Source organism: Salmo trutta, chromosome 3 (genome assembly GCF_901001165.1).
Source record: "Salmo trutta chromosome 3, fSalTru1.1, whole genome shotgun sequence".
NCBI lineage: Eukaryota > Metazoa > Chordata > Actinopteri > Salmoniformes > Salmonidae > Salmo > Salmo trutta.
In genome coordinates this window covers 58875081-59130970 of record NC_042959.1, presented here as the reverse complement: position 1 = coordinate 59130970, position 255890 = coordinate 58875081, and the positions used below count along the sequence as shown (strand labels likewise).

General features: G+C 43.7%; 13 protein-coding genes across 48 annotated transcripts in view; 6 read left to right on the top strand and 7 right to left on the bottom strand.

The window, feature by feature from the left end:
• The first annotated feature begins 12469 nt into the window (after positions 1–12469).
• Positions 12470–33219, top strand: LOC115181496 (R-spondin-3). Of its 2 annotated transcripts, XM_029743414.1 has the most exons (7): positions 12470–13266; positions 16714–16785; positions 22142–22333; positions 22726–22869; positions 23151–23297; positions 23606–23791; positions 32131–33219. In XM_029743414.1, the coding sequence occupies exons 1-7, from the start codon at positions 13173–13175 to the stop codon at positions 32367–32369; spliced, it is 1074 nt and encodes a 357-aa protein (XP_029599274.1). In that variant the 5' UTR covers positions 12470–13172; the 3' UTR covers positions 32370–33219. The 2 variants fall into 2 exon arrangements, with proteins under 2 accessions (XP_029599274.1, XP_029599281.1); XM_029743421.1 differs by lacking the exon at positions 16714–16785 and having other exon boundaries at positions 12471–13266.
• Positions 33220–33947: 728 nt separating this feature from the next.
• Positions 33948–39763, top strand: LOC115181489 (E3 ubiquitin-protein ligase rnf146-like). Of its 3 annotated transcripts, none has more exons than XM_029743394.1 (3): positions 33948–34039; positions 37504–37566; positions 37733–39763. In XM_029743394.1, exon 3 carries the CDS (start codon positions 37745–37747, stop codon positions 38804–38806), a length of 1062 nt encoding a protein of 353 aa, XP_029599254.1. In that variant the 5' UTR covers positions 33948–34039; positions 37504–37566; positions 37733–37744; the 3' UTR covers positions 38807–39763. The 3 variants fall into 3 exon arrangements, with proteins under 3 accessions (XP_029599254.1, XP_029599243.1, XP_029599264.1); XM_029743383.1 differs by lacking the exon at positions 33948–34039 and adding an exon at positions 36231–36302; XM_029743404.1 differs by lacking the exon at positions 33948–34039 and adding an exon at positions 36359–36561.
• Positions 39764–41820: 2057 nt separating this feature from the next.
• LOC115181469 (matrilin-2) lies at positions 41821–53659 on the bottom strand. 3 transcript variants are annotated; one of them, XM_029743354.1, is made up of 13 exons: positions 53457–53659; positions 51937–52121; positions 49269–49477; positions 48097–48460; positions 47848–47970; positions 47035–47163; positions 45944–46066; positions 45426–45548; positions 45136–45258; positions 43728–44138; positions 43443–43595; positions 42570–42662; positions 41821–42325 (listed from the first exon to the last, which is right to left on the bottom strand). In XM_029743354.1, exons 2-13 carry the CDS (start codon positions 52073–52075, stop codon positions 42270–42272), a joined length of 2046 nt encoding a protein of 681 aa, XP_029599214.1. In that variant the 5' UTR covers positions 52076–52121; positions 53457–53659; the 3' UTR covers positions 41821–42269. The 3 variants fall into 3 exon arrangements, with proteins under 3 accessions (XP_029599214.1, XP_029599222.1, XP_029599228.1); XM_029743362.1 differs by having other exon boundaries at positions 51937–52076; XM_029743368.1 differs by lacking the exon at positions 45426–45548.
• A 973-nt stretch (positions 53660–54632) lies between these two features.
• LOC115181443 (lysosomal-associated transmembrane protein 4B) lies at positions 54633–65242 on the bottom strand. Of its 2 annotated transcripts, none has more exons than XM_029743350.1 (7): positions 64985–65240; positions 64100–64211; positions 62920–62993; positions 62422–62544; positions 62139–62237; positions 59260–59355; positions 54633–55986 (listed from the first exon to the last, which is right to left on the bottom strand). In XM_029743350.1, the coding sequence occupies exons 1-7, from the start codon at positions 65075–65077 to the stop codon at positions 55903–55905; spliced, it is 681 nt and encodes a 226-aa protein (XP_029599210.1). In that variant the 5' UTR covers positions 65078–65240; the 3' UTR covers positions 54633–55902. The 2 variants fall into 2 exon arrangements, with proteins under 2 accessions (XP_029599210.1, XP_029599211.1); XM_029743351.1 differs by lacking the exon at positions 54633–55986 and adding an exon at positions 56508–57196 and having other exon boundaries at positions 64985–65242.
• A 167-nt stretch (positions 65243–65409) lies between these two features.
• LOC115181417 (protein LYRIC) lies at positions 65410–78445 on the bottom strand. 2 transcript variants are annotated; one of them, XM_029743349.1, is made up of 12 exons: positions 77895–78445; positions 77607–77729; positions 76968–77049; positions 74618–74815; positions 73510–73578; positions 73124–73282; positions 70692–70754; positions 70271–70413; positions 69687–69800; positions 69375–69479; positions 69031–69148; positions 65410–66847 (listed from the first exon to the last, which is right to left on the bottom strand). In XM_029743349.1, exons 1-12 carry the CDS (start codon positions 78225–78227, stop codon positions 66777–66779), a joined length of 1578 nt encoding a protein of 525 aa, XP_029599209.1. In that variant the 5' UTR covers positions 78228–78445; the 3' UTR covers positions 65410–66776. The 2 variants fall into 2 exon arrangements, with proteins under 2 accessions (XP_029599209.1, XP_029599208.1); XM_029743348.1 differs by having other exon boundaries at positions 69687–69803; positions 77895–78444.
• Positions 78446–78858: 413 nt separating this feature from the next.
• On the bottom strand, positions 78859–123031 carry LOC115181234 (E3 ubiquitin-protein ligase UBR5). Of its 23 annotated transcripts, none has more exons than XM_029743254.1 (58): positions 122786–123031; positions 119689–119733; positions 119450–119531; positions 119120–119196; positions 116834–116956; positions 115884–116181; positions 115456–115615; positions 114994–115143; positions 114019–114230; positions 113644–113760; positions 111469–111734; positions 111048–111165; positions 110681–110886; positions 110342–110451; positions 109851–109963; positions 109382–109543; positions 109050–109161; positions 108753–108907; positions 108422–108619; positions 107897–108107; positions 107476–107602; positions 106920–107167; positions 106611–106734; positions 106229–106326; positions 105837–105994; positions 105605–105696; positions 105311–105457; positions 105033–105151; positions 104768–104894; positions 104322–104460; positions 103824–103984; positions 103360–103599; positions 103027–103150; positions 102704–102815; positions 102445–102600; positions 100569–100601; positions 99456–99713; positions 98946–99217; positions 98270–98487; positions 97893–98126; positions 97587–97660; positions 88505–88677; positions 86901–87035; positions 86307–86521; positions 85865–85985; positions 85014–85398; positions 84764–84851; positions 84057–84167; positions 82726–82870; positions 82466–82596; positions 82140–82200; positions 81547–81728; positions 81281–81365; positions 81012–81167; positions 80555–80668; positions 80037–80220; positions 79686–79771; positions 78859–79572 (listed from the first exon to the last, which is right to left on the bottom strand). In XM_029743254.1, the coding sequence occupies exons 1-58, from the start codon at positions 122845–122847 to the stop codon at positions 79360–79362; spliced, it is 8823 nt and encodes a 2940-aa protein (XP_029599114.1). In that variant the 5' UTR covers positions 122848–123031; the 3' UTR covers positions 78859–79359. The 23 variants fall into 23 exon arrangements, with proteins under 23 accessions (XP_029599114.1, XP_029599117.1, XP_029599123.1 ...); XM_029743257.1 differs by having other exon boundaries at positions 81547–81725; XM_029743263.1 differs by having other exon boundaries at positions 85026–85398.
• An 8248-nt stretch (positions 123032–131279) lies between these two features.
• LOC115165656 (uncharacterized) lies at positions 131280–135333 on the bottom strand. Its single transcript, XM_029718922.1, has 3 exons — positions 133891–135333; positions 131686–132322; positions 131280–131284 (listed from the first exon to the last, which is right to left on the bottom strand). Exons 2-3 carry the CDS (start codon positions 132293–132295, stop codon positions 131280–131282), a joined length of 615 nt encoding a protein of 204 aa, XP_029574782.1. The 5' UTR covers positions 132296–132322; positions 133891–135333.
• Positions 135334–136599: 1266 nt separating this feature from the next.
• Positions 136600–144110, top strand: LOC115181224 (Krueppel-like factor 10). The gene is made up of 4 exons (XM_029743247.1): positions 136600–136916; positions 142147–142395; positions 142559–143417; positions 143736–144110. Exons 1-4 carry the CDS (start codon positions 136875–136877, stop codon positions 144005–144007), a joined length of 1422 nt encoding a protein of 473 aa, XP_029599107.1. The 5' UTR covers positions 136600–136874; the 3' UTR covers positions 144008–144110.
• A 7450-nt stretch (positions 144111–151560) lies between these two features.
• On the bottom strand, positions 151561–160821 carry LOC115181192 (antizyme inhibitor 1). 2 transcript variants are annotated; one of them, XM_029743236.1, is made up of 12 exons: positions 160622–160821; positions 158338–158460; positions 156608–156975; positions 155978–156151; positions 155436–155608; positions 155173–155307; positions 154239–154320; positions 154042–154116; positions 153628–153790; positions 153333–153448; positions 152872–153086; positions 151561–152626 (listed from the first exon to the last, which is right to left on the bottom strand). In XM_029743236.1, the coding sequence occupies exons 3-12, from the start codon at positions 156707–156709 to the stop codon at positions 152512–152514; spliced, it is 1350 nt and encodes a 449-aa protein (XP_029599096.1). In that variant the 5' UTR covers positions 156710–156975; positions 158338–158460; positions 160622–160821; the 3' UTR covers positions 151561–152511. The 2 variants fall into 2 exon arrangements, with proteins under 2 accessions (XP_029599096.1, XP_029599090.1); XM_029743230.1 differs by lacking the exon at positions 160622–160821 and adding an exon at positions 159243–159454.
• A 3878-nt stretch (positions 160822–164699) lies between these two features.
• Positions 164700–175628, top strand: LOC115181208 (V-type proton ATPase subunit C 1-A). Its single transcript, XM_029743242.1, has 13 exons — positions 164700–164848; positions 165255–165443; positions 167148–167215; positions 170491–170576; positions 171099–171193; positions 171446–171537; positions 171732–171830; positions 171924–171992; positions 172171–172263; positions 172362–172455; positions 172671–172768; positions 172935–173061; positions 174416–175628. The coding sequence occupies exons 2-13, from the start codon at positions 165312–165314 to the stop codon at positions 174509–174511; spliced, it is 1149 nt and encodes a 382-aa protein (XP_029599102.1). The 5' UTR covers positions 164700–164848; positions 165255–165311; the 3' UTR covers positions 174512–175628.
• A 524-nt stretch (positions 175629–176152) lies between these two features.
• On the top strand, positions 176153–229930 carry LOC115181150 (protein spire homolog 1). 4 transcript variants are annotated; one of them, XM_029743182.1, is made up of 17 exons: positions 176153–176691; positions 183624–183652; positions 200728–200964; positions 207396–207521; positions 213071–213145; positions 213367–213531; positions 213733–213819; positions 217911–218040; positions 219029–219070; positions 220929–220976; positions 222288–222451; positions 222586–222685; positions 223906–224048; positions 225891–226028; positions 226241–226339; positions 226464–226735; positions 226922–229930. In XM_029743182.1, exons 1-17 carry the CDS (start codon positions 176340–176342, stop codon positions 227181–227183), a joined length of 2469 nt encoding a protein of 822 aa, XP_029599042.1. In that variant the 5' UTR covers positions 176153–176339; the 3' UTR covers positions 227184–229930. The 4 variants fall into 4 exon arrangements, with proteins under 4 accessions (XP_029599042.1, XP_029599055.1, XP_029599049.1 ...); XM_029743195.1 differs by lacking the exon at positions 220929–220976 and having other exon boundaries at positions 176154–176691; XM_029743189.1 differs by lacking the exon at positions 219029–219070 and having other exon boundaries at positions 176155–176691.
• A 70-nt stretch (positions 229931–230000) lies between these two features.
• On the bottom strand, positions 230001–234544 carry LOC115181177 (uncharacterized). Of its 2 annotated transcripts, none has more exons than XM_029743209.1 (4): positions 234439–234544; positions 233694–233963; positions 232946–233095; positions 230001–231343 (listed from the first exon to the last, which is right to left on the bottom strand). In XM_029743209.1, the coding sequence occupies exons 1-4, from the start codon at positions 234473–234475 to the stop codon at positions 231144–231146; spliced, it is 657 nt and encodes a 218-aa protein (XP_029599069.1). In that variant the 5' UTR covers positions 234476–234544; the 3' UTR covers positions 230001–231143. The 2 variants fall into 2 exon arrangements, with proteins under 2 accessions (XP_029599069.1, XP_029599077.1); XM_029743217.1 differs by having other exon boundaries at positions 233003–233095.
• Positions 234545–242742: 8198 nt separating this feature from the next.
• Positions 242743–255890, top strand: part of LOC115181128 (E3 ubiquitin-protein ligase RNF144B) — a 15080-nt gene continuing 1932 nt past the window's right edge. Inside the window, exons 1-5 of one of the 2 annotated variants that reach the window (XM_029743174.1) lie at positions 242743–242962; positions 245946–246259; positions 247234–247338; positions 249532–249592; positions 253912–254125. In XM_029743174.1, the coding sequence (XP_029599034.1) occupies positions 246038–246259; positions 247234–247338; positions 249532–249592; positions 253912–254125 (602 nt within the window). In that variant the 5' untranslated portion in view covers positions 242743–242962; positions 245946–246037. Of the gene's footprint in view, positions 243114–245945; positions 246260–247233; positions 247339–249531; positions 249593–253911; positions 254126–255890 lie in introns of both variants that reach the window. The other variant, XM_029743172.1, reaches the window with a different exon arrangement.

The window sequence follows — 255890 nt, the reverse complement described above, 5'->3', positions numbered from 1 at the left end:
AGGGAGCTGTTGTTGGCTATGGAGAAACTACTACTACAAGGTTGCAAAACTGCACTGTGAAGCATCTCATGTGTGAAGTGTAAACTGGTTTAATGTGCTCAATTGTCGAGATAGATCTACTTTTGGGGTTTGTTTGTTTCCCTCACTGATTTGATGTCGGTAGTTACCCGCTGGGTTATGTTAGGCCTATGTTATGTTATGCTATGTTATCTTATGATATGTTATCACTAACAGTGTTATGCCTGTCTGTTATGTTATAGTGGCGTGTGAGCGTTAGCCGTGTGGTTTCAAGCCGCCACAGCGTGTGTGGGGAGAGTGATCTGTGTTTTGGGGGTCGCAGTGTTTCCGATCATAGCAGGGTTCAGAGGGCTCGCCCAAGCCACAGAGGAAATGCCCTGTAGACAGAATCCCTAATCACACACACCACAAACATACACACACACACACACACACACACACACACACACACACACCCCACTCACACAAACACACGCACAAAAACACACACGTGCAATCATTGAGAATGTTTACCATGAAGGTAGAGTGTTACCACATTTGTGTTTTCTGCCATTTTGCTGCCGAGTCCTTTGGTTCCTCTTTCTCTGTCTGTTTGCCACTTGTTGGTGATTAGAAAATTCCAGTAAAGTTTCAGGAATAAGAGAAATATTACTCATCTATTATGGAAGTGGTTGATTTCTGGCTTGTTAGTAAAAGGTATCTTTCTCCCTCTCTCTCTTTCTCCCCCTCTCTCTCTCTCCCCCTCTCTCTCTCTCCCTCACGTTTTAACCATCTGAACTGCTTCCTCCCTGGTGGCCTTTCTGTTCAGTCCAACACCCCAATTTTTTCCACTGTCAAATACAGTGAGGGAAAAAAGTATTTGATCCCCTGCTGATTTTGTACGTTTGCCCACTGACAAAGAAATTATCAGTCTATAATTTTAATGGTAGGTTTATTTGAACAGTGAGAGACAGAATAACAACAACAAAATCCAGAAAAACGCATGTCAAAAATGTTATAACATTATTTGCATTTTAATGAGGGAAATAAGTATTTGACCCCTCTGCAAAACATGACTTAGTACTTGGTGGCAAAACCCATGTTGGCAATCACAGAGGTCAGACGTTTCTTGTAGTGAGCCACCAGGTTTGCACACATCTCAGGAGGGATTTTGTCCCACTCCTCTTTGCAGATCTTCTCCAAGTCATTAAGGTTTCGAGGCTGACGTTTGGCAACTCGAACCTTCAGCTCCCTCCACATATTTTCTATGGGATTAAGGTCTGGAGACTGGCTAGGCCACTCCAGGACCTTAATGTGCTTCTTCTTGAGCCACTCCTTTGTTGCCTTGGCCGTGTGTTTTGGGTCATTGTCATGCTGGAATACCCATCCACAAACTATGCAACCATCGAGCAAGAAGCTCTAGCTTTGTTGTTAGCTCTGCAATACTTTGAAGTGTATATTGGTTCTAGTGCCCTTCCAGTGATCGTGTATACTGACCATAACCCATTAGTGTTTCTCCACCATATGTACAACCAGAACCAGCGCCTTATGCGTTGGGTGCTTATTGTGCAGAATTATAATTTGGAGATCCGCCACAAAAAGGGTTCTGAAAATGTATTGGCAGATGCTTTGTCTCGTGTTTAAAAATGATTTTTGGTATGTTTTGTAAGGTTGACTTTGTTTTTGTTAATTATGAGTATTCATTGTAAATACTTTGTTCGCAATCCCCCCTAGGGTTGCTCTTTTAAGGGTGGGAGTGTTACGGATACAGGTATCCTGTGTGTGTGTTTCTTTTCTCTCCTTCTCCCCTCACAGGTGACAATCATCATTCTCCAATCAGTCACCAATCAGTCACCAACCAAGACACCTGCTCCTTTTCCCTCAACCAATCACACCCCTTTCCCTTGGTTTAAAACCCTGCTCAATCTCTCCCTAACTCATGGTCTCTGAATCTCACTCTCTGTAGCTCAAGCGCGCTGTGTCTATATCTCTCTCGCGCTCTCTTTGAATACAGTTCTCTCTTTTGTTTTGCAACTACATGTCACTTTGTCTGTCAGCCTGTGAGTATTGTTTTTGGTTAAAGTGTTGACTGATTGTTTGTTGGTGGGAAAAGGGGGTACCAAGACAAGTCGCCCATGGGCCTACATTACCCGTAGGAATACTTTGTCTAAGTACCCTAGTTAGAACTGGGCGGACCACTCACTGTATTTTTGGTTAGTTAGCTAGCTGTTCATGAAGTAGGCTAGTCTAGCTTAGGGGTGTTTTGGATTATTGTTTCTTTCCTTGGGTCCAGCTCAGCCCCTTTTCCCACACCCCATTACCGTGTGTTTAAACCATTAGTGTTTGACGGTAAATTTAAGTTGTCTGTGGTTATTAGTTCTCACTGTTTCTTTTCACTTATGATTTGCATGAGTTATGTTACGGGTCTCGTTTCCATCTCCCAGAGACTGCAAGGCCAAAGGGATTCGTAACACACCCCCAAAGCATGTTTCCACCTCCAAGTTTGACGGTGGGGATGGTGTTCTTGGGTTCAAAGGCAGCATTTCTCCTCCTCCAAACATGGTGAGTTGAGTTGATGCCAAAGAGCTCAATTTTGGTCTCATCTGACCACAACACTTTCACCCAGTTGTCCTCTGAATCATTCAGATGTTCATTGGCAAACTTCAGACGGGCATGTATATGTGCTTTCTTGAGCAGGGGGACCTTGCGGGCGCTGCAGGATTTCAGTCCTTCACGGCGTAGTGTGTTACCAATTGTTTTCTTGGTGACTATGGTCCCAGCTGCCTTGATCATTGACAAGATCTTCCCGTGTAGTTCTGGGCTGATTTCTCATGATCATTGCAACTCCGAGGTGAGCTCTTGCATGGAGCCCCAGGCCGAGGGAGATTGACAGTTCTTTTGTGTTTCTTCCATTTGTGAATAATCGCACCAACTGTTGTCACCTTCTCACCAAGCTGCTTGGCGATGGTCTTGTAGCCAATTCCAGCCTTGTGTAGGTCTACAATCTTGTCCCTGACATCCTTGGAGAGCTCTTTGGTCTTGGCCATGGTGGAGAGTTTGGAATTTGATTGATTGCTTCTGTGGACAGGTGTCTTTTATACAGGTAACAAGTTGAGATTAGGAGCACTCACTTTAAGAGTGTGCTCCTAATCTCAGCTCGTTACCTGTATAAAAGACAGCTGGGAGCCAGATATCTTTCTGATTGAGAGGGGGTCAAATACTTTCCCTCATTAAAATGCAAATCAATTTCTAACGTTTTTGACATGCGTTTTTCTGTTCTGTCTCTCACTGTTCAAATAAACCTACCATTAAAACTATAGACTGATCATTTCTTTGTCAGTGGGCAAACGTACAAAATCAGCAGGGGATCAAATACTTTTTCCCTCACTGTAACATTGTATTGTATTCCGTTTAGAGGGGGTCAGGGTGTATGTGTGCCTACTACATTTTGTGTTTGGAAGTCCTGGACGTGTACAAGAGATTTGTGGTTAAGTGTAATATTGCAGCTGTGCTAAGAGTATCAGTAGGATTGTACAGTATTGAACACAAGTTTTGAGAATGACACAAATATTAATTTCCACAAAGTGTGCTGCTTCAGTGTCTTTAGATATTTTTGTCAGCTGTTACTATGGAATACTGAAGTATAATTACAAGCATTTCATAAGTGTCAAATGCCTTTATTGACAACTACATGAAGTTGATGCAAAGAGTCAATATTTGCAGTGTTTACCTTTTTTCAAGACCTCTGCAGTCCGCCCTGGCATGCTGTCAATTAACTTCTGGGCCACATCCTGACTGATGGCAGCCCATTCTTGCATAATCAATGCTTGGAGCTTTTCAGAATTTGTGGGTTTTTGTTTGTCCACCTGCCTCTTGAGGATTGACCACAAGTTCTCAATGGGATTAAGGTCTGGGGAGTTTCCTGGCCATGTACCCAAAATATCGATGTTTTGTTCCCCAAGCCACTTAGTTATCACTTTTACCTTATGGCAAGGTGCTCCATCATGCTGGAAAAGGCATTGTTTGTCACCAAAGTTGCTCTCGGAGGATGTGTTGGTACCATTCTTTATTCATGGCTGTGTTCTTAGGCAAAATTGTGAGTGAGCCCACTCCCTTGGCTGAGAAGCAACCCCACACATGAATGGTCTCAGGATGCTTTACTGTTGGCATAGCACAGGACTGATGGTAGAGCTCACCTTGTCTTCTCCGGACAAGCTTTTTTCCGGATGCCCCAAACAATCGGAAAGGGGATTCATCAGAGAAAATGACTTTACCCCAGTCCTCAGCAGTCCAATCCCTGTACCTTTTGCAGAATATCAGTCTGTCCCTGATGATTTTCCTGGAGAGAAGTGGCTTCTTTGCTGCCCTTCTTGACACCAGGCCATCCTCCAAAAGTATTTGCCTCACTGTGCGTGCAGATGCACTCACACCTACCTGCTGCCATTCCTGAGCAAGCTCTGTACTGGTGGTGCCCCGATCCCGCAGCTGAATCAACTTTAGGAGACGGTCCTGGCACTTGCTGGACTTCCTTGGGCACCCTGAAGCCTTCTTCACAACAATTTAACCGCTCTCCTTGAAGTTCTTGATGATCTGATAAATGGTTGACTTAGGTGCAATCTTACTGGCAGCAATATCCTTGCCTGTGAAGCCCTTTTTGTGCAAAGCGATGATGGCACATGTTTCCTTGCAGGTAACCATGGTTGACAGAGGAAGAACAATGATTCCAAGCACCACCCTCCCTTTGAAGCTTCCAGTCTGTTATTCGAACTCAATCAGCATGGCAGAGTGATCTCCAGGCTTGTCCTCGTCAACACTCACACCTGTGTTAACGAGAGAATCACTGAGATGTCAACTGGTCCTTTTGTTTCAGGGCTGAAATGCAGTGGAAATGTTTTTGGGGGATTCAGTTCATTTGCATGGCAAAGAGGGACTTTGCAATTAATTGCAATTCATCTGATCACTCTTCATAACATTCTGGAGTATATGCAAATTGCCATCATACAAACTGAGGCAGCAGAATTTGTGAAAATTTATATTTGTGTCATTCTCAAAACTTTTGGCCATGACTGTATACCAGATGAGTAACAAGGCCAAGGGAGTAGTCCTTTTTTATGTGAAATGGTTGTCTATAACTACAGCAATCCAACTGCAGCTATTCTAGGCAAGGCAAGGATGTGAAGAATGTATATGCCAGAAACATACAATCTAAACATAACAAACCTGCTTCCAAAATATCAGAGTGGGATCCCTCAGCACTTTGGATATATACTACGTTAGCCTTCCCTTCACAACCCACTCCAACTACAACCCTGGATGTATATCGCCGGTGTCTCACTGGGTTCATGGCTGTTTTCGACCAGGGCCAGCTAAGGGTTTAGCCTAGCAGCCTGGTGCCAGATCTACTTGTGCTGCCTTGCCAACTCCTATGGTCATTATGACCATACAGATGTAGGATCTTAATTTGAGCCAGTTTGCTACAGCAGGAAAATAATCCTGCAGCCGCAGGAAATTAGAATTATTATGTGGATTATAATTAATGAAATGAGAGGCCGTCTGTGCTCTTTAAAGGTCCTTTTTAACAAATTGTGTCAGCTCCAGGTGTGTAGGTATCAAAAATTTGAATACTTAGAAAGAAGGGAACCCGCACACTTGCGAAAAATAGGAAAGATCCAAAACTGAGGCACCTTTTTGCATTATGTACTCTTTTGGCATCATCACTCTGAGGATGGGAAACACTGTTGTAAGTTATTATAATTCATGGATATTTGTGTAGGGGTTGATACATTTTTCATAAGGGACAATCAAGTCTGAAATTTCAAAGTGGAAATTACAAACTTCAGAAGCCCTTTTTAAACCTCAAATACACTACAAGTTTTAAATTTCATGCATTGCAGGAAAGTTATCCTGCAACAGGGTGATCAAATTAAGATCCTACATCTGTAAGAGCATAGGAGTTGGCAAGACAGCACAAACAGATCGGGGACCAGGCTAGGGTTTAGAGTTTAGGGCCAGAGAGAGAGCCTGTATGGCTGGGATGGATGAAGGTAGGATCCACAGGATAGCGTGCTTCTGCTCCGTCTTGTCCTACCTCTAATTAGAACAATGAACACAATGGAAACCCAATAAGCTCTAATGACGGAGCGTGTCTAACATGTGGACAGGACAGACATGCTCAGGGCCAACTGGCTAGGATGCAAAAGGAAGGGGGATTATTTTTTTTTTTATCAGTTCCCCTCAATGTTAGTATGAATCCGGTGAGGACTAGAGGCTTTTTTTTCTTCTTGCCATTGACCTGACGTCGGTCACACTCTTGGATGGCACAGTACTAGCCATCGCTATCTAATTTTTCTGAGATTTCTGGGGGCTACTCAGCTACAGCCTTCCAGTCCAGTAGAACTGCAGGCTGCTAAAACATTGTCTCAAAACCATAGGCACAATTAGCCCAAGGTTGGTTTTATAGAGGGGCTATTATCACTCGCTATAAACAGCCAAGAGTCGCCCCACGCTCTCAGTCAGCTCCGATGCAGAATCATGTATATTTTACAGGCTTCATGTGCTAAACACACGCTAAACACATGTGCTATTTCTTTTGTGACGATCAGCTCTGCTCTGGCCCAGACTGGCTTGCTGTTATAGATGGGTCCACACCAACCAACGAGACCACTCCAGTGGTCATTAGCAGGGAAAAGCTTTGGCTTTAAACTAAACGCGCACCTGAATCATACTGTTTTATAGGTCCTGAGTATTTTTTATGTGACTGGGTTTTTTAAACGACGTTAAATGGATGTTTGTAGTCTAATCAACACCAGTTAGTTTTAGTGGTGCCTGTCAGTGGCGATGGCAGAATTCCATTTCTTTGTTAGATATGACAACTTGGCTAAAATAAAAACCATTGAAGTTTTATCTCACTGCTGTGAGTAAGCAGGTATTAGATGTGTTTTTTTAATAAGTAGCTATAGTGGACTAACTTTAAATCAGAGGAATCTAATTGAACATGCCAAGCATTCACCAAAGCTCAGTGATTGGAGGACATAGGCTAATGCTTCCATTGGAATTGGTTGATAATCACTGGTTGGCTTCCTAAAGAGATATTCCACACTCAGGATTTAAATGTAGTCTTCTTCCATTTAAAAAAAAATTGTGTTGAGGATAATCAGGTTTGATCAGAGTGGTTATGTCTGTCTGAATCTGTTAGAGTTCCGCAGTCTTCATTCAGAGGGGTGCGTTACCCACCACTAACTTCAGAAGAACAGATGTGCCTTACACCAGCCATGATTGGAGGGGGCAAGGGGCTAGTTTTATAGAATGGAAAAAGTCTGAATTAATTTGCGTTATAAAGGTTATTTTTTACTTCATCGCAGTGCACCCGAAGTTGTTCTGCCTCAACAGAAATTAAAAAAGGTAAATTGTGCTTTCACAAGTGTTTTAATTCAAGAACTTTCCATTAGAAGCCCCTAGATTGAAAGGAAATTGTTCACTACAGAAATAAAGCTCCCTACATCTGCCTTGTGTTGAATTTACTTCAAGCCCTCCCATCTTGGTTTGATAGTGAGCAGAATAACCATCTCAGACTATCCTATAATACTGTGTAAAGAGTATAGGCTTTGTATTTAGCTGTATGCATCATTTAAATTAGTGTGCAAACTAAGAAAGAGTTGTTTGGGAATAAGTAGTGTATGAGAAAAGATGAGCACGAGGGTCTTAGATACTTGTACACTGTTTAAATCTGCATGACATCTTATCCCGAGGGATGATATTGTGACTTCATCAGAACAATGCTTCGTGGTCATCCAGCATGATCTAATCCCACCAGCCAGGTGCTGTCTGTTCTCGCACGTCCATCCCCTTGATCGTTTCTCACCAAATTTTCAGTTGTAAAATAATGCTATCTTTACTGCACCAACTGGACCCACAGCTTGACCTACAGTTTGATTTTCAAGCACAGAATATCGCCTAACTTAGCGAGGATATAAACCATCTATGCTGGTCAGAAACGGTGCCCAAATGTTCTCCTGAAACATTCTACCAGTCCATCAGTCTGGATTAAACTATTTAGCTTGTCATTGAAGTTGAACTGCCAGAATGTATGTGTCTCCATGTGTCCCTTGTCGCCCTCACGCCAACCTTTTAACAGTGGGAATAAAATGACGTGTGGCTTCATAAAAGACCTGCTGTAATTAGTGAGCAGGTGCAAATAAACAATCACAAGACACAATGTTTACTTTTTAACAACGGTAGTAGAGAAACTGCCATCCAAAACACAAGAATACACATACAGTACATGCACGCAGACACGCAGACTCTCTCTCTCTCTCTCTCTCGCTCTCTCCCTCTCACACGTGCACACAAACTGAAGAGCTATTCCCTCCCTGCTCCCTGACTCCTGTCTCTGTGGAGCAGAGTGGTTACTGTGACACAAAGGTTGGGGCAGACAGCACAGGCCACCTGCTAAGAAAGGAAGAAAACAAACTTCATCAAAGTGAAGGAATCTCCATGACCCCCATGCAGATGAATACAAACCCATGGTTCTTTACAGACTCAGATCCCTCCGCTCCCTCCAGAACGCCTGCATGGGGCTGCTGCACACGTTGCCTGGCAACAACTGATGAGAATAAGGTGTTGGAACTTTTATGATTAAATCTCCTGGGGTCAGGGGGTTTGACCCCTCGGTGCAGGAGTGTTGTTGTTGTTATCCCTCCAGAAAAACCATGGTGAGAATGAAGAACGTATTAGGTGGGAACTCATCTCAGTTGTAGCTGTCTTTGTTCACCGACTTTTCCCAGATTTCTCTGATAATTCTCAGAGTACTTTTTGGGGGGGTTTGGATAGATTTCATGATGTGTCTAAACTGACAGACAGTCATACAGGCAGCAGTCATGCACTGAGAGGAAATGGAGGGAATACATAAATTGAGGTCCTGTCAGCCACAGATCCCGTTTTCTTTTCATCTTAGGTTAAATTTATTTCAACATTACGGTCCAACCGACAAGAGGCGCGCCTTAGAAGGAATGCGTACTTAATGCCACAATCACACTCAAATTAGTTAGGCCTGCCGAGGGATTCCTCCGGGGTTGATTTCATCATGAAAACGACCGGAGCTCCGTGCCTGTAAAAACGTCTGACCAACGCCTGGGGAAAGCTTGTGAAACCATCCCAATGCTGCAACAGAGGTTTTTCGGAGGAGCAGCAGGTGCAGGGAGGCTCAACCCAGGGCCGAACGCCTCTCTGTGTGTGTGTGTGTGTGTGTGTGCGTGCGTGCGTGCGTGCATGCGTGCGTGCGCATGCGTTCCTGTGTGTCTCTATCAATGACACATGACGTGGCTCTCTCTGTCCTCTCCTCACCTAGCTGTGTTTTCACTCTGCATGGCAGGCAGCTGAACTGATCCTTGATTATCTGTCCTTAGCCAACTCCTGAATCCCCTTTACTCAGACATGATCCCCCCCTCCAACCTCGATACAAGCATCTGTCTCATGCATGCCGCAGTAGTTTGATCTAAGCCTTCTGCCTCCAGATAGGACAATCTCATGAAGTAACGTCCATTTATTTGGAGGCTCTGACTGTGAGGGTGACATCATAGAAATAGAACTACAAGAACAGACAAAGCCCTTCAGACCACGGTAATCTGACTGTACCAAGATAAGAATGTGGGCACAGCGCTTCACAGTGCCCTCATGGGCACATTCAATATGGCTGACACCATACCCACTCCTCTCCCTCTCCTCATCCCATCCATGCACACTCTGGTTACTTCATGTTCGGAGAATGTCCTGGATCAGTGTGAACCTGGGATTATCATCAGGACACAGGCTGCTAAAATGGAAAGCTGCTGCTGCCTTAGAAAACATGCTTATAAGGACAGAGAGGGTGCTGTGTGTTTTCACAGGCTCTCCATGGCTCACCATCACGGCCCACTTTGAATCTCCATCTCCATTGCCATCCAGGGTGACTGAATCATAATGGTTAGACAATGAAGATGAACTACTGCACATGGGCATCATCATTGGGGAGAATGTCAGTGGCTGCCTCCTAAAAGGCATCCTATTCCCTACATAGTGCACTACTTTTGACCAGGGCCCATAGGGTGCCATTTGGGGCAACCTCAGTTACCGTCCAAAAAAAACATTCATGCAGAGATCACAATGGATGGGATGACAACAGACATGTGCAGACTAGGGCAGACAAATAGAAGTATGCAATAAAACATGATAATTCCTCCCAGTTCCCTGGCTCGGAGTTTGATTTGCCCTACTGCCCCATTGTCAGCTGGAGCCCACTGTTCTGTGGTTGATTCATGCACCTGGCAGACTTCATTTAAGGGTGTTGATGGATCCTCGCAGGCGGTCACAGGGAGTGACCAAGCAACCTTCCCCCTCCCACCCCCTCTTCTGCCCTCCCAGGCAGCACCCCTCTCTATAGGACAACACTATGAGGGGGGCTGGGGGGGTACAAAGAGGTGCTTGTTTCTAACCTAACCCTCCCTTACGTTCAACATCTTGGGGACCTAGCTATCATCTTCATTCCATGGATTTCGAATACAATGTCCGCACACTATCAGTGACAAATACAATTGGAGATGTGAACATATCATGGTTGAGGTCGGTCCTTTGCATCTTAGCTGCGGTTAAAGTATTTGATATTCAGACTAGAGGAGAAATGAATCAACATTATACAAATCCATCTGTAATACTACTGCTTGGCCTGGTTCTGTGTAGGTGCAGTTGACAATGGAGACTTTAGTTCACGCTCCTACAGTAAAAAGAACCAACACAATGCTTACATTATATTGCACATGAGTGTGATTGACGTAGCAGCCACAATGGAGGGAAGTATTGGTCTGCATTAAATTATTCTAAACATCAACAGTTAGAGCTGGTTAGAGGCTTCCACTAATAGTGCCAGACATGTAAATAACCCTTCCTCTTGGAATGAGACAAGCAGCAGAGGAGCCACTCTATTCAATCAATTCAAAGGGCTTTATTGGCATGGGAAACATGTTTACAATGCCAAAGCAAGTAAAATACTGTAGATAATAAACAAAAGTGAAATAAATGATCAGACATTAACAGTAAACATTACACTCACAAAAGTTTCAAAGGAATAGAGACATTTCAAATTGCATATTATGGCTATGTACAGTGTTGTAATGGTGTGAAAATCGTTCAATTACAAAAGGGAAAATACATGTATATAACACTCTCTCTCCCCATGGCATCCCTCCTATCACTGGTGTTGTTGTTGGGATAGAACATACAAGTACATATATTTGTCTTAGTGTCACCATCCCCACACAGAATGGAAGTGGACCTCTCAAGGTTTTCCTAAACAATGCTGCCCTCAAAACCTGTTCCATTGATATGAATCACTGCAGACAGACGCTTTTATGGCACTGACCCCCTCTAGAGGCGATGGGACAAACTGCTTCTCTCCTTTCCTCTCCTCTCCTCACGGTATGGCAATGAGCAAGCCTACTGCCTACCTACAGATGTTCAGTTAAGCTCCCCTTGTTGGAGGCCTTCTCTAACAAGAACACCATACAATAACAAATAGGTTCAAGAAAAAAAGATGCCATTGTCCAAAGAGCTTCGTTACATAAACATGCGTACTCTGTTCTGCATAGCCAACTGGTTACGGCGCGTAATGACAGCATATATATGCAATACAGAGACTATTTTAGAGAGGGTCCCCATGCTGACTCCCTCGAGTTGCTTACTGATCGTCTTCTCGTATTTTATCTCTAAAGTGCACAAATTCATAAACAAACTCAAGAGCCATAATTGCCGTGGAGAATTATGTCAGACTAAAATGGAATATATTCAGTATCTTCAAAAGACGCGAATTAAGGCGGAGCCTGGCTTTGGGTTAATTGCATACCACACTTTACTCGACAGGCCCCCTCAAACCAGATTAGGCTATACTAGGAAATGTCGCTCTCTCCCTCCCTCTCACTCTCTCTCTCTCTGTGAGAGTTACTCGACCACAGGCCCATCAGAGGTTCCGCTCGCTGCGCACTAGACCAAGCTCGCGTGTTATATATGAGCAGAGAATGGGAGACTTGTCTCTTGAAGTTTAAAGTTATTGTACATCAAAAACAACACAAACTAAACAGCACGGCATGCAATAATGCTTTCTGGCACAAGTGCACTCCTTTTTTGTGTTCTTGATGATTGCAATTAGTGCCATCTACAAACAATTAAAACGTTTAAAGTGTGTTTCTCTGTAGCGAGAAATAACAGTAATCAAACATAATAAAAGTGTATCATAAAATCGAAATTAAAAGGACTATTTGGCCATAAACAGTGAATACCTGAAATTTCATAGAAATACTACGTGCGTAAAACAGCGCAATTTCCCAATGATACATTATCAACACCATGCAAAGTAAAAGGCTTCTCAACCGAGGGGTCAAAAGCAAAGGAAATCTGACGTGGGGGGCTTGCCCTCTAAATAAACTTTCGATTGAGTCAGCAGAGGGCTGAAGTCATAAGAGAGCGAGTTGGAGTGGGGGAATGAGTATTGCACGCAAAACTGAAAAGAGCTGAAACTGCGCAGATTATTTTTGCTTTAACTGTCGACCAACGAGAGGTGCGCGACAATCAAGAGAACCAACACATTCTCACCTCATCGAAACGTGTTACTTTATTACAGTTAGGTGCTGCTGCCAGTGACGCGCGCGGCTCCCAGTTTTGGTCTACTCGGTTAGATGATGGGGATGACGCGATGACCTCCTACACGCAGGGCACAATAAAGTAGCCCTCACACCTGGACGTGCAGCGAACTTCGAGAGAGTATCAGTGGAAGATACAGGAAGAGGACAACTGAAACTGTATCAATATGCCAGCCTCCATTATATGATCTACACTTTCTTTCTTTGAGTATCTTCTTTTTCCCGCAGTGGATGATAATCTAACGGTTTGATTGTGGGAATATGCTCACTACGGATACCTGATTTGGTCTCGCTTTGTGGCACACATGAGGATTCTATTAAGGATGTTACTGTCTAAACGGCCCAGGTATCATTGGGCCATCGTAAATCAGACATCACTCTCGCAGAGCAGGGGATTCTGCTCTTTCCAGGAATAAGACAACACATTCCCTCTCAAAAAAGTGGAATCAAAGCTGCACTTTTCTGGAGGACATTGACATTGGCTATACAAGTCACCATCTCCGGGTTACTATGCAATTACAACTGATCTCCTTTGTTTTGATCTTGACCTGCATGGAATACACTGATTGTCAGCAGCAACCCTCTAGGCATCGGCAAAATAAACGTGAGTAAAGAGCGCCCGCGCATGCAGTGAGTTGCTCGCGCGCACACACATGCTCCTGGTGTCGGTTCCATTCAACCCTACTGTAGTGTTGTAGTGCCTATCATACCATATGACATACATCTTTTCGTGTAGATATATAAATAACAAAACAATATGGGTACTGTATCAAGGTTAACCGATATGATTTGAACAACTCATACTTGACAATGAAATTTACAATGAAAGATCATAGCATGGCTTTAGGAAATATGCCTAATTGGGGTGGAATGCTTTTTGGTTGAGGTGGAGATGTAATAACATAGTCCTGTGGTGCAATCTCTATTACAACATATGAAACTTCCCATAGATGAATGTGTCAAAACAACGTTGATAGGGTGGGTAGCCTATAATTTATAATATGATACAGTTTCTTAAGTACAGCCCGCATTTAGTTATAATCAAAAGAAACTCGACCAATCTAAAAATGTGTTGTTATCAGATCAATATGGAATTTAAATGAATAAACGTGTATTTTAATCACTAGGCGAGATTGAGTGCGTCTGCGGAACTCACTATATTGTGTCTACAAAAGCAATAGGCGCACTTTACTCTCTGCAGCGGCCAATTTTACGCACATGTCGTCCTCAACCACACCGCAGTCAATCATTGGACTGCCTGGCGTTCAACATTACATGACCCTCGGGGTTGTCATTTTTTACTGATAAAATTCAACCAGTCACTGTTCCCTGATAGTTTTCTTAGAAGTGTATTCCACAGAGCTCCATCAGCAGTGTGCGCTGTATCCCCTAGTTCCCATCGCTCTCTAGCGGCCAGTGGCAGAGAACTTTTTACGCGGCATGTCTGCCGACAAAGTATGTTATAACTTTCTGATCTAAATTATTCATTACATACAAAGTTCACCTGAAGTGTGTTATATTTTCATTTCACTGATGTTATGGAATGTCTGCAGTGCTTGTGCTTCCTTGACAAACTCCGTGCAACAGTGAGTAGAAGCTTTGAGCACGTGGCAGCGCGTGCCATCTAACCGCTGTTCGAGGATGCTGATACAGTTATCTTCTTGATTGTAATACATGTAGAATATAAGATTGTGCATCTAATATGAAAATACATGAAAGCCTGGCCATTTTCATCTTCAAATGGCGTTCTTTTTTTGCTGACCGTAACTGTGACTTTCTGTGGTGATAATATTTTGTGGTGTTGAAAAAATGGAAGCGGGAACTGTTCATATTTAGTAGGCAATTCAGAATACAAACATTTTTCAGTTAGAAATTCAGAGTATTTCAAAGCTCTGAAGCAAAACTATCATCATATCCAAAACACAACAAAGAAGCTCTGGTAAATCAGTAGACACTTTACTTTTTTTTTTGCTCCCTAGATGTTCAGAGTATCAGCAGCATTGACCATGGCAGGGTTCTCCAACCCCGGTCCTGTGTATTAGTGCTGGGCTGGAACAAGCACTTCCAGTAGTTCTCCAGGACCAGAGTTGGAGAACTCTGCATGAAGGTATCCGTTCAGCAGCTTTCTTTAAGCCTAATAGATGTCATGTTCTGTGTCAAGTAACTCCACAGGTCTCACCCTGCATCCTGTCAGTAGTATCAGCTTGCTTTATTATTCTCTCTCTGCGCTATATTTAAGTTACAGATGTGCTTCCAGATGTGCTCTTCTGCCTTAGTAGAATGGTTGAGTATTGCATGCATCACCTGTTGCCAGGTGGATTGTTATCTGGAAAGGTAGGCTAGTAACAAACAATAGTGGTGTTTTGGGGTGCGTGTTTAACGTCTTAAGAACCACTTCTTCAACATGATATATCGTCTTCTTATCTAAACCCTACATGCCTGCGTAGAAATTGTGGGTCCACATTGGTTTGTGGGTGCATTCCAGATAGACAAACTGTGGGCCTCCCCTCGTGCATCGCAGCTTACTTAGCTGGTGCTAATTGAAGGAGACCGACCTGACATATGACTATCTGTGATAGTCAGACAGAGAGAGCAGGGTGAATGAGCTCTCAGTCAGGGACCTGACCATGCAATCAACTGGCTAAAAACAGTCCACTTCCTTCTGACCTTGATGTTTCCACAAATGAGAGATATGAATGCCTGAGGGCAAACACAAGATAGCAGAATGATTTCTAGAATAGAGGCCAGAATGATTTCTATGTGGTCTAGAATATAGATGCCAGAATGATTTCTGTGTGTTCTAGAATAGAGGCCAGAATGATTTCTAGGTGTTCTAGAATAGAGGCCAGAATGATTTCTAGGTGTTCTAGAATATATGCCAGAAGGATTTATGTGTGTTCTAGAATAGAGTCCAGAATGATTTCTAGGTGTTCTAGAATAGAGCCCAGAATGATTTCGAGGTGTTCTAGAATAGAGGCCAGAATGATTTCTAGGTGTTCTAGAATAGAGGCCAGAATGATTTCTAGCGGGTCTAGACATGTTTAAAATAGACTCTAGGTGTGATTGGAACAGATTGGATTCCTAATAAAGGGAAAGAAGGACAGATAATGAAATAAAAGGAGGGGGATATATGCAGAGGTTCAACACCACAGCGTTTGATGAAGAAAACATCTTGGAAAAGCAAACTTCTTTTTTTTAGGTCTGTGCCCTATGACTTGCGTGTTTGTCTTCATCATTCTGCTGTTAGCCGTTTTGTTTATATCTACAAATGATGCTCAAAATAATCATGGTTGTTTTCATCTTGTGGTCAATGATTTTAACTTTACAAGTGGTTCAAGCAGTTTAGGCAATTGAAACCTCACAGTACAGGCTTCACAGTACAGCCCTCACAGTACAGACCTCACAGTACAGACATCACAGTACAGACCTCACAGTACAGACCTCACAGTACAGACCTCACAGTACAGACCTCATGCAGGAACATTTGTGTTATGGGTATGCAAGCCGCTCAATTGATGTTGGGCAATTCCATGGTAACAGAATAACGCTGAGACTCACACCACTGATTTCAAAGTTTAACAAATCATATCCACAAGGACTACTTTTAACAAGTTTCACTGACGATGTTACAAAAACCCATTTCCTGGAAGAACTGTGCAGATGTAAATTTGAGATTTTAATTCTGTTACCAAAACTTGCATCTGCACAGTTTTTCCAGAAAATGTTTATTTTGAACAATTCCTATGTAAATTGTTGAAAAAAATCATTATGCATAGAGTTCTATCTTTGTTAAACTTTGAAATCAATGGTTTTTGTTTGGCATTCATTTTAAAGATAGAAATCGGAGTATTAGCATAATTCTGTTACCATGGGATTGCCCTGTTGTGTCAGTGCGAGCTATTGTAGGCAAGGACAGGCAAAATTCCTCTGTGTTAAGGGTTCTGTGAATTAGGGGGCCTTGGCAGGAACACATGAGGGCAAATGGACAGCAGTTGTAAAGATTGCTAAGATATGTCAAACACAATCTCTGTGATCTATTGCAATCTGGCAGCTAACCCTGAAGTGAAGGAGGGAAAAAAGGCCAACAACTCACCCACGGCACGATATGCAAGACAACTAGGAGGTAAAAACACCTACTGCACACACTGATATGCTCCTTGCGTAGCTCTGCAGTGGTGAATACTGAGACTAGCTCTTACCATGTGTCACAATTCCAGAAGTTGCCCCTAAGATGTTCCCCCTAAGAACTGATATAGGATCTGCATACCTTCCCCAAATCCGTACCTTAACCATCAAGGGAAATCATTACAAACTGACCATAGACTAGTGTCTAGCTCTAGCAGTAGCAATCCAATCTGTACTAAATGAGCTCAAAATATCTGACTCAGTCAGGTGCTCCCTGTCATTGCATCAGGTACCATGTATGCCATTCTCTGGCCTTTAACCCAGCTCTTGAGTGGGCAGATGTATTACATTTTTTACCATTGTAGCACTGAAAAAAAACTGCAACATTTCCTCTCTGCCCCATGGAAACATTTGTAGAATTGCTGAAAATCTGCTTTAAAACTGTAGCATTTTCTCTCTCTTCCCCCCCCATGGCAAAATGCCATTAACTTTAAAGCTGCAAATATTTTATCTCCGCCGCCAAGAGGGGGGGCCACTAAAATGTTTTGTCTGCGAGGTGGAGGGCTTAGGGCCCCCAAAAACCTGCACACATTAAAGTCATTAGCCTTATGAACATAGAAACTTAGTTGCAGTTTCTATGCTACAATGGTAAAACATTTAATACATCTGCCCACTGGGCACAGAAGTCATTTCAACGTCTAGTTTTGATTTACATTTCATTGAGTTGCCAGCTAACGTGAATTCAACGTGAAATCAACCACAACAACAAAAATCACCACATAGTTGAATTTCGGTAAAAATGTGTGTAAAATAAAGTCAAAATTCACTTGCGTTGATGACTTTTTGCAATCAGTTTTCCACGTTAATTCAACGTCATCACATTTAATTTTTTGTTGTTGAAATGACATGGTAACAATGTTGATTCAACCAGTTTTTGCCCAGTGGGTGGTAAGCAGAATTTGGGTGAAGTTATATGGCTATGATTTGATTAATGTTTGAAGTGACATTTTATAATTACCTTCAAAAAAGATATTGTTTCACGACTCTAAAAAGGTATTGTTTACCTTAAATGTTTTTAAATAAATAATGTCAATTTGTTTGGCCCACCTCTCAGATTATATTTTGTCCCACCAACCCCAAAAATTTGAGCACCCCTGGTTTAAAGTAATCCAGAGCCACCCACTAGTATCCTTTTCACATCGTGCCAAACCAAACCATAATGTGCTGGCTCAGATATGATCTTTTCACATGTCCTTTCCTGCATGGTTCCAGCAACTATGGTACAGTAGATGCATAACCAGGCACAATACAGCTCAATTCAGCTTGGCTCAGTAGTGTGAATGGCTATATATTTCCTCAGTCAGGTACTCACTTGCAGCTCCTGCTGGTAGTCCTGGTATATACCCAACCTCTTCTCCTCTCAACCAGTCTGTCTTCATCTTCTCCGTCCTCTGAGGTCAAGCTCTGTAATTCAACAAGAGTTGAGAGTTAAGCCGTTTGACATGCTGCCCTACAAGCCAGTCACACATGGCTTAAATCAGCAGCAGCAGCCGTCAGGACACATGAGGTTTCACTTGTGCCCAGTCCAAGATGACAGTTTATGGTAATGGAGCGCTGCTCAGTTCCCCATTTGTCTGTAGTCTTCTCACATACTGTGATGACACTATCCCTCCTTCAAATACACTGTCCTACCCTGGGAATTTTATAGCCTCCTTATAGTAGAGACTGGACACATGTATGCAGGACTTTAACCTGGAGACCAACATTTTGGAGAAGTCTGAATAATAACACTTTCCTGTAAACATTTTGCATACATAAAATGTTAATAATTTCAACTTGAGCAGGGGCCAACCTCCACACCAACCAACAGAGAAATTGGATGTTATTATAACAGAAATTTGCATCCTGCAGCACTAATTCCAAAAAGTTCTGGAACACTGTAAAGTCCATGGAGAATAAGAGTACCTCCTCCCAGCTGCCCACTGCTCTGAGACTAAGAAACACTGTCACCACAGATTTTTACAACGATAATATAGAATTTCAATAAGCATTTCTCTATGTCTGGCCATTCGTTCCACCTGGCTACCCCAACCCCGGCCAACAGCCCTGCACCCCCCGCAGCACCTGGCCCTGCACCCACCCCCTGCTTCTCCTTCACCCAAATCCAGACAGCTGATGTTCTGAAAGAGCTGCAAAATCTGGATCCCTACAAATCAGCTGGGCTAGGCAATCTGGACCCTCTCTTCCTAAAATTATCCGCCGCCATTGTTGCAACCCCTATTACTAATCTGTTCAACCTCTCTTTCGTATCATTTGAGATTCCTAAAGATTGGAAAGTGGCCAAGGTCATTCCCCTCTCCAAAGGGGGAGACACTCTAGACCCAAACTGTGACAGACCTATATCCATCCTGCCCTGCCTTTCTAAAGTCTTCGAAAGCCAGGTGAATAAACAGATTTCGAATACCATTGTATCTTCTCCGCTATGCAATCTGGTTTCCGAGCTGGTCACGGTTGCACCTCAGCCACGCTCAAGGTCCTAAACGATGTTATAACCGCCATCGACAAAAGACAGTACTATGCAGCCGTCTTCATAGACCTGGCCAAGGCTTTCGACTCTGTCAATCACTGTGTTCTTATCGGCAGACTCAACAGCCTTGGTTTCTCTAATGACTGCCTCGCCTGGTTCACTAACTACTTCTCAGATAGAGTTCAGTGTGTCAAATCGGAGGGCCTGTTGTCTGGACCTCTGGCACATGGGGGTGCCACAGGGTTAAATTCTCGGGCCGACTCTTTTCTCTGTATATATCAATGATGTCGCTCTTGCTGCGTGTGATTCTTTGATCCACCACTACGCAGACGTCACCATCTTTGGACACTGTGTTAACAAACCTCCAAACGAGCTTTAATGCCATACAACACTCCTTCCATGGCCTCCATCTGCTCTTAAATGCAAGTAAAACTAAATGCATGCTCTTCAACCGATCGCTGCCCGCATCCGCCCGCCCGACTAGCATCACTACTCTGGACAGTTCTGACTTAGAATATGTGGACAACTATAAATACCTAGGTGTCTGGCTAGACTATTAACTCTCCTTCCAGACTCACATTAAGCATCTCCAATCCAAAGTTAAATCTAGACTCGGCTTCCTATTTCGCAACAAAGCCTCCTTCACTCATGCTGTCAAACATACCCTCGTAAAACTGACTATCCTACCGATGCTTGAGTTCGGCAATGTCATTCCAACACTCTACTCAGCAAATTGGATGCAGTCTATCACAGTGCCATCAGTTTTGTCACCAAAGCCCCATATACTACCCACCACTGCGACCTGTATGTTCTCGTTGGCTGGTCCTCGCTACATATTCGTCGCCAAACCCACTGGCTCCAGGTCATCTATAAGTCTTTGCTAGGTAAAGCTCCGCCTTATCTCAGCTCACTGGTCACCATAACAACACCCACCCGTAGCACGCGCTCCAGCAGGTATATTTCACTGGTCATCCCCAAAGCCAACACCTCCTTTGGCCACCTTTCCTTCCAGTTCTCTGCTGCCAATGACTGGAACGAATTGCAAAAATCACTGAAGTTGGAGACTTATATTTCCCTCACTAACTTTAAGCATCAGCTGTCAGAGCAGCTTACCGATCGCTGCAGCTGTACACAGCCCATCTGTAAATATCCCATCCAACCAACTACCTACCTCATCCCCATATTTGTTTTAGTTTTTCTGCTCTTTTGCACACCAGTATTTCTACTTGCACATCCTCATCTACACACATATCACTCCAGTGTACATTGCTAAATTGTAATTACTTCGCAACTATTGGCCTATTTATTGCCTTACCTCCTTACTTCGTTTGCACACACTGTATACAGATTTTTATATTGTGTTATTGACTGTACGTTTGTTTATCCCATGTGTAACGGTGTTGTTTTTGTCGCACTGCTTTGCTTTATCTTGGCCAGGTCGCAGTTGTAAATGAGAACTTGTCCTCAACTGGCCTACCTGGTTAAATAAAGGTGAAATAAAAACATGTAACTAGTAAAAATAATGAAAGCTCAGCCTTTCCCTGTTTCTAACACAGTCGACCCTGTGAACCATGTGGGTCGACAGATAGGCTTATCTTCGACACGGAGCATAAGGAAGATGAATTTGAGACATGTTGCAAAGTTGTCAGTGCCAGTGCCGATTACTCATCTTACTCATTTGGCCGTGTTCGCATTGTCATGGCCAGACAGTCAGCTGGACGTCTGTCTGAATATTGATCATTTTGCCAAATTGTTTCGTCCTTTTAGTCATAGTACAATGAATAAACTGTACTCTTTCTGCGGAAAGAGCGAGAATAAGAAGTGAGCGGTTTCTGGCGTCGCGTGCAAACCTTTGCATGCTTGACGTCTCATTTGATGATTTTTCCAGCCGAGAGAGTCCACAGGCCTGCTTGTTGCCAGTCATGTCTATTATTGACTTCTTCTATGGTCACTGTTCCCAGAAAAATATGTAAATCTGTAGCATTTTGTCACCATCCAAACACTTTGTTGGCTATCTGGTATCCTCGTTGCGGTAGTTGGATAGAAGTCATTACTTTAATACAATTCTACACTTCATGCACACAATTTAGAAGACTACAAACAGTTCATATAGTCTGAAGAGCTATATTTGTTTAAATGTAAGCAGTAGTCCCTCTTTATTTAATTGGCATAGAGAGAGAGAGAGAGAGAGAGAGAGAGAGAGAGAGAGAGAGAGAGAGAGAGAGAGAGAGAGAGAGAGAGAGAGAGAGAGAGAGAGAGAGAGAGAAAGAGAGTGAGGGGTAGATGATTTGTGATATGTTGACTTGTAATGTGTTGAGTTGCAGTGTTGGTTAACACCATCTGTCTCAGTAATATAGGAGTGACGCCACAAGACAATGCCTTTTGCAACGATCATGTTGTTGTCTCAGTTAATTTAGTTCAATACACTTATGTTATTATAAGGCACTCTGGATAAGAGTCTTTGCTAAATCAATGCTTCTCATCTTTGGGTAGCAGTACCCCATGAGGGTACCTGCCAACCTGGCCTGTACACAGGGTACTTGGAAAGGACCCATATGCCTAACGATCATCTGTACAGGAGGAGTGGGGCACTTCAGGCAGATCAAAATGTGATTGGGTGGTACAGTATCCAAAACAGGTTGAAAGCCCCTGTGCTAACTGATTGTATGGTTGCGTCCCAAATGGCAACCTATTCCCTATATAGTGCACTACTTCTGCAGTGCACTATAAAGTCAATGTTGTGCCATTTGAGACACATACGAAGTAAAATGTCTAAACTGACTTTTGTCCTTCTGTGCCACATCCTCTCCCTCCGTCTTACCTGCAGAGATCCCAGGGGTGAGCTCAGGGTGCCAGGGAGGCTGTCTGACCTGCTCTGATTACAATGGCTGTCTGTCCTGTAAGCCCCGCCTCTTTATCTTCCTGGAGAGAAATGGGATGAGGCAGATCGGGGTGTGTTTGCCCTCCTGCCCCAGCGGTTTCTATGGCACCCGCTCGCCAGACAGAAACACATGCACAAGTAAGTTGCATGGCTATTACCAAAGATGTTTATAGTCTACCTCTACTTTACACTAAGGGACGGTTTACATAGACAGATTAAGCCTAGTCCTTAACTTGAAAGCTATTTCAACTGAGAATCTCCATTGAACATGCTTTTTAGTCCAGGACTAGGCTTAATCTGTGTTTTAGTGTATGTATTAAGTCTATTTGGTAGCACTGCATGCCAGTCACTCCAAATACATTATTTTCTATTATTTTGTACACTAAAATCTCATAAAGAGATGTGCATCTATGTGCAGCCAATTGTCCTGTTTTAGCGTGCTGCTCATTCTAACATACTGCATGTTCAACAAATCACTTCAAGAGCAACATAAACGTGCAGGCTGTTGACTGACTGACTGGGTGTTTCAGAGTGCAGGCCGGAGTGTGATTCTTGCTTCAATAAGAACCTTTGCATGCGGTGCCGAGCGGGGTACTATCTCCACCTGGGCAAGTGTCAGGAGAGCTGCCCAGAGAGCCTGGTCTGCAGCGACACACAAAGGGAATGTGTTCCCAGTGAGTAGAATATTAGACTCTTACGTTATTATCAAGTCCTGATGGTGTTGGTGTTAGACACGTTACATAGAGGGGACAGTGTAGTGTATTAGTGTTACATATTTGTTTCTGTCTCAATCACATGATGTAAAATGTGGAGTTAAAATAACGTATCGTATTGCATTTGGTTTTCTTCGAATGGAAGAATGCAGTTAAATGTAATTGTAAAGGTCTTTGTTGTGTGTGTTGATGTGATTTGACTCCAAGGCAGGTGTAATATTATGTATGTGTTGGTGTTTCAGAGTGTCCTGCGGACTGTGATGCCTGTCTGATCAATGACACATGTACGAGGTGCAGACCAGGCCTGTACCTGCTGCTGGGGAAGTGTCACCACGTCTGTCCAGACCAGTTTGAACCAAACGACAAACTCATGGAGTGTTCCCTTCAAGGTGAGCTCCAGAACAAGGAGGAGAGAGTGTTTACCAGTGGAGGCTGGTGGGGAAATCTGAGGATGGGCTCATTGGGCTGGAATGGAAAGGTATGGAACACATCAAACACATGGTGTGTTTAGTATCCAGCCAAAACGATAAGCCCAACCTCCGATTTAAAGTGGCACTAGCCTCCACTGGTGTTTACTTCAAATGCTTTACAGTGTCTTTGCCCTTCTATACGTGAGTTTTGGTTGTGAATATCTTTGGACTCTGCCTCTTGTAACATACAGTGTGTGTCTCCCCCTCTTTCTTAATCATTTGTGCAGTGCACTGCGCGGTGGGTGAGTGGGGCGAGTGGAGCCCCTGCTCCCGGTCAGGGAAAACCTGTGGATTTAAATGGGGTGAAGAGACGAGGACCCGGGAAGTTGTCCAGTTCCCTTCCGCCTACGGAAAACCCTGTCCCCCCATCTGGGAAAAGAAAGAGTGTGTCCTCAAGAGGAGGCGATGTCCAGGTAAATACTAATAACTATACAGTTATCATCACTAGTGTGACAGGTCACTATCTCCATTGTGAGTACAGTTGTAGGCTAGCGTTCCAGAACCAACTTTGTCTCTAGACTATAATCTGAAATGACTGGTCTGTCATCTGCCACATCTCTCCTCTCCTTAAGGGACCTGAATTGTTGACTTTAAGGATATGCATTGTGGTTAGTGGATAATGGTGAAATGCCTGTGTGTTGTTGCTCCAACGCTTCGAATCCAGACTTTACGGATTATAAAATATGTCAAAACATATGATTTTCCACGTAAACATTGATCTGATGATTTCTAATGAAATCAGCCCCCGAGCCCCCCAGGCCCTCGGCTCCCCAGCCCACCAGGCCCCAGCGCCCCAGGCCCCCAGGCCCTCGGCTCCCCAGCCCACCAGGTCCCAGCGCCCCAGGCCCCAGCCCCCCAGGCCCTCGGCTCCCCAGCCCACCAGGCCCCAGCGCCCCCAGGCCCTCGGCTCCCCAGCCCTCCAGGGCCTCCAGGCAGCCTTACTTACAGCACAAACACAACCCCTCAGTAGTGATTCAGCAGAAAAGTTTACTGTGAAGCAGAAACACACAGACTCCTCAAACATCCTCCCTTGGGGAGCCATGAGGCGACGAGGGGAATCAGCATTAGTTTAGACTAATAACAGCAGCTGCCAACACACACACAGATCTGAATACACACGCACATCAACTTGTCCCTTTAAAACCCATAGGTGGTAATTTGTAAAGAGTCCTGGTTGGGTTGAATCTGTCATTTAGGCTGTGAAATGTGGCCTCTGCTCCTCCCCCTGTCTGTCGTCTTTCTCTCTTTCTCCCCTTTTTCTCCACCTTGCTGATACTCTCTCTTGCACACCCAAAGAAAACACACCACCCCTCCTTCCTCCTGAATGGGGCTCCTGTTCCCCTGTCCCGTGGTGGAGTGGGGGGCTTAGTGTGGAGTCGGTGCTGTGTTGATCCGCCTGGCGGGCCTGAGCGGGTGGAGGCAGGCCAGAGCTGTGGGTGTGGTGGGTGGGTGGGTGGATGCGTGTTACACACTGCAGACGGAGGCCTGGTTATCACACACACACACACACACACACACACACACACACACACACACACACACACACACACGGTTATCGACCTTGCCCTGCGTGTGATTACCCAGCTGCTTCCCCCGGGTCGGCCGGCCGGCTCCTGGAACATCCAGTGAGCAGAGCTAATTATCTGCTCTGGCACGTCCCCTCCGCTCCGTGTTTACGTTCCGCATACGCCACGGGGTCACTGGTCCGACCTCCGCCAGCTCGCACTAATCCCCACCAGCCCCTCAGACACTGATACATCCTCCTCCCTCTATCCCTTCACCCCTCCATCTTCCCTCCATCGCTCCCCAAGGGCCTCTGTCCATCCCCATCCCCAGACCAGGTTTATTTGTTATTTCTCCAGCCAAGTTTCGTCTTTCTCTAGAAAGAGCTCTCACTCTTTTTCTATATCTCTTCTTTTCTCCCCCTGCCTCTTTTCTCACCTGTCTCTTTTCTCACCTGCCTCTTTTCTCCCCCTTCCTCACCTGCCTCTTTTCTCCCCCTGCCTCTTTTCTCCCCCTGCCTCTTTTCTCCCCCTGCCTCTCTCTCTTCCCCGCTCCCTCCAGCTCTCCTTAATGGCTGTTGTTTTCTAACTTCTTCTCTTTTGGCTCTCTCCATCTGTCTTTTCTGTTTTTAAACAGAACGTTGTAACCTCCATGTCACCCCCAGTCCTCCCCCTCCTTATGAATCAGAGAGCAGGAACTCTCAATATGAATCTAGGAGGTTTTACGCTCCTTATCCACAAAAATGACAACAGGAGCTGGACTTTAAACAGGTCCAGTACATAGAGAAATATGGAATGTCACTGAATGAATCACGGGGCAAGAACCCTCACTTTCACTCTTCCTCTTTAACACAACTCTGATTTGGTCGTTTCATCTCTGGTAAGCTCTGTTGAGCTACAGTAGCCAGAGGTGTCATGTCATTTCCGTGTACAGTGTCCTCCTCCCCCTCCTTCAACATGCTTGGTGGTCGTAAATGTTTACATACATGTCCTCGCCCACCTGCCTGCTGTCTCCTTTGTGTTAACAATGTTGGCTAATTTGTCCTCCAAACCACCGTTCCCCTATCTATCTAACCCAGCTAGAAGGTAGCCCCCTCCTGTCCCCCAGTAAGGGGGAGCGGGACAGGCGTCCCGTAGCCTTCAAAGCTCCGGGCATTTCTCCTGTGGGACAGCTCAGAGCCTTTAATCCCAGCCTGGCTCCCGCCAAAAGCCCACTGGACGACAGTGTGCCTGCCATGGAGGATGTTGCCCCCTCTGCATCATTAGACTAATTATGCTCCTGCACATCCCCTCTCTGACAGCGGGCCAAACTGTTTCCCCGCATGCACACACAGGCACCCTAACCCTCCAGTGAAGAGTGCTGAGCACTGAGCAGCGTGATGTCCAGTACTTTACGCAACCAATGCACTGTAGGGTTATCAGTGTAAATGCACTGCATAGGAGTGTGTGTTGGAGGGTGATCCGAGGGACAATTCCAGCTGTTTTCTTACACTCACCTCTCTCTCTTTCTTTCTCTGTCTATCTCTCCCCTTTTCACCCCAACTCTATGTTAAAATTGTAAATAATCAATGCCAGATGACAGTTCAATGAAAGTATCAGTTCAGCTGAGATATCTAGCTAGGGCTAAGCAACGTGAAAGCCAAGCACTTGCATAAACTCTTGTGAAGTTGCAACACTTTTGAAAGCTGTCCTTAGTTACAGTAATCTTATAATCCAGCTCTGTTGATATTACTTTTACAGTCATTTTTCACAGTTCTATTTTACAGTTTATATAAACCACATGCCTGAACCTGATCATACTTTACGTGGACACACGTCTCATCAAAATATTAGTTTTACAATAGCCGCACCCCCATACACACACACACAAACCATCCCAAAAAACACTGCCTGTCATCCACTGCAGTGTAGCGGTGATGACCATGCTGGTAAGAATGTGCTAAATCTCTGTTGAGAGTGTTTTAATTCAAGTGTCTCCTTCGAGTCCACTGCATTGCTGGACAGTTTATAGAATTCATAGACACAGTTCAGACAGACAAAAGCCTTCTCTGATAAACATACCCAGTAATCACCTCAACACGAGCCCAGATAAAGTTGTGCCTTGGGTTTTAGGAAACCCAGAGATTATGACTAAGCCGCTTATCTTTAAATGGTTATGACAAACAAAACAATGTGTGTAGATGGGACTTCCTGTGTTGAAAGAGCCAGAGGTGGGGTGGGATGGGGTGCAGAGTCAGATTCAGAATGCTGCTCATCTCTTTCTCTTTCTGTCATTCTCTCTCTCTATCATTCTCTCTCTATCATTATCTGTCTGTGTGTGTCTCTATCTCCCTGTCTCTCTCTGTCTCTCTATCTTCCTGTCTCTCCCTGTCTCTCTCTGTCTCTCTGTCTCTCTCTATCTTCCTGTCTCTCCCTGTCTCTATCATTCTCTCTCTATCATTATCTGTCTGTGTGTGTCTCTATCTCCCTGTCTCTCTCTGTCTCTCTATCTTCCTGTCTCTCCCTGTCTCTCTCTGTCTCTCTGTCTCTCTCTGTCTCTCTGTCTCTCTCTATCTTCCTGTCTCTCCCTGTCTCTCTCTGTCTCTCTATCTTGCTATCTTCCTGTCTCTGTGTGTCTCCCTCGCTATCTTCCTGTCTCTCTCCGTGTCTCCCTCGCTATCTTCCTGTCTCTCTCCGTGTGCCTCTCTCGCTATCTACCTGTCTCTCTCTCTCTCTCTCTCTATATATATATATATATATATATATATATATATATATATATATATATATATATATATATATATATATATATTGCTCAAAAAAATAAAGGGAACACTTAAACAACACATCCTAGATCTGAATGAAAGAAATAATCTTATTAAATACTTTTTTCTTTACATAGTTGAATGTGCTGACAACAAAATCACACAAAAATAATCAATGGAAATCCAATTTATCAACCCATGGAGGTCTGGATTTGGAGTCACACTCAAAATTAAAGTGGAAAACCACACTACAGGCTGATCCAACTTTGATGTAATGTCCTTAAAACAAGTCAAAATGAGGCTCAGTAGTGTGTGTGGCCTCCACGTGCCTGTATGACCTCCCTACAACGCCTGGGCATGCTCCTGATGAGGTGGCGGATGGTCTCCTGAGGGATCTCCTCCCAGACCTGGACTAAAGCATCCGCCAACTCCTGGACAGTCTGTGGTGCAACGTGGCGTTGGTGGATGGAGCGAGACATGATGTCCCAGATGTGCTCAATTGGATTCAGGTCTGGGGAACGGGCAGGCCAGTCCATAGCATCAATGCCTTCCTCTTGCAGGAACTGCTGACACACTCCAGCCACATGAGGTCTAGCATTGTCTTGCATTAGGAGGAACCCAGGGCCAACTGCACCAGCATATGGTCTCACAAGGGGTCTGAGGATCTCATCTCGGTACCTAATGGCAGTCAGGCTACCTCTGGCGAGCACATGGAGGGCTGTGCGGCCCCCCAAAGAAATGCCACCCCACACCATGACTGACCCACCGCCAAACCGGTCATGCTGGAGGATGTTGCAGGCAGCAGAACGTTCTCCACGGCGTCTCCAGACTCTGTCACGTCTGTCACGTGCTCAGTGTGAACCTGCTTTCATCTGTGAAGAGCACAGGGTGCCAGTGGCGAATTTGCCAATCTTGGTGTTCTCTGGCAAATGCCAAACGTCCTGCACGGTGTTGGGCTGTAAGCACACCCCCACCTGTGGACATCGGGCCCTCATACCACCCTCATGGAGTCTGTTTCTGATCGTTTGAGCAGACACATTAACATTTGTGGCCTGCTGGAGGTCATTTTGCAGGGCTCTGGCAGTGCTTCTCCTGCTCCTCCTTGCACAAAGGCGGAGGTAGCGGTCCTGCTGCTGGGTTGTTGCCCTCCTACGGCCTCCTCCACGTCTCCTGATGTACTGGCCTGTCTCCTGGTAGCGCCTCCATGCTCTGGACACTACGCAGCAAACCTTCTTGCCACAGCTCGCATTGATGTGCCATCCTGGATGAGCTGCACTACCTGAGCCACTTGTGTGGGTTGTAGACTCCGTCTCATGCTACCACTAGAGTGAAAGCACCGCCAGCATTCAAAAGTGACCAAAACATCAGCCAGGAAGCATAGGAACTGAGAAGTGGTCTGTGGTCCCCACCTGCAGAACCACTCCTTTATTGGGGGTGTCTTGCTAATTGCCTATAATTTCCACCTGTTGTCTATTCCATTTGCACAACAGCATGTGAATGTATTGTCAATCAGTGTTGCTTCCTAAGTGGACAGTTTGATTTCACAGAAGTGTGATTGACTTGGAGTTACATTGTGTTGTTTAAGTGTTCCCTTTATTTTTTTGAGCAGTGTATACACAGTTGAGGTCGGAAGTTTACATACACTTATGTTAGAGTCATTAAAACTCGTTTTCAACCACTCCACAAATGTATTGTTAACAAACTATAGTTTTGGCAAGTCGGTTAGGACATGGTTAGGACATCTACTTTGTGCATGACACAAGTAATTTTTCCAACAATTGTTGACAGACAGATTATTTCACTTATAAATCACTCTATCACAATTCCAGTGGGTCAGAAGTTAACATACACTAAGTTGACTGTGCCTTTAAACAGCTTGGAAAATTCCAGAAAATTATGTCATGGCTTTAGAGGCTTCTGATAGGCTAATTGACATCATTTCAGTCAATTGGAGGTGTGCCTGTGGATGTATTTCAAGGCCTACCTTCAAACTCAGTGCCTCTTTGCTTGACATCATGGGAAAATCTAAAGAAATCAGACAAGACCTCAGAAAAAAATTTGTAGACTTACACAAGTCTGGTTCATCCTTGGGAGCAATTTACAAACACCTGAAGGTACCACGTTCATCTGTTCAAACAATAGTACTGAAGTATAAACACCATGGGACCACGCAGCCGTCATGCCGCTCAGGAAGGAGACGTGTTCTGTCTCCTAGAGATGAATGTACTTTGGTGCGAAAAGTGCTAATCAACCCCAGAACAACAGCAAAGGACCTTGTGAAGATGCTGGAGGAAACGGGTACAAAAGTATCTATATCCACAGTAAAACGAGTCCAATGTCAACATAACCTGAAAGGCCGCTCAGCAAGGAAGAAGCCACTGCTCCAAAACCTCCATAAAAAAGCCAGACTACGGTTTGCAACTGCACATGGGGACAAAGATCATACTTTTTGGACAAATGTCCTCTGGTCTAATGAAACAAAAATAAAACTGTTTGGCCATAATGACCATAGTTATGTATGGAGGAAAAAGGGGGAGGCTTGCAAGCCGAAGAACACCATCCCAACCATGAAGCATATGGGTGGCAGCATCATGTGGTGGGGGTGCTTTGCTGCAGGAGGGACTGGTGCACTTCACAAAATAGATGGCATCATGAGAAGGAAAATGATGTGGATATATTGAAGCAACATCTCAAGACATCAGTCAGGAAGTTAAAGTTTGGTCCCAAATGGGTCTTGGAGGTATTGGAGTGGCCATCACTAAGCCCTGACCTCAATCCTATAGAAAATTTGTGGGCAGAACTGAAAAGCGTGTGCGAGCAAGGAGGCCTACAAACCTGACACAGTTACACCAGCTCTGTCAGGAGGAATGGGCCAAAATTCACCCAACTTATTGTGGGAAGCTTGTGGTAGGCTACCTGAAACATTTGACCTCATCTGTCTCCCTCTCTCTCTGTGTGTGTGTCTGTCTCTATGTCACTGTCTCTCTGAGTATCTCTGTCTCCCTGTCTCTCTCTCTCTCTCTCTCTCTCTCTCTCTCTCTCTCTCTCTCTCTCTGGGTGGGTGTGTCTCTCTATCTCCCTGTCTCTCTGAGTGTCTCTGTCTCCCTGTCTCTCTCTCTGTTTCCCTCTCTCTGTGTGTGTGTGTCTGTCTCTGTCTGTCTGTCTGTCTGTCTGTCTGTCATTATTTCTCTCTATCGTTCACTCGCTCTGTCACGCTCTTGCTCTCTGTGTCTCTGATCCAGTCTCTCTCTCGCTCTCTCACTATCTAGTCTCTATCTAGTTATCTCTCGCTCTATCTTGCTCTCACTTTCTCTCTATCCCTTTCTACACCCACGCACATTGTTTGGACCCTACACTTCTTCTGCAAGAGCAACCCACCAAACCCCTTTCAATAATGCCTCTTTCACACTGCACTATACACACACACACCATACAAACACACACACATGCCATAAACACACACTGGACGCTACAATCTGCCTGGCCTTGTGGGATGTATGGGGGCCTCTCCTCCTCTCCTGCCCTGAGCTCAGATAGTTCAGATACAGATTACGGCTGGGGAGAGCTAGCCCTAAGCCAGTGCCAGTTTTGTCACACCTTTGAGGCTGGTGGGCTTTCATAATTCCTGCAGACCAGAGCCAGGGAAGACTAAACAGAGTTGGATGGTAGGGCCCTATATCGCACTGGCTGGACCCCAGGAATGTGTAGGTCAGCGTTGGGCTGGCATGCTCTGCGAGCCCTTCTCTGCCTGGTTACGACGGAGCAGAGCTCAGAGCATGGCTGGGCTGATTAATGGTCACAGGCTGAAGGGGGGCCAGGGGGAGAGAGAGGCTCCGTGCCTACCTCAGCAGTTTCGCAATCCTGCTGCTTACACATGGACAGCACAACACGAATAGGGCCAGTTTCAATCTGTCGATCTGTCTTCTCTCTCTCTCTCTCTCTCTCTCTCTCTGGGGGGTGTTTTATATTAATGATGTGGTGCTTTTCAGCTTTCAGTGGTAAACTCTACAACATTCCATGAAATTGATTTGTTTATGAGATGGCGAAAGAGCAGATAAACTGAAGTTTATTTAAAGGCTTTCTATTTTTGACAAAGCCTATCAGCGGAGAATTGCAACAGCTGAACTAGACCTTGCTCACAGGGTGTGGCCACTGTCTGTGATGCAAGACTGACCTCTAGTGGTGAATAGGGGGAACATGTTTGTACTGTGCCATATTACAGAGTTACTCCCTGGACAGTCAGCAGGTACATAACCAAGACTTGAGCACACTGATAAATTGGTATGCAAAAGAGATATTTGGCATCATCGTCATACCCATTCTCTCTTCATATTCATCTTATTCTGTATATCCTCATCTGAAAGTACACCTCCTGCCATGACCCTCAACCAGCTCTCTGTGTAAAATCATGTAGATCACTTGAAAATACAACAGAAATCATTATAAAGAGAGATTGAGCTGTTGACTAACAAGTGTTTTCTGTTCTGTGTTTTTTTCCATCTCTAGGGCAAGGCAAGGGGAGGAAGGGTGAGCGGCGGGCCGAAAGGAGAAATCGGGACAACCGCCGGGACAAGGACAGCCAGGGGGAAGGCCGGCGGGAGAGGAAGAAGGACAGAGAGAGGGAGAGGGGGGAGACAGGTGACCGGGAGGACTCTGAGAACAGGAACAAGACAGAGCAAAGACGCCGGAGAGGCCAAAACAGAGACCTTGTTGTCTCACCTGAGGGAGGAGGTCCTGAACAGTAATGGAGCCTGGAGGAGCCCTCTCACTCCACCCCTTCTTTGTCCCCCTCGCCCCCTCAACTCCTTGCTGAAGGGGTGCTGCTGCTACCTGTATTATTTAAATATATACTGTATATGCACAAGAGAGATGGGGTCACTCGATCGGGCCACTACAGACTCTAAGGACTTCTTCCCTACATACCTACCTACCTACCTGCCCCCCTCCACCACACACCATTGAGAGGCCGCCTCCCCCATCCTGTCCTGTCCTCTAGTTTCACCAGACCAGAGAGACCCAAGACTGCTGTTGATTGGATGGGAATGTACAAAACTGCTCTTGTGATTGGATGGGACTGTACAGAGAGGAGTGAGACATTAAAATGTGACAGTATGGGGATGATGTGTTTGTCATTGGGAGTCGGGACAATGTAAATGCTTGTTGAATCAGTTATTTAAAAGGGTCCCGCCCAGTTAGAAACAAACGTTGCGTCTTGGTTTGAATGTAGGTTTAATTTGTGACATTATGTAGAATTGTTGTTGTTGTTTAAATGTCTTTATGTTTTTGTTTGTTGTTTTTTTGCTGAGTAAATTATCATGGGATATCACTAACAGAAAGACAGACAGTCAGATGTGGTAACTGCATCCAGATGTATAGTAAACATATGAGACAAACCGACTGAATTGATTTTGTGACAGAATGAGGACGGACCCCAGTGTTTTCCTCCCAACTTCTTATTGATCATGTTTGTTCAGAAGTGTCCTGGACAAAGTGCTAGTTTGCCTATCTGTGTAAGCAGGATCTGTGCTTTCACTAAAGCCACCTGAGCAGAAATCAAAAGCATCTGTATGTCAAATAAACTATAATGGGTTTGTACTTGTCTGTTTTTCATTTGTTATCTTTGGGCAATATTTTTGGTATCTCCGATTGTTCTGGCAATTCTCACATTTTACAATTTGTATCACAAACCATTTGGGGGAAAATCATTATAAAAGTGGACAATTCCTAAAAATATATATATTTCAGAATCAAGACATACTCCATATTTTAGAGCACACTATCAGGAGTATAATGACACCAGATGTCTTACAGGGGACATCTATAGGTCTAAAAGGGACGAATTGGCCACTTTCATCCCCCCAAAATTGTTTGTGATACAAATCTAAAAAACATATCAAACATCTTTACTCCCATATGAAGCTAGAACAATCGGGACACGGTGGCATGAAATCGCGCCTTTATTATTTGTCAACTAATCAATAAACACTCTCCGGGGACCTGCCTTTCTAATTTCAGATTCACTGCTGCTTAGTTTTTGCAAGTCTTTTGAAGATATATCCATCCTAAACACAGTTGTTTGTAAGTTTATATAGGCCTTCACATAAATTGCATTAAATAGATGGTCATAGACAGTCAAAGAACTGTCAGTGACATGCTGAATCAAACCCACCACAACCTTACTTACCCTTATTCATGACTCCAAATCCATTCCATTACACTGAGCCATCAGTACGTCCGGTTTAGCCTTGTGTGGGGAATGCTCCCGACGCTCCGACCCTGGCCAAATGCTCTGTCTGAACGCGATCGGAAATGTGGAATGGAATGGACCAATGGAAATGAGAGCGCAAGGTGAGAGGACGTGTGGTAGCGGAGGTGGTGTGAAAACAGCCAGGTGCAACTTTGCAAACTGCTCACAGTAAGTGTATCTTTTGTATTTAATAATAATACAATTGAAAGAATCTTTCTCGCTTACATGAAAATTAAGTTCCAACGGTTTATAAAACCGTATTGCTAGAAGGATTAATAACGTTTCTAAACATTAAAACAGAGTGTTGGGATTGTAGTCATTGATCCAGCTGTTGTCCATATATTCAATTGAGAACTCAAGGGCTGGGTACACTGTAACTAAATATTGTTAACTGGTTCCACATCCTTTTTTTTCTTGGTTTACTCAACTTTTAATTTTTAGTTTTCCAACATGAGAAAACGTAGGCAAAAATTCAGTCAACTTAAAATGTGTTTGCTCAATTTTGTCTCATATGTAAACTAGAAAAGTATTATTTTACCAACAGAAAGAGGCTGTGGAAATAGCTACAGGCACAGTGCATTTCATTTCTATATCTGACAGCTGATTACATTGTGCATGTTAATTTAAACAGTAATTGGTATTCAAACTCACAACCTCTTGATTCACAGCATACCAATCTTCCTGCTATGCCACCACGTCTGTGTCAATAACATATTTGACTTACATGATTGCATTATGCATGTTAATTTCTACAGTAATTAGTATCCACCTGGGATTTGAACTTACAACCTCTTGGTTCACAGCATTCCAAACTTCCTGCCACGCCACCATGTCTTTGTCTTTAACGTATTCAGCTGTGTTTTATGGAATGACGGCCTTTGTTCATTCCAAGATCCTAAAATAGATTAAAACTATCTGGCTCATCATTTTTCTTTTATCTACCATTTAGGTCTGCCGTTAGGGCTCATGGTGTTCCTTGGCAGTCAGCTTTGACGCTACATCCTATGCATAATATTTAGAATTTAAGACCGAAACAAAGGGTTTCCAAAATGTCTAATTTATTTACTGTCAACTTCTTATAAACCTCTTCACTCTATACTCAGTGGAATAGAGACCTTCCAGGTTTGGATCAATGTTTTAGTTGGGACCCCGTGTAGTCTAATATTAAACAATCGTCTCGGTATCCTGATCACCAACGGATCCATTATAATTTTGTACACAGCATTTATCAAACTCCTCGTAAACTGTATGATATGAACATTTTTAATGATGCTTCCTGTACATTGTGCCATCTTAATGAACCTGGTGCCTTTATACACATGGCTTGGGAATGCCGTCTGGTATCTATATTCTTGGATTAAATAGCTTTGAATATTCCTGCATCTCCTTTTGTTTTACTTTTGAATGATTTATCTGTTTTTCATTTATCTCTATGTCAGAAGCGCATTCTTCTCGCTGGCCTAACGCCTGCAAAAAAAAAAATGATTGCAGTACGATGGAAGCCTCCACACTCACTCTCTATCCGTCACTCGATCCTACATTTTTTTGTATGTAATTTATATGGAGCATTCAACTTCTCGCATTCATGGAACTAAAGAAGACACTTTGAACCAATGGCTTCTTGCCACTAAAAACACTTCGTGATGTGTTGCTCTTTATTTTATTTTGCTGCGCCACTCGGGAGCCGTAAGCACCACCAACATTAGACACAGAAAAATCTAAAATTGCTTAAATAAGTAAATCAAATCAATCAGATTAATTGATGATGATTGACACAGACATGGTGGCATAGCCGGAAAATTTGAACATTATGAACCAAGAGGTTGTGAGTTCAAATCCCAGGTGAGGACATGTTGGATAATAATTTATACATAAATTAACATGCACAGTGTGATCATATACGTCAACGTGTATCAAATATGCAAGTTGAAAACATTGTATGGTAAAAGTGCTGTGTGTGTTACTACACTGAACAAAAATATAAATGCAACAATTTCAAAGATTCTTTCCAGTTCATATAAGGAAATCAATCAGTTGAAATAAATTAATTAGGCTCTATTAATTTCACATGACTGGAAATACAGACCTACATCTGTTGTTCACAGAAATCTTTAAAAAAAAATTGGGGAGTGGATCAGAAAACCAGTCAGCATGTGGAATACGTGAAATAGTGAAATAAAGGTTAAAAAAAATCTGTGGACTGACCAATGGTTTACACCAATGGGCGTTTTTCTGATATCCAGGAACGCCCACATTAAGAAACGCCCCGAATTGCCGTCTGCAATTACTTCATTTTGCAGTAATGTCTCCGCTGAGTCGAGAAAATTGTAATGTGCGTGTGCTGTGCGTGATTACGTCAATAAACGTAGTCCTCATACGTTAACAGGCTGAACTTAGTACGTTGCTTTTTGTGAAGGAGGAAAACAGACGGGTGAGTTTAACATAACATTTCTCGCCATGCAGCTGATTTAGATACATGTGTATGATTTATAATCAGTGTAATATTTAAAAATACAAGAGGCACACAATGACCGATAAATCTAACATGCGAAATGACAGTATCGGCTAAGAGAGAGAAGTGACTAGCTCTGTCTTTCTCGACTGAGACGGCAGGCTAACGTTAGCTAGCTATGTTGTCAGTCCTAGAAACTTGGATACAACAAGTCTCATTGTTTTGAGTCCTCCTGAGGGTGGGTAACGTTAGTTCAAATCAAAGTTAGCAGACAAGCTAACGTCAGTTTGTCGCCGTTTCAATGCGAATAACAACACCGAATATATCAAAAATATTGTGGCCGTAGCTAGCTACGTTAATGTTATGTAAAAGGAGAATGCTGTCGAGTTTGCTAGCTCGGAGATTAGCCAACGTTAGCTAGCTACCTTGCTGACGATGGCTTACCCTCGAAGAACAAAACACCTACTGTTCGCTAGCTATCTTCGTTTTTGGTAGGACTGTATCACGATATTTTTTTCTATGTGAAAAATTAACTTGAAGTAGACTCAACTTGTTGGTCCTTTACTAACCAGCTGTATGTAAAATAGTTAGCTATAGCTTAGAAAATAAATATTACACTGGATAATAAATAAATGTGTCACTGGATGACAATGTTTTCAACATTAGGGCTGTTTTCCAAAATAAGTGCAATTTGTTTTGTTTCCATGCCACGATACTAACGAGTATCGCGATACAGGTATTGTCAGTTAGCTAGCTCACATACTGACCACACTGCACGCGTTGCAAAATAAATGTAGACATGCATGTTATTAAATCATTGCATCCACACTGCTCGCGCAGGTCTGCGTGGCCAGATGCTAAAATATAATAATTGGTTCTATTTATGATGCTAAAGTCCAGCCTCTCCCATCTCCTCATTGGTTTTTAGGAGCATATGCCCACATGTTTCATTTTAGCTAGCTAAGCTTGCCCCATGTCATTGTTAACTCGCTAGGGTATCGGGACCCTGTTCTGGTCGTCTTTTCATGATTTAGTTGAAAATAGTGTTTCAATTATCCAAAAACAATCGACTATTGATATCATCATTCCCGTACTGTTTACTGTGTTTCCCGGAATCGGAAGTTCATATATCAATGGAAAAAAAAAAATCTGTGCTTTAACCTTTGTTTCCTTTTGGCAGTGAGACATTTGAACAACCACCAATAAGCCTAATGCTACAGCGGCAACATTAGCAGATATTACAGTAAGTAGCTACAACAGAATCTCTGCCTGTCCTGTGTGTAGCTAAATAAACTGCTTTAACTTGTTCGGTGTATTGGTTGATTTAATTTGACAACTATGATGCTAGTAGTTCGCATTAACATCCTTTTGTGTCCATAATGGTCTCTTTTCTTCCCCCCCACCCAAAGTACTTCCTAAGGATGGCTAGCTGCGGTGAGGTTGACCACTCTGTGAGCTCGCTCCCATCCAGTAAGAAGGGGAGTGGTGACTCTGCCTGCTCAGGTTCCAGTGGCTCATCACCTGCCCTGCCTGTCCCAGAGTGTGCCATCTGCCTGCAGAGCTGTGTCCACCCTGTCCAGCTACCCTGCCGCCACGTCTTCTGCTTCCTGTGTGTGAAAGGGGCGTCCTGGCAGAGCAAGCGCTGTGCTCTCTGTAGACAGGAGGTTCCCGAGGACTTCCTGGAGCACCCCACTCTGCTGTCCCCCGAAGAGCTTAAGACCGGAGGGCGGGGTGCCACAGGGGACAACGCCTGGTACTATGAGGGGAGAAACGGCTGGTGGCAGTATGACGAGAGGACCAGCCGTGAGCTGGAGGACGCTTTCTCCAAGGGCAAGAAGACAGCCGAGATGCTGATAGCCGGGTTCCTGTACGTGGCCGACCTGGAGAACATGGTGCAGTACCGGCGCAATGAGCACGGCCGCCGCCGCAAGATAAAACGGGACGTTGTGGACATACCCAAGAAAGGGGTGGCGGGCCTCCGTCTGGACACCGAGGGCGGCACGCAGGGGTCCGCTGCGGCCGGGAGAGGGAACTCTGCAGACGGGGCTGATACTTCAGCAGCCTCAGTGCAGCAGGTTGCAGCAGCTCCAGCTGCTTCCACAGTCCTGTCTGCTCCTGCCAGGCCTCCCACCTCTCTGGGGGGCCAACCTGGCAGCCCCTCCCTGGAGGACACCCTGGCCCTGCTCCACATCAGCCCCACAGATGCGCCAGAGAGGGCTGAGGTCGGGGAGGGAGAGGAGGGGGGAGAGGAGGCCACCGCCACACCCTCCATGTCATCTGGTCCTAACACCTCTATGGATGGGTCTGGGGACTGGAGCGATGATGAGGAGGAGGAGGGGGATGGGGAGGCAGTGGAGCCCCGGGAGCAGAGACTGCGTTTGGGGGAGAGCCCGGAGGACCGGTCCCCCCCCGGGGCTGAGGCCTCCAGCAACAGCAGCAGTGTGAGGTCGCGAAGGCCTGACGGCCAGTGTACTGAAGTGTGAGCTCAACTCATCATGAACCTCTCTGCACTGTAGCTAACATTCTCAGCTAACATAGGACTCTGAAACAGATTCAAACCAACCCCCGCATACAACTATCTCAAGGCAAGGAGACACTCCCATTATATTAGACTTTAAAGATGAACATTTGTTATAGTCTAAATTTACTGGTGGGCATTAGTAACAGTCTTTACCCATACAACTTGTTAATTGAGCGTTGAATTGTTGTTTCGTGTAAGTTGTTGGGATGTTTGAATGTCCCCATGCCTCCAGACAGTGTGTGATGCAGCCGTGTTGAAAGATGGAGACTTATTATTTTCAAAGACATGCATTTAACTGAATCAGGTAGCGGCCTCTTATCAGCTAATCAACAGTTGTTTTGATCAGATCAGTGGTTCAGTGTTTTCCTGTCTCTGCAGCAGCTTGGTGTGTTGAGTTCTAGGCTGCTCCAAAGTGATTAACACCATGCTCCATGACCTCTGATCAAAAAGGTCAGTAGACAACATTTTCATTTGTGTTTCAAAAGTGAAGCATGTTCATAGTGTTCAGTTGCCGATTTATTCATCTGAAATGCTAGTCTGTTTCATAACGTGTGCATGTGTTCTAAGAGAGGGGTTGGATTCTTAAACACTACTGGTGAAGAAGAGGACTGGTGTTTTTGACTTTAGTTTAACAGTTTGTTTTTACTTTGTTTTCCTATGGTTGTAAATTCTATTGTGTGATTACTAAGACGAGAAGAGCAACGGTTGCTAGGTGGCTTGCTGGCTGTCTCCTGCAAAACATTTGAAGTTTTAAATGTTATTGTTTTTATATTTCTTACCAGCTGAATGTCATTGTCATCTGTTCAGCTCAATTTTACTATCATTATAATAACCTTTACTTTCTGTAATGATTTTTGGTTTGTAATCTTTTACATGGTATGTCATTTTAAATAAAATGTGTGTGTTCATCAACCCAAAACGTTGATTGGAAGTATTGTTTTTGTTGGATGAAGGCAAAAGGTGAGCTGATCACATGCCAACACAACTAGCGACGTCATGCAAGATACTGCAAGAAATAATCTGTCTTGTATCAGATCTGGTCATAATGTATTTTTTCCCCCTGATATTTCTCATGTGACAACTCTACATTATATAAACAACTATGTGGACACCCCTTAAAATGTGTGGATTTCGGCCACAACCGTTGCTGACGGGTGTATAAAATTGGGCACACAGCCATGCGTTCTCCTTAGACAAACATTGTCAGTAGAATCACCTTACTGAACAGATCAGTGACTTAACATGCCACCGTCATAGGATGCCACCTTTCCAACAAGTCAAATGTCTACCCTGCTAGAGCTGCCCAGGTCAACTGTAAGTGCTGTTATTGTGAAGTGGAAACGTATAGGAGCAACAACGGCTCAGCCGCAAAGGGATTGGCCACACGAGCTCACGGAACGGGACCACTGAAGTGTTTAAAAATCCTCTGTCCTAGGTTGCAACACTCACTACCGAGTTCGAAACTGCCTCTGGAAGCAATGTCAGCACAATAATTGTTAGTTGGGAGCTTCATTAAATGGGTTTCCATGGCTGAGCAGCGGCACACAAGCCTTCGATCAGTTTGGGGAAGACCATTTCCTGTTTCAGCATGACAATGCCCCCCGTGCACAAGTCCATACAGAAATGGTTTATCGAGATCAGTGTGGAAGAACTTGACCCGCCTGCACAGAGCCCTGACCTCAACTCCATCAAACACCTTTGGGAGGAATTGGAACGCTGACTGCGATCCAGGGCTATTCGCCCAACCTCACTAATGCTCTTGTGGCTGAATGGAAGCAAGTCCCGCAGCAATGTTCCAACATCTAGTGAAACCCTTCCCGGAAGAGTGGAGGCTGTTATAGCAGCAAAGGGGGGACCAACTCCATATTAATGTCCATGATTTTTGATTGAGATGTTTGACGAGCAGGTGTCCACATACTTTTGGTCATGTAGTGTACCTCACCACTTGCTAATACCATGCACCCGCTGTTCCTGCCCTGCACAGTTCCACTTGGTGCAGTGTAGTGTACCTACTTCAACGGACAGGTTCCAACCCTCTGAATTCATCTCACACCCTGGTTTGATATTCTGATCACAGTGTATCTGTAAGCAACACCAAAGCCTGGTGTTTGGCCAGGAAACACATGACCTTTGTAAAGCGACGGGAGAGGAGACAAAAGGCCTGGCGGGTTGGAGACAAAAGGCCTGGCGGGTTGGAGACAAAAGGCCTGGCGGGTTGGAGACAAAAGGCCTGGCGGGTTGGAGACAAAAGGCCTGGCGGGTTGCATCCAAAATGGCTCCCTATTTAGTGCACTACCTTTGACCAGGGCCCACTATGTAGGGAATAGGGTGCCATTTGGGACGTACCCCTGGCGGTGTGTTATCCAGGGACCAGAGACCTGCCGGCTAGGTTCACACCATAGTGAAGTTTGATCTATCAGGGAGGGAAAAGGAGCGGCTGACTCTAGCCTAGATCTATGCAGCAGGATAGTTTCATTGTTAGATTATTCAGAATTCACATGAATTGGAATGTCATGGATCTCCTACCCTGGTTGAAAAAGAACACACCATCGGCATTGTACATTTATTGGAACAGCAGAACAGATGGAGAATTCTTCCTCAGGCCTGCAAATAGTTATCAGAGACAGATAAAGTAGTGGGGCATCTACTGTAGTTGGTAGAGAGTTGCGTGGTATTGAGGTCTCTTGATGAATTTATAGATAGGTCTATATGACCTAGTCTATTAACTGGAGAAGGAGAACTCCCCACTGTAGTGGGCTGGATAGAGAATCCTCTTGTTATTCTCACTATCTCTGTGTGTGTGTGTGCTCAGTCTTGGGGGTGGGGTTGGAAATTGCAGCAGTAAGACCACTGTTTGTTTCTAATGTTTTATACAAAAACCTTGTCGGGTTCAATCCTAATCTAACAGATGATTTGATCTTCCGATCTTTGAAAATGTTGTGACACATTTTGGTGTTCTGAAAAGTACAATACAAGCAAGATCAACAGGGATTTTATTCACAACAGCCATAGAAAGTATTTAGCTTGAAATACAAAGTGATTTTACTTTGATTTGTCATTACAAAATGTTGTACTGTATCTTATGCGAGTTATATTTGGATCTATAAATTGCAGTTGTCTGCCAAATAACATTTTACTTTTAAAAATAAACACATGATACCTGAATGTAGCAAAGATATACAGTATTTCTGTCTTCACTTACTCCAGTCCACAGCCACATGCATAAATGCATAGTTTTGTTCAGAATATAAGTAGCAGTTACTGTAGAAAATATTCCATATTATATTTCAGTGTAGCTTGTTGAAATAGCTTGTTGAAATAGCTTAAAGTTATCCCTTGAAGTTTAGTAATGCTCTTGCACCGCAGGCCAGTTGAGAAGAATCCGTTGAGGACAAACAGATGAAAATAATGTCTTTGTCCTTCCTTCATTTGTGTCCAAGCTGATTCTCAAGGGTTTCCATCCTTTTTGACACAACATCAAGTATTTACACATTAAGGAAGTTATTGATTTTAAACTAAACACATTTTTAAAGATACTGTGTGCATCCTAAATGGCAGCCTATTTCCTTTATAGTGCACTACTTTTGACCAGGGCTGATAGGACTCTAGTCAAAAGTAGCACACTCTACAGGTAATAGGGTACCATTTGGAAAGCATTCAATGTCATGGCAATATTAAAGATCTTATCTAAAGTATGTACACCACCACAGGGCTGTAAAGGATATTATTCTGGGTCAGTCTCCTAAGCTGTTCGTTGACCTGCCTCTGGAAGAGCATCACGTTCTCACACTTACACATATCTTGAGGGGAGGGTTTCTCTGTTCACGGACAGACACGGTATGGATTGTCTTTTAGGAACAGACTGACACAGATCAAGTGCAATACAATTATTCATTCCCAGAGCCTCACAACATACTGTACAATGATAGGCCTCCAATGGTATGGTTTCTGTTGTACTTCATAAAATCACCTGCAGGTGGCAGAGATGCACAGCATTTTCCCCCTGAAAATAAAGTACTTACCGGCTCCTCAATAAATATTTCCTGAAATGCAGTGCATGAGAGAAAATCGATCTAACACACATTATAAACTGGGTGGTTCGAGCCCTGAATGCTGATTGGCTGACAGCTGTGGTATACCACGGGTACGACAAAACATTTATTTTTAATCCTCTAATTACGCTAGTAACCAGTTGATAATAGCAATAAGGCACCTCGGGGGTTTATGGTATATTGCCAATATACCACGGCTAAGGGCTGTATACAGGCACTCTGCGTTGCGTCGTGCGTAAGCACAGCCCTTAGCCGTGGTATATTGGCCATATACCACACCCCCTCAGACCTTATTGCTTAAGTATAAAACATGATATGGAAGACTATAAGCACCACCTTTATAAACAATCTGATTCGTTTTAAGACTTTAGATGGGTTTTGGGGCATTTTTGTTTTAGTATTTGTATTTATAGAATTCATAATTTATTCAAGATGAGAGGATGTGTGTACTGTGAAGGAAAAGTGTGAGAAATAATTAATATTATGTAGCTGTGATGGATCTTTAATAAGAAAGTTATTTTAGAGTGTGTTTTATTCATTGGGTACCTTTACATATCCGTGACTTCAATTTGTCTGTAATTTCTCCCATGTTGCTAAAATCTTCAGCATAGTACAAATGCTTATCATCTGGCTCGGAAGCAATTTCCCTGAGCTCCTCTTCGATGGCTTTACCAACACCAAGTGCATATATCGTGATACCTGGGGACGGTGAAGCAGGTCAGAAGGAAGTGAATGAATGACTCCTTTAAGAGAAGATGGTACTCTATTAAAGGCTCTTTAAATCTCTGCAATCAGATCAAGTTCAGCAAACACAATGTAAAGAAACCGTACCAGCATCCTTTGCCTTAGTGGCCCATTTCGACACATCATCCTGGGATCGTCCATCGGTGAACACGATGCTGACCCGTGGTATGTCGGGCCTGGCCCCCTCCTTGGCAGAGAAGCTGTGCTCAAACATGTGGTGCAGGGCAGCACCCGTCATGGATCCTCTGCCCATGTACTGCATCTGCGACACGGCCCTGTTGATGTCATGGCCTGAGCTATACTGACCCAGGATGAACTCTGTGCGGACCTTACTGGAGTACTGCAGCAGCCCCACGTGGGTGCCCGTGCCGGACACGTCCAGAGAGTCCACGATGCCGTTCACAAACTTCTTGACCAGCTCAAAGTTGGCCGGTCCCAGGCTCTTAGAGCCGTCAATTACAAATACCAGATCCATCACTCCATCTCCACACACTGCCTCTGCCATAGTAGAGACAAATAGTGTTGAGTCAATTCATGACGCCCCAAATAAACTATACCATGGCAAGACAGCAGCAGAAAGTACTAGCCTACATTACTTAAACGATGTCGCTGATAGGCTAATAACTGGCTCATTTTACAATAATGGCCCAACATTATGAAGACCTGTGTGCCGTTCAGAGGCACAACTTTGGTTTTAGAAGTGACGGGGACATATTATTGTTATTATTCTTTTACATTTTGTTATCCAGTCAGACACTCCCAACAGCCTACCTGACCGTTCGGAGGCGTCCTCATGGTCCTAAAGCACACTGTTGTTTTGTTTTGTATTACATTCCAATGATAAAACTGGGGGGAAATGCAATTTCAGAATGTGAAGGGGACATGTCCCCCCATTCCCCAGTGAAAGTTGCGCCCCTGGTGCAGGTCATATTGAATAGTAATAAGGATAATTCTCATTAATAATGGAAATGTGTGTTCTCTACTCTACTCCAGGCTTCATGGTTCCAAAGACAGTCATTTTAATGCAACATTGGGTAATAATGTGCATGAATATCCATCTATCTACCTATCGAGAACTACTCTTTATTCTTCATGACATGTGCCTGTTACTGTCAAACAGTATGGAATATTCCTCTTAATCCAGGAAAAGAACACCCTGGACTAGAGGGAGCATCAGGATTAACCATGACCTCATAATCACACTCATCCAAATTATGTAACATATAAATAACAGGATGGAAAAACACTCAGTCACAGTCAGACCTATTATGAAAGAGGCAGTTAGGTGTATATGTGAAGGCAGTCCAACTTCCATCAGTCACATAACCATTAATACGTAACACATTCATTCTAACAAATCAATTTAAAGGGATGTGAATCCATTGGGCCAAAACAGCATGATGCATAGAGAAGATCCTCTCATTACTGTGCAATGTCCAAAAGATCTGTTACCGCACAGCTGGTAGTAAGACATGGAAGCATGCCATGGACTTACTCTTGCAGGTTCTGTTATCAGGTCTGAGTTTGTAGCCTTCTCGACATCTACACACAAATGAATCTTCAGTGTTCACACAGTCATGCTCACACCCATGGTTACCAAGGGAACATGGATCAAGCTCTGCAGTGAGTAAAAGTAATCAGACCCAGTTGTTGAGGTCAATAAGCAAGACTTGCTAGTATGTTTAAATCTAAGTAAAATGTTGAATAAAATGTGGAATGATATTTCTGTGTATTAGGTGAGACTGAGAGCACACACTATTCTAGTGTGAAGCAGGTGAGACTTACTTTTGCAGGTTTTATTATCAGGTCTGATTATGTAGCCTTCACGGCACTTACAGAAAAATACATCTTCAGTGTTCACACACTCGTGTTCACACCCATGGTCGCCAAGAGCACAGCGGTCAATCTCTGAGAGGTGTTATTCACATCGGATACAGAGATAGAAACAAGGCAGGAGAGAGAAAGGGACAACGCATACTAATATTCTTTCAGGGAATTAACACTTCGACACTGTTATATAGAAATATAACAGTGACTCACATATTCACTACATTCAACAAATAAATACATTACAAATGTTTTCCTCAACACTACCCACACAGTGAGCACAGCAGTCTGTTGTTGAGTCCTCCAAGGACTGATATGTTGAATGAACAGTTTATGATTGGTTGATTTGTTAGATTAAATCTATTTAAACCATTTTTAGAGGTGTACTGGCACTGCCATCTCAGGAGGGGGAGGTTGAGTACAGTGTTGTTAATAGCACAGTAACACAGTTCATATAACCAGAGTGATGAACTTACTGCTGCAGGTCTTGCCATCGAGGTTGAGAACATAGCCCCTCGTGCATCTACAGATGTAGGACTCAGGAGAGCTGACACAGTCATGCTGACAGCCATGGTTCCCCAGGTCACAGTAATCTATTCCTGAGGGGAAAAGGTAGAGACACACATAGATTGGCTTGAATTCATACATTATTCTCAGGATGTTAACAAGAGATAAAGGAGTGAATAGGTGCCTTTAATTTAGATTATTTTTTTCTCCCTGTAATACCAGTTGTTTCTGCCTTTTTGTTTTAAGCGCTTACAGTTTTGATTAACCCACAGGACTCTGAAATCAATATCCAAAATGTGTTAGGATTGTAATACACTCAAGAGGTGTGCTTTCTGAAGTTAATTAAAATGTTTATTGTGCAATTTACATCGGAACATACACTCTTAGAAAAAAAAGGTGCTATCTAGAACCAAAAAGGGTTGTTCGGCTGTCCCCACAGGAGAACCCTTTGAAGAACCCCTTTTGGGTTCCATGTAGAACCCTTTCCACAGATCAAACCAGATGGAAGCCTGGCTATGTTATGATCCCTTGGTATTCTGACACCCTGGGCACACTCCCCCATATGTCAGCAGCCAGTGAGATGATTCAAAAAGCACACTTCCTCTTGGAGATCTCCCCTATGCTACTCTGAAGTCTGAAGTTCCACTAGAGAACTAGGGGCATGTCCAAATGTGGGTGGACTTGGACCTCCGTCTGGCAACAAGATAGACCAAATACTGTATTAGAGTTGGACTGATCTGGGACATTCATCCCTTCAACTGCTTAAAGAACTGATTGTGAACACTACAATAGTCAAGCATAGTTACATCACTGAGCCAGTCCATGGACTGAAATGCAACCCAAAACAAATTATTTATTGTTTTCTGTATAATAGACCATCAGATTTGAGCAATGAAAGGACATGTGGAAATCTGGAATTCAGGTTAACCTTCACAAGCAGATAAATTACTTGTTTTCAGAGTAAATTCATTGTTTTTTTCTATGTTAACTTGAGTCATAACCACAAAAAATAAATGAATAAAGAGCGAACGAACGAAAGAGGAAAAACGAAGAATCTCACTTCGGCACGTTCTCGCGTCCTCGCTGAGTTCATACCCAAGCCGGCAGCGACACTCGTAGCCGGGTACCCCTGGCACATTGGCACAGATATGGGCACAGCCATGGTCCACCACATCACACGGGTCTTCCGCTACAGAACCAGGAGGACCACAACATAGGCAAAGACAGGATTTAATGCTACTGCTGTAGCTAACCCTTACCCTAACCCTTACCCTAACCCTTATCCTAACCCTTATCCTAACCCTAACCCTTACCCTTACCCTAACCCTTACCCTAACCCTTACCCTTACCCTTACCCTAACCCTTACCCTTACCCTTATCCTAACCCTAACCCTTACCCTTACCCTAACCCTTACCCTAACCCTAACCCTTACCCTTACCCTAACCCTTATCCTAACCCTTACCCTTACCCTAACCCTTACCCTAACCCTTACCCTTACCTTAACCCTTACCCTAACCCTAACCCTTACCCTTACCCTAACCCTTATCCTAACCCTTACCCTTACCCTAACCCTTACCCTAACCCTTACCCTTACCTTAACCCTTACCCTAACCCTTACTCTTACCCTTACCCTATGCCTCTGCTGCTGCTCCTGCTATTCCACCAGCCCAAGCACTGCACCGTCTCACAGGCAAACCCTAACCCAGCCAGCTAGACCCCACTGATTCTGATTTACACCACTGACTTTTTTCCTTGTTCCCCACTAGTGAATTTGTCTGTCCAAAAGCAACATATTTCCATGTTCTTAGTCAAATGATGTGGTCAAGCCTGTTATAATAGAGTTGAGCACAGTCGACTAAGTTGCTCACTCACCGCGGCAGGTCTTGCCATCAGAGTTAAGGGTGTAACCCTTTCTACACCGGCACATGTAGGAGGCTGGGGTGCTCACACAGATGTGATCACACTGATGGTCCATCACAGAGCACAGGTCTGTACCTAATACATACACACACATACACGTACGCACACACACACATCCATACAAATAATACATCCTTAGAATCTCCATCAATATAATAATTAAAGCACGAGTGTATCGAGAGATGAACAGAGAGAAAACACCTCCACACAGATTGGACTGGAAGACAGAGGTGAGGGTCTCTATCTGGCTGAAGTTGGCCACCAGGTACACATGCTCCGAGTGGGGCTCACTCCCGATGGCCCGCAGCGTGTTCATATCCACCCTGCCCACTCCGATGGCGAAGATCTGGATGCCCGCCTGCCGGGCCTGTGCCGCCACCTCCTCCACCGTGTCCTGGGGGCGCCCGTCCGTTACGATCATGGCGATGCGGGGGATGTGCATGTCGGCGGGCCGGGCACCCTCTGGCTCAGTGAAGGCTATCTCCATGGTGTACTGGATAGCCAGGCCGGTCATGGTGCCGGAGGCCAGGTGGTCCATGGCCTTCACCGCCCGCTCCACATCTGCCTTGAATACAACAGTTCTGTGTTTGTTAATGTGGGTGGGTTAGTTTTTTGGGGATTCTTGTTACAAACTGTTTCTGAGCAACTGTACTTAGAAAACCAAATAAACATATTGCAAAAAGAATAGAACAGTCCTGAATAGTCCATCTGTTTCTTCTGCTCCCAGTCTCACCACATGGCACACATTTGGGAGGAAGGAAGTTCAGCCACATTGCAACATCCCTGTGGGTAGAAGGACTTTGCTCAAGGGCACAATGGCTATTCAGCTAAGTGCATTGAGAGAGAGAACCTGTTCTCTAGGCTACCTTGTTGCTGTTGGTGTCGAGACAGAACTTGTTCCCCAAACTATATTCTTAGGGGAAAAAATGGTTTCAGAAGGGTTCTTCAGCTGTCCCCATAGGAGAACACTTTTTGGTTCCAAGTAAAAAACTATTTTTGTCTCCACGTAGAACCATTTTGGGTTCCATGTAGAACCCTCTGTGGAAAGGGTTTTTATATGGAACCCAAAATGGTTCTACTTGGAACCAAAAGGGTTCTACCTGGAGCCAAAAAGGGTTTCACCTCAAACCAAAAAGGGACAGCCGAAGAACCCTTTAGGAACCCTTTTTTTCTAAGAGTGTAGTTTAGGGAGAAGGTGTTCTTCAAAAGGTTCTCCTATGGGAACAGCTGAAGAACCCTTTTAGGTTCCAGATAGCACATAGTTTTCTAAGAGTGTACCTTGCTGTTGTAGGTGTTGAGACATAACTCGTTCCCCAGGCCACCTTGCTGCGGTAGGTGTTATGGGATAACTTGTTCCCTAGGGCCTAGACTACCTTTCTGCTGTAGGTGTTGAGGGAGAACTCGTTCTGCACCACGCTGCCGTACTGCAGCAGCCCGACGCGCGTCGCCTCCGGCCCCACATCCAGGAAGGCCAGGATGTTGGTGATGAAGATCTTGACCTTCTCGTAGTCGCTGGGACGCACGCTGCGGGAGCTATCGATGATGAACACAAAATCCAGGGGCTTCCCTTTACACAGGCTCTCTGGGGAAAGACACAGGCATTACTGGAGGTACAGTAGACCAGGCCTACTATATGTGATAATTACACAGGCTCTCTGGGGGAGAACACAAAGAAACCCTTAATGGAAGTATTGTACTGTATATAGGCTTAATGTAACTCTAATATAGTATTTACAGGGGCTCTCTGAGGAACATACAGATAATCTGACTGGAAGTAGTCTTACTATACTGTATATAACTGATATTTACATGGGCTTTCTGTATGAAGAAACCAAAAGTTGGGTCTTACTTAAAGTACTGTAGTACATAATTCTGACACTATCTGGTTGATTCTTTCTTTTTGAGTTTGGACAGTGATTATTACTTTGTGTGCTCAGTCAGTCAGTCTGAGAGCAGAGGAAAGATTCTGAGTTCTCTAGTCTCCTGTAACAATCTGTAAATCAATTAACACTAAACTAAGCCTGGGAAAAGACAAGAAGAAACACTTCTACATTCTCCATATATTCCTCTAGAGAGGACCAGTTTCCCTGGTCAGACATTCATTTTACATGATCTTTACTGTGAGGGGAAATACAGACCAATTATGAATATACATACTGTACATGTGCACACACATCTGGTCTGTATATTCCATTATATTGTACTGTATGTCCCATTATATTGTACTGTATGTCCCATTATATTGTACTGTATATTCCATTATATTGTACTGTATATTCCATTATATTGTACTGTATGTCCCATTATATTGTACTGTATGTCCCATTATATTTATTGTACTGTATGTCCCATTATATTTATTGTACTGTATATTCCATTAAATTGTACTGTATATTCCATTATGTTGTACTGTATATTCCATTATATTGCACCGTATGTCCCATTATATTGTACTGTATGTCCCATTATATTGTACCGTATGTCCCATTATATTTTACTGTATGTCCCATTATATTGTACTCTATATTCCATTATATTGTACTCTATATTCCATTATATTGCACTGTATGTCCCATTATATTGTACTGTATGTCCCATTATATTTATTGTACCGTATATTCCATTATATTGTACTGTATATTCCATTATATTGTACTGTATATTCCATTATATTGTACTGTATATTCCTTTATATTGTACTGTAAATCCCATTATATTGTACTGTATGTCCCATTATATTGTACTGTATGTCCCATTATATTTATTGTACTGTATATTCCTTTATATTGTACTGTATATCCCATTATATTGTACTGTATATTCCATTATAGTGTGCTGTATGTCCCATTATATTGTACTATATGTCCCATTATATTGTACTGTATGTCCCATTATATTGTACTATATGTCCCATTATATTGTACTGTATATCCCATTATATTGTACTATATGTCCCATTATATTGTACTGTATGTCCCATTATATTGTGCTATATGTCCCATTATATTGTACTGTATGTCCCATTATATTGTACGTATGTTCCATTATATTGTACTGTATGTCCCATTATATTGTACTATATGTCCCATTATATTGTACTGTAAGTCCCATTATATTGTGCTATATGTCCCATTATATTGTACTGTATGTCCCATTATATTGTACCGTATGTTCCATTATATTGTACCGTATGTTCCATTATATTGTACTGTATGTCCCATTGTATTCCATGCATTCCACTATATTCCATTGTATTTGTATTTGTATTTATTACTCTTCCTCAGGTCCAGCAACGTGAAGGCACTTATATACAATTTAAATATTACATGACATTCCATTTCATAACACTTTACCCAATATATTTAGTGTGTTCCCTCAGGCCACTAGTCCACTATCACATATTTACAAGACAACATCCATGTGTACATGTGTGTAGAGTGCATGTCTTATCATGTGTATGTGTGTCTATGCCTCTGTGTGTCTGTTCACAGTGTATTTGTATCTGTTTTTTAAATCTGATTCTACTGCTTGCATCAGTTACCTGATGTGGATAGAGTCCCATGTAGTCATGGCTCTATGTACTGTAGTACTGTGCGCCTCCAATAGTCTGTTCTGGACTTGGGGATTGTGAAGAGACCTCTGGTGGCATGTCTTGTGGGGTATGCATGGGTGTCTGAGCTGTGTGCTAGTAGTTTAAACAGACACCTCGTGAATTCAGCATGTCAACACTTCTTACAAAAACAAGTAGTGATGAAGTCAATCTCTCCTTCACTTTTAGCCATGAGAGATGTACATGCATATTATTAATGTTAGCTCTTCGTGTACATTTAAGGGCCAGCCGTGCTGCCCTGTTCTCAGACAATTGTAATTTTCCGAGGTCCATCTTTGTGGCACCTAACCACATGACTGAACAGTAGTCCAGGTGTGACAAAACTAGGACCTGTAGGACCTGCCTTGTTGACAGTGTTGATTGTGACACAAACCACAGTATTTAGCTAGCACCACATTTCCTTTAGTACCAGTAATCTCTGCTGGTCTTACCCACTGAGTTGGACTGGATGGCCGAGTCATTGCGTCCTCTGGACAGGACGGATGGTCTGGGACGGCGTCTGTCACTGGGGTCCACTCGGACTGCATCGCAGCAGAGCAGGCAAAAGAGCCCGAGGGTCAGAGACCTCATCCTTGACCAGGGGGACCCACGGACAAATGGGTGGACAGACAGACAGCTGGTAAAACAATTGCAGAGACAACCAACTCAACCTCCAGTCACCTCATTAACCCAGAATGGTTGCCATGTCACAGCCGTACAGTACGATTAGGGCTTTGTCCCAAATGGCCCCCTATTGTCTATAATGGTCAAAAGTAGTGCACTTTATAGGGAAAATGGTGCCACTTAAGACGCAGCCTACAGCTACAACGTATACAACACATTCCAGACCCAAGCTACCAGTGAGGGAGGTCCACAATCTAATACAAAAATATGCACCAGTTCCCTTCACTTTATGAACTGAAATGTAACATTGGCTGCTCCTGGGTGTCTTCCCATTGAGTTATTAATACATGGAACAAAACTCTGAGTTGAGATGTTTAGGTGATACAGGTGGTTTGCAGTGATTTAAAGTGGTCCGTAATACACAGCAAACTGTTCCTCTGTCAGCTCTCTGCAGAGCCATCTGTTATTGTTCCCATTTAGACCGCTTCATACACCCTGCTGCTACACACAACACACAGGCAGCTGTTGACTGTACAGGCCATTCTTGAAGACGTACAGTAGTTGTGTTCCATAGCTTAAAGAGACATAGCCATGCCCATTCTAGAACACATATACCTGTGTTCCATTTAACTAGGCAAGTCAGTTAGGAACAAATTCTTATTTACAATGACGGCCTACACCGGCCAAACCCAGATGACGCTGGGCCAATTGTGCGCCGCCCTATGGGACTCTCAATCACAACCGGTTGTGATACAACCTGGATTCAGAGTATCTGTAGTGACGCCTTGCAGTGCCCGAGTGACAAGCTGATTACACTGAGTTGTTCCTTAGTCTGTTCACAGGTCTGAGCTGCAAAGGTGTATTAGACATGTTTATGATGACTGTCAGTGACCTGAAGCAAGCAGGGTCACACACTCATGGAACATCCTGTTCAACTACCACAGCTGCACAAGCATTAGGTACGTGAAAACAAGTGAAAACAAGAGCCAGCACATGCCAGAGATCGATACAACAGTTGTTACTATTACTCATTCAGTCTGTACTTGAAAAGGAAGATGGACCATATTCAAGTGGAGTCCTAAAAAAACATAATTACAAACTACAGTATTTTTTTACGTTTTGTCATGGCCGTATTGTATCTTGTCATCTTATGTTGAATCTCAATCAAACACAGTCTAATGTGGAATCTGAATCATGTTTACTATATGTTTACTTCTATTAAAAAATTAAAGTAATCTTCGAGCTCAGATTCTGTGTGGTAAACACTACATCTGTCATGGGGTTTCATGCTGCAGTGTGACAACACTACCTATTGAAAATAACATCAAAATATCAAAAGTCTCCTTACCTTAATATCACAATAAAGTTTTGTGAAAAGATCTGTCAGTATATCTAAATTAAATGTTTTAAAAATAAGTAAAGCAGGAAAAGGAAATCCACCTGGGCGAGTGAGTCAAGCTGGTGACTGTTGTGGTTGTGCAGTCAGTCAGAGAATATGCAGATGTCCTTTAGCTTTCTCTCTCTCTGCACATGCATTAGACGTGCCCCCTCTCCTCTGGGACTGACTGCTTCTGTATTTACTCTTAGCTGCCTTACCTCAGTCTGGCTCTAACCTGGGAAGGGAAGCCTCCTATTAGAGACATTATTTGGAGAGAAAAAAATTGTATGGATCAAATCTTCATGTTTTCATACAGTAGGGTATCAGTTTAAACTATCATTTAAGTATGTGAATCACAAACAAGACATCTTCAACTGAGCCGACTAAGCATTTTGGTAACCATAAATATGATCTTCTTTGATCAGAAATAGTGACCCTTAATCAAACAGATATCCCATCTATTGTCCTTACATCTGACAAATAGCATTGTGAAAAGGCGATAAGTGTCTCTACAACTCAACTGTACATTTTTCAAAGTAAATGACAAGCGTATTGGTTTTGCCAATGGTCAGATAGTTCAACTACTGTACTGTGGTCCTGGTCCAATGGTGGTCCAAGCTACAGTGAAAGGTTATTGTACCTGGAAGACGTCTGGATGAACTCTCCACATTGAACAGAAGGAAACAGTAAGGAAGCAGTTTATGGAAAAGGGGTCTAAAGCAGTGCGTTCAGCGCTCTTAACGTCAGTCATCCTGAAAATAGACTACCTGTCTTACACTGACAACGTTATGGCCCTAACAGCTCTTAAAGTCAATGGCCAAATAGTTTCCAAGTTTCCTACAGAATTTCCGTTATTCAGGTTTATGAGGTAAGGAAAGGATGACAGAATTAGTGCCAGTTGAATAAAAAAACTAGGTCTTTTAGTCCTTGACTTTTCCCTTTGGTTGTCATCTCATAGGCCTACCAAGCAGTGATGTAATGTAACACAATAATACTATACTGGATTTGTCTCAAACCACTTTTAAAAAACAAAACCGTAGCCCCTGCCTTAGAACTGACAGTGTACAACATATTACAATGAGATGCACAGTAAATACACACAGCATGACACTTATGAATCCAAAATAAAAACACAAGATCTGTCCGTCAAGGAAATGTGTTTTTAATGGACAAATAAATATAACTTCAGTGTCTTTTTATGCTGCAGCAGCAGACGGTTAAATGTGACTGAGTCCTCAGAGGACATCCCCTGTTTGGGGAACAGCTTGCCAATAACTGCATCCGGCAGAGCAGACCGATCTACTTACAGTGGCTTAATTGAAAAAACAGGACCACCACTTTTTCCTTTATTGGAATCAACACAGACATAAGATCAAATGTACAAGTCCTAAAACTCAACCTTTAAAATAAAGGTCAACTCAACACTGTCCTGTTGTAATAATTCAGGATAATGACCGTTTTTTATACACACTAAACAATAACGTACAAGTAACTTGGTGATATGACTTCTGCTCTTCGATCATCTCAGTTAGATTACAGGCAGGTGCTTTAAATCTTTGGAATCCTTCCGTGCATAGCAACACTTCATACATTCTGTCAGTGCACCCTATCAGAAAGGAAGTTGTTTGTAAAGGCAATCCAACAACGAACAGTGATCATGGGCAGAACACAGAAATATTCTGAGTCGAGGATACAATCCTCATTTGCCTGTTTCCAGATCTGTGTGTGCTTTAGCCAACTCCTCTGACTGTAATCGTCATGCCATACATGACAACGCACATACAGATCTGGGACCAGCCTAAATCATGGGCAATAATTTTTTTTTTTTTTGGGGGGGGGGGGGGTTGCAGTGCCTGATTTGATTTGTGTAGGTCTCTCACAAGTACTTGCTTCATAGACCATGGAAACACGTTTCTGGTGGGTGGCCTTTGGACTGGGACTGACAGTAGAGAACATGTAGAAGCACAGCTTAGTACAAACAAGAAAAATATATCTGCTATTACACTCACTACTAGCGCTCTCATATTTTAACTCTGTTGCATATCACTTTCCTGCTCGATGTTTCAACTGTAGATCAGTGAAAATAAATAACTCCAAATGAACAGTATAATGTTAAACAGTATCACGTTAAACAGTATCACAGTAACAGGTAAGTAAGTAAATGTGTGTTGGTTAAATGTTTTGGAAACAATCAGTAGTATTGGGGCCTGGGTCAAAGTATATATATTTTTAAACTCCATTAAAATACTGCTAACACCACACACCCAATGTGACAGTTATCAAATGCCAACTATAAAAAGCATAGTGTATTGAAAAGAAAACAAATAATATTTGTTGACCCAGGTCTGGTTGGAATGTCAGGTTTCTGTAGTAACAAGGGGCTCCAGTCGGTCAGCAGAACAGCGGCCCAGGTTCTTCATGCTATGTAGGGTGCCCCGTAGGGGGGAGGAGCGTTCTTGGATGGAATAGCCATGGTGTCATCGTATGGGGGTAACAGTACCTGGGAATACAGAATGAAGGGTGATCCAGACCAGAGTCTTCTAACGTGTGACTGACAACAGAACACAAAGTGCTATTTAACTGTTTGACATGGTTAGAATATATTGGTTTTCATCACTGGCAAAGACTACAAGCAGTAATATAGTAGGCTGCATATTGGTTTAACAGCAGTTGGTCAAATATACTCGAGGATAAAGTGAAAATAGTGAGAGCTCCCAGAAGTGACACGATGGTCATATACAGAGAGGACGACAGAGGATTTCAAAACAGATCTGTAATGATTATATAATAGTCTGGATAGGAGAACAGAGAGGAATGAGAGAAGACGAAGAGGGAGAAAGGGAGACCATGAATGAATATGGTACAAGTTTATTGAGAGGCCAAATCTATAGAGGGTCATGAATGAATGTGGTCCAAATCTATTGGAGCAGATCCAGACTGAAATCAGTGAAGTGAAACAGTTTGGATTCCAGGCTGTGACTGCGGTTCTCAGGCAGCAAGTCCACTGCAGACCACATTCAATCTGACTGACATGAGTCAAGTTCAGTCAGCCAGTTCCTCTATGTCTTTGATGAGGTAAAGTAGAACTGAGTCTCAGATGTTCTCTCTTCAGACTACTACACTCTCTCTCTGGGGAACCAACCAAATACTATCATGTGAAATGGCTGGCCGTGTGTGTGTGTGTGTGTGTGTGTGTGTGTCTCTCAGATGTATGTAACCCATCCTGGTTTTCCTACTGACACAGAGACATACTGTAGGCAACATCTATGATTCAATGCATTTTCGATGGACAACACCGGCAGAGGATACTGTAAAATATGGTTAGAGTATGCCATTGTCATCCTCACACACAACAGTAAGGCACTAGTTAGGGGCATAATGGCATTACAGCCCAGACTGGAGTCCATGTCATGGTGGACCTTTCTGATCTCAGACCAGTGATTTAACACTACACATTGTGCTTGATGTCCTGAAGCTATACTTTATGGGGTGGTTTCCCGGACACAGATTAGGTCTAGTCCTGGACTAAAAAGCAATGCGTGTGTGGAAAACCGCCCCCTCTGTGGCTCCGCTCAGTCCAGACATACCAACTTTCCTAATGTGGAAGACATCACATCTACAGTAGGCTATCCCCATTATTGTCTTACGTCAGATAGCGCGACTCCATCTGCTCTGATCGAGGGCTTAGTGTCGTGTAGGAGTGACGCCACCTGTCGGAAGGCAATGCAGTATCCCTGATTATAATAACCTGTCAATAATACACAGATGGCTGCAGTCTACCTTTATACATGAAGTGTGCACTCGGTCAATCCCCACTATAGATTTAAAAGGAATGGACTGGTGTAGGAAACTCCCTCTAAATCCCTCAATCCACAGCATTTAAGTTCAGGAGGGGAGTGAGGGAGTGCACACTTCAGGAAAGTAGTAGAGAATCAGAACACTCCCATAGACTGGTGGACTACCAGAATATTTTCTGACCACTTGCCCACTGGAAGCCTTAATTGAAAAGCCTAGACCTACGGAAAGCATGGCAGGCAGTATGTTGTTTTTCTAGCACAATTATTTTTTATTTAAATAGGCAAGTCAATTAAGAACAAATTCTTATTTACAATGACGGCCTACCAAGAGGCCTCCTGCGGGGACGGGGGTTGGGATAAAAACATAATAATTTAGAACAAAACACACATCATGACAAGAGACACCACTACATAAAGAGACCTAAGACAACAACACGGCATCACAGCACGGTAGCAACACAACATGGTACAAAAACTAGATTCCGATTTTTGGTCGGAGGGGATGGTCTGGGGGCCGGTACATAAAAATTATTTGTACACTGCAAATTGACCACAACTAAGCCCAAAAAGAGATCGTATCACATATGTCCATTTTAAGCTGAAACAGTAAAAACTTGAGGGCCACCTATAGCCGACCCGTGCTCTCCATGTTCAAAACAAACCATGAGGATCATCAACCATTCGTAGTGGCTTGGAATTTAAGGTTTATATTCTGGGGACAAATAAAAATCTAATTTACATAAGCCTACTTCATCCCTTTTAGATATCAAACTTGTAAATTACAACATTATATAGTGACACATTCTACTGGTAGAACAAAAAGTCCTGACTCTCATCGTAGAAGTACAAACACTGTTCTGACAACTCCTTACTCTCCTCTCCTACACCTGCATTGTGACATCACACAGTAGTCCTCTTCCCCCAGGCTAGCTGGATGAGCAGTGCTGCAATGGTCTGATTGCTAAACCAGATCCTTGCCATGTTTTCAGGCTGTATTTTTCCCCTCCCCTGGTTCAACAGTGGATAACGCGTTGTAATATCTGCAGCGGAAGCAGAGGATAAGCGACCAGGTGGCTAAGCTTGGGCTATGATTGATAGAGAGATAGATAGATAGAGATAGATAGAGATAGACACAGATCTTTTCATTGAGTAGGTGGCCAATGTACTGTAGCCATATTAATGAGTTTGCCAGTGTGGACTGGAGCCTCATCCACGCAAAGCCCCTTACTACAGCCCAACTTACCACAACTTTATACTTCCTTCCTACTCTGACATGATGGCTTTACTGTTGGAATGCGCTCTCCTTCACCGTCTTGAGGGGAACCTAACCTACGCATAATATGAACCTGATCTGTGACCTGGAATAAGTGAATCTTTTTTTCCATTGGATGTGAGGTTTCTATGTTTTCTTTGTAAACACACAATAGCGTCACACCGAGATAAATCTATCATAAAAAAACATTTATCTTAAGATTTCTCCAGAATGAAAAGCACATAGCAGAGGGAGTTTATGAGGAAGGGAAGGATGGGTAATTATAGAATAGATGAGATATATCATATGAATATAAAGAGATATATTATGATAGTACAGCACTGGTAAACATCGAGATTGTTTTCAACTTCGCAAGCAAAGGGTTAGAGTGAATAACGGAAACAGTATATTTTTTCAGTTGCTGTTTGAGTTGGAAATTACAACATTATTGTAGGAGTAAATGCAATGTCGATATTTGTGGAAAAATATAACTGTCAAAAAGGTGGTTAGCATTCACAGAGGTGGTTTGTCTGGAGTATATATATCCATTTCTTTCAAACCCAACTAACTGAACAGAGGAAATATACTACATTGTATTACCCTGTAGTAACTACAGCAGACTTGTAGAAGAAAAAAAATAATGAACCCACCATGTCATAATGTAGGAATTGTCATTTATGTACTATACAGCAATTGAAATAGATGATTGTATCCTGTGACTTACCGTGGTGTCATTAGTAGTGACGTATATCAGGACTTCTGTGGTGCTTCTTGCACGCACATACCGGTAGCAGTTCCACACACATGCTATCAGGTATGCCTGCAAAGGGAAAACCATTATCAAAGACATGTCAGCTGTTGATGAAGGTACAGTATATGTCAAAGGCTAAATATTAATCTTAATCCAAAGGGGTACTGTATAATTAATTCAGAAAGCGTTAAGATTCAATCTCCAGCCCAATGCAGAGGGGTTTCATTAATTCACAAAATTAAAAGACTCAATGTCCAGTCCATTGCAGAAAGGTATTGTATAGTACAGCTCATTCAGGAGAGTGGCACAAAAACAAGCTCAGGTAGCTTTCTGGGGTTCTGCTCTGTCCAGCCAAACAACACCATCTGGTAAAGCAGTCGGCTCCTATAAAACAGACTAGGACTGAGCTCAGCTTTATATATACACAGTGCATTCGGAAAGTATTCAGACCCATTGACTTGTTCGACATTTTGTTACGTTATAGCCTTATTCTAAAATTGATTAAATCCCCCCCCCCTCAATCTACACACAATACCCCATAATGACAGAGCAAAAACGTGGTTTTTAGAATTTGCACATTTATATATAACATTTACATATGTTTTCAGACCCATTACTCAGTACTTTGTTGAAGCACCTTTGGCAGCGATTAAAGCCTCGAGTCTTCCTGGGTATGACGCTACAAGCTTGGCACACCTACAATTGGGGAGTTTCTCCCATTCTTCTCTGCAGATCCTCTCAAGCTCTGTCAAGTTGGATGGGGAGCATCGCTGCACAGCTATTTTCAGGTCGGGTTCAAGTCCGGGCTCTGGCTGGGCCACTCAAGGACATTCAGACTTGTCCCAAAGCCATTCCCGCGTTGTCTTGGCTGTGTGCTTAGTGTCATTGTCCTGTTGGGAGGTGAACCTTCACCCCAGTCTGAGGTCCTGAGCGCTCTGGAGCAGGTTTTCATCAAGGATCTCTGTACTTTGCTCCATTCATCTTTTCCTCGATCCTGACTAGTCTCCCAGTCCCTGCCGCCAAAAAACATCCCCACAGCATGATGCTGCCACCACCATGCTTCACCGTAGGGATGGTGCCAGGTTTCCTCCAGACGTGACGCTTGGCATTCAGGCCAAAGAGTTCAATCCTGGTTTCATCAGACCTGATAATCTTGAGAGTTCATTATGTGCCTTTTGTCAAACTCCAAGTGTGCTGTCATGTGCCTTTTACTGAGGAGTGGTTTCCGTCTAGCCACTCTACCATAAATGCCTGATTGGTGGAGTGCTGCAGAGATGGTTCTCCTTCTGGAAGGTTCTCCCATCTCCACAGAGGAACTCTGGAGCTCTGTCAAAGTGACCATCGGGTTCTTGGGCAACTCCCTGACCAAGGCCCTTCTCCCCCGATTGCTCAGTTTGGCCAGGCGGCCGGCTCTAGGAAATGTCTTCGTGTTCCAAACTTCTTCCACTTGAGAATGGTGGAGGCCACTGGGTTCCTGGGAACCTTCAATACTACAGAAATGTTTGGAACCCTTCCCCAGATCGGTGCCTTGACACAATCCTGTCTCGGAGCTCTACGTGCAATTACTTCAACCTCACGGCTTGGTTTGTGCTCTGACATGCTCTGTCAACTGTGGGATCTTTTATAGACAGGTGTGTGCCTTTCCAAATCATGTCCAATCAATTGAATTTACAACAGGGGGACTCCAATCAAATAGTAAAAACACCTCAAGGATGATCAACGGAAACAGGATACACCTGAGCTCAATTTCGAGTCTCATGGCAAAGGGTCTGAATACTTATGTAAATAAGGTATCTGTTTTTTATGTGCAAACATTTATAAAAAACTGTTTTCGCTTTGCCATTATGGGGTATTGTGTGTAGATTGCTTAAGAAAATGTTTTATTAAATCAAGTTTAGAATAAAATGTGGAAAAAGTGAAGGGGTCTGAATACTTTCCGAACGCACTGTATATCCCACTGCACACGCAACTTCAATGAATTGACACCTCTGTCAATTTCACGGGCTCTTCAACAATATGCAGTAAAAACTGTAGACCTCCATATGGTATATACTGTCTATAAACATTCTGTAAGAGATTCCAAAAGACAATACTTAACGTGCTAAACTCACATACAATCGTCAATCCTCTGTGGATGATATGCTGGTAGAGGTAGCAACATCTATACAGAACAATTATCACTCACTGACAGCTGAGCTCGGTATCAACCCTTACTTTTGGATTGGACCAGAAGTAGCAGAAACGTGTGGTCATCCTCATTATTATAGCATGTTTGCATTAAGATGCTCTCAGTCAGGTATCTCCACAGTTTTACATGGTGACACAGAGCCTTACTGAAGTCTATCAAAATAAACCACATCCTCTTTCAATCTGTTTCCCTCCATCTGGATGGTCTTTGTACGACACAGGATCTCTGTAGCAGCAGCCTAATAGAACTAGCAGGCCATTTAGAGGGGCTTTTACAATGCCATAAAACAGAGTTGTATAGTGTGGTGGGATGTTGGCAGTTGGCATCATCTGACAGTCTGTCAGAGCTAATGTGAAAGCTCTCTAACCTGGATGGGCCAAGAGCAACACTGACGAGGGCACTGCCTCAATGGCTCCCATTATAGTGTTATGAAAACAACAGCCTTGTGAAACGGCTCCTGCCAGGCGTTTGAACCGCTGCAGAATCCTCTGTCCGTCCGCAAGGGTTTCTGCCATAAAAATAACCTGAATAACTGAGCACCATTTTCCTCTCTCACACAGCATAAGCACTGTTTAGTCACTCATACAGTAAGTAACACAAATGATACAATGTGTTAGGAATCTGTGGTAGGGAAATGTGTGTGTGTCAGTTCAGTAGCAGTTACCTTGAAGGTGAGAATGCATCCGATAAAGAGGAGCACGATGAAGACCAAGCACACGTTGCTCATGGCCATGATGTCCTCTTTGTAGGGGAAGTTCTCAGGCTGTGAGGGTGACGACAGACAGACTAAATCAGCTGCAGTGAGATTGGGGGTAAAGAATGTGGTGGCTACATCCAAAATGGCACCCAATTCCTTATATGGTGCACTATCTAGTGCATTATACAGGCAATAGAGTAATTTCAGGCACTTTATTAGAATAAGAGTTTGACTTTGGAGTCCTTCTTACCAGCTGTTGGAGGTAATCTTGTATGGTGTTGGGGTAGACCACAATACTAACAGCCACCAGGGTGTTCAGTGCACAGTCAAAGACTTGGTAGCAGAAGAATGGGATGATCCAAGCAGCATGTTGCTGAAACAGGAAAACCAGTTTCATGTTAGCCCCGAGAGAATAGCATCTGAAGAGCTGCAGCTGCAGGAAAGGCTAATATATCTATCTGAAAAAACAAAGATTCAAACAAAACGTTCTGACCGATGCATTAAACGTAAATCAATGTGTTTCTAGTGGGAGGTTTGGTGAACTTACTCCAGTGGGACGCAGCCATTCAAGACCATGTCTGTAAATCTTGATTTGAAAGTTATATTTTAAACTACATTTGGACAATAACGTTTAAACTATATTTGGACGATCCTCTTAGTGTCTTCATCTGTATTCATTCTTATGAGAGCAGACATAGTATACCAGTACAAGCAACAGCAGAACGCTATTGATGTGACGTTTGCTTACCTTATACGCACCGTAGGTCGCCATCCCAGAAATTAGGATCATCAGCAACGAGATCGCTGAAGCAATACACATGTCTGGAATAGAAGGGAAATCATACTGTATACAAGGTCTGCATTCAAATCAATTAATAACTGTAGCAAATGATGAGAAAATCACTTGGTGTTTTGTCCTTGGGTGGTGATTGAATTAATCTCACAGTAATTTATAAGCTTATAATAAACTCAGCTCATTCCTAGTTTGACACTGATGTGAAAATGACCCAACTTGCTCTGTGTAGATGTAACCTGATCTTGATACTATGACATTGAGTGGATTTCACAGAAAACAAAAATACTGTCACCGACTGTCAGCGTCACAGTAATCCTGTCCATCTGTGCACAGCCCAGAGAACACAGTAGTCTGCTCCGACAGAACACAGTAGTCTGCTCCGACAGAACACAGTAGTCTGCTCCAACAGAACACAGTAGTCTGCTCCAACAGAACACAGTAGTCTGCTCCAACAGAACACAGTAGTCTGCTCCGACAGAACAGAACAAAAGCCAGTCTGCTTTAGTTCTGTAACTAGCCTGAACTGAATCACTACCTGCCTCGTAGAAATTTGCAGGTCCACCTATCATGGCACATTGATTTCAACAGGGATGGCCGTTCTAGTAATTATATTTCTATGGCCTGCCTAATGCAGGGCCAGTTGGACCAATGGCAAAAGAGATCACAGGACCGCTTAATCTGACCGGAACTGGGTCAACTCAGTCAGTTTCAATCAGACACTACTGTACAGACAGCCGGTGGCAGACATGTCAATTTGGCCAGCATATGCCGCTACAGTTCACTTCCAACCTGGGCAAGACCTAGCTGATTTAGCAAGTTTGTGAAAATACCCAACAGAACTGAACATTAGACATGCGTGCCCACGGACTGAGAGATTTGATCTGCTTTATTGTGAAGTGAGAGAAATACTGACTATTGGCTGCTTTCAGTGATATAGTGATTTATAAAACCAGTCGTTTTGGCATTGATATGTAACGCAATAATAGTTTCCATCGTTGTCATCACATACACAACAGACTGGGGAGTTGGCTAGAGCACAAACACACTGGCCCGTCAGGCTACTGAGGAGGCGTGGGCTGGCCCATGCAACGTCACACGCATCTATCCCAGCATAAAGCTGTAGGCTACTTACTGGCGTCATCCATGTCATCTAAGTCGTTAGCCAGCTCAGCGCTGGTCAGATGGTACTGGTCAGGATCACCCAGGGCCGTGACGAGGATGAGCAACACCACCGCATTGATCAGCTAAAGGACATTAGGACCATATGGACATTTAGACTGACAAACAAGATAGGAACACGATACACATGAACAGATCAACGTTAGGGAAAGGTTCAACAACATGAAGGAAAGGCTCAAGCATTTGATGGCATTAATCAGCTAAACACAAAGACATCAGGACCAGTCAGACTGACAGGAGGATACAGATGCATAATAGCTCAGCCTTTATTATAAAGGGATAACTTGCTCACCCAAATGACTATAGGATTCCTTACTTAGGAACTATTTGGCTGTGTTCCAGGTAAGGAAACAGTCATTTTATAATTTGAGTGAACCACCTCTAACTCAGCAATGTAGGCTGACATTCAATGTAATGTCAACATGATGGAAAGACTCCACAAGGACAGTAATGGTGCGTTAACTTTTGAATTAATTCTACATAGGCCTAGGCCCTATGTGCACAATGGAAAATTAATTGCCATAGCCTAAAGGCTTCTACCTGACACAAGACCTGTCCTGAAGGGCTGAGTGTACTGAACAATTCATGAACGTTTTTTCCCCCCAATGGTGTTAGGTTACGTTAACCCCTTCTTGGACTTCTTAGCGGAATAACTTGTTCGTCCATAATTAACAAAACAATCCATTAAATAAATATCACTTGCAGCCAATCACAATGAGACTACTTTCTGCTGGATAAAATTAACATGGGAAAATGTCCTACAAATAACATACCGTTTTTGTTGGTTGTTGAGCCAATCTAAATAGTGTTATGTGAAAAATAGCGACTGAATGCTCACCATATACCAAACCCCCAGGATAACCGTGCCCGTACGGACATGACAGCACAGGCAGCATCTGGTGGAATGCCATCGGTCCCACGGGGAAATCATATTTTACAATCCAAGGATGAGGCACTTCACAGATATCTATATTTAACTGTTAATGATAAACAATACAAATAGATCGACGTGAATTTCTTCTCCGGCAACTAGCGATAACAGCCTCACGCCGGCTCTAGTGATCAACTCAGGCAAGTAGCAAACATTGGAGCATGTGACCTGAGCTGGATAGGATCAAGAGCCGGTGATGTAACTAGTTGTTTCGAGAATAATGTTCCCATCATCCCTCACCAAAGCCGGGAAATTTAAATAGTTACACTGTAGCTGCCTGCTATGTTTATTGGGATATGTTGAATAAGAACATTCACACTTCACAATAATGCCTTTGTTTATGATCTTTATGGTAGAAATGAACATAAAAGGGCATATTTGAGTCTATTGCATTTGGAACATTCTGACAATAAAGACAGAGGTAAAGGACAAGTATCAAACACAATTTAAATAATTCAACAGACATTACTGTCCCCAATCAGGAGAAATGGAAGCAATTCACATTTCCAGAGGAAGAAAGACAAGTGGAGAAAGATTCAGGGTGCAGAATAAACATGGTCCAACATAGAACACAATACATTAAAACTGTTGGTAGAGCACATGCCTACATTACCCAACCAATTAAGGCATCAAATTGTATTCCTGATTACTGCATCATTACAAGTATATCATTGATTAAAGCAGTTTGAAACCATCCTGTCTACAGCAGGACTAAACACTACACACCAGTCAGTTGCTAAAAAACCCCCCTGAAAAATAGAGTTAACTGATTAAATGGGAAAACAATAGAAATACAAAATAGACAAATCAAATATAGAAAAGGGCCTTTATTTTGTATTATTTTTACATATGGCTTGAAGCGTTTTTATTACAAAGAGGTTACAAAAGGTAAAGGACTTTTGAATCATCAACCACGGGTGGACAGGACAACACAGCCATCAATGGTAGAAGCAACTACACATCTGAGCACAACACTGATGGTCAAAATAACAGCAAGTAACTGAAAGTATGTCTCTTTTCCATGTACAGCAGAGATACCACTAACACCACCTGCATCCAAATGCTAAACATGATTCCCTTGGATCGTGTTCATTAGGCACCAAACACTACGACATGGACTGAAATGGGGAGGACTACCTGAACTTGTCAGATAGCAATCGCTTATTTAGTTTATCCCTTTCAAAGCGGTTTGCTACCATGTGTCCTATTGAACACGACCCTAGTGTTGGACTTGACCGTTTGAGCATGAGTCACTGCACCAATATGGTTAACGATATAAACAGCAAACAAAGACTGCAGAATAAAGGCCTGTAATGTTAACGTGACTCAGCTGACTCTTCCTCTATAATATTAATCTCAAAGCCACAACATCCCAATCACAATTAAATCAGGATTTATTAGTCTTTTTCTAGATGTCTATTCAAACATGATCGTTCAAAAGATTCATTGGAATTGGAAAACAGTTTTCATGTGTGCCCACACTACGATATTGATCAGAATCGCAGAATTTAGCTTTACAGTTAATCTAGATCTAGTCTGCTTGACCAGGCTGCATTTTGGACATGAAGCTGGCCGGTCAGAACTTAGAAGTTTTTGTTTTTTTTAAAAGGGCAAGTATTTAAATGTTGCACAAACAAGATGAACAGCTGTTGTTTTATCCAATGTATTTTGCATTACACTTCATGTTCATGACTCCAATTCATGTTTCTCTTCTTGCCCGCTTCTTCTTCATCATCACTGGTTTGGAAGGCTGGCTCTCTTCAGGTTTTTCTATGGGGGAAAACGCACAGGGAGATAAGTCTAACAATACGGGACTCCTAAGACAAGATACAGGTTGTAAAAAATAAAACAGAAACAAATAAGACTTTAGAACAAGGAAGTGTGTAGAATTCATTCCAAAAGGATCACCAGGGAGTGAACATTTTTGTTCTAGCCCAGTACTACCACCTAAATCATCCAATCAAGGGCTTGGATTAGAGGTCGACCGATAATGATTTAACGCAGATACCGATTATTGGAGGACCAAAAAAAGCCGATACCGATTAATCGGTCGATTTTATTTGTTTATTTATTTAATTTAAAAAAATATTTATATATCTATACTGCCCTACAAAGACAAAACGCAGTAACTTCAATATTCGCAGGTAAGAAGTTTTAGGTTGTAGTTATTATAGGAATTATAGGTCTATTTCTCTCTATACAATTTGTATTTCATATACCTTTGACTATTGGATGTTCTTATAGGCACTATAGTATTGCCAGCCTAATCTTGGGAGTTGATAGGCTTGAAGTCATAAACAGTGCAATGCTTGAAGCACAGCGAAGAGCTGCTGGCAAATGCAGGAAAGTGCTGTTTGAATGAATGCTTACGAGCCTGCTGCTGCCTACCACCGCTCAGTCAGACTGCTCTATCAAATCATAGACTTAATTAGAATATAATAATACACAGAAATCTGGAAAACAAAATGTTTATTCTTTCAGTGAAATACGGAACCGTTCCGTATTTTATCAAACGGGTGGCATCCCTAAGTCTAAGTATTGCTGTTACATTGCACAACCTTCAATGTTATGTCATAATTATGAACAATTCTGGCAAATTAATTACGGTCTTTGTTAGGAAGAAAGTGTTTCCACACAGTTCGCAACGAGCCAGGCAGCCCAAACTGCTGCATATACCCCGACGCTGCTTGCACAGAACGAAAGAGAAGTGACAATTTCCCAAGTTAAAAGAAATTCATGTTATCAGGCAATATTAACTAAATATGCAGGTTTAAAAATATATACTTGTGTATTGATTTTAAAGAAAGGCATTGATGTTTATGGTTAGGTACTTTCACAAATGCGATTGTTAAATCACCACCCGTTTGGCGAAGTAGGTTGTTCAATGATAAATTAACAGGCACCGCATCGATTATATGCAACGCACGACAAGCTAGATAAACTAGTAATATCAACCATGTGTAGTTAACTAGTGATTATGTTAAGATTGATAGTTTTTTATAAGATAAGTTTAATGCTAGCTAGCAACTTACCTTGGCTCTTTGCTGCACTCGCGTAACAAGTAGTCAGCCTGCCACGCAGTCTCCTCGTGGAGCGCAATGTAATCGGCCATAATCGGTGTCCAAAAATGCAGATTACCGATTGTTATGAAAACTTGAAAATCGGCCCCAATTAATTGGCCATTCCGATTAATTGGTCAACCTCTAGCTTGGATATTAACTGGAGTGGAACAGAAAGGTGCAACCCCGTGGAGGTGTAGTCCTGCAGGAGTGGATTGAGAAACAGTGCAGCTGTAGAGAAGTTTGAGTGGAGGCTGAGAGAACAGCCCTGCCTGTATACAGCCTTGTGTTTTTAGGGTTGCAACATTTCTGTAACTTCCCCTCGTTGGACGATTCTCGAACTTCCTTCTTAATCCAAAATTAATTCCAGGAATCTTCTAAATAGGATTTCAGGAAATCCTGAGAATTTTGGGAAACTTACCGAAATTTTACAACCGTATGATTGATACATTAAAGAGAAGGGCTGATGCGCTAGTTCAGAGCTGGGATAGCCAATCAAACTTAATGGAGAGAGGGACATCTGGTAGTAATAACCTGGCCTAGCTGCTTCCTACGCCTCCAGAAATTAATAGCTACATGTTGCCACAACTAGGGACGACATCTGGTAAGGAGGAGGAAGGTGAGCAGGTAAGGTAAGGAGGAGGAAGGTGAGATGTCTCGATCTGATTGAGGGCAAGGGAAAGCTATTCCTCCTTTAATATCAATGTGTTTCTATTGTGATCATAGTATAGCAAGGAATAAGTGGGGATACAGAATAGAGGAAAGTATAAAGTGAAGTAAGGTGTACGCAGGGATCGGACCCCAGCTGCTGGCGGAGATACGTAGTCCAGGGTCTGCAGCACTACCACTAGACCAGACTCCAGTGTGATCCACATTTAGTTCTGATACACTTACTATGTGTTGGAGCAGGTAAACTGTTCTGCTTGGCAGTAGGCTTTGTCTCTGCGGGTTGGGGTGGCACTTGTGTGATGGGGGCTGTGTTCTGAACCACCACTGGTTGCTCCACTCTTGCCTGCAGGAAGAAGAAACCTTGGGATTAAAGAGGCTATAAAGAACTTCTGCCTCTGGGGGTGCTCTTGGGCCAACAGGCATCCCCAAAACAGACAGAAATAGTGCCCTAAATGGCACCCTATTTCCTTTATTGTCCTTACGAGCCCTAGTCAAAAGTAGTACACTATTAGGGAATAGGGTGCCATTTGAGACCCGGACATTGAGGTCAAAAGAACAGTGTCACCAACCTTCGCAGCGTTGACAGCCTGGACAGTAGGAGCAGCAGGCTCCTGGATTGGCTGCTTCTTCACCTTGGCCTCAGTAACAACCTTTTTACTTGGCTCCTCCGACTCCTGTCAATAACAGACAGACCAAATATGAACCAATCAGGAAGGTCACAGGTAGCAACGACCCAATGAGGGACTCAGCAATATAGTTCTAATGAGTGATGGTAACAGTTTAAATTAAGTTGCTCTATTCCTGTGTAATAAGACTAATTACTATAGTAATATTGTAATAATGTTGAGGAATTCCAGTAAGTGCTTAGTCTACGGTGTTACCTGGCCAGTAACTACAGCATCTTCAGCTTGCTTCTTCTTCTTCTTTTTCTTCTTCTTCGATTTACCAGTTCCATCAGCGGCAGGCTCTGCAGTTTCTCTCTCTTCATCAGATACCTGCTGTGAAACAACATTCAAAGTACAAAACTAAATCAAATATTTGACAGATCTAGACTGCTCAACCTAAATCAACTTAACCTGACAACCTTTCCCCAACTTGAGCTTAAAAAGTCAAAATAATAAGGGGAGCTCGTACAGTAAGCAGCAGATATTTTTTATACATGAGAAGGCTCCTGAAATTTAAATGTGCAGTTATGTTCGTCAGAGGCTTTTAAAATGAAAATCCACAAATCACTAATATTACTCCGTGCAGAACCTTGTAGAGGTTAGAGCATGGTCTCTTTACAAGCAACTGTTGCACTGCAGTCAAATTAGTTCCATTTCAAGAATGTAGTGCACCCTACCAGTCAGTCTATCCTCACATATGCATAAGGTTATATTTAGAGGTTTTTAAATGCAACATTTAAATAAAATCCCTGACATCTCTCTCCATGATGAAATGTCCTGTTTAACCAGGAAAGACTAACCTTGACAGTCTCTGGCAGGGGCTCCTCGAGGGCAGGGGGGACAGCCTCTACTGGAGCAGGGAGTTCCCCATAGTTCCCCCACCCCTCCCCTGGGTTATTCCAGGCAGAGCCCCCGTCCGCTGCATCAGCAGACCCATCACCATCTGAAAACACATCCAGAGGAAAGCTCTAGTTAAAACACATCACAAATACACAACCTTTACAACACATGGTACAGACAGAGATGATGATTTTCACTCCTACAGCAGTCTCCTGACTACAATGCAGTTGGACTGTGCAGAATCACTGATCTACAGACCACCTTGCAACCCGTATAGCTACTCATTTTGTGATTAAGATAGAACAGGGCGTGGCACGTAATTGGTTATCTAATCCCTGCTCTATGACTTTTATTGCCAGTGTAAAGGTTTGTTTTACTTACTCAGACCAGACGACTCGTCTTCCACTTGGGGCTTAGGCTGGCTGGGACACAGCAGCTGGGGTTCTAAAAACAAATCACGTCTAAAAGCTTTAACAAGAGCAAGGTATTGTGTTTCATTTGAAAACAGCATAACATTTTGTGAAAGTAGAATATTTCAGGTCATCCCACCCCCCTAACCTTTGAACCCCTAACAGCTAATTCCATGAGTGAAAGCACATGATAATTGTTTTTAGACAGAGCACACAACGACTTGGCTTAATGGCAGACTATCACCAATACACTCAAACTAATATTGCCATATGATTTTTTTCAAATCCTTTAATAGTTAATTTTTTTCCATATTATACAATCTGATTAAATATCTATACTGCCCTACAAAGACAAAACGCAGTAACTAATTATTTTTATTTTTTACTGCAAAATCTGACTTCAGTCTTTCTGTCTAGACAGCAATTTCTGATACTCCATGATATATTCTGTTTAACTGGATTGTTCTTGTGTCAGAAAGCTAAATACCACATTAAATCAGATAATATACCTGGCCATTACAACAGATCAAATATTTTGACCAAATTCATAGTTTGTGCATTTTGCCTTTGGGGCAGTATACTTGTCTGTACTGTAAACCATGCCATCTAGAGGCCAAAAGGTGATCCTACACCAGGAGTATACAAAGAACAGTCAGTCCATTACCTGATGTTATCCCCGCAAAATTGACAGTTCATCCTCCTAACACAACATTACAATATAAAACCTCAGTGAAAAACTCCTGCCAGTAAAAATTTAATTGTACTGTGTATACTTTTCTGTATCACCTGCATATGACAAGTAAAGTTTGATTTGATTATATGTACAGTCGTGGCCAAAAGTTGAGAATGACACAAATATGAATTTTCACAAAGTCTGCTGCCTCAGTTTGTATGATGGCAATTTGCATATAGTCCAGAATGTTATGAAGAGTGATCAGATGAATTGCAAAGTCCCTCTTTGCCATGCAAATATAACTGAATCCCCCAAAAACATTTCCACTGCATTTCAGCCCTGCCACAAAAGGACCAGCTGACATCTCAGTGATTCTCTCGTTAACACAGGTGTGAGTGTTGACGAGGACAAGGCTGGAGATCACTCTGTCATGCAGATTGAGTTTGAATAACAGACTGGAAGCTTCAAAAGGAGGGTGGTGCTTGGAATTATTGTTCTTCCTCTGTCAACCATGTTTACCTGCAAGGAAACACATGCCATCTTCATTGCTTTGCACAAAAAGGGCTTCACAGGCAAGGATATTGCTGCCAGTAAGAGTGTACCTAAATCAACCATTTATCAGATCAAGAACTTCAAGGAGAGCGGTTCAATTGTTGTGAAGGCTTCAGGGCGCCCAAGAATGTCCAGCAAGCGCCAGGACGTCTCCTAAAATTGATTCAGCTGCGGGAGCAGGGCACCACCAGTAGAGCTTGCTCAGGAATAGCAGCAGGCAGGTGAGTGCATCTGCACGCACAGTGAGGCAAAGACTTTTGGAGGATGGCCTGGTGTCAAGGGCAGCAAATAAGCCCCTTCTCTCCAGGAAAAACATCAGGGACAGACTGATATCCTGCAAAAGGTACAGGGATTGGACTGCCAAGGACTGGGGTAAAATCATTTTCTCTGATGAATCCCCTTTGATTGTTTGGGGCATCTGGAAAAAAGATTGTCCGGAGAAGACAAGGTGAGCGCTACCATCAGTCCTGTGTCATGCCAACAGTAAAGCATCCTGAGACCATTCATGTGTGGGGTTGCTTCTCAGCCAAGGGAGTGGGCTCACTCACAATTTTGCCTAAGAACACAGCCATGAATAAAGAATGGTACCAACACATCCTCCGAGAGCAACTTCTCCCAACTATCCAGGAACAGTTTGGTGACGAACAATGCCTTTTCCAGCATGATGGAGAACCTTGCTATAAGGTAAAAGTGATAACTAAGTGGCTCGGGGAACAAAACATCGATATTTTGGGTCCATGGCCAGGAAACTTCCCAGACATTAATCCCATTGAGAACTTGTGGTCAAACCTCAAGAGGCGGGTAGACAAACAAAAACCCACAAATTCTGAAAAGCTCCAAGCATTGATTATGCAAGAATGGGCTGCCACCAGTCAGGATGTGGCCCAGACGTTAATTGACAGCATGCCAGGGCGGATTGCAGAGGTCTTAAAAAAGAAAGGGTCAACACTGCAAATATTGACTCTTTGCATCAACTTCATGTAATTGTCAATAAAAGCCTGACACTTATGAAATGCTTGTAATTATACTTCAGTATTCCATAGTAACATCTGACAAAAATTTCTAAAGACATTGAAGCAGCAAACCTTGTGGAAATTAATATTTGTGTCATTCTCAAAACTTTTGGCCACTGTATATATGCAGTGTATATTCCAGGGAAATATTACTACTATCATTACCTTCAGTCTCCTGCCCCCAGACAGCGGTGTCTTGGTTGCTCTCAGAAGTGGTCCAGTGCCCCTCCTCAGGAACAATGGTAAGGGCTGGGGCCTCTTGGGCTGTCACAGCCAGGTCAGGCCGTTCTCCAGTCACTACCGGAGCCTCCTCACTGCTGATAGCTGACACCAACACACACACACATTTAACAACCTTCAAGAACATCCACACATTGGCACCACTTTAAATAGTGTGCCAAAGAAAAGGACTCCAACCAAGTACTGTACAAGTAAGAGCATGTAGCTAATTTGTTTTCTTAAAATGGGATATGATTTGATTTCACCCTTTCATGAACCTCTCTCCTAACCCTTAATCAGATGCCAATTTTAATGGATATGTATATTTTTACCTTGAGGTCTGACTTCAGCAACAGCAGCGACAGCATCTGCTTTCTCAGCTTTGGATTTGGAGGATTCTCCTGTGGAAATGACAGATGTTAAAAAGGCAAGGCTGTAGCTATATTTCCATATACATTTATATTTCCTATTTGCAAAGGGATAGCAGGTCAACACAAAAAGAGCAGTAGCCTGGAATCCAAACCGATATGCTCAGTTTCTATTGTTTCAGTGGTAAAACGCATGTCAGTTTGGATTCTAGGCTAAACAGAGCAGTTGACAAGCAGCACCTCTCTCTCTCTGGGCTCAGAGTCCTCCAGGGTCTGTACTTATAGCAGGTCTGACCAACAGGGAACCAGCAGAACTCAATAACAGGAGAAGACAGAGAGTAGCAGTCTCCCTGGATGACAAATTAGTCTGTTTACTAGTGGTGGAAAAAGTACCTTAGCTGTCCACCTGGTCAACTGTCATACTTGAGTAAAAGTAAAGAACCTTAAAAAAAATAACAAGTAAAAGTCACCCAGTAAAATTCTACTTGAGTAAACGTCTAAAAGTATTTGGTTTAAAATATACTTAAGTATCAAAAATAAAAAGTATAAATTCCTTATATTAAGCAAACCAGATGGCACCATTTTCTTTTTTTTTTTTTAATTTACAGAAAACCAGGAACACTCCAACACTCAGATATAATTTACAAACAAAGCATGTGTGTTTAGTGTGTCCGCCAGATCAGAGGCAGTAGGGATGACCAGGGATGTTCGGTTGATAAGTGAGTGAATTTGACAATTTTCCCATCCTGCTAAGCATTCAAAATATAACGAGCACTTTTGGGTGTCAAGGAAAATGTAAGGAGTAAAAAGTACAATATTTTCTTAAGGAATGTAGTGAAGTAAAAGTAGTCAAAAATATAAATAGTAGAGTAAAGTACAGATACCCCAAAAAACTACTTAAGTATAGTACTTTAAAGTATTTTTACTTAAGTACTTTACACCACTGCTGTTTACAGAAAGTTTGTGTAAGTGTGTGAGTCTTTAACCAAGCTCAGTCCTGCTCAGCTGCAGCCTTTTGCCAGCAGAGGTATACCATAAGGTGATAGACCTAGCTAGACCGAGCTAGCTTTACCTTTCTTCTTTTCCTTCTTCTCAGAGCAAGACCCAGGGGCTGCAGCTTTAGGGCTGGCCTTGGTTGACTCTGTGGGAGGAGTACTATGCAGAGGATCCACTCCTCCAGGGCTCCCTGACCCGTCACCAGTGGTCTTGTCTTTACGGCGCTGCTCACGCTTCTCCTTGTTACTGATCTTGGTCTCCCAGGTGCCTGATACTGATAGAGACATGGGGCAAGTTAGTAGGAGGAAGTTAAATAGGCCTACATCTCATGTTCAAATCCACTGTTAGAATGTCAAGGCTCTGGGTCCGGTTTCCCAAAAGCATCTCAAAACTATGTTCATCGTTAGAACCTTCTTAGGAACACCGTTACATCTCCAAGCTGTTTCCCAAAACCATCATATCTAAAGTTGCTCTTGAAAATGCTCGTTATTTAACGACTGCCTCAGACCACTCACTTATAATTCAGTGTATCACAATTCCAGTGGGTCAGAAGTTTCCATACACTAAATTGACAGTGTTTAAACAGCTTGGAAAATTCCAGAAAATGACATGGCTATAGAAGCTTTTGATAGGCTAATTGACATAATTTGAGTCAATTGGAGGTGTGCATGTGGATGTATTTCAAGGCCTACCTTCAAACTCAGTGCCTCTTTGCTTGACATCATGGGAAAATCAAAATAAATCAGCAAAGACTTCAGAAAAAAAATTGTAGACCTCCACAAGTCTGGTTCATCCTTGGGAGCAATTTCCAAACACCTGAAGGTACCACGTTCATCTGTACCAACAATAGTACGCAAGTATAAACACCATGGGACCACGCAGCCGTCATACCGCTCAGGAAGGAGACGTGTTCTGTCTCCTAGAGATGAATGTACTTTGACGCGAAAAGTGCAAATCAATCCCAGAACAGCAGCAAAGGACCCTGTGAAGATGCTGGAGGAAACAGGTACAAAGTATCTATATTCACAGTAAAACTAGTCCTATATCGCCATAACTTGAAAGGCCGCTCAGCAAGGAAGAAGCCACTGCTCCAAAACCGTCATAAAAAAGCAAGACTACAGTTTACAACTGCACATAGGGACAAAGATCGTACTTTTTGGAGCAAAGTCCTCTTGTCTGATGAAAGAAAAATATAACTGTTTGGTCATAATGACCTTCATTATGTTTGGAGGAAAAAGGGGGAGGCTTGCAAGCCAAAGAACACCATCCCAAACATGATGCACGGGGGTGGCAGCATCATGATGTGGGGGTGCTTTGCTGCAGGAGGGACTGGTGCACTTCACAAAATAGATGGCATCATGAGGAAAGAAAATTGTGGATATATTGAAGCAATATCTCAAGACATCAGTCAGGAAGTTAAAGCTTGGTCACAAATGGGTCTTCCAAATGGACAATGATCCCAAGCATGCTTCCAAAGTTGTGGCAAAATGGCTTAAGGACAAGAAAGTCAAGGTATTGGAGTGCCATCAAAAAGCCCTGACCTCAATCCTATAGAACATTTGTGGGCAGACCTGAAAAAGTGTGAGCGAGCAAGGTCTACAAACCTGACTCAGTTACACCAGCTCTCTCAGAAGGAATGGGCCAAAATTCACCCAACTTATTGTGGGAAGCTTGTGGAAGGCCACCCAAAATGTTTGACCCAAGTTAAACAATTTAAAGGCAATGCTACCAAATACTAATTGAGTGTATGTAAACTTCTGACCCCCTGGGAATGTGATTAAAGAAATAAAAGCTGAAATAAATCACTACTATTATTCTGACATTTCACATTCTTAAAATAAAGTGGTGATCCTAACTGACCTAAAACAGGGAATTTTTACTTGGATTAAATGTCAGGAGTTTAAACGGAGTTTAAATAAATTTGGCATAGGTGTATGTAAACTTCCGACTTCAACTGTATATATTTTAATGATATGGAAATCAAGTTCATGTTAATGCAATTTAGTTTTATTTAGCTATTTGTAAGCTACCGATACATTTTTATATACATTTCATGGTGTAACATGTGCACAATCTGAATTTAGTGCATTATAGGGTAAGCATTAGAATAAGCCGCCTCGATATTTGTAACCATAGGTGATCTCTCTAGGAGCTGATCCATCCGTCTTGTGGAATAATGCTAATGTTAAGGTAAGTTTGGAAAGGGAGAACGCAGATCCTAGAGCAGTGCTCCCCACCCCCCAAAAAAAATCCTGGTCAGATAGACTCAATCAATCATGCATTCATAGACTAACAAAAATATGAATAATTTAAATTTCTCTGCAAGGATGTAATAATTATCTGTAAATGTAAGTCCCAACTGCGTTTTGCTAGGCACAAATGATTGAAACAGTTGGTGATATTAGTGGTGGTGCTTTATGACGTACCTTCCTCTGATTCCTTGCCATGAGAAGAAGTCTTCTTAGCCTCCTTTACTGCCTGTTTCTGCTTCTTCTTAGTCTTCTTTAGCTAAACATATAGAATTCAACATGTATGGTGGATTAATGCTACAAGGCAAAGAAAGCGAAAGTGGTAACATACAGATGCATCCCCCCTGCACCATTAGAACTGAAACCCCATGTTATTAAAGTCACTCAATCAAGTCAACACGGTCAAGCTAGGTCAAAATAAACAAATGAAATCACATACACGTCCACACTTGACACTAGCTAAGGAAGGAAGCCATCGGTCCCATCCTTTAGGATTTGCTACATCTGCAAATTAAAATCTGGCAACCAGACCCTGCACGTCACAGGACAGTAAGCGTCCTAAGGGAGGCAGGCCTCTAGTCTAAAAGCCACATCATCACTAGTAAAACTCCACTACACACGCCATAAGGCCGGTTCTCATCTTCAAGGCATGTTTAGTGCAGAAATGTGGATATTATGTAGCTAGCTATAACCAAGCAGATCTGAAATTATTTTACATACAAAACAAAGTCCGTTGTATACAACAGATTCAACTCTTTCACTAGTCTCCCAGGATAGCATACAAGCATCTGCCTCTACAAGCAACATTAGGCCTACCTCAGAAGCCTTTTCTGTCTTGATTTGAGGAGAATGATGTGGCACTACTGGCAGGTTGTCTTCTTCAGTCGCTCTGACTTCCTCTTGTAGCTCAGCAACTACACTACCATTTGGCTGTGATTTCTGTGGGGCAAAGGAGAAGACAAGGCTGAATTTAAAAACAAATATTAGTTTGGCTCATGTGACAGTTTAATCTAGCTAGCCTAATCATGCGAATGTCGGCTACTACTAGCTAGCCACTGACAGAGCTGTCAAAATTAGCTAGTAAGCCAACATTGAAAACGTTACCTTTTCTGTAGGTTTTCTTTTCTTTTTTTTCGGTTCCTCTGCTTTTGCCACCTTGATAGGAGCTAGTTTAGTGCTTTCAACGGTCTCAACTTCAATTATGGTCGGTCGCTTCTTTAAGAGCCCGCGACATGCGGAGGCCCACATAGCCACCATTAGCACGAGCCCAATGCACGCTGCTAAGAAGATCAACCATGGCGGAATCTCGGGCTTCACTCCAAAATCCAACCCGAGTTCTGAGTGCAAGAGGTCTAGGCCAGTGGAAAGAAGCTCATTCAGGCGACCTGCTATCAACTTGACCTGTTGACAGGTCGCGTCCTGCCAGTTCTCTGCCATTTGGGTTGATCTCAATGATTGACAGAATATACAAAAGTTAACGTTAGCTGGCTAAAAATAACGGTTGACAGGGCAAACAATAAAACCACGATCATCGCTAACGCGTTAGCTAGCTGTCACTCATGTAACATTTGAGTCCGTCGTATAACTAGCTGTGTCCAGCTCGTATGACTGATGAACCGGTTTCTTGCCCACTGATAAAGCAAGAAGGTTGATTTCAAGGAGCAACAGAAAAAAAGGCAGCGCTTAGCAGCATCCCGCTCTACGATTGGTGTAACGTCATGGAAGGAGGAGTCCCTCTGAAATCATGACGAATTTCCTCATACAGACAAAGAATGATGGTCCTGGACCAGAACAGATTAATTGGGGTTAGTTATCAGTATATTTGATTTAAAGCTATGCTCAATGGTAAATCACATATCTTGAACCAAACTGAACCTTAGCTGTCCACCTGGTCAAGTGGAGTGTGTGGCCTGTTTTATTGTATGCTTGGATGTATTTGCGCTTTCTAAATCATTGCAGTCTTAAATTCTCAAAACCAGGTTATCAGCATGCCTAGCACTTATTGTGAGGTCATCGATTTAAACCATATTCAGAAATACATTCTACAACAATCAAGAGACTAAAGAGATAATTTGCATCCAAGTTTATTTTGAAACTCCCTACTCCCCCTATACAAGAAAAATAATTACTTTCCACCAAGGCAGCAGCGAACTGTCAGTGATAGTAAGTATTCTGTTTAGGGCAAGGAACAAAATCATAATCACAGTGTTTTTTTTAATACTTTTACTTTTTAAATACTTCTACTGCGATCCTCTTTGGCTGAGCTTCGGCACACAGTTTGCTGTTGAGCCAAATTCCTGGGAAGTAAAGTTTTAAGCCAATAGAGCGGAGTGCTTCAACTTTACAAAGCCAATGCAGGAATGTATATTACCTTCAGAACTAATTTTTTTCTTAAAAATAAAATAAGAACAAGCTGTCTGTGTTCACAACACAAACAAAATAACCGCCAGGGGAGCGACAGCATTTTTGTATTTTCTTCAAATTCCATAAAATTGTATAGACAAAAAACAAATCTACAAAAATGGAACTAGGTAAATATTACATAACAGGTAAACATGTTTGTCAACCTCTACACAAAACCAAAGTTCTTGGTCTTAATGGCTAGTAAGAGTTTCTGTTTTAGAATCTGTTTGGAGGAGTAGAGTGGCACGTAGAGGCGCGAGATGCAGGTGTTGGCCGTGGGCAGGTGCTGATCGTCCGGAGGCCTGATGGTGATGGAGGGCATGGGCTGGAAGCCTTCCTCACTGGCTGGCAAAGACGGACTGGAGGTCCAGAAGTACACCTGCAGAGAGGGAGAGGAATCAGATTGTATTGGAATTTATATTAGAGATTGTGCAGATAAAAATGACATGTAATAAACTGGGACTGCATCAGGTAGTGAAAATAATTTCTTACCAGATCTTGCCTCTCAGTCATGCTCATCTTCTCCACGATGGACCAAAACCAGCGTTTAAACTGCAACAACTTATCAGCATTTTCCCCTGTTGAGATTCAGAGTGGGATAACAAAAATAAGTGACTCAATCATCAACCATAAACTCAAAACACATTTAAGTCATGTAAAAGTACAAACTTTGTTACAAGACTTCTAACTGCATAGCTAAAAAAGTGTAAGGGTGAGGATCAATAACCAAAAGAAAACTAAATACATCCAGGTTTTACAGTTCTAGGATCAGGTCTCCCTGTCCATATTATCTTATTCATTGTGATCAAAAAGGCAAAACTGATCCTACATCAGCACTCATACTCTGAGATTCTTTGTGAATACGGGCCAAGGTCTTTGTACCAGATTCATCATTGAAGGAAGTGAAGCTGATGAGCATCTGCACGTTGACCTCTCCACAGCCGTTGACCAGCAGCCTGAAGTCCTCAGCTGTCAAGTCCTCCAGGGCATTCTTTGGAAGGACATCCAACAGACCCTTCCTCATCGCCTGAGAGAGACAAAACCGTATTAACATTAAACGTCAACATCATTACAGTACACACCCTTCCCTTTCTTATCAGCTGAGATCTCATATACATGTACACGCTACAATATGGTCCCTGTACACATCTAGGTTTATCCCTTCTCCAGCTTTAGACTGGACTGGTTTCCAATATTCTGTTTTGGAAACTCCTATGGTCATTGTCATGCCAAAAATAAAAACAGATCTGGGACCAGGCTAACTTAAGACCTAACTCAATACAGAATGCCCCACTTGGTTCCCCTTATTATAGAAAATGGTAATTCACTTGTATACAGTGCCACATTACTGTACAACTCACATGAAGAGGTTGCTCGGCAACCACCAGCATCCTGTGTTCGGCGTACTTTCTCACGTATTCGTAAACGTTGAGAGGAGTCACAGGCATGTTGACCCCACCTGACAGCAGCTCCACCTGATATAGCCATGGACAGCAGGCGGCATGTTAATAATATAATGCCATGTTTCATAACATTCTGTCACAATAGAAGGCTTTTCAAAACAGTCAACTTCTGATAAATGCAAAACATTGCAGTTTCGAATGTTTAATGTCACATGCACAAGTACAGTGAAATGACAGTTGCGACAGAGTGCATTAAAACCAGAGCATGCAGTCAGAGGCAATTGCAAAAATATAACGAAAATAATGAAATATAAAAATAAAAAAAAACAAAAAAAAAACAAACAAAAAAAAAATCGGGACTGAAAATCTTCCTGAGTTGACTATGTGAAATATTCTCCCCATGAGTTATCTTTACCTGTCCAGCCCCTTCCTCCTTACACAGGTCTATGGCAAAGGCCAGGTCCATGGCTGCAAAGACAGCTTCCGCCTCTCCAGCCTGAGAGTGACGGATCAACTGCCGCAGGCTCTCGTACATTACCGGGTCAAAGAAGGCAAAGTCATGCCAGTTCACCTGCTCACAGACACACACATACTGATGAGAACTATATCCGTGTACAAGTCCAGATACAGCGGTTTCCATATAGCAGTGTACAACGGTGCCCATATAACAGTGGTACTCATTACCTTTCTGCCGAGCAGCACCTTGATGACATGTCTGTTCAAGGTAATTGGACAGAGCTCATTCTGCAGCAGACACAGCCCTAGTATTCTGGAGAAGAAAAAAATAGATGTAAAAAAAATTAAATACTTGGAAATTCTTTGAGGTAGGCTACATAATATTTAGTTGTTTTATCCCTGAATACAAGTAAATATTGGCTGCACTCCAGATGGCCCCCTATTCCCTATGGGTCCTGGTTGCACTATAAAGGAAACAGGATGCTAAGACTTACCTGCCGATGTTCCTGAAGCAGTTGAGCCTGGCCTCCGTGTTCTTGCCGGGCCGGGGAGAGTAGAAGCCTCTCTTCCCGGGCTGGTAGAACAGGGGAGCGTTGTCATCTCCGTCTTCAGGGTCGTCCAGCTCCATGTCCACCACACTGCGGGTGGAGCCATGACGCTTACGGTTCTCCTGCTGCTACAACCAGGAAAATGAGGAACTTTATTCACAATTGACAATAATTGACAAATGATATTGTTATTACAGCGTAAAATAATGAAAATCAGTGCCACCCAGTAAAATATAAGTGACTGGTATTGAGAAAGGTTGCTAAGGCTGAAATGTTGACATTAAAACAGTCCCCTATATACCCTCTGTTACTATTAGAGCATAATATCAGTGGGTGATCATGAGGTGAATATTTATATTATGCTGTAGTAAACCTCTAAAAACAGCCACATTCAGAGAAATCTAACTAGTAAATGAATGTCCTAAGCCACATTCCTTTTATTCTTCATACAACTTTCTTACAGGCATGTCTAATGACTTGTGTTCCTGGACCACAGAGCTGAGGCATGCTGGGACCGGAGACAGAGAGCTGAAGCTTACCTGTGCTTTCTCAGGAGCCTCCAGGAGACCCAGGTCCAGTATGCTGTCAGCACCATTTTCCCTGTGGAAGGAGAGAGGGGTTTTAGTCAGTGTATCCTTTATTTTTAATCAAACCAGGTTGTCCTATTGGAGGTTAAAAAAAAACACTTTCACAAGGGAGACCTGGCCAAGAGGGCATCCTTGAAATTGTGTAGGGTGACGATGCGTCCCAAACGGCACCCTATTCCCTATATAGCATTTGGGGCACTGGTCAAAAGTAGTGCACTGTGAGTAGGGTGCCATTTTGAGAACAAAATTAGAGTGGTGAATAAGACACTGTACTATACCTTCCATGTGCAATGAGCAGCTCCATGGCCTCCTCCACCCTGGCCCTGAGAGAGTCCTCACTGGCCAGGAGCAACAGCAGCTGGGCTGGGGAGAGTTCCAGCAGCATCCCTGTGATCTTACTGGCAAATGCCTGGAGAGGAAGGAACAACACCAGTCAGTCACATTATGTAGACAGTCCTGAGGTTTTCACTCATTCACCACCCATCACATACAGTATTATATATATATATATATATATATATATAAAGCTGGTAGGTACCGGCTGCATAGCGTGGACACGGGGGTACAGCCTCTCTCCCAGGGCCTGTCTGTGGGCAGGCAGGGGGTCAGGTTCATCACTGGGGTTCCCCTCCGAGGCTGGCCTGAAGGGCCGGGTGTCAATGGACAGCTGTCTCCTCGAGTCCCTGGAACACACACACAGAAGGGAAGGTTAGCTTGCACCCTCAAACGTTCTACACCATCGTGCCGACCCGAACCAAACTGGCCAGTGCAGGCCATTGTCTTACGCCAGATCGCGTCACTCCTACGCAACGCTGGTCCCTCAACCGATCGGTCTTGTAGGACGTGGAACTCATCTATAAAATTTTGATTTTGCTCATCCGCTTAACAGTAGTACCTAATTCTGAAAATTGCTCCGCTCTCGGTAGCTCACTGGCTACTACGGCAAACCATGATCCAGCTAACAGCCCAGTACAAGCTTGTTTGAATGGTCACACAGTATCTAGTTTAACAGCTTGTTGATGAAGTACAGAACCAAAGTTATTGAACTGTTCTAAGAAATCTGCATGCATCTGATTGACAGCTGCCATTGTGCCTCGCTACTTTGTAACATTTGGCCAACACGATAACGTTGCAGAGAGCAGTCAGCTGTGCTGTAGAACTCAGCGCGCTTATCACAGCAGAACAGATAGCATGAAAACTCATGTGCATTGCTAGAGCTAGAGGGAGTTTTCAGCATTGAGTGTGTGAACTGGTGTCAGCATCCTTGTCTTTTCATATGGATGGATTAGGAATGTTCGTACATATAGAATTTCATAAATACGGATTCTACCACCACAATACACCTTCGCTAGAAATAGAATTAGGTTGTGAAGACTTGCTCATTACATTTTTGTTAAACATTAGCTACAGGTTTATAGTTTTTGGTAAGATTAACTGACTCGAGGATGAAAGAGGGTTCAGTGGACGATGTCACACCGTGGTAACATTTTTTAATGTTAGGACAGCATATTGTAGCCGGACTTCTTTTCAGCTATCCCATGAGTTTTTGCGAGATCAGACAGATCAGTGCAGACGGCCGCCATGTTATCCGACGTGAGACAATGCAGTGCAGGCCAGAAACTATGGTGGATGCGTAACCAGGTCAGCTAGGCTCGGCTCAGCTCAGTAGTGTACATTTTATTTTTTCAGTGGTGAGATGTATAAGGCTATAGTTATAACTTTCAAACTATGTTGCATTTGGATTGCTTTGTGTAACACCCCCAGCAACTGATAAGCAATTAATCTACAACGTGGTTGCATCAAGTTCCAAAAAATTCAACTTTGTGCACTAGTTGCAAGCAACAGCCAATCAAAATGAATGCTTCGCACATGATCCATTTGAAGGTTCGGAACTCCGACCCAGTTGTCATGTCAACACAGCTGTCAGTGCTGCGGGAACCGCGATCAAGGTTGGTAGAAGAGACATTAGCCAAACGGGAGCTGTAAATAAATATTGGCATTATGGGAAGTCATGGTTAAGGTACATGGTTTGGTAGTCAATAAATGTAATTTTTGAAGTGAACCCAGACCTCTCAGACCAGTTTCAACTAAAAATGTTCAACATGAACTGCACTAGCTAGCTTCGTTCATTGCTAGCTTGGTTAGCTCGTTGCTAGCTAGCTAAATAACATTTTCATTTTGACTATCTAGCTAAATTGTACAGCCAGCATTTTGTCCAAATCCATTCTTATACAATAACCATGCGGTTGAATAAACAATTGAGTAAAATCATGATGTACTGCAGCAGATGACATTAGGTGAGTTACGACTTCTCAAACCATATGACAATGCAGCTTCAATTTGATTGGCTGTTGCACACAATTTCAATCACGTTTGAGTTACTTAGTGTATCAGCAAAGTTGCTTGAGACGTCACTTGCGACCTCTAAATGCAACAAAATTTGCTTAAAGGTGGCTTTGTGTAACTCCAGCCTAACACATTAACAGATGGTCAAATGTTTTCTGAAAGGCAACATGTCCTAATAGCCCACAACACACTACAACCACAGGGTTGGTGGGCAGGGAGGTATGTCTCACCTGTCTCGGTCTCTCCTAGAGCCGGCTCGGAGCCCTCCACTCCTCCGCTCCCTCTCCCGGTCTCTGTTCCTCAGCCGCTGCATCAGATCTACACACAGAGGGAGACTTTAGGAAAGATGTATATCTCTGTTCTATTCTGAAATTCCTCTTGCTTCCCCCAGAGTGGTGGTAGTAGTAAGTTATCACCACCACCATGTTAAACTGCCATTTGAGTTAAGTAATTCATAAATTGACGCTAGTAGTTTCATACTCAATGTCATACTTGAGTTGTAATCGTGATGACACGTACTGCTGGCCTGCATGCCCTTGCTGACGCTCTGCACACAGTCCAGGTTGGGCAGCTTGTCATTGGACAGGAAGGCCAGAGCGATGGCCGTGTAGAAGCTACGGGCCACACCACTACCCTCGCCCGGCTCGTCTTTGAAGGTGACCTTGACGCGGTGCACAGCCATGGGTGTGGTGGTGCAGCGCCGGCCAAAGTGGGTGTTGAGCTGCCTCATGGTCTGCTGGATCAGCTGGTCACGGTCACGGTCCACCTCCAGGGCCAGGTCACGGGACTGGAGGTTACGGAGTTTCTCCATCTCCCGGCGGAACTTAGACTCCTTCACCTCAAAGCCCCCCAACTCGGTCAGGATCTGGAGACGGGATCAGACAGGCAGGATTAAATGTCTGGTTAGATCTTCAACTGTTTCTAATGTTTAACAGATGTTTTTTTTTAGTCCTGATCTCATCTTGGTAATTGTACTTTTCTTTATTACATGTTTGTCTGTCAAGATCTGGGGACAGAAATCTGTAGTGCCTTAGTGACTCGTCTACTGTAATAAAAACTTACATTTGGATCCGGGATTCTGATTGGTTGATAGCCATTAGTTATTCACGATAATCCACAGGTAAAGCCTTAACAGTTCCATTTGAAGGATCAATGCGCTGTTCAACAGCTCAGCCAGGCAATTCAAACTTTCTGGCCAATCTTGATAATGGTATTTTTCTTTATTTTGTGTCTAGCTGTATATTTTTGTGGATTTCATTGTATTAATGGTTTGAGGTTAGAGAAATACTGTAAATATAAGTGTTTCAACACCAATCCCTGAGTGTGCATACCGATCCAGGCTCTGCTCCAACATCCTCCATGAAGACGCGTCCGAACAGCTCCAGAGACAAACGCCAGCGGCCCAGCAGCATGTCATGGGAGATCACCATCCCCATAAAACTACAGTGGGGTCTGGAGAGGACAGAGATGATATACTTCCTGGTTAATATTACAGTGGGGTCTAGAGAACACAGAAGGCACAACGATGTTACGTCCTTGTTAATACCAAAGACGGGAGAGTAAGGAGCATTTACATATGCAGTTGTAATAGGCAAAGAGAGGGAGAGAATTGAGTGGGGAACATTTTTATTTATATAAGCTATATTCTTTGTTTCCTTACTATATAACTATATTCATTGTTTCCTTACTAAAGCAAATCGAGAGCGAACTGAGAAAGCAAACCTAGATGGGATTTTCATTTATTTACTAGCCACTAAGACACATGCACCATACCTAAAGGAAGGGAGCGGGGGTCCATCGCTCTCAGTGAGGCCTATTTCAGCCAGGAGGCTGCTCTTCAGCTGGGCAGCTAGGTCGTGGGGTGAGGGGCCTGGCTTTGGAGCCACTAGCTCCTGGTCCATGGGCTGGTCCTCTCGGCCGCGCTGACTAGTCTCCATACTCATCACGTTCTTCAGGTTGGCTGAGTAGGACATCTTGGTGGGTAGGATCTGTGGGATCCATGGGGACAACACAGCTGTGGTTCTAATGAATGGTGCTATAATGAATGTTTTTGTTTTAGGATGGAAATGTACTGTGAAGACTGTGGCCCTGCTCCAATAATTTCATGCATCTCTCCTTCCTCTTTTTCCTTCCATGAAGCACTAATCACTGATCTAACATGGATTGGCGTTAGCAAGCTTTCCAGATTGCATTGCTTTCACCAATCCAGTCATGTTAGGCCAGTGATTCTTCCAAGAAAGCAGGGAAGGGGGGGATGAGGAAAGGATGCATGTTGATTGAAGGGATGAGGGATAAAGGAAGGATGCATGATAAGAGTATTAGAGCAGGGCTGGTGTGTTGTCAGGGCGGGCAGTGCGTTATGTATACCTGAGAGGAGCCCATGTTAACCTCCAGGCAGCTGCGGTCCAGGGTGGCCTCGGCCAGGCCTTTGCTTGCTGTGTACGAGGACGAGTACAGGCCCTGACTAGGACGGCCAAACAGATCCTCCTTCCTTGCATTGGGCTGGGAGGTAGAAAAATGTAAAATAAGTTGCAGTGTCATATTATTGTAACAAAGTAAAAAACAGATTATCAACGTATTGGTAGTGGTGGATTTATTGACTTCTAGACTAGATTGCACAGCTTGCTCCATAAAGGTATAAGTAGGCAAAGAAGCTCTATAGCTGTGTATTAACATAATTACTGTCGTAACACAGGCTGTTTTGGGAGTCCGTTAGGACTTCACCTGCACATGTCACTTGAATTCCACTTTGTTATTTGAATTTCTCTTATAGGTAGTTACCAATCAAATGTTACACTAAGGTGCCGAACGTTCGATTTGCCTGCTGGGGGGCAAGGAGACCCCCCAGCTCCACTAAATCCATTGACAACTAAAGTCCGTTTAAGGGGTTGTTAAATAAATGTTATAACTATTTGGTTTTAATACCATCACCTCTTGAAGAGTATAGTCAGAACTACACAGTTCAGATTATTCCACATTTAGCTCTGTCAGAGTTATACAGCAAGTAACTGCATGCTTGTCATGATCGGTAAACATCAATTGAACATGTAATTTCAGATACGTGAAGGTAGACTCACAATATCTCAATATTGGCCACCATTAATTGGATAATTGAATTATAAGTGAACTATACCTGATAAGTATGAGAGGTTTTAGGTTCACTTCACCATCCTTTGTGGGCTCTGCTTGTCAAACAGCAGAAGGGCGCATTTGCCGATGTAAGCCTATCGTTAGCTGATAATGACTTACTTTGCAAGCCACAGGTACAAACTTTGTACACTTGGCTAAACATAGTGGTAAGTAGACCTTATGTACTTTTTTCTCCAACCAACGTAGACCTACCTAGTGAAGTTAGCTAACATTAACCCTTTAACATTTTTTTTGGTGTTTAATCACAATTGCTGCTGACAGACATGATTTATGGACCATGTCAAATTGGCTAGCCAATAACAGATGACATCAAAATGGCTAGTTAACAAGCTAACTTTCAGGGGATAAACTAAAAGTCTATCGTTTCATTTGCTTGGCATCTATAGAGGTGAAGACAGTAGTCCGAATGACAATTTGACAAGGACTTGCCGATGTCAAGCTCTTCCAAAAGCCTAACCTCTGATGAAGCAAGCCAAGTGAAACTTAGCTAGCTACATGCCAAATGATAGGCTACCCTGACGAATCTGAAAATACATGATCAATTGACGTTGACTGATCATGACAAGCATGCAGTTACTTGCTGTATAACTCTGATGATAGAGCTAAATGTGGAATAATCTAAACTGTGTAGTTCTGACTATACTCTTCAGTAGGTGATGATATAAAAACCAAATAGTTAACATTTATTTTACAATCCCTTAAAAAACAGCATGTAGTTGTCAATGGTTTTAGTCGAGCTGGACCGTAACGCTCTGCACTGTATTGTGACGTTTTATTGATAACGACCTATACCGGTCAGTGCAAATGAAAAATGTGCTAACCTGCAAGAGGTGAGGCTGGTCTGCCAGGGGGATGGCCTCAGCCAGGGGGACCTCGAAGGGGTTGGGGGGGATACAGCCCAGGAAGGTCATGGAGTCAGAGCGCCGGAAGAACGGGTGGTTCTGTCCCATCTCAGCAGGGACTGGGTCATCCTCCTTATCCTGGAGCGTGGAACCTGAGAGGGAGAGAGGTCAGCACTGCTTCCCTGCATTTCTCCACACTGCAAAAGACCACTGGGAAAGACTAGCCAACAAGGAAAGACTGACCAAAAAACTACCCATCACCTACATCAGGGCTCTTCAACAGTTCCTGGAAAGCTACCGTCCTGTAGGTTCACGGCAACTGTAATCACACGCACCTGATTCTAATAATTAGCTAGTTGATAATCTGAATCAGGTTACTTAACTGGGGTCGGAGAGAAAACCGACGAGGGTAGCTCTCCGTGAACAGGTTTGGAGAGCCATGACCAACAGTGACGTGAAAAAGTATTTGCTCCCTTTCTGATTTTCTCTATTTTTGCTACTGAATGTTATCAGATCTTCAACTAAAACCTAATATTAGATAAAGGGAACCTGAGCTTACAAATAATTAAAATAAGTACACATTTTGGTTAACAAAGTGATGCAACACCCAATTCCCCTGTGTGAAAAAGTAATTGCCCCCTTACACTCAATAACTGGTTGTGCCACCTTTAACTGCAATGACTGCAATCAAATGCTTCCTGTAGTTGTTAAGTCACTCACGTCACTGTGGAGGAATTTTGGCCCATTCTTGCATGCAGACCTTTTTAACTCAGCAACATTTGTGGCTTCATGAACTGCTCGTTTCAAGTCCTGCCACAATGTCGTCTCAATTGGGATTAGGTCTGGACTTTGACTAGGCCATTCAAAATGTGTTGCTTTTTAACCATTTTCATGTAGAATTGATTGTGTATTTTGGATCATTTTCTTGCCTCATGACCCAGATGCGCTTCAGCTTCAACTCAGACGGATGGCCTGACATTCTCCTGTAGAATTCTCTGATACAGAGCAGAATTCATGATTCCTTCTATTAAGACAAGTCATCCGGGTCCTGAGGCAGCAAAGCATCCCCAAACCATCACCATGCTTGACCGTTGGTAGGAGTTTCTTACTGTGGAATGCAGTGTTTGGTTTTCGCCAGACATAATGGGGGAAAAAAAGTTGGCTCAATTTTGCCAAAAAGCACCTGAAGAATGAGTGTTCTATGGACAGATGAGTCAAAAGTATAACTTTTTGGATGACATGGGTCCCATTATGCCTGGCGAAAACCAAACATTGCATTCCACAGTAAGAACTTTAACCAATGGTCAAGCATGTTTATTTGTTATTTAACCCTTATTTTACCAGGTAAGTTGACTGAACACATTCTCATTTACAGCAACGACCTGGGGAATAGTTACAGGGGAGGGGGGGTGAATGAGCCAATTGTAAGCTGGGGATGATTAGGTGACCGTGATGGTATTTGGTATTTTATTAGGATCCCCCATTAGCTGTTGCAAAAACAGCAGCTACTCTTCCTGTGGTCCACACAAAACATGAAACATAATACAGAAGAACATCATTAGACAAGAACAGCTCAGGGACAGAACTACATACATTTTTAAAAAGGCACACGTAGCCAACATATCAAACTAACTATCTAGGTCAAACAGGGGAGAGGTGTTTTGCCGCGAGGTGTTGCTTTATCTGCGTTTTAAAACCAGGTTTGCTGTTTATTTGAGCAATATGAGATGGAAAGAAGTTCCATGCAATAAGGGCTCTATATAATACTGTACATTTCTTGAATTTGTTCTGGATTTGGGCACTATGAAAAGACCCCTGGTGGCATGTCTGGTGGGGTAAGTGTGTGCGCATCAGAGCTGTGTGTAAATTGACTACGCAAACAATTTGGGATTTTCAACATGGTTCTTATGAAAAGAAGTGATGCAGTCAGCCTCTCCTCAACTCTTAGCCAAGAGAGACCGGCATGCATAGTATTTATATATCAGCCCTCTGACTCCATTTAAGAGCAAAATGTGCCACTCTGTTCTGGAACAGCTGCAGCTTAACTAGGTCTTTCCTTGCATCACAGGACCACACGACTGGACAATAATCAAGATTAGACAAAACTAGAGCCTGCAGAACTTGCTTTTTGGAGTGTGGTGTCAAAAATGCAGAGCATCTCTTTATTACGGCTAGACCTCTCCCCATCTTTACAACCATTGAATCTATATGTTTTGACCATGACAGTTTACAATCTCATGTAACGCCAAGTAATTTAGTCTCCTCAATTTGTTCAACAACCACACCATTCATTATCAGATGATTCAACTGAGGTATAGCACTTAAGGAATGATTTGTACCAAATACAATGCTCTTAGTTTTAGAGATGTTCAGGACCAGTTTATTACTGGCCACCCATTCCAAAACAGACTGCAACTCTTTGTTAAGGGTTTCAGTGACTTCATTAGCTGTGGTTGCTGATGTGTATATGGTTGAATCATCAGCATACATGGACACATATCTTTGTTTAATGCCAGTGGCAGGTCATTGATAAAAATAGAAAAGAGTAGAGGGCCTAGAGAGCTGCCCTGTGGTACACCACGTTTGACAGAGACGCTTCCATTAAAGAACACCCTTTGAGTTCTATTAGATAGATTGCTCTGAATCCACAATATGACAGAGGTTGAAAAGCCATAGCACTTAAGTTTTTCAACAGGTTATGGTCAATAATATCAAAGGCTGCACTGAAATCTAATAGTACAGCTCCCACAATCTTATCAGTTTCTTTCAACCAAGCATCAGTGCAGTACACGTTGAGTGCCCTTCTCTATAAGCATGCTGAAAGTCTGTTGTTAATTTGTTTACAGCGAAATAGCATTTTATTTGGTCAAACACAATTTTTTCCAAGTTTGCTAAGAGCTGGCAGCAAGCTTATAGGTCTGCTGTTAGAACCAGTAAAGGCCGCTTCACTCTTGGGTAGCGTAAGTACTTTGGCTTCCCTCTAGGCCTGAGGACAAAGATTATCCTCTAGGCTCAGATTAAAAATATGACTGATAGCTGACTATAGCCACTCCTACCATCCTCAGTAGCTTTCCATCTAAGTTGTCAATGCCAGGAGGTTTGTCATTAAGGATCATTAACAATAATTTTTCCACCTCTCCCAAACTAACTTTACAAAATTCAAAATTGCACTGCTTTTCTTTGATAATGTTTTTTTATGCATGAATATAATTGCTCACTGTTTGACGTGGGCACTTCCTGCCTAAGTTTGCCCACTTTGCCAAAAATGATTGGCAACATGAAATGGTTTTGTGATGAATAAACCATCTGATTCGATGAAAGATGGAGTCGAATGTCTTTCTGACCATAATTAAATTGAAAAGTACTCCAGTTTTTTTCCCATCATTCTTTATATCATTGATCTTGGCTTCATAATAAAGTTTATTTGTGTTGAGTTCGGTCACAATTTCTCAATTTGCAGTAAGTAAGCCAGTCAGATGTACAGTTAGACTTATTAGCCACTCCTTTTGCCCCATCTCTTTCAAACAGTTTTTCAATACCTCAATTCTTAGAGCCTTAACAGTTCTAACAGTCAGTTTCTTAACAGGTGCATGTTTATCAATAATTGGAAGCAGCAATAATAATAAATTCATCAAGTGCAGCATCTGGATGCTCCTCATTAATCACATCAGACCAACAAATATTTTTAACATCCTCCACATAAGAATCACAGGAAAATCTTTTGTATGATCTCTTATACACTATTTTAGGCCCAGCTGTTGGAACTTTGGCTTTCCTGGATATAGCCACAATATTGTGATCACTGCATCCAATGGGTACAGATATAGCTTTAGAACAAAGTTCTACAGCATTAGTAAAAATGTGAACGATACATGTGGATGATCGTGTTCCTGTAGTGTTTGTAAACACCCTGGTAGGTTGATTAATAACCTGAACCAGATTACAGGCACTGGTTACAATAAGAAGCTTCCTCTTGAGCGGGCAGCTTGATGAAAACCAGTCAATATTCAGGCCCCCAAGAAAGTAGACCTCTGTTTACATCACATACACTATCAAGCATTTCACACATAATATTTAGATTAGAGGTATACCAATTTAAAAAAATAAAAAATAAATAAATAAAAAATCAAAAAAAAAAAAAAAAAAAAAAAAAAAAAATCGGCATGGCCAATTAATTAGGGCCGATTTCAAGTTTTCATAACAAATCGGTAAATCGCCATTTATGGACGCCGATTACATTGTAGTCCACGAGGAGACTGTGGCAGGCTGACCACCTGTTACGTGAGTGCAGCATGAAGCCAAGGTAAGTTGCTAGCTAGCATTAAACTTGTCTTATAAAAAAAAAAAAAAACAATCACTAGTTAACTACACATGATTGACGATATTACTAGTTTAACTAGCTTGTCCTGCGTTGCAAATAATCGATCCGGTGCCAGTTAATTTATCATCAAATCACAGCCCACTTCGCCAAACAGGTGATGATTTAACAAGCGCATTCGCAAAAAAAATAACTTGTTGCACCAATGTACCTAACCATAAACATGAATGCCTTTCTTAAAATCAAAACAAGTATATATTTTTAAACCTGCATATTTAATTAAAAGAAATTCATGTTAGCAGGCAATATTAACTAGGGAAATTGTGTCACTTCTCTTGTGTTCTGTACAAGCAGAGTCAGGGTATATGCAGCCGTTTGGGCCGACTGGCTCATTGCCAACTGTGTGAAGACCATTTCTTCCTAACAAAGACCGTAATTCATTTGCCAGAATTTTACATAATTATGACATAACATTGAAGGTTGTGCAATGTAACAGCAATATTTAGACTTAGGGATGCCACCCGTTCGATAAAATACGGAAATGTTTTGTTTTCGGAATGATAGTTTACGGATTTGACCATATTAATGACCTGAGGCTCGTATTTCTGTGTGTTGTTATAATTAAGTCTATGGTTTGATAGAGCAGTCTGACTGAGCGGTGGTAGGCAGCAGCAGGCTCATAAGCATTCATTCAAACAGCACTTTCCTGTGTTTGCCAGCAGCTCTTCGCAATGCTTGAAGCACAGTACAGTTCATGACTTCAAGCCTATCAACTCCCGAGATTAGGCTGGCAATACTATAGTGCCTATAAGAACATCCAATAGTCAAAGGTATATGAAATACAAATGGTATAGAGAAAAATAGTCCTATAATAACAAGAACCTAAAACTTCTTAACTGGAAATAATGAAGACTCATGTTAAAAAGGAACCACCAGCTTTCATATGTTCTCATGTTCTGAGCAAGGAACTTAAACATTAGCTTTTTTACATGGCACATATTGCACTTTTACTTTCTCCAACACTGTTTTTGCATTATTTAAACCAAATTGAACATGTTTCATTTATTTGACATGAAATTGATTTTTATTTATGTATTATATCATATCATGTCTACATGAAAATGGCAAAAAAGCAACACATTTTAAGTTTTGGAATGGTCTAGTCCAGTGGTTCCCAAACTTTTTATAGTCCCGTACCCCTTCAAACATTCAACCTCCAGCTGCGTACCCCCTCTAGCACCAGGGTCAGGGCACTCAAATGTTGTTTCTTTGCCATCATTGTAAGCCTGCCACACACACACATACTATACAATACATTGATTAAACATAAGAACGAGTCAGTTTGTCACTTCCCACTAGCCGGGTTGTGACAGAGCTCTTATAGGACCAGGGCACAAATCATTTCTCTTTATTTAACCATCTTACATATAAAACCTTATTCATCAAAAATTGTGACTAACTCACCACAGGTTAATGAGAAGTGTGTGCTTGAAAGGATGCACATAACTCTGACTCTCTCCAATACAATCCAACATTGCAGTCTTAAATCATCTTCCACACCGTGCCTGTATGTAGTTTAAGCTAGTGAGGGCCGAGAATCCACTCTCACAGAGGTACATGGTTGCAAAGGGCATCAGTATCTTAACAGCGCGATTTGCCAAGGCAAGAAACTGAGCGCAGCCCTAGTCAGTGACTTCTGATTAAATTACATTTTCACAGAATCGCTTGTTGCAATTTCAATGAGGTTCTCTTGTTCAGGTATCGGTAAGTGGACTGGAGGCAGGGCATGAAAAAGGGATAACGAATCCAGTTTTTTGAGTCGTCCGTTTCGGGAAAGTACTTGTGTAATTGGGCACCCAGCTCACTCAGGTGATTCACTATATCACATTTGACATTTTCCGTAAGCTTGAGTTCATTTGCACACAAAAAAACCTCATACAATGATTGAAAGACCTGTGTGTGGTCCTTGTTAATGCAGACAGAAGAGAGCTCCAACTTCTAAATCATAGCCTCAATTTTATCCCGCACATTGAATATACGTAGTTGTGTCATTCAGGCAAGAAAAACCATTACCCAGATATGACGAGTTTCTAACACAACTGGCCTCATGCAAGCGGTCAGACAAGTGAAAATTATGGTCAGTAAATAAAACTTTAAGCTCATCTCTAAATTCCAAAAAACGTGTCAACACTTTCCCCCTTGATAACCAGCGCACTTCTGTATGTTGTAAAAGCGTTACATGGTCACTGCCCATATCATTGCATAATGCAGAAAATACACAAGAGTTCAGGGGCCTTGCTTTAACAAAGTTAACCATTTTCACTGTAGTGTCCAAAACATATTTCAAGCATTCAGGCATTCCCTTGGTAGCAAGAGCCTCTTGGTGGATGCTGCAGTGTACCCAAGTGGCGTCTGGAGCAACTGCTTCGCCCGCGCATTACCACTCCACTATGTCTCCCTGTCATGGCTTTTGCGTCATCTGTACAGATACCAACACATCTTGACCACCAAAGTCCATTTGATGTCAAAAAGTTGTCCAGTACCTTAAAAATATCCTCTCATGTTGTCCTGGTTTCCAGTAGTTTGCAGAAGAGGATGTCTTCCTTAACTAACCCCCCATAAACGTAACGGACATATACCAGGAGCTGAGCCAGGCCCACCACGTCTGTTGACTCATCCAGCCGTAACACATAATTCACTGGCTTATATACGAAGGAGTAATTGTTTCAAAACATCTCCTGCCATGTCACTGATGTGTCGTGAAAAAGTGATGAAGATGGCCTAAAAAAACTATACAGACTTTTTCCCCCAGCATTGTCCCAGCCAGCAGCAGGAAGAATTAAGTCCTCCACAATAGTATGTGGCTTGCCTGTCCTAGCCACTCGGTAGCTCACCATATAAGACGCTTCTAGCCCCTTCTTATTAATGGTGTATGTTGATTTTATACATGTCTTACTACACGAAAGTCGTCTTTATTCTCGCTCAAAAAAAACTTGGCTTAGTTTTCAAATTGCCATGTTTCATTTCTAAATGTCTGCGCAAGAGAAGGTTTCCTGCGAGAGAGTAATGGTTAATGTGATTGGATGTTAATTATTTGACTAGCGGAACACAAGATCGCCTAGCGGAACACAAGTACGCCATACGGGTAGGCAATGAAGACTACCCCATGGCAAGGCACTACTAGTCCTTACACCATGGCAACCCTGCCTCCCTACAAGCTATGGGTATTGATCATATCCCGGCCTCTATTAGAAAAGGGGACCGTCTTAAACAGTTAAACCAAAGGGAAAGTTTTTGGATTTACAAACTACAGGCCACTAAATACCCGGGTTTAAATGAAGATATGGATTTCTCACCCTTCCTGTAGGGTTGTGATGGGTACATTTGCTGTCATCTAGTGGACATTTTGCTCAATTTCCCTCAGCTATGTTTAGACTCTTGTTGTTCATGTTTTGCTATGTTCTAGTGTACTATGGAATATATTGCTTTCTTATTCTTGACACTTCTCCCAGCCATATTTAAGGTTAGAACTACCTTTCTAAGTGTTCTGATACTTCTAGCTTGGAGTTAAATTTTTATGATAACATAGCTACAGTATTTCACTTTAAAGTGTATATAGTATTGCTTACTAGGTATGTCCAATCAATTTTAACCACTCCCTCTTCAAATTAGGGTTAATTGGAAAAGCTGTTAAAAAGAGAACATTGTATTATTTCTTTGTATTCCCTGACGAAGGCCATGCAGCCGAAACGCGTCGGATTTTTAATAACATTGTTTCTATTGAACATGCCATACTAATAAAGGCATTTTAATCAATTATATGAAGAGTGCCTTGGTCCTCCTTTCTTTTTAATATAAAATGTACTGTTTGAAAATGTGAAGAATTTATATATTTTTTGGTGTGAAATCACTTTTATTTGGCGTACCCCTGACGGCATTGCACATACTCCAGTTTGGGAATACCTGGTATAGTCAAAGTCCAGACCTAATCCCAATTGAGTTGTTGCGGCAGGACTTGAAACGAGCAGTTCATGCTTGAAAACCCACAAATGTTGCTGAGTTAATAAAGCAGTTCTGCATGGAAGAGTGTGACAAAATTCCTCCACAGCGACGTGAGAGACTGATCAACAACTACAGGAAGCGTTTGGTTGGAGTCATTTCAGTGAATGGTGGCACAACCAGTTATTGAGTGTAAGGGGGCACTTACTTTTTCACACAAGGGCATTGGGTTTTCCATCACTTTTCGTTAATAAAATAAGTATGTAATTGTGTTATTTGTTTACTCAGGTACCCTTTATCTAATATTAGATTTTGGTTGAAGATCTGACAACATTCAGTATCAAAAATATGCAAAAGCAGAGAAAATTAGAAAAGGGGCAAATACTTTTTCACAACACTAACAGTGACTAAAGGTGGCTGATTGAGCTAACAGTTTAAGTGTCATGTCAGATTTAAGTGCTTCAAAACGGGCAAAACTGTTTGTCTAATCTTAACTATACCGTTGAGAGCTGCCCTCTACTTTTTGCCTCGTTTCTACCCAACTGTCTTTCTTCTGGCTTGTCTCCCTTCCAATACCAGAAAACAACCTAACAGTGCTCCATATAGCAATGGACTAGTAACTCACTCTTAAAACGGCTTTCAATCAAACAGATGAAAAATAATAGGTTAAGACATCTGTATGATAACACTTCAAATAGAACATACAAATATCAAAGCATATCATTCATAATTTGATTAACTTACTTTGATTGGTGTCCTCGTCATTCTCATGTTCAGAATCTTCATTGTCCAGTCCCAGTTCCAGAATCTCTCGGCTCCTGTGGGGTAAACGAATAGAGTTAAATCACATGCAGGTCATTGACATGCGGGTCATTTTCTAATGTGAGTCAGTGGCTCCTTCTCAATTAGGCTTTCCTTGATTCCTCATGTCCTTCTCAAAAAGCATTGCAGAAGAAGCCAAGGTCAGAGGTGAGGAACCATGGAGGAATGGAGAAAAGACAGAGAAAGAGTCAGTGTAAACATGTCCATCTATTCCAGTGGAGTCAGTACCTCTTGCGGTCCATCTGTGTTGTGTCTAGAGTTGTCTGCTGGTTCATGGCTTTGATCCAGTATATGAGGGCCTGGAAGACGTAGGCCACGTGTTTGAGAGAACACACATCCAGCACAGGCAGAACGTCAGAGTGCTCGTCATTATGGGAACGCATCAGAGACAGGGCGTAGTTCAGGAAGTCTCCCCGCGCTGACATCATCCCCTGACGCACTGTCAGCAGAGTGGCCGCACGTCTGGGAGGAAGAAACACACGTCAGCACAGATAGTGACTTGAAATATAATCCATAAACAATTGCAAACTAGTGGGGGCCTATGAAACACTTCTGATTGCCAATAAAGCATTCGATTCTCCTATTTTGGGTTATACTTATTTTACCCAGACCTGCGTCCTTCCAAGGTGCGGAGGCTGGCTTCCTCGCGGGCAGTCATGCGCTCCCTGCGGGCAGAGTGCTGCGAGGCATGGAGGGGGTGGGATGGGTGTCCGGGGTCGCCTGCTGAGGACAGGGCCGAGCCGTAACGCAGCTGAGCCTCTGTAGAGTCCATGATGGACACCATCCAGTTCCACGTAGGGATCAGTTTCTCCTCAACAAAGTTCTGGTGGTTTAACCCACAGAGAAGGTTGTTTCAGTCACGTCAATAACACTTGTGTAGTGTTAAAGTCAAAATGTGCATTTCATCAAAACAGTTTGATTCACTTTATTCAGGAAGGTGTCTGTATTGCTTCTTATCCCATAGGTACAACAGAATAATTACCCTATAAAATACTTCCAGAAACACTTTGTTGACACTAACATGTGACCATTGGAAGGTAACATAAGTAAAGGTTTTTTTTAAATTGCATTAACTAGGCAAGTCAGTTAATTACAAATTCTTATTTTCAATGACGGCCTAGAGAACAGTGGGTTAACTGCCTTGTTCAGGAGCAGAACAACAGATTTTTACCTTGTCAGCTCGGGGATTCGATCTTGCAACCTTTCGGTTACTAGTCCAACGCTCTAACCACTAGGCTACCTGCCGCCCCGCAATGTGATCTGTGTGTGGGTCTGTGTCACCTGCAGGTTGACAGCGTCCTGGTAGGTGAGTTTGACTGCAGCAGGGTACTGGGAGTAGACCAGGTGGTTGTACTTGGGGATGAGGCTCATCAGGTCAGAGATCTGTCTGATGACGATGCTGTAGGCCCGGGCTAAGCTGGAGGCTGACGTCAGGTAGCTGGATGAGTTGGAGGCCTCCAGAGCTGCAGCCGCAGCGGCCGCGCTGGTGCTGATGGCGCTGCTGCGCCGCAGGTTGGACGGGTCGATGTAGATCAGACCTGTGGAGCTCGCTGCTGGGCAGAGACATGAGCGTCAGCACAGAGAGACCTCACCAACATAGTACCCAGCAGAACATGACACCAAAAAACATCCCACTGACTCAGTCCAATATGCTCTTGCGATAGAATGACAGACAAAGGATATTTTAAATCGTTGCAAGACTGTCCTAAATGCAATCCATCTTGGATGTGTCAATATGAGAGTGCTGGTGCGTACGGCCTAGATTGTGCATGTAGTAGTATTAGTACTGACCAGCGGGTGTGGAGGAGCTGGAGGGGGCGCTGCCCGTGGCTCTCTGGCTGGGGGTGTTGCGTACGGCCCACTGCATGGAGCGTGGCGCCTGGGCAGCGCTGTTTACGTGCGAGGCGGTGGTGGTCCTCTCCAAGGGCTCGTCCAATAGGAAGGTCTCCTGGTCCACGTCGTCGCTCTGGCTGCTGCTGCTGTCCGAGTCGCTCGAGTCGTTGGACTGGGAGTCGTCCTCTGAAAAGAAGGCAGGGACACTGCTGGCACCTTGGAGGAGAGGGATGGGAAGAGGAAGGGGGACAGGAGGAGAGGAGGGATGGGGAAATAGAGGATGGGGAGATAGAGGATGGGGAAACAGAGGAGAGATGAGTTTGAGCGGCTGCTCACCTTGCCAGGTAGCAGGAGTGCAGGTTAGTGTTCCACACCACCACAAGACCAGATATCACCACTGCTAGCTAGCTACCATGCTACATTAAGAGGCTCAACTCAGCTCAAACAACGCTGCTTCTTGTTCAAATTAGGCTAAAGTAACAGTTACACCAGGGTGCAGTTTTTCAAAAGTTCTGATTTCGCCTATAGGATAGGAATAACAGCATAGAAATAGAATGAAGAGAACAGACTAATCATTGATTTTAATGGGGACTCTTGTTTTATTCATTCTGTTTCCAGCTATGCATTTAATCCAATCTGATGAGCTAAATCCAGATCGATCACAGGCATAGGTTCCATCATAGGTTTTTATTTCTATTGTTTGTCTTATTTTTGAGTGATCTTAGTGTCTGAGGGGAAAAGACACCATAATTATAAATATGTCCTGCCATTTCAAAAGCAATTGCAACCACAAACAAAGAATGAAAGGCAAAATGGAAATGGACACCAGGGAGGAACCCCACACCAGTTAGCAAGACTAAAGATATAGTGATTAGTTTGTTATTCAAGGGGAAACACCAACAAGACAGTTAGACTTGGGAGTAAGACATTATTAGTTGACAAGAACCATGGTGATGTGTAAGGATGGAGGAGGGCAATGCTGTGAGAACTCCTTAGGATAAGCTGTGTGCACCTCAAAAATGTCACTCTATCCCTGACATATTATACATTGTAGTAAAAAACAGCCCATACCAACACTTTGAAAAGCCAGGGACATTCTACTTCCTGCAAATGAAATACATTGAGTATTGAGTAATGATACTCATGGAGTAATAAGCCCTAGTAGTAGACTAGTTTGTCTGCAGTCTTAAGCCATGTTGTCAACAGTGGTAAGAACAATGTATCAAAAGGGCCTCTTCCCTTTTACTGGCTGGTGTGACGACCAGTCAAGACTGGTGATAATGTGACAGAAAAATAATTAGTTAGCCTGAACAGCAACTGAATATTAAAGAGGGTGGTGAGGCAGAAAGCGATTTCCATTTAGCAGTCTCTAGAACTCAGGTAGGATCGTTAACCTGTCTGGGCTAGGGGGCAGTATTTTCACGGCCGGATAAAAAAAACGTACCCGATTTAAACTGCTTACTACTCTTGCCCAGAAACGAGAATATGCATATAATTAGTAGATTTGGATAGAAAAACACCCTAAAGTTTCTAAAACTGTTTGAATGGTGTCTGTGAGTATAACAGAACTCATATGGCAGGCCAAAACCTGAGAAGATTCCATACAGGAAGTGCCCTGTCTGACAATTTGTTGTCCTTCTGTTGCATCTCTATCAAAAATACAGCATCTGTGCTGTAACGTGACACTTTCTAAGGCTTCCATTGGCTCTCTAAAGCCGCCAGAAAGTGGAATGGGGTGTCTGCTGTCTCTGGGCAAAGTATAGGAGCAGAGTTTGTAAGTGGTCAGCCTGGGGAGAGTGAGACTGAGATGCGGTCACGAGACTTATCATTTTTTTTTCTTTCAGTCTTTGAATGAATACAACGTTGCCCGGTTGGAATATTATCGCTATTTTAAGAGAAAAATAGCATAAAAATGTATTTTAAACAGCGTTTGACATGCTTCTAAGTACGGTAATGGAATATTTAGAAATTTGTCACGAAATGCGCTCGCGCGTTACCCTTCGGCTAGTGACCTGAACGCACGAACAAAACGGAGGTATTCGGATATAACTATGGATTATGTGGAACCAAAACAACATTTGTTGTTGAAGTCCTGGGAGTGCATTCTGACGAAGAACAGCAAAGGTAATCCAATTTTTCTAAGTTTGGTGAGCCCCAAACTTTGTGGGTGTCAAATTAGCTAGCCATGATGGCCGGGCTATGTACTCAGAATATTGCAAAATGTGCTTTCGCCGAAAAGCTATTTTAAAATCTGACACCGCGATTGCATGAAGGAGGTCTGTATCTATAATTCTTAAAGTAATTGTTATGTTTTTTGTGAACGTTTATCATGAGTAATTTAGTAAATTCACCGGAAGTTTTCGGTGGATATGCTAGTTCTGAACATCACATGCTAATGTAAAAAGCTGGTTTTTGATATAAATATGAACTTGATTGAACAAAACATGCATGTATTGTATAACATAATGTCCTAGGAGTGTCATCTGATGAAGATCAAAGGTTAGTGCTGCATTTAGCTGTGGTTTTGGTTTTTGTGACATATATGCTTGCTTTGAAAATGGCTGTGTGATTATTTTTGGCAGGGTACTCTCCTGACATAATATAATGTTTTGCTTTCGCTGTAAAGCCTTTTTGAAATCAGACAATGTGGTTAGATTAACGAGAGTCTTGTCTTTAAAATGGTGTAAAATAGTCATATGTTTGAGAAATTGAAGTTATAGCATTTTTTAGGTATTTGTATTTCGCGCCACGCGATTCCACTGGCTGTTGACTAGGGTGGGACGCAAACATCCCACCTAGCCCAGAGAGGTTAAATGAGGTCCTTTAGACGGGTGGCTGGCCAGTGGCCACATGACAGAAGAAAATTACCCAGGAATTTCAATTCAACTAAAATGACGAGGACTTAATCTAAAATGTGAAAACAAAATAATGGTGTGAATTATAATACCTGCTTCGGAGCCGGCAGTTGCTGCGGTGACAACACTCCTCCGACCGCTGGCATTGTCCTGGTTGCTATGGTTACTCTCGCTGTCACTCTCCGTCTCCGCGGCAGCCAGCAGATCCAACTCCATGTCGCTTCCTAGAGAGGAAAGGACACCACCCTCTTCAACCGCCATCATCATCATCGTTAATCATTTGTAGAAAGATTGTAAAATTCTACCACATTAGTGGTAGAAAAAAAGATGGAGTCCAGTCTAAGTTCTCACCATCCTCATCATGTTCATCATGCTGTCCCTCTGCCTCAGCGTTCTCCTCTCCCTGTTCCTCCTGGTCTTCATGGTGATCCTCCTCCCCGGCAACGCCCTCGACAACCTCTACCTGCCACAGACAGAGGTAGACAGATGGGAATCAGTACAGAGAAAGCACATGACAATCAAGTGTTGGGCTCAATTCCATTTCAATTCAGTCAATTTCAGAAATAAACTGAAATTCCAATTAAACTGACAGCAACCCTGATTACACCCAACACTTAGATCTTTGCTGCCCCCCCCCCCAAGTGATATGTTCCTTTTCTAGTGAGACTCTTCACCTCTTCAACATCAGCAGACACAATGTCATCCTGCTCCTCGTCTCTCCCTCTGACCGGCTGGGACTGGCTGCTGCGGCGAGGCTGGGGGTTCCTGATGATGTAGGACGATGCAGTCTGACTAGAACTGACACATACAGGCAAACAAAACCATTTGAGTTAACAATGCCAATGTTTAAATCCAAGCCACTTTAAACCAATTTATACATGGCAGAAGTGTTTCCCAAGATATATTTTCCCCAGAGGAAGGTCACAAAGACCTCCAAATCAACAGAGCTGGGGTGGGGAACACGGTCTGCATGTCGGTCTGTGCGAACACTGAGTAAAACCACTCACTTGCTGGACTGGTCTGGGGAGGGTCTCGGTGGCAAGGGTTCCACAGAGAAGAGTTCCTCGCTGCCCTGCACGGCGTCGATGCTGGTGCTGGCCAGGGTGAAGGGGGCGGTGGGCCGGGCGATGCCCATCCTCACAGGCACGATGAGAGACTCCGCCACGTTGCACAGCTCCTCCACCGCATAGGGCAGCAGGGCCTGGAACACACGCCTGCACTTCCCAATGGGCTGGGGGATGAAGTTACTGGAAGAAACAACGAGAAAGGAGATTAGATGTAAACAACTGGAAGAATCAAATCAGTCCTTGCTGCTATGTTTATATTCACCTAGGAGTGGGGAGCAGTACAAGACAAATACAATCTGTTTAAATCTACAAAAGAACTAGTCCAGTCCTTTAAAACCACCTAGGCTAAAGGACTAGCCTGTACAACACGAAAATGGAGATCAATCTGGATTTGGCAGTCATACTTTTTCTTTTTGGACGAGGCCATCTCGACGCTGAGGATGACAAACACCCTGGCCACGGAGCGCAGGAACCTCCTGGTGACGACGATGGCCTCCTCTCTCCGGCCAGGAGTGTACTTGTTCTGCAGCTCCTTCACCAAGGTCCCCAGAAGGGTGTCAATAAACTACAGGAGACAACAGAGAAGATCCAGAGACAGTTAACTAACGCACACGGACCACCGGACCACCTTCAAGGCTCACTCCACAAAGTTAGAACACCTAGAGGGGTAATGTTGCACTTGCCACATAGATAGGAGGTGGTGTACACTCTGGGCAAGTTTCTCTGACCCAAATTAAATTCTCCAAAAAAATAGGTGGAGTCCAGGACTAGGCTTAATCTGTGTGAGAATCCGACCCAGAGAGAGGACTTGCAACAGAAGATGGGTGGTGCGTCCTGGAGGTGTTACAACTGTGGTTGACTGACTCCAGAAGCTCTGAGTAATTTAAGGGGGGTAGACTGACCCGACTTACTGTAATGTCAGGGGCACACTTGACAATGAGGCAGTGTGTGAAGCAGTCCAGGCGGATGGTGCCACTCTGCTGGTTCAGGTACACCTGCTCCTCTGGAAGGAGATGGGCGATACGGCTGCTGGCACTCAGCCTAGAACGCACAACACAACCAGGAAGCCAGAGTTATAAATGTGACACTGCTAAGAGGACTCGTACCTGGTAAAACACCTACTCATCCGATATGGTACATTTCCTGAAGAATATGTGCGTGCTTGCTTCAGCTGTCTAAAATAGTTAAGGTAATGGAAGTATAGATTGGACAGAAAGAGGTTGGAGGGATGGACAAAGAGAGGTTGGAGGGATGGCGGGATAAAAAGGAAGAGGTTGGAGGGATGGACAGAGAGAGGTTTGAGAGGTGACACTGAGCTGGTGAAGGCAGGCAGGGCTAGAGAACTCACGGGTCTTTATTCTCCTGGGATCCGAACATTATCATGGACTTGAGAGCATTCCAGTCCTGCAGCACCCTCTCCAGGGCCAGCTGGGCGAAGCGTGGAGGTTCCAGGTCATGGTCCGGCATGTCAGAGTCTGACACACAGGGAGGACAACAAACTATTAGAATAGAGAATTGATGCGAATGAAAATAAACATTGAGCCATCATGCTAGACTTTCAGTGTTGCTTGAAGTGAAACCAGGCCTGGCAACATTAGTAAACCTCCACCCACCTTCTGCATTGGCAGCCTTGCGGTTCCTGTCCTCTCTGATGCGAGGGGGCCGGTACTGGCAGTGCTCCACACTCTGCCTAGCAACAGTCTGCACCAGGAACAGAAGGATATGCTCCCCCCTGTTGGCCAGCCAGAGAGGAAAGGAAAAACCCGTTACTAAAGCCCCCGAAAAAACACCTTACAGATTGAATGAAGAGATCCAACATTGGATTTAAAAACAATATGTGTTAACAACGAACACAAAACACGGCCTACAGTCAGTCGGTGTGTGTGTTTACCGGCTGTTTGGACTGGTGACCAGGTTAGTGGTGGTGAGCAGTCTGTACAGCAGGTCCAGGCGAGCAGCTTTCTGTCCAGCAATCAGCGTCTTACACTTACACTTCTCCCAGCAGTCACAGTACGCAGTGGGAGAGGTCCTCTTGAGTCTGGGGAGAAAGACATTAACATTTACATTAAAGGCCTGGTGCAAATCACCTGTATCAGATTCAGTGATGCATTACATTACAACAGTATAAAACCAGGATGTAAGTAATAAAATCCACTAACACCAGGATGGAGAGTGAAGTACATACTTGCAGTCGTGTCCTTTGTGACACACCCTGGCGCACTCAGTGCAGCAGCAGAGAGACTCCAACAAGCCGCAGGTCCGGCACTCAAAGATATCCTAGATGGGAGATAGAGAGTAAATGGTCAGCAAAGATTCCCATCTGTGAAAAGGCAAACCAGTGTGAACGGCTGACTCATTTGTTGTGCGTGTTGCATTGTCCTCCCAAGTGACCCACTTGGTGTGTGTGTGTCCCTCACCTGGTTGATGTGTTCAGCTCCTGTCCAGGTGAAGCTGCAGGTGTCGTTGCAGCAGAGGACGTAGAGAGGAGAGTCGTCAGGGTTGGTCCCCGAGGGACAAATCATCTCCATGAACATAGAGTCTGCATCCACCTTCTCAGTCATGCCGGGTTCTCCCACTACACAACAGGTTTTGCAACGGAATATTAAAATCTGGATTTTGGTAGTATCTCCCCATTTTTTGTATTTATTCTGCTCTCCTTAAACACAGCACATATATAAATCCCTTCGTGTATAAATGTAAAGACATCTGAAGTCATTCATCAACTTGTCAGCGTTTATATCCATTAGTAGCACTGACAAAGTCTCCTCTTTCTCAACCAAAAACATGAACAGTGTAGTGAGTGACGTACCCTTGGCCATTTTCTGCGCAGCCTCCAGAACAGTAATGGCAGCTGGGTAAGCTCTCCCGCTGACTGCCAGCATGAATGGGGTCATTCCACGGGCATCCCTGTCAAACACACAGAGTTTAGAACAGCAACAGAAAGGGGGGAGGGGGTCAAACAAGAGAAAGCATCTTTTGAGCTTGAGAGCAATAGTTTAGTTCAGTATTTTAATGAAACAAGGCATTACTGTGTTATAAAATTAAAAAGGCTTGCCCAGACCCACTGGCCTTATCTCTCAATCTCATCCAAATCTCCCCTTCAAATCACACCTGCCTCTATCACAGACAAAAGAACGGAACTCTCCTTCCATTTTTTAAAGAAAGAAGAAAAAAAAACAATGAGTCTTTACTTGGAGGAGAGCAGCTCGCGGAGGTGTGGCCTGAGAACCATGCTGTCACACATCAGTTTGAGGATGAGGTGGGCGTTGGCCTTGCGGTCTTTAGACTCCACCACCGAAGGCTCGGAGGAGGGGCCTGGGGCAGGAGGAGAAACAGGGATGGAGCAGGTCATTAGAGACATTGGGGAGAGTGCGGGAGGTGTTCTAAACAGAGAATTGGGTGACATTTAGTACCACACAGACTAGGTACTTGACCTGGTATAGTAGCTAGCTAGGTGTGGTTGTATGTTGAGGAATGCGTTATCTAGATAGGTATCTGACCTGGTATAGTGGAGGTGCTGGGGCCCTGGCTGGTCCCTGTAGAAGCTGTGGTGAGAGATCCCACTGCAGGGGCCAGGATGAAGTCTATGTCACCGTCTGGGTCCATGGGAGGGGGGTCAGGCACCCAGCTGGGAGGAGCGATGGGTGGGGACACGGGGTCCTGGTGATCACTGGAGGAGGGGCCAGACTCGTGACGGCCAAGCCCCGCAGCTCTCAGAGAGCGCCTCATCATCTCCCTCAGACGCAGCCTGCACCAGACAGAACACACTTAACAGGTTACATGAGTGGTGGAAAGACACAATGGGACTGACATGTAGACATAAATGGGCACCAAGATAGTGTTCTTGGTCTCAAGTGTCTTAAATGGCATCCTGACAGGAATTCTGATTTTCTAATTGGAAAAAAGCCAATAGGCTCAGTAAAATTATTTCACTTATTGTGCATTACGGAACAATCAGTTAATCCAGTTCTTTAGTGTTTTTCATCATGAATATGTACCCTGAAAGAAAATAGTTAACTTAAAAACAGTACACTTAGATTTGTATAAGTTAGTTACCCTCTGCTGCTAGAAGAGCCGGTCCTGTTCCCAGAGCTGTTGCTAGACACCACAGAGATAGCATTGGCGATGGCCTCCACTGCTGACAGTCTCTCTGCAAACGTATTCCTCTCAGACCGTTCAGCTTCTGGAAAGCACCAGCCCAACAGTTACCACACATATACAGACACAGGGAGACAGAGAATGGTGATATAATGGAAGTCAAACGGGAGACGGGAAAGATAAGAGGATGGCTCAAAACTGACACTGCGTCTTTGGAGACTTCAGGAGTCTCGACGCTGGTGTAACCTCACAGAACGTTCAGATTGGAATATATTGTGTAGAACAGATATGATTGTGTTTCAGGTAGAACTCCATTTGTTTGACTTAGCAAGGTTTCATCTCGCTGTATACACCACCCAGCACTCTAGCCGTGGTTTACCTTCCTCCTCCTTGGTCTCCTTGTTGCTGACGGGGAAGCAGACGGAGACGCAGGCGTGGAGGATGTTGCGGTTGCCGTCGCAGCGGTGGCCCAGGAAGGAGTGGAGGACGTGGGGACTCTGCTCCAGGAGTACAGCCTGCTCCAGGTTCACCAGGTACTGACGACAGGCCTCAAAGTCACAACGCAGCACGTGCTGCATTAACGTCTGCTTCTGGAAACACAAGTTGAAGAATGTTATTTAATGCGCATCATCACAGCGTATCAATACACTTTACAGCGAGAATAAAAACATGCAAAATACAAAAGCATTTAGTCATCAAAAGAATACAATAAGCAACGGTTCCTTGGTTTAAAAACAGTATTTTACTTGGTTAAAAAGCACTTTCAATGTAAATCCTATATTGAGCATGTTTTTGTCTAGAAGTAAGGTCAATCTAGGAAAACCTGCAAAAGTTATGAGCCTCCCAGTAACAAATTCACCATCAACTAAATAATTCCCATTGAACTATAAATCATTTTGCTAACCTCTACAGCCAATATGATAATAGCAGCTTTCTTCTTGATGGTTGAGTTGGTGGGGAGGTTGGCCAGGGAGTGCACCCCCATGCCCAGGCTCGCGATGGGCGGCAGGTCCAACCACTCAGGGTCTCGGATCCCGCCCATACAGTCTTTGGCCATTGGGTAAATTGTGCCGTTTCCATCCCGAAGGATGACTGGAGAGTCCTGGAAATAAAATCAAAATCAAAATGTGCTTAGAAAATGGGGAAATTGTTGGATATGCAATTGCCCACACAACCTTCTCGCAATACATGACTATATTAGAAAAGGTTGTATTGAGTAGTGGAGTAGTGCTGACCTGTCCTGCGGTAAAGATTGCTACATTGCGTTCATTCTGCCCCAGGAAGGCCAGGTTACTGGTGGGGAAGTTATTCTCCTGCTCTGCTTTGCCTGTGGCCAGGTCAAAGATACAGTACCTCACCCAGTTACCAGTCTTCAGCACTGCGTGGACTCCTGAAGGGGCAGACAACACAGCAAGTCAGAAATACACATAGAATTCATTAATATCCACACTTAAAACACTCAGTAGTACATTATCGGCATTCGGCACCAACATTAATTACTACATTGTATTGTTATGCAGATGTCTTCTTACCTTTGGAGTCAACATTCACAGCCAGAATCTCAGCCTTCTCTGGGATGCAGAGTTTTTTAGGTGTACGCTGGAAGCAATCTGGAACTTTAGGAGTTCCACCAGTTTTCACCACCTGTTGATTAAACGAGAGGGGCACCAGTTTTTAGACAAACATTTATACAACAGATGTAATACTACAATGACAGATACTTTTATTGTAAAATTGTGCTTAGATTCATTAAATAATTGCACTAACATTAAACCATCACTGAAATAACACATTTGTATGGGAGTAATAACTACACTATAATGTTATAAGTATGTGAGTGTAAGTGAGCGTCCAGTAGCCGTACCTGTAACTCATCTATTCTGAGCAGCCTACAGTCCTGCAGCAGTGAGGAGGGGTCAGAGTCAGTGATGGGAGCTGGAGCACTAGGTAGACTCGGCTGTGTGCTCACGCTGCTTGATGTCCCTGGAAACTTCACAGCTACATACGCACCGTCCACTTTCAGCACCTGAAGTTAAAAGATGGAGCTGTTGCAAATAGGGCCGTCGTGAAGACACCAAAATAACAACGAACAGACAATCCACAGGATACAAAACATGATACTACCGCTTTGAGTTCTGCTCTTAGGCATTTCATTAAATGTAAATGAAAACAGAAATATTAAATTACTCAAAAATATAGACTAGAAGGTTCAAGAAATAACTATCAAATATGTGATAAAACAAAATATTTTTGTGTTAATAAAAACAAAGGTGTCTATCCCCCAGGCTGCCAGAGAGTGTTAGGGTCTGATCCCTTCCTGTAGCCACACCCACCTTTCCCACAGGGACGTTTTTAACATCCTCCACAAACACCACTTCCCGAAGAGGCCACTGCTCCTCGTTCACCTTCTCCTCCTCTTTGGGAGCCGGGGTTGAGCGTCTTCGTTCTGTAAGGGCAGACGACACGTTAGGATATTTATACAACAGCAGACCAGACCTGGGTTAACAAACATGTAAAATACTTGGTGTGCTTGATTTAGCTTGTCCGCTGTGCAAGATGGGCAGGGTTTGCACTTTTAGCACTCATCTATTGGGGTTCCATTGTACCAAGCAAGCTAAAAAAGTATTTAACCCAGGTCTCGTAAGCCGATATGGCAGATTTCATTATCAGATACAACAACTTGAGACAAACAAGAGACACTTATATATTTAATTAAAATAAAAAGACACCTGCAATTGCCACACCATCCATTTCAAAGGCAAATGAGTCATGACAATATTAGAGCAAGACAGAGGTTAGTATAGTAGCTAGTAATGTGACGTACTGTAGGGCAGCGAGGCACTGCTAGCGATGGAGGAGGTGTCACTGCAGGTGGAGGCCGGGGAAGGAGGGGGCCCCATCTCAGTCTTTACCAACTCCGGCTTGCTCTCCGTTCTAAGGAGAGAATGGGTAGGACTGAGTTCATGAGTGTTGGAGACGAGGGCCATTGATTTACATTTGTAGTGGCTTAAAAAAGGGAACAGCTGGACCCAATTCACTCCATACCCCTTCCCGTTGGGCCTAACCCTTTGATATTTGCAAATCTGCAAACATAGAAGGGTTAGGGCAAAAGGAAAGGGAGCGAATTGAGACCAGCTGCTCTCTGAAATGGAAGCTAACTCACTTGATCTCCTGGGTCTTGGTGGTCTTGTCCATGTTCTTGAGGCTCTCTGGTGATCGCAGCTGGAACCTGCAGCTGTCGTTCATGTTCCAGACAGACTCGAGGAGCAGTCCCACCTTGGGGATCCCAGCGTTGACAGAAAAGGCAACGGCACCGGCATGGTAGAGGGGGTTATTCCTCAGGCACACCTGGAGAGAGGACACAAACACCTGTTCACATTCGTTCAAAAGCAGTGTACGAGTGTACGCAACAGACATCCAACCGGATTCACAGGTGCAGAGAACAAAAACATTTCAGGATGAAGAAAAGAACATTTATACACAGGGTTCTAATGCTCCCATAGTCTTGGATTTATGTTATGTTTTGTCACCTGCGTTCCCACGGTGATGTTGGGTATTGAGGAGATGCCGGCACTGGACTTTGGCTTCTTGTTCTTGGCTCTAGCCTTTTCAAGCATCTTTTTCCGTTGACTAAAAGGCACAACACCCCTGAGGAAACAACATATCAAAACATAAACCACTAACATCCAGCTTAACCTTCTTGTACGCATAGATCTCCCAAGGACCGAGTTCTACATTTGCACTGGACATTTGAGTAGAGCGAGGGCCTCTGGCCAGCCACTGCCCGAGTTCAACTAGTAATTGTTTTCTTTCAAATACTTGGCACAATCCCAGTGCAAATCCAACCAATCTGGTACTTCAGGAAAGCTCAATCAAAATGCACAAACTATTTCAAGAAAAACAAACAGTGTGCCACTGTCCGAGAGGAGAGGATTAACTGCTGTAACTCACCACCAGTACAGGCTGCTCTCCAGCTGGGCGCAGGTGTAGAGGGCACAGCAGTGCAGAGACACGATGCGCTCCCCCTGCAGCTCAGGGTAGACCTGGGCACTGTGTTCCAGCTTGGACGCCACACTGCTCAGGGTGTCATCCATCCAGGTCGCCACCTTATTGGTCTCCGTGGCCACAGTGGCTCTGATGCTGTTAGCAGACAGCAGGGTGATCTTCTCATTGGTCAGACCCAGGAAGGACACCCGGGGGTGGCGGATAGAAGGGTTCTGATTGGAAGAGGAATTGATTTAAAATATATAAATAAAAAAAACACACATACAGTTGAAGTCAGAAGTTTACATACACCTTAGCCAAATACATTTAAACTCAGTTTCACAATTCCTGACATTTAATCTGAGTAAAAACTCCCCGTCTTAGGTCAGTTAGGATCACCACTTTATTTTAAGAAAGTGAAATGTCAGAATAATAGTAGAGAGAATGATTTATTTCAGCTTTTATTTATTTCATCACATTCCCAGTGGGTCAGAAGTCTACATACACTCAATTAGTATTCGGTAGCATTGCCTTTAAATTGTTTAACTTGGGTCAAATGTTCCAGGTAGCCTTCCACAAGCTTCCCACAATAAGTTGGGTGAATTTTGGCCCATTCCTCCTGACAGAGCTGGGGTAACGGAGTCAGGTTTGTAGGCTTCCTTACTCCCACACGCTTTCTCAGGTCTGCCCACACATTTTCTATAGGATTGAGGTCAGGGCTTTGTGATGGCCACTTCAATACCTTGACTTTGTTATCCTTAAGCCCTTTTGCCACAACTTTGGAAGTATGCTTGGGGTCATTGTCCATTTGAAAGACCCATCTGCGACCAAGCTTTAACTTCCTGACTGATGTCTTGAGCTGTTGCTTCAATATATCCACATCATTTTCACTCCTCATGAAGCCATCTATTTTGTGAAGTGCACCAGTCCCTCCTGCAGCAAAGCACCCCCACAACATAATGCTGCCACCCCCGTGCTTCACAGTTGGGATGGTGTTCTTCAGCTTGCAAGCTTCCCCCTTTTTCCTCCAAACATAACGATGGTCATTATGGCCAAACAGTTATATTTTTGTTTCATTAGACCATTTCTCCCAAAAGTACAATATTTTTCCCCATGTGCAGTTGCAAACCGTAGTCTTGCATTTTTATGGTGGTTTTTGAGCAGTGGCTTCTTCCATGCTGAGCGGCCGTTCAGGTCATGTCGATATAGGACTCATTTTACTGTGGATATAGATACTTTTGTACCTCTTTCCTCCAGCATCTTCACAAGGTCCTTTGCTGTTGTTCTGGGATTGATTTGCACTTTTTGCACCAAAGTACTTTCATCTCTAGGAGACAGAACGTGTCTCCTTCCTGAGCGGTATGACGGCTGCATGGTCCCATGGTGCTTATACTTGCGTATTATTGTTTGTACAGATGAACGTGGTACCTTCAGGCGTTTGGAAATTGCTCTCAAGGATGAACCAGACTTGTGGAGGTCTACAATTTTTCTACAAGAGGTCTTGGCTGATTTCTTTTGATTTCCCCATGATGTCAAGCAAAGAGGCACTGAGTTTGAAGGTAGGCCTTGAAATACATCCACATGTACACCTCCAATTGACTTGAATGATGACAATTAACCTATCAGTAGCTTCTAAATCAATGACATCATTTTCTGGAATTTTCCAAGCTGTTTAAAGGCAGAGTCAACTTAGTGTATGTAAACTTCTGACCCACTGGAATTGTGATAGTGTCTGTCTGTAAACAATTGTTGGAAAACTTACTTGTGTCATACACAAAGTAGATGTCCTAACCGACTTGCCAAAACTATAGTTTGTTAACAATAAATTTGTGGAGTGGTTGAAAAACAAGTTAATGACTCCAACCTAAGCGTACGTAAACTTCTGACTTCAACTGTAATGTAATATATATATATATATATATATATATATATATATATGAGGTGGGTTTGCAAATAAAACATGTTTTTGAATAAAAACACTTATTTGCAAAGTAGTCCTCAGGAGGAGAGCTAGTGTTCTTAGTGTAAAGCACTGGTCTCTGATAAATCATTTACATTTTATTTGATGACGGCTGCTGCTGAATCCTTCACATTTTTCATGCAATCAGTCCTGTTGGCTTGTTGTACAGTACTGCTGTTTACCTGTGTGTTTCTGTATGGTTCTGGTTCACTCCACTTCCACTGGTAGAGTTCCCCCTTAGAGCTCACTGCCACCAGCTCAGAGAACAAGGACCCGATGCTCACAAACTTCACACCATCCTGGACCAAAACACAGAAACATTTGCTAACCTGATCTGTGCATATAACCCAAAAAAATATTGAGCATGTAGACCTAGCGAAAACTATTAAAACATATTGATATAAATAAACCAAGTGGGAAATCCATTAACGTGATAAATGAATGCCGTCATGTTCCCTGAACAAGCTTTATTGACATCACATCTGAATGAATGAACACCATAAAGAGTGGACCTTCCCATTAATCAAATTATTCCATAGATTTCCCCATCCTCCCACCTTGTCAGGCCACCATTGTAGCTCCTCGCCCAGAGAGACAGGGCTCTGGACGGGGATGTTCTTCTTGTCCAGGCTGGGCTCCCCCTCGCGGCTGGTGGAGCCCCTCTCTGTGTCAAACGAGGCCCCATCCAGCCACCTCCGCTCCCGCAACCTCAACACAGACTCGCGCTCACGCAACAGCTCTGAGTCACGCTCTAAGGGAAGAAGGAGAACTGGTATGGCAATGGGGTCACACCAGTGGGATAAAAGTAAGCCACTCTCTGGGGAAGACCCGTCAACAAATTAAAGAGATTTGTTTTTAGAATTATGCAAATAAGAGGGTTTTGGCAGTAAAAAGGTGAAAGTTAGTTAATAGTGGTGTCTGTCTGCACGCTCACATGTTGAAATGTGAGGTAGGAGGACAGGTCAGGATAGATTAAAGAAAGACATGCATTACGAGGGAGAGGGTTTATCCTACAGCATTAGGCTGCAGTGGAGTGGTGCCTGTAATGACAGGGTCTAGCGGGCCTTTCTCAGAGGGCTCACTGAAGAACAGGTATTATGGCCATGCAGCACACTGACCACACACATTCACAACACCACACACATTCACAACCACCACACACATTCACAACCACCACACACATTCACAACCACCACACACATTCACAACCACCACACACATTCACAACACCACACACATTCACAACACCACACACATTCACACCACCACACACATTCACACCACCACATGGGCTTTGCCGACAGGTTGAAAAGGAAAGACTAGCATATATACCTCAACTATCAGAGAACTAAAAGCATATACTATGTATGGTGAAAAGTAATCTTAGATCCATTTAGGTAACAGATAAGGTAACTTGTTACTACAACTACTATTATTTAGGAAGAGAAATATGATTTCAATCTCAACCTCCTGACTACAGAAGAGGATGATGGTCCCTAGGCAGCAGCTCTGAGTGCCGTGTGGTCAGTTACCTCGCGAGGAGCCCAGGCGGGACAGGGAGGAGCGTCTGAAGGAGGGGTAGCCAAAGTAACTGATGTCCTCAGAGAACATGGCGTCAGCATCGATGATGACACTGGGGTGGGCTGAGTGGATGTCAGCGTCCAGCAGGGACATCAGGTCCTCTGTAAGGTCCAACACAAAAGAGAGGGATGTTTATGACATGACTATTACTGTCCCATCAGGCAAGGGTCAAACCCATAGGTTAATAGAGACTTTTGCATTTAGAATTTGGGACAACTCCATTGGTTCCACAAATGTGGCAAATACCAACTATCTACATAAAGCTTTCACATAACCCCCTTAAGCCAGACCAAACTGTTTAAGAGCCCTCTGCTCCTTCATACAAAGCTGCCATTTTGAGTCTATCTTGCAATAGAGATTATCTTAATGAGACAAAGCTGAAGAATACACATCAAGTTGAAATAAAGTGGTACCTCCAGGGAGGTAGGACTCGCTGGCTGTGTCATCGCCATCGTCACCGTCCTCATCGTCTCTGCTCAGTAGGTTGTTGACGGCCAGGTTGACATCCAGGTTGGTCCTCTGGAGCTCCCGGATGATCACACTCCTAGACTTCCCCTGGAGGACCACCTGAGCCTGGGGAAGAGGGGAGGCAACATGAAGATCACCACCCAGAAATCAACCATGTTGTGACGGTGGTGACTGAGCACCAGAGAAGTGAAGGCCATGTGTTGAGGACCTTGTTATAATTAACGAGGGGCTCTGGTCAAGCAATACACCGAAACAAATCTGATTTGTTAAGTGTTTCTTTAAAATGGTATATTCAGTGATAAGAAACCCTCATATGGTGGGGTCACTTCCAGAATTTATATCAGTGTAGTTGAGGACAGGCAGGGGGTCTAACCTGGGAGATGAGTTCCTCTGGGATGACTGAGGCAGGGATGACAGGCTGGGGCTGGCTGCCCAGGAGACCAGAGCCCCGGTCCCTCCCTGTGCGGATCACCCTGGTCTGACGTCTCGAGTCCCGGGCAGCTGTAGACGACCTCCCAGAGGAGCCTCCACCACCACCTCCTCCACTGACAGCTCCTCCTACACCTCCTCCCCCTGCACCTCCTACACTGCTGCTGCTGCCACCGCCGCCACCACCTCCTCCTCCTCCCCCTCCACCTGATCCACCGTTCACCCCGGAGCTCCAGCGACTCCTGTTATAACACAAGGTGAAGGTCAGGCACAGCAGTCAGCCACACAGCAGAAAGTCTCAACTCAACACACGGCTGCCTGCCTGCACACTGGATAAGCAATTATCCGTGGGACAGCTGGCTTTCACAGAGAGAGCCGAGGTCCTAGGGTATTTATGCATACCGCAATTTGGAAGCAATAGTTTGGTAGCAAATGTCGTTTGTCATTTTTGAGAGATGAATTTGACCACATTAAATCTCATAATTAAGGGGACAGTAAAGTAAGAAGAAAAAAGAAGGTGGAAAAAACAATGGAGGATGGTAGATTGCTTTCACCTAGTATCATTCAAAAATCAGCCCACAGCACATTTCTATCATAACTCAATAGGCATTTTATGTGTATGCCTTTAACCTCAGAGCTGCTGCTGCTGCCTTGGTTTGAAGGTCCCAATTTCCAAGACAACTCTGTGGTACAAGGTCGATTTTGACTGGGCCATCTCATTTTACATGGACAATACCTGAATCCTGGATAATAATAATAATGCCTTCAGCAGTCCTCCTGCAGCCGTCTTTGTCTAGGCCTAAGTGGCGCTAATGCACTTGAAGCCGTATAACGACTTTACCTGAGTGTGTCTAGGGGAGGTTTTTCCTGAGGGCCCTTACTGCCAGAACTTACCCAAGGGTGTTGCCTGCCAGTCTGCCCAGTGTGTCAGAGCCAGACAGGAACCAGGGAGGATCACTAGTCCTGCCTGGCCTGGAGCTCCTTCCTGTCCCTGAACCACTGCCACTCAACTTTGAACTGGAAACAAAAGACGGGAAATCAGATCAGTTACTACAAACCTAGTAGACCCACATGGGACCAAAGATTAAGAAGACAACCTGGGAGTGGAAATCCCAGGTTGTGGCCCATGTCTAGGGCTTTTACATTTTTATGTTTAAGGTTAAAAACAACAGGGAAATGGAGGCTAGCATGGCAACACCCTCGGGAATCAGAATTGGCTGCAACTCGTTCCGCCTTCAAGACTTATTCCTTTTTAAAGGTTCTTGTTGTTTTTTTTAGGGCTGCGATTGCTAACTCCTACAATAAGATAATGATATGATCGGAGTGTATTGTGTTAAATGTGATGTCTATTGTACATAGATGTATGAATTTGCTGCAGTCTACGTTTAATTAAGTCAATTGCATTACATACTTGCCACCAAATCATGAGCAATGCCTGAGACTGACCATAATAGCATTTTCCGGTCTGAGATTCAAACCCATGACTCTTTTGTACACAGTGTGTCAATATATTGGGAATTGCTTCCCAATGAAAGAATGCAGATAGATTTTACTATTAGGCATTTCAGCAACACACAAAATATAGAAGTGTTTTATTTAGCAACTGAGTATACTAGGCCTAACAATGAAAGGAACTGTGCAGACTTCTGCAGAAATAAAATATAAATAACCTGTAAAAATGTACATTTGTTTACCATTTATTACACAAGTATGACACTGTAATAACTTGAAATACATTGTGCGGAGTGTGACTGGATAGTATTCTGAGTGGAAGCTTTGTTCAGTCAGCTGTCAAAGTTACTGATTGAAAATGTGCCGTGCTCGTTTCCACAGTAAGGCTTTCCAGTAACCCACAATGCGGCTGACTGCAAAGCTATTACCATCTGAAACCATCTCATTTTCTTTTGAAAAGTTCAGCTTATTTCACCGTGCCAGGCAACAAAACATGTGCTCTGCAGAAAAGCTTAAAGTAAACCAGTCACATTATACACCAGTCTTTCTCAGGCTGATTCACTTGCATGCTTTGCAACTACAGGGCCGAGTTCACAGTTTGATGCTGGTCTGCTGGTAAGACATATATGGTATCAATGAATCTCACAAATGCATGCTGGCCACCAACACAAACCCTAGCAACAGCTAAAAAGGCATTCTTGCTCATACAAAATAAAACAAAGAAAAGCAAAGAGCAGATTCATAAATGCAATTGGCTTTCAGAACGCGGCCTAGATTTCCTAAATGCTAAGATACCATTGCGAGCTTTGTTTTACCTAGTTTTTTGAGGGACAATAAATTGCAGAAATGGAATAAAAGACCAATTACTTATCTATAAAACATTGTCCTTGAAGGTCTTTCATTTGTCATAGTGTGTTAAGTGACCAAGTAATAACATCATGAACCCGTTCTACTAGTAGGCCTGCAGTATTACTTAGTAAGAACTCAGTGGAACGCAACTCGCAGGACTCACCATTGCTAGGCTTCAGCATGCAGGAGTCACGGCAGACAAAATATCTTGCTGCGTTTTGTAAATGCAGATCTAAAACGCTTCTTATTGTCAACTCTACTCGGCTTCAGTCAGGGTTCACTCTAAATCAAGAATGTAAAAGGACTCATTTTGTGCTTAAGTTGCACTTCTCCACTCGGATGAAATATCTTTGCTCTCTCTCAGTGGATCGCCAGAAGCGCTCTGACTGATGTGAACGGTACTTTCCTCCGGTGTAGTATTTACAGTAACAAGTTACAAAGCAAGATTAACGTCAAACAAAACATTAGGAAATGTAGCTGGCTACATTCTATCTATGACAAACATTACAAATATGATGGCCACCCATCGTTTCGCAAAAAATACCTTGCTTTTTCATTGCAAACTAATTTACTAGCCAAATAGCTTTGCACTTCTGTGGTCATATGATGAAAAAATTATACCGAATGTGTTGCAATAATGTATTTTGTGTGAAGAAAAACTATGTAGTTGCACACCCCTTATCACGCTACTGAAGAAAAAAAAAAAAAAAACTTGATTTTCAATATAAAAAACGCAGGTGAAATGGTTTAAAACGCTGATTTTTTTATGGTATATGTTTTGAAAATGCCGATTTCTGAAAGCTAATGCAACCCCTGGTATAGAAAGTTATCTTATACTCCATTAGGATGAAACTATTTTCCTAGTGTAAACAGTCTCACCCATCATTGCCATCTGGTTTGGTCAGCTCCAGACGATCTGGCTGGACAGCAAAGCTGATCCGACACACACGTCCATCCTGGAAAGAAAGACATTTCTCCATATTATCAAAACAGAAAAGGTGATGGCATGTCACAAAAAAATACACTAAAATATAATTATTTATTGTGCTTTTATAAAAAAAAATTTAAAGCGGACATTTGACTTTGTTCCTAAAGTAGTGCATTGTATAGGAAATAGGGTGCCGTTTGAAATCACAATCTCCATCAAATGTAGAGGCAGTACAGCTCAAATGTTATTGATTGTAATATACATAAATCCTTCGATGTTACCTCAAGCAGAAAGCCAGCATGGTTTGGTCCAACTACACACTGTTTTAAGGTGGCCTGCTCCAGCAGGTTGAGGTGTGGATGACTGCATTGGAGACAGACAATGTAGTGAATGTTAACATGTAGAAAAGCTATAAGATCGCTATATATCTGTGGAGTGTGGTCCCTGCTGAAAGACATGGCTGAATAATACATTTGCTGATAATTCCACAGTTAAAATAAAAAAAATATGAATGACTTACCTGTTAAAGTTGTATTTGTTGAGTTTCTCCGACACTTCACGAAGTCTGTTAAGTATAAAAATTCAATAAAAAACATTGACAGTGAGATCGTTCATTTCCGTTCACGGTGTGAATTTGAGCAATTAATGGTCTGGAAATCCATGGCCAATAAGGACATTTCTACTAGTCTGTACTCTGTGTAGACTAAGGAGCATGGCATCTGCTTACACGACGTTAACAAGATGTCCAATGAGAATCTCAAATACATGAATGCTGATGACAACAGTATCAAAATTACTCACCAGCTGCAAAATAACATCTAAATAACAGTAAAGCTAAACAGTTAGAGCATGGTGTGTATAAACATCTGCACTGCATTGGGACTGTTGCCTTCACTCATGCAGAGGATACTAGTGGGCAGGTCATTCCCCCAGTCAAAGAAACAGGGCATGTGCGGAGCTACATCCAACAGAGGAGACACCAGTACTATTGTGACCATTCTTTTTAGTACAAGTTGAGCAGAGTTATTATTTAGTACAAGTCCATAACTGTCACCATTCTAGACGAGCAAAATATTTGATTGTAGCAAAGTTTAAAAAACATGTCACGTAAAACATGAGACTGACAGCTTTACTTCTTGTTTCAGCTCTAGCATCTGTTCTCTCAATGAGTGAACCAGGCACATGCCTTACTCGTTTTGCCTACTATGAAATGACAGGTCAAATAGGATCAACAATTGTTTAAACAGAGCTTCAACTGCTATAGGCTACACTACTGAAAGCATTGATTCTCATTCTAATGGCTTAAGTACAACAATGGTTAATGGTGACAGGAAACAAGTGAAATGAACAAGCATTTAATTAATCCATATACTCAAGGGAGCAAGTCAATACACAAAGGCTGTTATCATACAAAAAGTCAGCCACAGAAAGTGGACAAATCTTGTCAAAGATGCAATATTACCTGTTACAAAGGGGGAAAGGCTATCAGACAGTTGAATGCAAGATGTAAGGGGTGAAAATGTAAGTAATAGGCCTACGCCAAATGACATTTCCTGTCAAGCAAGCCCAGTGGACAAGCAATGACTTAAGGCATGGCCCAGCCGGTTGTCCAGTGACAGTAACCAGTCCCTCTGCAGAAGATAAACAATGAGCCAGCAACACTGTCTTGATATATGAGGCACACCACCCAGAGCCATTAATAACCAACATCAACAGGACAGAAGGGCTCCTTTAGTCTGCAAGAAATGTGTTCGCATATACTAAACCTAATTCCCCCTCCTAACCTGTACAAAAATAATAAATACTGTTCTATCCATGTGGGTCAGAGAAGAATGTGTCCTCAGCCGGGTCATGAAGACATCCTGAACAGTCGAGGCACGAGCAGTCCATAAGACTGGCGTATTTTGAGTCACAACCTATTCTTGTAAGCAAATATCTTATTTGGGATAAAAGTATGCCTCTTGACAACTAAGGTAAGAAACACCTCTTTGGTAAGACAAATAACTGCAGTTGAGCAGTAGGGGGATATATTAGCACATGATGACCATATAGCAAATGTGAATGCATGCCATTGCCTGTGCTAGCAGCTTGTAAAAGATATAGCTTACTTGGGGAATGATTATCATTCCACATCAGCCAATTCTATCGCAAGATGAGTGAACATGATTGTATTAGGAACCAGTCAAGTCAACTGAACCATCTTGGTCAATTAGGCCAAAGCAGGTGGCCAATGTTACAGACCAGACTCCACACAAGTACAAAATCCTAGCTTCAAATGTCATATCCTGGATTTTAATTCAAGGTCATTCAAGATGTGCTTTTCCAACGTCCCAATCTCTGTCTTAAAGTAGAACGGCCCATTAAATCAGTTCAATCTCAATAGATGATATAAATAAGTTTACTATAAATCACCTGCGGAGCAAAATACAGGTCACAATACAGTCAACTGTTCATAGCTAGTCCTTGCCTCTCAAACTAACGTCTGTAAAAAATTTTGTAACTTAAAGGTCAACTCCACCACTTTCAACCTCATTTTTATTATGTCCAGCATATATGTGAAAAAGGCGCATTTCTAAGTTTTGTACTTATAAAATAATACAAAGTTAAAAAGTTTTAGCTACCCGATGACATCTTCAACAGTGATTTTCAAACAGTGAGAGATTCGCCGTGATATGGGGACCAAGAAAATACACCTTTGGCCTAGAAACTCGTTGCAGGTTTTGAAAATCATAATTTTTTTACTTTTAATCTTACCTGCAATGTCACAGATAATCATTTTGTAGGACCTTTATATTTTTAAACCACAGATCATAGAAAAGCGCTGTTTTCTCATACTGTATGTAGACACTGGTTTGGATGCTGGAGATTAAGAATATGAGGTGAAAACGAGCTGATGTTTATTCACGATGAACAATATTAGTTGGTCGACTAACGTCGTTGGTTGGCTAGATAACTAAGTCGAAGCAAATAAGCAATCCAATGTTAATTTACAATTGGTTGGCTGCATAACCGTACCTAACTAGCAAGCAAACATATTAGCACAAGTGTGGCTAGCTTAGCTAACGTTACCTAGCAATGACTAGCTAACATATTAGCTATCTTATTAGCCACTTAACTAGCTAGCTACATCTTCAATGGTTCCGTTGAGCTAGCCAACTGGATAGTCGACAATAAGATATCCAAAAGGTAGTTGACATGACATACACATTGTCAAATGCAAAAAAACAAACAATGACGGATCATTACAATGCCATAATCACAGACGTTCCCTCTTTCCCCCCCCATCCCCCAACCCGCATTGTCCGTCTCAACTTTGACCATCGGCCAATCATTCCAGGCAGTCAGAGAACGAACGAAACAGCTCCGTTAACTGCTGCTAGCTCTGGCTAACTAGCTTGTTAACCTAGCAGGCTAGCTAACGTCGTTAGCTACGTTGAAGAGGCTTGTTCAAGATGCCGGGCCTTGCTTCAAGTACGGTAATGTGGTCGAAAATTGTTCGATTGAAATACACATGACAATATGAATATTTCTTCGAAACAAATAGATAATCGTCGGGTACCACACCCTACACATATATATTGATTTAAACCCTTATTTTCCACGCCCGCAACAAATACCTGTCATTGAGCTGGTCCTCAGTCCCGGGCAACGGGTGAACCACGAAGTGTATGGATGTCATGGATCCGATCCAAATTAACACACAAATGTGTCAAGTGTGTGGGAATTGTTATTTTCTCGATATCTGTATATGTAAGGATTCATATAAATATTTTTTGACAAAAAATCCCGAGCTTAGAACTACAGCCTCCTCACCCACATGCCGCCATCTTAACTCTACCAAGCTTTTTCGTTCTGTATGTTGATTAACGCTAGCACACACGAAAACTGGACGCTGGTTGGACCTTGAACAGAAACATGGAATATGTTAAACGGAACGGGATTGGTTTAAAGAAGAAAGGCAATGAAGAGAAAGGAAATGAACATTTGTAGACGTCTAGCTCGTGCTATTTTAACATTTTTATTGGATAGTGATACGTTTATTGGATAGAAAGCAATAGTTTTATGATCTATGTTTTGTTTCAGACATTGTCTCTATAACATCTTTACATACATTGGTTGCCAATTTTGCCAAAAGTCTAACAAGTAAGACAAAAACAGTTCCTCCAGGGACACTGTCTGGAGCCTCTCCCTATTATAGGTCTCTAAATCTACCCTAAATAAAAATGAACAATAAAATAACACCAAGGGTTCACTCAGAGTTTGAGTGTGTGTTATTTGGGTATTTTATTAGGATCCCCATTAGCTGTTGCGAAAGCAGGAACTACTCTTCCTGAGGGTCCAAACAAAACATGAAACGTAACACAGAATGACATAATACAAAACATCAATAGACAAGAATGTGTTCATATATGATGTCTAGGATTAGTAGACTACAGTTTAAAGGAAATTGCTACTGTTTTTTTATATTGGTCCTGATGCAAGAGGTAGGATAATTACAGCAGTCTCCGCTCCTAGAATCAAATCAAAGTTTATTTGTCATGTGCGCAGAATACAACAGGTGTAGACCTTACAGTGAAATGCTTACTTACAGACTCTAACCAACAGTGCAAAAAAGGTATTAGGTGAACAATAGGTAAGTAAAGAAATAAAACAACAGTAAAAAGACAGGCTATATACAGTAGCGAGTCTATAAAAGTAGCGAGGCTACATACAGACACCAGTTAGTAAGGCTGACTGAGGTAGAATGTACATGTAGATATGGTTAAAGTGACTAAGCATATATGATGAACAGAGAGTAGCAGTAGCGTAAAAGAGGGGTTGGCGGGTCGTATGGCGGGACACAGAGGTGGGTGGCGGGACACAATGCAGATAGCCCAGTTAGCCACTGTGGGGGAGCACTGGTTGGTCGGCCCAATTGCGGTAGTATGTACATGAATGTATAGTTAAAGTGACTTTGCATATATGATAAACAGAGAGTAGCAGCAGCGTAAAAAATAGGGGTTGGGGGTGCACACAATGCAAATAGTCCGGGTAGCCATTTGATTACCTGTTCAGGAGTCTTATGGCATGGGGGTAAAAACTGTTGAGAAGCCTTTTTTGTCCTAGACTTGGCACTCCGGTACCGCTTGCCATGCGGTAGAAGAGAGAACAGTCTATGACTGAGGTGGCTGGGGTCTTTGACAATTTGTAGGGCCTTCCTCTGACACTGCCTGGTGTAGAGGTCCTGGATGGCAGGCAGCTTAGCCCCAGTGATGTACTGGGCCGTACGCACTACCCTCTGTAGTGCCTTGCGGTCAGAGGCTGAGCAATTGCCGTACCAGGCAGTGATGCAACCAGTCAGGATGCTCTCGATGTTGCAGCTGTAGAACCTTTTGAGGATCTCAGGACCCATGCCAAATCTTTTTAGTTTCCTGAGAGGGAATAGGCTTTGTCGTGCCCTCTTCACGACTGTCTTGGTGTGTTTGGACCATTCTAGTTTGTTGTTGATGTGGACACCAAGGAACTTGAAGCTCTCAACCTGCTCCACTACAGCCCCGTCGTTGAGAATGGGGGCTTGCTCGGTCCTCCTTTTCCTGTAGTCCACGATCATATCCTTAGTCTTGGTTACGTTGAGGGATAGGTTGTTATTCTGGCACCACCCGGCCAGGTTTCTGACCTCCTCCCTAAGAAGGAAGATTATACACAATGCCTCTAGGTACAAGATAAGGATGCACAAAGGAACGCTGCCAACAAATCCAAGGATGTTTGAGATAATCCATAATACATTTGGAGCTCTGTGAGGATTTAGCAAACAATGATAATAGGTGCTTCCTCTGACAATGACAAAACTGGGTCAATAGAGCAAACAAAATCACATCTTACATTCAGACATTTCCTTTCCACTCTGTCATTACTTTTCTGAAAAATAAACATTCTCCATTATGCAAACTTGTATGTGGATACTATAACATGGAGATTGAGGATCACTGTCCAATATGTATTTTGTGGAGGTGTATATTAACCAATGACTGTATCCCATGCCATGTATAATCCCCATGCTCCCTCTGCTGGTTGACATCCCCACAGCTCAAGAGAGGAATTACGTACTGGGCACAGACTTCAATTAAACGCCTAGTTTTGAATTAACTAACATGAATTCAACGTGAAATCAACCAACATTTCACCCTGTCATAGGATTTAAGCTAAAAGTTGTGTGAATAAAATACGAAATTCTCTTAAATTGATGACTTTTTGCAAATCCAATCAGTTTTACACATTGTATGTGTTGACTGAATCATTTTTTTGGTTGAAATGATGTGGAAACTGTTGATTCAACCAGTTTTTGCCCAGTGGGTATAGTGGCGTAATGAAAAAGGTCCACAGATATAACACCTGTCTATAGACCTTCAGTAACCACTGTCAAAATCATACGTGTCCTATGTTCTTTCAAAAGTGTTTTGTATTTTAATGCATTTATTTATTTATTACTTCCTCCATTTAAACACATTGAAAACATTTGCTGTTTTATAATGCTATTCTAGACATTTTGTCAGGAGGTTATGAGAAAACGCTGCAGTTTTAAAGCTAATTTCCTGCATGTCTACACATTTTTCTATGGGTCAGAGAGAAAAATGTGCTGTTTTATAGCTCATCTAATGTAATTGCTCACATTTTACCATGAGGATGAGAGAGAATTTTGAAGTTCTAAATTCTACACATTTTGCTATCATAAGTTTTCTGGGTGGCCCCCGACCTACAGGGGGGGACAACCCAATTTGTTAATTCTTTGGGGGGGGGGGGGGGGGGGGGCTGGGGGTCAGAGCCCTGCATGCCTGTTCAGTAATCCGGCCCTATTGATATTTAAATATCTATACATGAAAATGTAATATATAAAGAGCCAGAATAACCAAAGGGACACTGGATATGGTGGGTTAAAAATACAATACAGATTAAAAATGCAGTTCCTCTTCCTGAAATAATTGGAAATTAAGGAAATTGACAGTAGAGCAGCAGAGTAACCTTAGGCCAGCCTAGCTACAGTAAAAGGCACTCCTGTGCTGCTTGATTCATGTTGCCCTGGATATGAGTGCTGTGTTGGCCTAATTATGGCAGAATCCCCAAAAGAAGCATAGCAGCAGGAACCAATGGTATAATTATTTTAGCCTGTTTTTACATTTCCACACAGCAATAAAAACATGACCGGCTTTCGCTACGCCTCCAGTGTTGTGGGACTATATGTTACAGTATATCCTTTTGAAGAAAAATAATTAAAACATTTTGATAGACCTGGTGTAGTTTTTTAGATAACTCTATTATGTAGCAGAAGCATTGATTGCATGTACCTACTCATCTAGAAACAGCTTTGACAGCTTCAGCAGTATAGACCTATGGTCTTGAAGTAATTTTTTTATACCAGCAGATGGCAGGCTTTGTCTTTCACCTTTTAATTATTTGGATCATTATTTTTTTTTTCACCTTTTGAGAAGTGTGTTGTTGGCTGCTGATTGAGTATCCCAGAGACAGGGCCCTAATCCTACCCGTATGATTAGTACCCGATAACGCTTTGTCAAATCACACGTATTTGCCTGTTTCTTAAAAAATAGTACTTTTTCAAGAAATATTGTCTTTTATGATCACAGTATCAGAAGAATTCATTTATGAAGAAATGTAATACATAAAATAAAGATTTCTATATTTCTCCAAAAAGAAAAGATACAGTATATGCTCTATGTTAAAAATCAACACAAATGGAAAAAGATACATCTGTGTTCTCGGGGTATAAAATTATCTAAACTGTATACAACTGCTCGTTTGAATGACAGAGGCACATAGGTAATGCTACAGGTTTGTCTGTTCGTCATCACTTTCTTCATCAGCCTATACAGTAGAGGAAATTACTAATACTCTGAAATTAATGACTGTACAGCCCCTTAGAGTATAGGAGTGGAAAAGAAGGGAATAGAGAGCGCTCCACTTCTCTCTGCCTGCCCCTGAGGTGAATGAGTGAAGAGAGTCCTTCATGTGACAGACTCTCTCATTCCCTCAGAATCAACATAAACTGCAAAATTCCCAGAGAGTCAGCTGCTGTGATCTGCTTCACACTCACTTGCTTTCTTCAGTAAAGTTAGATTTGGTACATCTGGTTGACATTTCTCTCAGCGGTATTGCGAAATGTTTCTACAAAAAAGAAAAACATGAGGACAAATCTGGTTCATCTGGCCATTGGTCTGGTACTAGGCGTACACAAAGTAAATGTGAGGTGAACATGTTTTAGTTTTTTATGTTGTTTTATAACCTCTATGGTCTATGGTTATAACAGGTTTATAACAAATATACAGTTTGTTTTTTACTTTCACTTCAGGTAATCTGCATTTTTGTATTCTGAATTGTCAGTGGCAAGCCACGTTATATATGAGGGCTTAGTTTATGTGATTAAATACATTGTTAAGATGTTGTTAAAATAGTTGGATGACAGAAAAAAAGCAAATACTGATTATTCAGATGATGTACACTACCTTTCAGAAGTTTGCGGTCACTTAGAAATGTCCTTGTTTTTGAAAGAAAAGCACATTTTTGTCCATTAAAATAACATCAAATGGATCAGAAATATAGTGTAGACATTGTTAATGTTGTAAATGACTATTGTAGCTGGAAATCGGCAATTTTTTATGGAATATCTACATAGGCTGTAACGACCTGGGTTTGGAGACGTAGCGGAGTCAGGCGCAGGACACAGGTTTGAGTGAAACAGTCCGGTTTACTCAAAAGAACACAAGCAACAGGAAACAACAGTGTGAGGAGAAACACCTCCAACAACCACTGACAACGAACAATCACGGACAAAACAGAAAGGTAAGCCAGAGGGTTAAATAAGGAACATAATAAGGGAATTGAAACCAGGTGTGTGTAATCAAGACCAAACAAAACGAAAAGGGAAACATGGATCGGTGGTGACTAGAAAGCCGGTGACGTCGACCGCCGAACGCCGCCCGAACAAGGAGAGGGGCCGACTTCGGCGGAAGTCGCGACAGTACTCCCCCTTGACACGTGGCTCCAGCAGCGCGCCGACACCGGCCTCGGGGACGACCCGGGGGACGGGGCGCAGGGCGATCCGGGCGGAAGCGGTGAAACTCCTGCAGTAACGACGGGTCTAGGATGTCCTCCGCCAGTACCCAGCATCGCTCCTCCGGGCCGTACCCCTCCCACTCCACGAGGTACTGAAGGCCCCTCGCCCGATGTCTAGAGTCCATAATGGCTCGTCGGTGTACGCCGGGGCCCCCTCGATGTCCAGAGGGGGCGGAGGAACCTCCCGCACCTCAGACTGCTGGAGCGGACCAGCCACCACCGGCCTGAGGAGAGACACATGGAACGAGGGGTTAATATGATAATCAGGGGGGAGGTGTAACCTATAACAAACCTCGTTCAGTCTCCTCAGGACTTTAAATGGCCCCACAAACCGCGGACCCAGCTTCCGGCAGGGCAGTTGAAGTGGCAGGTTTCGGGTCGAGAGCCAGACTCGATCCCCCGGTGCATACACCGGGGCCTCACTGCGGTGGCTGTCGGCACTCGCCTTTTGCCGCCTGATGGCCCGTTGTAGTCGCACATGGGCAGCGTTCCATGTCTCCTCCGAGTGCCGAAACCATTCATCCACTGCAGTAGCCTCGATCTGGCTCTGATGCCATGGTGCCAGGACCGGCTGATAACCCAGCACACACTGAAAAGGGGTTAGATTAGTAGAAGAGTGGCGGAGGGAGTTTTGGGCCATCTCCGCCCAGGGGATAAACGCCGCCCACTCCCCCGGCCGGTCCTGGCAATAGGACCGCAGAAACCTACCCACCTCCTGGTTGACTCTCTCCACCTGCCCGTTGCTCTCGGGGTGGAAACCTGAGGTAAGGCTGACCGAGACCCCCAGGCGTTCCATAAACGCCCTCCAGACTCTAGACGTAAATTGGGGACCCCGATCAGACACTATGTCCTCAGGCACCCCGTAGTGCCGGAATACATGGGTGAACAGGGCCTCCACAGTTTGTAGAGCCGTAGGGAGACCGGGCAAAGGAAGGAGACGGCAGGACTTAAAAAAACGATCCACAATGACCAGGATCGTGGTGTTACCCCGCGACGGGGGAAGATCCGTCACGAAATCAGGCCATCTAGCCTGGCGAGGGTTCAGTCTCCTCGCTGCCCGAATGTACTCCAGATTTCGGTGGTCAGTCCAAATGTGGAAAGGGTGTCTAGCCCCCTCAAGCCAATGTCTCCACGCCTTCAGGGCCCCGACAACAGCCAACAACTCCCTATCCCCCATGTCATAGTTTCGCTCCGCCGGACTGAGCTTCTTCGAAAAGAAAGCACAGGGACAGAGTTTTGGTGGCGTACCCGAGCGCTGAGATAGTGTAACCGATGTGAAATGGCTAGTTAGTTAGCGGTGGTGCGCGCTAATAGCGTTTCAATCAGTGACGTCACTCGCTCTGAGACTTGAAGTAGGGTTTCCCCTTGCGTTGCAAGGGCCGTGGCTTTTGTGGCGCGATGGGTAACGATGCTTTGTGGGGTGTCAGTTGTTGATGTGTGCAAGGGTCCCTGGTTCGAGCCCAGGTTGGGGCGAAGAGAGGGACGGAACCTACACTGTTACAATAGCACAGCCCCTATTCCAGCCTCGGACGCGTCCACCTCAACTATGAACGCTAAGGAGGGATCAGGATGCGCTAGCACGGGAGCTGTGGTAAACAGAGCCTTCAGGTGACCAAAAGCCCTGTCCGCCCCAGCCGACCACTGCAGTTGCACCGGTCCCCCCTTTCTGCAAGGAGGGGGGACCAAAAGCCCTGTCCGCCCCAGCCGACCACTGCAGTTGCACCGGTCCCCCCTTCAGCAAGAAGGGGGGACCGCCACCTGCCCAAAACCCCAGATAAACCTCCGGTAGTAGTTGACAAACCCTAAAAACCGCTGCACCTCCTTTACCGTGGTTGGAGTCGGCCAATTACCCACGGCTGAAATGCGGTCATTCTCCATCTCCACCCCTGACGCGGAAAAACGGTACCCTAGGAAGGAGACGGACTGTTGGAAGAACAGACATTTCTCCGCCTTGACATAAAGGTCATGCTCCAACAGTCGACCAAGCACCCTGCGTACAAGGGACACGTGCTCGGCGCGGGTAGTGGAGTATATTAGAATGTCATCTATATACACCACTACACCCCGCCCGTGCAGGTCCCTGAAGATCTCATCCACAAAGGATTGGAAGACGGATGGAGCATTCATTAACCCATACGGCATGACGAGGCACTCATAGTGCCCAGAAGTGGTGCTAAATGCCGTCTTCCACTCATCCCTTCCCCGGATACGCACCAGGTTGTAAGCGCTCCTGAGGTCCAATTTTGTGAAGAAGCGCGCCCCATGCAATGACTCTGTCATACTGGCGATGAGAAGCAGCGGGTAACTGTATTTTACAGTAATCTGGTTCAAACCTCGATAGTCAATACACGGGCGTAAACCTCCATCCTTCTTCTTCACAAAAAAGAAACTCGAGGAGACAGGTGAAGTGGAAGGCCGAATGTATCCCTGTCCCAGAGATTCGGTGACATATGTCTCCATAGCCGCCGTCTCCTCCTGTGACAGAGGATACATGTGACTCCTGGGAAGTGCAGTGCCTACCAGGAGATTTATTGCACAATCCCCCGGTCGATGGGGTGGTAATTGAGTCGCCTTCTTTTTACAGAAGGCGAGTGCCAAATCGGCATATTCGGGGGGAATGTGCATGGTGGAAACCTGGTTTGGACTTTCCACCGTAGTGGCACCTAAGGAAACACCTACACACCTCCCTGAACACTGACAGGACCATCCCTTGAGAGCCCTCTGTTGCCACGAAATAGTAGGATCATGAGAGGCCAACCAGGGAAGACCCAACACAACGGGAAACACAGGAGAGTCGATCAGAAAGAGACTAATTCTCTCCTCATGACCCCCTGCGTTATCATAGTCATGGGAGCTGTGACCTCCCTAATTAGCCCCGACCCCAAAGGACGACTATCTAGGGCATGTACAGGGAAGGGAACATCAACGGGAACAATAGGAATCCCTAATCTATGTGCCAAGGAACGGTCAATAAAGTTCCCAGCTGCGCCTGAATCTATTAGCGCCTTATGCTGGGAATGCGGGGAAAACCCCGGAAATTCTATAGGTAACCACATGTGAGCAACAGGGGGCTGTGGGTGGGTCGTGTGCCTACTCATCTGGGATGAACCACCAGTGTTCCGCCTGCTACCTCGACTTCCTGGAGAACCTCCCCAGCACCGAACAGCAGTGTGCCCTCTGCGGCCACAGCTAGTGCAGGGAATGGTCCCCCCTCCGGCCCCCCTCATCGCAGCCCCTCCCAACTCCATGGGTGTTGGGTCTAAGGAGCTGGGGGATGGAACTAACGGACCCCGGTCCGGACGTCCGCGGGAGGCCAACAGGTTATCCAGCCGGATAGATAAGTCCACCAGCTGGTCCAGGTTGATGGTAATGTCCCTGCAGGCTAGCTCCCTACCAACGTCCTCTCGCAAACTACACCTGTAGTGGTCGATCAGGGCCCGCTCATTCCATCCCGCGCCTGCCGCCAGAGTTCTAAAATCCAGCGCAAACTCCTGAGCGCTCCTCTTCCCCTGTCTCAAATGGTACAAGCGCTCCCCCGCCGCTCTCCCTTCAGGTGGATGATCAAAGACTGCCCGGAAGCGGCGGGAGAAGTCCTCATAGTCATCCAGAGTTGGGCCTTCCCTTCCCCAGATGGCGTTGGCCCACTCCAGGGCTTTTCCAGTCAGGCAGGAGATGAGGGCACTCACTCTCGCGCGTCCCGAAGGGGCCGGCTGAACAGCTGCCAGGTAGAGCTCCAGCTGGAGTAGGAACCCCTGGCACCCGGCAGCTGTTCCGTCATACGCTCCCGGGAGCGAGAGCCGAATCCCACTGGATCCTGACGACGGATGGATAGGCATGGGTGTAGGTAGAGGTGCGGGTGGAGGTGGTGTGGCTGGGTCGATGGGAAATCCTCTTCTCTCCCATCTGTCCATGGTCTGCAGCACGCGATCCATGGCTGTCCCGAGACTCTGCAACATGGTTGCGTGCTGCTGGACGCGCTCCTCTACTGGGAGAGGAGGGCTGTCTGCGCCTGCTGACTCCATTTGAATGGTCCGTGATTCTGTAACGACCTGGGTTTGGAGACGTAGCGGAGTCAGGCGCAGGACACAGGTTTGAGTGAAACAGTCTAGTTTACTCAAAAGAACACAAGCAAAATCTCCAACAGGAAACAACAGTGTGAGGAGAAACACCTCCAACAACCACTGACAACGAACAATCACGGACAAAACAGAAAGGTAAGCTAGAGGGTTAAATAAGGAACATAATAAGGGAATTGAAACCAGGTGTGTGTAATCAAGACAAAGCAAAACGAAAAGGGAAACATGGATCGGTGGTGACTAGAAAGCTGGTGATGTCGACCGCCGAACGCCACTCGAACAAGGAGAGGGGCCGACTTCGGCGGAAGTCGTGACATAGGCGTACAGAGGCCCATTAGCAGCAACCATCACTCCTGTGTTTCAATGGCACGTTGTGTTAGCTAATCCAAGTTGATCATTTTAAAAGGCTAATTGATCATTAGAAAACCCTTTTGCAATTATGTTAGCACAGCTGAAGGGTTTTCTAGTGATCAATTAGCCATTTAAAATGATCAACTTGGATTAGCTAACACAACGTGACATTGGAACACAGGAGTGATGGTTGCTGATAATGGGCCTCTGTACGCCTATGTAGATATTCCATTAAAAATCTGCCATTTCCAGCTACAATAGTCATTTACAAAATTAACAATGTCTATACTGTATTTTGGATCAATTTTATGTTATTTTAATGGACAAAAAACATGCTTTTCTTTAAAAAACAAGGATATTTCTAAGTGACCCCAAACTTTTGAACGTTAGTGTATATATTTTGCAGATTATGCTTGCTAACTGCAAGGACAAGACATTTTCCTAAAGATATCACCTGCAGGATAATTTACAGGAGTTTAACTGAGATTGTATAGCTGGTGGAACTGTCGCCAAAACATGCTGCTTTTCCAGAAATCCACTGTGTGCCTCTGTGTATTCCTATCCTGAGGTGGTTGAACTCCATGCCAGTACCTCTCTGTTGCCACTAATCCTAAATGTAACCCTTTATCAGAGCCAACTCAAACAAGAACATAGAAATATCACTGTTATTTTTAGATTACGGGTCAATGTGTTATCAAATGGCCTAAAATGAGGATCAATATGGACATACTGATAATAAAACAAACAGCAGGGAACTTGCTGTGTCACTGCAAAGTAATGTAGTGCACATCCTTCAACTTTCACCTCACATATTCACATTGGTTATACAATTTAGATCAGATTACAACCTCTGCCATTTTCTAGCCACTTAAAAGCTTAATTTGATGGGGCAGTAAAGAAGCGGAGGAATACTGTAGTTAGAGCCATATTGTGTTGGGGAGTGTTTGGAGTAAAACCCTGATGTCCTTTACTTAAAGTAATCCACACCACACCTGGTTTCAAATAATATTTGTTTACAATGATAGACAACAAAAACTTTAGCTGCACTTGATTGAGCTTGCCTTGCACAGTGGAACCAATAGAATAGCCCCAAAAGTACAAACGTCACCCATCTGGCATTCCAGGTGGACTAATTGAAATGCTCAAAAGTATTTGAAAGAAAACTAATACTATTTGAAACGAGGTCTCACCCATTCACACAGGGGGAAGGCATCAGTAAACAGTGCCAATGTCTCCAGGATTTAAGATTTACATTTTACAGTCCTCCAATGCACACTCTGAAGACCAAACGCTGAGCCTCTCTCCACTGCTATTTCACCACCACTAAACAAGCCCACATCAGCTGTGACGACACCAGCTCTTGTCACTCAGGCCAGCACAATAAATATGAGTTATTTCCAGCTCAGTAACAAGATATCTCACTAAGGAGTGAGGCTTTAAAATAACTCATCTGTACTGCTAGCTGGGACTTTTTTTTAAAGATTTAGTTTAGGACCGGTCAGTGTGGGATAAACTGGAATAAGTCTGCGTGTAGTGTTAATGTTAATCTATTATGGGTCCGTCTAGTTCTAGAGGCATGCAACCACCTCTCACTACTCCACCCCCATGCACTACGATCTCACAAGGAACCCAGCTTCAGAGTTCAGGGTAAAGTGACTGCTGGCATATACGTGAGAAAGGGGGAGGGATGGACGCTGCTGGGCTTTTCCTGGTCACTTCTTCTGAGAAAAAGGGATGAATTCAGGGACTGTGCCCAGGCCCTCTTGCCACGCCTCCATTCCAGCAATAATCTCAGATGAACAGCAGCAGCTCAGATAGCCTATTAGGTTCTGATCACAAGATACTGTACTGGCACAGTTGCCTCAAGCCTCAAAGTTAGCCCAACACTCCAGATACGACCCCATCTATTTGCATTACAACTTGAATCTAGGACACACTATTTGGCCGAGATGTACAGTACATAAGCTTGGCACCCAGAGCTAGAGACCGCTGGCCGTCTAGAGACCGTGCATTGACACTACATGATACTGTGATACAGTGAACTAGTAATGGAGTTAACTCTTTTAAGGAACACTGTACTTGATGGAAAGAGTCCAGTGAGTCACAACTGACTGGACTGAATAAAATATTTTCTTATTTGATTTATAGTCAGTTATTTTAATGGAGGTAAGATGTTAAATATTATCATTCAGTGTCAGATAGACAGTACCACCACCCAGAGGCCTGGAGATGCCGTGCCGGCTGGCTGTGGTTGTGTACCAAATAGCTCCCTATTTTCTATATAGTGCACTACCCTATGGGCCCTGGTCAAAAGTTGTGCATTGTTAAGGGAACAGGAGGCCTTTGGGGAGGCAGTCTGTGTGTATGTTTCACTATTGTCTCTGTCTGCAGCCTCCCATTGTTCCCAGTCTCTGACCCATGGAGGAACGTCTAGACAGCTGACACTTACCTTATCCATACAGGGAACAGATAGACCCCCACATCTCTGTTGGCAGGATAGAACACTCTACCAGACCTACTGAGGGCAGCAGTCCAAAAACCGCAGACACTTAATAGGGTGATGTCTCTCTCTGTACACAGCCACATTGGGGTGGCAGGTAGCCTAGTGGTTAGAGTGTTGGGCAAGTAACCGAAAAGTTGCTGAATCAAATCCCTGAGCTGACAAGGTAAAAATCTATCGTTCTGCCCCTGAACAAGGCAGTTAACCTTCCCCGGTAGGCCGTCATTATAAATAAGAATTTGTTCTTAACTGACTTGCCTAGATAAATACAATTTAGCCTTTATCTATCCAGGTTCAAATCCCTTGAGGTTAAAGGGAATATTGTAAAAGAGCTTTTGTCTGTAGCAGGTAGAGTTAAGTGCCTTGCTCAAGGGGACAATGACAGGAACACTTGAACTCCCACCAGATTGTTCCTGTCAGCTGGGATTCAAACCAGCAACTCTCCTGTTGTTGGAAACCAAATATCAAAACCAGATAGTATATATGCAATGTGGTCTCAGAGCATTTCGTATTATTCTGTATCTGTTTGTAAATCCGAGACAATCCATTTAGTATGATATCTTACGTTTCGTATGGTATGTGTTCATTTGTGGATGTCCATCATCCATTTTAAACGATATGTTATGAATTACAATTTATATGATATGTTATGAATTGCAATTCATACAACATGTTCCGAATTTGCAAAACGTACAATGTTAGGAATTTGCTAAACATATGATATGTTACGAATTCCAATTTGTTGTGGCTAACGTTAGCTAGGTGGGTACTAACGCCAACGTTAGCTAGCTGGCTAACGTTAGCTTTAGGGGTTAGGGGTAGGGGTTAGCTAAAAGGGTTAAGGTTTGGGAAAGGGTTAGCTAAAAGGGTTGTGGTTAGGGGAAGGGTTAGCTAAAATGCTAAGTAGTTGCAAAGTAGCAAAAATGTAGTAAGTAGTTGCAAAGTTGGTAATTAGCTAAAATGCTGCAGAGATCCATGATGAGTTTTGAACACACAACTTTTGAGTTGCTAGATGTTCATGTTATACCTCTACCCAACCACCCTCCTTCTGTTTTATGTAACCATACCAAATGTAATATATCATACAAATTTGGTATCCTGGATTTACGTTTACTATATTATGTCTGGTCTATGAGACCAGTCTGCTATATAATATTGGATTTAGTCTTTATAAATCAAGTCTTCTTGACTTTAAAAAAATGAATGTTTAAAAAAAATTATAATAACAATATCAGGTGTGTAAACGAATGTAATATAATATAACAACTAATGTATCATCAGATGTTGTTCAGTAGAATGAATAAACTGAGATCTTTCAAAATTCGACAATTCGTCATGTTAGGGGTTTTATGTGACTCACTCAACTCGGAAAAGAGGATTCGCAGCGGTATTTTCACACGCTGATGCTGTTGTGTACCACGCTGTTTCCACGGACCACATCAGCCCCTGATCACGCGTTGATTCTTCTCCTATTGGTTCCTGTCTAGTACACATTTGTGTCTGATTGGCTGAACGTAGAGACCGGCCCCTCTGTATCCACTGTATTTGAAATTATGGCTGAATGGAACTGGAAAAGGGAATAGAGAAACATATATTGTAACATTTACCACAAGTCCGACTGTCACATCACTTCATTAACACAGTGAAGTTACATTCGATACATTGTCTTCGAATATGAGAAAATGTATGTCGTCCTTTGTCGAGCACCACAACAATGTAAGTAGCTACAATCCTAATTCTCACTGAAGTATTTAGGAAACCACTAACGTTAGGGTGATGTTGGATGATGACATTTTCTTTAAAAAAAGTGCATCTATCTCTTTGAAATACGTTTAGAATGTAAACAGAACTTTTTGATATCTGTTTAGTAATGTATTTTATTTATTTATTTCACCTTTATTTAACCAGGTAGGCTAGTTGAGAACAAGTTCTCATTTGCAACTGCGGCCTGGCCAAGATAAAGCATAGCAATTCGACACATACAACAACACAGAGTTACACATGGAATATACAAAACATACAGTCAATAATACAGTAGAACAAAAGAAAACAAAACGTCTATATACAGTGAGTGCAAATGAGGTAAGTTAAGGCAATAAATAGGCTATGGTGGCGAAGTAATTACAATACAGCAATTAAACACTGGAATGGTAGATGTGCAGAAGATTAATGTGCACGTAGGGATACTGGGGTGCAAAGGAGCAAGATAAATAAATACAGTATGGGGATGAGGTAGGTAGATAGATGGGCTGTTTACAGATGGGCTATGTACAGGTGCCGTGATCTGTGATCTGCTCTGACAGCTGGTGCTTAAAGCTAGTGAGGGAGATATGAGTGTCCAGCTTCAGCGATTTTTGCAGTTCGTTCCAGTCATTGGCAGCAGAGAACTGGAAGGAAAGACGACCAAAGGAGGAATTGGCTTTGGGGGCTACGAGTGGGTGCTGCTGCTATGGTGACCAGTGAGCTGAGATATGGCGGGGCTTTACCTAGCAGAGACTTGTAGATAACCTGTAGCCAGTGGGTTTGGCGACGAGTATGAAGCGAGGGCCAACCAACGAGAGCGTACAGGTCGCAGTGGTGGGTAGTATATGGGGCTTTGGTGACAAAACGGATGGCACTGTGATAGACTGCATCCAATTTGTTGAGGAGAGTGTTGGAGGCTATTTTATAGATGACATCACCGAAGTCGAGGATCAGTAGGATGGTCAGTTTTACGAGGGTATGTTTGGCAGCATGAGTGAAGGATGCTTTATTGCGATATAGGAAGCCAATTCTAGATTTCATTTTGGATTGGAGATGCTTTATGAGTCTGGAAGGAGAGTTTACAGTCTAACCAGACACCCAGGTATTTGTAGTTGTCCACGTATTCTAAGTCAGAGCCGTCCAGAGTAGTGATGCTGGACGGGCGGGCAGGTGCGGGCAGTGATCGGTTGAAGAGCATGCATTTAGTTTTACTTGCGTTTAAGAGCAGTTGGAGGCCACGGAAGGAGAGTTGTAAGGCATTGAAGCTCGTCTGGAGGTTAGTTAACACAGTGTCCAAAGAGGGGCCATAAGTATACAGAATGGTGTCGTCTGCGTAGAGGTGGATCAGAGAATCACCAGCAGCAAGAGCAACATCATTGATGTATACAGAGAAGAGAGTCGGCTGGAGAATTGAACCCTGTGGCACACCCATAGAGACTGCCAGAGGTCTGGACATAATAAGTGGATGTTGAGATTTAGTTGAATTTGAAGGACAGTAGATTTGAGTCCCATCTCTCTGTGTAGCCTGTGTGAGGGGGCATGGGACTGTTTGTATAAGCAGCATGCCCTGTGCATCTGCTGGGTAACTGTGTAAAAGGCCAAAGTGCTGGGAAACACTTGCCGATCACTCACAGTTCACAAAATTCTGAACTTTGATGGGGGGGGACACAAATTCTGAACTCCTCATGAGGGGTTGCAGTGGCTGGCGGTCTGCGTACCCACATCCATACCCACACATGCAGTCAACTGATTTGAGCAATCAATCCATTTATGCAGTTAAATGACTGAACTCTCTTAACTATAGTAAATGTATTATACCATTAGCCAGGGCTGGCCCTAGCTTTTTCGGGGCCCTAAGCGAGCAAAACATTTTACTTGTTTACTTGACAGCAGAGATAAAAAAAATTTGTTTTAAAGTTAATTTACTGCAATTCTATACATTTTGCCATTGCACATTACATTTACATTTAAGTCATTTAGCAGACGCTCTTATCCAGAGCGACTTACAAATTGGTGCATTCACCTTATGATATCCAGTGGAACAACCACTTTACAATAGTGCATCTAAATCTTTTGGGGGGGGGGGGGTTAGAAGGATTACTTTATCCTATCCCAGGTATTCCTTAAAGAGGTGGGGTTTCAGGTGTCTCCGGAAGGTGGTGATTGACTCCGCTGTCCTGGCGTCGTGAGGGAGCTTGTTCCACCATTGGGGTGCCAGAGCAGCGAACAGTTTTGACTGGGCTGAGCGGGAACTGTGCTTCCTCAGAGGTAGGGAGGCGAGCAGGCCAGAGGTGGATGAACGCAGTGCCCTTGTTTGGGTGTAGGGCCTGATCAGAGCCTGAAGGTACAGAGGTGCCGTTCCCCTCACAGCTCCGTAGGCAAGCACCATGGACTTGTAGCGGATGCGAGCTTCAACTGGAAGCGAGTGGAGAGAGCGGAGGAGCGGGGTGACGTGAGAGAACTTGGGAAGGTTGAACACCAGACGGGCTGCGGCGTTCTGGATGAGTTGTAGGGGTTTAATGGCACAGGCAGGGAGCCCAGCCAATAGCGAGTTGCAGTAATCCAGACGGGAGATGACAAGTGCCTGGACTAGGACCTGCGCCGCTTCCTGTGTGAGGCAGGGTCGTACTCTGCGAATGTTGTAGAGCATGAACCTACAGGATCGGGTCACCGCCTTGATAGGGGCACATAGGGGCTCCTGAGTGGCACAGCGGTCTATCTCAGTGCTAGAGGCGTCACTCCAGACCCTGGTTCGATCCTGGGCTGTATCATAACTAGCCGTGATCGGGAGGCCCATAGGGTGGCGCACAATTGGCCCAGCGGTCATTGTAAAATAACAATTTGTTTTTAACTGACTTGCCTAGTTAAATAAAAACATAGAGTAAATGTTGCAGTTTTAAAGCAAGTTTCCTGCAATTCTACACAGTTCTCATAGGGCAGAGAGAAAATGTTGACATTTTCTAACAAATTTCATGCAGTTCTACTCATTTTGCCATGGAGTGGAGAGACATTTTAGCAGTTTTAAAGTGAATTTCCTGCAATTCTACACAGTTTGCAATGACTAATGCTATGTTTATATGATATCTGAGTGAGAGTGACTAACAAAATCAATGGGGGCCCCCTGGAGGTTAGGGCCCCTGGGTACGTGCCCTCTGTACCCGGTTGGTATTCGGCCATGATTACTATGTTTAGATAGTTGGCTAGACTAACTTACCACTCAAAAAACTGTTAGCTGACATTGCTAATTGAGTGACTGTCAGTGACTGACATATCAAGAGAAAAACTGCTGATGCACAACCAAATGTAGACATTTTACCATGATCCATAAGCCTACAAATAGGCCAGTTGACAATCCCTGATTTACATGTTCTGTTAGTATTGGTGGACAAGTAAATCAATTATGTTAGGTATCTAAAGATTTACTGAAGTGTATAGAGAAAAGATACTGGTACAGTATGAGCATTGTGTTTATTAACCAGCTGAAGAATAATGACAGTTGTTCCAATCATCATTTTCTTTGCTTCTTTATGGACGGAAAAGTAATTGACAAAAATCATTTCATATTTCACTTTAAACTTTTGATATTTGTAATATCACCTTTCAACTAATGTCTAATGAGCTTGTATGTCTTCGGAGAAAGGATAATTAAGGATCACAGGGACTAGGTACAGTAGGGGAAAAAAGTATTTGATCCCCTGCTGATTTTGTACGTTTGCCCACCTAAAAAGAAATGATCAGTCTATAATTTTAATGGTAGGTTTATTTGAACAGTGAGAAACAGAATAACAACAAAAAAAATCCAGAAAAACGCATGTCAAAAATGCTATAAAATGATTTGCATTTTAATGAGGGAAATAAGTATTTGACCCCTCTGCAAAACATGACTTAGTACTTGGTGGCAAAACCCTTTTTGGCAATCCCAGAGGTCAGACGTTTCTTGTAGTGGGCCACCAGGTTTGCACACATCTCAGGAGGGATTTTGTCCCACTACTCTTTGCAGATATTCTCCAAGTCATTAAGGTTTCGAGGCTGACGTTTGGCAACTCGAACCTCCAGCTCCCTCCACAGATTTTCTATGGGATTAAGGTCTGGAGACTGGCTAGGCCACTCCAGGACCTTAATGTGCTTCTTCTTGAGCCACTCCTTTGTTGCCTTGGCCGTGTGTTTTGGGTCATTGTCATGCTGGAATACCCATCCACGACCTATTTTCAATGCCCTGGCTGAGGGAAGGAGGTTCTCACCCAAGATTTTCCCCCTTTTTTCCCCTTCCGGTGATTGCCAACAAGGGTTTTGCCACCAAGTACTAAGTCATGTTTTGCAGAGGGGTCAAATACTTATTTCCTCATTAAAATGCAAATAATTTTATAACATTTTTGACATGTGTTTTTCTGGATTTTTTTGTTGTTATTCTGTCTCTCACTGTTCAAATTAACCTACCATTAAAATTATAGACTGATCATTTATTTGTCAGTGGGCAAACGTACAAAATCAGCAGGGGATAAAATCGGACATATCGAGTGCATAGAGGAGTTCTGTATCTATAATTCTTAAAATAATTGTTATGCTTTTTGTGAACGTTTATCGTGAGTAATTTAGTAAATTGTTAGTAAATTCCCACGGGAGTTTGCGGGGGTATGCTAGTTCTGAACGTCACATGCTAATGTAAAAAGCTGTTTTTTGATATAAATATGAACTTGATTGAACAAAACATGCATGTATTGTATAACATAATGTCCTAGGTGTGTCATCTGATGAAGATCATCAAAGGTTAGTGCTGCATTTAGTTGTCTTCTGGGTTTTTGTGACATTATATGCTAGCTTGAAAAATGGGTGTCTGATCATTTCTGTCTGGGTACTCTGCTGACATAATCTAATGTTTTGCTTTCGTTGTAAAGCCTTTTTGAAATCGGACAGTGTGGTTAGATTAACGAGAGTCTTGTCTTTAAATAGCTGTAAAATAGTCATATGTTTGAAAAATTGAAGTAATAGCATTTCAAATGTTTTGAAAATCGCGCCACAGGATTCAACTGGCTGTTAAGTAGGTGGGACGATTTGGTGCCACCTAGCCCAGAGAGGTTAACAAGTGACATTAATAAGAGATCATAGCTTTCACTTGGATTCACCTGGTCAGTTAATATCATGGAAAGAGCAGGTGTTCTTAATGTTTTGTATACTCAGTGTATATTCCTTTATCTGTTAACAGAGTGACACCATGGAAGTTGATGAGCTGTACTTTCCTGGCAGTCAGAACCATGAAGAGTCCCAGTGTCCCCCTATGGCCGTGGGAGACATGGAGGCGGTGGAGGCTCTTATGTTCATGAACACCCACTGGAAAGCCAGGACTTCCAGGAGCTTCAAGCATAGACAGTTCCGACCTCTGACCCCTTCCTCTGACTTCTCAGAGGATGACTCTCGTCTCTCACTTGACCCGGCTGAGGTCCGTGAGTCTCTGGTAAATTTCCTGCTATACTTGTGTGTGTTCTCTCAAGTTCTGTCACATACATTCACAGTGATAATCCTCCATACTAAGTGAAATGTAATAAATATCACCTCACACAATGTAGAGATTATATCGTTTTGTAACCACTTCAGGTTTTTTCCCCCCTCCGTCTCAGTGTATGACCCCGCCATACAGCCCGCCAAACTTTGAGGCCATTCACAGTCATCCTGCTCCAGAGACAGTACAGACCTCCTGGTGCCAGAGCCATAACCCACAGCCAGCACAGCAGGGCTTGACACAGCCACAAATGGTCAGCCAGCCCCGATCACAGGCCACCAGTGTGATCCGTCACACTGCAGACGCACAGCACTGCAGCTGGAGCATCTGTCCAGCCGCCCCCCTGGAGCACAGACTAACCCAACCCCTGCCTCCCCAGCCCCAGCCAAGCCCAGAAAGCATCAACCCCCTGGCAGATAGGCTATCTGGCAGGGACTCCAAAGGGAACATGACACCCCTTGACACCTCTGCTGAACCGGCTGCCATCCAGGCTCCGGTTACTGTGACTCTGCCAGCCTCTGTTGGTAAATTCCACCAACCTACATCGGTGTCCCCTGTCAACTGTAGGGTTTCTCCTGTTCCGGTTTATTGCCAGATACTACCTGCTGTGCCAATTGCAACGAACAGTCATATTCCAATGGCTACCACCATGATGGTGGCGGCAACCAGTCACCAACAACAGTCAGCAACAGTTGGTCCTCCTTCAGTCTTCTTCATGGGCGACCAGGTGACAAAGGGCCCTATCATCTTCTTGGTTCCCCGGCCAGTTGTCGGGATCCAGCCGTCAGTGCTGACATCTGGTGGCACCAAGCTGCCAGCCATCGCCCCAGTGCCAGGCTTCACCTCAGTGGTCCAGCGGAGCAGCCTGCAGCCCGCTGAGGTGTCCAGAGTCCGCAGCCATATCTGCCCCCACGAGGACTGTGGCAAGACCTACTTTAAGAGCTCCCACCTCAAGGCTCACATGAGGACTCACACAGGTAAGACAGGGCTGGTGGGGAGTCTGGTTTAAATGTTACAAATTCAGGTAGTGACCTTTTTGTTTACAAGTAACACAAGTATTACATATTGTAGGAATAACAACATAGCTTATCTCAGTTTTTTTTAAAGTTAGTGTTCTTTTCTTTGGCTTCCTCTTGCTACCTTATTAGTGCTGTAATTGCACTAAAGCCACAACGTTCAAAGACCTCCTTACATGCCGTAATAACAAGATCAGGTAATCACCCTCTTAGCCTGTATGGCTGACTGTGTGTGTGTCCTGCTGTAACACTAGTCTTTCCTCTATGTGTTCTGTTCAGGTGAGAAACCTTTCAAATGCAGGTGGGAAGGCTGTGAGAGACGCTTCGCCCGATCCGATGAGCTATCACGCCACCGTAGAACCCACACGGGAGAGAAGCGTTTCGCCTGCCCCATGTGCCACAGCCGCTTCATGCGTAGCGACCACCTGGCCAAGCACGCCCGTCGACACCTGGCCACCAAGAAGGTGCCCTGTTGGCAGATGGGAGTCTGTCACAGCGGTGATGTTACACATGCAGTGTTTTCGGCACCATTCCTTCATCCTCTGCCCTGAATAAACTCTTCAAATCAAATGTATTTGTCACATACACATGGTTAGCAGATGTTAATGCAAGTGTAGAGAAATGCTTGTGCTTCTAGTTCCGACCATGCAGTAATATCTAAGAAGTAATATAACCTAACAATTCCACAACAACTACCTTGTACACACAAGTGTAAAGGAATGAATACGAATATGTACATATAAATATATGAATGAGTGATGGCCGAACGGCATAGGCAAGATGCAGTAGATGGTAAGAGTACAGTATATACATATGAGATGAGTAACGTAGGGTATGAAACATAAAGCGGCATTGTTTAAAGTGGCTAGTGATACATTACATCAAGATGGAAAGATGCAGTAGATGTTATAGAGTACAGTATATACATATGAGATGAGCAATGTAGGGTATGAGAACATTATATAAAGTGGCATTGTTTAAAGTGGCTAGTGATACATTTAATTACATCAATATGCAGTAGATGGTATAGCATACAGTATATACATATGGGATGAGTAATGTAGGGTATGTAAACATTATATAAAGTGGCTAGTGATAAATTGATTACATCAATTTTTCCATTATTAAAGTGGCTTGAGTTGAGTCAGTATGTTGGCAGCAGCCACTCAATGTTAGTGATGGCTATTTAACAGTCTGATGGCCTTGAGATAGAAGCTGTTTTTCAGTCTCGGTCCCCGCTTTGATGCACCTTTACTGACCTCGCCTTCTGGATGATAGCGGGGTGAACAGGCAGTGGCTCGGGTGGTTGTTGTCCTTCGTGATCTTTTTGGCCTTCCTGTGACATCGGGTGGTGTAGGTGTCCTGGAAGGCAGGTAGTTTGCACCCGGTGATGCGTTGTGCAGACCTCACTACCCTCTGGAGAGCCTTCCGGTTATGGGCGGAGCAGCTGCCGTACCAGGCGGTGATACAGCCCAACGGGATGCTCTCGATTGTGCATCTGTAAAAGTTTGTGAGTGTTTTTGGTGACAAGCCAAATTTCTTCAGCCTTCTGAGGTTGAAGAGGCGCTGCTGCGCCTTCTTCACCACGCTGCCTGTGTGAGTGGACCATTTCAGTTTGTCCGTGATGTGTACGCCGAGGAACTTAAAACTCTCCACCCTCTCCACTACTGTCCCGTCAATGTAGATAGGGGGCTGCTCCCTCTGCTGTTTCCTGAAGTCCACGATCATCTCCTTTGTTTTGTTGACATTGAGTGTGAGGTTATTTTCCTGACACCACACTCCGAGGGCCCTCACCTCCTCCCTGTAGGCCATCTCGTCGTTGTTGGTAATCAAGCCTACCACTGTAGTGTCGTCTGCACACTTGATGATTGAGTTGGAGGCGTGCATGGCCACACAGTCGTGGGTGAACAGGGAGTACAGGAGGGCTGAGAACGCACCCTTGTGGGGACCCAGTGTTGAGGATCAGCGGGGTGGAGATGTTGTTACTTATCCTCACCACCTTAAAGACACTGTAGAATAAGCTGTTTCTTCATTAGATGGGAAGGAACTCATTCACTGTGATACTGCTCACTGAAGACTTCAATGCACATCAATGCAATTAATTACATGTTGAATTCTTAAAAAACTAAAGTTGTTCGACATGTTTAAAGTTTCTTGACTTACAGTTTCATATTTCATTCAGGTCCACTTGAGATTACGTTGTTATTGGCAGTTTAATGTGTGATGAATGATAGCAGGGTTTTACTCATTTACATTAAGTTTGATCAACTCTTACTTGTTGAAGATTATACAAATATTATTGTTTACAACTGTGCTTTAAACTACGGACAAGACAAGATCAACCTCTTTGCATGTGGTTGTAGTGGTGGCAACTGTCCGCTCTTTCTGTGGCAACCTCCAAAGTGTGGAGCAAGGTACAGAAATGTAGAAGTCAAATCTGTGAACAACTAGAGCCTTAAATAGACTCTTTCTGAGTCTCTGAGCCTACCAAATAAGTCAATTACCATTATGGATAGCAAAACTATGCTTAACTATTAGATCTTGTACATTAATTGTTTTTCTACCAAGTGAATGTTTTCAATACACTGTATATTTAATATTCATGAGAATTGTTTGGCCAAAGAAAGAATGTTAGAGAAAAGTTTGTATATTTAACTTGACTAAATTATATACATTTTCATTGTTTTGTTACAGGTGAAATAAAATGTGTAAAACTTTACTAGTTTGTTGTATTTGTGTTGAATTCAAATCAAATGTTATTTGTCACATCTGCCAAATACAACAGGTGTAGACCTTACTTTGAAATGCTTACTTACAAGCCCTTAACCAACAATGCAGTTCAATAAATAGTTAAGAAAATATTCACTAAATAAAGTAAAAATTAAAAAGTAACACAATAAAATAATAATAAATGAGGCTATATACAGGGGGTACCGGTACCGAGTCAATGTGTGGGGTTACAGGTTAGTCGAGGTCATTTGTACATGTAGGTAGGGGTGAAGTGACCATGCATAGATAATAAACAGCAAGTAGCAGCAGTGTAAAAACAAAGGTGGGGGGGTTCAATGTAAATAGTCCGGGGGGCCATTTTTTAAATTGTTCAGCAGTCTTATGGCTTGGGGGTAGAAGCTGTTAAAGAGCCTTTTGGACCTAGACTTGGCGCTCCGGTACATCTTGCCGTGCGGTAGCAGAGAGAACAGTCTATGACTTGGGTGACAGGAGTTTTTGACAATTTTTTGGCCCTTCCTCTGACACGCCTAGTGTATAGGTCCTGGATGGCAAGACGCTTGGCCCCAGTGATGTACTGGGCTGTACACAATGCAGCGCCTTACAGTCGGATGCCAAGCAGTTGCCATACCAGGTGGTGAAGCAAACGGTCAAGATGCTCTCGATGGTGCAGCTGTAGAACTTTTTGAGGTTCTGGGGACCCATGCCAAATCTTTTCAGTCTCCTGAGAGGGAAAGGGCATTGTCATGCCCTCTTCATGACTTTCTTGGTGTGTTTGGACCATGATAGTTTGTTGGTGATGTGGACACCAAGGAACTTGAAACTCTCGACTCGCTCCACTACAGCCCCGTCAATGTGAATGGGGGCGTTCGGCCCTCCTTTTCCTGTAGTCCATGATCATCTCCTTTGTCTTGCTCACGTTGAGGGTGAGGTTGTTGTCCTGGCACCACACTGTGAGAGGATATGTGTGGCGTTACTGAACTGAGGGGTATACTACAAAGCAAGATAAAGGAGTTAGCCAGCTAGAAAAATAAACTTGAAATGGGCATGGTCTAATTGACTCAACAACCAATAACACATACACTACATGACCAAAAGAATGTGGACACTTGCTTGTCGAACATCTCATTCTAAAATCATGGGCATTAATATGGAGTTGGTCTCCCCTTGCTGCTAAAACAGCCTCCACTCTTCTGGGAAGACTTTCCAATAGATCCCTCAAACTCAAATCTCGACCTCGCAGCCACTTCCACTGGTTTCTTGTCATTGTTCCCCTCTAATCAGGAACTGATTTAGACCTGAGACATCAGGTGTGTGCGATTAATTATTAGGTAAAACAGAAAACCAGCAGGCTGCGGACCTCATAGAGTAAGAGTTGAATAGCAATGCACTAGATGTTGGAACATTGCTGCGGGGACTTGCTTTCATTCAGCCACGAGCACTAGTGAGGTCGGACAATGATGTTGGGCGATTAGGCCTGGCTCGCAGTCGGCGTTCCAATTCATCCCAAAAATGTTTGATGAGGTTGAAGTCAGGGCTCTGTGCAGGCCAGTCAAGTACTTCCACAACGATCTCGACAAACTATTTCAGTATGGACCTCGCTTTGTGCATGGGGGCATTGTCATTCTGAAACAGGAAAGGGCCTTCTCCGAACTGTTGCCACAAAGTTGGAAGCACAGAATCGTCTAGAATGTCAGTGTATGCTGTAGCGCTAAGATTTCCCTTCACTGGAACTAAGGGGCCTAGCCTGAACCATGAAAAACAGCCTCAGACCATTATTCCTACTCCACAAAACTTTACAGTCGGCACTATGCATTGGGCCAGGTAGCGTACTCCTGGCATCTGCCAAACCTAGATTCGTCCATTACAATGCCAGATGGTGAAGCGTGATTCATCACTCCAGAGAACGCGTTTATACTGCTCGAGTACAATGGCAGCGAGCTTTACACCACTCCAGCCGACGCTTGGCATTGCGCATGGTGATCTTAGGTTTGTGTGCGGCTGCTCGGCCATGGAAACCCATTTCATGAAGCTCCCAACGAACAGCTATTGTGCTAATGTTGCTTCCAGAGGCAGTTTGGATCTCGATAGGGAGTGCTGCAACCGAGGACAGGTACGTTTTTTTTACTCGCTACACGCTTCAGCACTCGGCAGTCCTGTTCTGTGAGCTTGTGTGGCCTACCACTTCGCTACTGAACCGCTGTTGCTCCTAAACGTTTCCACTTCACATTAACAGCACTTCCAGTTGATCGGGGCAGCTCTAGCAGGGCAGAAATTTGATGAAGTGACTTGTTGAGGTGACATCCTATGACTGTGCCACACTGAAAGTCACTGAGCTCTTCAGTAAGGCCATTTTACTGCCAATGTTTGTCTATGGAGATTGCATAACTGTGTGCTCGATTTTATACACCTGTCAGAAACAGGTGTGGCTGAAATAGCCAAATCCACTCATTTGAAGGGGTGTCCACATACTTTTATATATAAAGTGTATCTATGTTTAGCATTCTTAATGAACCAGAAAATCAACTGTTATTTCTGATTGTTTATTAAAGTTAGCTGCCCAAAGCTCATTGATCCTGCTTTGTAGTATACTCCTCTTTCTGGGCACTTATCTGTGTCAGTTCAAGGCGGTGTTGAATAGTAGGTGAGAGTTCACCGGAGTTTCCTTCCATTGAGAGGCATTCACTTTCTGTGTAGTGTAAACATACAACCATTTACTCAACATTGTTATCCTCAGTCAAAAATAGACAACACATCCTGTTCTATTAGAATATACACTCAGTGGACAGTTTATTGGGTACACCAGCACATTTCCCGAAATTGGTTTGCTCTTACAGAGACTGATTCATGTGGCCTGCTGTATAAAGCAGGCAGACAGGCATCCAGTTACTGTTCAATTGAGCGTTAGATAGGGCAAAACGAGTGACCTAAGCGACTTATGATCGTCGTGCCAGACGCACCGGTTCCAGTATCTAAGAAACAGCTGGCCTCCTAGCCTTTCATGTACGACAGTGTCTAAGGTTTACCAAGAATGGTGCGACAAACAAAAAACATCCTGTCAGCTGAAGTCCTGTGGGCGAAAACTGCTCGTTGATGAAAGGTCGAAGGAGAATGGCAAGAATCGTGCAAGCTAAAAGGTGGGCCACAAACAGGCAAATAACAGCGTACAACAGAGGTGTGCAGGACGCATCTTGGAACGCACAACTCGTCGGTCCTTGTCACGAATGGGCTATTGCAGCAGATGACCACACCGGGTTCCACTCCTATCAGCTAAAAACAAGAAGAGGCTCCACTGGGCATGCAATCACCAACACTGGACGATTGAGGAGTGGAAAAACTTTGCCTGGTCTGACGAATCCCGGTTCCTGTTGCGTCATCCTGATGGCAGTCAGGATTTCGAGTAAGCATCACGAGTCTATGGCTCTGTGTCAATGGTGCAGAGAATGTTTTCCTGGCACACGTTAGGTCTCTTGACCTTGCTTCCGGACAAGCTAAACACCTTCTTCGCCCGCTTTGAGGATAACACACTGCCACCAACGCGGTCCGCTACCAAGGACTGTGGGTCTTCCTAATCCGTGGCCGACGTAAGACATTTAAGCGTGTTAACCCTCGCAAGGCTGCAGGCCCAGACGGCATCCCTAGCCACGTCCTCAGCGCATGTGCAGACCAGCTGACTGGAGTGTTTACAGACATATTCAATCTCTCCCTATCCCTTTCTGCTGTCCCCACTTGCTTCAAGATGTCCACCATTGTTCCATGAAGTGCTTTGAGAGGCTAGCTAAGGATCATACAACTTCTACCTTACACCAAGACCCACTTTAATTTTCTTACCGCCCCAATAGATCCACAGACGATGCAATCGCCATCGCACTTCACTATCCCATCTGCACAAGAGGAATACCTATGTAAGAATGCTGTTCAGTGAGTATAGCTCAGCATTCAACACCATAGTACCCTCCAAGCTCATAATTAAGCTCGGGGCCCTGGGTCTGAACCCCTCCCTTTGTAACTGGGTCCTGGACTTCCTGACCGGCCGCCCCCAGGTGGTGAAGGTAGAAAACAACACCTCCACTTCGCTGATCCTCAACACAAGGGCCCCACAAGGTTGCGTGCTCAGCCCCCTCCTGTACTCCCTGTTCACCAATGACTGCGTGGCCACGCACGCCTCCAACTCAATAAAGTTTGCAGATGACAACATTAGTAGGCCTGATTACCAACAATGATAAGACAGCCTAAAGGGAGGAGGTGAGGGCTCTGGGAGAGTGGTGCCAGGAAAATAACCTCTCACGTCATCAAAACCAAGGAGCTGATCATGGACTTCAGGAAACAGCAGAGGGAGCACGCCCCTATCCACACCGACGGGACCGCAGTGGAGAAGGTGTAAAGCTTCAAGTTCCCAGGCGTACTCATTACTGACATTCTGAAATGGTCCACCCACAGACAGTGGTGAAGAAGGCGCAACAGCACCTCTTCAACATCAGGAGGCAGAAGAAATTTGCTTGCCCCTAAAACCCTCACAAACTTTTACAGATGCACAATTGAGAGCATCCTGTTGGGCTGTATCACCGCCTGGTACGGCAATTGCTATGCCCGCAACCGCAGGGCTCTCCAGAGGGAGATGCAGTCTGCCCAACGTATTACCGAGGGCAAACTGCCTGCCCTCCTGGAGACCTACAGCACCCGATGTCACAGGAAGGCCAAAAAGATCATCAATAACATCAACCACCTGAGCCACAGCCTGTTCACCCTGCTATCATCATGAAGGCGAAGTCAGTACAGGTGCATATAAGCTGGGACCGAGAGACTGAAAAACAGCTTCTATCTCAAGGCTATCAGACTGTGAAATAGCCATCACTAGCCGGCTTCCACCTGGTTAAACAACCCTGCACCTTAGAGGCTGCTGCCACTTTAATAACAGAACACTAGTCACTTTAATGTTTACATACCGCTTTACTTATCTTATGTATATACTGTATTCTATTCTACCGTATTTTAGTCAATGCCACTCCGACATTGCTCGATCTAATATTTACATATTTCTTCATTCCATTCTTTTACATGTGTGCATTGTTAGATACTACTACACTGTTGGAGCTAGGAACACAAGCATTTCGCTAAACCCGCAATAACATCTGCTAAATGTGTATGTGACCAATAACATTTTATTTTGATACCAATTGATCAATGTTTCCATGCCCCAAAGAATTCAGGCTGTTCCAGAGGGAAAAGGGGTCCGACCCAGTACTAGATGGGTGTACCTAATAAACTGTCCGCTGAGTATGTTTGGGTATAGTGGCTCATGTTGCCGGTATAACAACGCTGTGAATAAGCAGTGGGTGAAAATTCACGTTTTACCAGCAAGAACAACATATACACATTATGATTCAGAGAGCTTTTATATTAATTTACTTTAGACAAAACTGGAGACCAATTCACAGATGTTGGACAATTCTTTCCACAGAGACATGTAAGGAAGAGGGATTTAAAAAACAAATGAAACATCAATGTTGCATTATGATAATAGTCTCAAGACGGTCTACATTTAGAGTGTGAGCACAAGCTCCCTATCAACGAGATGTTTGGTGAATGATATTCTGTACTCATATTGCTTGAGTCAAATAGAGTTCCCCTTCATCTGAGGCACTGTACTGTTATATGCATCCCAAATGACACTACTCCCTAGATAGGGATCTGGTCAAAAGTATTGCACTAAATAGGGAATAGAGTGCCATTTGGGATGCATCATTGGCTACTGTATGCCGCCTTTTAAATACTGACTGATCATAAGTGCCAGGGGATCAGATATTCATAGCACAAAAAAACAACAACCAACAAAACCATAAATAAACATAAATATGTTTTAGCAAAGCATCCAAAAATGGCTTTAAAACATCAGGTTTTGTTAACTGCTCCACTTTGAGTAGGTAGACAATTGAATTTACAAGACTGGCAAAAGGAGACATATAGGCAATATAATACATGTTTCAAATATTAACTTTTAAATTCCATTGTATGTATTTACTGTATGTAAACTGTAACTGCATGGGATACCCACACAGGTGGGAGTTCCATCCCTACAGACTCATCCATTTTGTTGCATACTATTTTACTGAATGTGGAAAGGAAGGAACACCTGTGCTATTCCTTGAGAGATCCAACAACATCCTGTATAGGGCTTGTCACCCCCCCCCCCCCCAAAAGCTCAATTCCTTATGAAATGAATAATAAAAAGCTTTTAGCCAGCAAGCACCATTCAGTCTTTTCCTCCCATTGGAATGTTGACCAGGTGAGGTCAGCACAGCAGAGACATGGGATTGGTTCAGCTAGCCTAAGCTGGGACCGACAGGGCTTCGTCTGATTGGCCAGAGTGGAGGAAGTAGGGGACCAGAGAGAAGTTCTTCATGCTGATGTCCTGGGTGATACCAGCATCCTGCATCTCAAACCTGTCAACAACAAAAAACAAAACTTGTTGAAAATAATTCTACCAAAACAAAATAGAAAAAAACAGCAGCAAAAAGTCAATGGCAGCACACAACTGTTAAAATAAAAATCAGTAGGTCCCAAATAAATATTAGTAACACTTTTCCAGATGGTGAAACTCACCTCAAACAATAAATCAAATCAAATCCTCAACAGCTCCCCATTTCAAACAGTGACAGTGCCAGCCTGACATTCGTCTGTCTCTTACCAGTCTCCAGTAGAGATGGTGTAGTAGACGGGGGGTCTGGGTGAATCTGTGAAAGTGGACGGAGGGCCCAGGCTATAGGCCCCAGCATTGTTGAAGATCAGCCAGTCTCCCACACTGAGCTCTGGCAGTAGACACTGATCCACCACCTGGTCCAGCTCATCACCCGACGGACCCCACAGACTGCTGGCAAACACCGGATCCTCGGACACACTGCTCTGGAACATCCAGTGACACAGAGTCATTTAGAGAGACTTATGGGCCATGGTTATGAGTAAATAGGGAATAGGGTTTCCATTTGGGATGCAGCCTAATATTGACCCAGGGTGCTTGAGATAGGAAATTGAATTAAACTTAACTTTGCTTGGTGATGCAAAAATCACAAAAATGCAGAATCGTTGTCATTTCATGCATTTCACTAGTCATTTACATGCAGTTTACTAAGCCCTGAAGCCAAAACTCACCTTGGGCAGAGACGGGGCTGGAATCACATTGTCTGCTAGCTTGCTAGTGAACGAGCCGTACACCCCATCGTTCATGTAGTACAGGAACTCTGGCTCATCGTTGGGAGATGGTTCATCTGTAAAGAGGTATGGCAGACAAGAGTCATGAGACACAATAGTAGAAAAGGTGTGTGCTGGTCTACTGGAGCATCTAGGTCTGCTGAACCACGTTTACTATAGCACTGATTTTGACCAGCCCACCACGGAAATGCATTTGACTTCATATGCTAGGTATTGAGAAGGTACTGCCACTGACCGTGATTGCCATGAAGATCCCGGGCGCCTACTTCCTTAGCGATGATGTTGACAGCCAGGGTGAAGGAGGAGGACACGTAGTAACTGCCAGGCTCTGCCATGATGGAGACGCCAGACGATGCAGGGAAGTACAGGTCCAACAACGGCCTGACTGCACTGTTAATCTGTTACCAGTGGGGGAAAACAGTCAGCACCTTCAGCCTAACAGGCATTCTATAGAGAGTGTTTGTTCAAATTCAAAGGTAAGCTGTGTGAAGGCTTTCCTTTGAAAAATACATTACTAGTACAGGCCTGACGTCAGAAAGAGGGTGAAGTGGTTTGTGACCCTTGACTGACTGAGTCACGTATTAATTCAGCTGAAGTAATCCATCTAAATCAGTATTATGTAACGAGCTAACTATTATACAATAGTGACCTGTTTTAGCTGAGTCTCTGAGCCGTTGAATCCACCTCCAATATCCAGGAGTGTCATACTGAAGCCAATATCCTCCTGAAAACAACATTTCAAAAAGTAAACTTCAAAACAAAATATAACAGCAGGGTGGTTCATATTTCTGGCTGTCTCCTTCACATATTATGCACATTCAAAGTCCCATAACGTAGCTAACTCACCCCCATGTCAAAGACACAGCGAGCGTCAGACACTGCATGGCTGTAGGCCTGAGGGTCGTCACAGGAGCTGGGAATGTGGAACCTGCATCATGGGGATAATGATGACGTCATGAGAATACCATATAATCAGGGATTGACTGAGGAACGTAAACTGAGCAGTTGGGCAAGTTGAGCCTGCTCGGAGGTCACCCAAAGTGGAAAAAAAAGTGAAACAACATAACTGCTAAAAACTCCAGTAAACCTGAAACTGATTGTCTGGTTCATCTCCATTGTTTAAGTGAAAGACGGCCAATTTACAGCAGCCGAGCAGCTTCATTAGGCAGGTGATTTTAAAAAAATAACTGAATTCCAGTAGCCAAGTGTAGGGGCTACACTGGAGATTCTGACCTGCTTAACTGGAAGCTTGACGTGTGGTCAGAGAGCAGAGCGCTAGCCACTATGTCCTATTGATCTCGGCTGTGAGCTGCACGTTGAAATCTTGAAAATAGAACCAGAACGTAGTTCAGCTCGAGCAGCGCAAACCTCTTGGGGAGCCGGCACGCTTACAATAGGAGTGTCTCACACTCTGCGAAAGTTATACGTCCAATGTAACAGGCCCGTAAAACAGATCTCTCTACTTCCTCCCTATTGTTACGTGACCGACAAGTTACAGCAATTTGGGTGTAAACAACTATTTTTAGGCAAGTGACCATATTCTTCAGGCAAACAAAAAAAATTACTGCTGAATTGTCCAATGGTCAATCCCCGATGATACAGTAAAATATTTTCTCCTCAGGGTGAAAATAGTACTGGACTGACAGGCATACAATTCTGTTGGTTGCATACAGCTTAATTTATTAGCACTTAATTAAAAGACAATAAAAAAATAGAAAAACCTAGAATATAATAATGAACTCTGACTAGAGAGGAAAGGTGGCGTTGCAGGAGGACTCACCTGACCCCCACCACCTGCAGGCCCTGCGCTTTGGCGCTCTCCAGCAGGTGTCTGCAGTCCTTCAGCTTGGAGCCAAACGCCATGCCCATTTCATCACCCTCGCTGGAAGCCTCTGTGGCCACCTGCAGCAGCAGTCTGAGCAGAGATGGAGGGAGATTACCGTTTTCAGGTATTTCATATCTATAGCCATTGTAGTTGTATTGTAGAGTATGAAATATAGACTTTTCAAATAACGGTTTAATAACAGTTACATGGACACCTACTTGGCACGGGGATGGCAGCGAGCGATCTTGCGTAGTTCGGCCTCGTTGTCACACACCAGGAAGTCGATGCCGTTCTTAGCGGCATACTTGATCTGGGAGAGCTGCTTACACACACCGCTGTAGATAATGTCTTCAGAGGGAACGCCATAGCCCTGCACAAGCTCCAACTCATACTGAAAAGACACAAAAACAACAACGTTGATATTACAGCTCTAAGTTGTGAAGGAGCAATGCACTGTGGCAGCGAGACATTTCTCCACTAGATGGCGCTCCTTCCTATTTTCTGTGAGTAGAGGCCAATCGACTTATGAAGCAGTTATAAAGCAGTAATTGGCCCAACAAAATGATAGTAATCAGAGCTGTGAGAAGCTGCAACTGACGTAAGCCAAGAATCTATAAAAATGTATTTAACTGAAAAACACATCCTAAAGCCGTGGAAAAGGACCAGTATGTTAGTCTACACTAAAATGCAATTTGATCTGGACAGGTCTGTTATGCTATTGCAGTGTTATGACAGTAGTGGGAGAGAGCACTGCAGGCACCTTGCTGGTGCAGATGAAGCCAGTGCCGAGAGCAGCTAGGATCTCAATGACAGCCAGGCTGCTGTTGGCTTGGACAGCGTAGAAGGGACGCATCTGGGGCATGTGGGTTCGCCAGCGAACATGTTGCCTCATAAGGACCCCCAAGTCTGCCACGAAGAACGCATTCTTCTCAGCCTGAGAGGGAGGAAAAACATGACACGACAAGTTTACTGGCTGTCTGGCATGCTATGACGTCATTCACCTGAATCTGTCAAGTACACAATGACTGATTATTCTTACTGTCTCTCATCCAACACCATACAATTACATAAGAGCGCTCTGCAACCTCATTTTTCCACTGGTGTGAAATGAAAGCATATAGAATGTGGTCAGCATTAAAGACTCATTAACTTGCCACTTCAACCAAGTGGGACGAGACTGGCACACAGTTTTACACAGCAGCATTGTACTTGTCACATCCTCAATCAATGTATTTATGTGGTGATTGCTAGAATTTATCAATCTATTTCTGGATTAGGCAATCAACTAATCTAATTTCCAAGGGCACAACTTCGATACGCTATAAAGTAGCAAGACTTCAAAACGTGCAAGTATTTTAATGTACAGAGAATGTCTCTTCACAGTACTTACCAGTGTTTGTTCATAAATGTGGTTCTCAACCACGTCGCTGAGGGCCATGGCACCCTCCAGCAGGGCGACGGAGTAGTTTGGTTCATCAGCTAGTCCCTTCATCTCAACTGTTGTCTGCTAATCTGCCAGTCATAAAGAATTATGCCTGGGTGAAGTGGTCTCTCTCTGATCCTCTGGGTGAAGTGGTCTCTCTCTGAGCGCCTGGGTGAAGTGGTCTCACTCTGAGCCCCTGGGTGAAGTGGTCTCTCTCTGAGCCCCTGGGTGAAGTGGTCTCTCTCTGAGCCCCTGGGTGAAGTGGTCTCTCTCTGAGCCCCTGGGTGAAGTGGTCTCTCTCTGAGCCCCTGGGGTCCTTGATAGTATGCAGCAAACTGGAAAACACAGGAAGAGAGGCAGTGTGAAATATAGCCCTAACTATTGAAGTGGATGGGGAAAATGAGTTCCATCTAATCATTACAAAAACAGGGGGAAGAAAAAGGGAATTATTTTACAGAAAAAGGCAAAAGCAGTTGGTCTGCTTTTCTCGGCATGTTACACTTAGTTTGACCAGTTAAGCCTTTAGGATGGTTTGTGAACCGGCTGTGAACCAAGATAGTTGTGAGGGCAGCCAATCAGAGGTCGAGGTGGAAATCACGTTATGGGGCTGCGTATGGGAAGCCCTGGGTGTCTGGACAGCCACTGTGAAAACAAGATCTCTGGGGCATGGAGTTTGTTTATCTTACCATCAATTACTCCCGACAATTAGGATTAATCCCACTGGCAGTGACCCATAAAGGTTTCTTTTGATGGCATTATCTGCGTACAATACCAGCGGCATGGGATGTCAGATCTCTGCATTCGATAATGTTACATAATACGTCAGTCAGTAGAGCATTGTGGGCCTGGGTCTGTGGGCCTGGGTGTGTGCGGTGACACAATGTCTGGTTGGTTAGCCTCACAGACTGCAATGTCTGACGGCTGGATTGGACCAGAACACTGTCTGTGATCAGAGGGGTGCAGTGTCGCACAGCCAGGTTGGACTATTGTGATCATAAGGGTGCTGTGTATACCTGTCTCTGTTCTGTGGCTGGGAGCCTCGTATTGGCAGTTCAAAAACACAGAGACAGCTTCATGATAGCAAGCTGGAATGGCTCTAAGAACAGAACATCTCAGCAGTCTGAAAACACTGACAACAACCCACTACAATTAACACAAATGATCAAAGGACACAAATGATGCTCTCTTTTTGGTTAATGCACAATTAGTTTGTGCAACTTTGAAAAATGCTTAACTCCACAGACCACCAACTTCATTGGGGTAAAGACTTGGGAGGAAATAAAAGCATATCACAAATCTAACAGTAGGCTTACAACATGACATACACAAAGAAATCAGAATATTTAGGTTACAGGTGAAGATGGGAAACATTGTGTTACAACTATGACTCATAGCTGAGTGGCCCCTCCTCTCTGTTACTGGATCTAACCAGTCACCAGTAAAAACAGGGACAGAGAGCATCAGATAAAAGTAGCACAACACTATGCTATTGTTATTTCAACAGTCACCACAAGGACATGTTTGGGTTATTATGGTGTCAGCGTGACTTGGACCCATTTTCACAAAGCGTCTCAGAGTAGGAGTGCTGATCTAGGATCAAGGTCCCCCTGTCCATAGTGTTTTATAATTATTATGATCTAAGAGGCTAAACTGAACCGAGATCATTACTCCTCCTACGCGACCTGACGTCTACTCACATGGACGAGTTAGGAGATGGAGCTCCCCCACTATCAGCTAGGATCCCAAGGTGGCTCGGCGTTGAAGTCGAACGGCTCTCGGCGGAGAGCCGCCCCTAAGCCCTCTGGGTAGTAATTGTACACCTGCACAGAAGACAAGATACAGTTGAGTCAAGAGGAAAAAGAGGCAAAGCTGGCTCTAAGGATTAGATGAGATCAAATTAAATATTAAATGGGAAAGCAAGACATAGGTTCATTGATTGTTAGGGACTGGTGGTTTTCATAGCTATAACAGGTGTGATTTTTTTTTTCTTTTTAGGTTGTTATGGTTTTCATAATCCTAAATAATTTCTCAATTTTGAATGAATGCAAGTGCCACGTTGTACCTTAGATAGTCGAATATACTAAATGTTGTTAACTAAGTTCCAACCTCAACTAAATAGCTATTGATTCTACCACTGTGGTTTTCAAAATAACAGCACTAAAATGTCAAAACAAACCGTCCATAGCTAGCCAGCTAACTTACATTACATGCCAACTCAGTAGGCGAACATTAGCTTACCCTGTGTGATAAATGGCTGTAAATAAGATTGCAAGTGCTAGTTATATGGCGTCTAAGGATTCGCTAGTTAGCTAGAAACACCCCGATAACGTTTTCAAATTAATCGTAGCTAATGTTAATTATCTAGCTAGCACAGTTAGCTAGCTAGCTAATGATAATATATAATAAACTAAAATAGCTAGCTAAATAACTTTGATGAATGACGACAATAATGACAGTCAGTCGTTAGCTAGTTCGTGCATTACCTAACTAGCTAACGTAGCTAGCTGCGGCTAACGCTAGCTAATTTCCCTCCTTAAACAGTTAACGTTAGCCACTTACCTAGCCAGTTAGCAAGCAAGCTAGGGAGCGAGAAGGTACTTACGTGAGAATAAAACCCAATATTTGGGGTGGATCGTTTTTTCCTTTTAGGTGGAATTTTCAAAGAGTGGCGGGGGCACTATAGGAAAGAAAAAATGCCATCAAAGCGGAGGTGCAGATCGAGATTTGAAGCTAAATCGAACCCTTTCGAAGCTACGCAGCGAGCAAAACTGCCGAAGTCGAGAGAGAGGAAGAAACACAGATAGAACAATGAGACAGATATTTCACCGGATGTATAAATGTGAAGCATTCGCTTGGCGTTTCCACTGACTACCAAATCTGGTAGTGAGAGAAAGCCCAGCGGCCAGCATTGGGAGAAGATGGAAGGAGATGGATTTTGGCCGAAATTCTGCTCATTTTCTCATCGATTAAACATTTGATCTCAATACAGTTTTTTTTCCCAAAACTAGAATCTGTTTTGAACAGAGTGGACCAAGTTTGTAGACTTTTCCCTTTGTAAAAGTTTTTAAAAATCGTTTTGCTTATAAGGAGTGCAAAGGGAATTGAGTTATTGCACACGCGCACTTCATACAGTAGGAGTTCCCTAACGGAAATATGCAGACGTAGGCTAGAACAGGAAAATAGGATCTCGCTAGGTCGTGCTTGGCTCTGCCCACCTCCTTGCTTGTTCTGCCCACTATGACTCATTTGTTCCTATTGGAAACGACAGGCTGTGGTTTATCTTGGTTTGGTTATAAAAATCTTTCGAAAGAAAGGGGAGCGGAAAATGACGTCAGATGGGCGGGGTTTTCGAGCTGTCAAAGCAAATGAGAGTGGTAGGCAAATTGGCTTGTATTTTATTTTTAAGCATTATTTTATTTTCTTCATGTATGATATCTAGTTTTTGTGATAATATATACAATTATACCTATGCTATTAATATGCTGAGAATTATGTTTAATCAAACTCATATTATTTATTATTTGTATTTATTAAGGATAAGCAGTTTAAATGAGCAATCTGCGATTGCTACATAAAATGTTTGTTACTTTTAAATGAACGATCTCTACCCATCGATTATTGAAAAAGAACTCATAAATTCCTCATGAGCTTAGTTCAACTGCCTTACCCTATCATAGCCCGAAATATAAGCTTGTTTACCACATGTTTTTTAAACAAACACTGTATAGCCTCAAAAGTCATTTTTATATGGTCAGACCATTTATTTCATCCATAGCTCTGTCTATGAATTTTATTTCTCCAGCCCCATTCCTCAGCTATTTACCAAAACAGTGGCGGGATAGGTGGATTGTTATTGTTTGAAATGCAGATTTCCCCTTTAATATTATATTATTTATATTATTTTATATTATATTCAATTATTGCCAGAATAGACTACTACGGTTCTGAGAATGTAATGTCTCAATCAGATAGTATTGTTACCTTGGTTACGTCTTCATGCTTTTTCCCATGGCGCGGCGATAAATGTAAATGTTGTCCACAAATTGTCACTGGTACTCCTATCTTGTATTCTGGCAACACATGCTTCAAGTTCAACAGTGTGAAATTAGATTGCAGGTATTTTAACAACCTCAGCCTTGTCTGCCGAGAGTTTGTGAAGTTTTGCTTCCCTCTGAAGACGCAAATGAGTATATTACCCACAGATGAATTTACACGCCACCCTTCTTGCCTATTGGTGTAGAAGGAGGTCTATTCCAAATTGGAAAAACCCAACGAATGTAATTTCAGACAGGGGGACTGAGTACCTGCAAATTGACTCATTTGACAGGTTTTTTTTTTAATCTACCTGTTGACTGTTGTCTCAATGATAACTTGGTTATGTAGGTAATGTTACATTTTGTTGTGATGTATTATTTTTTTTTACAGACAATGGATTCATAGAGTAATTAGTTAGTGTAGTCATCAGGGATCTGTCTGAACAGCCATCCAGACTATCCTAAAACTTGCTTCTCCTGCAGCCACAAACCTATGCTGCTCTCTGCGTACAGAGATTGTATGTGTTTACATTGTGGTATGGGCTATGATCACCTTTAGAAGTTAGTCATGGCTCCTAAAGCTTAGACACACCACCAGCATACCACCCATACCTGGTTTCACAAGTGGTGTTTATCAGTTGATAGGCTAAGTGCATGTGAGAATGAAAATAGCACTTCGTGAAATTGTATATTCTGGGAACTGTTTTTTTTTTATATTATATTTAGAATATATAAAAACAGGCTACTGTTATTGTACCCTTTCTTATTTTCATACACGTTGTCTTACAGGAATCCATATAAGCTGTCTTGTTTTGTGTTCAATGTCCATTTTCAGCAACCACAGTAGATGTCCACAGTACATGTTCCTTTGGTCAAAATTGGAGGCATCCAGGGCGGGAACAATGAACGTTGAAATGAAATATATGGATAACTATGTGTCTTTATGCATTACAATTCAAACATTACATTGCAATTCAAACTGTAATAATGTACATCATTTCTTTATATCTAAGAACAATTATGAGACTATTATTGGTCCCGTATGATTCTCAATTGGCCCTGATCACTTTGTATTTAGCTGCAAAGGACCAAATATGATTTAAATTCCTTATTATATAATGATGGAGTAAGCTTAGGACATGCACTTAGCTCCTATGAATAGCCACCGGTACATAGCTTATGTGCAAAGTCCAAACCCACACATGTGGCCTGTTTATCTTAGATAGACGGTGGTTAGAGGAGTGTGAACTCATAATGTCAGATGAGCTATGGGTATTGGTAAGGGAAAAATACACAATGGTTCTGTTTGTTTTGCTCAAACATAAATGTTTCTTGGCCAATTGTCAAGACTTGAGAGCGAAAGTTTATCCTATGGACCACAACACAAAAGAATCTGTTCCGAGCTTTGTGTCTGTTCTCCAAGACTGTAGATGAGGGTATGCATTGAGTCTAATCATAATCACACATAGCATCTAAAGTGGCTTCCAGTAAAACATAATGTTTGATTTCCATTGTTGTGATCATAATAGCCCAGAACACTGAGCACACTTGCTGTTGTAGTGTGTACCGCCTACAGTGAGTGAAAACACTCCAGTGGCGTGCATTGTGCAACTGGAATTCTCATTTGCAAACCGGGGCCAGATTGCATCAAAATATCACCCCACTGAAGCCCACGTTATATACACAGAGTTATTTAGTATGACCAACAGCCAGATGATATGAACACAATTACATGTTGCATGAGTAAACACCACATATTTTACACACAATGAAGCTCCATGTTCTTTTACCAGAGGACTCTATGGATTGTGATGATAAATCATAGTGGGACTTAAAATAATCAATAACCAATGTATGTTGTTGTTATTGTTCCTATAAAAGGGAAACCTATTTGTGTTCATTAGTATCCATCCTATTTGCCTTTTCAAATCACTACACCCCCAACAAAAATATAATAGTTACATTTGAGGACAAATTAAGGTTTTCCTCACAGTTCTTAGATAGTGTTATGTTACGCTGCAACAAAGCACAACATCACAAGACCAGTGAACCTAGTGGAAAATTTCTGGGAAATTCTTCATTGAATAACTGGTATCACAGTGGTTGTCTAAGCGCATGGCCTTTGGTAGGTCAAGTGAATCACTCCACTCGTTGTTGTGTAGAAGAGATATGGGGAGGTTGAAATGGCTAAATCCAAATGAATATAGTCAATCATCAGTCCCTGCATTATACAATGGGTCTTGATCTAGTACTTGTTTCTAATGCTGTGAGTTACACCATGGTGTTTCAGCCTTACACATTTGCCAAAGAATGTTGATAAGTAAAACGACCTCTTCCCAGACCTTTTCTCTGAGCTGAATTTTGAGCAGGGTCAAATATAAAACTGTGTAAATCCAGTAAATAACAGTAAATAAAAGCTACTGCATTCTGCTAATTTACTATAAAATACCAATATTCTATTCTATTTTATTCTATATATAAAAAGTGTTTTACAGGTTACAACTCTGAATAGACATCTTGAAAAGGAAACTGTAAAAGCACTCCAGTATCCTTCTCTCCTCAAGTCTCTCTAACATCTTCCTGAAGTCAATGAGTCTGATTCTGGACTCGAGCCTTGGACATGTTGGCCTTGTAACACTAGTATCAGAGAGGTTGACAAACAGATCCAATCTGCCACTGAAACAATAATACAAGATAATGCTTATCTCACACAATTTCCCTCTTTAAAACCTTGCTCCCCCTTTCTGCCCCAGGCAGTCCATAATAATTCAGACATACCAGATTAGATTTACTGTAATGTCCCTCAGAAGGCTCAGAATAACTAACTGGGAAAATAGAACTAACCTGAAAGAAACTGAGGACACTATATGGGTCTTGAAAGTTTGTACACAGTAGAAGGAATGTGTAGTTGTATATTATTTTGTAATTTACAGTTTAATCATGTCATGTTTTTGTAGTAAGATGTATTGTCCGTGTCATGGTCACTCAAACTCATGGGTAAAAGTTCAAACATGTGATATGTAAAGTTAAGCACTGTATACAAGGTATTAGAACTAGAGGGAGCATGTGACATGTTGCTGTTGGTAGGACTCAACAACAAACTTGGTGCTCTATTTTTGTGTAATGCTTTGGATATATTAAACCATGTAACTGAGATGGGAATGATAGAGAATGTTGACATCCATCTTTGAAATACACAAAGTTGCAGCAATGACCTTCATCCATAGGTTTTTCAGAGCTCTCACACTGTATGACTAACTTGTATTAGAGGCAGTTTTTGTTGAGGACACACTCAGTTAATACCTCTCCTCACATCATCATCCCCACTCAATGACCCAGACCCAGTCTGCGTGTCTGTAGCCCAAATGAGAGAGTGATTACAGTCCATGTGCCCAGAAATGTCGCCCAGAAATGTCCTTGTAGACTGGCCTGCGGCCAACAGTGGGCAGCCCACCCTGGTCCTTGGCCTGTCGTTTGATCTGAGGGGTTGGCTGGTCGGCTGGCTCCAGCCAGACCAGGCATTGTATCCCAAACAATGCACCCAAGACCTACTGAACTATAAACATGTCCCTTTGTGGGGTTTTCCTTGAATTCTGAGCAGGGAGACACCCAGAGTCAGGAAATGGCTGGACTCCTGTCCAAATATAGAACGTCTACATCCCAAATTCCAGCTGACTGGGCATTTGAGACTGTCTGTGTCCTCAGAACTAAGATAGCAAGAATGTCACTGAGATTATGGAATATCATAGCCTGTACCCCCACAAGAAGTACAGTACATTCTTGAGGGGATCATACAATTCCAATTCAATGGTTAAAATTACTAATTGTAAATAAATAGCACTCCTAAATTTAAATGGATCAACTGACCCCAACCCTGCTACTTTTTGTAAACGATTTCTGTAAGAAAAAAAACGTCCTACTCTGTTTTGAAATGTCGATGCTGTAGTATCTCCTCCAAACCAGCTGAGGTCGTCTGTCAAATGTCGTGACGTCAAAAAGTTCCCCTCCCCCACGAGAGGCCTTTCTGTTCCTCATCTGATCAGGTGACATGAATGTGATGCTGCTGGAAAGATCTTCAGTCTTACGATTTGATTGGCAATTATGAATATTGAACCATAGGAATTGTACGGTAGTAATTGATTAGTGTTCGAATAGTTTTGTCATTAGATCTCAGGTAAGACATGTGAAAACTGTCTTTTTTTATTTTTACTGTAAATCTACTTGATATCTTGTGATGCTAGCTAGCTAGCTAGCTATGGGTCATGTTTCAATTAACTGAGAATGACACTTGCAGTAACGTTAGTGAGGTTTAGCTAACATTAGCAACTTTTGATGTAAGCATAGGAAGACAAATATCCTTTATCTTGCATGCTCGCTAGCTAACCAGATATATCAGCAACACGTATATAAGACAGGTTTGGGGAGACAGAGATTGATTAAATAGCAGTCAATGTTGTCTTGCTACCATTTATCTACTGATGTATCAACATGAAATAGAGAATAACGTTGTGATTGATAATATTGTACTACAAATGAAGTCCCGTTGAACAGTTAGAAATGTTTTTTTTCTTGTCTTACAGCACCCATCTCTGTGCATTTTGTTGTGAGGCTGTAGTAATCAGTGTGTAGCTGTAGCCATGACAGAGTTCTGGTTGATCTCAGCTCCTGGAGAGAAGACCTGCCAGCAGACATGGGACCAGATGATGGTGGCCACCACCCGCAACAACAACCTGTCCACCAACAACAAGTTCAACATCCCAGACCTCAAGGTTAGCATGCAGCAATAGCCATAGATAGTAGCTACTACATTACCATACTAACTTGTAGGGCTGGGCGATAGATTGTGAATACCGGTATGGATTTTTACAATACCGTCTATAACAATATGTTGACAGTGCTAAATAACTAAAAAGTTACTACTTCACTGTCAGTTCTCCTAGTTTGGTTGAGAATTTGAAAAAATACTTAGAATTCACTTGTTGCTATCCAATATGCACTACTCAAATATACCATCAAAAATGAGAAAATTATTGAATGAAAATGGCCATATCGCCCAACTAACTTAAACTGAACAAATATATAAACACAACATGTGAAGTGTTGGTCCCATGTTTGATGAGCTGAAATAAAAGATCACAGAAATGTTCCATACGCACAAAAAAGCTTATTTCTCTCATCCCTGTTACTGAGAATTTCTCCTTTGCCAAGATAATCCATCCACCTAACCGGTATGGCATATCAAGAAGCTGATTAAACAGCAGGATCATTACACAGGTGCACCTTGTGCTGAGGACAATAAAATGGCACTCTAAAATGTGCAGTTTTGTCACACAACACAATGCCACATTGTGTTGTGCAATTGGCATGCTGACTGCAGGAGTGTCCAACAGAGCTGTTGCCAGAGAATTTAATGTAATTTCTCTACCATAAGCCGCCGTTTTAGAGAATTTGGCAGTACATCCAACCGCCCTCACAACCGCAGACCACGTGTAACTACGCCAGCCCAGGACCTCCACATCCATCTTCTTCACCTGCGGGATCATCTGAGGAAGGGATGGGAGTGTGCTGAGGAGTATTTCTGTCTTTAGAAAAACTAATTCTAATTGGCTGGTCCTGGCTCCCCAACCCATGGCTGCGCCCCTGCCCAGTCATGTGAAATCCATAGATTAGGCCCTAATGAATTTATTTCAGTTGACTGATTTCCTTATATGAACTGTAACTCAGTAAAATCTTTGAAATTGTTGCATGTTGTGTTTATATTTTTGTTCAGTATACTTACTAGCTCCTCTACATTCCTATGTGGAACAAGGCATCCACGAAACATTGCTATAGTTTACTCGCAAATGAAATCATATTCCCCATATTACTCCAAAAGCAACTATAGAGAAATAAGTATTGTCCGCTCACTGCTCCCAATAAGTGATCTGTTAATAATGCTATGGGTCAAAGCTTTCTCCTTTCATTACTCCAGAAGTGCCATCCATCCAAAATGATTCAATGGCCATTATATTTCAGGGAAAGTATCCAGAGTCCCTAGAGGATGGTTGATGGTTATCCTCTGTGACCCTACTGACCCCTTTTGCCACTTGGGGTACACGGCACGCGACGGAACATTTTGCAACGCATGAAGGGGTCCCGACAAAAGCGCCGCCATCCAAAGCACACGGGCCCCTGAATGTCACTGCTGGGTGACTGACTCTCAGATGTCACTGAGAAAACAAAACACAGGCAGGCAGCACATCCAGACCCCCTGACCTCAGGACTCTCATCCAGTCTTTGCTCTAGTTTGAGTTGGCCCTAGTTTGATCAAAGGCCCTCAAAGCAACATTTAGGCCTCTGGCATCAAGCCAATGAAACCGATGGGCTCACCCCATCTATAAAATGGGCTCACCCTGGGTATATGATGGTAGGGGAAATACTGTTTGAATCAAAGCTTTGACATGTTTGGCCTTTTGTCCTTTTTGCATTAACAGGTGGGGACGCTAGATGTGTTAGTTGGGCTGTCAGATGACCTGGCCAAACTGGACTCCTTTATTGAAGGGTAGGCTTTTTACTACACTGCAATTTCCCCTTTGAACATTAAGTATCACTTCAGGATTACTGTACAAAATATCAAATTCATTAGTATGTATACAGCTTGTCCATTGTGAATGTGTTGTGATAGACATATTATTTTTGTCAAAGTGCCTCACAAACCAGTGTGAGTCTGATGTCTTCAGAGTCCAGTCAATTCTGTAATCCCTCCGTGGCCCTAACCTTGCTACAGTAAGGAATTTCACACCAACGTGAGGCTAGCAGGCCCACAGACTAAAGTTAGCAATTTACAGTTTGGTGACACACCAGCATCTCTTTACTCAGTCATATTTATCGCTCATGACTTGTGTGCTACTGTTGGATTGAAGTTATTTATAATCCTTGGAAAATCTTGACTTCCAAAAATTCACACAAACTAAGCAAGCCCTGCTTCCTCTGTAGACATTGACTCTCAAAAAATGCCAACATTAGCAACCCAGTTACCTCTCATAGGTCAATATCAGCCTTGTTTTGGAACTCGTCTGTAGGAAATTTGAAGATGCGAAAGCTTATGCCAAAGTAACAACTTTACAGACTGATTTTGGATTTGCTTAATCTGACAGCGTTTTTAGGTGTCAGTTCTGTAGACAAACAAGCCTGAGGCTTATTGACATCAAGCATTCTGTCATTGCATGGAATTTAGTTTTTCTCCATCATCCACTGATCACACATCAATTGGAATGTAATCATATGAAGTATTATCCGCATCATTTTGGTTCAGGGAAGGCAGTGCTAAAAAAAAATAAAAAAATAGTTAGAATCTATTTCTGTGAATAATAAGTAGTAGGCCTACAGGTCCATTTTCCGTTAAAAAGGTCTTTCAAATGTATACTGTATAATGTGCACAGTTGTTAGTCTGGTGCTATAGAATATAGATGGATAAACACTCATACCCTGCCCAATGAACAGTCTGCTTAGATTTTGATGTCTTGAGCAGAGTGCTATATGAAAGCATGGTGTATTTAAGCAATAAGGCCAGAGGTGTGGTATATAGCTAATATATCACGGCTAAGGGCTATGGCGAACCATCAAATTCAGCAAAGCGTCAATACAGGATTAAGATCGAATCCTACTACACCGGCTCTGACGCTCGTCGGATGTGGCAGGGCTTGAAAACTATTACAGACTACAAAGGGAAACCCAGACGCGAGCTGCCCAGTGACGAGAGCCTACCAGATGAGCTAAATGCCCTTTATGCTCGCTTCGAGGCAAGCAACACTGAAGCATGCACGAGATCACCAGCTGTTCTGGATGACTGTGGGATAACGCTCTCGGTAGCCGATGTGAACAAAACCTTCAAACAGGTCAACATTCACAAAGCCGCTGGGCATGCGCGGACCAACTGTCAAGTGTCTTCACTGACATTTTCAACCTCTCCCTGACCGAGTCTGTAATACCTACGTGTTTCAAGCAGACCCCCATAGTCCCTGTGCCCAAGGAAGCGAAGGTAACCTGCCTAAATGATTACCGCCCCATGGCACTCACGTCGGTATCGATGAAGTGCTTCGAAAGGCTAGTCATGGCTGACATCAACAGCATCCTCCTGGACACCCTAGACCCACTCCAAAGCGCATACCGCCCCAACAGATCCACAGATGACGCAATCTCAATCGCACTCCACACTGCCCTTTCTCACCTGGACAAAAGGAACACCTATGTGAGAATGCTGTTCATCAACTACAGCTCAGTGTTCAACACCATAGTGCCCACGAAGCTTATCACTAAGCTAAGGACCCTGGGACTAAACACCTCCCTCTGCAACTGGATCCTGGACTTCCTGACGGGCCGCCCCCAGGTGGTAAGAGTAGCAACAACACGTGTGCCACGCTGATTCTTAACACTGGGGCCCCTCAAGGGTGTGTACTTAGTCCCCTCCTGTATTCCCTGTTCACCCACGACTGCGTGGCCAAACACGACGCCGACACCATCATTGTTTGCTGACGACATAACAGTGGTAGGCCTGATCACCGACAACGATGAGACGGCCTATAGGGAGGAGGTCAGAGAACTGGCAGTGTGGTGCCAGGACAACAACCTCTCTCTCAATGTGAGCAAGACAAAGGAGCTGATCGTGGACTACAGGAAAAGGCGGGCCAATAGGCCCCCATTAACATCGACGGGGCTGTAGTGGAACGGGTTGAGAGATTCAAGTTCCTTGGTGTCCACATCACCAACAAACTATCATAGTCCAAACATACCAAGACAGTCGTGAAGAGGGCACGACAAAACCTTTTCCCCCTCAGAAGATTGAAAAGATTTGGCATGGGCCCTCAGATCCTCAAAAGGTTCTACAGCTACACCATCGAGAGCATCCTAACCGGTTGCATCACCGCCTGGTATGACAACTGCTCGGTATCTGACTGTAAGGCGCTACAGAGGGTAGTGCGAATGGCCCAGTACATCACTGGGGCCAAGCTTCCTGCCATCCAGTCCAGGACCTATATAATAGGCGGTGTCAGAGGAAAGCCCATAAAATTGTCAGAGACTCCAGTCACCCAAGTTTTAGAGACTGTTTTCTCTGCTACCGCACGGCAAGCGGTACCAGAGCGCCAAGTCTAGGACCAAAAGGCTCCTCAACAGCTGCTACCTGCAAGCCATTAGACCGCTGAACAATTCATAAAAATCGCCACAGGACAATTTACATTGATACCCCCCCTTGTACACTGCTGCTACTCGCTGTTTGTTTGTTACCTATGCATAGTCACTTCGCCCCCACCTACATGTACAGATTACCTCAGTTAGCCTGTACCCCTGCACACTGACTCGGCACCGGTGCCCCCTGTATATACTGTAGCCTCGTTATTGTTGTTCTTATTGTCTTACTTTTTATTATTACTTTTGATTTTAGTCTACTTGGTTAATATTTTCTTCTTCTTGAACTGCACTGTTGGTTAATGGCTTGTAAGTAAGCATTTCACAGTAAAGTCTACACTTGTTGTATTTGGCGCATGTGGCAAATAAAGTTTGATTTGTTCTTAACACGACGCAATGCGGAGTGCCTGGACACAGCCCTTAGCTGTGGTATATTGGCCATATATCACAAACCCCCGAGGTGCCTTATTGCTATTATTAACTGGTTTCCAATGTAAAAATAACTTTTGTCAAACCCGTGGTATACGGTCTGATATACCACGGCTGTCAGCCAATCAGCATTCAGAGTTCGAATCATCCAGTTTATAATCCCCTTTTGATGAGGGCTTGCTGACTGTGCCCTGACTGTGAATGTCTCCTGGCTGTTCACAGTGTGGTGAAGAAGGTGTCTCAGTACATGGCTGATGTGTTGGAGGACAGCCGAGACAAAGTCCAGGAGAACCTGCTGGCCAACGGAGGTACTTATCATCACATACAAGTTACTCATATGAAAACAATGCAGCTAGTTATCACATACAAGATACTGGTATGAAAACAATGGAGGCAGTTATTATCGCATAAATATAATTACTAGAATGGCCATTCCCATTTCAAGTTAGTCATTCTATTTCTATCATTATCATCACATACAAGTGAAAACAATGGAGGACATTAGAGATTAGCTAGTTAGTTATCATCACATACAAAGGACTCCTGAAAAACAATGAATCCAGGAAGTGTGCTGCTACCTCTACTGTGCACATTGATTGACTAAGCAATTATCCTTTTAACCTGTTAATACTAAAGAAATACCAGCACATTTAGAAATGGTTGATAGGCAATTATCCTTATAAACTGTTGTTAATACTAAGGAATTACCAGCACATTTAGAAATGGTTGATAAGAGTATCTTGCAATTACTCATAAAGCCATGCATCATAATATAAAAACGTCATTCTAACAAGTCCTTCCCTCAATAACAATGCTTTGATTCCCTCTAGTGGATCTGGTGACCTACATCACACGGTTTCAGTGGGACATGGCCAAGTACCCCATCAAGCAGTCACTGAAGAACATCTCTGATATCATATCCAAGGCAAGTTTTTCTCCTACCCCCCTCCTCCTCTGATTCTCTTGATAATTAGCTAGACGGAAACCCTTTTTTTTTTATAACTGTCATGATTTCGATAGCGCATGAAGGTATATAGATATCAACAAGTAAATGATATTTCAATGGTATCAATCAACTGTATTTTCTCTACCTCTTGAGTAAATCTGTTGTTAAACACTGTGTGCACAGTTTTTACGTGGGTCGCATTCTGAGTACTTGACCTCTTCCTCTCTACAGCAAGTAAGCCAGATTGACAACGACCTGAAGGCCAGAGCATCTGCCTACAACAACCTGAAAGGGAACCTGCAGAATCTGGAGAGGAAAAACGCGTGAGTCCATTTTTTTTGCTCGAGGGCATAACTATATTTTCCACTGTTGCTAATCTATGCCTTCTGTGAGAATTATATTTGAACCGGTGTTGAGGAAAAGTCTTCCAATGCATATTTGCTTTGTTCAAGTGTTTCTTTCAACATTTGTTTACATTATCATTAATATATCATGCAATACCGTGTTGTGTCTGTAGGGGGAGCCTGCTGACCAGGAGTCTGGCTGACATTGTCAAGAAGGAGGACTTTGTGATTGACTCAGAGTATCTGATCACTATGCTAGTGGTTGTACCAAAGTAAGTACAACTTTTTCCCAGTTTACAACAGTGTCATATTTAAACTTTTTTTATAACAACAGTTTGCTGTCTAACAATTCCGGATCCTTCTAGGACGAGTTATGCTGACTGGCAGAAGACCTATGAAACGTTGTCTGAAATGGTGGTACCCCGATCCACTAAGTAAGTATATGGGAGATTCAGAGCCCATGGTGAATGCATGTTAAAATAACTACTTCAGTACATAGTCTCTTCAATCCATATCTTTCATATCTCTTTTAGTATTTTCTGCTCAGGAAGTGATTTCATTGTGAGTCCATCATGCCTGTCTGACTGTGTTCTGTTTGTCCCATTATTACAGCCTGCTGTTTGAGGACCATGACAGTGGTCTGTTCAGCGTCACCCTATTCAGGAAGGCCATTGATGACTTCAGACACAAGGCCAGAGAGAACAAGTAAGAAACACACACACACACACACTCACTCACTCACTCACTCACTCACTCACTCACTCACTCTTCTCAATATGTAATTATCTTGCTGTTTCTATCAGGTACACAGTCAGGGACTTCCAGTACAATGAGCAGGAGATGAATGCGGACAAAGAGGAGATGACACGTCTCTCCACAGACAAGAAGAAGCAGTTTGTAAGTCATATGACTGGGAATATGATGCCTGACCAAGGTATATGTGACTGCAACGTTACACTGTAAAGAAATGTTTCATTGCAAGTACACTTAGTGTTCGGACATCCCTGCAACCATTCTGGGATGGGGTGGGTGGGTGAAACTATTGGACAGTACTAGCTACACAGTGGGGTGGATGGAGCCTCTAACCCTAAGCGTTATTTTCCCTCTGTCAGGGGCCACTGGTGCGATGGCTGAAAGTGAACTTCAGTGAGGCCTTCATCGCATGGATTCACATCAAGGCTCTGAGGGTCTTTGTGGAGTCTGTCTTAAGGTATGACGATCACACTGTACTAACAGTCGTCCAATTGTTAGATGTTTGTAGTGAGTGACAAGATGCTTGTAGTGACAAGAAGTCAACCTGAATAAAAATTAAATATCTAACTGACTGTGCTGTGCCTGCTGTTAGTGATTGAACTGCTCTGACCATGCTCCCACAGATATGGGCTGCCTGTGAACTTCCAGGCCATGCTGCTCCAGCCCAACAAAAAGAACATGAAGAAACTGAGGGAGGTTCTCAATGACCTATACAAACACCTGGACAGCAGCGCTGCAGCTGTCATTGATGTGAGTAATTAGACCTGAAATACACTACCGTTCAAAAGTTTGGGGTCACTTAGAAATGTCCTTGTTTTTGAAAGAAAAGCACTTTTTTTGTCCTTTAAAATAACATCAAATTGATCAGAAATACAGTGTAGACATTGTTAATTTTTTAAATGACTATTGTAGCTGGAACTGCTGATTAAAAAAAATATATATATAATTATAATTTTTTTTTTAATGGAATATCTACATAGGCGTACAGAGGCCCATTATCAGCAATCATCATTCCTGTGTTCCAATGGCACGTTGTGTTAGCTAATCCAAGTTTATCATTTTAAAAGGCTAATTGATCATTAGAAAACCCTTTTTGCAATTATGTTAGCACAGCTGAAAACTGTTTTTATGATTAAAGAAGGAATAAAACTGGCCAGCATCCCGTAGTCGCCTCTTCACTGTTGACATTGAGACTTGTGTTTTGTGGGTACTATTTAATGAAGCTTCCAGTTGAGGTCTTGTGAGGCATCTGTCTCTCAAACTAGACACTCTAATGCACTTGTCCTTTTGCTCAGTTGTGCACCGGGGCCTCCCTCTCCTCTTTCTATTCTGGTTAGAGCCAGTTTGCACTGTTCTTTGAAGGGAGTAGTACACAGTGTTGTACGAGATCTTCAGTTTCTTGGCAATTTCTCGCATGGAATAGCCTTCATTTCTCAGAACAAGAATAGACTGACGTGTTTCAGAAAAAAGTTATTTGTTTCTGGCCATTTTGAGCCTGTAATCAGACCCACAAATGCTGATGCTCCAGATACTCAACTAGTCTAAAGAAGGCCAGTTTTATTCCTTCTTTAATCAGAATAAGTTTTCAGCTGTGCTAACATACTTGCAAAAGGGTTTTCTAATGATCAATTAGCCTTTTAAAATGGATTAGCTAACAACGTGTCATTGGAACACAGGAGTGATGGTTGCTGATAATGGGCCTCTGTACGCCTATGTAGATATTCCATAAAATATCTGCCGTTTCAAGCTACAATAGTCATTAAAAAAATTAACAATGTCTACACTGTATTTCTGATCAATTTTATGTTTTAATGGACAAAAAATGTGCTTTTCTTTCAAAAACAAGGACATTTCTAAGCGACCCCAAACTTTTGAACGGTAGTGTATATACCTGTTGTGCCCAGATGAATACTTGTTGTATCTTTGTAGTAATGGGGCATTGCGATGCCAAACAAATGTTGTGTATTAAAAATTCTGGTACATTAGCTAAATGAGATTGATATCGTCTGGTTCAGCAGACCTGTTAGACAACCACATTATCCCTGTGGTGTTAATGTTATTTACTACGTAAGCTAATGGTCTCTGTTTATTTATTCTCTTGTAGTCTGCCATGGATATCCCTGGTCTGAACCTGAGCCAGCAGGAGTACTACCCTTATGTTTACTACAAGATAGACTGTAACCTGCTGGACTTTAAATAGATTTTCACTGTACCTGACCCCTCTGTTCTCTTGTCTTTATGCTGAGTACCAACTAACTTGTGTTTTCCCGTAAATCTTTCTCAAAGTCTTGCTCTTTTCTCCGTTCTCTGCCCTGCTATCTTCTCTCCTCTAATCCTCCTCTGCTTTGCTCATGTCTGGGTGATACTGTTTATCCTTGCTCTCCTCAGATGTGCATGCTCATTCCTTGTGGTTTAAAGCACTTAAAGTGACCCCCTCCATCTGTACAAACTGAGGACAAACAATGGCTTGATGTAAATTTTGTTGGTTTTGTTTACAGATTTCTTTTTAAACAGCATAATCAAAGTACACTGTATTTAAATGCCCAGCGCAGTCAAACGTGTGATTTTTCCTGTGTTTTTATATAGATTTCCACACTGAGGTTGGAACGATATTGTTGAATAAGGCCATTTTAGTGTAAGACTCAAATTTCAGCATGTTTTGGTGGGATGGAGTTTTCGCCTGACTGGTGACAAATTAATTAATAGACCAATATGAAAGTATTCCAAACCTCTCTGCCAATAACAGCTAGTTTACAGTTTTTCCATCCCCAATCCAAAATAGTCCTAGTCAAATTCTTGCTTGAGAAATTGCTCTTGCTAAAATTCTTTTTTTGTTACTTTTTGACCATTTTAAAAATTTTAGTTGAAAACAATCACAGTATTTAATTGTTACCCAGCAATTATTTGATGTTGAGATTAAACGGCTGCATTGGGCCTTTAACTGTGTGCTGAAACAAATAAGATCTCTAAATATTTATTTATGGTAGTTTATGCATTTTCAATCATTCCACATCTGTGTTGTGCATATTGATAGCTACATCTTTGAGTGGTACTATTCATATTCATATTGATAGCTACATCTTTGAGTGGTACTATTCATAGATACTTGTGTATGTGACCAATTTGTTCTTTTACCTGCACATCCAAGCACATCTGGTACATGTTCCTGAGGTATTGGTTCACCTTGGCAACAAATAGTGTTACAAAGATGCTATATTTGTGTGTTCTGATGTTGTGTATATTTGATGTTAAAAGAGATATGTATGTGTAAGCATTATGTATGCCATGAATAGATAAAACAGTCAATATGAAGAAAATTGTCTGTATTTTGTCTGTGATTGGGGTTAGAGGTTGTCTGTGTTGGTAGGCTATATCTGTAGGTAAGGTTGTTAACATGACATATTACAATGAACGGCCAGGCCCTGCAGGAATCTTCCAAGTTTACAGTTGTGTGAGAGAAAGAGACTGAGTCATGCTTGGCCTCTGCAGAACTAAGGGCACAGCAGTTAGAGGAAGTTCCTCCATAGAGAAGTAGGAATGTACATAACCCTTAAGAAATCCCTGCCTTCAAACATTAATATGAGGAATTCAATATGAATAGAAATGTGCTCCCAAATCCATCATTGAGAAATAGTATTTGTTTGAGAGCATAACATAATTGCCAGAGTAGCCTAGATGTATTCACATACACCGTACTCTATCAAATTGGACAGCAGATGGCACAAAATAACAGGGAAAGTGGGAAATAACATCCTTTAGCTGCGCATGTCACCTATGTATGCATTCCTCTGAAATCGACCGAAACCTGACAGGCCTTTAGACCATGCAAACAATCCGTCATATGACTGGTACCCATACGAAAACACTGCAAGGCGGGGGAAATAATAATCATTGTCCGTGGCGGTGCTGCCGTTGCAAGGGAACCGCATCTTTTCCGATGTCTTCACGCTGCCCGGATCGTTTGTTTATCTGCGGCTCCCCGTTTATTAGTGTCATCACCGGCCCTTCTCGGTCGATAGAATGAAAGGATGGCCAAGCGGCGAGATTCGGACGAGAGCGGAGAGCTGATCGGCCCTGCTGCGGTCCAGCGAGATGAGACGCCGTATCCCGGGATGGCAAAAATGGACGGAATGGAGGGAAGAGGGGGAAGTGAACTGTCTTTGGAGGAGATTTTAATGCTCTACAGCCAACCGATAAACGAAGAGCAGGCTTGGGCAGTGTGTTACCAATGCTGCATAAACCTGGTTCAGGGACATAGGAGGAATTCTGGCCCAGCTACCGGTGCATCAGTGGTAGATACTCCGAAAAGGATTGAGGGACCACGGGATGTGAGGATTCAGAAAGACGGAGCTGTCAAATTACAATATGAAGGCAGTGATGGTAGGTACAATAATTATGTAATGATGTTTTGCAATCCGTTCATGATTTTTTCAGTCTTTTTTTCATTTCTCCAACACATTGGTAATATTACCAGTTCCTAGAATGAGAAAATCTGTAATAATTTTTTATTTATGTAGAAATTAGGTCAACAAGGCAGCTGGACACCGACTGATAGATTCATATGTCATGCTTTCCAATTGTTGGCTATTGCATTTAGTCAGCTGGCTCAGCTTTTGTTGTTTTTTCCCTGTCACACATCACATGTTCATCATTCACACTCTATAAAATAGCCTACTGAGAAAATGAAAAAACAACATATTTCCATGGCACAATTTGTTGCTGCCCAGAGTGACACACAGTGCATTCGGGAAAGTATTCAGACCCCTTAACTTTTTCCACATTTCGTTATGTTACAGCCTTATTCTAAAATGTATTAAATAAAAACATGTTCTCATCAAGACATGCAATAACCCATAATGACAAAGTGAAAACAGGTTTTTAGACATTTCTGCAAATGTATTACAAATAAAAAACAGAAATACCTTATTTACATAAGTATTCAGACCTTTTGCTATGAGACTCAAAATTGAGCTCAGGTGCATCCTGTTTCTATTGATCATCCTTGAGATGTTTCTATAACTTGATTGGAGTTCGCCTGTGGTAAATTCAATTGATTGGACATGATTTGGAAAGGCACACACCTGACTATATAAGGTCCCACAGTTGACAGTGCATGTCAGAGCAAAAACCAAGCCATGAGGTTGAAGGAATTGTCTCTAGAGCTCTGAGACAGGATTGTGTTGAGGCAGAGGTCTGGGGAAGGGTACCAAACTAATTTATGTAGCATTGAAGGTCCCCAAGAACATTGTGGCCTCCATCATTCTTAAATGGAAATAGTTTGGAACTACCAAGACTCTTCTAGAGCTGGCCGCTCGGCCAAACTAAGCAATCGGGGGAGGTGACCAAGAACCCGATGGTCACTCTGGCAGGGCTCCAGAGTTGCTCTGTAGAGATGGGAGAAACTTCCAGAAGGACAACCATCTCTGCAGCACTCCACCAATCAGGCCTTTATGGTAGAGTGGCCAGACGGAAGCCACTCCTCAGTAAAAGGCACATTACAGCCCACTTGGAGTTTGCCAAAAGGCACCTAAAGGACTCTCAGACCATGAGAAACAAGATTGTCTGGTCTGATGAAACCAAGATTGAACTCTTTGGCCTGAATGCCAAGCGTCACATCTGGAGGAAACCTGGTACCATCCCTATGGTGAAGCATAGTGGTGGCAGCATTATGCTGTGGGGATGTTTTTCAGCGGCAGCGACTGGGAGACTAGTCAGGATCGAGAGAAAGATGAACGGAACAAAGTACAGAGAGATCCTTGATGAAAACCTGCTCCAGAGTGCTCAGGACCTCAAACTGGGGTGAAGGTTGACCTTCCAACAGGACAATGACCCTAAGCACACAGCCAAGACAACGCAGGAGTGGCTTTGTGACAAATCTCTGAATGTCCTTGAGTGGCCCAGCCAGAGCCCGGACTTAAACCCAATCAAACATCTCTGGAGAGCCATGAAAATAGCTCTGCAGTGACACTCTTTTTTTATTTTTTTATTTAACTAGGCAAGTCAGTTAAGAACAAATTCTTATTTACAAATACGGGCTACCCCGGCCAAACCTGTGCGCCACCCTATGGGACTCCCAATCACAGCCAGATGTGATACAGCCTGGATTCGAACCAGGGACTGTAGTGATGCCTCTTGCACTGAGATGCAGTGCCTTAGACTGCTGCACCACTCGGGAGCAGCTCTCCATCCAACCTGACAGAGCTTGAGAGGATCTGCAGAGGAGACTCAGTAGTTTTTTTTTGTATACATTTGCAAAAATGTAAAAAAAAAAAACTGTTTTTACTTTGTCATTATGGGGTATTGTGTGTGGAGTGATAAGGGGGAAAAACAATTTAATCAATTTTAGAATAAGGCTGTAATGTAACAAAATGTGGTAAAAGTCAAGGGGTCTGAATACTTTCCTGAAGGGGTCTGAATCCACTGTACAATGGGTGGGGGGGTGGAGTAGGCTACCTTGACTGATAATATGTGGCCCCTTATCAACCTTCTTTTTTGTTATTTTGGACTTTTTTTATGGAGTGCTTTCATTGCCACAAAGACCCTCAACCAATGGCATGACTGCATGATGGCCCCAAGCCATATCATCATCACTGGAGTCATCGATGGACTTACGCCTTAACAGCTAGGGCCTAGCTAAACTGTTGACATTGTCTTGTGTCACACCTGATATGACACAGCAAGTGATGTGTGTAGTCTGGGTGTGCCTTTGGAACTGCTTGGCTACCCATACTCCTCCTTGCTCCGGCCAAACGCTAGCCTCTGTCCGGTTTTCAGGAAATGGAAAGAGAGCCTGTGACGTTAACAAGGCAACATCATCTTAACTCCTCCTCCACATTTACTGGATTGGTTGAACAGTGCAGAATATAACCTCCCCGACAGTTTTTTTTCTTCTCGTCTGGTCCAGTATGTAAGGGATCTAGTTTCAGACGTTCATTTTACACCTGCTACGTTAGGTTATGCGAATGCGAACACATTGGGGGCCGTCTGATTGGTCCAGAAACCAATGGGTTGGCCAAAGCCAGAACAAACATGGGTAAAGCGGTGGCTTGAAAATTTGTCATTGGCTTTCATACTCTGATAGGGCAGCGGGTAGTTTAGCGGTTAAGACCGTTGGGCCAGTAACTGAAAGGTTACTGGTTCGAGCCGACTAGCTGAAAAATATGTCGACCTGCCCTTGAGCAAGGCACGTAACCCTAATTGCTCCTGTAAATTGCTCTGGATAAGAGCGTCTGCTAAATGACTAAAATGTAAAATTTAATTGGTTAAAGATGATCCAATCGCTAATGACTTTGTTTTGTACAACGCCCCTCGTCACCACAAACTATTTCAATGATGACAGTCTCAGACTAAAGTATGTAGCGAACAACAAAGCAGTGAAATAATTTACTGTGAGTCATCAGGCTACCTGTGAAAGTGACTATGAATTACAAGTAATGTGTCTTGTTTTGCTCGTGGAGAGTTCCTGTCGGTCTTCCTCCTGGCTAGTATCCTGTAATCAGATTCCCAAAAGCAGACTCAATTTCACCCGGAATATGTCTTTATTTATTTACCCATGGTGTCACAGGGAAGCTGTACCCTAGCTCTTACTCAGTTACACACCTTGAGTCAATGTGTGCTGAGTCAATTTGATGGCATATTTGCTTTGGACTCAATGTACTCCATGCTTAAACAGCTTTTTTACATTTACATTTGAGTCATTTAGCAGACACTCTTATCCAGTGTGTGCATACATTTTCGTACTTTTTCATACTGGTCCCCAGTGGGAATCACTCCATTTCCCCAGTTTCCTGATCTTACCCAGAATGATACCATTTGTCATAATGTCTACTGTGTCCTCGCGGTTGTTTAGATTGTCACGCTGTAGCTCTGTGATGGATAATACACTGCATGAGAGAGAGGGGGATAGAGAGCGAGAGAGAGAGAGCACAGGTTAAGGTGGAAAGGAAAGTGATTTCCTCCTCTCTCTGTGTGTCTGAGGCCTTGTATTGATCAGCTTCCAGGTCTCTGTATCAGATTTATTTCCTTCGATGATGAAGCCAGTTTGTGTGAGAATAACAGGATTTGTCCGTTGTCTGTTTCCTGCATGGCAGTAACAAAAGCAAATTGTTTTTTCTTACTTTGAGTGTCAAAATAAGCCTGGTTCCTCTAGGTTTCTTCCTAGGTTCCTGCCTTTCGAGGGAGTGTTTCCTAGCCAATGTGCTTCTTTCTACATCTGCATTGCTTGCTGTTTGGGGTTTTAGTCTGGGTATCTGTATAGCACTTTGTGACATCTGCTCATATAGAACAGGCTTTCTAAAATAAATTGGATTTGAAAATAAGGACCATTGGTTGTGAGTAGGTCTGTTGGTCTGTTGACGTCCTGAAATATCAGGCTTCAATCTTGTTTTTTCTTATCAATGAATGGGGCAGTCACAAGCAAATGATTTGAACATGTTGTTTTGCAGGATGTTGCATTACAATAGAGCATGTCATTGTGTGTGTGGAGAGGGTCATCAAAAAATAATCTGCTTGGTCACGTTATTGAAGTTAATGAACATTTCATGACGATGACGTGGTGGCTTGGAGGAACATTTAGGCCAAACCCAGAAGTTTCTTGAATGAAGTCTATTGATTAATTTTAGCTGTGTGTATGCGGGTAGAGGCAGGGCCAGTGACTGACTGGCAGAGGTAGAGGCAGAGGCTGACTGGCAGAGGCAGTGACAGAGACTGACTAGCAGAGGTAGAGGGAAAGGCAGTGACAGAGGCTGACAGGTAGTGACAGAGGCTGACTGGCAGTGAAGGAGGCTGACTGGTAGAGTTAGAGGGAGTGACAGAGGCTGACTGGCAGAGGTAGAGGTAGAAGCAGTGACAGAGACGGACTGGCAGAGGCAGTGACAGAGACTGACTGGCAGAGGCTGACTGGCAGAGGCTGACTGGCAAAGGCTGACTGGCAGAGGCTGACTGGCAGAGGCTGACTGGCAAAGGCTGACTGGCAAAGGCTGACTGGCAAAGGCTGACTGGCAAAGGCTGACGGGCAGAGGCTGACGGGCAGAGGCTGACGGGCAGAGGCTGACGGGCAGAGGCTGACGGGCAGAGGCTGAGGAAGTGACAGAGGCTGACGGGCAGAGGCTGACGGGCAGAGGCTGACGGGCAGAGGCTGACGGGCAGAGGCTGACGGGCAGAGGCTGACGGGCAGAGGCTGACGGGCAGAGGCTGAGGAAGTGACAGAGGCTGACGGGCAGAGGCTGACGGGCAGAGGCTGACGGGCAGAGGCTGACGGGCAGAGGCTGACGGGCAGAGGCTGAGGAAGTGACAGAGGCTGACGGGCAGAGGCTGACGGGCAGAGGCTGACGGGCAGAGGCTGACGGGCAGAGGCTGACGGGCAGAGGCTGACGGGCGAGACTGACGGGCAGAGGCTGACGGGCAGAGGCTGACGGGCAGAGGCTGACGGGCAGAGGCTGACGGGCAGAGGCTGACGGGCAGAGGCTGACGGGCAGAGGCTGACTGGCAAAGGCTGACTGGCAAAGGCTGACTGGCAAAGGCTGACTGGCAAAGGCTGACTGGCAAAGGCTGAGACAGTGACAGAGGCTGACGGGCAGAGGCAGTGACAGAGGCTGACTGGTAGAGGTTGAGGCAGTGACAGAGACTGACTGGCAGAAGTAGAGGGAGAGGCAGTGACAGAGGCTGACTGACAAAGGCTGACTGGCAGAGGAAGTGACAGAGTCTGACTGGTAGAGACCGAGGCAGTGACAGAGGCTGGCTGGTAGAGGCAGTGACAGAGACTGACTGGTAGAGGCAGTGACAGAGGCTGACTGATAGAGGTAGAGGCAGTGATAGTGACAGAGACTGACTGGCAGTGACAGAGACTGACTAGCAGAGGTAGAAGCAGAGGCAGTGAGAGAGACTGACTGGCAGAGGTAGAGGGAGAGGCAGAGGCTGAATGGCAGTGACAGAGGCTGACTGGCAGAGGTAGGGGGAGAGGCAGAGGCTGAATGGCAGAGGCAGTGACAGAGGCTGACTGGCAGAAGCAGTGACAGAGGCTGACTGGTAGAGGCAGTGACAGATGCTGACTGGCAGAGGCAGTGACAGAGGCTGACTGGTAGAGGCAGTGACAGAGACTGACTGGCAGAGGTAGAAGCAGAGGCAGTGAGAGAGACTGCCTGGTAGAGGCAGTGAGAGAGACTGCCTGGCAGATGTAGAGGCAGTGAGAGAGACTGACTGGTAGAGGCAGTGAGAGAGACTGACTGGTAGAGGCAGATGCAGTGAGATAGGCAGAGACAGGGTGTCATCAGTAGTCACATGCCACCAACCAAGTGGTGAGAATGAACTGCTGCTTTCATTGACTGTGACCCAGTTAATGATGTTGTCTTCATGACACATTCCTCAATCTTCTTCCTTCTTCTTCTCTTTCCATGGACCCTGTTTTTCCTGGTCAGGTTTACGGTCATATAAATAATCCTGGCCCTATTAACTACTGTGCTAGAGCATATAGGCAAGGTTAGACCCATGGTAGTCTGTGTTATAATGCACTTGTGTTGTACTTTACCTATTTTGCTCAAGATGGTGGTTCCGCCTCACTGGATTAAACAGCTTTCATTTTCTAATGGTCTGATAATAATAACCTTGTTTGACTGAGCAGATTATCTTCATGGCTGATGGCCACTTAGTGACTCCATCATGGAGTCTCCGGAGCCTTTGTTGCTCGTCAACCTTCTGACTCGGGCTGATCGGCGTTTGAGTTCCCAGTGAGTTGCCATGGCAACTGCAGTCAGCAGCCCAGGAGTGGTTCATGTGCGAGACCTAAATGCATCCAGTATCTCATGACGTTTTAGGCCCAGATGAAGTCAATAAACCAGATAAAGGGTGAAAACACACTGCAGGTCCAATAAGAATGTTCAGGCTGTATCTGAGGTGTTAACCTGTTAACCATGTTAAAACTGACGCCTCGTATGCTGCTTCCTCTGCAGACGTTGTCATATTGAATTATCGACACACACATCTGTCCTTCAGAAGCAGTGTACGGAAACAGTCTGAGTGACCCAGCGGCATGATTTTCCCATTTTAATTGACCTGCAATTGATTGAATTGTGGCCTCTGTTTTAGTTACAGTAAAGGTGTAGCATAAAACGATACATGCCTCTCTTTTGTCATGAGTTGGTTGGGCCAGTTGTTAACATCTTATTGTAGCTCTGAGAGTTCATCATGTTTGCATAAGCCCTTCTCAGTCACAAATTGTTTCACATCCAGTTCATCACCAAGCCAATGTATTTTAAGATGCTTTTCTTTAGTCATAAATTCCCTGTTGATCACAACTTTCCTCTTTGTCTCCACAGTTAAATCCATCCCAGCCACATCAACAGAGGTGAGTGGCATGTCTCTGACTTCCTTGTTTCTGGGAAGATGTCTAATAATACGAATGAGAGATGAGCAGGAGGACCGACAGTGTTCCAATGGAATTATACCTGGCGAAACCGGGCCGGCAACAGTCACAGTGGTGGATGGGTACTATCTGTACAAGCATAGGGCGTGTTAATCCTGCTTGATGACATGCCTGACACTCAACTTGCTGCCAGGGACATTGTGCTGGTGGTTTTACTAGTACTTTACCACACTGTCTGTGCAGTGCACACCTCATTCACAGCATCTAGCTCAGTGGTTAGACTAGAGAGAACGGATATGACCACACCTACACTATGTGTAACATGGGACTGTCATTGACAGTGAAGCAGTTTCAAATACAGTAGCAGACATTCACTAAAACAAGAACATCTGAAAAAATATACATCATAACACCTAGAACAAAATCCTGACAGGAGCGATGATGGAGTCTATTTGGAGATCAGTGATAGATAGACCTTCACTACAGACTCTGTAGGCTCTCAGCTGGTCTGACTGACTGACTGGCGAAATGAATGTCACCATGCGAGCTCTCCCCATTGATGTTGTCTCTGGGTGACATCTAAAGGGCTAATTAGAGCCCTATATTGTAATGTACCTTCCCAGCAACCTCTTCTCAGCCTCTTCCTCCAGCTGATATGGTGATGGGAATAGTTCAATTCCATTCAATACAATTGTATTTATCCTCTCAGGGGCAAACAGCAGTGCTGTTCCAGTAGTCTCGCGCACAGCCTGGGGAGGAGGTTACTGCTCAAGAGGGGCAATAGCTATTGTTCTCTGTGTATCAGGTGATGTGGCTAGCTAGCATATTTGTGTGTTAGTTCATCATCATCATTACCACGATTGCTAGTAGTATTAGAGCATATAAAATGAGGAAACTATTTCCCATCAATGTCCTACATGACTGCAGTTTACTCTGTGTCTTGCATGTATTCAGGGCAGGCTAAATGTATTGTTGAACACCAATAATCTGTCTTCAGTGGGGTGGAACTTTGGGAGTCCTGGAGTAGTGTGGGATTGCCTGGTAATGGATCTCTGGTAGCAGGTGGAGAGAGAATAGAACACACACACACTCTCTCTCTCTCTCTCTCTCTCTCTCTCTCTCTCTCTCTGCCTCTCTCTCTCTCTGCCTCTCTCTCTCTCTCCGCCTCTGCCTGCCTGCCTGCCTGCCGTGAAACTGCGTCAACAAAATCCCTACCAAGCTGCTTTATGGCAGAAATGGGTTATCCTAGTGCAGTCAGTCAGTGTCTGATGTGACGTGTGAGAGCCTGGGTGAGGAAAAGAAAATACTGGAAAGTCTATCCTCATTCCAATACCCTCTTCTGACTGCCACCGTATCACTGCAGATCCAGCAGTCTTATTACGTTACAGCTCGTGTGTGTGGACAATTTAGTTCAGAAACATTGGTTGTGATTGGATCACACCACTTCCCCAACACTGTCACTGGCGTGATTCAATCTCTACTATGCTGCTGCCTGACACTGAACTATATGAACCTGTGTTGTTGTGGCACAATGTACTACATGAAGACAGACAGACAAAGACTGCTGAGCCACTTTCCCTTGGTCCAGACACTGAGAGTACAGTGGAGGTACAGTAGAACCACACAAATGTAGCAGATGATAACTAGGCATCCCACAGTGCCGTGACGTCACCCTCCATGAGAACTAAAATAATGTTGCTCACAGGCCAACTCAAATCAGGATTTTGGCTAGCTAGCAGATAGCACGTTGCTTTGTGTGTAGATTAGTGTTAGTCATGAGTTCGCTTCCCTGGTATTCAGCACAGGGGTAGAACACGTCACATAAAGGGGAAACAACCCCGTGGTGACTCTTGAAGAATGATAGTCCTCTGGGTAACACTACTGTTGACGCCTCCAGCATTGGTAAACCTTTCTGGTGTCGTGATCTTGCTCCTCTTACTGCTTCTTACTGCTGGGTTATGTTTCATACTTGCATTATGTTCCAGGCAGGCTGGTCCTCTCCTCTCTGTTATAGTTCAACTGTTCAGGGAGGGGGATTTTTAAGAGTAAGCCTTTGAAGTTTGGAGGAGGAAAGATTATGGCAGTTAACATAGTAATGACTAGTCAGACAGCATGGTGTTTAATGTAAACGAGAACTCTATTGGAAATAGTCTGAATGGACTGATTAACTACACGATCAAAGGAAAAACTGTCTTCTCTGATCAGCTGCTGAATAGTATAATTGAATATTTTGTCAGAAAAATGATGAACATTCCCATTCATTCCATCTTGAAACTAGTTTGATGGGTTTAGTTTAATGTGTGTTAAAGTGGGTGTGTGGGGATCAGGGGGCGTGTCGGCCGAACCCTCAGGCGGCGCTGAACGTCAGTCATATGATTCAGAGGTCATGTGGTTGAGCACAACGTCTCTCCTCTTGCCTTCTCTCAAATCATCGCTTTGGCTGTAAAGCAAGTCCCTCTACTTTACCTATAAACTCTGTTATGAAATGATCATGAAAACAATTCTAAAACCCTTATCTGATGATATTAAAGAACATCAAAGGGTTTCCTGCCTTCCCTCCTCTGCTATCAATCCCTTCTCTTTTTCGTTGTTGATATATTTAGTCATTAAGTTTTTTTTCTCCCAGTTTTCATATTTTAAGTTATTACACATTTAAGGATTTACAATTTCAGATTGCTTCATACAGTTACATGTACATACATTTAGATAGGTCAGAGGGTCAGGTACATTCAAGGTCATGGATATTCTGACATTGTTCAAAGGCAGTGCTTCTCACTCCTGGTCCCGGGGACCCAAGGTGTGCACATTCCCACTACCCACCCCCTATACACCCACTCCCAATGAGAGGCTTGATGACTCCAGGCCCAGAACCTAGAAACACAGCTCAAAGGTATATAGACGGGTATGGTCACAGATTCTCAGCAGGGCCAGGCCAGCCACACACAATGGAGGCAAATCAGATATTTAAAAATAAACAATAACAATAAAAGCAACATTAATCCGTTGTTGACTGCCTCAAACCAAGTTCAGACATTAGGGGTGAAGTCATTCATCAATTATGTATTGTATAGATTGATTTCTTGCAAAGGAGATACTTAGTCAGTTGCACAACTGAATGCATTCAACTGAAATGTGTCTTTCCCTCTCTGAATCAGAGAGGTGCGGGGGGCTGCCCTAATCAACGTCCATGTCATCGGCGCCCGGGGAGCAGTTGTTGTTTGGGGGTTAACTGCCTTTTCATTGAAGAATGGCATATTCACCTTGGCGGCTCGAGGATTCGAACCAGCGACCTTTCGGTTACTGGCTCAACGCTCTTGCAGCTCTCTATCCAATGACAACCCTATAAAAGGATCACATTGTGAGAGATGGAGGCAGGTCTTCTGATGTCGTTCAGGCTCCATTGTTTAGGCAGCCCCCTCCATGTGAAGTTGTGTGCTTTTTATTACATCTTATTTCAGAAAGTCTGGAAGATGTCCCTCCCTGATTTCTCTCCCTAAGGAAGAAGATTAAGATTCAGAAGAGAGGAGAAGGGAAGGGAAAGGAGAGCTAACTAGATGACATAATCCCAACAGAAATCAGCCGAGGTAGCAGTTCAGTTCAGAGCTCTGCAGGTGGCTGGCAGTTTTTTCTGTGTCTGATGTCACCTGCAGTGTTTCTGCTGTCTTTACAAAAGTAATGCACTACATAGGGAATAGTGTGCTTTTTGGGACACATCCTACTGTCTCTCTGTAACAGGAGGCCACCCCTTATGTAGCCTTTCTCAGAAACATTGACACAAATAAAGGTGGACAAAACACACATGGATCAGTTATAGGTGTTGAAGTATTTTTACAATGGGTCACATTATGTGATGATGGGAATCTTTAGTATTACTGTTGATACTTTTGGCCATGTAGTGTATGTGGATACCCCTTCAAATGAGTGGATTCTGTTATTTTAGCCACACCTGTTGCTGACAGGTTTATAAAATCGAGCACACAGCCATGCAATCTCCATAGACAGACATTGGCAGTAGAATGGCGTGTACTGAAGAGCTCAGTGACTTTCAACGTGGCACTGTCATAAGATGCCACCTTTCCAACAAGTCAGTTCATCAAATTTCTGCCCTGCTAGAGCTGACCAGGTCAACTGTAAGTGATGTTATTGTGAAATGGAAACTGACAGAACGGGACCGCCGAGTGCTGAAGCGCGTAGCACGTAAAAATGATCTGTCCTCGGTTGCAACACTGCCTCTGGAAGCAACGTCAGCACAAGAACTGTTCTTGGGGAGCTTCATGAAATGGGTTTCCATGGCCGAGCAGCCACACACAAGCCTAAGATCACCATGCACAATGCCAAGCTCCATATTAATGCCCATGATTTTGGAATGAGATGTTCGACGAGCAGGTGTCCACATCCTTTTGGCCATGTAGTGTATCTCTTCGAACCCAGAACCCAATATTATGTGCTGTGTCTAGGTACTATGTTAGATTTTTTTGTAACATTCTATTAGGAGAGACTACTGTTGATGGTATGTAAAAACCACTCAGACCAGAAACACATGGTCTGACGGTGGCTTCCTGTTAGGTTGCTGCCAGTTAAAGGACTTCATGTTTACTGGGGCTGCTGTGCAGTCTGATTTATGTCCTGTGACAGGACTAATGAAGAGGTATAATTGCAAACCCTTCATTCCCCAAATGATTATTTTCTCCAATAGTTTAATTATCTAAAACCTCTTAGCGCCGATTCAAATAATTGATTAGCACACTAATAGCAAAGCTCTGGCCCTGCACCGGAGTACCATGTAGGCTACTACACGTGGTCAGCGTCTGAAATGGCACCCTATAGTGCACTACTCTCAACCACTCTCTGGAAAAAAAGTAGTGCCAGAGCGTAGGGATTGGAAGTAGGGTGCCATTTCATATTTGCACTTGGTCACACATATCTACACACACCCTTGTAGTGTAGGACTAGGGTTACAAAGCTAGTAAGCTACCGGTAATTTACCAAAGTTACTGGAATCTTCGGTATCTTGTCTTTGGTTTATCTTTGGGACCAAAGTTACCAGTTTGACACCAAAATATTTATAACAAAGAGATATTGACATAGAGTCAAAGACTCCAGCCACCCTAATCATAGACTGTTCTCTCTGCTACCGCACGGCAAGCGGTACCGGAGCGCCAAGTCTAGGACCAAGCATAGTCACTTTAAAACCTCTACCTCCATGTACGTATTACCTCAATTACCTTTATTAACCGGTGCCTCCGCACATTGACTCTGTACCGGTACCCCTGTATATAGCCTCCACATTGACTCTGTACCGGTACCCCTGTATATAGCCTCCACATTGACTCTGTACCGGTACCCCTGTATATAGCCTCCACATTGACTCTGTACCGGTACCCCTGTATATAGCCTCCACATTGACTCTGTACCGGTACCCCTGTATATAGCCTCCACATTGACTCTGTACCGGTACCCCTGTATATAGCCTCCACATTGACTCTGTACCGGTACCCTGTATATAGCCTCCACATTGACTCTGTACCGGTACCCCTGTATATAGCCTCCACATTGACTCTGTACCGGTACCCCCTGTATATAGCCTCCACATTGACTCTGTACCGGTACCCCCTGTATATAGCCTCCACATTGACTCTGTACCGGTACCCCCTGTATATAGCCTCCACATTGACTCTGTACCGGTACCCCTGTATATAGCCTCCACATTGACTCTGTACCGGTACCCCCTGTATATAGCCTCCACATTGACTCTGTACCGGTACCCCCTGTATATAGCCTCCACATTGACTCTGTACCGGTACCCCCTGTATATAGCCTCCACATTGACTCTGTACCGGTACCCCTGTATATAGCCTCTACATTGACTCTGTACCGGTACCCCTGTATATAGCCTCCACATTGACTCTGTACCGGTACCCCTGTATATAGCCTCCACATTGACTCTGTACCGGTACCCCCTGTATATAGCCTCCACATTGACTCTGTACCGGTACCCCCTGTATATAGCCTCCACATTGACTCTGTACCGGTACCCCTGTATATAGCCTCCACATTGACTCTGTACCGGTACCCCTGTATATAGCCTCCACATTGACTCTGTACCGGTACCCCTGTATATAGCCTCCACATTGACTCTGTACCGGTACCCCTGTATATAGCCTCCACATTGACTCTGTACCGGTACCCCTGTATATAGCCTCCACATTGACTCTGTACCGGTACCCCTGTATATAGCCTCCACATTGACTCTGTACCGGTACCCCTGTATATAGCCTCCACATTGACTCTGTACCGGTACCCCTGTATATAGCCTCCACATTGACTCTGTACCGGTACCCCTGTATATAGCCTCCACATTGACTCTGTACCGGTACCCCTGTATATAGCCTCCACATTGACTCTGTACCGGTACCCCTGTATATAGCCTCCACATTGACTCTGTACCGTACCCCTGTATATAGCCTCCACATTGACTCTGTACCGGTACCCCTGTATATAGCCTCCACATTGACTCTGTACCGGTACCCCTGTATATAGCCTCCACATTGACTCTGTACCGGTACCCCTGTATATAGCCTCCACATTGACTCTGTACCGGTACCCCTGTATATAGCCTCCACATGGACTCTGTACCGGTACCCCTGTATATAGCCTCCACATTGACTCTGTACCGGTACCCCTGTATATAGCCTCCACATTGACTCTGTACCGGTACCCTGTATATAGCCTCCACATTGACTCTGTACCGGTACCCCTGTATATAGCCTCCACATTGACTCTGTACCGGTAACCCTGTATATAGCCTCCACATTGACTCTGTACCGGTACCCCTGTATATAGCCTCCACATTGACTCTGTACCGGTACCCCTGTATATAGCCTCCACATTGACTCTGTACCGGTACCCCTGTATATAGCCTCCACATGGACTCTGTACCGGTACCCCTGTATAGCCTCCACATTGACTCTGTACCGGTACCCCTGTATATAGCCTCCACATTGACTCTGTACCGGTACCCCTGTATATAGCCTCCACATTGACTCTGTACCGGCCCCCCTGTAATACTAGCCATCCACATTGACTCTTGTACCGGTACCCCTGTATATAGCCTCCACATTGACTCTGGTACCGGTAGCCCCTTGTATATAGCCTCCACATTGACTCTGTACCGGTACCCCTGTATATAGCCTCCACAGTTACTCTGTACCGGTAACCCTGTATATACCTCCACTTTGACTCTGTACCGGTACCCTGTATATAGCCTCCACATTGACTCTGTACCGGTCACCCCTGTATATAGCCTCCACATTGACTCTGTACCGGTACCCCCTGTAGATAGCCTCCACATTGAACTCGTACCGGGTACCCCCGTTATATAGCCTCCACATGGACCTCTGTACCGGTACCCCTGTATATACCCTCCACATGACTCGTTACCGTACCCCTGTATATAGCCTCCACATTGACTCTGTACCGGTACCCCTGTATATAGCCTCCACATTGACTCTGTACCGGTACCCCCCTGTATATAGCCTCGCGATTGTTATTTTACTGCTGCTCTTTAATTACTTGTTACCTTTATTTATTTTTTTTATAGGTATTTTCTTAAAACGGCATTGTTGGTTAAGGGCTTGTAAGTAAACGTTTCACTGTAAGGTCTACACCTGTTGTATTTGGCTCATATGACAAATACAATTTGATTTGATATAATTACAGACGCCGTTGATACCCAATATGGTCCCTAGATGTCTTGTGATAGATTACATAAAATCCTTGAAAGTTACCAATATTCTGGTATTTTCTGGTAAACTTTGAAAGTTTCCAATAATATAACCTCCATTGGAGGCTGCTGAGGGGAGAACGGCTCATAATAAAGGCCGGAACAGAGCAAATGGAATGGCATCAAACACCTGGAAACCATGTTTGACGTATTTGATACCATTCCACCTATTCCGCTCCAGTCATTACCACATGCCTGTCCTCCCCAATTAAAGTGCCACCAACCTCCTGTCATACCCTCCTTTTGCAACCCTATGAAGGACTCTTTCCCAGCTTTCCTTGTTGTGAGCCAAACTTAGTGACCTGATCATACAGCCTTCTGAGAGAGGGCAGTGGAACTGTCAGCCTTACAGTTGGTCGCGTCCCAAATAACATCACATTTAGGGCACTACATAGGAAATAGGGTTCCATTTGGGATGCAAAGTTAATTCTCAGAGTCAGTGGAGCAGAGACAAGCTGAGAACAACCTATCCTGAGGAGAGTGTTTTTACTCCCTCACTCTCCTGTCAGAACCCTGGGCTTGATTTGGGAAGACAAGATTAAAGGTTCCTCTCCCAACTGGAGTGGTTTGTTAAGCCTTCAGTTATTCATTGTTTATACCTGAGGTTTTGTACTATGAAATGAAATGAAGTGATCTTGAATGTATTAAGTCCCACTGACCATAACCACTCCATGGTTTAATGATTTATATTGTTGTTTTTAAATGACCATTTTCATTATTTTATTTCACTTAGTCCTGCTTATTGGAGCTCGAAGCCTAAGATTTTCACTGTACCCTGCAATCACACCTGCAACCCTGTGACTATTAAACACTCTGAACCTGAAGACAACTTGACACCTTGACACTGTAACGTCTGTTTCCAACTCACACTCTCAAACACGTAGATCCCCTGAACACAGCTCACTTTCCAGCCCACTTTCCAGCTCACACTCTCAAACACCTAGATCCCCTGAACGCAGCTCACTCTCCAGCCCACTTTCCAGCTCACACTCTCAAACACCTAGATCCCCTGAACACAGCTCACTCTCCAGCCCACTTTGCAGCTCACACTCTCAAACACGTAGATCCCCTGAACGCAGCTCACTCTCCAGATCCCAATCACCTGAATTCTGATCACCTGTTCACACACCTGTATGTCATTATCACACACTATTTAGTTCAGTTCTTTGCACCACATCACTGTGAGGTATTGTTTGTTTTGTGACACACTTCTTTTTGGAGTGCTTGGTTTCCTGTAATTTAATCCTCTTGTGTATGATAGTTTAAGCCTGCCTCACTAACGACACCTATTGCCTATTCCCTGCCTGTACTTTAGCCTATCGGATTTCCTATTATCAACCTATTGCCTGATCTCCTGGATGATGTTACTAGCCTTTTCCCTGCCTGTACTGTTGCCTTTTTGGACCCCTGTGTATGACCTTCTGCCTGCCCCTGGACCCAGCTACCTGCCTCCTGCTGTGGTCCTTTACAATAAACACCTGCTGCGCCCTGCGCTTGAAACCAGCTCTCTGTCTCCCATCGTGTTCATTACAGACACAATATGCTAGTTTACACGGGTAAACTGAAGCCAGGGCGTTATGGCAGTGGGTTATGTCAAATAAAAATCCATTATCCCACAGAAATCATTGTAGCCCTTCTCAGGAATCAAAAGTAAGAGATGGAATGGGATTGTGCAAAGGAAACAGGTTGAGCCCATTGCAGAGGTCTAGGAAGAGGCTTGAGGGAGAAGTCTCAATGGTCAAAGAAGGTGTTAAAGGGGCAGTGCAGTTAAAAACAGGATTTCCTGTTTTTTTTATTATATTTCCACACTAGGTTGAAATAACACTAAAATTGTGAAAAAAATTATTATAATGCCCTTTTGTGTAGGAGCATTTCAAGGGCCAAAAGAGGGTCAGGGAAATAAATTATACAAAATATATATTTTGGAGCTATTTTCATTAAATAAACACACAGAGTGATATAAATGACATACAGTGATGATTTGAAAATAAATGACAAAGACTGCATGGGGGCTTTAATGACAGAAAGCTGCACAGAGGCATCCTAACACACAGTAGTTCTATCTATCTGGACTATTTCAAACCTTGGTAGGGTGTGGTACATTAAGATATTCATGTTGACCTCAGGAGGGTGTGTTTCTGGTATGGTATTTACAGGGAAAGGCTGGATTGCGTGTAAAGAAAACATGTATGCGTGTGACAGAACCATTCCCTGCCCCGTGATCAGCTGACTCTCTCTCTTTCGCTCTCGCTCTCTTTCTCGTCATCTCTGTGACAGTCATGTGACGAACACAGGCAGTCTGTTTGATGTTGTTTTACCTGCTCATGGCTGCGCTTCACTGCACAGTTAAAATCCACAATCTCTTGACACCCACTCCTTCCTCCCTCCTCCCCATTCCTTCACTTAGTTTAGTCACAAGTCTGCGAAGAAAGGAGAGTGTGATTGATCATTAGAACAGTCATGTTTGTGTTGGCTCTCCTCCTGACTGAGGGAATAAATAGCACTTATTGCTGTTAAAACCACCTTGTCTCCTACCTACTTAAACCATGCTATAGCTATCAATTACAGTGGGGGAAAAAAGTATTTGATCCCCTGCTGATTTTGTACGTTTGCCCACTGATAAAGAAAGGATCAGTCTATAATTTTAATGGTAGGTTTATTTGAACAGTGAGAGACAGAATAACAACAAAAATATCCAGAAAAACGCATGTCAAAAATGTTATAAATTGATTTGCATTTTAATGAGGGAAATAAGTATTTGACCCCCTCTCAATCAGAAAGATTTCTGGCTCCCAGGTGTCTTTTATACAGGTAACGAGCTGAGATTAGGAGCACACTCTTAAAGGGAGTGCTCCTAACCGCAGCTTGTTACCTGTATAAAAGACACCTGTCCACAGAAGCAATCAATCAATCAGATTCCAAACTCTCCACCATGGCCAAGACCAAAGAGCTCTCCAAGGATGTCAGGGACAAGATTGTAGACCTACACAAGGCTGGAATGGGCTACAAGACCATCGCCAAGCAGCTTGGTGAGAAGGTGACAACAGTTGGTGCGATTATTCGCAAATGGAAGAAACACTAAAGAACTGTCAATCTCCCTTGGCCTGGGGCTCCATACAAGATCTCACCTCGTGGGGTTGCAATGATCATGAGAACGGTGAGGAATCAGCCCAGAACTACACGGGAGGATCTTCTCAATGATCTCAAGGCCGCTGGGATCATTGTCACCAAGAAAACAATTGGTAACACACTACGCCGTGAAGGACTGAAATCCTGCAGCGCCCGCAAGGTCCCCCTGCTCAAGAATACATATACATGCCCGTCTGAAGTTTGCCAATGAACATCTGAATGATTGAGAGGACAACTGGTGAAAGTGTTGTGGTTAGATGAGACCAAAATGGAGCTCTTTGGCATCAACTCAACTCGCCGTGTTTGGAGGAAGAGGAATGCTGCCTATGACCCCAAGAACACCATCTCCACCGTCAAACATGGAGGTGGAAACATTATGCTTTGGGGGTGTTTTTCTGCTAAGGGGATAGGACAACTTCACCGCATCATTTGACGGGGCCATGTACTGTCAAATCTTGGGTGAGAACCTCCTTCCCTCAGCCAGGGCATTGAAAATGGGTCATGGATGGGTATTCCAGCATGACAATGACCCAAAACACACGGCCAAGGCAACAAAGGAGTAGCTCAAGAAGAAGCACATTAAGGTCCTGGAGTGGCCTAGCCAGTCTCCAGACCTTAATCCCATAGAAAATCTGTGGAGGGAGCTGAAGGTTCGAGTTGCCAAACGTCAGCCTCGAAACCTTAATGACTTGGAGAAGATCTGCAAAGAGGAGTGGGACAAAATCCCTCCTGAGATGTGTGCAAACCTGGTGGCCAACTACAAGAAACGTCTGACCTCTGATTGCCAACAAGGGTTTTGCCACCAAGTACTAAGTCATGCTTTGCAGAGGGGTCAAATACTTATTTCCCTCATTAAAATGGAAATCATTTTATAACATTTTTGACATGCGTTTTTCTGCATTTTTTTGTTGTTATTCTATCTCTCACTGTTCATATAAACCTACCATTAAAATTATAGAATGATAATTTCTTTGTAACTGGGCAAACGTACAAAATCAGCAGGGGATCAAATACTTTTTTCCCCCACTGTAACAAGCTGCTCAGATCCTGGGGTTGTCTATGTAGAGCTGGAATCAATCAAATCTGCACAGTCAATGTTTAGGCATCTACCTACGATTTAGGCTACCTCCCATTCATACGTCTTTTTCTGAAAACCGGAAGGATTTAACTGTGAGTCATTATTGTCCATGCTCTAGATGTTTCCTTACATGTTTATTAGGTGCATCATTCTTCTGAGGGATTCTTCTGTGTTCTGATTCCTTTGTTCTGTCTTCGCTCTTCAGACTGGATGCAATGCATAGTTCATACTTTGACCTTTGACTAGCAAGGAACAATATCAAACACACCTCAACAATAGAGGCTTGAGGTTCGTCTTGACTTACCTTGGCTTGCCTAGTGTCTGTCGGGCCTATCACAGCTTGGTTCACTTTGGGTTGTTCTACAATGCAGTCTGGATGAAAGCTGCTTAGCGTTTATAGGCGGACTTTAGTATTTTGGATGTGAGAGTGACTGGTCTCATAGCACAGGGGAGAGATGGGGTTGTTGTGTGTCTCTGGCGGGGCGTGTAACAGCAGAGAGTGGAGAGTGAGGTGGGGTGTAACATCAGAGGGGAGGTAGGGAAGAGCAGGGCAGGGTGGGGTCTAGCCAGACAAAGAGTGCTTATCCTCGTCAGGGTGCAGAGGTCCCCAGGTTCCCACTGAGCCAGGGTAGTGTTCTGTGTTCTAGAGGAGGTCAGGACAGATCCACTCACATGAATCCTTCTGGATGACTATTGATCTGAACAGGGTCCTGTGACCTTGCCCATGAAGTCTGATCTACAAAAACACACCAAACCCCTCCCTCTTTTCTCTTACTTTCTTGCCCTCTTTTTCTCTCTCTTCCTTTCTCTCACTTAATTTTCTTTCCTTCTCTCTCCCTCCCTATTTCTATCTATCTTTATTCTCTGTCCCTCCATTGCTTTTTCTCTCTCCCCCTCTGTCTTTTTCTCTCTCCTTTCTCACTGTTCATCAGCAGCATTGAAGTTTGCAGTGTAATCCGGTGTGATTTCTCAGTCAGTCTTTTGTCTCGGGCTTGGCACGCTAGGCCAGCTCTGGCCTCATTCTCCATGATCTGCCATTCAGAGGCCAGATTCACCTAGATTAACAAAGGGAAGCCGCTTCACTGCATTTACTGGGACTGCTAACATCTTTCTCACACACCTACTAAATTTGGACTTAAGCGGTCCTTCATTTGTAAATCAGGGGGTCCAGGAACAAAAAGTGAGTGTGAGAGAGCATTGACATGGGGAGCTCTGAGGAACGCATAAGAAAAAAAATCACATTTATAATAAAGCATTGCATGCATATCATCACATTTGCGTAGTGACATAGAGCAGTAGAGTAGAGGCACTTACAGAAGTTGCACACATGGGAATTTTTTTTTGTGGCCTATGGTCCCTAACATTGTTGGCCTTTTATAAACGCATTTCATGCAATTCTATGTCATTTTACATGACTGGAGACTTTGGTATAATCTTTTTTAATGCCACGTTCAATACAACTGGGAAATCGAAACTGGGTCAGACTTCAGTGCGTTCAAGACATTTGGGAAATCTGGGAAAAAACGAGCTCCACTGGGAAAATTAGTTTTGAATGGTCATCCTACTCAGAATTCCAAGTGGGGAACTCTGGCCTCTTGCTAGAGCTCCGAGTTTCCGAACTGAAGATCACTGACGTCATGATTCAACCTTTTTTTCCCCGAGTCCCATTTGTCTTGAAAGCACCCTAATATCGAACAAACGATCGAAATGACAGGCTAAAGAGACCTGAAAATAGCTGTGCAGCGACATTCCCCATCCAACCTGACAGAGCTTGAGAGGATCTGCAGACAAGAATGGGAGAACCTCCCCAAATACAGGTGTCCCAAGCTTGTAGCGTCATACCCAAGAAGACTTGAGGCTGTAATCGCTGCCAAAGGTGCTTCAACAAAGTACTGAGTAAAGGATCTGAATACTTTTTTTTTCAATTAATTAATGAATTTGCAAAAATGTCAAAAAAACGTTTTTGCTTTGTCATTATGGGGTGTTGTGTGGATTGATGAGGGGGGAAAAAAACAGGCTGTACAGTAACAGAATGTGAAAAAAAGTCAAGGGGTCTGAATACTTTCCGAGTGCACTGTATATTGATCGCCTACAGCTGACAGATTAGAGTCTTCTCTTTTCAGCCGGAGACATTTGCTTTCCAACCTGTGTTTTCACATGATTGTAGGCTATTTGAAATATTGCGAAAGGCCAGTTTTGTCTGCATGCTGTTTACTGACAGATTTGCAGCTCATTCCCAACTGTAGGCTAGGCCTTGTTATTGGGCTACACTCCACAGCTAGGCTATTTTTAAAATAAGCTATTTATCCTCTGTGGCAATATTTTGGGCTTTGCCATGGTGAAGTAGGCTATTCTGAATTATTTCATTTCTTTCTGAACAGACAGCTCCTCCAGAACCCTTTGCGCTGCTGTGATTCTATAAGGAAATACATGATGAAGTGGGGGTGGGGGGAGAGGATCCGGCTCAAATTAAGCACTGGACTTCAGCATAAAACAATACCGATATTCTTGACTTAATAAATGTATGCATAAGATTTAAATCACTCCTCTGAAGCTCCTGAATATTTGTTGTTTTTATCATCTTAAATATTGTTGGATTCTGGGTTAAACTTGGAACATTGCTATCCTAGAGACTGGTTTTTACATCAGAAGGTAATGGTTATCTGTAGGAGCCAGATGGCTTTGGAATGTGCTGGGTGGACGGGAGGAAGTCACAGGATTGCTATAGGGGATACAGATGGACATCTGTGGATTAGGCACATGAGGGGTTGAGATCAGGTCAGATCCCCTTAAGGGAGAAATTATGGTTTATTACCCTATTACTTTGTCTTACTTCCTCTTCTTGTCGAACCATAATAGATGTAAGGATTGGAGAGAAGGAGGAGTGCCTAAATTGGAGTATATATACTTGTGGTGGTGGAAACATGTTTTGTCTGAATGCAGCTGTATTGACACTCTGGGAAGAATAAACCTGGTTAAGCTTTCATAGTGTCCGTAGAGTTTTTTACTCTGAGAATTAGAACCTAACAATATGTATAGCGTATTTATGTGTCATTTTGTCATTATTATTAAGCAATAAGGCCCGAGGGGGTGTGGTATATGGCAAATATACCACTGCTAAGGGCATTTTTAAGCACAACACAACGCCGAGGGTCCTGGGACACATCCCTTAGCCTTGGTATATTGGCCATATATCACAAACCCAAGGTGCCTTATTGCTATTATAAACTGTTTACCAATGTAATTAGAGCAGTAAAAATAAATGTTTTGTCATCTGATATACCACGGCTGTCAGCCAATCAGCATCCAGTTTATAATGGTTCTCTGCTGGCTCAGTCAAGTCACGTTATTACTGACTAATCTGTTAAGGTCTGCCTTGCTTTTAAAGGTTGGGTTGTTCACTTGAATGAAAGGGTCATGTGTTTGTGTAGCACATGCTACAGCTGAAAGCATGGGACAGTCTTGTGCAGGATAATGAAAGGAGATTATATATATTACATAACAGGGAACGAAGACACAAACCCATATTTACTGTTGTTTTCCAGGAGATTAACAGCTGAATAACACAAATCAAGGAAAATTATTCATAATCCATTTATTCAAAACATGAAGACATTGTCGTTTTGGCATGATTCTTGGATGCCTATGATGAATGGACAGTGCCTTTGGAAAGTATTCAGACCCCTTGACTTTTTCCACATTTTGTTACGTTACAGCCTTATTCTAAAATTGATTAAATCATTTTTCCCCCTCATCAATCTACACACAATACCCCATAATGACAATGCGTCGCTGCACAGCTATTTTCAGGTCTCTCCAGAGATGTTCAATCGGGTTCAAGTCCAGGCTCTGGCTGGGCCACTCAAGGACATTCAGAGACTTGTCCCGAAGCCACTCCTGCGTTATCTTGGCTGTGTTCTTAGGGTCGTTGTCCTGTTGGAAGGTGAACCTTCGCCCCCAGTCTGAGGTCCTGAGCACTCTGGAGCAGGTTTTCATCAAGGATCTCTCTGTACTTTGCTCCGTTCATCTTTTCCTCAATCCCAACTAGTGTCCCAGTCCCTGTCACTGAAAAATGTCCCCACAGCATGATGCTGCCACCACCATGCTTCACCGTAAGGATGGTGCCAGGTTTCCTCCAGACGTGACGCTTGGAATTCAGGCCAAAGAGTTCAATCTTGGTTTCATCAGAACAGAGAATCTTGTTTCTTATGGTCTGAGAGTCTTTAGGTGCCTTTTGGCAAACTCCAAGTGGGCTGTCAAGTGCCTTTTACTGAGGAGTGGCTTCTGTCTGGTCACTCTACCATAAAGGCCTGATTGGTGGAGTGCTGCAGAGATGGTTGTCCTTCTGGAAGTTTCTCCCATCTCCACAGACGAACTCTAGAGTTCTGTCAGAGTGACCATCAGGACCTTCTCCCACGATTACTTAGTTTGGCCGGGCGGCCAGCTTTAGAAAGAGCCTTGGTGGTTCCAAACTTCTTCCATTTAAGAATGATGGAGGCCACTGTGTTCTTGGGGACCTTCAATGATGCAGAAATGTTTTGGTACCCTTCCACAGATCTGTGCCTCGACACAATCCTGTCTCGGAACTCTACGGACAATTCCTTCGACATCATGGCTTGGTTTTTTCTCTGACATGCACTGTAAACTGTGGGACCTTATTTAGACAGGTGTGTGCCTTTCCAAATCATGTCCAATCAATTGAATTTACCACAGGTGGACTCCAATCAAGTTGTAGAAACATCTCAAGGATGATCAATGGAAATAGGATGCACCTGAGCTCAATTTCGAGTCTCATAGGAAAGGGTCTGAGTACTTATGTAAATAAGGTATTTCTGTTTTTGTTTTTTTATACATTTGCAAAAATTAACAGTTTTTGCTTTGTCATTGTGGGGTATTGTGTGTAGATTGCTGAGGATTTCTATTTTATTTAATCCATTTTAGAATAAGGCTGTAACGTAACAAAATGTGGAAAAAGTGAAGGGGTCTGAAAACTTTCCGAAGGCACTGTATATGGATGGCAATATAATGATACCCAGTGTGTGTTGTTGCTTGTGTCCTGTCCTTCAGGTGATTGAGTCTCTGGGCATCATGATCTACAAGGCGTTGGACTACGGACTGAAGGAGAGCGAGGAGCGGGAGCTGAGCCCACCCCTGGAGCAGCTCATAGACCTCATGACCAACATGGGCGAGGCCGAGAGAGACGCCTGCCCTGACGAAGGTTACGAGGCCACGGAGGAAGAGGAGGAGGCCGAAGACGACCCCATCAACATCTGTAATGTTCGTGGCTACAGGGACATCCTGAGGGTAGGCAGCTGTTGATTGGGGGATGATGGTGGTTGATGATTAAAAGCAAAAATGTCACTACATGGGTGAATGGCAGGGTTAATAATGAAATAGTAGGTTTTCTGCTGTCAAGCCATCAAGTGCAGTCAACTACAAAATGGTGGTGATCAGGTCAGGGTTATGGTACTGGAGCCTGCAATTGTTGTACATGTGTCTTTCCTCCAGTAGTGTTGAGACTATTATCTATACTAGATCCACCCAGCATGTTCAGTAGTGGAGACTATAATCTATACTAGATCCACCCAGCATGTTCAGTAGTGGAGACTATAATCTATACTAGATCCACCCAGCATGTTCAGTAGTGGAGACTATAATCTATACTAGATCCACCCAACATGTTCAGTAGTGGAGACTATTATGTATACTAGATCCACCCAGCATGTTCAGTAGTGTTGAGACTATAATCTATACTAAATCCACCAGTATGTTCAGTAGTGTTCAGACTATAATCTATACTAAATCTACCCAGCATGTACAGTAGTGGAGACTATAATCTATACTAGATCCACCCAACATGTACAGTAGTGGAGACTATCGTCTATACTAGATCCACCCAGCATGTTCAGTAGTGGAGACTATAATCTATACTAGATCCACCCAGCATGTTCAGTAGTGGAGACTATAATCTATACTAGATCCACCCAGCATGTTCAGTAGTGGATACTATAATCTATACTACATCCACCCAGCATGTTCAGTAGTGGAGACTATAATCTATACTAGATCCACCCAGCATGTTCAGTAGTGGATACTATAATCTATACTAGATCCACCCAGCATGTTCAGTAGTGGAGACTATAATCTATACTAGATCCACCCAGCATGTTCAGTAGTGGAGACTATAATCTATACTAGATCCACCCAGCATGTTCAGTAGTGGAGACTATAATCTATACTAGATCCACCCAGCATGTTCAGTAGTGGAGACTATAATGTATACTAGATCCACCCAGCATGTTCAGTAGTGTTGAGACTATAATCTATACTAAATCCACCAGTATGTTCAGTAGTGTTCAGACTATAATCTATACTAAATCTACCCAGCAGGTACAGTAGTGGAGACTATAATCTATACTAGATCCACCCAGCATGTTCAGTAGTGGAGACTATAATCTATACTAGATCCACCCAGCATGTTCAGTAGTGGAGACTATAATCTATACTAGATCCACCCAGCATGTTCAGTAGTGTTCAGACTATAATCTATACTAAATCCACCAGCATGTTCAGTAGTGTTCAGACTATAATCTATACTAAATCTACCCAGCATGTACAGTAGTGGAGACTATCATCTATACTAGATCCACCCAGCATGTCCAGTAGTGGAGACTATAATCTATACTAGATCCACCCAACATATACAGTAGTGGAGGCTATTGTCTATACTAGATCCACCCAGCATGTCCAGTAGTGGAGACTATAATCTATACTAGATCCATCTAGCATGTTCAGTAGTGGAGACTATAATCTATACTAAATCCACCCAGCGTGTTCAGTAGTGTTGAGACTATCATCTATACTAGATCCACCCAGCATGTTCAGTGGTGTTGAGACTATAATCTATACTAGATTCAGTAGTGTTGAGAGAACAGACATCATACTAGATCCACCCACCATGTTCAGTAGTGTTGAGGGAACAGACATCATACTAGATCCACCCAGCATGTTCAGTAGTGTTGAGAGAACAGACATCATACTAGATCCACCCAGCATGTTCAGTGGTGTTGAGAGAACAGACATCATACTAGATCCACCCAGCATGTCCAGTAGTGTTGAGGGAACAGACATCATACTAGATCCACCCAGTAGTGCTGAGAGAACAGACATCATACTAGATCCACCCAGTAGTGTTGAGAGAACAGACATCATATTAGATCCACCCAGCATGTTCAGTAGTGTTGAGAGAACAGACATCATACTAGATCCACCCAGTAGTGTTGAGAGAACAGACATCATATTAGATCCACCCAGCATGTTCAGTAGTGTTGAGAGAACAGACATCATACTAGATCCACCCAGTAGTGCTGAGAGAACAGACATCATACTAGATCCACCCAGTAGTGTTGAGAGAACAGACATCATACTAGATCCACCCAGCATGTCCAGTAGTGTTGAGGGAACAGACATCATACTAGATCCAGCCAGCATGTCCAGTAGTGTTGAGAGAACAGACATCATATTAGATCCACCCAGTAGTGTTGAGAGAACAGACATCATACTAGATCCACCCAGCATGTTCAGTAGTGTTGAGAGAACAGACATCATATTAGATCCACCCAGCATGTCCAGTAGTGTTGAGGGAACAAACATCATACTAGATCCACCCAGTAGTGTTGAGAGAACAGACATCATATTAGATCCACCCAGCATGTCCAGTAGTGTTGAGAGAACAGACATCATATTAGATCCACCCAGCATGTCCAGTAGTGTTGAGGGAACAGACATCATACTAGATCCACCCAGTAGTGTTGAGAGAACAGACATCATACTAGATCCACCCAGTAGTGCTGAGAGAACAGACATCATACTAGATCCACCCAGTAGTGTTGAGGGAACAGACATCATACTAGATCCACCCAGTAGTGCTGAGAGAACAGACATCATACTAGATCCACCCAGTAGTGTTGAGAGAACAGACATCATACTAGATCCACCCAGTAGTGCTGAGAGAACAGACATCACACTAGATCCACCCAGCATGTCCAGTAGTGTTGAGAGAACAGACATCATACTAGATCCACCCAGCATGTCCAGTAGTGTTGAGAGAACAGACATCATTCTAGATCCACCCAGCATGTCCAGTAGTGTTGAGAGAACAGACATCATACTAGATCCACCCAGTAGTGTTGAGAGAACAGACATCATACTAGATCCACCCAGTAGTGTTGAGGGAACAGACATCACACTAGATCCACCCAGCATGTCCAGTAGTGTTGAGGGAACAGACATCATACTAGATCCACCCAGTAGTGTTGAGAGAACAGACATCATACTAGATCCACCCAGTAGTGTTGAGAGAACAGACATCATACTAGATCCACCCAGTAGTGTTGAGGGAACAGACATCATACTAGATCCACCCAGCATGTCCAGTAGTGTTGAGAGAACAGACATCATACTAGTTCCAGCCAGCATGTCCAGTAGTGTTGAGAGAACAGACATCATACTAGATCCACCCAGTAGTGTTGAGAGAACAGACATCATACTAGATCCACCCAGTAGTGTTGAGAGAACAGACATCATACTAGTTCCAGCCAGCATGTCCAGTGGTGTTGAGGGAACAGACATCATACTAGATCCACCCAGTAGTGCTGAGAGAACAGACATCATACTAGATCCACCCAGTAGTGTTGAGAGAACAGACATCATACTAGATCCACCCACCATGTTCAGTAGTGTTGAGGGAACAGACATCATACTAGATCCACCCAGCATGTCCAGTAGTGTTGAGAGAACAGACATCATTCTAGATCCACCCAGTAGTGTTGAGGGAACAGACATCATACTAGATCCACCCAGCATGTCCAGTAGTGTTGAGAGAACAGACATCATATTAGATCCACCCAGCATGTCCAGTAGTGTTGAGGGAACAGACATCATACTAGATCCACCCAGCATGTCCAGTAGTGTTGAGAGAACAGACATCATTCTAGATCCACCCAGTAGTGTTGAGAGAACAGACATCATACTAGATCCACCCAGTAGTGTTGAGGGAATAGACATCACACTAGATCCACCCAGCATGTCCAGTAGTGTTGAGAGAACAGACATCATACTAGTTCCAGCCAGCATGTCCAGTAGTGTTGAGAGAACAGACATCATACTAGATCCACCCAGTAGTGTTGAGAGAACAGACATCATACTAGATCCACCCAGCATGTCCAGTAGTGTTGAGAGAACAGACATCATACTAGATCCACCCAGTAGTGTTGAGAGAACAGACATCATACTAGATCCACCCAGCATGTCCAGTAGTGTTGAGAGAACAGACATCATACTAGATCCACCCAGTAGTGCTGAGAGAACAGACATCATACTAGCTCCACCCAGCATGTTCAGTAGTGTTGAGAGAACAGACATCATACTAGATCCACCCAGTAGTGTTGAGAGAACAGACATCATACTAGATCCACCCAGTGAGTCCTTAGATGCCCCAATGGTGTTTACATAACCATTGCAGTGGTGGGAGGACAATGTTTTTTAACGAGCATTATTTCTCTTAGAGCATATTGGATGACTGTCATTCATATTCCATTCACCCAGTTCAATGTAGCATTGATAGGTTTAGGCTACTACATGATACTCAAATTTTCCCTATTCCCATCATGAGGTTGCTGCAACCTAGCCTATGAATTAAAGTTTGCAACATAGGTGCACATAGGTCGAGAGAAAAATTTGAGGTGACAGAAAGTCACACATGGACAGACAGTGACACATTTAATACCACCTTGCACACACTTGCCCACATCTAGCTGATCTAGGGTGTAATCATTAGTCCAACAGTTTCAAACAAGAGTCTCTATTGGACAAATTAATGTATGTTTATCCCTGTTTCATTCCATTTAAGAAACGTTTTTCAACAGAATCGGCGGAATGAATACACCCCTGATCAAGCGTAAACACAGTTCACTTTCATAGCAGCCACGTTGTATTCCTTCTCACATCTATGCGTTTTCCTCCTCTCACCTTTTTCCTTTGCTTGTGGACTTCAATGCACAACACATCAGCTGTAGGAGACCAGGTAAAAAAACAAACATTCCAAGCCAAACCATATCATAACCACTACACACAGCCTACATCGTTGTCACCATATTAGCTAAAGTAACATCATAGTCAACATAGCTAATAGAACTAACGCATTAGTAAACTCGCTACAGTCATGCATTAACGTTACAGTGTACAGTCAGTCAGTAAGCAGTTTAGCAGTTACACCGGTGGGCCCCAGTGACAATAACTTAGTAAAACCAAAAGCTTACCTTGACTTGGAAGAGTTCCAGTGTTGTGTTGGATAGTCAAAGCCAGCTAGCTAACATAGGCTAAACTAGCTAGCTGCATTTTCTTGCTTAGTGAAACTGACAGTGGAAAAAAAAATGAAGAAATCACTCTCTCTCTTGCTTCTCCTTCATTTTTAGCATATGCTTTCAGTACTAGATTCATTATCTGATCCTTTGATTGGGTGGATAACATGTCAGTTCATGCTGCAAGAGCTCTGATAGGTTGGAGGACGTCCTCCGGAAGTTGTCATAATTACTGTGTAAGTCTATCGAAGGGGGTGAGGACCATGAGCCACCTAGATTTTGTATTGAAGTCACTGTACCCAGAGGAGGACGGAAGCTAGCTGTCCTCCGGCTACACATGGTGCTACCATACAGAGTTTTGCTGAGGCTACTGTAGACCTTCATTGCAAAATAGTGTGTTTTAATCAATTATTTGGTGACGTGAATATATTTCGTATAGTTTTATCTAAAACGGATAACTTTTTAAATGTAAAAAATAAATCATGTTTTTATGAAATTCACTGAGGATGGTCCTCCCCTTCCTCCTCTGAGGAGCCTCGACTGAACTATAGTCTTCAGCCTTCTATCCGACCCGGCCTGAGGAGGATAGACATGACAGCGGTGAAATAATGATTCTAGAGACAGGGCCCAAGGGATTGAACCAGGTCTCCATAGCGACTGCTAGCAAGGTTATCTGAGGCTGTGGACATCTGAGCTGCCTGGGTGACAGTGCCGCTGTTGTCTTGCCAGCCCTACTGCCCGATGGCTAGATGTCTCCTCTAATAGCTGTCATCCTCTCTATCCTCCAGTCCACCCTCGTCTCTCTCTCTGTCTGTTGTTAACTACAGAGCCTTACCCAAAAGGAACTGCCTGCCTCTCTCTCTCTCTAACTGCCTTCTAGATGTTTCACAACATTTCAGATGTATGTTCCTGTGTGATTTGCAATCAGGGATCTTCTCCTATATCAGCATGACTCTATTAAAAATGAATGGGTCAGGGAATATTGAGATTATGATGCTACTGGGGAAAGACTCCTTAATACCTAATTCTCAATTTCTGCTCCAGGATTCCTCCTCTACACAGCAGCACCATTTATCTAATGGAAATATTGTCAGTTCAGGAAATTTACTTGGTGGGCAAGATTGCAGACGACACGGCCAACCATTCTCTGTTAGAATTTGAGGCGCTATATGGGATGGGAAATGCAGTGGACTACTGGTGCCAAGATCATGCCAAGAGCACCTTCTGTTCATCTCAGAGAAACAAGGACATACAGTATTTTGTAATCTGCTGTCACAAGGATACATTCTGTCATCTGCTGAATTACCATATTTACAGTATCTACAATGTTTTACTTACAGTACTACTTCTCTCTCCCTGTCTGTCTGTGTGTAGATGTGTGTGTCTCACCTCCCCAGCCCTGGCGATGCCCCCAGCCACTACCAGGCTGTGTGCCGTGCTCTCTACGCTGAGACCAGGGAGCTACGCTCCTTCCTGGAGAAGATCAAGAGTGCCAAAGAGGTGAGGCTACCTACACATCAATGTGTGACCAACTGGGTTCAAACCCCCTGTCTCCTGTGTGCAACAAGACTGTGTTAGTCCACTGAGCTAAAGGCTAGGAATTAGCTTGGGCAGGTAAAGAAAGTCTTCAGGTCTCAGGAAAGGTTACTCATCATGTGACCATGGTTCACCAAACCACCTCCATTTACCAATGCTCACAACACACTACACAGTACCTGACTGCATAGGCCCTCAGCTTGCTTACATAGTGGTTCTGTTCCGTTGTCTATACTAGCATACCTACTTAGCATGTATTCCCAATACATTGCTTTATCCTATGTGGTATGCTAACCAGTATGGATATTGGAACAGCTCCGGTCTGTTTCTGGGACCTGATTGACATCTCATTCTCAGGCTCCAGTGCACATAGGACCACTAAAAGGTGAATCTGAATGGTCATTGGCATTCACCACTAGACAACCTTGTAGTGTAAATCAGACAGACATGTAGACCCGGGACATATGTTCAGAGGTCATGTGACTGGAGAGACATTCATTCAGGAGATTAAGCAGCATGACATTAAGGTGTTTCACATGCTTCAGAGAACTGATCAACATGGCACACTACATACATGTCCTGTAATGGATCCTACTGTATATCAGCTACTGTATATCAGCTACTGTATATCAGCTACTGTATATCAGCTACTGTATATCAGCTACTGTATATCAGCCTTGAGTCGGGTCTGTGCGTGTGTGTGTGTGTGTGTGTGTGTTACAGAGAAGGAATTCCGGTTACTCTGTGTGTGTGTGTGTGTGTGTGTGTGTGTGTGTGTGTGTGTGTGTGTGTGTGTGTGTGTGTGTGTGCGTGTTACAGAGAAGGAATTCAGGTTACTCTGTGTGTGTGTGTGTGTGTGTGTGTGTGTTACAGAGAAGGAATTCAGGTTACTCTGTGTGGTGTGTGTGTGTGTTACAGAGAAGGAATTCAGGTTAATCTGTGTGTGTGTGTGTGTGTTACAGAGAAGGAATTCAGGTTAATGTGTGTGTGTGTGTGTGTGTGTGTGTGTGCGTGTGTGTGTGTGTTACAGAGAAGGAATTCAGGTTAATCTGTGTGTGTGTGTGTTACAGAGAAGGAATTCAGGTTAATCTGTGTTTGTGCGTGTGTGCGTGTGCGTGCGTGTGTGTGTGTGTTACAGAGAAGGAATTCAGGTTAATCTGTGTGTGTGTGTTTGTTTGTGCGCGTGTGTGCGTGTGTGTGTGTGTGTTACAGAGAAGGAATTCAGGTTAATCTGTGTGTGTGTGTGTGTGTGTGTGTGTGTGTGTGTGTGTGTGTGTGTGTGTGTGTGTGTGTGTGTGTGTGTGTGTGTGGGTGGGTGGGTGGGTGGGTGGGTGGGTGGGTGGGTGGGTGGGTGGGTGGGTGTGTGTGTGTGTGTGTGTGTGTGTGTGTGTTACAGAGAAGGAATGCAGGTTACGGTTGCAGCTACAGCTGTTGTTTGTAAAACATACCCACAGCAGGGAGTCAGGATGAGACTCAGGCAGCAGTGTTGTTATCTGCCACTACACATGGATTATATTTAGCATCTCATATTTCAGGACATCCCTAACCGTGTTTGCCATAGGTCATCACAGTGATGTTTACTGTGGGCTATGGAGAGACAATGTTGTGGACCTGGGACTGACAGAGAGGAACAACAGTACATGCTGTGTGTGTATATGTATGTGTGTGTGTGCATGTGTCTGTGTAGACATGCTATCCCACCCCAGCATATGACATGTTAAAGTAGGCCAGTAAGGAGCATTGATCAGAGTGATCTGTCTACCTCAGGGGAAGCTGCCTGGTAGTAGCTGTAGGTTTTGTTAATCAGCTCAGTCTTTCACCTCTTGGGGAGCAGAGTCCACTTCTGTCTGTACAGTTCTGTAGTACAGTATTATAGGGCTTAGTTCTGTGGTGGTACCGATGTAGGATCTTAATTTGATCACCTTGTTGCAGGAGAACTTCTGAAGTTTGTAATTTGCACTTTGACATTTCAGACTTTTAAAATGTTTATCAACCCCTACAAAAATGTAAATGTATTATAATCCACATAATAATTTACATTTCCTGTTGCTGCAAGATTATTTTCCTGCTGTAGCAAACTTGCTCAAATTAAAATCCTACATCTGTACATAGGTAAATCCCTAATGCTGTTGTGAACATGTCTGCATACCTAAAGGCTTAGTTTAATGTCCCTCAATGCACTGCTGTCTGCCACAGAGTCACATGTGCTATATCAAATCAAAATCAAAGCAAATGTTATTTGTCACATGTGCCGAATACAACAGCTTACTTAACCAACAATGCCGTTTTAAGAAAATAGAGTTAAGCAAATATGTACTAAATAAACTCAAGTAAAAAATAACAATAATGAGGTTATACAGTGGGTACCGGTACCGAGTCAATGTGTGGGTTAGTCGAGGTAATTTGTACATGTAGGTAGGGGTAAAGTGACTATGCATAGATAATAAACAGCGAGTAGCAGCAGTGTAAAACATTGGTGGGGGGTGGGGGTGGTGTCAATGCAAATAGTCTGGGTGGCTATTTGATTAATTGTTCAGCAGTATTATGGCTTGGGGGTAGAAGCTGTTAAGGAGCCTTTTGATCCTGACTTGGCATCCGGTACCGCTTGCCATGCGGTAGCAGAGAGAACAGTCTATGACCTGGGTGACTGGAGTCTTTTACACCGCCTAGGACCTAGATGGCAGGAAGCTTGATGTTCTATTGCTCAACATGACTGAGTCGCTATAGAGAATTACAGTCAGGGGGTTTAGAGTCACAGATACAGAAGAACATACATGTACATAGACCCACCAACGCCCCCAGTCTCAGTTGTCATATATAACGGCAGGTGGCCTAGTGGTCAGAGCATTCGACTAGTAACCGAAAGGTTGCAAGATGGAATCCCCGAGCTGACAATGTAAAAATCTGTCGATCTGCCCCTGAACAAGGCAGTTAACCCACTGTTCCCTAGGCCGTCATTGAAAATAAGAATTTGTTCTTAACTGACTTGTCTAGTTAAATACAGGTAAAATAAACTATATATATTTTTTAAATAACCTGTGAACCCCAAAAATGTGAGTCATTGAGGTCATACATTTTTCTGCAGGGTTTGCTATAGGAAAAATCTATGTGCTCAGCTTTTAGAATTGTCCCCATGAAGCACATACTGGATGCTACTCCCCAGGGACCCATCCAGCCAAGCAGCACTCCCCCTCCACAGTAGTACATCTGAAAGGAGCAAAGGAATTGGACAGTTATATAATTCACTGTTACAAAAGAGAGTGGAGAGTCCTATTATGAGGAGAGGGTAAGAAGCTTAGCTATGAAGAAGGGGAGACAAGTGTCAAGCTCTGTGGTTCAGGTGGCTACAGACAGTACATCTAGTTTAGTTAGCCTATCTGGTGTATGCAACCAGATGTGAATAGGCCAGGGTGTAGTCTAGTCTACTGTATGTGCAGGCAGAAACACCTAGGATTATAGCAGTAGGGACTGGACTAAGGATCTGCTGGACAGTGCAATCTCTGGTCAAGATGCTTGGCTGTTCAATGTGGGACAAGGTTACGTTTATGTGTGTGTGTGTGTGTGTGTGTGTGTGTGTGTGTGTGTTTCTCTGTCTGTGCATGTGTACATCTCTGTGTGTGTGATACCAGGAGAAGTAAAATGAGCTTCCGGCCCTGCATCATTCCCCTCCCCCACTTGTCCTCCTCTGTCTGGCAGCGAGGCAGAGACGTGTTGTCCCACAGGGGATTTAGCTTGCTAGCTACAGGACAGCAGGCAGAGAGAGAAACCCTTTCTTTCATAACAAAGAGCTCTATAACAGGACAGAAGGACACTATTAAAAGCATAGTTGTAGCTTAATCCCCAAAGCCAATTCTGTTCCTATTTGCTCAGGGTTAAAAACTATAAGTTAGGAAAGGGATGGTATTGTGTTGGTCGTACAAATGAGCACCGGGAGTTAAATCCAACATCATCTCACCCTGGGCTTTTTTAAAATGTTTGTCAACAATCATGTTGTTATTCACGGACCATTGTAAAGCTTTCTGTTTTATGTTATTACATGAAAAGGGAATATGTCTATGGTAGAGAAGGCAAATGCCCTTCCAGTGTAGTGTGAGTTATGGCTCTGTATATCCAGTGAGAGGAGAGGCCCTACAGTAAATCTCCTGTGATTGCTCTATCAAATACCGGTGGGATGCAGGGTGACGCCCCCTCTCTCATCACAAATAACAGGGAGAGAGAGGTGGGGGAGAGAGAGGTGGGGGAGAGAGAGGAGGAGGAGAGAGAGGAGGAGGAGAGAGAGGAGGAGGAGGCTTTCCAGTCTGCTGCAGAACAGATCCCTCAGTGTCCTGTCCTCTAATGAACTCCTGAATCAGGAAGAGAAGGGATGCAGGTTGCTCACTGCTTCATTGGTTGCATCCCAATTCTCTCGAAGTGCACTTGCTCACTCCTTCCCACACATTTAAAAGCAGTGGATTGGTGTTAGCATGGGCTAGCTAAGGGAGTTCCCACACTAAATTTCATACAGTCATCTTGACCATGGCTAAAAGCTATAATCTCTGCTATGCATACACTGGCAGGACCATGCTTTATTCCCTATGGCTGCAATGAGGATTTTCAATCACTGATGAAAATGGACTGGGCATGTGTGTGGTGGGAATGTGTGAGTGCACCATCATGATGCTAGTTGAGAGGGACTTGTCAGGCTGCGAAGGCTCTCGTTAACTGTCATTGATAATGGAATCGTATTGATTTGTGGGTGTGACTGATAGCGGGGCTAGCTGCCTGTCCTAATGCTGTGGTAGTCAATGAACTGGATTAACATCTCATTTCAACATGAAAGGATGAAACCTGTGGCTTTGAGGTCAGTTACTTAATTAAAGGTCCAATGCAATTTTTATCTCAATATCAAATCATTTCTGGGTAACAATTAAGGACCTTACTGTTATTGTTTTCAATTAAAGTGGTCAAAAAGAAACAAAAATAGTTTCTTAGCAAAGAGTAATTTCTCAAGCAATAATTTTGCTAGGGCTGTCTGGGAGTGGTCTGAGTGGGGAGGGGAAAACTGAAAACTAGCTGTTATTGGCAGAGAGGTTTGGAACTATCTTTTCTTGTGACCAAGCAGGCCAAAACTCAATCACACAAAAACAGCTCTTACACTAAAAGGGCATTATCATAATTTTCACAATTACACAGTATTATTCCAACCTCATAGTGCGGAAATATATATAAAACACAGGAAAATCACGATGTTTGACTGCACTGGGCCTTTAAGCTCTGAGCGCTCATCTCTCTCATCTCTCTCGTCTCTCTCTCTCCCTCTCTCTCTCTCTCTTTCTCTCTCTCTCTCGTCTCTCTCTCTCTCGTGTCTCTCTCTCTCTCTTGTATCTCTCGTCTCTCTCTCTCTCTCTCTCTCTCTCTCTCTCGTCTCTCTCTCTCTCGTGTCTCTCTCTCTCTCTCTCTTGTATCTCTCGTCTCTCTCTCTCTCTCTCTCTCTCTCTCTCTCGTCTCTCGTCTCTCTCTCCTCTCTCTCGTAGAATCTTCGGAAGATGGGTGGCGAGCCGTCTGAGGATCCCAGCAGAGACCTAAATGAGCTCCAGAATGCGGACTGGGTAGGTGACCAGCTCCTTATCACAAGCCTCACACAGCCCCTTTTACCTGGCAACACCCTTCTCTGACACCCAGACTCATATTAAACCTACTCTTGGACTAGCATGTTTGTAGCCCAAGAGTATCTAGGCTTCATCTGGGTCTGGAAATTGGCCCTATAAGTGTTAAATCATTGGATGAGTGATGTGTTGCTATATGATTTCTGTCCCCCTGCATCCTCCAGGCTAAGTTCTGGATGCAGGTGATGGGAGACCTGCGCAACGGGGTGAAGCTGAAGAAGGTCCAGGAGCGCCAGTACAACCCTCTGGCCATCGAGTTCCAGCTCACGCCCTACGAGATGCTCATGGATGACATCCGCTCCAAACGCTACAAATTACGCAAGGTCATGGTAAGACTGTCAGGTGTCTTAAAAGCATGGTTTGTTGCTCATATGTAGTTATGCTCTCTCTTAATCTGTGTGTGTGTGTGTGTGTTTGTGTGTGTGTGTGTTTGTGTGTGTGTGTGTGTGTGTGTGTGTGTGTGTGTGTGTGTGTGTGTGTGTGTGTGTGTGTGTGTGTGTGTGTGTGTGTGTGTGTCCTTGCACCTCCAGGTAAACAATGACATCCCACCAAGGTTGAAGAAGAGCGCCCATGAGGTCATCCTAGACTTCATCCGGTCCAGACCTCCTCTCAACCCTGTGAGTGCACAGCCTATAGAAACAACAGATATACTTTACATCGACTAGCAACCTCTTTGGTGTTGGCATGGTGGTGGGCTGAACCATAGAGATACAACTCTGTTCTGTCTCTTTGGGCTGAACAGAGTACCATAGAATGAAATAAGAAGACAATTATTAGCTATGTATGTAAAGTATATCTCTTATTTATATGGGCTGTACAGTCATAGGGTTTAGAGAGGAGAACATGGGGAATGTTCTCTCCTTCTAATCCTGTTAATGTACAGTACTGTATAATAAATGTACTATATACTATACGATAGTACATTCTATGGTACCTGCCCCACTTTCCTCTCATTCTGGTGTCTTCTAGTCTTGCCATGCCATCCTTCCAAGTCTCGTTCATCACTGGAACGTGAGGAAGCCTGGGAATTGGTGCTAGGAGTGTCCCCTTTCCATTTAAACCTCAAGCCACTGAACCCATCTTTAGTCAAAGAAAGAGTTTTTTATATCCCCCAAAAATACAGGTAGTTCAGGTTTTGGGGTTCTAGGGTATGATTATACTGATTGGAATGAGGGGTGATTGATAGATAATCAGATCATCTACTACTGGAGCTGTACATCAATGCTCACTGCCCCAGCCTCACTGCCCCAGTCTCTCTGCCCCAGCCTCTCTGCCCCAGGCTCTCTGCCCCAGCCTCTCTGCCCCAGTCTCTCTGCCCCAGCCTCTCTGCCCCAGCCTCACTGCCCCAGCCTCACTGCCCCAGCCTCACTGCCCCAGCCTCTCTGCCCCAGTCTCTCTGCCCCAGTCTCTCTGCCCCAGTCTCTCTGCCCCAGCCTCTCTGCCCCAGCCTCTCTGCCCCAGTCTCTCTGCCCCAGCCTCACTGCCCCAGCCTCTCTGCCCCAGCCTCTCTGCCCCAGCCTCTCTGCCCCAGACTCTCTGCCCCAGCCTCTGTAATAAGAGGAGCGGTACTGACAGTCAAGAGTTATTGTTACAAAGTGACAGTGATATTAACAGTACAGTGATATTAACAGTACAGTGATATTAACAGTACAGTGGCAGTGATATTAACAGGACAGTGGCAGTGATATTAACAGTACAGTGATATTAACAGTACAGTGATATTAACAGGACAGTGACAGTGATATTAACATTACAGTGATATTAACAGTACAGTGATATTAACAGGACAGTGGCAGTGATATTAACAGGACAGTGATATTAACAGTACAGTGACAGTGATATTAACAGGACAGTGACAGTGATATTAACAGTACAGTGATATTAACAGGACAGTGATATTAACAGTACAGTGATATTAACAGGACAGTGGCAGTGATATTAACAGTACAGTGACAGTGATATTAACAGGACAGTGACAGTGATATTAACAGTGCAGTGACAGTGATATTAACAGGACAGTGACAGTGATATTATCAGGACAGTGACAGTGATATTAACAGTACAGTGACAGTGATATTAACAGTACAGTGACAGTGATATTAACAGGACAGTGACAGTGATATTAACAGTACAGTGACAGTGATATTAACAGTACAGTGACAGTGACATTAACAGGACAGTGATATTAACAGTACAGTGACAGTGATATTAACAGTACAGTGATATTAACAGTACAGTGACAGTGATATTAACAGGACAGTGACAGTGATATTAACAGGACAGTGACAGTGATATTAACAGTACAGTGACAGTGATATTAACAGGACAGTGACAGTGATATTAACAGTACAGTGACAGTGATATTAACAGTACAGTGACAGTGATATTAACAGTACAGTGACAGTGATATTAACAGGACAGTGACAGTGATATTAACAGTACAGTGATATTAACAGTACAGTGATATTAACAGTACAGTGACAGTGAAATTAACTGTACAGTGATATTATCAGGACAGTGACAGTGATATTAACAGGACAGTGACAGTGATATTAACAGGACAGTGATATTAACAGTACAGTGACAGTGATATTAACAGTACAGTGACAGTGATATTAACAGGACAGTGACAGTGAAATTAACAGTACAGTGACAGTGATATTAACAGGACAGTGACAGTGATATTAACAGTACAGTGACAGTGATATTAACAGTACAGTGATATTAACAGTACAGTGACAGTGATATTAACAGTACAGTGATATTAACAGTACAGTGACAGTGATATTAACAGGACAGTGACAGTGATATTAACAGTGACAGTGAAATTAACAGGACAGTGACAGTGATATTAACAGTACAGTGACAGTGATATTAACAGGACAGTGACAGTGATTATAACAGGACAGTGACAGTGATATTAACAGTACAGTGACAGTGATATTATCAGGACAATGACAGTGATATTAACAGTACAGTGACAGTGATATTAACAGGACAGTGACAGTGATTATAACAGGACAGTGACAGTGATATTAACAGTACAGTGACAGTGACATTATCAGGACAATGACAGTGATATTAACAGTACAGTGACAGTGATATTAACAGTGACAGTGATATTAACAGGACAGTGACAGTGATATTAACGGTACAGTGACAGTGATATTAACGGTACAGTGACAGTGATATTAACAGTACAGTAACAGTGATATTAACAGGACAGTGACAGTGATATTAACAGGACAGTGATTTTAACAGGACAATGACAGTGATATTAACAGGACAGTGATATTAACAGTACAGTGACAGTGATATTAACAGTACAGTGATATTAACAGGACAGTGACAGTGATATTAACAGGACAGTGATATTAACAGTACAGTGATATTAACAGTGACAGTGATATTAACAGGACAGTGACAGTGATATTAACAGTACAGTGACAGTGATATTAACAGGACAGTGACAGTGATATTAACAGTACAGTGACAGTGATATTAACAGTACAGTGATATTAACAGTACAGTGACAGTGATATTAACAGTACAGTGATATTATCAGGACAGTGACAGTGATATTAACAGGACAGTGACAGTGATATTAACAGGACAGTGATATTAACAGTACAGTGACAGTGATATTAACAGTACAGTGACAGTGATATTAACAGGACAGTGACAGTGATATTAACAGTACAGTGACAGTGATATTAACAGGACAGTGACAGTGATATTAACAGTACAGTGACAGTGTTATTAACAGTACAGTGACAGTGATATTAACAGGACAGTGATATTAACAGGACAGGGACAGTGATATTAACAGTACAGTGACAGTGATATTAACAGTACAGTGACAGTGATATTAACAGTACAGTGACAGTGATATTAACGGGACAGTAACAGTGATATTAACAGGACAGTGATATTAACGGTACAGTGACAGTGATATTAACAGTACAGTGACAGTGATATTAACAGTACAGTGATATTAACAGTACAGTGACAGTGATATTAACAGTACAGTGACAGTGATATTATCAGGGCAGTGATATTAACAGGACAGTGATATTAACAGTACAGTGACAGTGATATTAACGGGACAGTGATATTAACGGTACAGTGACAGTGATATTAACAGTACAGTGATATTAACAGGACAGTGATATTAACAGTACAGTGACAGTGATATTAACAGTACAGTGATATTAACAGTACAGTGATATTAACAGTACAGTGATATTAACAGGACAGTGACAGTGATATTAACAGTACAGTGATATTAACAGTACAGTGACAGTGATATTAACAGTACAGTGACAGTGATATTAACAGTACAGTGATATTAACAGGACAGTGATATTATCAGTACAGTGATATTAACAGTAACAGTGATATTAACAGGACAGTGATATTATCAGTACAGTGATATTAACAGTACAGTGACAGTGATATTAACAGTACAGTGACAGTGATATTAACAGTACAGTGACAGTGATATTAACAGTGACAGTGATATTAACAGTGACAGTGATATTTTGTACAGTGACAGTGATATTAACAGGACAGTGTCTTTAAGGTTTAGGAGGCAGCGGTGAAAGGCCTGATGTCCATAACTCTGATGCCCATAACTCAGTGTGAGTGCATGTATGTATCTGCGTGTGTGTGTGTGTGCACATGTGTGCGTGTGCGTTTGTGTGTGTAGGCAGCAGACAGGAAGCTGAAGCCCCAGCCCCAGGTTCCTCCCACCCTGCACGAGAGGATCCTGGATGAGATCAAATCTGAGAGGAAACTGAGACCTGTCTCTCCTGATGTGATTCGTAGGAGCAGGCTGGGTGAGTGACACCTCTCTGTCTTTCTCTCTCTCTCTCTCTCTCTCTCTCTCTCTTTCTTACTCTCCTCTCTCTCTCTCTCTCTCTCTCTCTCTCTCTCTCTCTGTCTCTCTCTCTGTCTCTCTCTCTCTCTTTCTTACTCCCCCTCTCTCTCTCTCTCTCTCTCTCTCTCTCTCTTTCTTACTCTCTCTCTCTCTCTTTCTTACTCTCTCTCTCTCTCCCTCTCCCTCTCTCTCTCTCTCTCTCTCTCTTTCTTACTCTCTCTCTCTCTCTCCCTCTCTCGCTCTCTCCCCCTCTCTCTCTCTCTCTTTCTTACTCTCCCTCTCTCTCTCTCTCTCTCTTACTCTCCCTCTCTCTCTCTCTCTCTCTCTCTTTTTCTTACTCTCCCTCTCTCTCTCACACACACACACACACACAAACACACACACTCACACTCATTTTGTGAGAAGTTGAAGTATGTTGTGATTATGCACTTTCACGGGTGCTGGGCATTGGCATGAATGAAAGACACAAGGTGAATCATACTTTCTTTCATTGGTTTGAACGATGCTTCCATCCAGCCAAGTTACTGTTCTTGGATGCCTGTGCTGTTTGGCGTTACAGCTCTGTTTGTAGTACAACTTAAACATACACCTTGTCTGTGCTGTTTGGCTTTACAGCTCTGTTTGTAGTACAACTTAAACATACACCTTGTCTGGTGTTATGCTAAGTGCCTGTATTGACTATAACCAAACCAAACCTTAGAATCTGAAGAGAGAATGTGTTTTATTTAGTTATTATGTTAATGATTTCTCACCACTGGCAATGCACTTCCTACTGACTACGTTCATCATTGTACATTTCCTAACATACTGTACTGCACTATGGACAGCTGCCAGACATGTCGGCAGATGATGTCTTTCTTCTTGCTTACTTAATATATATCTTCTGCCCGTATTCCTCCTATGGATGGCTTAATAACTCTGTAACGCCATCATTGTTTCTCTTGCAGTAATTCGGCCTCTTAGCATGTCTCAAAGTTTTGACTTGTCAGGTAAAGATCTGTCCGGTTACCTGGCTGTTTCTTTACGTGTCTATCTATCGTGGTTGTTGTCCATCTGCCCAAGCTAGAGCACGCATATTAATGCTCTCATCTCATGCTTCTTCATGCTTCCGTGGTGGTGTTGATGGTTGGCTTGGTTGGCTCTGCACCGCAGCAGTGTGCGCTCTGGTTGTGACGTCATGATGTCAGACACTGGTCAGGATGAGAACTGTCAAGCGCAGAAGGGAGGTTGATGGCTGCCTTCACATCAGCAACTCACTCATAGACAACCTCAGCATATCTTTCAATCGTTCTGAACCTTAGTTCAATTCTTATGACACTTGTTTTTTGAATCTCCACATGGAATGTGAAAGGGCTTAATGATCTACTCAGACTAAGCCCAGGGATAATGTTAAGTTAGATGTAGCCTTACATACCGTAGACAGTTGTGAAAAAGACTAAGGTAGATGTGACTCAAACAGGCCAACGGTTTTATTCGCTGCCTGTCGCTACTGTACATCTCTGATAATGAACTATTTCTCCAAGGCACACTTGCTGACTTCAGAAGCAGTTGTTTTTCTGCATCTCCACACAGCTGGTGCTCCTTGTTCTCAGTCCCTCAGGAGGAATTGTAAAACAGTATTTTCCTTGTCTAAATGCTTGAATAATTTTCACTTCAAATTCAATTTTTTTTCTGGGATTAGTCTAAACTAATTTGATCTTCCTACATTTTTCTCTAGTCTATTGTTGCGCTTGGGTTGAAACCTACAGTATGTTAAAAACATATTTGATATTGATAAAAGTCAGTAGCCTATAGCCAGTAGAGACAACAGAGCTCCTGCCTCCCACTGAAGAATCTATTCATGGAATTCTGCTTCTGGGCCTTTTTCTTTTCCATACTAACATAAATCAGGGAAACAGTTGCCTTAGCTAAAGAACACCATTACTCAGAAATTCTCATTACAAACAACCAAGACGTGCATAACTACCTTCCTCAGTTTCCTCGAAAATGACGGTCCTCCTCTCACAAAGCAGTTGTTCATCTTGGAGAGTGAGTCTGCAGAATTTAATCAGAGGTGGGATCAGAGAGCAGCGTAGACAGGAGCTGTCGGCACACACACACACACACACACACACACACACACACACACACACACACACACACACACACACGCAGAACACACACACACCTGTCGGCTCTGTTCAACACAAAAAAAGCACATTCTCACAAAAATATCACTTTGTATCTCCAACATCGCCTGCATTGGTCACTTAGCACTTCTGATTAACTTACAGTATATGGCTGTTTTTAAAACAGATTAGAAGAGGATACCTTCTGTTTTATAAGGTTGTACTGCAGTGGTTGTCATCACATCCTCTAGTGAGATAGATAGCCAATGAATTTACATTGGTGACACTGAAAATAATTTCTAATAATCTACACTCTCTTACTCTTTTATGTGTCAACACTTCCTGTTATGGGCGGGGTATCTGAACTTTGACAAGGCTGATTGGCTGTGCTTGACATTTCTCCCACTGATCCCAGCGTCTTTCATCACACCGGAGGCTCTTTTACCCGTTGCTCATCCACGGCTACTAGTCGGTTCAATTTATTGTTGTGAAGCTTTAATGTGTGTGTGTGTGTGTTATGTGTATGTGTGCGGGCGTACGTGAGTGTGTATGTGATGGTTGGCTATCTGACCTTCATTGCAGCTGGGTACTTATCCCCTTACTTTGTGGGCAGATTCTCCAATACCAATACTCACTGAGAGATAGAGTTCTGTAGTCAAATGACAGGCTATGTTTGGGGATGGGGATAAACCATTAGTACAGTCTGGCCTATCATCTTTAAGGAAGTGTTCCCTTTTAGGTGGAGGCATATACTACAGCACTCCACAGTTGATCCTTACACGTCAAGGTAAAGTATGTGGAGTGGTTTGGCTCTGTTTATGTGACTAGCAACTTGTGTGCTGCAACACATAATGTTAGCCCTGCTTTGTTTGTCTGCCTATTTGGCTGTATCCTAACACTACTACTTATGCCTCGACTAAAATAGACTGAACTATACTATATCGACAAATATAGTGTACAGAAAGCAGTGCTTTACAATGTTTTTACTTTTGACTGACACTGAGCATAGTGCCACAAATGGTGGATGTTTGATCTGCTCTAGTTTAAACCTGGATCCTAGGACCAGTCTTCTCCCAGGCAGGCAAATGGTGGATGTTTGATCTGCTCTAGTTTAAACCTGGATCCTAGGACCAGTCTTCTCCCAGGCAGGCAAATGGTGGATGTTTGATCTGCTCTAGTTTAAACCTGGATCCTAGGACCAGTCAGTCTTCTCCCAGGCAGGCAAATGGTGGATGTTTGATCTGCTCTAGTTTAAACCTGGATCCTAGGACCAGTCAGTCTTCTCCCAGGCAGGCAAATGGTGGATGTTTATTCTGCTCTAGTTTAAACCTGGATCCTAGGACCAGTCAGTCTTCTCCCAGGCAGGTTTAGAAGCTCCAGTAGAGGAGGAGGGCCTTGGCCTCCCACTGAGGTAATGAGCTCATATTTTAGCCTTTTTCCAGAAGAGGTATTCACATGCTCACTGCGTGGTCCTTTTCACAGAGAGGGAGATAAAGTGAGAGAGCGTGAGAAAGAGAGAGGGAGACGGAGAGAGAGAGAGCGCCTGGCAAGGCCTCAATGCATCCACAGATCAGATCGGCCTCTGCTACTGATTATCTGCTGTTTCCAGCACTCTCCTCTCCATACCTTCCTCCGTCACCCCCTCCCTCCCTCCCTATTTTATTTCTCTCTCTCTTAGGGGGAGTTGTCAATGAGACTAGGAGGGAGGGAGTCAGCCAGGGTTAGGGTTTCATTAGAATCCTGCTCAGTCCAGGTCTTAAAGGGTAATGAAAGTAGAATCCATGTTGTGTGTGTAACACCAGGCTGCTTCTCCGTCTCTCCTCAACTCACACTCCCTCCTCCCTACCGCTGGTGTGTTCCCCTCGGGTCTGTTCAGGACTGTGCAACGTTACCGAACACTCAGATAGAAATGTATCACGTAGAACAGATATGTTTGCCTGTCAAGTGGAGCTGGGAATTCTGTTCCCAGCTCTATTCATGATATTTCTATCTGCAGTGTTCAGTATAGTTAGCTACTTTGCATCCTGCTGAAATCACCCCTGGGTATTTGAGTTGTCCTCTGTTTGATCAGTCTTCTTGTGACAACCTCTATGTCCAGATGTGTCTAGCCCTGACGGCCGCAGGAAGACTTCCAGCACCATGACCCTCAGCAGTCTGTCCAATGGGGGGCCAGGGGCACCAGGGGGTGGAGCCCAGGCCCTATGTCAGAGGAAGAGGCTGAAAGCACCCACCCTGTCAGAACTGGACAGCTCCGACTCTGATGTAAGTGTGTGTGTGTGTGTGTATGTGTGTGTGCTCGGACGTGCATTTGTGTGTCTGTGTGTGTGTGTGTCTTCTTCTGGTAGTTGACATCAGTATACATCCTACAGCACTGCTCTCTGTTGTTCCCCTTACAGGATGACATCACCATTGGGGGTCAAAAGTCAGCTAGCAGCTCCAGTGTCTCTACATCGGTGGTGGACGACACCTCTCCAGAGTCTGTACTGGGCAGGAAGAGTGAGTTGACTTGTGGACCAGAAGGCCAGAGTTAGGGTTAGGGTTCAGCCAGGGTGTGAACATGAAGCTTGGGTTGGGGTTAGGGTTAGGGTTCAGCCAGGGTGTGGACATGAAGCTAGGGTTAGGGTTAGGGTTCAGCTAGGGTGTGGACATGAAGCTAGGGTTGGGGTTAGGGTTCAGCCAGGGTGTGGACATGAAGCTAGGGTTGGGGTTAGGGTTCAGCCAGGGTGTGGACATGAAGCTAGGGTTAGGGTTAGGGTTCAGCCAGGGTGTGGACATGAAGCTAGGGTTGGGGTTAGGGTTCAGCCAGGGTGTGGACATGAAGCTGAGGTTAAGGTTAGGGTTCAGCAAGGGTGTGGACATGAAGCTAGGATTAGGGTTCGGGTTCAGCTAGGGTGTGGACATGAAGCTAGGGTTGGGGTTAGGGTTCAGCCAGGGTGTGGACATGAAGCTGAGGTTAAGGTTAGGGTTCAGCAAGGGTGTGGACATGAAGCTAGGATTAGGGTTCGGGTTCAGCTAGGGTGTGGACATGAAGCTAGGGTTGGGGTTAGGGTTCAGCCAGGGTGTGGACATGAAGCTAGGGTTAGGGTTAGGGTTCAGCTAGGGTGTGGACATGAAGCTAGGGTTGGGGTTAGGGTTCAGCTAGGGTGTGGACATGAAGCTAGGGTTGGGGTTAGGGTTCAGCTAGGGTGTGGACATGAAGCTAGGGTTAGGGTTAGGGTTCAGCTAGGGTGTGGACATGAAGCTAGGGTTGGGGTTAGGGTTCAGCCAGGGTGTGGACATGAAGCTAGGGTTGGGGTTAGGGTTCAGCCAGGGTTAGGGTTAGGGTTCAGCCAGGGTTGGGGTTCGGGTTCAGCCCGGGTGTGGACATGAAGCTAGGGTTAGGGTTCAGCCAGGGTGTGGACATGAAGCTAGGGTTGTGGTTAGGGTTCAGTTAGGGTTAGGGTTCAGCCAGGGTGTGGACATGAAGTTAGGGTTGGGGTTAGGGTTCAGCTAGGGTTAGGGTTCAGCCAGGGTGTGGACATGAAGAGATGGTTAAGGTTATCATAGAGAGCCTATAATGTGCTTTCACAGCTCTCAGCCGTTCACCTGACAGCTCTTCTATGCTGAGAATAATGCTGTCAAAGAGGGAGTGTTCTCAGTCAACTTAACTGGTAATATAAGGTTTACAGTACTACATAAAAGTATATCATACATATCCTCTCTCCCCCCACCCCCAGCTCCACCCATGTTCCTACCCATCTCCTCCACCCCCCAGCCTGAGAGACGGCAGGCCCCCCAGAGGAGACACTCCATTGAGAAGGAGACGCCCACCAACGTACGGCAGTTCATACCCCCATCCAGACAGAGCTCCAAGTCTCTGGTGAGTAACAGAAGAGAAGAAGGAAAAGAGAAGAGTTTATCAATCTGGAGAAAATGAGCACATTGGAGATTTTGGTTCCTGAATAGTGTGTCAGTGTGTCTTGTGTTCATCAGCCTCCATCTTCTTTCTGTTAGGTGATGCTCCTAACACCCCACCTTCAATCCCCCCACCTCTTCTCCGCCACACTCACCCCTATAACCCCTATCCTCACCCTCTTCCATACACCCCTATAACCCCTGTCCTCACCCTCTTCCATACACCTCTATTACCCCTGTCCTCCCCCTCCTCCATTCACCCTTATAACCCCCGGCCTACCCTTCTTCCATCCACCTCTATTACCCCTGTCCTCTCCCTCCTCCATTCACCCTTATAACCCCTGGCCTACCCTTCTTCCATCCACCTCTATTACCCCTGTCCTCTCCCTCCTCCATTCACCCTTATAACCCCTGGCCTACCCTTCTTCCATCCACCTCTATTACCCCTGTCCTCTCCCTCCTCCATTCACCCTTATAATCCACCTCTATTGCCCCTGTCCTCCCTCTCCTCCATTCACCCTTATAACCCCTGGCCTACCCTTCTTCCATCCACCTCTATAACCCCTGTCCTTCTCAGGTCGGGAGGATAGCCCACCATCTGTTCCCCTGGACCCCCCTCCTCCTCCACTCCCCTCCCTACACCCTCCACCCCTTATGGAGCTCCTACCCTGTCGAGGTGTTTGTCTTGGGCATGGTGTGGTCTGCCCTGTCTGCTCTGTGCAGGGGAAGAAAGCCTATCAAGGTTTGCCAGTCGCCCCTTATGTCCCTGCTGGCGCATCGTAGTTCATTATCATCTCTTCTAATGCTTCCTGCTTTCCTAGAGACCCATCCCTCAGCCCAGGACTGTTGCTGTTGTCATAGAAAGCCCTTCAGTTTAGGTGTGATTGTCATCATGCATTTTGCCAGTCAACAGCAGATGCATCCCTCGCTGGAGCACCAATCATTTCATCATACTCAGCTTACCTCCATTTAACCGTAGTTATAGTCGTTGTGCTTGCAAGCATCATGTAGCCTAGCAAGCCACTGCCAATTAAAACAATGCTCTAGATATATGAAGTCCTTCATGTTGTTTATACTGTATATAACGTACTGTTGTTCAGTAGCAAGTATAAAGTCCCTGTTTTTTGTTATTGATGATAGTCCCTGGGATCTCCCCCTCCCTCCCTTCCTCTGGGCAAGAGACAATGCAGCCCACTGTTTCTGAGTCATAAGATCAGCAGCAGGAGCCGCAGCACCATTACAGAAATACAGTATATTAATGGTTCTTCTGGGAGTGAGAAACATTAGCTGGGTGCAACAACAACAAAAACTTTGAATAGAGACACATTATTGAGACACATTATTGAGACACATTATTGAGACACATTATTGGAACAACACCAGGATGACCAGTAATTGCAGCAGCAATAGACCTGGTGTACTGTTGAATATAGCATCTCCGTAGTCTCACCGCAGGCTTATTTATTGAAGTCCGAAACGGGCAGAAAACCAACCGCAACCCCAGCTACAGAGCAGAGGGGCCTTGTCTGTTTTTAAGTGTAGCAGAACTAAGTAGAGGATTTCTGGAATTTTCTCGAATATTGACATTATCTGTCATCACTCAAGTTGTTTACTCGTTCCCTGCCCTTTGTGCTTTGTTTGTCCCCTCGTCTTGCCAAGTGAACAATGGAGACTTTTTTTGGGCCAAACTAGTCTGAACCCGGACAGAGTGCACCGAGAGGTGCTGGTGTGTGTGGACGGAATGGTAACAAGGGCAGTTAGTGCGGTTGTCGTAGTAACCCGGCCGGTGCTGTGTGTGTGTTTTCAGGAGGAGTTCTGTTTCCCGGTAGAGTGCTTGTCCCTGACGGTGGAAGAGGTAATGCACATCAGACAGGTGCTGGTCAAAGCAGACCTGGAGAAGTTCCAACAGTACAAGGACGTGTACAACGCTATGAAGAAGGGAAAGGTCCGTTTACCGCTGGTCATTTTCACCCAGCTGAAGTCAAAGTCTCTCGGACTAAACATCACAGTACATTTTGTTTTGGAAAAATCATCTTACACGTTCCTTTCAAAATCTTTGTGGTCACTGGATTTGATCACACACTGCTTTTTGAATGATTTGATTGTTTTTGTCTTAAACTTTTGATGCACCTGTTCTGAATTCCTTCTTTGTTACAGCTTTGCTTCTGTTGCCGATCCAAAAGGTTTTCCTTGTTCACCTGGTCCTACACCTGCCAGTTCTGCAAAAGGCCTGTGTGTTCACAGTGCTGTCAAAAAGTATGTCCTATCTATTCTCTCACACTGATAGATAGTCAGCCCATAATATTGACAGTCCTATACTGTACCTCCAGCGTCGTTATGAGTGTGTTCATACTCTGCTCTATGTCTGTCTCTCTGTCAGATGAGGCTGCCCTCCAAGCCCTATGCCAACCTGCCCATCTATTCCCTGGGCTCTACCACCACTCTACCCAGGGACCGGGTAGCAGCCCTGGGGAAAGCTGCCAGTATAGCTGGTCCAGCAGCAGCAGTTTCAGCAGGAAAAGGAAAAGCAACAGTTAAAGCAGCAGCCTCAGCAGCAGCAGCAGCAGGACCAAGCAGAGCAGCAGCAGCCCCCAAGACTGAGAAACCCTCCACCAGCCACCATCGCCTCAGCCTTCAGAAGACCATGTCCAAGTAGGCACCCCTCTACCTCTTCTCTAGATCTTAACACTCCCTGTTTAGATTTACAAGACTTATTCTCAAATTAAGTTATGTTCTATTTTAAGAGCAACTGTAGCCGACTGAACCCAGTGAGGGACAGGGACAGAACCTCCTCTGTTACACAACTTAGTGTTAACCTCTCCTCCCTCCCTCTCTCAGGTTGTCTAAGCACGGTAGTCTGGAGAAGTCCCAGTCCCGTGACGAGGTGGAGCTCCCAGCGGAGCTGACGGAGGACTGGAGCACCATGGAAGTGTGCGTGGACTGCAAGAAGTTCATCCACGACATCATCTCCTCCAGCAAGCACAGCCTCTCCCTGGCCACCAAGCGGGCGCGCTTAAAACGCAAGACCCAGTCCTTCTACATGTCGTCCCCCAAGGGAGCTGATTACCGACCCTCGGAAAGAACAATCAACGAGGTCTAGACTCTCCCCTCGTCCTTGTCTACCTTCTCCACTGTCTTCTAGCTGCTCCCAGAACTTATGGCACAATACAGAACTCTGACTGACTGGGTTTTGATCTGGATGACCGTGCTGCGATCCGGCCTATACCAGTAGACGTGTTTAGTTTATTCTGTCTGTCGATGCAGTCAGAGCGGGCTGTGGACCTTTACTTTTCCTTGGAGGAATGTGGACTGTGTAGTCAGTGCTTGTTGCTATGTCCTCTGATCGTCACATACAGTACTAGTACTTTCAGACAAAAGGATACTAGTCCATTTTTATACAATATTTTGCTCAGTAATGTAAATGTTCCCATAATGTTCTGCCATAGAGAGGTGGTTAAGGACACTGAATGATCAAATGTAAAGTATGAGGTAGTGTAAAGATTCAAAGTGGTATGGCCTCAATCACCCCCTATACTGGCACAATTGTTGGAATGTGGTAGGAGCTACTCACCCACAGAAAAATGAGTGCGCACAAGGCAAAATAACGCTCCATATTTGAATTCCTCAGGCTGTGGTATTCTATTGTAAGAGAGTAGGTGTGATGCTGACAACACAAGTCCCATACTGAGAGCTGTGAACACCTTAATGTGGAGACAATATGAGACAAAAGCAACAAACGATTGGATGATGACTTGAAAGGATATGGAACTGTAGATGTTTTTTTTACAAGTTCTAATTTTCTATGGTATGGTATACATGTGTACATATGGTTCGGCTTAGAGTCAGGTGGTTTGTGATGAAAAGTTGTCTCCCCCTTTTTACTCTCTTTGACATGTTCAGGTTATTTTTAGCTGACGGTACAATAATGAATTATGCTCATTGATGTTCTCTGGGTTCTGAGCAGTCTTGATGAAGCATCATTTTACCATAAAGAATAACAGGTAAACAAACAGTGTGTCACTTTGCTGAAAGTTGGATCATACCCATGAAGGTAGCCCAAACCTCTCACCTGTCTCTCCGTAGGCGTAGGGTCTACAGGAATGTCAGGTGTCAGCTTTAGTGCCAAAAGGTTCCCTTCTTTTTAAACCATAATATAAAACCCAAATAAGTATATTTTTTTCTGGTGTAAATACTCATTGACCTTGCTATAGATAGCCATCGCAGCCCCCGATTAGAGCATGCTTCTCCAAAAGACGTCAGACTGCTGAATATACTAACTATAGAAATAGAATGAATAGAACGGGCGTCCCAATTCAAGTCAATGATGGCATAATGGGTGGACTGGCAGCCATTTTGAGTGTACCCATGCCTAGGTCACAAATATATAGGTTAAGACAACGTCGTCATAAATCTGGGAAAAGTGCCGTTGCTAACTGCCAGCGCTGTTGCCAACTACCATTGTTGTATATTATTATGGGATATTAGAATCCCGTTGTCTTAACCTTTGTCATCTTCAACCTAGACCCATGCCAGGAAGTAAAATCAGGACGTGTACCCTTCATACTGTGCTGTGATGTTTTGTTGAGTTAACTCAACTGACATTACAAAAAAGGTATTCCATTGCTTGAGTCACATCAGTTAGCGTCATTTGAATGAACAGTCTTCATTACCATGGCAATCCAGCATCAGTTGATAGATCATTCCAAATAACCATGGAAATTATCGCATCGCAATACAATGGAGCCATTATGAGTGTACAGATGAGTTTACCAGTCAAATGTCCAGGGTTAGCGCTTCCAAGCCTATTCATTCTATTTCTAACGCTATGACATGATGAAGGAACAGTATTGACACAGTATTTGTCACTGGTAGTTGAACACGCGCGATATCATTGAGCAGGTACAGTAATTGTGCTAGATAATCATAACAAAAGCAGACACAAACAGTAGGAATCACTTTTTGTCAATATTTTGTATAGCCTGTGCCCCCAAAAATCATCTAGTCTGTCCCAGTAACAAGCATGCGCCCCCAGAAATATATGCATATATGAAATGATCTCAAATTGTCTTTCTTTGCTTTACAATAGTTATGGTATGATTTAACATGCTTAAAACCACCCTCTGTTTTATTGTATAGGCAGCAAAGAATGGTATTACACGCTACTCTACTGTTCAACTCAACGCCTCAAAATGATGCCTTCATGAATCTGTATATCAGTTGTGTGTGACTGTGGTGTCTTAACCACACAGTTTGTCTCTAAACCAGAAGCATATTTCGGGAGCCAGGAATCAGGATGTATGTATATTAAAGTGACTATTTCAAATCCAGTCTTGTTCCTTATATTTCTGCCTTAAATACACTGCCTTCTTCTCTCATCATTAACATATTATTGTTGTGACAGATTGAATCCACAGCGACTCAGCATACTGTATGTAAATATTATTTATAGTAATGTCCGTCCATAGAGCAGGTCTGTGTTTCCTTGACACTTTACATCACAACTAAAATCATTTAGACTTGGGGCTATTAACTTAGCCTAGATCCAAACTAAATTGCTCTGTTTGGTAAAGTGAAACAGAACTATTCAGTAGGATCCAGGCTACTATTAACTAGCTTAGAGATTGTTTCTCACAAAACAAGTCATTGCAGGACAAAATGTGGACTATAATAAGTAGAGGTGATCTACTTTGTGATACATAAAAGAAAGCTCAAAATGTGACTGCAACATGCATGTACTGCTGTGTAGCTTGTATCTTTAATCTGTTCAAACCTTCCAGATGTAACTCCCTCCCAGAGAGTTCAAGAAATTATGACAAAGAATAATAAAAATGTAATGCAATACCTTTATAATGTTGTATGGATATTTCATTAAGTGACATGCCAGCTTTTCAACCATAAATAATATTGAGAAACAAAATGATTGAGATCTTTTTTTTATTGACGTATAAAACAATAACAATTTATGTACCTTTATAATAAAACATTTTTTCTATAGGAATAACCTATTTCAACAAATGTTGATAACTTAGTAGAACAGTGAATATATACAGTATAATTTTCAGTAAAGATAAATCAGTATGTCCTAACACATGCATTCAAATGAATACATTAAGAATACATTCAAAGTAAAACAGCACCTTTTTTTGTTGCAGCAAGTAAATTCTTAAAATAAATAAAATGCACTTAATCAGTAGCGGTGGTCAGTGCGGTCATTATACATTGGGTTCACAGAACGTAATGTATGTACTGTATGATTCAATACTTATTCCATAAGTCTACGGACCAAAAATATGGTTCATTCTTTGATTATGTAGGGTTAAGTTATACTATCCAAACAATACACTACAATTTACAATACATATACATTCCCCAGAAATCAAGTTCATCAACACAGCAAGGAACATTACAATGTAGCCAATGGCCATACATTTTGTCCCCATATCACTTATGGAGATTGAGAGCCACGGTCGCCCGTGGTGCAGTAGCTTGCTCAAGGGCACAACAGCAGGAGATGGCATCTAGGATAGAAGAGCCATATATGTATGGCTCTGATAGGATACTGATGCAGTTCCACACAACAACTAGCTCAGACATTAAAGTTTAGGCATTAACTCCACATTTTTAAGGTTAGGGTTAAGTTTAGGCATTAACTCCAAACTTTTAAGGTTAGGGTTAAGTTTAGGCTTTAACTCAGAAATCTTAAGGTTAGGCATTAACTCTGAATGGTTAAGGTAAGTGTTAAGGTTTGGGATAGGCTTAAAACAAAAATCTCAAAAACAACTTTCTATCACTGGATTCGAACATGTAACCTTTGGCAATAGAGGCAGGTAACCTAGCGGTTAAGAGCGTTGGTCCAGTAACTGAAAGGTCACTGGTTTGAATCGCTGAGGCGACTAGGTGAAAAATATGTCGATGTGCCCTAATTTCTCCTGTAAGTCACTCTGGATAAAAGCGTCTGCTAAATGACTTAAATGGAAACTAGTTGGTGGTGTATGAGGGGAGTTTCCCCAATACAATGTAAACCACTTTGAGCATCTGGAAAAGCACTACACAAATCCAATCAGTTACTTTCATGAATGAGTTTTTCTTCTTCCCCTTCTTCCAATTCCGGTATGTCTTCAACCTGCAGGTTGTTGTTGTCCCCGATGATGACATACTGCAGTTGGGACCTGTAGATCTGGACACTCCTCTGGAGCTCTGGATCTGGACAGGCCTGTACTGCTCTCTGGTGATCACTGGTGACGTTGCCTCCCATTGTCTCTGTAATAGAGACATCAATGGTATGCAGTACAGTATATGAAAGTTATGAATCTAATGGCTTCTTTGAACTCATTAACGAAAGGTAAAGTGAAGGGTAAAGTGAAATTCTTAAGCTCCGAGCTCCAACGGTGCAGGTCAAAAAGTGAAGTGAATAATTATAATAATACATACAGTTGAAGTCGGAAGTTTACATACACCTTAGCCAAATGCATTTAAACTCAGTTTTTCACAATTCCTGACATTTAATCCTAGTAAAAGTTCCCTGTCTAAGGTCAGTTAGGATCACCGCCTTATTTTAAGAATGTGAAATGTCAGAATAATAGTAGAGAGAATGATTTATTTCAGCTTTAATTTCTTTCATCACATTCCCAGTGGGTCAGATGTTTACATACACTCAATTAGTATTTGGTAGCATTGCCTTTAAATTGTTTAACTTGGGTCTAATGTTTCAGGTGGCCTTCCACAAGCTTCCCACAATAAGTTGGGTGAATTTTGGCCCATTCCTCCTGACAGATGCCATCTATTTTGTGAAGTGCACCAGTCCCTCCTGCAGCAAAGCACCCCCACAACATGATGCTGCCACCCCCGTGCTTCACGGTTGGGATGTTATTCTTCAGCTTGCAAGCCTACCCCTTTTTCCTCAAAACATAACAATGGTCATTATGGCCAAACAGTTCTATTTTTGTTTCATCAGACCAGAGTACATTTCTCCAAAAAGTACAATCTTTGTTCCCATGTGCAGTTGCAAACCATAGTCCGGCTTTTTTATGCCGGTTTTGGAGCAGCGGCTTCTTCCTTGCTGAGCTGTCTTTCAGGTTATGTCGGTATAGGACTTGTTTTAATGTGGATATAGATACTTTTGTACCTGTTTCCTCCAGCATCTTCACAATGTCCTTTGCTTTTGTTCTGGGATTGATTTGCACTTTTGCACCAAAGTACGTTCATCTCTAGGAGACAGAACACGTCTCCTTCCTGAGCGGTATAACGGCTGCGTGGTCCCATGGTGTTTATACTTGCGTGCTATTGTTTGTACAGATGAACGTGGTACCTTCAGGCGTTTGCTCCCAAGGGGGATATTATTGCTCCCAAGGATGAACCAGACTTGTGGAGGTCTTGACTGATTTCTTTTGATTTTCCCATGATGTCAAGCAAAGAGGCACTGAGTTTGAAGGTAGGCCTTGAAATACATCCACAGGTACACCTCCAATTGATTCAAATGATGTCAATTTGCCTATCAGAAGCTTCTAAAGCCATGACATCATTTTCGGGAATTTTCTGAGCTGTTTAAAGTCAACTTAGTAAACTTCTGTCCCACTGGAATTGTGATACAGTGAATTATGAGTGAATTACTCTGTCTGTAAACAATTGTTGGAAAAATTACTTGTGTCATGCACAAAGTAGATGTCCTAACCGACTTGCCAAAACTATAGTTTGTTAACAAGAAATTTGTGGAGTGGTTGAAAAACGAGTTTTAATGACTCCAACCTAACTGTGTGTAGACTTCCGACTTCAACTGTATGTGCTTGTATCTGTGAATGTCCTTGAATGTTGTAACACATCATTTTAATGATATGAATTGATGAGAATTTGACTGTAATTTACCATGCCTAGCATCCTCTGAACCCATGCTCTGAGGCTGTTGTATACACGTTGTCACACCTTGAAAGTTGCCATCTCCAATGATGCAGTTACTCAAATTGGAATGGCTGATGTTGATGACGTAAGTTGGGGCAGTGTTGGTCCTCCTCCTCTCTGTTGTTTGGGGTGTGAGAAAAAAGGGAAGAGGTTGAAAAATGGGAAATAGTCTGTTGTTGACAATAGTTTCCCGGTGATTCCTGTTGCGTCATGATGATGACATACTGTAAAAACCTTCTATGAGCTTTAGTTTTGGACACATGGAGAAACCATTTATATGTAAGCCTAAACTTTATCTTTTAAAAAACTGGATTTTATATGAGGAATGGAACATTCTTGAGCCTCTGGAACATCATTGGGCCTCACCTGCATCGGACACCAAATGGTGCTGGGTTTCCAGTGCTTCCAAAAGGTAAAGTGGGGTAGAATTCGGCTTACCATATAACATATACCATACACTACAAAGAAAACGTGCTGCAATCTAGGCCAAGTTAGACTACCTCTCTAAATACCACATAACATTATCATTTTTATTTATTTATTTATTTAATTTAACCTTTATTTTATTAAAATCACAAAATCACCGTAAGCCTAGACTATTCATAACCATATTTAAATGTTGATGAAAACTACATGAAAACTATAGACATGTAGGCCAAAGTAATTTACTTGCAATTAATCAAATGAAAAAGTGTAGACTTTTGAAGAGACTTACCTGGGAGGCCGGTGACTCTTTCGAACTGTTGTGGGCACTGGCAACACTTTTCTAGTGCGTCGAAAAACAGCACACAGGCGTTGCGACCCTTCTTCAGCACCACCTGGAGCAGTTTGGCAGCCTTCTCCATGTCTGTTCTCTGGGACCAGATCACCTGGCTGTCGTACTCTGTGATGGTCCTGGAGCTCAACAAGTACACGCTCAGCCTTTCCACCGCACAGCATGACATAGATTTGCTAAGAGCGTGTAACTGAAGTTGTAAACTCCTTTCTTGGATGAGAGAGCATGAAAAAATTACTGAAACAAATATTTCAGTGTTGTTATAACATTATAATAATATGCATTTGCTTAATTAATTCAAAAGAAAATGTGATGGAAAGATGAAAGAAGTGTAGTGTAGGCTAATGCAAAAATATCCCTTTCACATCGACCCTGTTATTCTCATTGGTTATTCCCCATCTAAACCCCTTTCTGACTGTAAACATAACATCATCTCGTGCCTGCCTGCTCTACATTCCTAACAAACGCATTTCCATTACATTTTAGATCTTAACATTAACACCTAACTGTATAGTTTATGGTGTAGGCCTAAATACAGAGTTTTCTTGTATTTCAACAATTGCTTCCATACATATCATAGGCCTATCCCTTTTTGTTTAGATTGAACCATTGTAATCTCGGGTAACGCATAGCTAAAATTGTAAACTGTCAATCCACCAAAGATTAGAGGAAAGTGATTTCTTACCAGGTAAAATCTCGCCTTTTTCGTTACATTGTAACATAATTGTTATTTTGACAGAACGATATAGGCTACATTACAACATTGCATCACTTTGTGTGTATCTTTTCGACTGAGAAATGGGTTGCAAATCGGTTGTCGGTAATTTTTATAGGCTTCGGTAGCAAAACTTCTGAAATAAAAGTCCCTAATGCTGGGGGCATGCTCAGACTTTTTAGGGAGTTTCCACTTAATAAATTCCCCAACAGCGCTTGTATTGTCAAGAAGAACAGAATAAAAAAATGGCAAGAATTGCAGAAAATTGGCCATGATATAAAGTTTTGTTGACATTATAAATGCATTTGAATTATTTGAATCGTATAGGATAGCTGGAGTAGCCTATGCTTAAACCAATAATTGTAATGGCCATTTGTGGAACACTGAAGGTTTATCACCACAGTACATTTGGTTTCAGTTTGTATATTGATTTGATATTCAGTTTTCTCGTCAATACATCTTAGACAGAAGGTCCTAGGATGATTCTGTGATATATCTATAAGATGAGGGTAAGGACCAATGTACAGGTCCCCCCCATTATTTTCCTTTGGAAAAAAAGTTACTCTATGTTGATTTCAGTAAGGGAATATTATGCAAGCGCTGCTGAGGGACAGTCTTAAAAGTCCAATCAGCTGTACCTGGTGTTTACAGAAACTTTTTTTTTAAATTAAATAATCTGTAGATCTTAAATCAACTGTTTATCCCTCAATAATTACATTTTAAAATTGTGTCTTGTTTATTTTTTATGGATTTAATGTAAAAATATGAGCTCAAAAAACATAAATAGGCCTATGATCTTTCTCACTCGTATGCAACCTACTGTAGCCTACTTGCATGACCTAGAGAGCTAATATCACTTGTGGCAAAGTCACTATTGCCTCTAACCCATGATGCACCCATTAGAATTTCCATTTTAAAGTTCCCTGATTTATAAATGAATATTTCATAATTATCCTTTTTAATGGCTTCCGCTCCACATGTACAGACAAGTGCGCTGCGTTCCCTGACCTCTATTATCAAAGTGAATGACTTTTTACAGCTGTGGTTATTAATTCATGTACAGATCTAAATTTCAATAGCTTCCAGTCCAAATTACATATACATCAGTTTATATCGTTGACCTCCCTTGTCCATAGTACACCCATTATAATTGCAATTTTAAATTGCATTGATTTCATATGAATATTTCCTGTAATAAGTCTAATTTTCAATAGTTCACTGTCGATATGAGCTATAGATATACAGACAAGTGTGATGGGTTCCTGGTCCTCTCTTATCAAAGGTACACCTTTTATATTGTTTCAAAATTCCTCCTCTTTGATTTTCTACAAATATTTATCTTATTTTTACAGATCTAATTTTCAATTGCTTCCAGTCCAAATTACATATACAGTGCATATTCACACCCCCTGACTTTTTCCACATTGTGTTGTGTTCCAAAGTGGGATTAAAATTGATTTAATTGTATTTTTTTGTCAACAATATACACAAAATACTATGTAATGTCAAAGTGGTTGTAACGTCGTTAAAGGTAGACCAAGGCGCAGCGTGAGTTGGGTTCATCATACTTTATTTTAAATGTGAACCAGCAAAAACAATAATCATCACTACTGGTTCCGTGCCATGGATCATCACTGGAGGCTTTGTGCCATGGATCATCACTGGAGGCTCCAGGCCATGGATTATCACTGGAGGCTTCGTGCTATGGATCATCCCTACAGGCTCCGGGCCATGGATCATCACTGGGGGCTTCGTGCCATGGATCATCCCTACAGGCTCCGGGCCATGGATCATCACTGGAGGCTTCGTGCCATGGATCATCCCTACAGGCTCCAGGTCATGGATCACCACAGGAGGCTTCGTGCCATGGATTATCACTACAGGCTCCAGGCCATGGATCATCACTGGAGGCTTCGTGCCATGGATTATCACTGGAGGCTTCGGACCATTGATCATCACTGGAGGCTTCGTGCCATGGATTATCACTGGAGGCTTCGGACCATTGATCATCACTGGAGGCTTCCTACGGGGAGCTGGAACCGGTCTCACCAGACTGGGGAGACGCACTGAGGACCGCGTGCTCAAAGCAGGCACCGGCCGTACTGGGTTATGGAGGCGTACTGGAGGAAGAGTGCGAGGAGCAGGCACAGGACATACTGGGCTATGGTGGCACACTGGAGGGAGAGTGCGCGGAGCAGGCACAGGGTGCACTGGGCCTTGGAGGCGCCCTGGAGGCCTGGCGCTTAGGGCTGGCACAACCCGTCCTGGCTCGATGTTGACGATGGCCCGGCAAGGGCGGAGCGCTGGTACAGGACGAACTGGGCTGTGCTGGTGAATGAGGGGTACCGTGCGTAGAGCAGGTGCAGGATAACCTGGGCCGAAGAGACGCACTAGAGACCAGATACGTTGAGCCGGTGCACTTCTCCCTGGCTGCCGGCCAACTCTAGCATGGCAACGGTGAGGAGCTTGCACCGAGCACACCGGGCTGTGAGTACACACTGGCGACACAGTGCGTATCACCGCATAACACGGTGCTTGCTCGGTCACTCGCTCCCCACGGTAAGCACGGGGAGTTGGCTCAGGTCTTAAACCCGCCTTAGCCAATCTACCCGTGTGCCCCCCAAAAAAACATTTTTGGCGGAGCTACCTCTCGGGCCTCCGTTGTTGCCTTGCCTGTCGATCTCGTCGCTGTACCTCCCTTGCTGCTTCCACCTGTTCCCAAGGGAGGCGATCTCTTCCGGCCTGGATCTCCTCCCACATCCAGGATCCCTTGCCATCCAGGATGTCCTCCCATGTCCAGTCCATCGGCCCACGCTGCTTGGTCCTTTGGTGGTGGGATCTTCTGTAACATCCGTTGTTAAAGGTAGACCAAGGCGCAGCGTGAGTTGGGTTCATCATACTTTATTTTAAATGTGAACCAGCAAAAACAATAAACAATACAACGAACGAAAAGCTATGCATGCAAATACATGCAACACAAAGACAAGATCCCACAACTGACTGTGGGAAAAAGGGCTGCCTAAGTATGATTCCCAATCAGAGACAACGAATGACAGCTGCCTCTGATTGAAAACCATACTCGGGCAATAAAGAAAAAACAACATAGACATACAACACATAGAATGCCCACCGCATGTCACAACCTGACCTAACCAAACAGAGAAAAATGACTCTCTCAGGTCAGGGCGTGACAGTGGTGTAATAGGGAGGAGGGTTTTAGATGTATAGTACCAGTCAAAAGTTTGGACACACCTACTCATTACAGTGTTATTCTTTATTTTTACATCGTAGAATAATAGTGGACATCAAAACTATAAAATAACACACATGGAATCATGTAATAACCCAAAAAGTGTTAAACACTCAAAATATATTTTATATTTGAGATTCTTCGAAGTAGCCACCCTTTGTCTTGATGACAGCTTTGCACACACTTGGCATTCTCTCAACCAGCTTCATGAGGTAGTTACCTGGAATGCCTTTCAATTAACAGGTGTGCCTTGTTAAAAGTTAATTTGTGGAATTTCTTTCCTTCTTAATGCGTTTGAGCCAATCAGTTGTGTTGTGACAAGGTAGGGGTGGATGAGCGCTGGATGGGCGCTCTACAGAAGATAGCTGTCACACCCTGATCTGTTTCACTTGTCTTTGTGATTGTCTCCACCCCTCTCCAGGTGTCACCCATCTTCCCCATTACCCCATGTGTATTTATACCTGTGTTCTCTGTTGGTCTGTTGCCAGTTCGTCTTGTTTGTCAAGTCATCCAGAGTTTTTGTGTCTCAGCTCCTGCTTTTCCCAGACTCTCTTTTTCTCGCCCTCCTGCTTTTGACCCTTTCCTGTCCTGACTCTGAGCCCACCTGCCTGACCACTCTGCCTGCCCCTGAGCCTGCCTGCCGTCCGGTACCGTTGCCCCACCTCTGGTTTACTGACTCCTGCCTGCCTTGACATGTCTATTGCCTGCCCCTGTTGGATTATTAAACCATTGTTAATTCGACGTTGTCTGCATTTGGGTCTTACCTTCATACCTGATAGTACGAACTGGCCATGACTGACCCAGCAGACCCGGGCCAGCTGCGCAATGCCATCTCCTCCCAAGGACCCTCCATTGGGAGGCACAAGGAATTGCTTTGTGGTCTTATGGATGGGGTACAAACGTTGGCTGAGTGCCATGACCGGGCGTTGGACATGCTGCTGGATCTATTCCGCGGGTTGTCTGGGGTGCAGCCTGCCACGGTGGTAACCCCACCACCCCTCAGTAACTCGGCGGTTAGCAACGCCGCCCCACAGGCCAATCCACCTTCCCGGGAGCCCCGTTTACCTCCCCCGGAACGCTTTAATGGAGAGTCCAGCACCTGTCGGGCGTTTTTAGCTCAGTGTGCCCTTATTTACGAGCTTCAGCCCTCCTCCTTCCCCTCGGATCGCTCAAAGATAGCCTACCTCATCACGCTGATGTCTGGGAGGGATCTCATTTGGGCTACCGCCGTATGGGAACAACAGCCGGCCACATGCGTGAGTCTGGAGGGGTTTGTGGGAGAAGTGAGGAAGGTATTTGATGCCCCGTTCTCCGGGAGAGAAGCTGCCCGGAATCTAATCCAGCTCCGGCAGGACGCCCGCAGAGTGGCCAACTATGCGGTGGATTTCCGCACGTTGACAGTGGAGAGTGTGTGGAACCAGGAAACATTATTCAACGTGTTCCTGCACGGCGTCTTGGAGGAGGTTAAGGACGAGCCACGGATCTTGACTCCCTCATCGCTTTGACCATCCGCATCGATGGGCGATTGCAGGAACAATGGATGGAGCGGAAATTTGATTTCGCTCGCAAGTCCAGGGATTCCACCTTGCCTCCGAAGCATCCCTGAAGACCCCGACGGTCCCGTTCCCGAGAGTCACCGAAGACGGCCAAGGCCCTGTGTCCTAAGCCTATGCAACTAGGCAGAGCTGGGCTGTCGCCAGTGGAACGGCAACACAGGATCAACACAAGGAGCTGTCTGTATTGCGGGACTTTTGGTCATTTTGTGTTCTCTTGCCCGGTAAAAGACCAGGCTCACCGGTTGGAGCGAGTACTCTGGTGGGCCATATGGAGAACTCTTCCTCTTCCCTTACTCACACCCCTTTTCACGTCATTGTGCTGTTGGGTAACCAGTCCAAATCTCTCCGGGTCCTCATTGACTCTGGAGCAGATGACAGCTTTTTGGACGCCACACTGGATTCCAAGCTGAACATCCCCACTCAGCCCCTCCATTCCTATGGATGTTAGAGCGCTGGATGGGCACTCTATAGATCAGGTCACCCATAACACCACTCCCATCAACCTAAGTGTGTCAAGGAATCACAGCGAGACCATTCAATTCCTGCTCATCAAATCCCCCCAGGGATGCACCGGGATGTCTTCCTGGGGGCTCGGAAGTTGCTCCGGACCGCTCCGCCATTCCCACGGAGTACCAGGACCTCCGGGAGGTGTTCAGCAAGTCCCGGGCCACTTCCCTTTTGCCGCACCGCCCCTATGACTGCGGGATTGACCTTCTCCCTAGCACCATACCACCCCGGGGACGTTTGTACTCTCTGTCGGGACCAGAGACCAAGGCTATAGAGACCTACATTGGGGACTACCTAGCTACAGGATTTATTCATCCCTTTTCCTCTCCCGCTGGCGCAGGTTTCTTCTTCGTGGAGAAAAAGGACAAGACCCTGCGCCCGTGCATTGACTACCAGGGACTCAATGACATTACTGTGAAGAACCGTTATCCGCTACCACTCATTTCCTCGGCCTTCGAGGCACTCCAGGGGGTCACTGTTTTCTCCAAGCTGGATTGACGAAACGCCTACCACCTGGTGCGGATACGGAAGGGGGATGATGGAAGACCGCCTTCAACATGGCCAGCGGCCACTACGCATATCTGGTCATGCCTTTTGGCCTTACCAGCGCCCCTGCCCTATTCCAAGCTCTGGTGAATGATGTTCTCTGCGACATGCTGAACCGATTCATCTTCGTGTACATTGATGACATCCTCGTCTTCTCTCGCTCCCGCCAAGAACACATGCTCCACGTCCGACAGGTTCTCCAGCGCCTTCTGGAGAACCAGTTGTTTGTTAAGGCGGAAAAGTGTGAGTTCCATTGCTCCACCATTCCCTTTCTGGGCTACATCATCTCTGCTGGGAGTGTCCAGATGGATCCCGAGAAGGTGAGAGCTGTGGTGGATTGGCCTCAGCCTATGTCGAGGATGCAGCTGCAACACTTCTTGGGGTTCGCCAACTTTTATTGCCACTTTATCTGGGGTTACAGCACCCTGGCCTCCCCCCTGTCTGCACTCACCTCTACCAAGGTTCCGTTCACGTGGTCCTCCGCCGCTGACCGGGCGTTCCGGGACCTTAAACACCTCCCCACCACTGCTCTTATCCTGGTTAATCCTGACCCTTCCCGTCAGTTTGTGGTGGAGGCTGATGCTTCGGATGTCGGAGTGGGGGCTGTTCTGACCCAACATTCTGCCATGGACCTTAAGCTGCATCCCTGCGCCTTCTTCTCCCACCGTCTCAGCACCATGGAGAGGAACTACGATGTGGGGAATCGGGAGCTTCTTGCGGTAAAGATGGCATTGGAGGAATGAAAGCACTGGCTAGAAGGGGCGGAACATCCGTTCATTGTGTGGACCGACCACAAAAACCTGGAGTATCTCCACACTGCCAAGCGCCTCAACTCCAGGCAAACGAGATGGGCCCTGCTGTTGATCTGGTTTAATTTATCCCTCTCCTACCAGCCAGGGTCCAAGAGCGTCAAGCCAAATGCCCTGTCTCACTGCTATAACCCCACTGTTACCACCTCGGAGCCCGAGACCATCCTTCCCACCTTGTGCCTAGCGACGGCACTCAGCTGGGATATAGGGAAACAGGTCCGGGAGGTGCAGTGGTCCCAGCCAAACCCTAAGGGGAGCCCAGATAACCGGATGTTTGTGTCTGATGTTGTCTGCTCCGCATGTTTGTGTCTGATGTAGATAGGAAGCTATTGAATTGTCACGTCCTGACCAGTAAAAGGGGTTATTTGTTATTGTAGTTTGGTCAGGGCGTGTCAGGGCGTGGCAGGGGGTGTTTGGGCATGGCAGGGGGTGTTTGTTTTGATGTATGTTCTATATTTTCTATTTCTATGTTCATTCTATGTGCCCTATCTATGTGTTGTATTTCTTTGTTTTGTCCTGGTATGGCTCTCAATCAGGGACAGCTGTACATCGTTGTCGCTGATTGGGAGCCATACTTAGGTAGCCCTTTTTCCACCTATTTTTTGTGGGAAGTTGATTTTGCATTGCTGTTAGTAGCCTGCGAAACTGATCGTTCGTTGTGTTGCTTCTTGTTTATTGTTTTTGCTGGTTCACCGTTTATATTAAAATATGATGAACCCAACCCACGCTGCGCCTTGGTCTCACTCTAACGACGGACGTTACATGAATTAACATCTAAAGCTGTAATAAGAAAAATATTTCTAGAGAATCGAAGGGGAGTAATTAAAAAATGTATAAATGATGTAGCTTTGATAAGAGAGGTGAAGGAACCCACTACCCTTGTCTGTAGATCTGTTGCTGGTATGGATAGGAAGGTATTGAAGAAATATGCCTATAAAAATCAGGGAAGTACTGAACTGGAATTCTAATGAATGTAGCATGGATGAGTGGGGTCAGTTACTTCACATTATCTGGTTTTACATTTACATTTCACCTAGAAAGGAGGCCTTTGAAAAGTATCCTTGTAAATGGGTCAAATATAGTACCCTTAGTAGTTAGAGGTAACTAATAAAAATGCTTGGCCCTTTAGTGACTGGAGGCCCTATGCAGTGTGTGTAATCGTCATATAGGGCTAACCCCCCTGAATTGGAATGCAAAAACATATATTTTTTATCACCGGTATTGCACTTTTACGATGGTCCCTAAACCATCAGAGGCCCATGAAAGAGTATATTGTATCATTCTCGGCTCTGTAAAGGGAAGAGTTTGACTATCGCTAAAAACATAGTGTGTACCTTGCTCTCTACGGTCATTCAATTCAATATATATATATCACTCTCATCATCCTAGCACCTTCCGTCTGAGAGCTATTGACGAGCAAACCCGAATATCGAAAGTAAAAACAAATTTACTGCGATATTCTACCCAACCAGGAGATATCACAAGAGAAGCTTCTGTGGATTTGTAACAATAAGATTCATTATGTAGTCAAAAAGGACGAACTCCTGAGGTGAGAGATGATCCTTGTAGGTTTTTGCTTTTGCTTTTTTTCTATGCAAGCCGCCAGGGGCAGGCTAGAGGACATTCCACCAATAGCCTACCGCTTCCTGGTCAAGTAAGCAGCAGGCAGGGCTGCAAAGCAAAGCAGCAAGAACATCGTTGGCGGAACAATACTACACACACCCGCCCATCTGGAAACACGGGACTGACTGTGCATGCCAACACTGATTGCTTTGGCGACTGTAGGCCAAGCAGGGAGGTGTGTCTAGTGCAGTTGGAAGAAAGAGGTAAATAGGTGGTGCTTGTGTGAATATCGTGGCGACCGAGCAGAGGTGTTTTGTATGTGACTGTGTATCAACAGATGTGCATGTGTCCAAGTAAAAGCACTGCGGCTGTTAATCTGGACAGAAGCAGCTCGTAGGCTACCTGACCGAAGAGGTAGGTCTCTCACTCACCCCTCTCTCTGTCTTTTTTTCCTAGTGTTTCCGTATTTATTGTGACATCTGTGTGGCATTTAAATGTACTTTTCTGTGTAAGGAATGGTTTAATGTGCGTATGTTGCAGAATTTCAATGTGGACCTATGTCAGTATAGCTACAACCTTGGAAGGTGAAAACATCTTGTAGTCAGGCTCATCTTGTATCTTTCTGCTGTCTACTACATCCGAACAATGCGTTTTCAGATTATTCCTCTATGAATTCTGGATGAAGAATATTTTAATTTAACTAGGCAAGTCAGTTAAGACTCTTATTTTCAATGACGGCCTAGAAATTTGTACCTTGTCAGCTCGGGGATTCGAACTTGCAACCTTTCGGTTACTAGTCCAACTCTCTAACCACTAGGCTACCTGCCCATTATTAGGGGGATAATTAGGGGGTTTAGGGGAATACCCTCAAATAAAGAGGTTGTCATTCCCATTTACTGTAGTTTAACATGTACTACAACATAAATACAGTATTTGGTAATAACACAGTAATAAACAAATTATGGTTTTGTTTGTTTCTTTGATTCATTAAAACAGCATTTTCATAGAAATTGGAGTAGAAACAATTTGACATTTAGACCCGCATTAACTGCAGCAAGATGAATGTCTTTCTTTCTCTCGCTCTCTCGCACTCTCTCTCGTTTGCTCTCGCGCACACACACACACACACACACACACACACACACACACACACACACACACACACACACACACACACACACACACACACACACACACACACACACACACAGGATTGTAAATCCGGCAGCATAGGCCCAGGCCCAGCTGCCTCCTTCCAACAGAACACAGCCAGTCACTCTGTATGTATGGCAACTATTCACTGAGCTGAGCTGTTTTTCTGTTTCTGCTTGTGTACTGGACAATGAGGCTTTGATCCCTGGCTGGGATTCAACCTAGACTTTGATCCATGGAGAATGCCTACAGTATGGTTAGAAACTGAACTCACTGTAATGTGAAATCTGTTATTAGTCAAAGCAAAGAGAGAGATAGAGGAAACTGATAAAGCACCATTGTGTCGCAATGGTTGTTATTACTGGTAATAACAGGTCTGTTTGTTACTACTACCTTCCTGTTATGGTTGTGCAGGACAGACTTACAAACTGCCAGACTGACTCTGACGAACAGACAGACAGTCAGACAGTAAGTTGTATTGTCAGATGTCTTCACCCTGCTCTCCAGTCTCCACCCTGCTCTCCAGTCTCCACCCCAGTACACAAGGGTTTCACTCCTATGGGACAGAGAGAAAGAATGACAGTGCAGAAATAAAATGTGCACATTCAAGTGCAACTTTCAGTGTTTTGCACGTGTGCCATAAATCAATGTTAGATAGAGGAGCACAGTAAATTTAGGACAGTGATGTTGGCTCTATTGATTTGGCTGTTATAAATGTGCCTGCCAATTTAAACAGTGACTGCATTTTGTGTGGAGAATGAGAAACTGTAGATAGACACATGCATAATCAACAGCTTTTTAGCCACTCATTCTGTCGTGCTAAATCTATTTTACTACTTAATTCTTTATTTTTCCTCATTGGATTTGAGGGCAGAGATATTGGCTCTGGGTTTGTACTCTTTCACAGGGCCCAACACCAGATGATCTGAGCTACAGTTAGTCCTCTTCTCTAGCTTGGATTAGCCCAGAACATGTGAAATGGGTCAATCGGCAGCAGCACCACGAGTTTCCTGCTCTTCATTGAATTCTGAAATTAATATTTTCCTTCTGGCGAAACCTGAAAGATACATTTTATTGGTAAAAGGGATAACACCTCTTCTCTTGTTTGTCTATTGCAAAGACGCAAAGATATTACCTATGATTTTGTGATGCGCCGTAGATACCAATGTAAAACAGCCATGTTACCAACGGCTACACACACTAATACTGCTGGAAGCAGGGGGAGTAATGGCTCCTCTGTTCATTAACAGGAAGGGATAATTATATGTCTGGGGCCACATCCAAAATAGGGCTCTGGTTAAAAGTAGTGAACTATTTGGGAAGCAATCTGGAATTAGTCTCTAATCCTCTCAGCTGTTTTAAACACCACTAGATGATGTGGAGACTGGCGAGGCTATCAGCTGTTTTAAACACCACTAGATGATGTGGGGACTAATGAGGCTATCAGCTGTTTTAAACACAACTAGATGATGTGGGGACTGGCGGGGCTATCAGCTGTTTTAAACACAACTAGATGATGTGGGGACTGGCGAGGTTATCAGCTGTTTTAAACACAACTAGATGATGTGGGGACTGGTGAGGTTATCAGCTGTTTTAAACACAACTAGATGATGTGGGGACTGGCGAGGCTATCAGCTGTTTTAAACACCACTAGATGATGTGCGGACTGGCGAGGTTATCAGCTGTTTTAAACACCACTAGATGATGTGGGGACTGGTGAGGTTATCAGCTGTTTTAAACACCACTAGATGATGTGGGGACTGGTGAGGTTATCAGCTGTTTTAAACACCACTAGATGATGTGGGGACTGGTGAGGTTATCGGCTGTTTTAAACACCACTAGATGATGTGGGGACTGGTGAGGCTATCAGCTGTTTTAAACACAACTAGATGATGTGGGGACTGGTGAGGTTATCGGCTGTTTTAAACACCACTAGATGATGTGGGGACTGGCGAGGCTATCGGCTGTTTTAAACACCACTAGATGATGTGGGGACTGGTGAGGCTATCAGCTGTTTTAAACACCACTAGATGATGTGGGGACTGGTGAGGTTATCGGCTGACTGCCTGTCTTCTGTTCTCCACCATCCTCCAGATCATGGAGCACAGCCCTCCACACTTCCTCCAGCAGAAGGGCTAAGATAAGCTTCCAGGCAGCGCTGACTGACTGACCGCTCTGCTCCCCCCATGGCCAACAACAGCAGTCCAGACCAGGGTCAGAGCCAGGGTCAGGGTCAGGGCCCCATAGCCAACAGCAGTCCATCCCAGCCTCTGGGCCAGGCCGGGGCTGTAGTGGCCTCCTCCTCCACCCAGCCTGATGTGGTGGTCTACTGCAAGCTGTGCCTTAGTGAGCACCCCTCAGCAGCAACCAGCACGCTGCACACCTGTGACTGTGTCTTCTGCACCCCGGTAGGTAGACAACACAAACCTGCCATAACTTCTCTTCTCATATCTGATACTGAGCAGGGAAATGCCTGTATTTACTATTCTCCCTCTATTTTCATTCAACAAGACTCAGCTTTCAAACAACAGAACAAATCTATCTGCCGAATCAAAAATATATATTTAATCAACGCTTTCCTGAAAGCATTTAGTTTCTCTTTCACTTTTGTCTCTGGCAGGCAGTACTCTAGCTGACCTTCTATTGATTGGTGTTCAGTCAGCCTGTATCCATCCGCACTGAGGTGGAGGTGATGTGCCTTGACACGGATAGTGAGGTATCCTGGAATGGGGTTGGTTGGCTGGCAGGTGCTAATCTCTGCCTGGCTGCTGGCGTCGCTCAGAGCAGAAGTCTGAGCTGCTAGGCCAAGGTCAAACATAGTGTGCATCCCTATGGGGCCTGGAAAGTAGTGCACTATATAGGGAATACGATGCCATTTGGAACACAGCCATAGAGAGATACTGTCAACACAATACTGGTTACCACTTACCAGGACTATGCACTGATTGACAATAAATCCATGCCTTCTTCATTCTGCTGTTGCTACAGTAGCTGGGTGAGGCTTGGTGTGACTCTTCTGACAAACTAAACAGCAGGTTTTTGCATGAACAGACTCGCAGGACTGCATTTTCTGGCTGCTTTGTCTTTAGCATCAACTCGTTTCTAAGAGACAAGTCTAGTTCAAGTGCTAGTTGCTGTATATCTCAGATACTGTCAACATCAACATCAATCCAGGGCCACTTTTAGTTGGTGAACGTTGTGGAACGTTGTAGATAAAAATGTAATGATCAGAGCTGACGTGATTCCTGGCTACAGAGAGGCATGTTTCTGAACATTTCACAACGTTGTGGGTTGCTGAACATGGCCCTGCTCTCTGGTTCTGTCCATAGACATACATATTATTCACATTTGTGTTTATGCCATTGGTTGTCTGTCCCCTCAGTGTCTGCAGCAGTATGTTCAGCTGGCCATCCGGGAGGGTGGGGGCAGCCCGGTCACATGTCCAGACATGGCTTGTCAGAGGACAGGAGTCCTACTCCACTCAGAGGTACTAGGCTTATACTGGATGTTCTACTGTGCTTGCGACTCAAATGACACCCTATTCCCTTTATAGTGCACTACTTTTGACCAGGGCACATAGGGAATTATATAGGGAATAGGGTGCCATTTTGGACACATTCAAAGAACCACTGGTACACATCAATGTTTAGACCATTTGACTATTACACTGCTACTTTGCTATGACACTCATACAGTGAGGGAAAAAAGTATTTGATCCCCTGCTGATTTTGTACGTTTGCCCACTGACAAAGAAATTATCAGTCTATCATTTTAATGGTAGGTTTATTTGAACAGTGAGAGACAGAATAACAACAAAAAAATCCAGAACGACGCATGTCAAAAATGTTATAAATTGATTTGCATTTTAATACGGGAAATAAGTATTTGACCCCTCTGCAAAACATGACTTAGTACTTGGTGGCAAAACCCTTGTTGGCAATCACAGAGGTCAGACGTTTCTTGTAGTTGGCCACCAGGTTTGCACACATCTCAGGAGGGATTTTGTCCCAAACCTCTTTGCAGATCTTCTCCAAGTCATTAAGGTTTCGAGGCTGACGTTTGGCAACTCGAACCTTCAGCTCCCTCCACAGATTTTCTATGGGATTAAGGTCTGGAGACTGGCTAGGCCACTCCAGGACCTTAATGTGCTTCTTCTTGAGCTACTCCTTTGTTGCCTTGGCCGTGTGTTTTGGGTCATTGTCATGCTGGAATACCCACCCACGACCCATTTTCAATGCCCTGGCTGAGGTTAGGAGGTTCTCACCCAAGATTTGACGGTACATGGCCCCGTCCATCGTCCCTTTGATGCGGTGAAGTTGTCCTGTCCCCTTAGCAGAAAAACACTCCCAAAGCATAATGTTTCCACCTCCATGTTTGACGGTGGGGATGGTGTTCTTGGGGTCATAGGCAGCATTCCTCCAAACACGGCGAGTTACGTTGATGCCAAAGAGCTCCATCTGACCACAACACTTTCACCCAGTTGTCCTCTGAATCATTCAGATGTTGATTGGCAAACTTCAGACGGGCATGTATATGTGCTTTCTTGAGCAGGGGGACCTTGCAGGCGCTGCAGGATTTCAGTCCTTCACGGCGTAGTGTGTTACCAATTGTTTTCTTGGTGACTATGGTCCCAGCTGCCTTGAGATCATTGACAAGATCCTCCCGTGTAGTTCTGGGCTGATTCCTCACCGTTCTCATGATCATTGCAACTCCACGAGGTGAGATCTTGCATGGAGCCCCAGGCCGAGGGAGATTGACAGTTCTTTTGTGTTTCTTCCATTTGCGAATAATCGCACCAACTGTTGTCACCTTCTCACCAAGCTGCTTGGCGATGGTCTTGTAGCCCATTCCAGCCTTGTGTAGGTCTACAATCTTGTCACTGACATCCTTGGAGAGCTCTTTGGTCTTGGCCATGGTGGAGAGTTTGGAATTTGATTGATTGATTGCTTCTGTGGACAGGTGTCTTTTATACAGGTAACAAACTGAGATTAGGAGCACTCCCTTTAAGAGTGTGCTCCTAATCTCAGCTTGTTACCTGTATAAAAGACACCTGGGAGCCAGAAATCTTTCTGATTGAGAGGGGGTCAAATACTTATTTCCCTCATTAAAATGCAAATCAATTTATAACATTTTTGGCATGCGTTTTTCTGGATTTTTTTGTTGTTATTCTGTCTCTCACTGTTCAAATAAACCTACCATTAAAATTATAGACTGATTATTTCTTTGTCAGTGGGAAAACGTACAAAATCAGCAGGGGATCAAATACTTTTTTCCCTCACTGTATGTATTTGCCTGTTACCACTAGTAGGGTTGGGTACCGTTGGGTAAGATTAATTTGCCAAACTTTTCTACTTCTTACGTCATGCCACCACACCTTGAACTTGCAAATGTCATTGTCAGGTGTAAATGGTGTTGCGATCAGGTCAGGGAGTTTGGTAATCAACAGCTCTTCTCTTGAAATGATTATCCCTGGTTAAATTCTGCATTTCTATAGATTGCAATACATTTCATTTCTGTGGAATGCATTACATTAAAGCCTGGTCTCAGATCTGTTTGTGACAATGACCATAGAAGTTGGCAATACAGCATAAACTGATCTGGGACCAGGCTGGTCCTCCTTTGATTTTAAAACATAATCACAGACGTGATCCATTCTGGGTTTTTTTGTGTTGTTTTGCAGATAGCCTGTTTTGCCCCTGCGGATCAGGTTGAGCTGTACCAGCGGCTGGAGTTTGAACGAGGTACGGTACCGTTCATTAGCATTAGCATGCTGGTGAGGTGACTGGGGACGGCTGTCATGGTAACCAGGCTATTTCAGGTCTGGGCCATCTGGTGGCAGTGAGCTGAGCTGACCTGAGCCTGCCTCTAGTATCGACATGCCTGGCATATTGTGGGGTTATTGTACCGAGAGAGACTCCCTCTAGTCCTTATCTTGACTCCCTCCCACCCTGTCCCAGTCCAGCTGAAGGGTTCTTGTAACTTTAGTAGCTACTAGACGGTTCGTCAAGCTACCAGATTAGTATAAGGCGATTTATAAATAGCAGTTGAATAATTACTGGAAATTATGAAGTTGTTATTGTTCTGTCTGTCTGCAGTTTGTTTTGGTGAAGAAATATGGTTTGTTGTTGTTGGCTTTAGTTTAGAGACAAAAGTAATTTCTGAGAGCGTGAAGAGAAGAAAACAATGTATAAAAAGTCCCAGCTGGTTTGACATTTATAAATTGTAATCTGAGGTTGGTTGGTTTGCCTTGAGGCAACAACACACTGAAACCAATATTAGTCACCTTTCAGTCATAAATCAAATACCTTAAATTGGATCTAGGAAAAATCGAACAAAGTGCACAAAATATGTTGTTATGGTGCTCCCCTGATAAGGACAACATGTGCCTTTGTTACGAAAGCAGTTATAAACCCCACTGAAATCCCTGCCCTGGCACATCTAGGATAAGCAGGCCTACAGTGCCTTCAGAAAGTATTCACACCCCTTGAGTTGGGATTAAAATGGATTTAATTGTCATTTTTTTTGTCAACAATCTACACAAAATACTCTGTAATGTCAAAGTGGAAGTATTGTAACATTTGTAAAAAAAAAAAGGTAATAAAAGACACTAATATATCCTGATTACATAAGTATTTAACCCCCTGAGTCAATACATGTTAGAGTAACCTTTGGCAGAGATTACACCTGTGAGACTTTCTGGGTAAGTCTCTAAGAGCTTTGCACAGCTGGATTGTACAATATTTGCACGTTATTCTTTTAATAATTCTTCAAGCTCTGTCAAGTTGGTTGTTGATCATTGCTAGACAGCCATTTTCAAGTCTTGCCATAGATTGTCATGCCGATTTAAGTCAAAACTGTAAATAGGCCATTCAGGAACATCCAATGTTGTGTATATTTGTATATTTGGCCTGTTTTTGGTTATTGTCCTGCTGAAAGATTAATTTGTCTCCCAGTGTCTGTTGGAAAGCAGACTGAACCAGGTTTTCCTCTAAAATGTTCATGTGCTTAGCTCTGTTCCGTTTAATTTTATCCTAAAAAACTCCCTAGTCCTTGCCGATGACAAGCATACCCATAACATGATGCAGCCACCACCATGCTTGAAAATATGAAGAGTGGTATTCAGTGATGTGTTGTGTTGGATTTGCCCCAAACATAACGCTTTGTATTTAGGACATAAAGTTAATTTCTTTGCCACATTTAGAGCCTAATTGCGAACAGGATGCATGTATTGGAATATATGTATTCTGTATAGGCTACAATGTTGTTGATCCATCTTCAGTTTTCTCCTATCACAGCCATTAAACTGTAACTGTTTTAAAGTCACCATAGGCCTCATGGTGAAATACCTTAGCGGTTTCCTTCCTCTCCAGCAACTGAGTTAGGAAGGTGCCTGTATCTTTGTAGATCTGGGTGTATTAATACACCAAGTGTAATATTCAATGGCAGATTTTTTTGTAATTTTTTTTGTTTTACCCATTCACTGCTCGACTGAGGGTTCTTACAGATGTGTAGGGTACAGAAATAAGGTAGTCATTCAAAAATCATGTTAAACAGTTTATTGCACACAGAGTGAGTCCATGCAACTTATTATATGACTTGTTAAGCAAATTTTTACTCCTGAACTCATTTAGGCTTGCCAAAACAAATGGGTTGAATACTTATTGACGCAAGACATTTCAGCTTTTAATTTTTAATTTTAATTTGTACAAACTTCAAAAAAATATAATTATACTTTGGGGTGTGGAGGTCAGTGGCACAAAATCTCAATTTAATCCATTTTAAATGCAGGCAGTAACACAACAAAATGTAGAAAAAGTCAAGAGGTGTGAATACTTTCTGAAGGCACCCGTATCTAGGATCCTCTACTCTCTATATCTAATACCTTGCTTTGGGTATCATTCTATAGACATACATACAGGTAACTGTCAAAATCATCTAAATAGGACGTTGGGCCACCACGAGCTGCCAGAACATGGCATAGATTCTACAAGTATCTGGAACTATTGGAGGGATGCGACACCATTCTTCCACGAGAAATTCCATAATTTTGTGTTTTGTTGATGGTAGTGGAAAAGCGCCGCTCCAGAATCTACCATAAGTGCTCAATTGGGTTGAGATCTGGTGACTGAGACACACACACACACAGACACACACACACAGACACATACAGTGCCTTGCGAAAGTATTCGGCCCCCTTGAACTTTTCGACCTTTTGCCACATTTCAGGCTTCAAACATAAAGATATAAAACTGTAATTTTTGTGAAGAATCAACAACAAGTGGGACACAATCATGAAGTGGAACGAAATTTATTGGATATTTCAAACTTTTTTAACAAATAAAAAACTGAAAAATTGGGCGTGCAAAATTATTCAGCCTCCTTAAGTTAATACTTTGTAGCGCCACCTTTTGCTGCGATTACAGCTGTAAGTCGCTTGGGGTACGTCTCTATCAGTTTTGCACATCGAGAGACTGAAATTTTTGCCCATTCCTCCTTGCAAAACAGCTCGAGCTCAGTGAGGTTGGATGGAGAGCGTTTGTGAACAGCAGTTTTCAGTTCTTTCCACAGATTCTCGATTGGATTCAGGTCTGGACTTTGACTTGGCCATTCTAACACCTGGATATGTTTATTTGTGAACCATTCCATTGTAGATTTTGCTTTATGTTTTGGATCATTGTCTTGTTGGAAGACAAATCTCCGTCCCAGTCTCAGGTCTTTTGCAGACTCCATCAGGTTTTCTTCCAGAATGGTCCTGTATTTGGCTCCATCCATCTTCCCATCAATTTTAACCATCTTCCCTGCCCCTGCTGAAGAAAAGCAGGCCCAAACCATGATGCTGCCACCACCATGTTTGACAGTGGGGATGGTGTGTTCAGGGTGATGAGCTGTGTTGCTTTTACGCCAAACATAACGTTTTGCATTGTTGCCGAAAAGTTCGATTTTGGTTTCATCTGACCAGAGCACCTTCTTCCACATGTTTGGTGTGTCTCCCAGGTGGCTAGTGGCAAACTTTAAACGACACTTTTTATGGATATCTTTAAGAAATGGCTTTCTTCTTGCCACTCTTCCATAAAGGCCAGATTTGTGCAGTATACGACTGATTGTTGTCCTATGGACAGAGTCTCCCACCTCAGCTGTAGATCTCTGCAGTTCATCCAGAGTGATCATGGGCCTCTTGGCTGCATCTCTGATCAGTCTTCTCCTTGTATGAGCTGAAAGTTTAGAGGGACGGCCGGGTCTTCGTAGATTTGCAGTGGTCTGATACTCCTTCCATTTCAATATTATCGCTTGCACAGTGCTCCTTGGGATGTTTAAAGCTTGGGAAATCTTTTTGTATCCAAATCCGGCTTTAAACTTCTCCACAACAGTATCTCGGACCTGCCTGGTGTGTTCGTTGTTCTTCATGATGCTCTCTGCGCTTTAAACGGACCTCTGAGACTATCACAGAGCAGGTGCATTTATACGGAGACTTGATTACACACAGGTGGATTCTATTTATCATCATTAGTCATTTAGGTCAACATTGGATCATTCAGAGATCCTCACTGAACTTCTGGAGAGAGTTTGCTGCACTGAAAGTAAAGGGGCTGAATAATTTTGTACGGACAATTTTTCAGTTTTTTATTTGTTAAAAAAGTTTGAAATATCCAATACATTTCGTTCCACTTCATAATTGTGTCCCACTTGTTGTTGATTCTTCACAAAACATTACAGTTTTATATCTTTATGTTTGAAGCCTGAAATGTGGCAAAAGGTCGAAAAGTTCAAGGGGGCCGAATACTTTCGCAAGGCACTGTACACACAAACCCCCAATGCTCATTTGAGACCCCTCGTTCAAAGTCACTGAGATCTCTTTGATCCATGGTAGCCAATATAATGGGCAACTGGGCACGATGTAATGTTAAGTGCTTAATTAATTCAGGAACCACACCTGTGTGGAAGCACCTGCTTTCAATATACTTTATATCCCTCATTTACTAGTGTTTCCTTTATTTTGGCAGTTACCTGTGAATGTACATACATATGTGTTTATGTACATCATTGGTTTGTTATGTTTCAGGGGTGCAGCTGGACCCTAGTAGAGCATGGTGCCCGGTGCTGGAGTGTCAGGCTGTCTGCAGCATCGGGCCCAGCTCAGAGGGCCAGCCTACGTCCGTGCCCTGCCTAGCCTGCCACACCGTCTTCTGCTCTGGCTGTAGAGGGCCCTGGCAGGACGGGCACGCCTGCCCCGAGCACCAGCCTATGACATCATCATCGCCTGCCTCAGAGAGCAGGTCAGTCAGTCACAGTCAAGGCGCCTTGGTGGAAAAAATATTGTCACTAAATAACTGATGAATGCTGATTGAAGCAGTAGTTGGCAGTACTGTTGCTAGTCATTTTGGAAATAAGTAAAATGAACAATTTGGTAAGAGTGTCTTGGCCTTTTGGACAAGCTAGCTACACCCAGTGCCATTTCTGGTGTGCCACAGAGTGTGTGCTCAGTGTGTTCCTCAGACATTCTGTCAGTGTCCCTCTCTCTATACAGTATTCCACCCCTTCCACCCTTGTGTGTGTGGGTGGGTGGTATTGGAAGGTGTGGAGGAAAGCTTAATGGAATGCCATTGTGTCCCTGCCAAAGGGGGAGTAGGGGAGTCAGTCAGTGAATCCATTTCCGTTGCTTTGACAACACGAAGTGCCTCATGTACTGGAGGAAATGTCCTTGAATCGATGGATTTAATGTACTAAAGTATAACAACATCAGACAAGACCAGAAAGTGTTCTAAAATCTTAGATTTTAAGAGACAGAATGCCAGTTTGATGTTGTTGTGGGGGATTAACACTATTGGTCCATTTAGTTAATTCTATCCCTCCTTACCATGGTATTCAGTCAACTGGTTTCCTGTCTGAACCCACTCTCCCTCACCTCCCCCACCACCTCTCCACCTCTCCCCTTACCTCTCCCCCCCATCTCCCTCACCTCCCCCACCACCTCTCCACCTCTCCCCTTACTTCTCCCCCCACCTCCCTCACCTCCCCCACCACCTCTCCACCTCTCCCCTTACTTCTCCCCCCATCTCCCTCACCTCCCCCACCACCTCTCCACCTCTCCCCTTACCTCTCCCCCCATCTCCCCCACCTCTCCACCCCTAATCCACCTCTCACCTTACCTCTCCCCCATCTCCCCCACCTCCCCACCCCTCATCCACCTCTCCACCTCTCCCCTTACCTCTCCCCCCATCTCCCCCACCCCTCATCCACCTCTCCCCTTACTTCTCCCCCATCTCCCCCACCTCTCCACCCCTCATCCACCTCTCCCCTTACTTCTCCCCCATCTCCCCCACCTCTCCACCCCTCATCCACCTCTCCCCTTACTTCTCCCCCACCTCTCCACCCCTCATCCACCTCTCCCCTTACATCTCCCCCATCTCCCCCACCTCTCCACCCCTCATCCACCTCTCCCCTTACTTCTCCCCCCATCTCCCACCCTCTCCACCCCTCATCCACCTCTCCCCTTACTTCTCCCCCATCTCCCCCACCTCTCCACCCCTCATCCACCTCTCCCCTTACATCTCCCCCACCTCTCCACCCCTCATCCACCTCTCCCCTTACTTCTCCCCCACCTCTCCACCCCTCATCCACCTCTCCCCTTACATCTCCCCCACCTCTCCACCCCTCATCCACCTCTCCCCTTACTTCTCCCCCACCTCTCCACCCCTCATCCACCTCTCCCCTTACATCTCCCCCATCTCCCCCACCTCTCCACCCCTCATCCACCTCTCCCCTTACTTCTCCCCCACCTCTCCACCCCTCATCCACCTCTCCCCTTACATCTCCCCCACCTCTCCACCCCTCATCCACCTCTCCCCTTACTTCTCCCCCACCTCTCCACCCCTCATCCACCTCTCCCCTTACATCTCCCCCATCTCCCCCACCTCTCCACCCCTCATCCACCTCTCCCCTTACATCTCCCCCACCTCTCCACCCCTCATCCACCTCTCCCCTTACATCTCCCCCACCTCTCCACCCCTCATCCACCTCTCCCCTTACATCTCCCCCATC

Coding starts and splice junctions, on each gene's coding strand:
- LOC115181234 (XM_029743254.1), bottom strand. CDS start 122,847: ATGACATCCATACACTTCGTGGTTCACCCGTTGCCCGGGACTGAGGAC. Junction 85,986..86,306: donor CCCCCGCTCCCTTCCTTTAG/GTATGGTGCATG, acceptor TGTCCTCTCCAG/ACCCCACTGTAGTTTTATGG. Junction 82,597..82,725: donor GTGTCCACGCTATGCAGCCG/GTACCTACCAGC, acceptor CTTCCTCTCCAG/GCATTTGCCAGTAAGATCAC.
- LOC115181469 (XM_029743354.1), bottom strand. CDS start 52,075: ATGAGGTCTCTGACCCTCGGGCTCTTTTGCCTGCTCTGCTGCGATGCA. Junction 46,067..47,034: donor GGACGCGAGAACGTGCCGAA/GTGAGATTCTTC, acceptor TTTTCCCCTCAG/GAATAGATTACTGTGACCTG. Junction 45,259..45,425: donor TGATAATAAAACCTGCAAAA/GTAAGTCTCACC, acceptor TACTCACTGCAG/AGCTTGATCCATGTTCCCTT.
- LOC115181192 (XM_029743236.1), bottom strand. CDS start 156,709: ATGAAGGGACTAGCTGATGAACCAAACTACTCCGTCGCCCTGCTGGAG. Junction 155,609..155,977: donor GCTTCATCTGCACCAGCAAG/GTGCCTGCAGTG, acceptor GTGTCTTTTCAG/TATGAGTTGGAGCTTGTGCA. Junction 152,627..152,871: donor ACCATCTCTACTGGAGACTG/GTAAGAGACAGA, acceptor TGTTGTTGACAG/GTTTGAGATGCAGGATGCTG.
- LOC115181496 (XM_029743414.1), top strand. CDS start 13,173: ATGCAATTACAACTGATCTCCTTTGTTTTGATCTTGACCTGCATGGAA. Junction 22,870..23,150: donor ACAAAGGGAATGTGTTCCCA/GTGAGTAGAATA, acceptor TTGGTGTTTCAG/AGTGTCCTGCGGACTGTGAT. Junction 23,792..32,130: donor CAAGAGGAGGCGATGTCCAG/GTAAATACTAAT, acceptor TTCCATCTCTAG/GGCAAGGCAAGGGGAGGAAG.
- LOC115181150 (XM_029743182.1), top strand. CDS start 176,340: ATGGCCAAGCGGCGAGATTCGGACGAGAGCGGAGAGCTGATCGGCCCT. Junction 220,977..222,287: donor GTTGATCCTTACACGTCAAG/GTAAAGTATGTG, acceptor CTCTATGTCCAG/ATGTGTCTAGCCCTGACGGC. Junction 222,686..223,905: donor GTCTGTACTGGGCAGGAAGA/GTGAGTTGACTT, acceptor CCCCACCCCCAG/CTCCACCCATGTTCCTACCC.
- LOC115181417 (XM_029743348.1), bottom strand. CDS start 78,227: ATGGCAGAGAACTGGCAGGACGCGACCTGTCAACAGGTCAAGTTGATA. Junction 74,816..76,967: donor TGGCAAGGAATCAGAGGAAG/GTACGTCATAAA, acceptor TGTCTCTATCAG/TATCAGGCACCTGGGAGACC. Junction 70,414..70,691: donor AGACGAGTCGTCTGGTCTGA/GTAAGTAAAACA, acceptor ATGTGTTTTCAG/ATGGTGATGGGTCTGCTGAT.
- LOC115165656 (XM_029718922.1), bottom strand. CDS start 132,295: ATGGAGTCAGCAGGCGCAGACAGCCCTCCTCTCCCAGTAGAGGAGCGC.
- LOC115181177 (XM_029743209.1), bottom strand. CDS start 234,475: ATGTTACAATGTAACGAAAAAGGCGAGATTTTACCTG. Junction 233,964..234,438: donor AAAAGGCGAGATTTTACCTG/GTAAGAAATCAC, acceptor CTCTCATCCAAG/AAAGGAGTTTACAACTTCAG. Junction 231,344..232,945: donor TTCAGAGGATGCTAGGCATG/GTAAATTACAGT, acceptor TCTCTATTACAG/AGACAATGGGAGGCAACGTC.
- LOC115181208 (XM_029743242.1), top strand. CDS start 165,312: ATGACAGAGTTCTGGTTGATCTCAGCTCCTGGAGAGAAGACCTGCCAG. Junction 172,769..172,934: donor TTTGTGGAGTCTGTCTTAAG/GTATGACGATCA, acceptor ATGCTCCCACAG/ATATGGGCTGCCTGTGAACT. Junction 173,062..174,415: donor GCGCTGCAGCTGTCATTGAT/GTGAGTAATTAG, acceptor ATTCTCTTGTAG/TCTGCCATGGATATCCCTGG.
- LOC115181224 (XM_029743247.1), top strand. CDS start 136,875: ATGAGAAAATGTATGTCGTCCTTTGTCGAGCACCACAACAAT. Junction 136,917..142,146: donor TTGTCGAGCACCACAACAAT/GTAAGTAGCTAC, acceptor ATCTGTTAACAG/AGTGACACCATGGAAGTTGA. Junction 142,396..142,558: donor CTGAGGTCCGTGAGTCTCTG/GTAAATTTCCTG, acceptor CCTCCGTCTCAG/TGTATGACCCCGCCATACAG.
- LOC115181489 (XM_029743394.1), top strand. CDS start 37,745: ATGGCTAGCTGCGGTGAGGTTGACCACTCTGTGAGCTCGCTCCCATCC.
- LOC115181443 (XM_029743350.1), bottom strand. CDS start 65,077: ATGATTTCCCCGTGGGACCGATGGCATTCCACCAGATGCTGCCTGTGC. Junction 62,994..64,099: donor AGATGACATGGATGACGCCA/GTAAGTAGCCTA, acceptor CTTCTATTCCAG/ACATGTGTATTGCTTCAGCG. Junction 55,987..59,259: donor TCACTACTAATGACACCACG/GTAAGTCACAGG, acceptor CTGTATTCCCAG/GTACTGTTACCCCCATACGA.